The sequence below is a fragment of the Sturnira hondurensis genome, unplaced genomic scaffold, assembly GCF_014824575.4.
Source record: "Sturnira hondurensis isolate 20B ecotype Veracruz unplaced genomic scaffold, ASM1482457v3 Scaffold0001509, whole genome shotgun sequence".
Classification (NCBI taxonomy): domain Eukaryota; kingdom Metazoa; phylum Chordata; class Mammalia; order Chiroptera; family Phyllostomidae; genus Sturnira; species Sturnira hondurensis.
Window position 1 is genome coordinate 5,200,192 of NW_028074140.1, and position 202,443 is coordinate 5,402,634.

At 36.2% G+C, this 202,443-nt stretch overlaps 1 protein-coding gene across 8 annotated transcripts; it reads right to left on the minus strand.

Annotated features, from left to right (window-relative positions):
• Positions 1-8,526: 8,526 nt before the first annotated feature.
• CSNK1G3 (casein kinase 1 gamma 3) lies at positions 8,527-114,225 on the minus strand. 8 transcript variants are annotated; one of them, XM_037028694.1, is made up of 14 exons: positions 113,814-114,225; positions 87,750-88,176; positions 80,565-80,605; positions 69,405-69,474; positions 52,382-52,530; positions 50,599-50,833; positions 38,030-38,115; positions 37,821-37,905; positions 35,910-36,055; positions 34,399-34,494; positions 30,640-30,735; positions 20,807-20,913; positions 20,206-20,229; positions 8,527-11,141 (listed from the first exon to the last, which is right to left on the minus strand). In XM_037028694.1, exons 2-14 carry the CDS (start codon positions 87,925-87,927, stop codon positions 11,087-11,089), a joined length of 1,368 nt encoding a protein of 455 aa, XP_036884589.1. In that variant the 5' UTR covers positions 87,928-88,176; positions 113,814-114,225; the 3' UTR covers positions 8,527-11,086. The 8 variants fall into 8 exon arrangements, with proteins under 8 accessions (XP_036884589.1, XP_036884579.1, XP_036884598.1 ...); XM_037028684.1 differs by having other exon boundaries at positions 35,910-36,058; XM_037028703.1 differs by lacking the exon at positions 20,206-20,229 and having other exon boundaries at positions 35,910-36,058.
• Positions 114,226-202,443: the final 88,218 nt, after the last annotated feature.

Consider the following 202,443-nt stretch of genomic DNA (forward strand, 5'->3'; position numbering starts at 1 on the left):
TGTTGAGGACTGCTCCCTCTATTCCCACTTTTCTCAGTGTTTTTATCATAAATGAGTGCTATACCTTATTAAAAGCTTTTTCCACATCTATTGATATGATCATGTGATTTTTGTCTTTGCTTTTGTTTATGTGATGTATTAAATTTACTTATTTGGGAATATTGAAACATCCTTGCATCCCTAGGATGAATCCCACTTGGTTATGGTCTATAATCTCTTTAATGTATTGTTGGATGCAGTTTGCCAATATTTTGTTGAGGAGTTTAGCGTCTATGTTCATCAGTGATATTGTCCTGAAGTTTTCTTTCCTTGTTGTGTCTTTACCTGGTTTTGAGATTAGGATGATGCTGGCTTCATAAAAGGAGTTTGGGAGTCTTCCATCATTTTGGATTTTTTTGAATACTCTGTGAAAAATAGGGGTTAGCTCTTCCTTAAATGCTTTGTAGAATTCTCCTGTGAAACCATCTGATCCAGGGCTGTTGTGTGCCGGGAGTTTTTGGATTACTGCTTCAATTTCATCTGCTGTTATTGGTCTGTTCAGGCTTTCTGCCTCTTCTTCATTGAGTTTTGGAAGATTATATTTTTCTAGAAATTTGTCCCTTTCACCTAGGTTTTCAAATTTCTTGGCATACAGTTCTTCACAGTAATTTCTTACAATCCTTTGTATTTCTGTGGTGTTAGTTGTAATCTCTCCTCTTTCATTTCTGATTGTGTTCATTTGGGTCCTCTCTCTTTTTTCCTTGATGAGCCTGCTTAAAGGCTTAGCGATTGATTTTGTTTATCTTTTAAAAAACCAGCTCCTGGATTCATTGATCCTTAGAATTGTGCTTTTAGTCTCTATGTTATTTAATTCTGCTCTGATCTGGGTTATTTCCTTCCTTCTACTTGCTCTGGGCTGTCTTTGTTGTTGTTCCTCGAGTTCTTGTAGGCGTAGGGTTAGGTTGTTTGTTTGAAATGTTTGTACCTTTTTTAGGTAGGCCTGTATTGCTATGAACTTCCCTCTCAGAACTGCTTTCACTGTGTCCCATAAGTTTTGGGTTGTGGTGAATTCATTTTTATTTCCAGAAACTTTAATTTCTTCTCTAATTTCATTCTTGACCCATTCATTGTTTAATAGTATGCTATTCAATCTCCATGATTTTGAGTGTTTGGGGTTTTTTCCCTTGGGGTTGGTTTCTAGTTTCAGTCCCTTGTGGTCAGAGAAAATTCCTGGTAGTTTCAATTTTCTGGAATTTGTTAAGGCTTATTTTGTGTCCTATCATGTGGTCTATCTTTGAAAATGTTCCATGTGCATTTGAGATGTGTATATAGCTTCTTTGCAATGAAGGGCTCTATATGTATCAGTTAAGTCCATTTGATCTAGGGCATTGTTCAATGCCACCATATCTTTGCTGATATTTTGTTTGAAAGAGCTGTCCATTTTTGACAGTGGGGTGTTATAATCCCCTACTATAATTGCGTTGCTATCAATATCTTTTTTGAAGTCCTCTAAGATTTTTTTATACATTTGGGTGCTCCTATGTTGGGTGCATATATATTTACAATGTTTATGGTACATGTAGATTTACATTTACATTTATTCTTGGTAGATTCTTCCCTTGAGTATTATGAAGTCACCTTCTGGGTCTCTATGGCCCTTTTTCTGAAGTCTATTTTGTCTGATATGAATATTGGTGCTCCCAGCTTTTTTCCCCTTGCCCATTTGCTTGGAAAATTTGTTTCCAGCCCTTCACTTTGAGTCTGTGAAGGTCTTTTGTCCTGAGGTGGGTCTCTTGTAGGCAGCATATGTGTGGCTCATTTGTCCTGAGGTGGGTCTCTTGTAGGCAGCATATGTGTGGCTCATGCTTTCTTATCCATTCAGCTATTCTATGTCTTTTGATTGGAGCATTTCACCTATTTATGTTTAAAGTTATTATTGATATGTATTTATTCATTGCCATTTTTGTACCTGTGTTCCTCTGTCTCTCTCTTTTCTTTTCTTTCCTTAGAACAGTCCCTTTAGCATCTCTTGCAGAGCTAGTTTGATCAAGGTGTATTCTTTTAGGCTTCTTTTGTCTTAGAAGCTCTTTATTTGGCCTTCTATCTTGAGAGCCTTGCTGGGCAAAGTAGCCTTGGTTGCAGGCCTCTGATTCTCATTACTTAGAATATTTCTTGCCATTCCCTTCTTGCTTAGAATGTTTCCATTGAGAAGTCAGCAGCTAACCTTATTGGGGCTCCCTTGTATGTTACTTCCTGTTTCTCCCTTGCTGCCTTTAACATTCTCTTTTTGTCTTTGAATTTTGCCATTTTTATTATGATGTGTCTTGAAGTGGACCTCTACGGGTTCCTCTTAATTAGGACTCTGTGTTTCCTGGATTTGTGTGACTTTTTCTCTCATCAAATTAGGGAAGTTTTCCATCATTACTTTTTTTAAAATATTTTATTTATTTATCTTTAGAGGGGAAGGGAAGGAGAGAGGGAGAGAAATATCAATGTATGGTTGCCTCTGCCGAGGACACACAATGTATAGTGTGTTCCCTGCTGGGAAGTGGCCTGCAACCCAAGCATGTGCCCTGACTGGGAATCGAACTGCAATCCTCTGGTTCGCAGGCCTGTGCTCAATCCACTGAGCTATACCAGCCAGGACTCATCATTACTTTTTCAAATAGGTTCTNTTCCTGTTTCTCCCTTGCTGCCTTTAACATTCTCTTTTTGTCTTTGAATTTTGCCATTTTTATTATGATGTGTCTTGAAGTGGACCTCTACGGGTTCCTCTTAATTAGGACTCTGTGTTTCCTGGATTTGTGTGACTTTTTCTCTCATCAAATTAGGGAAGTTTTCCATCATTACTTTTTTTAAAATATTTTATTTATTTATCTTTAGAGGGAAAGGGAAGGAGAGAGGGAGAGAAATATCAATGTATGGTTGCCTCTGCCGAGGACACACAATGTATAGTGTGTCCCCTGCTGGGAAGTGGCCTGCAACCCAAGCATGTGCCCCGACTGGGAATCGAACCGCAATCCTCTGGTTCGCAGGCCTGTGCTCAATCCACTGAGCTATACCAGCCAGGACTCATCATTACTTTTTCAAATAGGTTTTCTACCACTTGCTCCTCCTCTTCTCCTTCTGGTATCCCTATTATAGGGGTACTATTACATTTTCTATTGTATTGAATTTCTCTTAATCCCTCTTCATTCTTAGCCTCTTTTCCTTTTCTTGCTCTTTTTGGTGTTTTTTTCTACTTTATCCTCCAACTCGCTGATCCGACCTTATGCTTCATCAATCCTGCTTTTGATTCCTTCCAGTGTTCTTCAGTTCAGACATTGTATTCTTCATTTCCTCTTGGCCCTTGTTAATAGTTTCTATTTCTTTTTTCATGTTGATATAGTTTGCAATGAGTTCAGTGTAATTACCCTGTAGTTTCTGGTAGCTCATTGTGAGCTCATTGAACTTCCTGATAACCAGGGCTTGGAATTCAGTATCTGATAGCTGGCTTGCCTCTATTTCATCTAGCACTCTTTCTGAGGCTTCCTCCTTTCCTTTCATTTGGGGATTAGTTCTTTGTCTTTCCATTGTTTGTGAGACTCTTCTTGTTAGCTTCAGTTTCTTAAATTGATTTTTTCTGGCCTCCTGGGTTTATGGTGTGAACTTCTGTGGTATAATGCCTGTGAGATTCAGTGGTGTAGTCTCCCTGATCTCCCCAGCTCACTGGTCTTGGGGTGTCCTCTACATTGGCTCTGAGTTTGTCTTTGGGTTTTGGTTGTTTTGGGGTCTTTCTTCTGTGGGTCCTTCCCACCAGTTGGTGAACTGATGGTCCCTCTGTCCACCACACATTTTAATTTGTTGTGCTGATGAAGGCAGGTTGTGTTGAAGCTAGTTCTTCCGTGTGTACAAGGTTTTGAGGATTCTCTTTTGCTCTTGTTTAGTTGTTTGTACCAGGTAGTTTCTCCACTATTTAGATGTATTTACAGATAGGTCCTGGATTGAGGTTTGTGTGGTTTCCACTCCCTCCTTCACCTTCTTCTGTTATCTGTTGGTGGTTCCTTTGCTATTGGGTTTCCTCTTCCCTTGGGTATCCTGGTGTTCAACGCTTCCACTTCCTTTTTTGTGTGTGATCAGTTAGAGGGGAAGGCAAAATGGTTTATGACAGCAGGAGAGTATTCTATGATATTTACAGTAGCAGCCAGTAGAGAAGAGATGGAGATCCTTTGGCTACGCACAGTGTTAACCATGATCTTCCACCCAGGTAGCCACTTTTAAGAACGGATGGAAAGAAGGTAAGATTCATGTTGGGGAGGGATTGTGAAATGGATTTAAAAAGCAGTGAGGTTGTGGGAGGTCAGACTGAGGTAAGGTGAGAGTAAAGGATAGTAAATAGGTGTAGTGTGTGAGAGAATAGAGTTAACCACTACAGTAATAGAGTTCAGAAAACTGTGAAGTGGGATAAAATGTGGAAGGCGTGTTGTGACGCATTTACAATTGTATGGAACAGCTATTATTTACAATAATATTAGAGCAATAATCATATGACAGAATCTATGTGATCTGGATAACAAGAATAGAAGGTATAGGACCTTGAATAGTGTGCTAAAGGAACACCGGTGGTAAAGTGAAGGACAGTAAATTAGCAATACACTGTGGAAGAGAGAACAGGGGAAATCTGTCAAATGATACAATATAACCAGACAAGCAAAGAAGACTAAACAGAAAGAAGAGGAATACAAAAATACTATTAAAATAAAAGATTTATGAAAATGAAAAAATAATAATACAAATGTGCAGTAACCTGTAGTTCTCTGCAATAGCAAAGTGAAATTTGTCTCACTGTCTCAAGTGTTGGGATGCTCCCTCTTTGGGTCCAACTCTGGTCCTTTCACAATTACAAGTTTTTTGTATCACTTGTGGATATTAAAAAAAAAGGCAGGAGAAGGGAGGAAGAAGAGATATAATTGGAAAGAAAGGAAGAAGAAATAAAACAAGAAAGAAGGAAAGAGAAAAAACGATACTGAAAGATAAAACAATAATAAAAATTTAAAAATAAAAGATTACTTTAAACAAACAAACAAACAAACAAAAAACACCTCTTGTTGGTTTCAAACTGACCAAACCTATTTTTCTGGTCTTGCTGGCTGCAGCAGGCTGAGGGGTGATTGATGAGGCTCTCTTCCCGATGTGTATTCAGCCGGTCTTTCGAGCACTCTCCCAAGAGCCAGTCTGATGTCTCTCCCCAGCGCCTTAGGTAGGGGATCCAGGTCTTCTTCAGAGTGCTCTGTGGTGTTGGGGTGTGGGCGTGCATGCTTGGCCAGGCTGCCTCGGTCCCACGGGTTTGGGCTCAAACCCTTCCCAGTGCTCTGGGGAAACGCAGGGCCTTCTGCCCAACCTCAGGATTGCTGCCTGACTGGGTGGGGAGTAGGCCCAGTGGCTGTCACAGAAGAATCCCCCAAACAGTTTTACTTTTTCAGAAATTCCTCCTACGAAGCCTGCCACTCAGTACAGTCCAATTCTCCAGCCAGACCTATGACTATTGAGGTCAGTGTGCGTCACTGTGCGACTCTCAACTCTCCCAAGCCAGCGACCACAGACTCCTTGTGTGATCACAGCCCGTGTGTGTTTGTCTCTTTGTCCTTGTTCTCCTCTCTGCAACTTCAAGCAACCAGGTCTCTCCTGGTGCTGCTCAAACCCTGCTTGGCCGGAGAGGGAGGGAGCAGCTGACCAGCTCTCTCCCAAGGATTCTGTATCAGCCCCCAACCCCACTCCCAAAGACTGTGGCAAGCCTGCTGCTCCCAAAGAGTTTGTGGTAGACCCAGCCCCAGGGCCGAGGGGCGCTGGGCCTAGGGCTACAGCCACCCCGGTCCCCAAGCTGGTCCCTGGAACCTTATTGTCCTGCAGCAGTCTCCTTACCATCTGGTTTTTCAGTGTCCGCTAAAATGTTTGGTCTCTTATTTTCATACATGCTGGGGTACTGTTGGCTGTCTGTGCTGTTCCTCCATAGATCGGCCAGGTTTTTCTCCCATGTGTAGGGAGAAGTAGAATCTGCTCCCTCCTACTCCATCGCCATCTTCCAAATCCTCAAATATATTTCTTATAATTAGTATATACCAGTAACCTGGTATATACAAAGTGTTCACCTGAGAATGATGGTCTAGGGGAACTGCATTTCTGCTGCAGATTTGATAATGGTTCTTAATAAATTCAAAAGTAAAGCAAAACAAAACTTGTATGTGAAACTTATACTTGCAACAAAGCCATTTTGATGACAAGTAATGCTCTTTATATCACAAGTAATGCCAAACTACTTTATAAACTTCCCATGCTGGAGTCAAAACAACCAGTAAGATCTCATTTTCCCAAACAATATGCATTGGCTCCATTTTCCAAACTCAATTACAGTTCCAGCCATATTTTTGAATCTCAATGCAAATGCAAAGGAAATTTCCATATTTCAAAATCTAACTGTATAATTGAGGAGCACCTAAATATACTTCAATAGGAAGTGATTAATTTGCAATGATATGAAATGCCAAAAGGCAAGTATCTAATGGAATTCTATATGCCTTCCAAATTATGAATATGCTCAATTAAAATCATGCACTAAAAGACTAATAACAGTATTTGGTAGTATCTATATCTGTGAAGATAATTTCACAGATGTAATAATGTAAAATCACATCATAAAACAATTAAGTGAAATATTATCCCCTCAAAATAATTAAATTCTTATCAGTAGAGTTGTATTAGAAAACTTGTACTCAAGTTTTTATATGTTTTAAATTTCCTCAATTCAAAATTAATCAGAGCTTGTCTTTCTCATTACACAACTATAAAAAAGTCTCAATTTTGCCTTTGGCCCAAAGTCTAAACTTTACCAAAAATAGTTTGCCAACCCCAAGTCTAGGACAGTGCAGGAATTTTTTCCCATTTAACTAAAGCCACAGTGTGGCAAACATCCCTATGAACTACTGTCCTTTCTAACAAAACTGCTTTCATATCCCAGCAATACTACCTGATGATTTTTTCTATATGTGGTCCTTCCTTTGGTTATGATCCATGACTCATGCAGTAAATTTCCTAAGAAAGTAACACGTGGCTCTGCATTGGAGTGGGGCAGAAAAGGAACTAGTTATTCTGAACATCACCAAAGCTTCATGACTCAATTCAGTTCTACCTGAGTAGAAAAATTAGCTCTTCACTCTACTAATCCAATTCTATCACAGAATCCTTAAAAACTAAACAAAAAGATGTCAAATAAGGTATTTATTAATTCCATTTTTACCTAAGTCCAGAACATTTTTCAAAGGTCACTGTGATTTCTAATAATATGTTCAGATTAAGAAGTCTCAATAATAATAATGTTTTATAATTTGAGACAATTAGGTTTGCCTCTATGCTGTACTTTGTTTTCCTTATCATGATAACAGGTATCTATTGATTTTGCCTGTGCAGTATTCATTCACTCACCTTCTGATAATAATACTTTTCAATTCCTTTTGGGTAACATTCCTGCTACCATCTACTCAGTCAAATGTGTCCTCAGAAGGTGGGAAAACAGCATTCCTTTGACCCCAGTAATTGGCTCAGGGGTGGGCATATGCATGAATGAAGGAATGTTAGTCTTACCATTTCATTGGCCCTAGTAATTGGCTCAGGGGTGAGCATATGCATGAATGAAGGAATATTAGTCTTACCATTTCATCAAAACTGTTGAGAGAGAGGGCCTTGTTTTGGTTGTAGAGAAGTCTGATGCTGCTGGGTGGCTTCTTTACCATCAGGTGAAAATTATCTCTGACAATGAAAACAGCAGGGTAGAAAGCAACACTGAGAGAAATGGAGAAACACAGATGCCTGACTTTGCAGCAGGATCAAGCATGTCTGAAATCAGTTTTACCACTGGACTTTTCAGCTAAATGTGCTACTACATCAGCCAAGTCAGGTTTCTATCACCTGCAGTTCAACGGGTACTCACTATGCAACTACATAATCATTCAGATTGAATCTTAAGTCACACTTTTCTGCACAGGGCCTATTAACTACTTCCTGAATGCTGGTGCTTGGTGTGTGTTGCTTTGTCTTATCTTACCTGTAACATCTTCTTGGTGTGTGTTGCTTAGCCTTACCTTTCCTGTAGTGCCTTTTAATAAACAGAGTACCATTAATACCACTTTGTGAAATGCCTTAAAAGCACCCAGAACAATGATAAACTGTGAGATACTGTCACAGATATGTGCCCTCCATCTGAGATAATAAAGTCATAGTCACGTAAAGTTGGATTAGTAATTTCATTTCTATGAATATAACAGTGTAACTTCATCTTAAAAAGGAATATAATGATTCTGTTTCTCTCCTTTGGTTTACTAGTGGCATTCATTTTAATTAATTGCTTCATTAAGTAGTTCATAGAAGTGTGAAAAAAAAATTTTAAACTTTCCTTAAAGAAAGGTTAGTTTCTTCTATATACTAAAATTAATGGACTAAATTTTAAACATTCCTACCTCAAATGAGCGAGTGGCATTATATTACCCATGATTAGAGAAACGGAGAAAGAGCAAGTTTAAAAAAACTACCTTTATTTTTTATTTCTTTTTCAGTTACACACTTTTAAACAGGGATGTGTTTCATTACTCAGACATTCAGGCAATGTTGATTTCATTAGTGTTGACAGAAAAGAAGCATAAAAATGCAAAACCTTGTTGGCTTAACCTGAACATACCTGCATTACTTATTATTGACCAGTTTGTGTTGCCAAAAGATTTATTCCTTGGCATTAAAATGGAGCACTTAAAAATATTGCTAAAAAGCAAATGTCTACACACTGGTCTTTGCAGCAAATAAGGGTATTTATACCTTTAAAATATTTTAAGTCCATAATTGGATTAATATACACACCTTCTTATGTATAAGGAGTTCAGATCATATAAACACTGTACAGTCCAAAAACCCTACTGAGAATAAAACTAAATAGGCTTATGATAAGAAATACAGATATTGCATGTATTTACAAATATCATAGACACACAAATTTGGTCAAATACTGTAAAGAAAGAAGTGGTTTCACATTATAATGGCCAAAACATCCATCTACTTTGCTCAAAGCAAACAAAATGAACAACTCAGTGTGTGACTCCTGTATTTTAAGACATCATGACAGTACACAAATATATAGGATGGAACTGCTGACCAAATTGTATAGCAAATGTTTTCTAGGCTGAGTGCAGGTCTTTAAAATCAAGAACTTAAAAAGATCATTCATAAGACTTAGAGCAACAATGATAAACAATGTCCAGATTTCCGGTATTCATATGGGTATCTAATTCATCAACAATGCATTGAACTTTTGGCTAATAAGAAAAAATAAATTACAAAGTACAATTAAATCCCTGTAAATGCAATATAAAGTCAAAAATGTAGATTTATTTACTTTAAGTACACATTTTAAATGTTACCTTGAGACAATAAAAATAAATAAGCATGCCTGGAGGCATGCACTTAAAGACAAAGAAAGGGCTGCATGGAAGGAGTAAGTAACAATTTGGTAAATGAAAAGTGAAGATAAGATTTGAACAACATAATTCTCTTTCTAACTAGTCTTTCTGCTTTAACTCTTCTAGAAAATTCTGGCTGGAAGAATATGACAAAAAATCTGTATTTATGGCTTAAAACAAAGCATACTTGAAAAATGGAATGGGTTTCCTTTTTTACAGAACCATAACTGTGTTCATATGCAGGCACTTTAAAAAGACTAAGGAGGCAAAGCACCTGACCCATCCTCTCCAAAATAGTTCTCAATCATCAAAATTATGCTAAAAAGTCAGAAAATTCTAGAGAACCAGCAAAGTTGAATCCAAGAGACTAATGTGCACAGAGGGCAATAAAGTGACCCCGTTTTTATTGCTGGGGATTTTTTTATCAAAGAGCAAATAATTAATAAACAGACACCATTGCATGGCACATCTGAAGTTTTCTGCTCAAGGGAGAATATAATCATTCAGCAGTGGGTTTCAGTGGGATCTCCTTTGACTTCAACCTTAAAATGTTGCAAAAAGATTCACATTTGTTTCTTCTTCTTAGTGTATTAAAAAAAACAACTCCCACATATCTCATTTCTCAAAGTATTCATCTGTTGCTATCTACCATACATAATCTGGAAGCATAAAGTTACATTATACAAATATTCTGCATTTTTTAAAATAAGCGCTTTTGCCAGTCTGGCAACACTGTAATTCACAAAGCAGTGTGACAAAGGCAGAGCTCATATTTTCCACGTTACCTGTGATTCATTTCACCATTATCATCTGCAGAACCCATAGACTCTATGGAGATGTTCCTCGGTACCTCTGGGCAGTGACTGTACCATGATTGCACAGAGAGAGCGTCAATACGACGGATGAAGCAGTACTATCAGTAATACTGATACCAATGCCGATGTCACACCAAAAATGAACTTCTCAAGGAACAACTTCTTTAAACATTTGGGCAACTCTGTTTTCTTCATTGCATTTCCCACTGGGGAGAACATTTCTATTTGATTATGCAGTCACAGAAGTTATAAAAAACCAGATTTAGATATATAACTGGTTGACATTTAAGATACTATACTGCTTTCTACAATAGCAGAGCTTCTGAAAAATGTTTTATAGAACTGTTTTCATCAAAACTACTTCAGCCCTGGCCAGGTAGCTCAGTTGGTTAGAGCATCTGTTCAAATACACCAAGGTTGCAGGTTCAATCCTCAGTCAGGGCACATGCAAGAACCAACCAATGAATACATAAATAAGTGGAACAACAAACCAATGTTTCTCTCTCTCCCACTTCCTCTCTCTCTCTAAAATCAGTTTTTTAAAAAATTGGAAAAAAATTACTACCTCATTGGTCCATTCCATTCACTGATGGGCAAAGCACTCATCTTTTGACAAAACTTTAAAGCTTTCATAAAAGTTAAATTAAAAAAGAATATGAATGTAAGACAACCACAAAATGAAGTATGAAAGTAGGACATTTCTGTTTCTAAGAGTGAGTCCTTGAAAACATATGTGGTCACTACAGAGATGATTTCAATCACAAGACTGAAGATGCACACAGGGAACTCCCCACGATCCGTCTGCGTCCAGCGTCATTTGTGCCGCTGTATGGTTTTTCTTTTCCGTCGTTTGAAAAAACAGCAGCACCTGCAGGCGGAGGGAAACATTTGTTTTATCATAAAGGTAATACAATGTCACCAAGTAAAGCTACCAGTGTCCTACTAATTTAAATGGCCATAAGAAGCAACAGACTAGTGCAAGATAGTGGACATGCCAATGAAGCATAAATATTAGTGAAATTAGGGCAGAGTTATTACTATTATTCTCTCAGTGTGCCTTCTGGGAACAGCAAGACACTTTAAGCAATATTAGAAGGAGTCACTGAACTGAACAGATTCTGCACAAAGACCAGCTGAGAAGCTATGGGCTCTGGACCCAAACTGGCCCATCACATTGTTACTTTGGATACTCACTCATCTCTGGCTTTTACACAACTCATCTTATAGATTCTCTCCCTTTCTTCTTCGTATTTATATATAATTGCTGAAGCCATTGTGAGAAAAGCAATAATGATCCTAACACTGGTGAATTTGTTTTCACTAAGTTATTTTTGATTCCAAAAACAACAAAAAAAGAAATCCCAAATACACTCTTCCGCAAAGATTTTCTATCACATTTATAAACTATAAGAGAGAAAACATTAAATAGGGTAAGAATGTCACCATTAGCATTTCTAATTCTTTAAGGCTTAAAGAAGGTCAAGCTTATCCTAAGCTATTGTAATTAGAGTAAAAGGTATAGTTAACATTTAAAATAGCACAATCAAGGTGGTTCAGCTTTGTATTTGAAAACTGACTCAGTTCTGTAGTCTGTGAAGGAAATACTGTACTTTTTTGCTGTTACTCCCAGGTGAAGGAACTCCAGAGATGACCCCTGAGAACCAGTTATTCTCACAGCACATGCCCCTCGTGGTGAGAGGACGAAGCACATGCATCACGCGGACAGCAGTGTCGAGGCTGGTGCAGACTCCAAGTCCGTGAGCATGAGAACCACTGGTCAGCAGTCAAGAACACAGGTATATATACACTGTTTCCCCACTAAAAGCTGGCCATTCCTATAAATAAAGATCTCGCTTTCCCCCCTCACTTAATATAAGTTATATCTATCTAATCTATCAGAATATAAAGATAATAGGCACCATATAAAAGGGGGCTCCTTTTGTTTCCCCAATGAAGTTCAGAGTGTGCATGTATAAATCATATTTTGTAGTAAAAGCAAGACATAGTTATATACATGGCGATCCAATCAACAAAATGCTGCCAATTCAAAACCTCAGAATGGTGACCTTACGACCATATTCCTGTAAATCTCATCAGTCCACCTTCATAGAAGGGTATTAACTTGACATTTTCAGGCTACACATAATAGAGACCATGTAGCTTCACATGTCCTACCTGGCAGAAGATTATGGAAGATGAAATAATTGCTAGAAATCTTTTATATCTTTGGGTGAAATAAATGTAAACAAATCCACCCTGTACAGTCAAATTACACAATCTCTCTACCCATATGTCAAAAGTAATTTCAGACCACTTGGTGTGATTTATGCCACAATTATGAAATCACTGTGGGACATTTAAAACCAAACTATGCACTAAAACAGAACACAATGACCAGACCATTAAGAGTGAATAATTCAAAAGCCTATGTACATCTGATAAAGATTCAACTAGAAACATGTGCAATTATCAATCATCATGAATTTTACTTTTATTGAGGTGACTACCAGAAATAACAGAAATAAATTACCCAATCAAGGGCCTTAAAAAGAGCTATCACAACAAAAGAAGAATCTAGTTGCTATAGATTTTTCCTAGACTTAATAAACCAAGTCAAATTTACTCATAACTGTCAACTATCTAATACCCTCCCAAACCACTTAAAAATAAAAAGCAAAACAAAAAAGTCAAATGATGGATTTTATCTATGAGATAAAACCCATTATCCAAAAAGAACCTTTCAGTTAAAACTTTAAAGAGTCAGAATATGTCCATACAGTTAAAAAAATAAGCATAAAATTGGTATTTAGAAGAAACACGCCAAATATTTAGGATATTAAATAATAAAGAATATGACCATATTTCAATGGAAATTTATGGATTGTTTAATATAAAGTCTACTGATAATGCTTACTGTTCCTAAATACTGTTTCTTGACTATTCAAATTCCAAAACACATTCTTTCAAAAATAATCTACTGAAAATGTGCCTTAAGGTATGTGTAAGTAAGCCTTTTGATGGAAAATTTGTTATACATATTTTGATGAACAAATCCAAGTCCCAGATTTTCCATACTTGTATTAGCAATTCACTGTGCTCTGCTTTATTTTTCAGTACCATTAAGCTGCTTTCATTTCTGAGAGCTGAGTTCTTCCCATTTCTTAGGCAACCATTCCTTTAATATTATTGATCACATAAAACTACTCCCAAAATTTATTTGAGACTAAATAAGATTTTCAAATGAACTATAATTGTAAAGGGTTTTAAATTCAAAAGCAATCTAAAGAAGACATCTATTTTTCAGAAAAAAATCCTAATCCCACTAAATAATTGCAAAAATTGGCATGCCACTAAACTACCACCAGAGGGCAGCATTGCTTTATGCACTATGAATGCATCCACATAGAGAAGTGAGATGTTCTCAAGATACACTTAAGAAGAAAATTGATATTCAAACTTGTGGCTGATTTCTTAGAATCACTATCAAAACAGCTGGTTTACAGTCTTGGTGCTTAAGAAGTTATGTATCATGTCAATTGTCTGCTGTCCCAGAGAACTCAATTACCTAAAACATGCTGCTCCCATACCACCACTCAGTCACATGACTTTCATTTTACTGTCAGTACTTAGGACTAATCTAAATTTATTTTATTTACTTATTTGCTTTTTTTTTTACTTATTTACTTATCTGTCTCCACATAGAATGTAAGTTTCATCAGATCTTGCTCACAGGTACATCTCACAAATGGGCACAAAGTTACAACTCATTAAATATTATTGAATAAATCAGTGATTTGCCTCAAACATGAAACTCCTAGAATACGAATCTAGTCAAGATTCTCCAACAGTCTGTGAAGCTAGAGTTCTTACCCATGGGCCATGGACTCTAGTGAAACCTCATAAAATGCATATTTCAGTGCCTGTGGAACTTTTCTCCGGGGGGGGGGGGGGGGGCGGGAATGGCTTGTGCCATATTCTTAAAGGAGCCTGCCTCTCAAGAAGCTCTGCTCCCCACATGCAGCTGCCAGGCTAACACGCCTGCTTCATCTCCAGTGAGGCCATGGCCTGGATGGACGCTGTGAGCTGAACACTGGAGATACTGAGTGGACACCACGCCACCAATTTATATGAATGCAGGCAAATGAGTAAAAAGAGACATTGTTATTTTAACACTTGGCACAGTTGAAATGGAAGAAAGTTATTGGCAGTAATAGCTGGAAATAACAGCAAAGATTCTAGGAATTGGTGCATCCGTCAGTTCTCACAGATGATGTGAGTAAGTTATTTTTATCAATAAATTTAATTATCTGGTCATAGAAAATTATTCACATCTTTAAAATGTTAAAATATATTTTCTGTCCTTGTTGCTTAGTAGTTAAATTTTCTTATACATGAGTTCATACCTCATTTGGAGTCTCTCCAGATCAAGACAGTGGACAACTACCTTGGGGAGGCTGGTTAAGCTTACCAGCCATTTGAATCATGTTCTTGTCAGTGCTCCTCTTTTTCATGACTCTGACATGATTATTCCTTACATGGCTTTAGTAAGCCAATTTGCTCTCACAGGTCAAGTTCATGCTTCTGATGTGATCATTTGGTAGCTAGTCTAAAAGCTTTAAAAACACATCTCTATTCTAAAATCCTTTGGAAATAAATGTTAAGTCCTGCTTCTCATGAATTCTAAGGTTGCAGCTTTAAATAGTGTTTGGGTAGGTAAACACGGAACCATAATGAATCAAAGTCCTAAAAACCATACTGAGAAGGGCAAAGGCATTGCTACTGACATTACACCACCATTTCTGCTGTAGTCATTGCCTTTTTCTTCATTGAATTTGGCTGGCTTTTTTGGATTATGTCATATACTTCTTCCTTACAAATCTACTGAGAAAATGAAGCATATTTATGTGCATCTGAAGTTCTTATCTGTCCCTTCCATGATGACTCACTGGCTCATCCTTTGGTTGACAGACTCTTGGTCACCTGCCAGACCCTGCCCAGTTAGGACTCCAGAACCTCACCTCTCCTCCTCTGAGTTGATGAGTATACAAAAATATCTTTTTTTATATTTTTATTTTTGTTTAATTCTTGTTCAAGTACAGTTTTCTGTCTTATATTCCCAGCCCTGCCCTGCCCAGTGCTCCCCACCTCCCTCCCATTTCCGCCCCCCACCCTTAGTTATTGTCCATGTGTCCTTTATACTTGTTCATGTGAGTCCATCCCCTTCATAGGGGAAAAGGGGATATACAAAAATATCTTTTATGACATCTAATTTTGAACTCTTTAGCAAAGGATTTTTCCCCTTTAAATTTATACCTGATATGTAATTTCATATCTCTGGATCTCTTGATTTTTACAATTGGGGACCATTTAGTTAACCAGGAAGAGTTTAGGTCAGAGAGCAAGGCCATCCACATAACTATTCCAACTAAGAACCTGCACACCCAGCCTCATCTTCAATTTCTTCCTCTCCATCCACATGCAATTTGTCCCTCACATCCAAAATGACTTTCAAAACTTTCCCATTCTTCACACTAGTTTAGTTTACAGGTTTTTTTGTCTCCACCAGTGCTAAGAGCCTTTTAACTGACTACCCAGTCTAAGTTTCCCCCTCTCCAATCTGCCATCCAAAATTGCCCCCTCATAAATACAAGGTGGGGCCATAGTAGGTGTGTAGTTGTAAGTATGCAAAACACAGAATTCATTCTTGTATTATTATTTATTAGTGTGTTATTTTCCATAGGAACATCTGTAAGCCTACTTTTGTCCAATCCTGTATAGCCAAGCCCGTTTCCTCTTAAATCTCAGCAATGGTTCTACACTATAGCATGAAGTCCACACAGCTCTTAAAATTTGGTCCCAACCTATTTCCACTCTCCTCTCAGCTTCATCATCTGTTAGGCTTCCTTTTCAGGCAGCCTAAACTATGCAGGGAAGGAGGGAAGATTTTCTGCAATCTGATGAATCCCAGGAAGTGACACAAGCCTTGGAACTGTTGCCAAATTAATTTTTCTAAGGTTCAATCTAATTATACCATGTCTTGGCTTATAACACACAGCTTTCATTCTCACGCTGGAAAAAAAAGTCCAATTTTTTAAAACCTGGCTATTAAGTTCTTTTAAGACTGGACACTTACCCCATTCATCCCAGTTCCCATTAACATACTCACACACTATTCAGCCACATGGCTTACTCCTCAGACTTGCCCCATTCTTTTCTTGCTCTGCATTGTTGTTCAGCCTCTGTTCCCTGACTGCTACGCATCAACTTTGCCAAATCATACTTATCTTTAGTCCAAATATACCCTTACCCATGAAGACTTCTCAACTACAAGTGAGTAAGTACTACAGTCTCTGAACTACAACAACATTATACTCTACAGTGCTAATCCCTGAGAGACCAATGGTTCTCAATGCTGGCTGTTCCTTAGAATTGGCTTAGTAGCTTTTTAAAAATATTGGTAAACAGATTCCACCACAGACCACTTAAATCAGAAATTCTGAGAGTGCAGCCTAAGTATTATCATATTTTTAAAACTCCCCAGAAGATTGTGAAATGAAGCCAGAGTAGAGAACCACTATGTAAAAGTCACTGTTATACTTACTACCTTCTCTAATGGAAAATAAGGCCTGGATTTTGCTTCATAATTATCATACTCACAAACACACAATAACCATTCATCAAATATTAGAAACGGGAAAGAGAAACTAAGAAAAGCAATGCTTTCACACTACATAAAAACTCTACAACAAAACTAAAGGAAGCCTTGTTTCAATTCCTACAAGGAATGATGAGGGTGTTATTATTTATATCACCTGCCTTGAAAAAGATTCTCAGCTACAGTAAATAAGGCAAAATCTCATTACTAATGAAAGAGTCACTTTGTTCTTGGGAGAATAGAATATTTTCCACCATTCAGAAATCATATATGTACCTGATGAGATGCTATTCCAAAAAGGTTAAGACTCTGAAACGTCCATTGTGAAATGCACTCTAGTTAATGGGATGGAGTGAGGCAATCTCTGCCAATCACAGGTAAAAGGAGAGAGAGCTGTTGGGAACAATTTCTGAAAGAGAATTTTAAGCAGGTTCCCAGCTACTTACAAAATGGTGGAAAAGTAAAGCATAAGATATAATTTAGAAAAAGAAATCACGCTCACAATTTCTTAATCCCAGACTAAAAAGATATGAGGAATGAAACAGTACACTTGTAGGAATGTAAGAAAAACCCTGATTAAAGGAAAGATAAAATTTTACGTTCAGAGTTTTCAAACTAATGAAGTTAGGAAAGTTCTGAGGATTTCTGTAACCTATCTGGAATAAAGCTTTACTGAAATCATGGATTGCTATCCATTTCTTTAAAAAAAAATTGCTGCTTTAACCCTGGTTAGTGTGGCTCGGTGGATTGAGCACCAGCCTGTGAACTGCGAGGTTGCCATTTTGATTCTCAGTCAAGGAACACACCTGGGTTGTGGGCTAGGTCCCCAGTGAGAGAGAGACAACCAATCAGTGTTTCACTCCTCCTCCTTTTCCCTCCCTTCCCATCTCTCTAAAAATAAACAAATAAAATCTTTAAAAAATCACTGTTTTATTAAGATATACTTCACATATCATAAAATTCACCCTTTTAAATAGTACAAGTCAGTGGTTTTTATATATTGCAGCTGTAATCACCACTATGTAATTTCAAAACATTTTCATCACCCTATAAAGAAACCACACTGCCTATTAGTAGTCATGCCCATCCTCCTCTTCCCTGCTCTAGGCAATCACTGTCTACTTTCTGTCTCTATATACTTGAATATTCTAGATATTTCATAATAAATGCAATTATGTAATATTTAGGCTTTTGTATCTGCTTCTTTCACCTACCATGATGATGTTTTCAATTTCATTTTTATACTGTCAATTAATAGTCTATTGTATGGATATACCACATTATTTACAGTCAATTATTTAGTAATAATTTATCAACATATACTCTTTTATGCATTGAGGAGCTGAAAATAAAAAAGGCCTTATTTTCAAGAAATTCATGACATTTCTAGAAGTGAGAAATTAATAAAAAAATATATCAACAGCAGAATGGAAGCAACAGAAGACAGGTTTCAGAACAAATGGAGCTGGGAAAGGCTGGGGCCAGCCTATGGAAGATATGAAGGGCCTTGGTGCTATGCCAGGCAATTTAGACTTTATGCTCCAAGCACCAGAGAACCTCTCCTTCAGGAATAATCTTGCCACCATTTACTTCCTTTTTTCTCATCTTCTGAAGCGTACATAAAGAAACCCAAACCCATAAACATACCCACAAACATACACCCACACCCATCTCAACTAAGAAAGTTACTATGCCGTTCTTCAAAGCTACCTCCCTAAAGCATTCCCTGATCATCCTGTCGTTAAGCAATCCTCCTCTTTATACCTTTTTTAAAGTATTTATCTTACAATGATATATGCTAATACAACTGTCATCTTCCTTATGGTGTACTCTACTTAAGGGCAAGGGTGGTATCAGATATTTCTGAAATCTAAGCAGCATCACTGCTGAATGAATAAATGGAAAAGTGTATAGATTTTGTTAAAAACAGGTATCTAGGAGGATGTGAACACAGAACCGTGAGTTGTGAGTATGGAATGAAAAATATGGGACAATGATAGAAGAAGCCCAGCCTTGGAAGATCACAGACAAGAAAGGCCACAGGCAAGTAGAAGTGGAGGGATAAAAAGGGGTGACAATAAGTACTGAGTACCTGCCATCTGCCAGACAAAAGACCAGTTTTTTTTAAATCACACTTAACTTTCTCAAACCCATGAGGCAGATATTATTAGCCTCATTTTACAGGAAAAGAAACAAGCCTGAGGAAGGTAACAACACGGGAAGAGTAGGGTTCTACAAGCTGCACAACTGCAAAGGACACGCGCATTCTAATCTGCCGTGCTGCCACCCGACTTCTGTAACTGTACTCAAGACTGCAGGAATGGGCATGAACTGTTTTCATTTTTGACATACAAACGCACAAGGGTATAGGTGACTAATTATATCCTGCAATCCACTAAAGTAAATCATACTGTCAACAAATCCCAGAGTCAAAAGTGATTAAAATGGGCACTTGATCATTGTTCTTTAAAAAGATATATTCATAAAAATTTCCTCATCATGCAGTCAGCAAAGCATTATTTTGGAAAATATATAAGGTTCCTTTTGGATATGGTCAGAACTTTCCAAAATGTATTAATCTAAGCAACTTTCTTTATTCACTCCAAGGCTAACTCAAAAATCATCCAGAAACTGAGAAGCGTTTTAGACACAGCATAACACTAAAGGCAAATGCCAGCAATGGCTGAACGCAACACTACTTCAACTACTAGAAACATTACCTTTGATAATACTTGCAATAAGCAGAAAATACTTAGATGGGGATTTTTCATAATGCCCTCTCAACTCTATCATGAAATTTATCAATATATACTATATGTTACTACAGCAGCATTATTAGTTAATAAATGAAATACTGTTTTAGTGATAATATTGGGGTTGGGATAAGGGGTTTACTATGTGTACTTAACAATTACAAACAGGAAAAAAAGAAAGTTTATCTCAGAAGTCTGCCTTTCTATCTAAAGCAGCAAACAGAGCCCCTGTATTAAAAAGCAAATGCACAAGCACAGGCAGGGCGGGTGCGTCCACTCAATGAGAAAGTGCCCCCAAGTCTATGTTACTTGAAGCAAAAGTTGCAGCAGGCAAAAGAGCTCCTCAAACAATTACTTCTTGCTTTCCAGAGCTAATGTAAATGATATCAAATATTTTTGAACAACTTTAACAAATTATAATGTTTATGTTGAAAGATATGTTTTTAAAAAACACAATATGGTGCTACATCTTTTAAATTATAGTCAACGGAGCTATTTCTGCCTGCCTACACTTGGGAACTCACCACATGTTCAACACTTTCTGGCAGCTATTCACAAAAAGAAAAAAAATACAAGGAAAAAAAGAGAGAGAAAGAGATCATCAGAAACAGCCCACATTAAAATTATCACAGTTTTTCATGCTTCATTTCTTCCAAGCAGCATTATTGTAATTGACAGTCCCAAAAAACTAAATTAAAACTAGTATTAATGCATGCAGAATACTCTAAATAAAAGTTATATGTTCTTATGCTTACAGAAAAAAATAAGCACCTATAGTAGAGCAGTAACTTTCATGCATCAACACTCCTAAAAATAAGGAGCTAAAAATATGCTGTTGATTCTAAGTAAGAATTTCATCATAGTTCTTTTTTTAACTTATTTAATTATTTTTCAAGTACAGTTTTCTGTCCATTGTTCTTAAATAACTATTTTTGTATTATTAAGATATTTATTAAAATAGCACTATTCTAAACTTAGTGATTAAAACTGATTAAATATGCCACTTATTTCACATGCACCTATTCCTTGAAAAAAACTCCTGGAATAATTATATACGGCTATAAATCTCAAACATGCACTATTTAAGAACAAAAAGTTACTGAAACAAGCAGCATGAATACATACTTGGTCTCGTCCATCACTTCTACTTCCGTAGGGGCTGTGATGGGCGCGTTTGAACGTCCCGCAGTGGGGTCATCTGTGTTTAACTCTCCATTTGTAGAACTTACAACCTGCAAAACCAAACAAACAAAAAAATGTATATTCACAAAGTAATAGCTTATACAACAATAAACATAATTAGGCTAAAATATTTAAATTAGAAAGTTAATATGAGGAACATAAAACAATATGGAGCTGTTCATAGGTGAACACAGTAATAGGTCTAGCATTTTGTTAAAGATCACGGTTTTCCAATACTTGCTTTTTAACTTCCTTTTGATCTTGAAATTTCTGTCTTCTGTCTCCTTCCCTTATGTTTTTAAGACTAACTGCTACATTCTTCTTTTAATTGCTTCCTTCTTGTGTGCTCACTCTTTTGGTATCTTGCTTCACCACCAATTATGTCCCTTGCAAACATTAGTATTGCTTCTTTCAGTGAGTCCTTCATTTCAATGTAATCATCCTCAGGTCTCCCTCTTATACCACCCATTCATTCGCCCAGCTCTTCAAAGGCCAAAATCCAGGAGCCACTGTGATTCCTCTCTTTGACTGAAATCCATATCTAATCCATCAGCAGATCCTTTTCTATCCTCCCCCAGAAGACATTCCAAATCTAGTCAGTTCTCCCCCCACTTTATTACTAAGAGTTCAGTCCAAGCCACCAATATCTTTTGTGTGAGTAAGAGCAAAACCTATTAACCAGTCTTCTGCTTTTTTACATGTATGCCCTCCCTCATTAGTCTATTAACCACACATCAGCCAGGATTCTCCTCTTAAGATGTAAAGCAGATCACATATAATTCCCTGCTTAAAATTCTTCAAGTGTCTTGACATCCCACTTCATGCAGAATAAAGATCCATAGTCTTTACACCAATTTAAAAAGACCCATAAAAAAGTCTGAACCCTGCCTATCTCTCCGATATCATACCACTTTCTCTTTGCTCAGTAGAGTCCATCTAAGATTGTCAAGCTTACTCCTACTTTGATATTATAAGGCCTTGGCATTATTCCCACTGCCTGTATTTTCTTCCTGCTTATTGGCCATCTTCTTATCTTTTAGATTCTCTAAAACAAGGCTTTCTATCATACAATATAAAACTTCCATGCAGACACTCTCTTGCATGTCATATTCTATTTTTAACTCTTTATATAGCATTTATCCATGTTGGTGTTTTTCTGTTTGATTTTGTCCATTAAAATTAAGCTCTGTGACAGCAAAATCCTTGCGTTGTTTCTTGCCGTATCTCCATATCTAGCTGGTGTGGAGTAGGAACTAAATAAATATTTGTTGAAATAAATGCATGCATGCATGAAATTGTAGAACAAGATAAAAACCCTAAGAAAACTCCCAAATTTGCTTGGTCCTACAAAGTCACCATTACTTGCTTTCCCCAAAATTTCTTGAAAACAAGTCTTAACTTCCCATTTCAATTTTTACAAAATTTTCTGTTCATTTACTCAATTCCTTGTAATATGTACTTCTTTCCTACACCAGATCTTTAAGAGTTTTCTTTAAAATTACCAATAATTCCTGGAAAATATATTCAGTTATCTTTGTTCAATCCTCATTTTCTTGTACATTTCTTATCACTTGGCATCAACTGATGACTTTGGAGCAAAATGGGTCTAGATTCAAAATCTAGCTCTACAGCTTACCAGCTACACAACCCTGAGAAAGATACCTCACCTAGCTAAATCTCAGTGTTCTCAAACATGAAATGGGATGACGTGAGGATAAAACGAAATCAATATACAAAGTACAGGGACTGGCATATAGTAAAGAACTCAATAAATGGCCACTGTCATTATTACTGTCATTATTACTGTCAGTTTCACCTACAATCACCTCTCCATAAAGAACCCCCTGAGCCTAACCAAGTCTGCCACCTCCAATTCATCATTTCCCAAACCAAAATGTATCATACTCTACTAAATGTGTTACTCTTCCTGTATTTCCAACTTCTATCAAAGCCCTCCCATATTCCCAGACCTTCTGACTCAAAATCTAAGAACCATCTTTGATGCTTCCCCTACCTGATCTCTTTATGAGAAAAAATGTTAACATATCAAAGGCCTGGGCACCAGAATTGACAGCTGACTACTAAAGAGTATTATTTACAGAACCCCATATTTCTAAAACTTAATTAATTTAAAAGCTCTTACTAAGAGGTACAACATGCCAGGCATTGTTATAGGAACTTGGAATACCGTAGTAAACAAGACAATCATCCCAGCTCTTATGGATCTGATTTTCTAGTGTAAAGAAATAGGGTCCTCTCTTCCCAACCTTAAGAAAAGTAACTAGAAATCAACCAATATGCCTGAATTAATTCAAGAATTATGGAAGTTTAGCTTCCTATATCCTATGTGGAGTAAGTACTTAGAAATGAACACTGCATTTGTGCCTACAGCTGAAAACACACAAATCTTTTTTGATCACCTTTAAAGACAGCCCAAGGAGAAAAAAACTATGCCTAGCTTCTGGGCACAGAAGCTTCTATGCCCAGAAACTATGCCTAGCTTCTGGGCACCTGCCTCTTCCTTTCCGTCACTCTATTGAATTCGTGTTGATTTTTCTCTCTTTATTTTCCCTCATCCTAAAAATATTTTTAAATAATTATTTTGTTCTAATTCACACACATATTTTGGTTCTTTATTCTTCATTTTTTAACTGTCAGAGCCCCTACGTTGAATTAGAAAGGACCTGGAAAACAATAAAATAGAATTTTTATACTTTGGGATTCCCTACTACCTTTGACTAGCAAAGTACCTTGAATGCAGTTGATAATCAAGACAGTTCACTGAACAATTTCCATTGCTGTTCCTTCAACATAATATTCAAACATCTTTTTGTTCAGTGGCCTTAGAGAGCTAGCTACCTGGAAGGCCCCAACCTCAAACTACAGGCAGCTCCTCTAATGTGTGTTCCCTTACTTTAAGCAGTGTAACTGAAAATTTAAAACTCAGGTATTCCAAATAGTCAGCAAACAGCAACTACATATGCATTGTAATTACATAATCTGATTTACTTAAGTTCACACAAAGTCATACCTTCCATAAACTTTATTTTACTAAAATGTTTCAAATCCCATTCTACCTCATTGAACAGAACCAAATCAAAAAGAAGTAACATCTTCCTTGACGTGACCTTCAAATGTAATTTTCCCTGGGCTCCCCACATTCCCTAACCCTCGGAGTAAAGGCCGATATCCCAGGGTCAGAAGAGAATCAATGTGGTAACGACTCTTCTGTAGAGTAGGCCTATTTAACACCAGTGGCATGAGAGTGTGTTATGGCATTCAAACTGCTTTGACATAAGAAAACTAGTGATCTTTTTGCAAAGGGATTTTAGAAATAAGAAACAAAGACAATATTAAAAATAATGTATCATTATACTCCTGAAAACCTAAATCAAACAATTAAAAAATACATATACATAATTTTTATAAGCCAAATTCAAAAGAATGATTCCATTTAAGTGACATTTCTAGAATTTTAACTCCGACTAGAACACAGAAGTTTCTAAAATATCAGTATTCATCAGGATGATTTCTTTAATGAAAATTTGTATAAAAATGACAGAAGCTTGGATTTACATTTCAAAAAATAATTCAGGTATTTTACAGGGCATTTTTGTTATTGCTGTTTTTAATTTTCTGACATTCCCACTCTGGAGGGAAAAAATGCAGTTCTCATTTTAAAATTTTTTTTTAAAAAGGCAACCAGACTGTAGTTTTACTATTACTATATCAGAGTTTAAGGGAAGGGGAGGGAGAAACAGCCTGCAGCTAAGTGGGGGAGAAAATGATGATTCACTTAATGGTTGCCGGCCCAAACTACTTCTAAAAGAAGTCATTCTCATAGACTTTGAGTACAAAGATAACACATGATATCTTTGTAGTTAATGATTTGAAAAGGCCAACTAATATACTTCCCAAGTATAATGAAGTCATACAAATTATTATACTAATTTTGTGTTTGCATTCTTGTAAGCATATTACCAAATGTTCAGTAGAGGCTAGACATATTATTTAACCAAATTTCCTTCTATCCAAAAAATATCTTAGAAAGATTAAAACATATTTTACTTATCGACTCAGATTTTCTAAAAGTCATCTATGTAAAAAATCACACTAGTAAATAAGATATAGTTAAAAGAATAACTTCAAAAAGCTTTATTAGATCTGTGCACATGTACTATAGAAAACCAACTTCCTTACATATTCTAAAAACCATAGCTAGAGTTATAATTAATATTCCTGATATCCCAACTGATGACCTAAAGACATAAAATATTTTCATTCATTGTCTTTCAACAAATATAAACCCAAACAGATTTTCAGTCTAACTTTCACTTATGAAAGTATTAAGCAGAACACAATATCCTTTTAGTATTCCTATCCTTCAAGATGTTACTGTAACTGTTACTATAAAAGGATATCAAAATAAATTCACAATGCTAATTTACCCCAATGATAACCAGACAAGGAATTTTCTAAACTAAACCTAATGGAAATGAGCTGGAAATCACTTATGTAATAAAAGCATGTCACTACAGTAGTCTCCCCCTTATCCACGGTTTTGCTTTTCCACCGCTTCAGTTAACACGGTCTGAAAATATTAAATGGGAAATTCAAGAAATAAACAATTCAGGAGTTTTAAATTGTTTGCCATTCTGAGTACCATCATAAAACCTCCTGCCATCCTGTACTGTTCACCCAGGATGAATCATACCTTTTCCAGTGTATTCACATTGTATATATTACCCACCTGTTCAGTCACTTAGCTATTTCAATATCCCAATGCTTGCATTTAAGTAACCTTTATTCTACTGATAATGGCCCCAAAGCACAAGAGTAGTGATGCTGGTAATATGGACACACCAAAGAGAGGTTGTAAAATGCTTCCTTTAAGTGAAAAGGTGAAGAGAGTACAATATAATATTTTGAGAGAAACCACATTCATATAGCTTTTTATTAAGAATATATTATAATGGTTCTATCCTATTATTAGTTATGTTGTTCATCTCTTACTGTGCCTAAATTGCAAATTAAACTTTATCATAGATCTCTATGTACAGGAAAAAAATAGTGTATGTAGAATGAGTACTACCATGGTTTCAAGCAACCCATGGGGGTTTTGGAATGCCTCCCCCTAAGTAATGGAGGACCTACTATACTCTCCTTCCACCACTTTTGCAAATTTCAGTACCCCAGAAAACTAAGATAGAAAGATATGATTGCACTACTCATTCAACTATTTTTCTTGTTAGTACCTTTTTGAAGACTTGACAGAGAAAGTGAAACTGTTTACTTGAAATGTTTTAGAAAGGTCAATGTTAAATACTAGCGTAATAAAGAACTGACTGAAAATAAGGCATGTACTACTCCTCTGACTTTTAACTACATGTTTTCTTACCACTTCAAGATACATTTGCCTAATTCTTTTTCTGTTATCACCTGTTTTTGTTTCTGAAGATGTACTGAATAAAATATCAGACTGCTTATTAATGTTATTTTTTTATTTTCATCAACAGTGCCTGGCTGCCCAACACATTGGTACCATTTGTGATCCTGCCCTTTTTTTCCCCAAGTGCTCAGTTACATTTTTCCTTAAATGTAAACCAATGGTGCCCTGACTGGTGTGACTCAGTTGGTTGGGCATCAACCTGCAAAGCAAAGTTGGTTCAATTCCCAGTCAGAGCACATGCCTGGGTTGCAAGTTTGGCCCCTAGTTGGGGTGTGCGTGAGAGGCAACTGAATGGTGTTTCTCTCTCATATCGATGTTTTTCTCCCTCCTTCTCCTTCCCTTCTCCTCTCTCTAAAAATTAAATAAATTTTAAAATGCAAACCAAAGGCTATACAACTACAGAGTTGCAAACAATCAGGAAATATACCATACCACCACGTAAAGTAGTTTTTCAGTGGTTAGTGTCCTTAATACCGACTTCTTCCCTCTGCCTGCAATTACCTCTCAGCTTTATAGGATCGGATCTATAGTTAGCTTTGAGCTCAGTGGAGTTGTGCCACAGTGGAAGTAGAGATTGGCAACATCTCCTGCCAGTAGTACCTTTTAAAACTTAATTTTGGAGACCTTGATATGCCAGGTAGATATATGTCAAAAAGGGAAACCAATCCCTTCCTTTCCACTCAGCCCCTATATCCAACTAAATTATGTCTTCTAATTATCTTTCACGTCCTTTTATTTCTCATCTCCACTACCCATTGTTTTTCCTCAGCTACAGTCTTGATAGCTGTGTCCCTGCCTTAGGCTTGTCTCCTTCTAATCTCATCTCCAGCAACAGAAATCTTTAGAAAACACTCATATAATCAAGTTAGTTTCCTATCTAATTCTCCTTATAGCTACCTAATATCCTCAGAATAAAGTCCAAATTAAATAACAAGAACTGTCAGGAGCCTTCATGACTTAGCTCCTGCCTGCCTACCTTTCAATCTCCTTCCTCAGTACACACCAGTTTGACTGAATTTTATCCAGTTCCTCAATATCTCACTCTCCCCCTTAAGCTTTCTTCACTTATCACAACCCTTGTTCATTCACCTATCACAATGCTTGTTCATTATTAGCCTTCCCCACTGACTGAAAAGTTTCTTGGGGAGAGGCACCATATTATATCTGTTATTTTTCCTTTTATTCCAAGAATCTAGCACAGTGCCGTGCCCTAGCAGACATTTATATATATTTGCTAAATAATGAATGGCCAGAAATGGAAAGCAATATGGGTCTCAGTTTTTTAAGACCCATATTTATGACCAATGATTCTAAGAGGAGCAGAGAGGGGCACATTTCATTTGTCTAGGAGCTTTTTCAAAATACACACAAGTCAAGAACATATTCAAAATAAAGTTCTCAGATATCTGAATACTATTCTTAGTCTCTTGAGTGAGAAAAGCTTCTTAAATGTATAGCTGTATCCTTCTAGGTCAGTAAATTAACGTGGTCACACTAAAAAGACAGCATTTGACAATGCTTTCTTTTGGTTATACCTCTACACTTCACTTCCTAGAGATGAATAAAAATACCAGTCAAGTTTCTTAATTTGTAAAAGCAATAGATTACTCTGTTCAGGATTGCCTGTATATGGTAATTCTAGAAAGACAAGGAGCTCAAATTTGCAGTCCACAATTCAGTTCCTAATAAAACCATACCTGAAAAAAAGAATATCTGAAGATCCTTTTGTAGATCAAAATGCCAAGAGTTTTCATCTTACATGTCAACTGGAACCACCTTAGTGGTGGGCACACTGAGAGCAACTCTCATCAGTTCCATGGAAAAGAGTGCAGTGACAGTACAAACTTCCAGTAATAAAATAAGTCAGTCATGGGGTGTAATGTACAGCTTGGTGACTATAATAAAAATACTGAATGTTGTCCAGTGAGTAAATCTTAAAAGTTCTCATTCAAGGAAAAAAAATTGTAACTTTGTATGGTGACGCATTGCACCTAAACTTACTGTTGCCATCTCTCCATATATACAAATATCAAATCGTTTTGCTGTGTACTCGAAGCTAATGTTATATATCAGTTATACCTCACAGATGAGGGATGAATGCCACGGTACCAAAATGGCACGTTTTAGTACTGATTTAGTTACACTGATTCTGCTTCCGAATATCCTAAACCAGTACCACACTTTGTTACCAGATATCTACCCACTTATTATGGAAATCTTTCCTGAGAAATTATCTGATGATATGCCAGTCATGTATTTGTTGCAGATAATTTCTTCAAGTCAATGCCTTAAACTTTGTCCAAAAGTTGGTTTAATGACCATCACACAAAGAACCTTAAGGCAACTTTGAGCTCTTCCTTCCTTTTATCAGACAATGAGAATGACAAAACACACTATATTCTTTTCTTCGTGCATTCAAAATCAAATATGATATTCAATTAGTTATAAAAATCATATTAATGTAGATTTTAGGCACTCTTCTTTCCTCTTATTAGCCTTAAATTACAATTTCATTAATACAATTATACAAGTGTCATAATTTTTTCAAAATTTGAAGTGGGTAGGACATGAGTTATAAATGTACCCAATACCGTGGGGTGGGGGAAGATTCAGGCATGATCTTACTTTGGCTACTAGCAAACTTTTCATGACATTAAACAACTCAAACTTGTTTAATGTCCACCATATCAGGTTAGTTATTGCTGTAAAATACATTCTGGAAGTTAATGAATACAGCGTAACATTCATTGTTTTACCTATGTATAATTAGAGCTCTAGTAAGTAAAATTGATCACTTATTGAATATTAGAATGAAGCCAGATGTAATCTCTACAGGCAGCCAGTTTTAAGGAGATTGTGAGGAATGAACAGAGTTAAAGTATCTCTTTGAAAACATGTGAAAAAACAATATAAAGTGCTGAAGTGATGAGCCAATATAACGGAACTCACTCTCTCTCTGATAGTCCATAGAGATCCCATAAGCCACCTCTGGGACTTCCATAGTGTAAGAAGAAGTTAAGTTTTTGTGGTAACAGCACAAAAGTGGTAGGAAAGCTTTCTAAGTACCTTAATTGCTGCAGATTTCCCTGAACACTAAGCAGGACACTTGCTATGATAACATGTTACACTTAGGAACACATAAATGCATACAAATACCTACACAATCCATCTTGTGTTGTGCAAATTAAATATAATTTAGTGAAATAAGTTTTCTAATAAAATGAATTGGGATCATTACAAATTTTACAATTCAGGCAACCTTCCCTCTGAGTCCCTCACTCTAAAGTTTTATATAACTATTCAAATATTTCTATTATACATGACTGGAAGTTCCATATACTACAAAGTCCTATAAAAATTCTTGGTTGTACAATGTAAGTTACTTCTAAAATTTAATGGTGAGAAAAATATGAGAACTTATAAGAATCAAGAAAGAATAAAATAGATTCAGTAGACTAAGCATATACAGGTAAAAATTTGTTCAAGTGGAAATATGTGGAGGAAAAAAAACAAAAATATTTTAGTTTATGGATTAAAATAACATTTATAATCTCAGTCACTTTAAACCAGCACTTAGATTACCTTAAGTCAACATTTTAAAAGACATAAGAGACTCAGTAACCCTTCACTATTTCTACCATACACACAAAAGACTAAAATTTAGGGAGCAAGAAAAGACAGAACATGGTAGCTATCTCTAAGTGTATGGAAAGGAGAAAGAACACACATCAAAAAATAAGAGACTTCTTTACATTCCCATAAATATCCAGAAAATTAAGAATATTTCATAAATACTTGTCCTTGAAATTATTTTCTCCAGCTGATATTTCCTACAAGTACAAACAAAATACACTCTAAAAATTAGAGCCATGCTTATTCAAGTAATCAAAAAGTAGACTCTGAATATTTAGGATAAAAAAAGTTATATAGCTACTTAACTGACTTAAGTCTGAAAGAGGCATGTCAATGAAAAGGAAAATTTATAAAAATATTCTATTAAAGCTATTTTAAAAGATTAAGTTTATTGTTGGAAAAATCAAGTTTAACACATTTCGAGTAATACATTTTTTTTTTCTAACCTGTTGTAAGACTTACTTAAATACTGTTGCATGTACTTGCAAAAATGAACAAAGGCAAAATCTTAGTATTCCTTCTGGTCTTTCTAGGCCATGTTAATTTTTCTTTATTGTTAAATACAAAGGAATAGAATTATGGAGAGTTCAGGAACAAGTTTTTCATTAGGATATGAAATCATGCCATGAGTTCCAAAAAAGGGTTAGTTGTATAAATCTGGGAAATAATCACTCATGCAAAAATCAGAAAATACCTGTACCGAGCCACCATGTCTGTCTGCTGCAAGGTGAGCTCTCAAATGGTGGGGATTTGCCTGCTGGGAGTCCCAAGCTGCCCTGTGGTCTGCCGACTGCCATTTATTTAATGCATGTGGCATGGATGAAAGAAGAAAAACCCAATATGTTAAACATCTCATCCTTGTAATAGAGAAAACAAACGTATAAAAGGAAATTTAAAAATACCCTTGCTGTTCTGAGTCACAGATGCAATGATATGGCATGTGAAAAGATTTTAATTAAATGTTGCATGTGGAGAGATTTTAATTTAATGATTCTGTAATGATCAACTATAAAATAAAAGACAACCATACACTTTCAGAAGTGAAAAAAATTTTAAATGTCACCGACTCTAACTTCATAAAGGACGTAAACAAAGAACTGGGCAGGTAAAAATGATTTGCCCAAGAAAGTACTCCAAATCAATCATGAGTGAACTAAAAAGCCATCTACTGAATTGTCTGTAGTCTATAGAAGTCCCCCAGTGTTTTTCTGTCGAGGAACAACTATCAAGATAAGAAAAAAATAGTCCTTAAATAGCTGTTCTTAAGATGCTAACAAACTTTTCTCTCTTGGTTAGTACCCTGTTTCTGATTGTGAGTAATATAAGAAAACAGAAAATTTCTTGGAAAAGTGGAAAGTACTATATAGAATACTATGCTAATATGACAATTACAAAATAGGGGTATGTGTGTATGTGTGTGTGTGTGTGTGTGTGAATCTCTTGGCTCCCTTGATCTCATTATCTGGTTCAAATTAAGGAATCCATTTTTCTGAAACAGGCTAACAATTCTTGATGCTTTTAGATGACTTGGCAAATTTGCATAGCAATAACTACACACTAATAATAATCTACTAGCAGAATTAAAAAGGGTCAATTTCTATGTTTCAGGGAAATGTGGACAGCACTAATAAAAAGGAGAGGAAGAAATAATAGTATTTAAGTTTCTATGACACATTTGGTTCTGCAGTAGGTGTTTTATATGTGTTATCTCCTTCTGAGATATATAGTATTATCCTCAATTTACTGATGAAGACATTGAGAAGTTCAACACTTCCCTAAATCACAGAGGTTGCAAGGAGTGTAGCAGACATTCAAACTCGGAGCTTACTATTCCTCCAATAACACTGCCTGGCTCCTTACCACCATTACCTATGATTTAAGGCCTTCAGTGCTCCTGAATTTCTTTTTTAACCAAAGTCACAAAAATCTTGCCATGGAGGGCCAAGCACATTGATTTAAAGGGAGCCTAAGAATATCAGTGGCCAGAGCACCCCTTTGGGGAAGAGATATTAAATTCAAATAGACACACTGAATAAAATAAAAATTAAGGCACTAAGTTCCCTAAATTAAATTGTACAGTGTAAAATTACATACTGTGTGGCATGAAGTATGTCATCAAAACAATTACGATAGTTTTATAATGTCTTTTCATTAAATCCTCTGAACTCATCTCCAAAATTTAGAAGATTTGTGGCTTAAATAAATTAGGTGAGATCAAATCCAAACAGGCTGGAAGAATGAAAACGATGCTAAAATTCAGACAAATATCTAAATGTTGCCTAGAACAATAGGCGACATTTGGGTCATGGACCTCTTAAAGAAGATAGTGAAAGCTTTGCAACCCCTCCTCAGAATAAACATTTACAGGCACCCACCACTTTTATAAACTATCAGGATCCACTAAACTTCAACCACTGATTCTAGGTTACAAATTGTTTATCTTGGGACATAATGAAGGTTTTGGTCATTTAGAGAATTAAATTAACTTTTCTTTCTTGGGATTATAAACGATAGGTTTCTCACACAACTGTTTACTGCTTCACAGATATTTGAGAATTTTTTCTACATAAACTTTTCTATTATGATGATAGTTTGCATATCTAGGTTTCAAATTCAACATGTAAACTATATCAATTTCCTGAAAAAAAAACTGACTGCCTACACCTAGTGCAACAAGGACTACTGAATAAAATGATTCCCGCCCTCAGTGAGCTCACAATCTAGCTGGTATGACATGTCCAAAACACTTACAAAGTTAAACTCTAAAATATTAATACTTAAATTAAATTTTAATTCAGCAATAAAAGAAGTTTTACTTATTACAATACCTAAGAGCTCAAGTGGGAATCTTCAGGGAACATGAATTATTGATTTTCTTCCAAAGTACATCTGAGAAATTAACTCTGATTTAAAAATACAAGCTCTGAGTCTTGACTTCTAAGACATTTCTTTCTATACACAGTATCTTGTCAGAGTGTTCAAGATATCAACTAGTTATAATTTATATTTTGAATCCATTCACATACAAGACCCTTTATTGTCCCAATTTTTCTAAGGCAAAATTCTAAAACTAAACTTTTAAAATTGGCTGTACTTTAAAGAATACTGTTAAACATCCCTGAAATGTAGCATTTTATTTTGCAATGATTTTTAATGAATTGTGTTCTTTCCTTTGATTTTTGATCTCTTGTTTAATCCTTATTCAAACTCTGATAGGACGAAAGATGTAAAAGTAAAAAAGGATAGTGTAATATCCTTCCCTAAAAATGATTAAAATAAAAAATACTAAAGACACTTTTAACTTAAGGTGATAGCAAAATTTTTTATGTCAAAGATGGCTTCAATAAACCTTCTTTTTACAAAAATAGGAGAGAGAAAAGTGAAGACATTGCTCAAAAATTTTAACAGCCTTCAATTATCTTACCCAGGAAATACAAACTCTTCACTCTCAGTAAAAATTCTACATGTTGTCTTGAATCTACTCTATGCTCCAAGTAAACTGAACTGCTTGCTATTCCTCAAATTCTGTATTTTTAAACTCCTGCTTCATGTTTTATATTGTTGACATTCCTTTAAAATCCCCTATTCCTTAATTTGCCTTCAAAAATTTCATTCATTCTTCAGGCTCATTTCAAAAATCACCTTCTCCATGGAAAATCTTTACAGTTCCTACATATTCCAATGATCTTCCATGGCGTTTTATTAATATATTTCATGCAACTGAAATTAATTCTGCTTTGTAATGTAGTGAATTTATTATAATAATCATGATCACAACAATACCAGCCATGAGTTGAGATTTATTGAAGGCTTACTATATGCTAGGAATTAGTATGCATTATTTCTATGTTGTAAAAGAGAGAACTGAAGCTTTGAGAGATAAGTAATTTCCCCAGGGTTAAACCATATCCAAGTATGAATGATAGCAGAGATTGAGGGAGCTCCTAGCCACTCATTACAAAACCATTTCTTATAGCTCGTATTGTTTTTTTTTACTTCTACATTTCTGCAACATGGAGAATAGTAGCTTTCCAATACCAGAAATTCAGTAAATAATGTATTAAACTATAGTTCAAAAGAGCAACTATTGTTATAATTCATTCTAACAGAGTATTCAAATACTTCTAATAGAATGTCAAATGTTGCTCAAAATTATACAAATTTATACCATTAAATCATAAATTTATGATTAAATTAATTAGTGAACATTATGCGGAGATATGTATTTTCAATTGTTAACCTGTGTGTACATAATCTGCTTTATCTATTGAGGAAAAATATGTATTTCATGCTTTTACTATGTATATAGATGTGTATGTATATACTCACACACATGCAAATACACATATAATGCAGTCATCTGGGCATCATAAAACATCAAATACATTTATATACCATCAGAAGGCAATACTGAAGAAGACTAAGACATTTCTTATCTAAAAGGGCAGCAAACCTGGTTTTTAGATTGTTGCATCTTATCTCTGTGTTGATGTGCTTCTCTGTTTGATGATAGAGCAGGATCTTGCTGAACTGCCCCTACTGGAGTAGGCTACAATACAATAACAATTAGCATCAATTGCAATCTATTTCAGAAATCGTATTTAATAACATTTAGCTATTTACAAGAATCAAGGACAAAATAAAAGACTGGAATAAAGTAAGGCCTTAAAAAAATCATTCTCAAAACATGAAAGCTGACAGGTTAGAGCAAAGAGAACATAGCTACTCTTTAAACTATTTTCAAAATACAGAGTCTGGCACAAAAAAACCCTTTTTATTACAAAATCATAAGCTAATAATTCTGTAACATAAAAATATCACACTCAAGCACATCATATGACATTTTAGGTAAAATGTTCATATAAAAACTATAAATAATTACACCCATATTACTATCCTACCAACCACACTCAAGCAGGCCTTCTTCTGCTGGACCCTGTATTTAAATGCTTCATCAAGCATTTGTTTTTATATCTACAAAGATCTTCTAATGCTGTCGTTACTTTTAAGTTACTTTTTCAAGCCAAAAAAGGAAGGTGATCTGTTTGTGTTTCTCATTTTCAAAGCTAATGTATAAGCAGAATAAGTTATTTTTAAAAATTAAGGAAACAATTTTTAAATAAGCTAATAAAACTGCGTACTGTCACTCAGAAGAGGCTTTTAAAATTTTTAGTTTTCAAATACAATTCAAAATTACTTGAATCAAAGTTATTTGCTTCACAGATAGCATATATATTCAAATCATTTTAGATTTATGAAAAAGACAGATTAATTGCTTTAAGTCAATTTTTCAAACATACTGAAATCTGAGGGTTCAGTAGCTCTATGCACAGGTAAAACTTTGTTAACAGTGATGCACAAAAAAGGAAAATTTTGCAAGACATTCTTATTTATTTAAAAAAAAAACTACTGAGAACACTTGATGTTTTATAAGTCATCTCTTCAAAGAAAAAATATAATTATTTGTCTCTTTAAGTGATGAACACTAATCCTGCAGTTATAATAAAGATAATTTTTTAAGTCATGAAAACTTAGGTACAGTTTTAAAAACCTAAACATGTTCCAAGTATCAATCTATTTCAAAAGATACCTTAAACCTGTTAGAATAGTTAAAATATCTTTAAATTACAAATGTTTTGAAAGATGACTAAATTAAACATAAAACAAAACTAGCTGATCTTTTAATCACTAAAATATAATACCAAAAGAAAATATATTTGACATTAAGAATTAAATCAGAAATGGAAAGTTCAAAATAACACTCTAAAAAGCAGAGTCCAAATGCAGGGTTTTTATAAACTTCAAAAAATAGCAGTGTAGTGTTTTACCTGAACTATTCCTAAAAAGAAAATTAAATGAACCCTTTCTAAAAAATATTTGTTCTCAACTATTTTCAGCTGAAGAATCTATCCTGTGGAAAAGAAACACAGTAAAATCTTTTATTATATACCACAAAGTACTCACCAACTGTTTACCAATCCAGTCATATTCATAATCAAACATGTATCCTTTTCGATCAAACAAGTCAGTAAAAAGCTTTCTTAGGTAGTCATAGTCTGGCTTTTCAAAAAAATCTAGTCTTCTTACATAACGAAGATACGTTGCCATTTCTTCTAGAAAAAAATGAAAATTATTCTGATTATGCTTTTCTATATGCTCATCAGTAATAAAATTACTTAAATGTCTAAATGATCATAGTATTATAAAAATAGAAAAAACAAAATTCTATTACAATTTAAAATTTTATAAATATAATTACAATGAATTTTTTAAAATAAAAGGAAAAGAAGGTAGAAAAGGAAATAGGAACAAAGGGAAATGAGAAGTTTAACAGACATTATTTTTGCTTCACTTCAGTAAGAAAGGCTAAAATTTTTATTTTACAATTTTTTAGATTAAAAACTTTGACAATATTAGAGGTTGAATTACCAACTTAATGCATGATTATCTAATCACAGGGCACCATACTCAGCTCATAAATTTTAAAAACTATTTAAAATATTGGTAGGAATTGAATCACTAGCTTGCTGGTCCAATGGACTCAGTGATATAAACTAACTGACCAATAGAGGATTTAAATTCCTAACCGTGACTATGTGCAGCATTTGAATCAACTGACCTAGCAAAATAAATAAAAAACATCTCAGAAACACAACACGGAAGCTCGGTTTATTTCTTCTTTTAACTCCTGGTCATATAATTAACAATCATGCATGCCATTAAAATTTCCAAATGCATTATATATTTTAAAAGGCCATACATACTTTCGGAATAAAAAAAGTCATAAAAATCAATAGGCAAAATGGTGAGCAAAAACAGTGTTTCACTATGACAGCACAAAAACATCACTGTAGTAAGAAATGGTAGGTTACACCTAGCTGCTTTTGCTGATCCAGTTCTCTCATGGTAACCAATAAGAACAGGATCACACACAGCACAATGGCCAATGAAAAGCAGCACCCAGTGACCTTCCTCACATGTTGAATCTCACTACTCCGATTTCTAGCAAATTATCTGGTTAATTTGCTTAGGCACCACCATTTTTCCTGCAGAAATTTGCACAGGGGGTCAATCTGCCTACACTTAAACTGCTAGTTCTAGACTAATAAGGAAAAACAAAGTTTGCTGACAATGAATAAGACAGCAAGCTTGAGGAAGAGCTACCAGAGATTATACTGCTGATATTATTACCATAATAATGCCAGCCCTGTATAGGAGAACCCGTGAATATCAAAGTGAGATATGAATTCGGTCCTGTATCTTCAAGTTGGTTCTCTTTTTACTCAATGTTATTACACAAATCACATTAAAATCAGGTATCTTAATACATTAGCAACATATTATTCTTATTTTTATTCTTCTTAGTTGATTTAAAAATCTTAAATTTCTGTTAGAGTTGCCAAAAATCTATATGAAAACAAAACTATTTTCACAAAGGTCCCCAATACAAAATTAGCTTAAACATAAGGGTAGTAATATTTTACTATTCTGTGAAAACTAGACTAAATCATACATCACATACCCACTTTTTTTTTAGTTTGACAACGAGACTCAAATGACTAACATTATACACCAGAACCTTACAGTTGGTATTTTTCTGGCAAATATAACTTACTAAAAGTATGCCAGTATTAACTTCAGCTAATATTTGTCAATACTAACAAAAGATGGGATTTTCTTCTACTAATACCATCTTAACAAAGCAAATATACAAACTGTCCCTGTGGCCTGTGCATCAAATGCTGACATTTTTTAGATCATATTTGGAGCTCAATTTTTTAAAAACATGAAAAAAGTATTTATAGCTATAGTAATGACTAGCACTTCTGGTCTTCTGTATATGAGCATATGTATCAATATGGCATTATCCATTACCTGGAAAATTCTCACATAACACCTCTATCGGTGTAGCTCGTTTTGTATCTCCAATTTTCTGATACCGCTCTTTTAATGTATCAGCCTAAAATAAGAAGAAAATAAAAAAACTTATGAAAGTGGTAATTTTAAAATTAAATACTTGGAAGACAGGATCATAATACATTAACAATTTATGAAATTCAATAAGGAAATACAAAAACAATTACCTTTAAACCTTGCCAAGGAAGACTGCCTCTAAGAAAATACATGAACATATGACCTAAGGCTTCTAAGTCATCTCTTCTACTTTGTTCTGAAATATAAGAAAAACAAAAGTTCACTTTCCTCCTCCAGTTAAGAATGCAAAAATAGAGAACTGATTCTTTAGTTATGTATCAATTAATTCCCAAAAGTTCAGAATGTAAATACAAAAATACAGATCTAGTGCTTATAAGCAACAGATCATGCTAGTTAAACAACGTTTTTATGTTAAAAATATCATGCTTCTTTAAAATATGCCACCGTGTCTCTTGAGGTGTTACTGAGAAATCATTTATCTCCTTAGATATCTATTCATAGAATCACAAGGCAAGGGGGAAATGGTTCCACAGTCAAATAGTGTCACTGTGGACTATAGCTCTGTCTTAAAGATTCAGATCATAGCCCTGACCACCCTGGCTCAGCTGCTTGAGTGTCGTCCCACAAAGCAAAGGTCACCAGTCCAATTCCTGGTCAGGGCACATGACTGGGTTGCGGGCCCAGTCCCCAGTTGGGGGGTGTTCAAGAGGCAATGGATCAATGTTTCTCTCACACATCCATGTTCCTTTTCTCTCCCTCCCTTCCTTCCCTCCCTCTAAAAAACAAATAAATAAAAATCTTTAAAAATTCAGAATACATTAAAGATTCTAAAAAACACTATCCCTTGTTAACCTTAAATATTAAACCCTAAAAATGTTTCACTTTATTTAAACCTGCATTTCCTAAACTTACACGAGCACAAAATTTCTATCCCACAAACTTTTCAGTAACTTTAAACACAATTAGTATTTTGTGTAATATACATTTTTAAAAAATACTTGTGTTTGACACATACCAACATTAATAGCCCCTCAGAAAATATGCTGCTAGAACAAATCATCATTTTCAAGCTATTACTGTTTCAGTAACAAATGATATAGCACACAACTGAGTGACAATCACAGACTTAGACTGAAGGAGTTACTTATAAATATTTGCTGAGTGCATTTTTTCAATTTTTCATCACTGAAGTTAAATGCTTAAGATTTTTCGGTAATTTAAATTAACATAAAAATGCTGACTAACAATAAAAGGAAAGAACAATATATTAATAAAAGGATGTTCCTGTGAAAGATGTTTTATACGAATGAATAATCACACTCACCAGGTAATATGAAATGCTTTTGAAAAGACAAACTTCAAAGCAGAGATCTAAACTAGGGTTAAAGCTTCAGAAAAGGTTTTGATTTTTGCTATATAAATTCATAACATTCCATAATTGTCTTCTGTAACAACTGCTACACAGTTTTAAAACGTTTGTGTTATTATTTAATCAGTATCAATATTCCCACCATTAAACAGCAAGTCACAGGAGGCCAGTGGTCTCTTTGACTCATTCTCCTCAGGACCTCGTGTAATGGCTGCCACAGAGCAGGTGCTCAACACATACTATTTAAATTCATAAATGGATATTTGGAAATATACAATGCCAGATATATGTCTGTTTTCTATAAGCATAGGAAAATACCTAAAATAACATGCATCAAACAGTAGTAATCAGGGGTATATAAAATTGGAGGTCTACACAGGACATTGAAATTTCTCATTTCTTATACTCAAAAAATTGGGGTATAATAGGAATTCTTTTCTTCTACATAATAATGTAAGCATACGCTGTTGAAAACAGCAAACTTTCAAAATAAGTAAAATATACTTTTTACTTTTTAAAGTTCTTTTTAAAGCCATTAATGAAAGTGAGTGTGAATAACATGAACAAAATCAGTACTGCCTTTTATTACTAAAATTACATTGTATGAGATCCTAGAAATATTAAAAAAGCCACACCAAAAAAAATTATTTCTGAAGTCCTGAGAATCAGAATAAACCCCTGAATCTTTTTAAAAACCTCAAATAAGCAGGTCTAATGCCAGAGATTGATTCTTTGGGTATGACATGGGGTAGAAGAATGTACATTTTAAAACATTTAGCAGATAATTCTGAAGTAGAGTTAGATTTTATAAGCACTAAAAAAGAAACTTCTTTCATGTAACTATAATTAACATGTAATAAAATACACCCATCACAAGGGTACACTTTGATGAACTTTTACAATACACAAACCTAAGCACCATCACAACCAAGAAGTATCTCCAGCACTCCAAAAAGCTCCCTTACGCCTCTTGTCTGTTTTCTCCCACTCCCCTGGCACCAAACCACGTATCTGCTTTTTGTCACTCTATATAAAATTTGATTTCTTTAATAGACTTTCACATGAATGGATTCACACAGTATGGACCCTTGTGTCTTTATCTTTTGCCTCAGCATAATGTTTTCAAGATTCATTCATGTTGTTGCATGAATTGACAAACTTTCATTATTTATTATAAATAAATAGTATACCACAATATACTTATCCATTTGCCTATTTAAGGACCTTTTTGTATAGTTCCCAATTTGGGGCTATTGTGAATAAAACTGTTAAGAACATTCCTGTACAAGTCTTCATGTGGACATATGTTTTCATTTCTCTTGGGTAAATATTCTCCCAAGGGTTGTGCCATTTTACATTTCAACCAGCGAAGTATGAGAGTTCCATTGCTTCAGGCCTGTTCAACTATTAGTATAGTCAATTTTAAACTTTAGTCATGCTAGTGGCCCCGAAGTGTTAGTTTATTGTGGTTAAATTTCAATCTTACTGGTAATTAATATTTTTGAACATCATTTCGTATGTTACTGGTCATTCATACATCCTTTTGTTAAATGTCTCTTCAAATACTAAGTCCTACTCTTAGTCTTATTATAAAGTTGTAAGACCTGCTTATATATTCAGATACATATACATGTTACAAATACTTTCTCCCACCCTGATAAATTAAGCTTTCATCAAAATATAAACTTCTGTTCTTTGAAAGAAGCCCAATTTACCAAGGTTTTAAAAATTTTATTATTAATGTTTTTTTGTCCTATCTAGAAAATCTTTGACTACCCTAAGGTCACAACCTTTCTTCTCCCACTTTTTCTTCAAGAAATTATACAGTTTTGATTCTTACATTTAAATCTACAATTCATTTGAAGTAATTTTTTTTCATTTAATTTTGGTGTGGGGTAAGGATTTAGGCTGATTTTTTTCAACATTGATATCTAGTTATTCTCACACAGTTTCTTTACAAAACTATCCTTTCCTCCCTTAAATTACTTTTGTGCCATTCTCAAAAAGCGATTGAGCATCTATGTTTGGGTATAAAAAAATAAGCAAGATTGAAGTTTAAGACAACATTCATTCAAATATACACCACTTTAAGACTTACTATACAGCTACAGTAATCAAGAGAGCATGGTGTTTGCAAAAGAATAGACAGATCAATGGACAGAATACATGGCCTAGAAACAGGTCCATATAAAAATATAGTCAACTGGTGTTTGATAAAGGAGCAAGGGCAATAAATTAAGCAAATATAAGTATTTTCAACAAATGGTACTCTTACCATACAATCCAGCATTAAGATCCTTGGTATTTACCCAAAAGAGTAGGAAATTTATGTCCACACAAAAACCCGCACACAAACATTTATAGCAGCATTCCAAAACTTGGAAACAATGAAGATGTCCTTAGGAGGTGATTAATTAATCTACAATACTTCCAGACAATGCCATATTATTCAGCACTAAAAAGAAATGAGCTATCAAGCCATGAAAAACATAAAGGAATCTTTTTTTAAAGATTTTATTTATTTACCTTTAGAGGGGAAGGAAAGGAGAGAGGGAGAGAAATATCAATGTATGGTTGCCTCTCATGCATCCCCTGCTGGGAAATGGCCTGCAACCCAGGCACGTGCCGACTGGGAACCACGACCCCCTGGTTCGCAGGCATGCGCTCAATCCACTGAGCTACACCGGCCAGGGCGAACATAAAGGAATCTTAAAGGCATATTACTATGGGAACTAACCCAGTATGAAAGGCTACATACTGTATGACTCCAACTATATGGAATCTGAAAAAGGAAAAACTATGGAAACAGTAAAAAGACCAATGGTTACCCGGGGTTGGAAGGAGAAAGGGCAAATTAGATGGAGCGTGGAGGAAGTGAAACTATTCTGCTTGATACTATAATGGTGATACACGTTATCACAAATTTGTCTAAAACCAAAGAATACACAACACCAAGAGTGAACCCTAAAGTAAACTGTGTGACAATGACATGTCAATGTATGTATACCAATTATAAAAAATGTACTCTTCTGGTAGGGGATGTAGATAACATAGGCGTGGGGACATGGGATATTAAAAAAAGATGACTCTGTACCTTCTATCTAATTTTGCTGTGAACCGAAACTGCTCTAAAAAATAATGTCTATTTAAAAAAAAAACTATTCACATGCATTTTCTCTAAATTTATTTAGATTAAAGTATACATCCTAGCACTCTCTAACTGACTTTGAAGGTATCACCATATAAAATAGTAATAATACAAAAATTATGACCTAAGACATCAAGAAAATATCAATTATGCACATCATGCTTTAAGAAAGCAAGTATTCACGCAATACAATTTTAAACTGTTAAAATGTAAACACATATCTTTAACAGCCTGTTAAAAGGCTGTTTGGGAGGCTTAAAGAGCAGGCCTCAGAAATTTGGGCAATTAACCTAGATACTATATGATATAAATCCAACACAGAATGATAGCACAGAAAGAACATTTTTGGAACAGTGTAAAGTCTGTGATTCCTTTTCTCCTATTCAGAGTACTTACCACTTAAAGGCCTGAAATATCACTGTTCTATGAAACAAAGATTTTTATTAACACAAAGCAACTGGCAATGTATTTCTCAAATCCTAGTCTCTTTATTCATGAATACTCAATAATAATTGAAAAAAATAAAAGACAATGTTATTTCAAAAATACTTATTACAGAGAAATAAATAACATGTACTTAATTTCAAATAAGCTTCAACAAGATACTAAAATAACAGGGTGAAAAAGTGATCAAAAGGAATATTATAAAATAAGGTTCAAAGCAATAGACAAAAAATATCTTCAAAAAGAGAGTAAGAAGAAGATACCTGGTGGGACACAACTAAAAGAAAAGTGAACATGACAATACTAAATAAAGCTTCCATTAAAGCGGACCAAGGAAATCTACATTTGTCACATATTTTATTGAGACTTCATCTTGACTAGTAACTTCAGCAGGTATGAAAAAGGTGGACAAGTGAATCACTACATCTGCCTTCTGAACATAAGTTGTCAAGATCAATAGATTTATATACCACAGGCATAAAACGCTAAATTTCGTAATGTGATTTTATACTATTCTTCCCTATTATTACATTAGGAACAATTTTTTCCTTTTTAACATCTGATACAGTGTCAGTCTCCACAAAAAAATTTAAAAATACTTATATATCTGAGCAAAGATTCCTCTAAACCAAATTCTTTATTTAAAAACCCATATGAGTAGAAGTCCTTGAATGGATAGAATGAATGGATGAGTAAAAACAGCTTTGCAATCAGCAAAGTCGAGGCAAATCTGGGAAGGAAGAATAAATGTATACACACAAATGACAGTTACCACTAAAAGGCCACATTTTCACTGCTCCTTTTTCATCTATTCCTGATTCCTAAAAAAGCCAAGTGCTCTAACTGAAATCACCACTAAATATTCCATGTTTACAGATGCCTCGAACTTAGAAAATGCTTTAACATGGCAGCACTCAAACTTGCATTACTTTAGCTCATTCTTAATTTTTTAAGAACTGGAACTCATGTAATCTGGCAAGCAATATTTTTCCCTTTCTCTATTAATATTATCCATCTACTCCCAAGTTCTACATCAATATTGAGAGGGAGGGTTTTATTGCATAAATGGGGGAAAGTAAGGATTAAAGCTTTTGTCCTTTGCAATATTTGCCAAAGAAATTTTTTGTTTTCTTCCTCAACAAGATGTGAAAGGAGATAAATACAACAGTTAAATGTCATTTCCCAAGCTCTGAAGGCTTTTCCTAACAAAGACAGATATATGAGACTCATTTTTCCATTTCTACAAATAGAATGCTGTAATATTTACCATTTGTTATGATAAAGAACACTAGACCATAAGAAAGTTGTCACTTCATGTCCCACAATAAAATGGGTGAACCTCTGTTAGCTGTTATAAAACAGTCTGTTAGCAACGTCTATGAAATGAAAAATTCTCACAAACACTGCTTGTGTAAATAAAGGTGTGCCTGGTTTTAATAAAAGACACAATCTTGAAGTTGTATATTTACCCAATCACATGTTAAAACTACCAGGAAAGTGTGCTCCTGAAAGGCACTCCCTCCAAGTATTACCTGAACACAATTTGTGCTTTATAATTTTTGATGTTTGAAGCTTACTTTTCTTAAAGAAAGGCAAATTTACATTTATCAGGTATTTTCAGACATCTGAAAAGAAAAATACCATGAAAAACACTATCAAGCAAGCTGTCAGGGAAGATGCCAAGTGCTACTTAGTTCTGAAAGACAATCAAAACCAGTGACATGTAGTATATAGCTTATAAACAGTCAGACTTGAAACAAAGACCAGGAGTTGGTGGTTAGATTAGATGATGACCTCTAAGGACCTGTACAAATTATGATCATACATTGTAAGGTAAATTTGAGTAGTGATTATGGATAAATAATTACTGGTTTATGTTCCTGTCTCTTCTCCCTTATAAATGAGATGTCAAAGATAAAATCTAAAAGCAAAAACTTAAGTCCAACTTCCTCTGATATGAAAAGTGATCATGCTTATGATATAATAAACTATTGTAAACACACTAAGAACCAAATGTTTTTAGAAAGCCACAAAAGTAATTCAGTAAGAAAGAATGAATATCACAGAAAGAACCTCATCCCCTAGCTCACTGCATATGAAAAATTAATTCTAGGTAGCAAAACAAAAAATGTCTTCATCACATCAGAGGGGGGATTTCTTAGGATTCAAAAAGTAATAATCATAAAATAAAAAATGATAAATTAGACATAAATATTTACAACTTTTGCTCATCAATTGGCATCATTATGAAAATCACTAGGCAAGCCACAGACTACAATAAAATAATCACATAGCATATATTTGGCAAAGGACTTGTATCCAGAATATATTAAAAAATCCTATAAATCAATAATAAAATGAAGCTGCACAAATGAGCAATTTAAGTTCATAAAATAGTACTCAAAATCATTAGCCACAGAGTAATAGAATACCTCTATGTATCTATTAGAATGGCTAAAATAAAAAAGACAACAGCAAATTTTGTCAAGAATGTGAAACAAAACTCTCATTCATTGCTGATGAAAATAGAAAATGGTTAAAATGCTTTAGGGAGTGACTGGCAGCTTCCTATAAGTTAAACAATACCTACCATATGACCCGACAATTCCAACCTTAGGTACTGACCCAAAAGAACTGAAAACATATGCCCACTGAAAGATTTCCAAGAAAGCCATGGAAGTCTTATTCATAATACCAAAGAAAAACCACCCTGTTAATAGTCAAAATGCTCATCAACATTAGAATATATAAATAATTTGCAAAGTATTTATGCAATGGAATACTCACAGCTCTAAAAAGGAACAAAGTCCCAATACTGAAATAACATAAATGAATCACATACATAGTAAGCAAAAGAAGTCAGATGATTTCATTTGTGTGAAGTAACAGAAACGGCAAAACTAATCTATGGTGATAGAAATCAGAAATTAGATCAGTAGTCACTTCTGGAAAAGTAGGGGACTGACTGAAAAACAAGAAGGAAATCTGAAGGATGGGAACCACATTCTAAATCTTGAGAGGGCTGTGAGTTACACATATATGTAAATCTGTCAATTCCCACAAATTGTACATGCAAATGTGATACATTTTATTCAACATAAATTTTACTTCAATTTAAAAAGAACTCAATTAAAATAAGAATTACAAATATTGCAAATCTAGTAAGCTTGCTTTACTAAGTGTTATCAGTTACTAACTCTGAAAGATTCTAAGAATACTACATTCTTAGCAACCTAGGCTTCTAAAAATGAGTGAATAGTGTGGCGGCAGCCAGATTTCTCACTGTAAACAAAGAAAGATATAAATACAAAAAAGGGAAGGAAATTACAAATATGGAAAGGAGGAGATACTACTTTGTGGTGTTAGACTAAAATTAGAACTATCAGTAAAAAAACACGGTTTATAATAGATAGATATTAATATATGCATACACATGTATAGGTATATTTGTGGCTATATGTGCATATACAAATAAGTATGTATGTGTAAATTCACATACACATACGAGGTCTTTCCAGAAGGTATCTAGCCATGTACTATGGAAAATAGGTACATTTACTGAGGAAGATAGGAGATACAAGAAACATTGCACACAGGACAATGACACCTCAGTGACCCTCAAAATAGGCACCTCAGGACCTCACAAAGTTCTCCCAATCATCATCAGCTGCCCCATATTTTCCTAAATTTCATTGACAGTCTGAAACCTCTTCCCTTTCAAAGGTAATTTTAGTTTGGAGAGAAGCCTAAGTCACAGGGGTGCCATTTCTGGGCTCCAGGAGGGCTGAGTTATCTGGGTGATTTAATGTTTTGCCAAAAAAGCTCTGCACAAGATGCAATGCATGAATGGGCGTGCTGTCATGATAAGGCTCTCTGAATCATCCGAATAGTTTCCGTGGAGGGATGTTCAAGCTTAATGCAAAATTTGATGCAAATTTGTTGCTCTACTCGCTCCGTCATTTTAAATGTGGTGGCCACACAGTACACATGCCCACTCCACAGCATCTACTGCCCCCACTGACTAATATAGTGTTCTCGGAAATCGTTCTCATTATATTAACAATTGCTAGATTGTAAAAGCATTTTATTTATTGATTTTAGAGAGAGAGCACGCACGGAAGACAGGGAGGGAGAAAGATAGATAGAGAAATTGAGAGATTTGTTTTTACACTTATTAAGAATGTTAATTCTTGTACATGCCCTGAGCAAGGATCAAACCTGCAACCTTGTCATACCAGGATGACACTTTAACCAACTTAGCTCCCCAGCCAGGACTATCTTATTGAATATATTATAGTGCATTGCTATCATTATTTAATTTGATGCTCAAATTGTGCCAGATTTGGCCGCTGGTTGCTCCATCAAGTTGGGTCCTCTGTAATTTAGCATTTTCTGATGATTCAGTTCATGAGAACTGCTTTACTTTCTGGTGCAACAAGTCGTTTCACATTCATCTTGTATTTTTTCTGCTCTAGCCCCAAAACAAACATTTCTCCAATAAGCCCCGGTTCTCTTATTGGATAATGGTACATAAAAACCAAGATTTGGACACTAGGTATGCTTATTCCTACTATAACGTTATTGCTTCTAGGCCCCTTCTGCAGCAAAAGCAGGAAATAAGAAGTCTGTCCAGAAAAAATCCAGCCATTGTCAACACAAAGAGACTAGTTTGAGTGACATCAATGTAACCCGGCAGCCAAGGAGAGTGGACTGGAATGAAAATGTGTGAACCATGATGGCTTCATTGTACTAGTCAGTGGGAGGGGGGAGTAAATCCTGTTGAATGAGCATGTATATTAAGTGGTCACCACATTCAAAATGACTGAGCAAGAAATTTACATCATTTGAGAAATCCATTGACAGTCTGAAAGGAACTCCTTTGTAGGTGACTGTCCCCTTATCTCTTGCTGCTTCTAGGATTCTCTCCTTCATTTTCATCTTGGCTAATGTAATTATGATGTGCTTTGGTGTGTTCCTTCTTGGGTCCAACTTCTTTGGGACTCTTTGAGCTTCCTGGATTTCCTGGAAGTCTATTTCCTTTGCCAGACTGGGGAATTTCTCCTTTATTATTTGTTCAAATACGTTTTCCACTCGTGGCTGTTCCTCTTCCCCTTCTGGTATCCCTATAATCCGGATGTTGGAACGTTTCAAGATGTCCTGGAGGTTCCTAAGCTTCTTCTCATTTTTTTTGAATTTTTGTTTCTTCATTCTTTTCTGGTTGGATGTTTCATTCTTCCTTCTGGTCCACTCCCTTGATTTGAGTCCCAGTTTCCTTTCCATCACTATTGGTTTCCTGTGCATTTCCCTTCATTTCAATTAGTTTAGCCTTCATATGTTCCTCTAATTTGTGACTATAATCAACCAGTTCTGTGAGCATCCTGATCACCAGTGTCTTGAACTGTGCGTCTGAGAGGTTCACTATTTCTTTTTTGCTTAGAGTTATTGGCTCTGGGGCTTTGAGTTCTTCTTGAGCCATATTTTAGACTGTTTTGTGCCTGTTACGTATGAGGAGTGGAGCCCTAGGTGTTCACCAGGGTGGGGCAACTCAGCCGCTGGGTTGTGACGCTGTATATGGAGTTCCTATCAGACTGGCAGCGGATTTCTCAAAAGAGACCTTATAGGCAAGAAGGGACTGGAAAGAAGTATTCCAAGTCATGAAATCCAAAGACCTACAGCCAAGATTGCTTTATCCAGCAAAGCTTTCATTTAGAATAGAAGGACAGATAAAGTGCTTCTCACATAAGATCAATTTCAAGGAGTTCATCATCACCAAGCCCTTATTATATGAAATGTTAAAAGGACTTACATAAGAAAAAGAAGATGAAAAATATGAACAGTGAAAGGACAGCAAACTCACAGTTATTAACAACCATACCTAAAACAAAAGCAAACCAAGAGGACAGCTAGATCAGGAGCGGAACCATAGAAATGAAGATCACATGGACAGTTAGCAACAGGGGAGTGAGAGGAGGGGAAGGGGGGAAAAGGTACAGAAAATAGCATAGAACAGTAGGTAGAAAATAGACAGGGGGGAGGGCAAGAATAGTAGGAGAAATATAGAATCTAAAGAACTTGAGACATGTGGTCATAAACTAAAGGGGGGAATGGTGGGGGGATGTGCAGGGTGAAGGGAAATGAAGGGGAGAATAGAGCAACTGTAATGGTATAATCAATAAAATACATTTTAAAAAAATAAAATATTTAAAATGACAAAAAAAGAAATTTGCATCAAATTTAGAGCAACAAATTTGCATTAAATTTTGCATTAAGCTTGAACATTCCTCCAAGGAAACTATTCAGATGATCAGAAGGTCACAGCTACAGGCAAGTAGTGATTGGCAGCTTTATCACAACAACACACCTGCTCGTACATCACATCTCATGCACAGCTTTTTGGTGAAACACCAAATCACCCAGGTGACTCAGCACCCCCTACAACCCATAACTGGCACACTGTGATTTCTGGCTCTTTCCAAAACGTAAATCACCTTTGAAAGAGAAGGTATTTCAGACCATCAGTGAGATTTAGGAAAATACAATGGGGTAACTGATGGGAACTGAGAGAACTGTGTGAGGTTCCAAGAAGACAGAAGGGGACCAAGGCATCAATGTCCTATGTACCATGTTTCTTTTATCTTGCATCTTCAGTAAATGCCTCTATTTTTCATATTATATAGCTTAATACTTATATTCAGTAAGATAAGAATCCATGAGTACATACTGATATAAGTTAGTAAATGTAAGAAGGGAAAGCTTTTTACATTAGAACACCAAATAATTACATAATGGATAGAATTAGAAAATTATCAATGCTAAATTGATGCTAAATCTGTTGGGTAAAAATTTGATGTGGAACAACATATTTATATGATCTCAAAATCTATTTACAAACTACTTTTTAATTACAAAGGGAAAATTAGAAATTTTAAGTGGAGAAACTTAGCAGACACTACCCCAAACAAATCATCAAAGCTACTTGGAACCAAGTGACATCATGTACCTCCTTACTTGATGCTCTAAAAAACACATCACTTTTATGATATTTGTGCTAAAAAATGCATATGTAAAGATAATCATGAAAAAATATAAGACAGACATATACTGAGGTCATTCTACAAAACAGTCTGTACTCCACAAAAATATTAAAGTCAGGAACCATAAAGAAGGGTGAGAAAATGTTCCGGAAAAAAAGAAACTAAAGACATATGACAAATAAGTAAAATGTTTGGTCCTGGACCAAGAAAAAAAAGCTGTTAAGAAACCCCGTGAGGTTGGTACTGTTTTATCCTTTTTACAAAATGGGAACCAAAGGCATATAGCTAGTACATAGTAAGCAGTACCATTACGGTATGTACTCTTAGCATTAGATGCATTAGGCAGTTTGCTATCTCTCTGGCTAATTGTATCTAAACCTCCAGTCTCAGTCAAAAACCTATACACACACTAAATTCAATTAGAAGTAAGTATTATTTCATATCCTTTAACAGAAGTAATCAAATCAATTACTCTAACTATATCAAAGTTGAACATTTCAAGTTATATTAAAAAAAATATAGTGAATGCAAAGATATCTGTCATTCATGTACTCTAGAGCAACTTATTTTTAAAATGTTTTATTAAATAAAGTAAATTCTAGCTAGATGTGGTAAATATTAACTGTAATAAAAGTAATTAAACCTACAAAAACTAAACCATAACAATAATAAAAACTCACACTGTTAGAATAGTTACTGAATTAAAAAAAATGGTACACATACCTTTTCCTAAATGTGTATTTATGCTCATATATCTAGCTGTTCCCGTAAGGCTCTTGTGTTCTCTGTATGGTATGTGTTTCTTTGTCTCTGGATCAATATATTCCTTTGCCAAACCAAAATCTATAATATGAATAACTTGCTGGGTTTTATTTCCTGGTCGTCCTATTAAGAAGTTCTCAGGTTTTACATCTCTGTATATCAAGTTCTTTGAATGAACATATTCCATGCGAGAAATCTTGATTCAAAAAAAAGAGAAGATAAACTGGACTTGAGGCTTTGACTAGCATAAAAAGCATGATAGATGAAACATAACTATGACAATAAAAATAACAAAGAAAAAAACAAATTGTTTCAACACTTTAAAAGTAACATAACATCAGCAAACAGTTTCTCAAATATATGTCTGATTATGATTAAAAATACCTGCTTTTACTATTAAGGTCACTTATAAATAAATGACTTGTGTTTGAATTTTATGAATTCCTTTCATATCAGTAAGCCTGATCCAATCAATACTTTCAGAGGATGCTACATTATAAAGTCAAAAAGCTTTATCAATACTAAATCTTGAATTCAAAAGTATAAACAGACATATTCACAAAGTTGCAATTTATTCTTCCTCATCACTTCTATACTCAAGCAACTTTTACTTTTATATTTTAAAAATTTAAAGAATCTAAACTGTTAAATAAAAACAATTAACAGAGCACCCTTTAGTCTATCTTTTTTCTTTTTGTAACTTTTCTTTCCTTTTTCCCTTAAGTATGAAACATTTTAAAATATCTTGAAATTAGAAAATTTTCAAATGTAACTCTAATGATGCAGTACATTTTTATTATTTTATATATTCTCCAATAATGTTCACTATATAAACTGTCACAAAATAGAACATTACAAACAAGAAAATTAAAATTGCACCATTTAGTGATAATCGTAGTTGACAATGCAGTGGACACAGATAGCCACTCAGGCCATTTTACCTTTTTAACAAGGTTTGGATCATATACAATATTCTATGACCTATACTTCTAATTAATGATATATTATGAGCATTTTCCAGATCATGAAACTTTCTTTTATTACATACTTTGTATTAAAAATATGCTTTACTTTAAGTTTTACTATTTTATTACTATTAACTATTTACTCAACTAATCTGTTAATTCTGGACATCTGAGTTGTTTTCCACTTTATAACCAATATTTGTGCACAGAAAGCTGTAACTATATCTGAATACTTCCAACAAGATAAATTTTTAGAACTGGGATTAATAAGTCAATGGATAAAAGCGATTCTAAGGCTTCTGTAGCATACTTCTATTGGCATTTATTTCAAAACTGCCTTAAAATCATCCTCTACCTTGCTTCCCCCCAGACTCCCTGAAATTTAAATAATTTATAAGTCTCTCTCATTAGTCTGTTTCCTCTTTTTCCCAGCTATTAGGATTTACTGCCAAGATTCAGAATCCATGTGTCTGACTGAAAGTTCCTTTCTCAAGTACTCATCTTCTAAATGAAAAGTACTAGAAACAAGTTAACCCTCAAACTGTGTTAGCATTCTGAAACGAAAGCAATATGATATTAATTCTTTCATATAAATAAAACACACCTGATTCAGTTAAGTTGTATGCATCCTAAAAAGGCAATAATATTTAAAGCAGAAACATTTTTAGATTGAATGCTCTGCAAGATAATGTAACAGAACTTGAAATTTTTAATATAAATACATGACCAAAGAGCCACACAACTGTTGAAACAATTTCAAACCAGCCTGCTTTACTTACCAGTTGGATAGCTATCATGAGAACTGTTTTAAGAGAAAATGTTCGGTCACACAAATCGAACAAATCTTCCAAACTCGGTCCCAGCAGTTCCAGCACCATAGCGTTGTATTTACCACAAGGGCCAAAATAGTAAACTTGAGGTATACCATCTGAGGGAAAAGAGAAATAAGGTTTTTAATAATTTCCTCATCTTCAACATCAAACTTCATTTCCTAGAAATTCAATAAACAATTTTTTAAAGTTTTTTAGTTTCAAGAACTGCAGTAGTAGTTTTACATTTTCCATACATACAATAAACTTTCGCAGACCTGGCCTTCTCCTACTGAACAGGGTAGGCTGGTTACACCTCTACTGCAGCTACGTGACTGAACTGTATTACAAACAGTGCTTCATTGTTGGTTTCTCAACACGGACAGGAACTGGACATTTTAGCCTTATATTACCACGACTTAGAGAAATGCTTGGCACATAGGAAAGATTTGATTTTTACTTGACAAAAGAGCCACTATTCTCTTTAGTAACCCTATGGTAGACAGCATGCTGTAATTGGCTTCCAAGATTCCCATCCTCTGGTGTATACATCCCATATAATCTCCTCCTGCTAAGCATGGGCAAAATCCCCATATTTTACTTGTGATTTGGGTTATGTTATATGGCAAAGGTGATAGAATACCTCTATCAGTGGACATTAATCAAAACAGAGTATTCTGGTGGGCCTGACCTCATCAGGTAAGGCCTTTAAAAACAGGGGCTAGAAGTCAGAGATCAGATTCAGAGCAGCAGAGCGTTCCTGTTAGCTTTAAATGAGCAAACCACCATGTTGTGGAGAAAGTCACATGCCAGGGAATGGTGGGCAGACTATAGGAACTGAAGAACTTGGTCCCATAGCCATGAAAAACTGAATTCTAGGAATAACCAGTGGGCTTGGAAGAGAACTGAGCCTCAGCTAAGACCGCAGTCTGGGCTTACACCTTGATTTCAGCCTGGCAAGACCCTCAACAGAGGATCCTGCTATATCTGGACTCCTGACCCATAGAAACTGGGAGATAATGAAGTCTCCTGTTCTATGCCACTAGTTACTAAATAATTTGTTATTCAACAATACGAAACAATCAAACTCCAAGTATAAAGTCTAAATGAACAGAAATCATCTGTATTTTATTTTCAGAAGTAAAAGACTCCCAGTAAACAAACATAAGTGATCAATTTATTTTAACATTGCATTTATCTATTTATTCAGGAGGAAATTAATTTCCATCTTAAATCTCTAATTTAGTTACAAGTGGTCTGTTCATTTTTATAAGGGAAACAATTGTTTCAAATAAAACCTTCCCATTCTTTTTTAAATAAAAAGTTTGGGAAACAAGTTTATTCTTGTTATCATTTTGAATATTATTTATTGCAGGGGGAGGACAGAAAATATTAACCTAGAAGCAAGTACAACTAGGTTCTTAGTTTGGCCTAATATTAACCATTCAGCCTCTCAACTAGGCTTCCATTGGCTTATCTATACCATCTATCACTAGTCTGGGTAAGACCAGTTTTCACAAGGCCATAGAGTGTCTGAAGGAGGTAAGATAACATAATCACAACACAGGGAAGGGACAAGGACAAGTTCAAATTGCATACATGGTCTCCTCCCCAGAAAAAGAGATTGTCATATACCTTCATGTGTACATGTGTTAGCACCCCATCTCTCTCGCTCTTTCTCTCTCTCTCTCTCACATACACACATACACACACACATTTCCTCTTGCCACTGGGAATCACTATCTTAGTGTGAGCTGCTTTTACCAAGAGCTACTCTTATCATACATGTGTCAGATCTACTCCTCACATGTATACCAAGAGATGAGAGACACTCAAGTTTACTTCAACTTTGAAATACTGCTTTTACTAAGCTATATACATTAAGAGCCTAGAGCAGCAATTAAAACTTATCAATAGTCCTCAGCTACTAAGCTTTTCTAATCATTTCTACAAAGACTTTTCCCCCTCTCTACCATGGAGTTTTTAATTTTAGGCTCTTAATTTGGCAATCTCTAATAACTGATTTCCACTCTTCAGTCTGTTGCTTCTGATCTAGGTACAAGGAAACCAGATCATCAAGCTTGTTAGATCTATTTAGAGAATGTAAAATAAACAGGTTCTAAAGTGTTTCAATGAAAGGATTGTCAAAGAGCTTTCCTACTTCCTTCTGGGTCACCATCTATATTTCTTTTTTTTTAATTTTTTAAATATTTTATTTATTTATTTATCTTTAGAGGGGAAGGAGAGAGGGAGAGAAACATCAATGTATGGTTGCCTTTCGTGCGTCCCCTACTGGGAGTTTGCCTGCAGGAAACTGGCCTGCAACCCAGGCATGTGCCCTGACTGGGAATCGAATCACGATCCTCTGATTCGCAGGCCTGTGCTCAATCCACTGAGCTATGCCAGCCAGGGCTATATTTCTAATAGTTGAAGTTATTGTGAAATGATCACTGAATAAGGTAGCAATATATTTTGGTTTATTAAATAACTGATCTTTTTCAAAGGTTTTAAAAAACAGAAAACCACTTAAGAAATTTCAGTGTCTTAATTAATTTAATGAATGCTTTTTGAACTTCTACTATATCTATTGAGGCCTAGATTGGACATTACAGATTAAATGTAAACAAGATGCCAAGATCAAGAATGATTTAGGTTACCACTCAGAAATCCACCAACTGTACTTCACCATAATAACAGGATAAATGTTTAAAAATGTAAGATCATCTTGATAGATACTGAGAAGCATCTATCATAGCTCTCAGCAAATTTGGAACAGAAGGTAACTTCCTCATCTTGGTAAAGGGCATCTAAGAAAAACTCACAGCTAACATCAAACCTGAAGGTAAAAAAAAGTGAATGCTTTCCATTTATGACTAGGAGCAAGAAAAGGATATCCACTTTCACTTCTTCTATTCGACAATTCAATACAGCAAAATGAATGAATGAATGAATGAATGGCATTCTCAAAAGTGAATAGTCTGTTAATTTAAGAAAAACTATTTGTTTTTCCTATTTGTTACTAACAATAAAATTCACACTTTCAAGTAAATATTAGAATTCTGCAAAATTTATATCTGCCAGGATGGACTTGACAGCTTCCCACTACTTAAACAAGCACACCTTTTCTGAGGAAATTGGGATGATGTTAGCTATCACAATCTAATTTTAGGTATGAAATGTGTCAGTATCTGCATTTGAATAATCTGCCTAACTTTGAAGCCACTATATTCCAGTCACCAATGCATATATTTACAAAACCATGCACAGAAAACTGATCTATCGAAGTATGATATTTTATTTGTAAGAGAGACCAGGAAAAGTTTTTTGTTTTTTTTCCTATAGCTCCTAAATCTATATTGCAACTGACCTTTAAGAAACAACCACTTGTCAAGTATTGGTACAGTATCAAAAAATATTCACAATTTAAAAGTTAACTTATTAACCGAGGTTTACAAAATTGTGAGTTAAAACCTTGTTGGTGAAAATATGAACTGGTACATTTTTAGAGGAAAATTGCCCTATTCTTTTCAAAGGAAGCAAAACTGTGCATACAGTGATGTTAAAGCTATACTACTTATAACAGTAAAAAGCAATAGGGAACCACCTAAACACCCATTAATCTTGAACTAATTAGACAAATTATGTTATATCCATTTTGGAAGCACAGGTGATTCCTACCTACTCTTTTATATTTTTTAAACTTTTCCAATTTTTTATGAAAAAAACACATGCTATTTTTGCAATAAGGAATTAAATGCACATTTTTAAAAGTCTTCTGGGACCACAAAGAAAAACTTGAATTAGAAAAAGATTTAAATTTAAACCACATTTATTTAATCCATATATTAACAGTAACTGAGTTAGTATTTCTCAAACACTAATTTCTCTAATCTTCAAAGTTATATAGCCTTACCTCTACTCTTACCTATTAACTTCATTTTGGAGTTCCTAGAGACAAAGCAAAGTATACTATTCAGACTCTATAATGTAAGTTTGGCTTCTTCTCCCTCTCACCACACCTCCCTAACAGAAGGAATGAAGAGATGCATTTTAAGACTCAGATTTAGTATGCCTCACTTGGTTTGCGCTCTTCTCAGGTTACATTTCAAAAAATTCTACCCTAGTTCTGCCATCCAAGTTATCAAACTTTTCTTTTTATCCAACCTTCAGCTGTCTCCTTTTTTTCAAACTATATCTATTAAGCATGACCCAAATTATTCACGCAGAATTTCTCATAGCCAAGGAAAGGTATGTAAGGTAAATCTACTGTTATATTTCATGTTCGCTCCAACTCATTGTTGGGAGGAGATCATGTACCTACCATGTATATTCATCAAGCATATACATACTATACCTTTGGGTTTCTAATATAACACCATGAAAAAAGTCAGTAAAGAGACAAAAAAGAACTACTTCAATTTTCTCCAAAATGTCCTTCCTTTAACAGTTTCAAAGTCCCAAAGTTATGTATCTTTACGTTCTCCAAGATGGTTAAATTTCATAAGCAGCATTACATTTCAATCAGTAAATTAAACAGACATTTAGTCTCCAGTGTGAATAAAAATACTTCAGCTTTATCATGCAACATAATTTTGCCTTAAAATTATTACTCATTTAATTATTACTAATTAAAATATTACTCAGTACAAACCTTTGGTGAAAAAAAAGATGACCTATCTCTGAATAAAACCTTGGGATACATACTATTTTGTGAGTCCATGAATAAAGAAACTTCCTACATAACTATTAATAATGTATTCCAACACAACTTTTATGTAATTGAGATAAAGAATCATGAGTTGTAATTTTTTTTAAATCAAGAATGTAAAGTCAATCCTGTAAAGACCAAACTAGGATTTCATATCCAAGGACAAGTTTGGGTAGTTTTCTAAGACTGAGCAAACAAATTAAATTGTTAAAAGTAAGGAAAGTTTGCAACTAACAAACAGGGGCTAGGGAACATGCTAAGCAGAAACAAAACAAAACAAAACAACCACAGCAATATAAATATGGTAGTAAAGAACACAAGAAAGAGTATTTTTGGAAATGGGAGAAGTGTGGGGGTGGGTAATAGAGAAGAAAAAGCCTCATAAGGCTTAGGAGGAAGAGTAATGAAGGTGTTAAATTACTAGCTGCATCTGCAGATCAAAGTATCTGGCTACTGAACTGCATGGATGTAATCAAACTCATGGGCAAAAGTAAGCTTTTGTATTTGTTTTTATATCCAGTGAATTTCCAACTATAAACTTTTACTGTACCCAATTCCTATTGTTCTGAAATTATTTTTCAAACCACTATAAAAAGTCACTCATTATGATCCATCAAAGCTCTTATAATTTTCAACATCAGTATTTCTCAGGGATGCTTACTGGCATCCCTAATATTCTTTCTTTTTTTCTTTTTTAATTCTCACCTGAGGACATACTTATTGATTTTTGGAGAAAGGGGGAAGGAGAGAAACCAATATGAGAAAGAAACATCAACTGGTTGCCTCTTGTACATGCCCCAACCAGGGACTGAAACCACAACCCAGACGTGTGCCTGGGATCAACCCACCGGGAAGCAAACCCACACTCTTTCACCCCACAGGCTGACGTTCCAACCATCTAAGCCACACTGACCTAATTTTCAGGACAAGTATATTTGCCTCCCAAGCAAAGCTTAAGGATGGGCCAGAATATAAAATTCACATATTACTGGAAAATACAATCTTACACTTATCCTACCCAAATTAATTTTACTAAACATTTCACTTTATATTTCAACATTCCATTTAAGTGACCAAACAACATTAATTAATTTAAGTCACAAAACAACATTAGGAGGTCTAACATTCTTAAAGAGTTCTTAGTACTTTGTGCCAGGTATTGAAATACCTCAGTTCCTTATATGTAGGCAAGAGTTAAGCATATCTTTAAAAAAATAATCTCACGTTTCTTTCCATTTTCATGTTAAGTAGTATTCATATAGGAGATACTAAAACAAAGGAATTACTACCCCTCTTCGGAAATTTAAATTTCAATTTCCCAAGATACAGTTAAGAAAACCTAAATTTTGATTACAAATACAAAGTACAGAAGTATCACATAGACTATGTTCTTTCCCAAGGCAGTTTTACTTTAAGGCATTCTTAACCTTTAGCACAAATGCTTATACTCCTAGCTCAGCAGTTCTCAACATATGGTTTAGAGATACTTGGGGACAGAGACAGTCCATGAGGCCCTTTTGGGAGGTCAGTGACATCAAATTATTTTTATAATAACACCAAGATGTTTTTTACTCTGTTCTCGCACAATGAATAGTCAAGTTTTCCAGAGGCTACATGATGTAATTCCGTAATGGACCAGATACAAAAAAAAGATATGAGAATCTAGTTGTTTTCTACTAAGACAGACACGAAAAAGATGATTACAATATGTAAAACAATGCCACTTTTCTCACATTTTTTTTGATTTGGAATATATAGTGAGATGTGATTTTAAAATATTATTATTGTTACCTTTAAATAAATGTAGCAATATTTCTATGTTTCTATTTTAATTTCTCAAATGGTAACTATCAACAGCTATAACCTACAACAAAAAAAGTTCTCTGAAATTCTCAAAAAATGTTGAGTATAAAGGACCCCAAAACCAAAAATTTGAGAATTGTTGTCCTAGTTAAACAGTAAGCTCTGATATAAACATGTAAACTGAGTTCTAGAGTTGGTACCAGTTATTCCATTAAAATACCACTGCACCCACATCTAGTAGTAAAATTTTATCAGTTAATCCCAAATGAAGAGAATAGAGCCACCCCACTGTAAAACAAAAAAAAAAAGAAGCAACACTTTTCTGTAATAATCCTATTTATAAATTTAGACATTATTCTACATTTTAAAGAACATTAAAAAATAATGTTACAAGTAGTTATTCTCTATTACAATTAATATTCAATTAATATCATGTGAACATTATATTACATTATATTATTCATTATTCAGTTTTTCCCATGGAGCCTAAATGATTAAGAAAACAATGATTCTATCATTTTTACCACTAAGCTTCAAGCTTACAAACTTCCCCCCCAATGTGCTACTTTATATTTAAATTTTTTAAAAAATGAAATATAAAATCAACATGTGGTTTTTCATGTTATTTTGCTTTCTATCTTTTTATTATTAAATAGGAAATTATAAAAATGATGCTGTATTTTTAGGAAATTAAATCTTTCCTCTCCATTTAGTCATAGCTTATTCAAAAAGTAAGGTTTCTTTTTGTCTGTGATTCTTATGTGATTAATTAATCACTAAAAATACTATAATCATCACATAACACACAACTATCCTAATGCCTACCCCATATAAACAAAATGAACTTATTTAAAGAATGCATACTACAGCATCCCCTAAATTTACACATTCTCTGTAAACTATAACTTTAACAGAAAAACTTTGTCCACTTTTATCTACTAGAACCAGTGCACATATAAATTTGTACAAGTTCAGCAATGCATAACTTACAGAAATTCTCATGCAGGAGAGTCCTCTATAAAGAATTAGAAATATTACATATCCTTAAGATGTCTCCTAAAAGCCATTTAGCTAAAAACAGAAAAGAGAACTCTAAGAAACTGCTACACAAACTGCTGGTTATCTGGGCTAAGATTAAGTCTACACTAACCACTAACCACACAGTATTCTTCATTATTTTTGTTAATACCAAAATACAGTAGGTAATATTACAATTAGTTTACTCACTTACCGTCCATGATTTTTACAATATTTTCTTTCTATTTTCTCAAACAGACACTTCTACATAACAAGATCAATTTCCTAAACATGACCAGAGAAAAATCTAATCTGGCAACTCAGTGAATAAAGGGAATTTTAGATATTACTGAAAGTGTACACCCATGTTTAAAAGGCTAATAAAGAATAGGCTGACAGCAACCAGAGGGGAGAGGGGAGGGAATTTCAGGGGAGAAGGGGAAGGGTTTTCAGGAACAAGTAAAAAGGACACAAGGACAAGAACAAGGGTGGGGGTAGAAATGGGAGGGAGGCAGGTAAGGCTAGGTGGCTGGGCTGGGATGAGAGTAAAAGACAGAAAACTGTACTTGAACAATTAAAATTTTAAAAAAAAGACTAATACTATTTCACACAACTTTTCTTAACAGTGAGTAGTATGATAAAATTGCCATCCATTGTGGAATTACCAACACTCATTTAGTTAACAGACAGAGCTAAATTGTATTGAAAAGAATATGAAAATAAAGGCATCTACAAACCAGAGCAAAACACACAGAGAACACATATATCCTGCCCTTTTAACAAAGCACAAACCGAGAAGGCAGAGGAATCAGTATAAGGAAGGAAGAGAAGCTTTTTTAACAGCTCTTAGAAGGCAGTACTATACAGAGGTATAATTTTAGAAACAGCCACTGCTGCTATTATCAAATTACATATTATTTAGAACATCATAATTCAGGGAACATAAAAAAGTCAAGCCACTCACTTATTTAAGAAACAATGCTTTAATATATGCATGGTCTCAAAAAGTATATTTAATATCATTTCTATAGTTAGAGATTTGCTATGAACAGTAATTTATGACAGAAAATATTATTTTACTTCCTTTAATAAGTAATAATTTATGACACAAAAAGTAGTTATTTTACTTTCTGTGATAAAGGTATCAGCTTGATAAAGAAATTCCAAGAAATAATTGCAAAGTTCCCCCCAGTATCACCTATTTAAAACCATCTAATGCCAAGGAAATAATTAAACATGAAGAAGCATTACTCAGAATCACAAATCTTCAAAGAAAATTGCCCCATAAATTTCAAAATATGTCCCAAGCATTTTCATAAAGTATCAACAATTCAACTAAATTTTTTTTCAAGTACACAAAAACTAAATTAATTCTAACAATTAAAATTGATCCTACTCTGCGAAGTGATAATTTTTAGATGACTGAATTATACAGTTCAGGTAATTAACCATTTGCCTATCTCTTTGCTCTACCATTTCCATTAATTTAAAACATATTACTTGGAGGTAGAAGAGGATATAACAGGGATAAATGCTAATAGAAAAAATACAATAAAAATAAACTATTAAAAATATATGCAACTGATTTTTTCCTTCTATTGCTACACCTGTAAAATGCAAAATTAAATTTATCTACTTACAGGAAAATAAAAATAAAATTAATTAAATATCATATTTTGAATTGCATGACTGTGCTGCTTTGTCAGACAGAAACTCAAAATTTAGTAACAATTTTTGTAAAGTATTAAAATCAAACTTTAAACATACAATGACAGAAATTAAAAGGCTTTAGGCAATTCTGGAGACAAATATAAGCAAATAGCAAATAATAACATTATGATATGATATAAGAAAAATAAAGATATATTCAAAATAATTTGGGATCAAAGAAGAAGCTTTTCTGGAGAGAAACAAACAGATGTTATGAAATGCATTGCAAAAGGGGTGATATTTAGCTGGGGCCTGAAGAAAGAAGGAATTTGTTAAGAAAGACATTCTAAAAATGATACACACGTGAAAATAATAAGATCTATTCAAGGAATAGTAAGTCAAATGCAACTAAAACGTGAATCAGTAAAAAGACAAATTTGGATTTTACGCTAAATAATAACTCTCTGAAGAAAAGAAGGAAAGAAAGAGGTGAGATGCATAACAGAAGGCCCAATTCAAAGAAAAGTGACAAGGAGACTGAGAGAAGAGACAGAACTGAATTTTGTAACTATTTCTCAAAAAGCCAAAATCAAAGGTGACTAACATTTTCAGCTTTAAAGGGTGTGCCACTAATGGACTGAGATAATCCAAAAGGGAAAAAAGGTTATTTGGAAGAGAAACATCACTGGAGATGGGGAAAAGAAGAGAGGGAGAGTAATTCTAGGTATATTACCATCTCTGATTCCGAGTAGTTATATACATGTTTGACTAGATTTTAAGAATGGAGACAACATAAAGAATTGGACGCTGTCTATAGATTATATAGATTATAGTCTATTCTATAGATTATAGATTTCATCCTTTCCTCCTTCCCCCTAGTACAAAATATCCAGGACAATAAATACAAAAGCCACATACTAAAAAAAGATAGAGAGAGCCTAATTCCTTCCTTCCCTTTGAGTAGCTAGCTGAACCTTATACTGTCCACCTCAGAACTCCTTGTTTATTTTTCCTCACGTATATCCATTTACTTGTTTAAGCTATTGCTGTCATGATTTTTGTTACCGGCGGTCAAGTTCATTCCTACCCAATGCAGTGGTCAGCATAATTCTGCCTGTTCCCCCTCTCTTGTCATATTCTACATTTCCCCCAGGAGATCACATCCATTCTTTTAGCTTGAAAAACTACCTATGTGCCGATGACTCCCAAATCTAAATCTTCATTTTACTTGATAAATGCTGAGTAGATGTGACAAAACAAGATTATTCAATATATTAAATTTTTGCTATCACAGAAAGTGATAAAGGTATAAAACAATATTCCAATCCTATGGAAAGCTAAGAAATATAAAGAGCCAGACCCTCATATTCACACTGCAGAAAAGTTGTACAATCCCAACGGTGTGCATATAACAATTTCAGTGAAAAAATAAGAGAGAAAAAAGGAATATTGTCGGGGAAGTTAAGGAAAAAGACATGTGGACTTACAGGAGGACCCAAACCTACACTAGATAAATTGTGCATATTTTCAAAAATATTTCACTAAATAATTTAATATAAATCTATTTTTTGGTTTTCATTGTGATAAAATATACATTATATGAAATTATCATTGTAGCCATTTTTAAGTATACAGTCCAGTGGTATTAGGTATATTCACACTGTTGTGCAACCATCCCATTAAACAATTATTTCCTATTCTTCTCTCCCCTCAGTTTCTGGTAAACACCATCCTTCTTTATATCTCTATGAATCTGACTATTTGGGGTGCCCAAATAAGGAGAATCACAGAGTATTTGTCCTTTTGTGGCTAGCTTATTTCATTTAGCATAATGTCCTCATGATTCATCTATATTTTACTGTGTATCAGAATTTCCTTCCTTTTATAAGGCTGAATAATACTCCACTGCATATATACCACATTCTGTTTATCCATCCATCCATACACTTGGTTTGTTTTGACCTTTTGGCTATTACAAATAATGCAGCTATGAACGTGGATGTTCAAATACCTGTTTCAGGTTGTGCTTTCAATTATTTTGTGTATATGGCCAGAAGTGAAATTGCTGAATCAAATAATAATTCTATGTTTAAATTTTTGAGGAATAGTTACACTGTTTTCCACAGCAGCCACATCACTTTACATTCCCACCAGCAATGCACAAAGATTCCAATTTTTGCACATTCACACCAACATCTGTTATCTGGTTTCTGGTTAGTTTTTAGGTTGTTTGGTAACAACAATCTTAATGGATGTGAAGTGGTATGTTTTTGTGGTTTTGATTTACATTTCCCTAATAATTAGTGATATTGAGCATCTTTTCATGTGCTTATTGACCACTGTATATCCTCTTTGGAGAAATATTTATTCAATTCCTTTGCCCATATTTGAATTGGATTGTTTGTGTTTTTACTGTTGAGTTTTAGAAATTCTTTATATACTCTGGATAATGATTAAATATATCTATGTTTCTGAGATCAGAAGAGATCGGCCGCGTTCAGGGTGGTATGGCCATAAACTAAATATATCTATTTTTAAAGAGAATACTAGTTAAGAAAGCTGCTACTTAAATGACACCTTAAATACAGTAAGAGAATTGTAGGTTAAATTATCTTGAATGGACCATTTATGATTAAGAGTAGTTTGAAAATATAATCCATTCAAATATTAATTCCAAAGTCAAATTATTTTAAAGTCAAAAGTCTTTTCCCAAAGAATTAAACTCTCTTGTTTTTCCACAAAGTTCACATGGGTATTCAAAAACGTTTAAATAATGTATTACTGATAACACTAATAAGTAACTAACATTCACATGATTTACATGAAATACTCAAAGATATCCACACTTGTCAGTGTTTCCGAGTCAATGCACACCTTCAAGCAATACCACTCATATTCCAATTTCTGTGAATGCTATGCCATGGAGTACAGGGGAGCACCCTCGTATGTATAGACTACCCTGTAAATGGCGGTCCCAGGAGTTCCGAGTAACACTGCAGCCCTATGGCATTCAAGCACTAAAAGATATATGTTCAATTTTTATTACTATCTCTGACATAACTTGTAAAGATAAAAAAGGCAAAGAATATAATTATAAAAGTGCACTTCTGGAATTCAACTCAATGACTCCCTAAGTTCTAAACTGATTTATTCATTCATATCCATTAAAGTATTCATTCCTAGTTTTCCAAATAGTAGTTTTACTACTTGAGTAGATAGCACTATTGTCACTATCTCTCAGCATCCAATCCTCCTTTTTTGATAACACCTCAATCTCCCATTAGGCTACTACCTCTCCCCACTCTCAATCCCTGAGTTTCAAGTAGCTCTAGAGATAAGCACAGGCTCTAAATCTGGACAATTTACAATTGCTAAATGCTGGAAGCAACCTAAGTGCCCATGAGTAAATGAGTTGATCAAAAACTATGGTACAGCCTTGGCTGGTGTGGCTCAGTGGATTGAGCACCAGCCTGAGAACCAAAGGGTCGCCAGTTTCATATCCAGTCAGGGTACATACCTAGGGTTTGCAGGCCAGGTCCCCAGGTGGGGATGCATGAGAGGCAACCACATACTGATGTTTCTCTCTCCCTCTTTTTCTCTCCCTTCCCCATTCTCTAAAAGTAAGTAAATACAATCTTTAAAAAAAATCCCATTTGATATAGCAAAAAGAAAAATAAAATACCTAGGAATAAACCTAACCAAGAGGTAAAAGACCTGTATTCAGAAAACTACACAACACTGAAGAAAGAAATCAAGGAAGACACAAACAAATGGAAACATATACCATGCTCATGGACTGGAAGAATTAACATCATCAAAATGTCCATACTACCCAAAGCAATTTACAGATTCAATGCAATACCCATTAAAGTACCAATGACATACTTCACAGACATAGAACAAACACTTCAAAAATTTATATGGAACCATAAATGACCCCAAATGGTTTCAATTTTGAGAAAGAAGAACAAAGTAGGAGGGATCACAATGCCTGATACCAAACTGTATTACAAGGCCACTGTAATCAAAACAGCCTGGTACTGGCATAAAAACAGGCACACAGACCAATGGAACAGGACAGGGAGCCCAGAAATAAACCCAAATCTCTATGGCCAATTAATATTCAACAAGGGGGGAAGCAACATAAAATGGAGTAAAAATAGCCTCTTCAACAAATAGTGTTGGGAGAAGTGGACAGCTCCGTGCAAAAAAATGAAACTCTAGCACCAACTTACACCATACACCAAAATAAATTCAAGGTGGATAAAAGACTTAAATATAAGCCATGACACCATTAAAGTCCTAGAGAAGAACATTGGCAAGAAAATCTCAGATATTTCACACAGCAACTTTTTTACTGATATGTCCCCTAGAGCAAGGGACATAAAGGAAAGAATAAACAAATGGGATCTCATCAAAATAAACAGCTTCTGCATGGCTAAAGAAAACAGTATTAAAATAAAAAGAGAACCAACTGTATGGGAAAACATATTTGGCCATGATACCTCAGACAAGGGTTTAATCTCCAAAATATACAAATAACTTACATGACTCCACTCTAAGAAGACAAGTAACCCAATTAAAAAGTGGGCAAAGGGCTTGAACAGACACTTCTCCAAGGAGGACATGCAGAGGATCCAGAGACACATGAAAAGATGCTCAATATCACTAGCTATCAGATAGATAAAAATTAAAACCACAATGAGATACCACTTTACACCAGTCAGAATGGCCATCATAAACAAAGCAACAAACAACAAGTGTTGGAGAGGTTGTGGAGAAGAGGGGACCCTAATCCCACCCATTGTGGGTGGGATTGCAGACTGGTACAACCACTGTGGAAAACAGTATGGAATTTTTTAAGAAAACTAAAAATGGACCTCCTTTTGACCCAGCAATTCCACTGCTGGGATTATGTCCTAAGAACCCTAAAACACCAACCCAAAAGAACCTATGCACCCCAATGTTCATAGCAGCACAATTTACAATAGCCAAGAGTTGGAAGCAACCTAGGTGCCCAGCAGTAAATGAATGGATCAAAAAATTATGGTACATATACACAATGGAATTCTATGCAGCAGAAAGAATGAAGGAGCTCCTACCCTTTGCAACAGCATGGATGGAACTGGAAAGCATTATGCTGAGTGAAATAAGCCAGGTGAAAGACAAATACCATATGATCTTACCTTTAACAAGAAGCTAAACAACAAAACAAACAAACAAGCAAAATAAAACCAAACACACTGACCAGAGGGGAGAGGGGAAGGAATTTCAGGGGAAAAGGGGGAAGGATTTATAGGAACTAGTATAAAGGACACATGGACAAAAACTAAAGGGGGGTGGAAATGGGAGGGAGGTGGGGAGCATTGGGGGAGAGGGCTGGGCTGGGAGTAAAAGACAGATAACTGTACTTGAACAATAATTAAATACAAAATAAAAAATAAACAAAAAAAAACTATGGTACATTTACACAATGGAATAGTACACAACAGAAAGAAAAAAGGAGCTCCTACCCTTCACAACGGCATGGATGGAACTGGACAGCATTATGCTAAGTGAAATAAGCCAGGCGGTGAAAGACAAATACCATATGATCTCACTTATAAGTGGAACCTAATCAATAAAACAAACAAGGAAACAAAATATAACCACAGACTCACTGAAATAAAGAACAAAATGACATTAACCACAGGGGAGGAGGGAGAGTAATAACAGGGAAAGTAGGGGAAGGGTCATCAAGGAACATGTATAAAGGATCTATGGACAAAGACAACGGGGTTGGGGAGGGGAGAAAAGGACTGAGGATGAGAGGTGAGAGTGGGTGGGGCAGGGGAAAGTGGTGGCTGGAAAATGGAGACAACTGTAATTGAACAACAATTTTTTTTTAAAAAGGAAAGGAATGGTACACAAAATAAGACAGTAAGATGCAGTCCCTGGAACTTTTGCTGGATTTTTAGTAAAGTCGTGTTTTTATCATTGCTAAGCTATTGGTAACCACTTCTGCCATCTCATAAGAAGGGCTAATCAGAGAATGAAGCCTTCACACACACACAACAAAAACAGCAGAGGCACAGAGACAAACTTAAGACTGTCCTGATGACAGCAATGTCTTATATAATAAGTCCTTTCCCTAAATTTCTAGTACATAAGCCAATAAACACTTTTTCCCCTAGCTTTTTAGGGCTGTCATTTCCTAGTCCTAATATGTATGGTTTGACATATTATTAGCCTTATCCCCTTATCCTTTTTTAATTTTATTTTTTATTGAATTTATTGGGGTGACATTGGTTAATAAAATTACATTGGTTTCAGGTATACAAATCTACAATACATCATCTGTATACTGTATTGTGTGTTTACCACCCCAAGTCACGTCTCCTTCCCCTACCCTTTAACTGTTGTCGGTGACAATTTTGATAACTCCTGAAGGTCTGTCTGCATTATAAGAAGCTTATAATGATAAATACATTAATATATAAAGGTTGACTCATTGGCCCTACAATGGTTACTCTTACAAAGTATACTCTTGCAAAAAATGCAAAATTGATAATATATTAAGACATGGCAAGTCTACCAACCAGAATGTAAACATGAACTTACAAAAAGACACAGGAAAAATTCCATCTTATTAAATCTCAATTAAAATATCCCTGCCTAGTAAGAAACTGTATATATGATATCATTACAACTAGTAGAATAGAAGTGAACAGAAAAAGTAGTGCTGTAAGAAGTTTTAACATAAAGGAAATGAAACATAAAACCAGAATTTTCTCATTCGTTTTTTCCAATGGCACAAAATATCCATCTCGCTTAGATTTAGAGTTTATATAAAATATACCTGCATTAAGTTTCCTACAGCAATGTAATTACCACATACTTGTGGCTCAAAACAACAAGAATTTCTTTTCTCACAAGTCCTGGAGGCCGGAAATCTGAAATCAGTTTCACTAGGTTGGCTAAAGGTGAGGGAGGCATAAACACTCCCTCTGGAGTTTCTAAAAGCAAATCTAGAAGCTTCTTTCAGTCAGTGGCTACCAGTATTCCTCGGCTTATGGGTACAACACTCCAATCTCTGCATCCTTAGCCACTTTGCCTTCTTCTCTTCTGTGTATGTGAAAGGCCCCTCTACCTCTCTCACAAGGACATTTGGGATTGTACAGGGTCCAGCACAAAGAATACCCCTTTTTTATTACGAAGTCATAATCATGTAATTCTGTAACATAACAGTATCACACTTAAGCACACCATATGATTTTTTAGGTGAAATGTTCAAATTGCTGTCTATCTCACACAAGACATCCACATACCCTACTAACCACACTCAAGCAAGTCTTACTTCCACTAGACCATGTATCTAGGGGCCACCCAGACAATCCAGAATAATCTCCCATCTCAAGATCCTTAATTTACTAACACCTGCAAAGATTCTGCTATAAGGGCACATTTACAGGTTCCAGGGATTATGATATGTATATCTTTTATGAGACCATTTTGTCAGCATACTAACAATTTCATGTCATTTTAATAAGTACATATCCTAAAAGGCTAAAAGTATGGAAGCTAGATGCATCTTATATTCTCAAATTAAAATTTTTCAACAAGTTCTCTACTCATATTAGTATCAACACAAAAAGCTCCAAAAATGTCCTATTTAAAATAAAAAGGGAACATTAAGACTCTAGTAAGAAAATATCTAGTAAGTATAACCTTAAGAAGTTATTCACTTTAACTAAATTTAAATATTATTCTGTGAAACCAAGAGTTATTATGACAATCCACTTTGTTACAAATTTAAAAATTAACATAAGACTTTACCTCCAGATCCTAACTGTTTATAGAATCTATATTCCAAATGTAGCTGTGGCGCTCTGGATTTCATGGGTTCCTAATTAAAAAACAAACAACAAGTTATTAAAAGATCATTAGGCCCCAATTCCAAATGTTATAAATCTAGGTGTCTGCTCTTACATAATGTAATACCTTACTAGGCATCTTTGACTCTCTAAGTTTAGATCACCTATACATTTATTTCAATATCAAATAAATTAATGTCATAAACATACACAAGTTTAAGTAGCTATTAGGTCAAACATTAGGGAAATTTTTATGTTTGACTCTTTGACCCTGCAAAAAAAATCTACTCCGAACATTCATGACTAGGGAAATGGTGACTCTTACTCTTTCTCTTATTCCCAGCTTTTCTGAACTATGTACTTATTATGTAAAAGTTCTAAGTTAAAGTGAAGTCATAGAAAAGTAAAAAAGAAAAAACATAAAGATAATGTAAATGTCAACAGTAACAACAATATATATTTTAAAAATTTTAGTTGGTATATAAAAGCAGTTCATAAGCATTAGGTCACAGAACATTCTGAAGTGTATATACCCCACAACTGTTACCTCAAAAAAACTTTAGAATATTTTTATCATCCTTCCCCCAGAGGTAAGCACTTTTGGACTTCTATCATCTTTGAATTAGTTTTGTTTTGTATTTCATATAAATGACATTATATAGTATATGTTTTATATGTACGTGTCTGGCTTTTTTCATTCAACATAATGTTTTTGAGTTTGACATATAGATAGATACACATACACAAACACAATATAAACAGAAGCAAAAAAGATTACATATACAAGAAATAAATAATAAATGTGTTAAAATATCTGTATGAAACAACAAACTATAAAAAGGTAACAGAAAATTAGAACAAGATCCAACAGAAAAGTATGAAAAAGAAAATTTAAACAAAATCAAAAGAACTTCAAGAAATTAAAAAAACAAATAAATAACCAAAATGTAAAACTCTGTTTGCTATCAGATTAATACAAAAGAAGAGAAAATGTGGACAATGTAAGATAGATGGAAAAATGTCTACAAAATTAGAAAATTATGTATAATTCATCTATATAAGTAATACAGAATGTATTATGAAGGAAAGAAAACACAGGAAAAAAGATGAGTGTTTTCTTAGGAAGGTCTAATATGCATTTGATAAGAGTCTCAGGAGGGAAAGAGGCAGGAAAGTGAGCAGAAACAATAAATGAAAAATACTCTCTCTATATATTCAAGACTTAATGAAAGAGAAACCACAGACTTATGAAGAATGTGAATCCCAAACAGAATAACTCAAAAAAAATTTTGTATCAACATACATCATAATAAACTATGACCAACAACAGAAACTTCAGGCATGGAACTAGTAAAATCCCAATGGAACAATTGTAATTATAAGATTATTATTCAAGAAAACAATCAGCTTAGTTCTTGGGAAGCAGCTAAGAGTAGTAAAGTAGTTAAAATTACAGACACTGAAACAAATTGTTCTGGGTTTGAATACAAAATTCACTAGACTTATTAGTGGTATGACTTTGGCAAATTTAACCTTTCTATACTTTTTAATGCCCTTGAGTATAAAAGAGATAAAGGTTATCTTTTAACACATATATTTATATAACTACATAAAACACATTAATATATAAGTACATATATAATAAACAATTATGGTAATAATGATATATGACTAAAAACAGTACCTTCCACATAATACTATATTAACTACAATTCTTCGGTTAACAATATAAAAGTATACAACCACAAGATGTAATAAAAGATGCCCACTTATGCAATCACAAATGAAATCAAATACCTAACTTATTCAATCACTAATATACCCTAGATCAGGGGTGTCAAACTCATTTTCACTGGGGGCACATCAGCCTTACAGTTGCCTTCAAAGGGCCGAATGTAATTTTAGGTCTCTTTAAATGTAACTACTCCTTAACTAGGGTCAAGGAGCTCAGCAAGAAACAAGGTGCCGGGCCGTATAAAGCAAAGTGGAGGGCTGGATTTGGTCTGTGGGCCTTGTGTTTGCCACCTGTGCCCTAGATTAATAGAGAAACCAGACATAACTTAATTTAGTCAATTTAACTTCATTCTAATACTTTACTAGCAAGAAAACTTTATCATACCACTATGTAACAAAAGTCAACTCACCAAAGAATAACATTTTCATTATTAATAAAATACAGGTCATCATATAGATGCAAACAAGATATGAAGGTGATCGCTGAGGTCAAATTAAAAAACTATCCTGAAACAAACTGTCAATCTGTACTAGGGTAACATTAAATAAATGTAAAAATCTTTATATGAGAGAGCAAAGCTGAAAGTAGTGACTAAAATCTGCTCCGTGAACACCACTGTTATCAAACAATGCCTTAATTTGTACCAAAAATCAGACAGCATTGAAGGTATACAGACTAACATTTTCAATTGATTAAGGCAGTTGTGAACAAAACTTAGTTTATGTCTGGTACTTAGTACACTAAGTATTGCCAATATATTTTGGGACGAATTTCAGGTAAACAGGACTCTAGATCTCAATTCAACGTCAAAATACTAGACATGGATATAAAATTTTCCCAGTCACCCCAAAGAACAATGAATAACCACAATTATCTATATGTAGTACTGATTGCTTTAAAAAGGCAAACAAATGTTTTAAAAAACAAATGATTTTTAAACATTTTAAAAATGTTTAAAAAAACAAGAAAAATAATTAAGGGGATATTGATGTAGAAAGAACATCAACTAAAAAGATGGTATGTGTAAACCTAATAAGGATGAACAATGGCATGATAAATTTTACTAAGGCACCAATGGTGTTAACAGGGTAAATAAGATGCAAATCTGAAAATAACAGGACCTAACAGGAACCACTTAATGACTGAATTAGACAAGCAAAGGTCAGCCTAGTGCTGCGGCTCCTGTTTTGACACTATGGTTTATCTGCCTTAACATATCAGTAAAATACCATTCACATGCTCCAGTGAGTAGATCTGCTCACTATAGGGTGCTGTATCAATAACATAGCACATGGATATTGCCACACTCTAGTCTTTTTTTTCTATTTTTTTATTATCTAATCATTTTTATTGCTATTCTACTGCAGTTTTCCTAATTTTTCCCTTTTCCCCCATCCTCTACCCATCCCATCCCCTGCTCCCACAGTAGATTCCCACACTGTTGTCCATATCCATGGGTTATTCATACATGCTCTTTGTCTAGTCCCTTCACTTTCTTTCCACCATTATCCCCCTTCTTCTTCCCCTCTGGTCACTTTCAGTCTATTCCATGTTTCCATGTCTGTGGTTCTATTGTGTTCATTAGTTTATTTCGTTCATTAGATTCCTCTTAGAGGTGCTATCATATATTTGTCTTTCACTGATTGGCTTAGTTCACTAAGCGAAATATTCTCCAGTTCCATCCATGCTGTCACAAAAGGGAGAGTTCTTTCTTTCTGCTGCATAGTATTCTGTTGTGTAAATGTACCAGTTTTTTGATCCACTCAATGAGCACATAGCTGGTTCCAGCACTTGGCTATTGTAAATAGCACTGCTATAAACACAGAGATGCCTAAGTTCTTTTGAATTGATGATTTGGGGTTCTCAGGGTACATTCCCAGCAGTGGTATCACTGGGTCAAAAGGCAATCCCATTTTTAATTTCTTAAGAAAATTCCATAATATTTTCCAAAGTGATGGCACCAGTCTGCATTCCCACAACAGTGCACTAGGGTCCCCTTTTCTCTGCATCCTTACCAGCACTTACTTGTTGATTTATTAATGATGGCCATTCTGACAGATATGAGGTGACATCTCATTGTAGTTTTAATTTGCATGTCTCTGATGGCTAGTGATGTTAAGCATCTTTTCATACATCTATGGGCCATCTGTGTGTGTTCCTTGGAGAAGTGTCTATTCAGGACCTTTGTCCATTTTTTAATTGGACTGTTTGTCTTCCTGGTGTTGAGTCGTATGAGTTCTTCATACATTTTGGAAATTAAACACTTATCCAATATTTCACTGGCAAATATGTTTTCCCATGTGATCAGTTCCCTTTTCATTTTGATGATTTCTTTAGCCTTGCAGAAGCTTCTTAGTTCAATGTAGTCCCATTTGTTTATTTTTTCCTTGTTTCCCTTGGCCTAAGAGATATTTCAGCAAAAATATTACTACATGGGGTATCATAAATTTCCCTGCCTACATTTCCCCCTAACACTTTTATGATATCATGACGTGTATTTAAGTTTTTTATCAACTTTGAGTTTATTCTGGTGTATGGTATAAGTTCATGATCTAGTTTCTTTTTTTGGTTATGTACCAGTCCAGTTCTCCCAACATTATTTACTGAAAAGGCTATCTTTTCTCTACTGTATGCTCATGACCCCTTTGTCAAATATTAACTGATCATAGAGACTTGGGCTTATTTCTGGTTTCTCTATTCTGTCCCAATGATCTATGTGTCTGTTTTTATGCCAATACCAGACTGTCTTGATTACAGTGGTCTTGCAATATAGTTTGATGTCAGGTATTGTGATCCTTCCTACTTTTTTCTTCTTTCTCAAGATTGCTGAGGCTATTGGGACTCTTTTTTTGGTTCCATAAATTTTTTTGAAATATTTGTTGAGTATCTGTGAAATATGCCATTGGTATCTTAATAGGAATTGCATTGACTCTATAGATTGTTTTTGGGTGGTGTGTACATTTTAGTGATGTTACTACTCCAAATACATGACCACGCTATACACTTCCACTTACTGTATCTTCCCTAATTTCTTTCCTCAATTTTCTATAGTTTTCAAAGTACAGGTATTTTACTCCTTGGTTAAATTTACTCCTAGGTATTTTTTCTTGTCACTATAGTAAGTGGGACTTTTTCCCCAAGTTTCTCTTTCTGGTATTTCACTATTGTGCAAAAATGCCATCTATCTCTGAACATTGACTTTGAATCCCACTATTTTGCCAAATTCACTTATTAGATTATCTTTTGGGTGGGGTCTATAGGATTTCCTATGTACACTATCATGTCATCTGTGAATGATGACAGTTTTACTTCCTCTTTTCTGGTTCAGATGCATTTTATGTCTTTTCTGATCTGATCACTGTAGCTAGAACTTCCTGTACTATGTGGAATAAAAGTGGTGAAAGCACCACTCTTGCAAGCAGACATCCTTGTCTTGTTTCTGATCTTAAGGGGAAAGCTTTTAGTTTTTGCCTGATGAGTACATGTTGGCTGTATGTTTCTTATATATGGCTTTTATTATTCGGAGGTATACTCCCTCTATTCCCACTTTGCTGAGTGTTTTTATGGGTGCTGAATTTTATCAAATGTTTTTTCTGCATCTATGGATATGATCATGTGAATTTTCTCCTCCATTTTGTTTATATGGTATATTATGTTATTGATTTGCAAATACTGTACCATCTTTGTATCCCTGGGATGAATTCCACTTGATCATGGTATATGATCTTATCAATATATTTCTGAATCTGGATTGCCAATATTTTGTTAAGGACTTTAGCATCTACATTTATCAGAGACCTGGCTAGTAGTATCTTTCTTTGTTGTGTCTTTACCTGATTTGGGAATTAGGATGATACTGGCCTTGTAAAAGGTGTTTGGGAGTCTTCCCTCTTCTTGAATTTTTTGGAATACTTTGAGAGGGATATTAGTTCTTCCTTAAATATTTGGTACAATTCTCCTGTGAAGACATCCTATCCAGGGCTTTTGTGTGCCAGAAGTTCATTGATTACTGCCTCAATTTCACTAGTTGTTATCAGTCTATTTAGGTTCTCTGCTTCTTCTTGATTCAGTTTTGGAACATTATACATTTCTAGAAATTTGTCCATTTCACCCTGGTTGGCCAATTTCTTGGCATACACTTGTTCATAGTAATTTCTTTCAATTCTTCATATTTCTGTATTGGTTATAACATCTCATCTTTCCTTTCTGATTTTATTTATGTGTATTCTCTTTTTTTCTTGATGAGTCTGACTAAAGGTTTGTCAATTTTGTTTATGTTTGCAAAGAACTAGCTCCTAGATTTATCAATATTTTGAATTGTGCTTTTAGTCTCTATGTCATTTAATTCTGCCCTGACTTATTTTCTTCTTTCTACTTGCTCTGGCCTTTCTTTGTTGTTGTTCCTCCAGTTTTGTAGATGTAGGGTTAGGTTGTTTATTTGAGATTTTTCCATCTTTTTTAGGTAGGCCTTTATTGCTATGAAGTTCCCTCTCAGTATTGTCTTCACTGTGTCCTAAAGGTTTTGGGTTGTTGTATGTTCATTTTCATTTGCTTCCAGATACTTTTTCATTTCCTCCTTGATCTCATTGTTGACCCATTCCTTATTCAATAACATGTTATTCAGTCTCCATGTATTTGAAGGTTTTGAGTATTTTTTCCTCAAGGTTTGTTTCTAGTTTCAATCCATTATGATCTGGGCACGTATGACATGATTTCAATTTTCTTGAATCTGTTGAGGTTTCTTTTATGTCCCACCATGTGGTCCATCTTTGAAAATATCCATGTGCATTTGAAAAGAATATATATATTGCTTCTAGGTATAACAGGTTCTGTATATATCAATTAAGTCCATTAGATGTAGAGTGTCATTCAGTGCCATGTATCCTTACTCATTCTTTGGAAGATCTATCCAGTGTTGACAGTAGGGTGTTAAAATCCCCTATGACAACTGTACTGTTATCACTATCTTTCTTGAAGTCCTCCAATATTTTCTTTATATATTTAGGAGCTCCTATGTTGGGTGCATAAATGTTTACAAAGGGTTATAACCTCCTTTGGACTATTCCCTTATGCATTATGTAGTGACCTTCTTTGTCCCTTTCTATGGCTTTTGTTATGACATCTATTCCGTCTAAGTATTGCTACCCCAGCTTTCTTTTTGTGTTCATTTTCTTGGAATATTTTTTTCTCTATCCCTTCACTTTCAGACGGTATACATCTTTTGTTCTGAAGTGGGTCTCTTATAGACAGCATATATGCAGGTTGTGTTTTCTTATCAATTCAGCTACCCTATGTCTTTTGATTAGAGTACTGAGTCCATTTACATTTGAGGTTATTATTGATAGATACTTATTTGTTGCCATTTTTCCACACCTGTGTTTCTCTTTCTCTCTCTCTCTTCCTTGTACACAAGCAAGCGAGCTCTCCTCCTTTTCATAGCAGTCCCTTTAGTATCACTTGCAGTGCTGGCTTGGTGGAAATGTACTCCTTTAGCCTTCTTTTGTCTAGGAAGCTCTTTATTTCACCTTCCATTTTAAATGAGAGCCTTGCTGGATAGAGTAGTCTTGGTTGTAGGCCCTTCTTTTTATTCCTTGGAATATTTCATACTAACCCCTACTCGCTTGTACTGTTTCTGTTGAGAAAACAGTTGATAGAAAAAATAAAATTCCAAACTCAAATAATCAAAAGCAGGAGGAAGGCAAAATGGAGTAAGACAGAGGAAAAGCACACCATGAGATGTGAGATACAAAAAATATAGTGAACAAGCAGGAATACAGTTGAAGAAGAACAGCAATAGCCATTAATATCCATGCTAAACAAACCACAATTTATAAAAGTGGAAAGAAAATAAGGAAATTATAACTAAAGGGGACAAGGATGTAAGCTGACTAAAGAAAGGAAGAATGATATTGAAAAGATAAACAGAGGAGAAGTAGTAAGAGTAAGGAATAGGACTGAGGTGTAGCATGGGGGAAAATAAAATTTACAATGAAAACAAGAAAGGGCAGGAAGAAGGCGAAATGGACTAAGACAACGGAAGGGTACAATGTGAGATTTGAAATAAAAATAAAATAAAAAACAGTGTAAAAATCTAAATAATAAAAAACAAATAGTTGAATTACAATTGAAACAAAAGAATGTTAAAAGGTTATGCAAAAGAAAGAAAAAATAAGGCAAATTCTGGAGAACAACGAGGTGGAATTCATTTCAGCAGAGTTTGGTGTTTACTTTTTGTCTTCTCTTTCTGGATCTGCCTCTGGCTTTTTATCAGCTCAACGTCCCAGGGTAGCACCACCCTGGGTAATCCAAGGTAATTCTGGCAGCACCACCTTTGCCCTCTTCACCAGCTTCTAAAGGGGGCTTCTGTTGTGATTGGGAGGGTGGGATCCCTGGACCTCCCCTGGGAAGCACTATTCACTCTTCTGGGAAAATTACGGGAGTGTTCCCCCTGCACCACCCATCTTGGTCTGCCCCAGCTTATTTTCAATAATGTAGTTTCTGACGAACTAATTGTCCATTTCAAGGCAGGGGCCAATCTGTGTAAGAGGATTGGCTCTTTCCTGCTTGGTACTGATAGCAGCTCTGTGTGCACACTGAGGCTAGACAAGGCCCTTACTCCCCCTTGCTGCACCAATTTCTGATCTCTCTGCTTTGCTGGCCTCGGTAGAATAGAGCCTTAGGAACAAGTATATTTTGTCTTACTGCAAGTTCAAAATGGGCCTGTTAGGCATTTTTCTTTCTGTCTTTCTCTTGCAGATATGTGCGCTAAAGAGGGTTCCTGAGCCTGTCCTGCCTGTTCTGCAAGAGGTGGGGGTTGGATGCATCCTTCCTTCCAAGAGGATAGATCTCCACTGAAGAAGGGGGCTCTGTCTGACTGTAAATAATCGCAGGTGCTCAACTCCTACCCACCCAGTTCCCAGCCCACTGTGCTTGCAGCAGATACAGTCCCAAACTCTCCACTCTGCACAACCTCCAGCATGCTAGCCACACCAGGCTGGGGCCACAATCTCTCTGCCCACCTATAGTCAGTGGGATTAACCCACGTCCTCAATACTGTTCCCTTGCTAGCAGGGCAGCTGCACAGGAGGCCTCTACCCAGCACACCTCCATTCCCCTTTTAAAAAGTCTCTCTATGCACTCCCAACTGCAGTCCTGAGTCAGTATCAGGCTGTCCGTACACACCACCTCTCCAAAAAGCCAAAAGTCTCTCAGTCATGGCTGGCTACTTCCTGCCTCCTCCACCTGACCCAGGGGCAGACAAAATTCCTTTCACTGGCACTTTCCCAGTTGGTGTTTGCCACTGCAGCTATGGGTGTGCTGCTCGCTGTTATGTGTATGCGGTCTGGATCTCCCAGACTTTGTGTATTCAAGTCACTCCTGGCCCAGGTCTTGGGGGTTCTCAGCCCTGGGAGGGGAGGGAGCTGCAAAGCTGTAATTTCTCACTAGGCTATCCACGCTGCAGGTGCCATGCATAGGGTATTTCCCCTTCACCCTACAAAATCTCCTATCCTCCATTGTGAGGCATCTTTTGCATTACTTGGCTTCCAAACTTCATGTTAGCTAAGATTCTGTTGAATGTTCAGTTTATTTTTCGAAAGGTCAGCCAAGTATCCATGTTAGGGACAAGAGCAAGTGGACCCAGCTTCCACATACTTGGCCAACATGTTCTCAGTCTCCCACATTTCTATTCGTGTGTGCCATCCCCATTCCCAACACCATATAACATCTAGATTCTAGACAACTGGCATAGAACAGGGAAAAAGAAAGAATCCCAAAGAAACAAAAGTTGGTAATACCATTCAAACAATGTCCAGTCCCTGCATTCTGAGCCTCCTCATTGTGATTCATGCAAACTAACTCCTCTTGTCCTGATTTCATGTTCATGAGGGAAGCCTCTCATTTTAACTTAGCTTTCTATGTATATCAGCCTAGAGAAAAATAACATTATTTAAACTAATTTAGGCATTCTGAACCTGTAAACAGTAAAACACTTCACTAAAATTAGAAAATAGAGCCCTGGCTAGTGTGGCTCAGTGGATTGTGCACCCGCCTGCAAACCAAAAGGTTGCTAGTTAGATTCCCAATCAGGGTACATGCCTGGGTTGCAGGCTGGGTCCCCAGTAGGGAGTGTGTGAGAAGCAACCACACACTGATGTTTCTCTCCCTCTCCTTCTCCCTCCCTTCCCCTCTCTCTCTAAAAGTAAATAGATAAAATCGTTTTAAAAATAAAAAACTAGCAATTAACTCTTCCTACATACTTCTGAGAACTTGATGGATTGCATGAATTGACTGAATTTACCCCTGTCACCATTAACAGTGGTGATCCTAATGAGATGAACAAACCAGATTTTCTGACATAGAGCCAAGGACCAGACTTTAAAGCCAAGATGACCTTCTCTAGGTAAATGCCAGACCAAATCCACATGTCAGCCAGCCAGTCTTTGTGGCACCACAACCCTACTGTACACCTTATTTCCCAGATAAAATAAACACTCGTTGTAATGAAATTTGGTCTATACCTGCAAATATGCTCAAAATTAAGTAGTACAGTTTCAACCTTATCACAAAAGATTTTCTATTTCTTCCACTTGCCTCTTCCTCTAATCATCTTTTATATATTAATCTCACATTACCTTACTACAGTGGTTATATTGTCAGGGACAAGATTGAGAATGTTGGGCAGAATGGAGAAACAAAGTCAGACTTTAACCTCTTGGAAAGCTGACTGGAAAACCAGATAGAAAAGACGTGCCAAAAAATGTATCATAAAAATTCCCAGATCCCAACTCTTCCAAAAAAAGATGCTTTACAGCTGTCATACCAGGTATATTTAGGACTTCGGGACAGTCCCATGAGAGTGTGCTGTCCTTGCTATCTTCCACCTACATCAAGCATTTCTGAATCCCTAAAGGTCAAGCACTAGCAACCTTTACAATATATAAAATGTCAACAGAAGAACAGAGATTTCAGAAGCTACCTGGAAATAGTTTCAAAGAATCCTAAATTCAAAGGGCACTTTTGTTTAAATGTATGAAATCAGAAAGAGAAATCTTGATTTCTAATTTTTACCTATTTAAAAATGGCAATATGCCAGCTTCCTTCAATTAAAAATAGCACCAAAATTCAAAAACTCAATTCTATAATGCTGCCAAAGTAAAGAGATTGTGTTTCCATGGCATAGGAAGACACCAACACCCTACACTTTACCATATACTTGAGAAGCCTGATGACACTAGGGGATAAGTAACAAAGATTAGTTTTGCCTATCAGTTTCCCAATAAACACTCAAGCTATAAATAATATGAAAATTTAAAAAGTAACTAAAATGTATGTTAATCATTAAAGAAATAAAAAGGAATTAAGGAAAAATAACACATATGAACTTACCAGTTTAATTGCCACATATTCATTTGTATATAAATTTTTCCCTTAAAAGAAGAAAGAAAGAAATGTTAGATTTTACCAGTAACTAATTTTTAAAGATATAATATAGCAAACTGTACTCTGTGTGAAAAAAAAAGAGCACACACAATGCACTTAGAGAAAGTGTAGGTTGCTTCCAACTATTTAACAAAAACCTCAGTGATGAGGAAATACTAATCAGCTCAATAACATATTTAGTATTGCACCGGAACTCAGAATAGAAAGTGATATTAATAAATACATCAGCCCACTTACAAAAATAGAATTTTATTTTGTTGGAATATTGTACATAACTTATAAAGTAATCAAGAGTTGAACACATGCTAAACAAAATTTCAAAACCAGAACTCCTATATAAAAACAGAAATACAAATTCCTCTCCCGATCACCACCTCATTTCAAAATAATTATTATGAAATGTAATCTTATTGGGGTTCATATATAATACAGTAAATAGGATAAATACATGGGAAATCAATAATATATTTCAAATAAAATAAAATAGTATTATTCAATTGTTACCTCTGGTAAACTAGCTAAGTACTTTGAGGGGAAAAAAGTTATTAGCACCTGCACCATAATCAAATTAAATTCCAAATATTTTGAGTTAGATACAAAGCACAAAACAAGAATATTTTTATTTTTAAATTTATTTTTCAATCATAGTTGACATCCAATTATATTTTAGTTTCAGTTGTACAACAGTGATTACACATTTATGTACCTTAGAAAGTTATCTCCCCATAACTCTAGTACTCATCTGACATGGTACATAGGTATTATAACATTAACTAACTCCCCATACTATACTTTATATCCCTCTATTTTTATAACTGCCAATTTATACTTCTTAATCCCTTCACTTTTTTCTACCCATCCCCAAACCCCAAGTCCCAGTCTGGCAACCGTCAGTTTGTTCTCTATATCTATGAGTTTGTTTCTGTTTTCTTTGTTCATTTAATTTGTTTACTAGTCACCACATATAAGTAAAATCATATGGTATTTGTCTTTCTTGGACTTATTTCACCTAGAATAATACCCTCTAGGTCCATCCATGTTGTTGCAAATGGCAACAACACTCTTTATTATGGCTGAGTAATAATCCATAGTATATATGTACCACAACTTCTTTATCTGTTCTTCTATCAATGGACACTGAGGTTTTTTCCACATCTTGACTATTGTAAATAATGCTGCAATGAACATAGGGGTGCATATATCTGAGGAAAATATCTATCAGCCCAATATATGGAAGATTTTCTCAGCATTAAAAGTGGAAAAAATTAAAAGGTCAGAAGATTGTATACAGATTTGACTGCATAGAATTATTTTAAGCTTTTCATGTTGGAAAAAATCTACCAAAAAGACAGGTAAATGATAAACCAGAGTAAACATTTAATATTACTCGTACGTATAGAACTCAAATGAGGCCCCAGCTGGTGTAACTCAGTGAATTGAGTGCGGGCCTATGAACCAGAGGATCATGGTTCGATTCCCAGTCAGGGCACATGTCTGGGTTGTGGGCCAGTTCAAGCAGGGGACGCACGAGAGGCAACCATACATTGATATTTATCTCCCTCTCTCCTTCCTTTCCCCTCTAAATAAAAAAAAATGAATTCAAATGAATTCATTTTTACAATAGCAAATTGAAAATAATCTAAAAAGGCCCAATGGGTGAACATCTGTAGCCCAAGTAAAATACTGTGGAGAATTTTAAAAGCAATAAGTACATGAAGAAAATTTGATATGTAAATTTATGTTTCTTTACAAGTACAGTAAAAAGAATAAAAATACAGTGTATGGTTTCTGAATTGCTAGTATTTTCCATAAGCATGTAAAATTTTTATTAAAAAATACAACTATGATAGGTTTATTGTTGTTTTTATTTTTAACAACTGTGATAATAACTGAACCTGGTCACACTGGCCACTGAACAGAATAGACATGCATCAACTTTCACACACGTGATTTTCCAGCATAACCCACCTAACTTCCTTTTATAAAGCAGCCGATGAATGGCAATAAAACTTCTGGGCAAAATCTCAAGTCTTAGATATGTTGCCTCCACTGTACAGCAGTTTGTTCATATAAATACTATAATACTTTTCTGAATAAATAATATAATACTTTTTATCCTTATTTTATAAAAACAAATGAAAAGATAAAAGAGCATTCATACTGAACTAAACAGCATAAGTCTCATAAACCTATTATAATTATCAGAAAGATGGACCTCAACAGGAGTATTGAAAGTGGTGAATATTAAGCTGTATTCAGATACTCATTGAGCCCATATTTTTAAAAATTAGAAATCATATATTTTTAGTCAATAAGTTTAGCACTTAGCTGTACTTTCATGCACCCTTTCAAGAATATTTTATGTATAAAAATTTAGGTTTCCTCTAAAAAGTATATAGTGAATAATTTAATCTTAAGAGAACTGCTGCCTAACAAAGAAACAATTAGATTTTGAGTTCAAAGATGAAATTTGTATTTTCTCAAACCATTATGATTTTTTCATGATTATTTTGTATGTGATACTTATTTATATATACATGAGGGCTAAATATTCACAGGACAAGAAGTCAGTTTTAATATAGACTCTACAGAACCAAAATATACCCAATACTCCTAAAAGTCCTTTTTTGGTTAACATTTATTGGTCAACATTTGTTGACAAATGTCTACTTTTATATCACAGCAGAAAGCACTAAATCCTAAAAGCATCATCTTTTCTTGAACATTAGAGATTTTGCTGAATTTCGAGGCTTATATTTACAAACATGAACAATGATTAAACAATACTTCCAATGCAATTTTGTCATCTAGCATAGGCATAGAGTTCACATAGTTGGCTTTTAATCAGTATTTGTTATTTGCACCACCAAACAAATGATGCACACACTCTGTGTTTGTGTGTACAGTATGAGTGAGAGGGAATGTGTGTGTAGAGGGAATGCAGTTAAGAGAAGGCTGCAAGTAGACTGGTTCTAGCTAACTGATATTTTGATCCAATTTTAGAAGACACTCCCAATAGAACTTTGTGCAACATTAATCTTTAAAATATACTTGTACCAATTTTGTAGTATATAGGTGATAATTAGAAAACCAGTATGTTCCACCAAAACAATATATGTTTCCAGCAGGAAACTAGTTACCCACCAGTATCTATGCCCCACCTTCTATAATAATAGAATGCCCCAATTTTTTAATGGTTATCCAGCTAGAGACTACATTTTTAGCCTCTGTTTCATACTGTGTGGCCATGTGACTAAGTTCTGAATATGAGGTATATCACTCCAAAATCCCAAGAAAAAGCATTCTCCTGTTCCTTCTTCTTCTTGCTGGCTGGAAGCAACAACTGGAGCAAACGCCTTACGCACAGACACCGAAGCCACATATTGAGGATGCAGAGGTACCCTGACAGCCCTGGGTGCTCTCCATCTGGTTTGTATTATATCTCCATCTGGTTTGTGTTATAAAAGAAAAGTAAACTATTTTGCTTCACACCATTTTGTTATAGCATCATAGTCTATTTTTTATTATTACATTCTTCAGATAAGATATATAATATGCTTCAGTTAGGAACAGTAGAAAAATCAATAAACATAAAAATGATGAACCCATCTAAATTTGCATATTTACCTGATATATAACATAAAGCCTGCAGAATTTTCAACAATTCTTAAATATAAACAATAATACAGAGTTATGAGCTATACAGGAATAAGAAGAAATAAAAATAAAAGAAGTTGTGAAAACTCCTGTGTTATACTTATGTCAAAATTTTACAATATTTTACTCATAAGGTAATATGTAACACTCTTGTGCTGTTTTTTTTTTATGTGATAGTCAGGTGTAACCACAAGAGGGGACAAAAAAAAGGCTCAGAAGAACAACGTGTATTATGCCCATAAGTCCTCCAGGACAGATCACGGGAAGCATAATGTTTTGGTCAGGATGTAGAAGACAGAAGCAAGGAAAGAGCTTAGGCCATGGCCTTTGGTTTCCATGGGAAAGGCAAAGCAGTGCAGGATAAAGAATTTGGAACTGGCTAGTTTGATTAATTCTGGTAGCAAAGAATTCTGGTGGCCTCTGGACTAAATAGGTGGTTCTCTAGATGCCTTGCACCTTGCCATGAAATGACTAAGAAAGAAGACTGCCTCCAAGAGTGTAAAACCCAGACAGAGGAGGTATGGCTCTGGATGGTTCAGTTTGCACATCAAAGGCATGATCCCAACCGAGAACTGGCTAGCCCCAGGAAGAGCAATCTCTCCCCAGCCAGAAAGGTTTGGCAAGATGTCAAAACATCTAAAACATATACAGAATGTATAAAACATATACAGAATACATAAAACATGCAGAAAAAATAAAATATGTATACAATATAATTCTGCATTTTAGCTAGCTATATTTGGTCTCATTCAATGCCTGTTAAAAACATTTATAGGGGTTTCAGTGACTGTCTAAGCTAGAAACACATCTACTAATATGCAGAATGCAAGCATTACCACCAATACATATAAAGATAAAATAAAACCAAAATATATTAATTCATCATTTTCCAATAAAAAAGATAAACTGATGGTAAATACTTTGCCTAAAATTAATTTTAGAATATTGTTTAAGATGTTTATCTATGTTTTAAAAATCTCAAGACTAATTTTTTATGTCTAACTTTATTTTTTTAAATAATTACCCATAAAAATAATTTGGTCAGTGAGTAAATACTGTCTCTTCTTGGTGCATTTGGGGTTGTGTGTGAAGGTACAACTCCTATTTAGTGTCCAAGAAGTCTGGACCACAGGCAGTGGAACAGTCCTCTAAAAATAAAAAATATGAATAATAAAATCACCTGTCCAACCCAAACTGCCAATAGCAACTTTGTTGAAAACCACTTACCTACAATATGCATAGCTTATATTTTCTTACCCAAAAAATAATCACAAAAGTTTTAGTGCCAGAAATCAAATGTCTGAGATGTGTCTATAAATGTGGTTTTAAAAAGGCACTTTAAGAACCTAAAGCAGCTTTTGACATAAGCATGTTTATCCAGGTATAAAAAGAGTGATGCTTATAATAACTTTTTCTGCCTTAAAAAAAGGAGTAAAATGTCCCATTAGTAACTGCTCAAGGGTCAACAGTATATTATAAATATACATAAAACACAGATACATATATAGATATAGATAACATTTAAATAAACATATATAAATATACAATAAACATCCAAAGATAAAATAAGTAGATACAGATAGATAGGTTATGGATGGATAAATGGATTGATGGATTAACAAATCATCTTATTCCTATTCCTGCTTATTCATAGACTACAGAAGTAAGGGGTATTTAACAACTTTTTCAGTATATAGCATATATAGCTTCAGTATATGGGACATAGAGTTTTTTGTGTTGCACTGGTTAAAATGGTTCAGGAGATTTTTTTGTGTATATGTACACATACATACACACATACATATGCACTGCAGATATGTAGATGCACGTAGTTATTTTGAAATGAATCCTATGAAACCAATTTTGAATAAAAATGGCCAAAGTACTATGTAGTATTATAGTCATATATACAACAGACAGATATAGTATAAGCATATATAATTTAATACATAACTGTGGAGCTAATTTATATAAATTTAATATATACATATAACATGTCATAATTTTAATTTTTAAAGAGAATATCTTGATACCATCTTTTAAAGGAACAAAATCGTCATTTACCTAAAATATGCAGGCATAGTGCTAATCCTTTTATATCATCATCTAAATTTAATCTTTGCAATAACCTACATAATGAAAATAATACCATTTTAAAATTGAAGAATTTGAGGCCCTGTATAGTTAAGTGACTTATGTGTTCCATAATGCTAGGGGCAATTATTATATTTTCAGTGTATTGTCAGTGCCTAATCACACCTGACACATTATAAACATGCAATAAATTCTGAATGGATGGATGATGGTGCTCAAAGTTAGACAAGTAAATAAACTGGTTTTTCTAAGTCCCAAATCAGAAACAGCTTGAGAAATTTAAAATACCTAATTCAATATCCTTCAAAAAATATCAGTCACTCTTTAAAACATTTGAGTCCCTACTAAAATGCAAAAGAGTATTCCAGTCACACCATATTACAGCAATATACAACATATGTCATTACCTTTAACTAGTTTGCCTCATTTAAAGATTTAATGTACGGTACGTTAACTACACAAAACACTAATAAAATGAGAGACTAATGACAAATCAGGGTATTTTTACAAAATGAAAGGAAAAGTAGTTGAGTACATAAACACACCATTGAACTTATCTCTAACAAGTAGAGTTGGATCTAAGAAAATCTGTGATGGCAAGTTTTTTCTTTTTATTTCCTAAACTTCCACTATTGGTGGTCCATTAACCAGAGCCCTCAAGGTACCTCAATACTGACTCCCATATAACCATGCTGCCCTCCTTGTTTCTGTTCAGTAAACATGACATCTCTGATAAGAGTTAAAAACCTAGATTTTGGTTCTGTGTCTATCATTAAATCATTGTTTAACATCTGGCAGGTAACCTTGCCTGAGTTTCAATTTCCTTAAATGTAGAGTTTGGAGGTTTAATTGTACCAATGTTTCTCAAACATGCCTGATTACAAAATAAACTGAATCAATCCTTTGTATCTCCCACTCTGAGCCCTGTCCTGGATATACTCTGGGAGGCGGAATAAGTTAAAACAACGTAAATTTTACTGATTTTTATGGAGTTTCAGTATAATACCTCGACTTTAAGCCATACATATTCTCCAAAAGTGATCAGTTACTAAATTTCAGATATGAAAAAGTAGCCTAAACACAATTATCATTCCTAAGTAATACACTGCAAAGGCTTCCCTGGCACCTATTTCAGCCTTCTATGACTTTCCAATTTACTTTCTTTTTCTCATATTCTGCATGGTTAATCTCAGGCAAATGGATATCCCCATATAGAGCATTCTTCACAAATGAACATTCAAGTACATAAAAAATTTCCAACATCTATATTCTTTAAAATTACTGCAACAAACTAAACAATAACTAAATCATTTTCAACAGAAAGTATCCTTCATTTTAAAAAATGCTTCCAACATAAAAGAATAAACAAAAGAATCTTACCTAATCGTAGTTCTCCAAAATTGCCACATCCAATTTTTTTTCCAACTCTGAAATTAGGTCCAACCATTAAAACTCCAGAGGATGAAGACCCAGTTCCTCGAGTGTTGTGTCCCGATCGACCACTAGGTCGAGCCATTCTATCATCTGATTTGTCCTTGTCTTTCTTTTTATTATCCATATCAAGTTTCCGGTACTCCACTTTGAATTCTTTAATCAAGACAAGTACACTGAAATAGGGTATTGTGAGAACAGGTACATCACTAAGTCACTATACCAGGTGGGTAATGTTAACATTCAAATTAACAGTAGGTAGTCAATTAACTGGTGCGTGTTCATCCCATTCGTAAAATTTTTCTCAGTTGTCTTTTCAGCAAAACATGTCTTCAAAATTTTCTTTTCAATGATGTGCACTGATGATGATAGGGAGCTAAAACAAAAAAGAAAATTAGTCACCTTAAAGAATCCAAAAAATTTATGCCTGGGAAGTTAATAACAAAGTTCAGGGAATAGATTACCACTATTTACTGATGCCCACTAAAACCAAGCCACAGTAGTCTCTTTAACAATTATTCTTTGTTCCTATACTTTGATATGCAGAGATCACAGAAAAAGAAAGAAATCAAGGATTCAGCTGTACGTCTTAAAAATAAAAAAGTAACAAAAATGTACTGAGCATTTCATAAGCCAATATACATTCACTAAACTGGACCTTTCAATTTAAAATCATTTTAATACTAAAAACAATCCAGTAAGTCAATACAAGAATTTCAATTAAAACGCAGAAAAATGAGAATTTTTGTAAATTAGTAAAATCTTAATAAAAATATCTCCATGTGTTCATTGTTCATACACTTAATTTTCAAAGTCATTTTCAAATATATATTCCCATTTGATCTTTACTTATTCAAATGTTTATTACCCACCCGCTGTACATCAGAATGGTGCTCAGAATTCATAATACAAAGATCATTCTTGCTACTTATCAAAAAAATTTGTTATTAATGTAACATTTAAACTGGGTTTAAAAATAAATGTAATTTTTCAGTCAGACAAGAAGAAATAAAAGGCATCCAAACTGGAAAGAAAGAAGTAAAACTGTATTATTTGCAGATGACATAATACTGTATATATAGAACCCTAAATATTCCATCAAAAAAAAAACCTACCAGAACTGAAAGATGAATTCAGTAAAGTAGCAGGATAAAAAATAAATGTTCAGAAATGAACTGCATTTTTATACACCAATAATGAACTATCAGAAAGGAAACTAAGAAAAACAATCGCATCCACAATTGCTTCAAAAAGAATAAAGTACCTTGAAATAAATTAACCAACAATGTAAAAGACATACTCAGAAAATTATAAGACACTGAAGAAAAGAATTGAAGAAGATACATATAAGTGGAAGCATATACCACGTTCACAGATAGGAAGCATTAACACTATTACAATGTCTATACTAACCAAAACTATCTATACATTCAATGCAATTCCTACCATAGAACTAGAACAAATATCCCCAAAATTTATATGCAACCACAAAAGACCCCAAATATCCACAACAATCTTGAGAGAGAAGAACAAAATAGGAAGAATCATGCTACCTGATATCGAACTATACTACAAGGCCATGGTAATCAAAAGAGCATGGTGCTAGCATAAAAGCAGACATATAGATCAATGGAACAGAATAAAGGACCCAGAAATAAACCCATGCCTTTACAGTAAGTTAATATTTGACAAAGGAGGCAAAAAACATACAATGAAGTAACGATACCTATTTAATAAATGGTGTTGGGAATATTAGACAAATACATGTGCAAAAGACATGAAAACAGACCACCTCCCTTCACCATACACAAGAAAAGACTCAGAATAGATTAAAGACTTCAATGTTAGCCTCAAAAACCATAAAAACCCTAAACAACATGGGGAGTAAAATGTCAGATATTTCTTATGGCAACATGTTTTCTGATATATCTCCTTGGACAAGGAGACCAAAAATAAACAAACAAATAGGACTACATCAAACTAAAAAGTTTTGCACAGCAAAGCAAACCACCTACAAAATAAAAAGACAACCCACTGAATGGGAGAACACATTCACCAGTATATCTGATAAGGGATTAATACCCAAAATTTTTTAAAACCTTGTAAAACTCAACACCAAAAAAAAGGCCAAACAATCCAGAAAAGGCAGAAAACTGTACTTCAACAACAATTTAAAAAATGTTAAAAATAAATAAATAAAATAAAAAACAAGCAATCCAATTTAAAAAATGGGCAATGTACATGAATAGACACTTCTCCAAAGAGGACATGCAGATGCCCCATAGCCATATGGAAAAATGCTTGACGTCACTAATCGCCAAAAAATGCAAATTAAAACCACAATGAAATATCATTTTCACCAATCAGAATGACTATCATCAATAAATCAACAAAGAAGTGTTGGCAAGGATGCAGAGAAAAGGGAACCTTCATGCACTGTGGGTGGGAATGTAGACTGGTGCAGCCACTGGTGAAAGCAATATGGAGTTACCTCAAAAAATTAAAAATGGAACTGCTGTTATAACCCAGTGATTCCACTTCTGGGAATTTATCCAAAGAAATCAGAAGGAATATATGCACCCATACGTTCATTGCTCTGTTATTTACAACAGCTAAGATTTGGAAGCAGCCCAAATGTCCCTTAGTGAATAAGTGGATAAAACAGCTATGCTACATCTACACAATGGAATACTACTTGGCTGTTAAAAAGGGAAAATTTACCCTTTGCAACAGCATGGATAGACCTGAAAAAGGTCAAGCACCATTGAGAAAGACAAGTACCATTATGATTCCACTCATAAGTGGAATCTAATTAACAAAATGAACTAACATGCAAAATAAATACAGACTCATAGAGTGCAAGTTGACATCTGTGGGTCAGAGGAGAGATTCAGTAAAAAAAATAAACAAAGAGAAAGAACTCATGGACACAGACTAAGAGTGTGGTGATTGCCGGGAACGAGATGAAGGAGGTCCTGGGGGGATAAATGGTGATGGGTGGAGATTTGACTTGGGGTATTGAATATACAACACAGTGTGCATTTGGTGTGTTGTAGAATTATGTACCTAAAACCTGTATAATTTGATAATCAGTGTCACTTCAATAAATTCAATTTTTAAAAACTCACTGGATTTATGAAGCTAATCATATGAAAGAAAAATGCCAAAAACAATAATAATCTGGAGGAAGCAAATCATTCAAAAATCAGAAGAGAACAAAAAATAAAAACACAGATCTTCAGAGGCTCTTGAGAAAAACAATAATATATACACAGTATAAAAAAATAACACTACATTAAATGGGATAGTCAAAAACAAAGTGCGGCAACAATTCTGATATGTAAAACAAAAATACAAAGGAAAAAATAAAGGATAAAAGTCATTCAAATAAAGTCATTCAAAACCTCCAACTTCTATCTAATAATTGAAATTAATAGGGAGGACGAAAAATAGGAAAATAAATTTTCCAAAAAAATTTCCTAAGCTACAGAAAAATAAAAAAGCCCAGAGTGCTAATCAAAGAAAAGTAGCATGAGGATACTACTTGGGTCTACTACAAGTGCTAACAGTGTAAGGATGGTTAATTGATTTTTAGCTTTTAGAATCCATCTTACCCAATAAAAATGCAAGATAAATATTACAGGAGAGAATAACCTTGACAGTGTTAAAATAACACTGCCACTGACAGACACGCAGGTGATAAAAGGGACAAGAGGTAGAAGGAAGAATAGAGATAAGACCATCTGTACTTGAAAGCACAAAATGGAGAGATAATGTACAGTTTGCTAAATTGAAAAATAGAGATGTAAGAACATTATTTAAAGTGTCAAAGGTAAGCAACAGATGAAGTAAATATAGTAACTAGCCAAACATTTAAAGACAGAATTGAAACAGGAGTATGTGGTTTAAAAATCTCGTTTCTCTTGCCCTGGCCAGGTGGCTCAGTTGGTTGGAACATTGTCCCATCTACCAAAGGTTACAGGTTTGATTTCCAGTCAGGGTGTGTGCAGGAGGCAATCGATCTCTCTCTCTATCTCTCTCTCTTCTCTCTCTCAAATTAATGAAATACATATCCTCAGGTGAGGATTTTTTTAAATCTCATTACCTTTAGCTATAGAATGAAAACTTAATGCATCCAGAAGGACTATTTTACTTCTTCCTTTCCACTTTGGATACCTTTTATTTATTTTTATTGCCTAACTGAACTGACTAGAACTCTCAGTATTATGATGAGGACTATGATGAAAGTAGAAAGAGTGGACATCTTTGTCTTATTCCTGATTTTACAGAAAAAGCTTTCAACTTTTTGCCACTGAGTATGTTAGCTGTGAGCTTGTCATAGGTGACCATTATTTAAGGTTCATTCCTTCCATACTAAACACATTGAGAGTTTTATCATGAAAAGATGTTAAATTTTGTCAAATGTTTTTTCTGGACCTATTAAGACGATCATACAAATTTTATTCTTAAGTTAATATGGTGTATCACACTGATTTTTTTTTGCATGCTGAACCATCCTTGCACAGCAAGGATAAATTCCACTTGATCACAGTATATGATAATTAAATATTCCTCTAAATTCAGTTTGCTAACATTTTGTTTAGGATTTTTACATCTATATTCATCAGGAATAGTGGACTGTAATATTCTTTTCCTGTAGTGCCCTTACATGGCTTTAGTATTAGGGTAATGCTGGCCTCATGAAATGAGTTTAGGAGTGTTCCCTCTTCTTTAATTTTTTTCAAATAATTCAAGAAACATTGGTGTTAATTCTTTAAGTGTTTGGTAAAATGTCACCAGTAAAACCATTTGGTCCTGGGCCTTCATATGTTCAGAGACTTTATTACTAATTCAATGTCCTTAGTAATTATAGGTCTATTCAGAGTTTCTAGTTCTTCCTGATTCAGTCTGCGCACACTGTATGCTTCTAGGACTTTACCTTTCTCCTCCAGATTACTTGATTTGTTGGCAGACAATTACTCATAGTAGTCTCTTATAATCCTTTGTATTTCTGTGGTATCAGTTATAGTATCTCCTCTTTTACTTCTCATTTGCTCAAATAAATGCTTTTTAGTCTTTATTACAGGATAAACCTTTTTTATTAACATTACTAACAATGAATTCTGTGAAAGAGAAATTATAAAAGTAATCCCATTTGCAATAGCATCAAAAAGAATAAAATACTTAGTAGTAAATTTAATCAAGGAGATAAAAAAAAACCTGTACACTGAAAACTGTAGACAATAATGAAAGAAAGTAAAAAAGATGCAAACGCACCGCAAGATATCCCATGTTCTTGGAACTTAAAGAATTAATAGTTAAAATATCTATAGTACCCAAAGTGATCTACAAATTCATTGGAATCCTTAACAAAATTCCAATGGCTTTTTTCAAAGAAATAAAAAAATATCACAAGATTTGTATAGCACCACTAAATATCTAAAGCAATCGAGAAAAAAAAGAACAAAGATGAAAGTATCACATTTCCTGACTTCTATCTATATCACATAACTATAATGATCAAAAGAGTATGTTATTGCCATAAAAACAAACACATAGATCAACGGAACAGAACAAAGATCCCAGAAATAAACTGATGCATATATGGTCAGCTAATGGAGAATTGAGAATGCACAACAGAGAAAGGACATCATTTATTTCTCTTCAATAAATGATGTATGGAAAATGACATGTCAACATGCAAAAGAGTGGAAATGGACACCTATCTTACATCACTCACAGTAATTAACTTGTAATGGGTTAAAGACTAAAGGTGATACCTGAAACTTCAACTACTAGGAGAAAATAGAGGAGAAAGTTTCTTATTTTTACTATATTTTATTGATTATGCTATTACAGTGGTCCCAAATTTCCCCCCTTTAATCCCCTTCACCCAGCATACCCCACTCCCTCTGGAAATTCCTCCCATATGTTCATGTCCATGGATCATGCATGTAAGTTCTCTGGCAACTCCATGTCCTATACTGTTCTTAACACCCCCTTGCCAATTCATACTTCTTAATCCCTACATCTTTTCCGCCATTCCCCCAAGCACCCCCCCCCCGCAACTGGCAACCATCCAAATGTTCTCCATATCTATGATTCTGTTTCTGTTCTGCTTCTTTGCTTAGTTTGTTTTTTAGATTCAATAGTTGGTAATTATGTATCTATTGTCATTTTAATTTTCATAGTTTTGATCATGTTTTTCTCAAATAAGTACCTTTAACATTTCATATAATAATGGTTTGGTGGATGAACCAAAGGTTCAGCCAAAGAAAAAGGATGAACCTTTTTCTTTACCTTGTCTGTGAAGCACTTTATCTGCCCTTCAATTCCAAAAGAAAGCTTTGCTGGATACAGTAGTCTTGATTGTAGGTTCTTGCTTTTCATCATTTTGAATACTTCTGATGAGAAGTATTCCTTTCTAGCCTGCAAAGTTTCTTTTTAGAAATCAGCTGACAGTCTTTAGGGACTCCTCTGTGGGTAACTACCTGCTTTTCTCTTGCTGCTTTTAAGATTCTCTCTTTATCTTTAACCTCCGTCATTTTAGTTATGATGTGTCTTAGTGTGGTCCTCTTTGTGACCATCTTTGTTTGGGACTCTCTGTACCTCCTGGACTTGAATGTCAATTTCCTTAACCAAATTAGAGAAGTTTTCTTTCACTATTTTTTCAAATAGGCTTTCAATTTCTTGCTCTTTCTCCTCTCCTTCTGGCATCCCTAAAAGGCAAATGTTGGACCTCCTGAAGTTGCCCTAGAGGCTCCTCACACTATCCTCTTTTTTTAGGATTCTTTTTTCTTCTTCCTGTTCTGATTGGATGCTTTTACTTCTTTATGTTCCAAATAATTGATTTTATTTTCAGCTTCATCGACTCCACTGTTGACTGCCTGTTATTCACATTTCAATGACTGCATCCTTCATTTCTGATTGGATAATTTCATGCTGTGTGTACCCACTGAGTTCCTTGAGCATCCCTGCACTCTGATTCTGATAGATTGCTTATCTCTATTTTGTTTAGGTTTTTTTTTTCTGGAGTTTTGTTCTGTTACTTCATTTGGGCCATATTTGTTTGTCTCTTCATTTTGGCAGTCTCCCTGTGTTTATTTCTATGTATTAAGTAGAGTTGCTTTGAACTCCTGTCTTGGTATCATAGCCTAATATAGTAGGTGTCCTGTAAGTAGGTGTCCAGTGGCACAGCCTCCCCTATCACCCAAGCTAGGTGCTCCCTCTGTGTGGGCTGAGTCTTGATTGCTGTTGGCAGTCAATGGGAGGGATTTACCCAGGCCAGTCAGACAGTAGGACTGTTGTGACCACTGGCCACCAACTACCTCTCTCTCTGTGGCTTATGGAAATGGTTGGGTGGTGGTACTCTGACATGATCTGTAATTATCCACTAGGTACAGATTCTGGGATTTCCCAGGTGGTACAGGCCCAGGTCAGCCACCACCTGTGTTCTGTCTGGGGCCACCTGGCATAAGCCATGAAGCGATCTGCAGATGGCTGCTGCTAGAGCTGGGCCTGAGGCCACTCAGCAAGAAGTACAGGGCTGTGTTCTGCTGTTGCTTGTTTGAGCAGCTTTAGGAAGGTCTGAAGCCTGTGCCAAGCCATTCATATGGAAAAGCCACTATTAACAGTTTTGGTGGGCATATAAGTTGAATGGGGCAAAGCCTTAGGTAATCACCACTGAAGCATTTAATACTAAAATAATTTAAAGTGGTTTTAAACATCTTTAGACTCAGAGAAAGAACTAGACATGGCAGAGTTCATAATCTATAAAGTTAACTACTAAAATTAATGAAGTTAATAAATTCCTTTTTTAGCTTCAGAGTACTCCTCACTTACTGAAAAATATCAAAATGATCATTCCTTTAAACATCAGATTTTTTTCTATCCAGGATCCTGATTAAATGATCCTAAAAAAATGTTCTTTTCTCCTTTTACTGGGCCTGATAAGAGATTTTAAATTGTTCCTCCAAGAAAAAAAAATGACTGGTTTTATCTACTAAAAAATTCAAAGACTAGAGATATGAGGGAAGAGACTTACTTATACATATTTCTCTATTATTTTAGTATTTTACAGTATATAGGCCTTAATTTAATAAAATATTGATTCTATCAACAAACTGATCATTTTATCCTAAAATAAATTTTTAAAAGTGCTTTCAAACCTTGATAAGAATACTTCAGTGGGAAGTGGGGATGGCTGGGGTCAGGGGAAGTGGTGGGGAGAAAATGGAGACAACTGTATTTGAACAACAATAAAAAAAAGTGGAAAGAAGGGAATATTTCAAATTGCTGAATATTAAAGTATTAAGTAACTTTACAAATCATAGCTTTTGCTTTGATTTGTTTTGCTCTGAAAGAAAATAAAGTCACCAATATTGAAGAAAACTGTACAGTACCTGAAATCCATGGTCTTCCTGAGCATTTTCTTAAGAGAAAAATCCTTAGCTTTCAACAAAGTGTCGAAATATTATATGATCCTAAAAAAATTATGAACTACTGAGAATATTGTTATTTTCTCACTAAATTACTTTACACACATGCTTAGAAATAATCTATTCTAAAAATGAAATAACATCTGTACTTTACTTAAAAGCCACCCTTGTTACAGAAAAGTATTTAGGGCTGTTTATAATAGGCACACACACTACCAAAGGACTGAGAAAAAGTTGTAAGTATGGAAATTAGGAAGTAAAATAATGTTAGAAATAAAACTATGTAATACTAACTTACAAAATGAATACCATGAAGTTCAGTACCTGCACTTAAAACAAATTTATTTCTCTGTCTTCTATTAGCCAAGCAAAAAAATAGAAATATAAGTAGATACAAGATTCAGTGTCCATTAAAATTACACAAATTACTAAAAAGCCCACGATAATCCTGGCATTGTAGTACACCTAAAGATGTAGTCAACAATAACAACTACAAATTCCTCTCCAAAGTTTTAAGTTCCTAACTAATAAAAAGAAAAATATATACCTCAAAAACTTAAAACTCAGGCATCCACAGAAATAAAAACTACTGAGAAAAGAAAGTTTCATAGAAAAAAGTTTCATAGAAAAAAAGTTTCATGCCTGGCTTATAATTTCTTATAACACNTAGCCAAGCAAAAAAATAGAAATATAAGTAGATACAAGATTCAGTGTCCATTAAAATGACACAAATTACTAAAAAGCCCACGATAATCCTGGCATTGTAGTACACCTAAAGATGTAGTCAACAATAACAACTACAAATTCCTCTCCAAAGTTTTAAGTTCTTAACTAATAAAAAGAAAAAAATATACCTCAAAAACTTAAAACTCAGGCATCCACAGAAATAAAAACTACTGAGAAAAGAAAGTTTCATAGAAAAAAAGTTTCATGCCTGGCTTATAATTTCTTATAACACAATAAAATAATTTATATGGCTTAAGAAAAATTGACTTTTTATAAAGACCTACTACCAATTAACTTTACAAAAAGAATAAATGTACATTTAATGTGCATAAAGCTACACAAATGTACATAAATGGTAGCAAAACATTTATAAATTATGTTTGAGTCTGTAATTATTGTCAGCATACTGACATTAAAGTATATATTAAAAAGACTAAACTTATTTGAAGGATGCATTTTTAAATTATCCCTCAGAATAAATGAACAAATGCGAATAATCAGTCAAATGCTTTGCTTTCACAAACAATGATAATTTTGCTGTAGTAACATTCATACAAATAAAAATATGCTGCTAAATGCAAAAAAAATTAGACATAATCTGATTATAAGAGTAGAAATGCAGGCCACTGGCATACTTCTAATTTGATGATTACTGATGAATCTTCAAAACATAAAACAGAAAAACAGATTTTCTAATCTGCATGGCCCAACAATTTAGGATATTACAGAGCCAAATGACCTCCTTTAGGTTGCAACTACATGAAACAGAGTAAGTAGTCTGAGAACATATCAGTATAGTACATTCTAACTCTTCAAAAACTACACAGAGCTAGCTAAAGCTTTCAAGTCAACACTAATGAACAGTTCTAAATTTAATAATATATATTAATTCTCTACCTAGCTTCTAAACTACTGCTGCAATAAAAATAGAATTGTTCTGTTTCTGTAACATTAAGTATTAAAAGTTTCTGTAGGTATCTTTTCATGTACAGCATGTTATTCAATGTTCTTTGCAAACACAAAATTACAAAGAATGAATTTTAAAATTAATTTTCTTCATATTACTTCTCAAAGCACTGATTTCTCACTGCTTTATCTTAAGTGAAAAAGCCCATATTTATTATATAAAATGACCTCTTCATGGTTTCAAATGCCTTATTCAGTTTCTATAAAAATTACATTACAATACAGGTCTGTAGGATTCTCCTAAATTTAAATGAGTAAGGAAGGATATTTGTGACGTAATAGCTGGCTGTTATATCACATGCTTCTATTAGCAGCAAATGTCCCAGTTACTGGTTTCTGGCATGAGCTCAACTGCAGTTGTCTAAGAAAAGACTAAACACTTATTTTTAAAAAGTTAAATCATTAACTGTAATGTCAAAAATGGAGATCAATTTTTCTAATTACATGCTACAGAAACTTACTTTGTCTCAAAAATATTGAGTGACTATCATTACAACGCTTTACATTTTTGAAATCTGATTTGAGTGATGTCCCTTGTATATTCCTATTAAGATCCAGGATACTGTAGCCTTTAAAAATTATCACCAATCCAATTAGAGCGGTGTTCCCCAAACTGTAGATCATGACCCATTAGTGGGTCACTAAAACAATTGAATAGGTCCCAAGTAGCCGTTTCGTCCAACGAAATGCTTTCAAATAGAAAAGAAAATGGAGTGCACATATGTAATATGAACACTTTTGTTTAATGAGATTTTCTTTTGTTTTTTATATGAATGTACATGTATTACTGGGTCACCATGTAAAATACATTTCTATAGGTTGTGGTAAATTTATTTCCATGAGTTGTGGTCAAAAAATATTTCTAAGTTTGAAAGAAACTTAGCATAGGATTGTCAAAACATACTATATTATAATCAGTAATAACTATATCCATTTTGAAATGAGAACTTTTACTAAGATCTAAATTTTCTTAATATATATAAATATTACTAGAAGTGTAACAAAATAAATTTTCTAATTACCCAGGTCTGACTGTTCTCCAGTAATTAAGATATGATTGTTTCATAGGTTCTCAAAATGTCTTTTGTGTCTCCTCTTTTCAATTTCATGGGTGAATTTATACTCTCATTGATAATACTCCTTTCCATAGCTAATGAAGTCTCAATAGTTGAAAGAAGGACTGTTTAATTTTAAAATGTCTAGCCCCTTAATCACTTATTATAGTATGTACACCAAGGAAACCATAGGTAACCCTGATCTCTTGCCCTTTAAGTATTGGAATCAAAAATCAAGTAGAGGTCATACTAAATTTATATCACTGAAATATTCACCATATCAATCTCTATGAGCAGGTCATCTCACTATCTATAAATTTAGTTTGATTACAAACCCCAACCACAGGAATAATATTAAATTTAAACTCCAAGCCACAAAGGAAAGTCATGTTTCTTTGGGGGCACTTATTTTCATTCAACAAATACTAAGTATTTATTCTGTACCAGACACAGTCCAAGGTGCTGGAGATGGAGCAATAAACTTGCCCCAGAAAAAGGTCTCATCAAGCCTCTTAATGACTACTTCCATGACTGCAGCTTTCTGTAGCATATTTTTATATTAATTAAAAAAGGATATTCTTCTGACCTCAACAAAACCAAAAACAGTTGATTTGCAGTAATTACGTTCCATAAAGTTGTTGCAAATACTGAAATAGCCATTGCTATTAGGAAACACTGAGCCATTGCTCTTAGGAAAAATATAGGGTTAGGGTTCTATAAGCCTATGGTCATTTCACATGTTAATCAATACATAACCTTGTTTTAATGTGTGTTTCTGCTTAAAGACACCTCATTGAATATATACTGCTGAATAATTAACATTAAACTCACATCCAACTGTACTATAACTCATGCCTGAACTAAGCTCATCTAACACATGTATTTTCTCCATAAAGTCCATCACAGCCTCCTTGAGTTTAGGAACGCTGAACAGAACGTCAGGACTATGTCTGGGGGACATTTTAAACAGCAAAATAACCCCCTAAAAGAGCTAAATAGGCCCCAAAAGTAAAACAAGAAGGCAAAGCTTCATTAACTTGTTTGACTTCAGCTGGGAATGTACACATTGGGTGACTCATATTTTTGCCATGTCTGCCTCTGCATGATTGGGAAAGCACTGGGAATATAAATTTTAGCAGGTAGACAATTTGCAAAAAAGGAATTTGGAAATAATGAGCATCAACTCCGATAAGGAGTATGTTCTCTTTAAATATATTCCATCTAATAAGAAATTATAAAATTCAAATATAATCATTATGCAATGTCTAATGAATTAATGGAACTAGGCACAGCACAAAAAGTAAAACAATCTTTGATCTTCTTAATGGAAGAAAAAAATAAATGAAATTGAATCTGACCAAACCTTTACATCCCACTACCAATTTATAGGAAACACAGGGGAAAATGTTGTTACTCTTAAAATAGCCCATTTTTAAATCTGATGTCCTCAAGATCAGGGAGCATATTTTATTCAACTCTGTCTCCCCATGATCTTTTATAATCCACAGCACACAACAGATATCGGTGAAAAGTTTGCTGAATAAATGAGCAAATGAATGAATGAACTACCTCTTGGAACTTTAAGAATGTTAATTTATATGATCATCCCTTTTTCAAATAAAGAAAAAGGAATGGGCAGACAGGTAATTCATAGCTCTAAGAAATATTACATGAAGTGGAATAACAAATCAAATGTCATTTATTCTGTACTTTCAACTCTCCAAAACATAGCTATGAGCTAGAAGAAAAAAATGTACTAAAGAAGGTCACAAAATGCACCTTCTGTTCATTAAACAGTAAGAGCTCCTAAACTCCACCTTAAGTTTAAAGCAACTCTAGTAAACTTTATACCAGAAATCAAACTTAAAAGGAAAAAATGGAGTTAGTTGTAAAAATTTGACAGAAAACAAGGAAGACAATGTTATACACCTCAGTAAATTCACAGACACCCCCATGCATAACAACGCTTTATCATCGATGTTCAGAATGAGAGCCCTGAACCATTAAGAAAAGACTGAGTATGTTTAGAAAACACTAAGAAAACAGTACTAACTTGTAAAGTTTATCACTTAAACAGTACAAAAACATTTTAGTATAAATTCAATCTAATTTACGTAACACGATATTCCATATTGCCAGATAAATGAGAAAGCACCTCAGAAAAGTCACTCCTGTTTCACACATAGTACTCATTTTTTTAAGTTACATTCTTTCTTAAGTATAGTGCTAATTTCCTAATGTATAAAAATAAATAATTACAAGTAACCACCTAGTGCAGGCAAAGATCACAAATTTAAAAGGTTTATTTTAGGCTATTAACACTTGGGAATTTAAATGATAACATTAATATTTTCAACCGTCATCATTGAAGGACTTAATAGTGCAACTGACAGTAAATCATAAATAATCAAGTTGACTTCTACAAAATTTTGGAATGAAACATGAAACAAGTGATAGAAGCAAGCTCTCTAAAGGAAGGATTCCTTCTGCCCAATCTAAACCATGAGAGTCTTTCCCATATTAAGTGCTGTAGCCTGAGACAGACACAAAATTTATTCAAAGGTATATAATCCCCTAAATGAGCACCAGGGTTAAAGGCCTAGATATCAATATCTAGATATCTATATCTATATCTATATCTACATATATATATATATAGAGAGAGAGAGAATGATGATGATAGATAGATAGATAGATAGAAAGCAAGCAATCTGAGTTGCATTACCAAAGCAAGAAATAATACTTCCAAAATTTACTGAAGACTGCATTCACTGAAAAGTAAGGCTCCCCTAAACCACTATCTCCATCTGATAGACCTCCAGCAATAAAAACATTCTGTTCAGAATTAATGTTATTCTCATGATAACCTAGTGTTCAATCAAATTAACTAACTAATTACTAAAAAGACACTCAAATAGCCTTTAAAATTTTAAGAATAGCTTATGATACTGCAGTTCTTTTACATAGCTGATGGGAATGCAAAATGGCACAGCTGCTTTGGAAAACAGTTTGGCAGTTTCTTATAAACATACACTTGCCATATGACCCAAAAATTGCAGCCCTACAAACTTATCCAAGAGAAATGAACACTTAAAATTCACACACACACACAAAAAAAATACCCTTACACGGAAATGTGTCTGTGGCAGCCTTATTTATGAATCACCAAAAACTAAAAACAATGTTTCAACTAGCAAATGGATAAACGTGCTCACGTACATCCATATATTGCAATACTGCTCAGCAGCAAAAAGAAACTACTGATATACACTACAACATGGATGAATCTAAAATGCATTGTGTGACGTGGAAGAAGCTAGATTCAAAAGGTCACATACCACATGAGTTAATTTATATGACATTCTGTAAAAGGCAAAATTATAGGACAGAGAAAAGATCAGTGGTTGCTAAAAAATAGGAATAGGAGAAAGGGTTCACCACAAAGGGGGAGCATGGGGGAGTATTCTGGAGTAATGGAATTGTTTTGTATCGTGATTGTAGAGGTAGTGGTTTAGTGTGTGAAACTTTACAAAGAGAAAAACTTTAAAAATGTGTTACATTAAAATCCTAATTAAGTGAAATTCTCAAAAAATGGAATACTTGCTTTAACTAAATTGTCTGGCTATCCCATGCATGTATTTAATTTCAACTTACGGCATTTAAAAAAACTTTCTGTAACTAATTCTTTACTTTTAAGCCTAGGTAACTATGTCTGATGCTAGTGTTTGTTATTTTATTTAAATTAGGACCATTTATTTGTTTGAGATTTGTCTCATACAACTGTGATGCAGCATACTAAATCGCTTTGGGTGAACACAATACCCCAGAGGAATTTAATAAAGACTTAGTAAAAAAGTAATAAAATGATTAATCCATGCATTCAACAAACAAGTAATCACTAGAGGTCTATTCAGTGCCAAACACAGGAAATACAAATGGCAAAGATGACAATCACAAACCCTGACATCACATAACTTAAATAATAACATAAAGTGTGATACATACTATAAGAGAATTACAGTGCTTTCAAGAACACAGATTAAGCATACGTAAACTAATAATACAAGTTCTAAACCTCACTTTAGAATCACAGCTCAAAAAGCTCACCAGTGTATCACCCTTCAGTGTTTAAGGCTAGAAAGAAAGCAAAGACCACATACACAGAACACTATAGCTCCAAAACCAGTACAATAATCACTGCTCAATAGTAAGATTTATTTCTGTCACCTTTTCAACAAGTGAGACACTTTCCTGATAGAGAATACCATGTTATGAACTTCTCTTCTTGAGGAATATTATTTTAAAAGAGGACAAATGATAAAGATAAGAGAAGGAAGGGGGAGGGAAACTGAGTAGGTATAAAGATTTTTGCAGTGAAGTCTTAAAAACAAAGAAGTTTAAGGAAACTAAAACCGAAGCACTGAACCGCACCCCTGCTCCTTTCTGTTATGAAAAAGGAAGCCAAGCTATGTAAAAAAGAGGGCAGCCTGCAGGTTCTTTGGCATGAAGTTATCATGTACAGAGGTAAAATTATATAACCCCAAGGAGTAAAGCATGTATGTGATGAATACTCAGCTATGCCAAAGTCACCCAAAACATACGCCATCTCAAGCATCCTAATTATACAGTACTTCTGGGACCACAGTGGGCCTCAAAAGTACCAAGGTAAATAACTTGGTGTCAAGAGAAAGAGTAAAGCTTTCAATAGCTATTAAAGAAACAAACACATTAAAATAAAGTGCCTCTTGGTATGTATATATTTATAAGGGAATAAAAGCAAAAGACATTTACCAGCATTTTACTGAAACTCCGTCTTGGAGGAGTAAGATGCTGAGTAGTTTCCATCAAGACACAAGGGATAGAAGCAAAATAATGTATTCTACAGTTCCTTTTCCAAAGTTCTTGCAGTGAAACATGTTTTGGAACTTAGAATTTCAGAGGTTTCACAGGTGATACAATGTGCATACACCATATACATTTTTTAAAACCCTAGAGAAGGCAGCAACAGCACAGAAAAATCTGGGACAATACAGTATAACACATATTTGCTGTTTCTGCAATGAAACCTACAAATATATGAAATAAAGATACAGGATTTCATTCACAACAGGCTTTGTGAAAAAGTGAATTTGTACCAAAAAAACCCCAAAAACCTGGTTTTCAGAGCATTTTCAATGTTAGAATTGTTGATAAGGAATTATGGTCTGGTAAAATACCCACTGCTCCATTACTAATGGTATAAGCCAAATGTTCCTGGTAACCTCTCTGTCGTGGTACTGACTTTATTGTGGTACTTTGGTGAATCTAAAATATTCAGTATTTCTAACACTCTTCCATAGGATTCACACATAACATGTCCTGTAAACTATAACCATTCAAATTGTCTATCATAAAATCTCCTACTAAGGCAGTTTGCAGAAATCTAACCCTTGAAATTTATAGAATTGCCAAACCCAATTTTACCACCATGCAAAAAATGTTCATTGAATAAAATTTAACATATTGAACTCATAAAATGGTTGGCTCGCATTTCGTCACAAGAAAAATGCTCTCACTAGTAAAGGTATTCCTGACCTATGAAATAATATCAAATGAGTCACAAAAATGACCCTGACTTGTCATGAGTAACAAGATACAATAACCATAAAACTCTAGTACCATAGTGCATTAATATGTAAACATTCACTGAGTATGTACAATATACACAACATTTCCACTGAGGGAAAAAGCAGACATAGTTCTTTGTCAACAATGGTAGAAAGAGAATAAAGCAGTAAAAGTACAGTTAAAACTAAAAAACCATTAAGGCCCTTTCCGTCCTTATGTTACATGAAAAATACAACTCAATGATACTGTGTATATGGTAACTATAACCTAAAACTAAAAACTTTCCAATAACAATAATTCTTGCCTTCTTATACCTTAAACTTTAAATATAATTGTTCTTATCACTTCAGTTTCTTAAGATTTTCAGGGTCATCTGAATTGATGTCTTAATTTATTCTTAATAAATTTCCCTTTAACAAATGTTTCAAACATCAAAATTTTTTTAATTTTGGTGCTATGCTTATCAAAAACTGCTAATGAGCAATAAATACAGTGACCTTACTAAGAATGCTGGGTATGAAACTAAGAAGAAAAGTCACTTCATTAACCTGATCCTCTTGCAAATATTGTTTAGGCATTTCTTGCCCCACCTTCAAGGCATCCTCATTCCTAATTGAAGAGAGAACAAGGAAGTAAAAGAAAGTCATTTTTCAAAAAAGAGCTAAGAGATATATATGAAGAGAAAAAATCAGTTCAACCCGGAAAGCACCTGTAAAAATCCTAATATATATCCTGAGTACCCTGGTCACATCCCCAGATTCAAATATAAATTAACATGGTAGAATCCCAACATCTATCATTTTTTAACTTCCTCAGGAAACAAATATTAATGTGATGTCAGGACTGAGAACCCCTGACAGCACAAGCTGCCTTCTCCATAAACCCTTTTTTCTTACTTTTTAGTAAGTGGTAGAGATCCCAGCCCTACAAGGAGTGCAAGAATTATATTTAAAATTGTCCATTTTCCTTCTCTCATTTATTCTGTCACTGAAAAAAATACTAATTTTCAATTGGAAAATTTTACACAAGTGCATATAATAAGATATATTTTAGTTTATTTAATGATCTCATTCCCAATTTTTAGGATTTTATTCTTTAGTCAGTCTTCAAAAGACAACTTTCATTAGTAGGGTATTTAGATGAAGAGCAGACGATACAGTAAGCACACAATATGCATTCCAGACATCAACTTTCAAGAAGTTATCAGAAAATACTCAAAAGAATGATTTTTAAAAGCTGATTACATTTTGATATTTGATTAACTATAAAAAATTTCACAATCTCAAATATATTTAAAAATTAGCCACAATATGCCCTCACACTCACATAACAGAAAAGGGATTCAGTAAATAATCTACCAAATTTAAATGAAAATTGGCATTACAAGAATCCACATCTTTAAGAGTTATTTCTATTTTTCTATTTTGTTCATATTGTTTTCAGACCCCTGGAATAAAAGAAAGTAAGCTATATCTTAATGAAAATACACATCTATAAACACTAATTTGTTGTTTGTTTCAATGTCACCAACAACTGATACCTACTCATTTCACTTCTAAAACAATACTAGGCTAGTTTTGCATGTCAAATTGGGATTTTATGAAAAGGCCTTGTAGCCATGTATTTGGACACCACAAGACTAGTGGAACACTGGGAATTTTCTCTCTGCTCTCCTTATTACATTACCTACTATATTTGCCTGCCATATGAAAGTATTCATTATTAGAATATAAAAATAAACATTCCACAGAAATAGAAATTAAACATAACACAGACTGGGTGTAAGGGAAAAACCATCTTCACTTCCCTTTTTACTAAAGGAAACTCTGGCTATAACTGTGACTCTAATATACCAGATTCTAATACACTGCCAAGTATTCTACCTCAAGTCAAAACCAAACCAGTTTAAAAATAAATTAATAATTACAACGTATTCCAAACTCCACCACCTTTATAAAGTACATTTGGATAAAAAGATAGCACATAGCCAATTTGAACTTTAAATTCTAAGGTAAGTATTTTAATAAGCCCAACTTTAAAAATAAAGACAATTACAAAGTATCAGTGTATTGAGGCACATTTTATTCAAGGTAATACACAAGACAGCACAATTATATGTTAAAATCTAAATTGGTAGAAAACATCCAACATTCCAGGATTCCACTTTCTATCCTAAAAAAGTTACTATTTTTCCCAATGATAAAAATAATACATAATGATACCTGAAAGTCCCAACAATACAGAGAAGTAGAAAAAGTACAAAAGTAAAAATCAAACCAAATCTCACTATTTACAAACAACTGTCATTAACAAAAATATCCTTCCAGGGGGTGGATGAATTTATTCTGCATTTTAGAACAATAATTGCAACAACTACAAGATTTAAAATTACAATAATTAATTCTATATATTTATTGTGTGTGTATGTATCTCCATATGTGTGTGTATACACACAAATACACTCTTTTACAGACACTGAAAGCAAAGAAATCTTTTCAATAACACACAACTTTAGAAAATAAAAATATGTATATTGTTTTAAGCACTCACTCTATTCGTTTTCAGTTAAACAAGCCATGTTTGAGGTTACTTTGTGTGTGTGTGTGTGTGTGTGTGTGTGTAGTGGTGGTGGTGGTGATGTTGACTGCTTAGAAGATTAAAAGACTTATCTATTTACTTGTTTTACTTTACCATATAAACAATCTGGCTACAATTTTACATTGCCTGAGAACACAGATATCTGCACTAAAGGTAACTGGCTGACTGATTTAAGGAACTAGCGCACAACGCTAAGCAAAAGAGCACAGTAAACAATACATTTTCAAGATCTCCCACCTCTTGGTCAGAAAGAGCACACAAGGCTCTAGCAATTAGGACATGAGAGATCTACCTTCCTATGAATTCTCAATTCTAAAATTCTGTGATTCCCTGCCTCGCCGTTCTCCCATCATTCATATATTTCATTCATTCATTCATTTTGCTGCTCTCAAGATATGTAAAAACCCTACTTTCCCTTCTATTTAACTGGGATTCCATGATTCAAAATACACCCTTCCATCGATTGACAAACTCCCATTTTTCATGCATTTATTTGGTCCTAGATGTGATAAAGAAATCTAATAAAACCAAATGTGTGGGCAATTTTTGGTGAGGAGGGAGGGTAACAACTCAAAAAATCTAAATAAATTTACAGATACAAATTTTTAATTTAAAGTTAAAATAGCTTTATGAGTTCCATGGAAAACATGTATAATCTTAAAATTTAGAAAATGGATTTTATTAATTCAAAGTTAGTCATTAAGAAAATTATTGTTTTTAGCTCCTAAAATATTCATACCTGAGCATATCTAAGATAACATAGAAGCAGCTTTCTAATCTTTCATTTGTTACATTTGTAAAAAGCTTTAAAGTTCAAAGTGCACTTATATGCATTATTTATTCTCATTCTACAGCAAACAGAAGTAGTGGTCAACTATTGATTGTCTCTCAAACATCCACTTCCCCCATATTTTTCCTTCCCACCACTTTTTAAATATCCTCCCTCCACTATGTAATTCAGGGAAATGTAATGCCATCCCCAACTGCAGAAGATACATCCTAATTAGTAAAAACCAACTATGATAACTACTTTTCCCTTGTTATACCTGATTAGGAAGTGTACATAATCTAATTCTGGTCACTAAAACACGAGGAGAAGAGTATGCTGGTAGGCTTACGCAAAAAGATTTCCTGGCCAAGGCATGTCTAGATAAGATCTTGATATCAGTCTGAGGATGACTCCAACACACTGGGAAGATCCTAGTCAAGAAAATCAGAGAGGCAAACCAAAGCTCTAAAAAACTAGCCCAACTTCCATACTTCAGTATTCCACTGCAGTAGGCATTGAAATGTGGTGACGCCACATTACAGATAAATAGTATACACCATCTACCTTTCCTTCTCCAACCTGGACCTCCCCCTCTTATATCTACAAGTTCTTTCAACTTGGGCTGAGCCAGGTAGGCAGACAAGAAGGGTAGCTACTATAAGCTGTTAGACCACCATGCTTTGCAAAAAGCACAAGTACTCCTAGCACACATCAAGGGTATGGCATTTCCTCTTCAAAGGGACCATTTCCTCTAACAATTCACTCCAGCAGTCCCTACTCAAGTTGGGGAGACACTGGAATTATAAAACAGCTTTTCTCCAACCCTGGTGCTATAAAAAAAGCTGAAAGACAGTATATGAAATCAGATGAGGAACCATATTAAGAAGTATGTAAGAGCCACAAATTGATAACATGACAAAATAACTGAACAATTCATCCTATGGTAGAAAAACTGTCTATACAGTCGGGCATGAACAGGAGACAACTGATCAATCCCTCTCTCTCTTTCTCTGTGTACGTGTGTTTGTCCATCTGTCTATCTCTGCCTGTCTCTCTCTCTCTCCCCCCCATTCCTCTCTCTCTAAAATCAATAGACATAACCTCGTGAGGATTAAAAAAAATAAAAAGAGGATGCTATTAAGTAAATCTCTAAAAGAAAATATAAACTAGATATTTTAGAAGCAATTATTATCTTTAATATATTTTTATTAACAGCTTTTAAGTTAAAAATGGGAATCATTTAAAATCTACATACCTTAAAAATTTTATAGCAACTAAAAACATACATTCACAAGACAGTCTTTTAATGCAAGACCACAACTTTTTCTTTAAGTAAGGTATATGGACTGTAGTTCTATTTTGCCTTTTTCTAAAAACCTCAACCATAGTTCATCACCTGCGATTTCCAATTTCTGTTTCTAAACATGGAAAGACATCTCACAAACATTTAAAAGCAGTCTTATTGCAGAACCTTTTTAGATTCTTAGGGGTTTTTTCCCTAACTGTTTAAAGTTATTTCACACCCACCTTTTTCAACTGTTAATTTAGCTACTCGCCTGTTTTCAAAGTGACCACTAGGTTCTCATGCAAACACCTTTTCTGCCTCCACAGTTCACTGAACAATGTTACATTAAACTACGTAATTACAAAATCAAGTACAACTGCCATTAACAATTTGTTGGGTATGAACACAAGTAATTCTTAGCTAGTATACAATAACTGGTTGGCATAAAAGTTCAAGAACAAACTATAGGGTGGTCTACTGCTACTCAGTGACACAGCATGAGCATCGAGCAGTAAACGAATGAAGAGAATCTCTTCATCTTTTGTGAGAGTTAAACAGGGGAGTTAAAAGAATTCATCTGTAAACGGCTGTTCCTAAAAGTCTCCGTTTATTTTACCCAACAATCAACCCTGTAACAACTCATATATATCAGCAACTTCTGAATCTGCTCTAAGATTTATACAGTGCCTATCTGTATGCCAGGTATCACACCTTGGCACTCTATATGAATTTTCTCAATCTTGATGAAGAGCATAATCACAGAATAACTTTAATTTAATTAAAGTTATTTAATTATTTAATTTGATTATTTAATGTTATTTCATTTTAAAAAATTGTTGGGTTTTCTGTGTATATGTGTTTTTGTTGAATTGCTCTTGAGATGGCTATACATCAGAGAGAACAGTGCCCTCATGGTATAGAAAGTGGTTCAACACAACTCAGCTAAATAAATGTAATGATTCTGAATACAGTTAAGTCTGATATTACCTCACTATAGAAAAAAAGCATTAGAAGTTTAGGGAAAGTACCTATTATGAGATTATACCTAATTCCAGTGAAACCTATGAAAAATGTGGATGTGATTCAGCCAGATGTGGACATAACTGAGCTACAGATTTTCATTAAATTAAATTACAACTGTGATAAATCATTAGTAAAGAAAATTAGCAAAATGTGTAAAGTCTTATACTAAATACATAAACACTTCACGTCCATTGTTAAGAATTCTTTTTAGTAACTACTGATAAGCAGGAAATGGTGTGAGAAAATATACCAATCACTTACAAGAGTGTTTTTTTTTAATTTTTATTTACTGATTTGAGAGAAAGGTTTGCTTTTTCACTTCTCTATGAATTAATTCACTGGTTGAATCCTGTATGTGCCCTGAACCATGATCAAACCCACAATTTTGGCGTATCAGGAAAATACTCCAACCAACCAAGCCACCCAGCCAGGGCAATCACTACAGTTCAAGAACAAGTCACTACACACCTTCCTAACGTCCCACAATGTGAGTGAACACAAACATTTATAGCTTCTAAATCTCAGCACTAAAAAGGGAGCTGGAAGAAACACAGGTGAACAACAGCTTCCACTATGTTTCTGAAACATATCTGTCCCCTTTATCTCTCTCATTCCATATTTTTGAGTAGTTGAGAGGCTCTCCATATTAATGGATGGTATTTATATTAATGGATAATACAGACTTTATTTCTACACATTAAGAATCCCCAGTATAGTTCCGTCCTGCAGATCAGCACAAAGGTGATACTCTGAAGTAGCTTACGTTACTATAACCATACTGTCTACTCTTACAAAATCTCTACAATTAGAGAACTTCAGATACCACCAAAATGCTACTTCCGAAGAAATTACACCTTGAAGATTCAACATCCAGACACATATTAACAATACCAATCAATACCACTAACTGCTAACTGCTTCAGAGAAGACAAATATGAAGAAGATTAGAAAAACAGATAATCACTGGTAGTTTCAGACTTTTAAGCCAGAAATGAAAAACTAATTTAAATATGCATGGTGCTACTTCCAAGTTATAAAACTGGTTGCTCTAGAAGACTGTTTCCTATGGTCAAAGTGAAGGCCTATACCACCTAACTCACTTATCTGAACAGTAGCATTTGCAATTCCTATACAAAGTAAGTACTTAATACACTGTAACAGGTATTGTTGTTACTGTTCAAAATAACACAAATACAGTTACAATGTAAGCTCTTTTGAAGACCAGGAGAAAAATAACAAAACCATCAAACAAACTTCCCTGTAAAGGTGATTCTACACATACTTAAACACCAGTGTTTGGGAGGATGATATTCCTCTAAGCACTCTTAACAAAATAAGTTTGGGGTTAAATTGTTTTAGGGTTATCTGGTATTTAAGATGAACAAAAAGCTTTAGACATTATTTGTCTGCAATTGTGGACATTTCTCATTTTATCACCTCACTATTATAGTCAATTCTCTTTGTATATAGACTCTTTACATTTCACTTCATCCATAGTAAATCTCACCTTCAAATGTTTTAGCAATAATGTAACTATCAAGTGAACTGTATTTCTGTTTTTTTTAATATTTTAGCATGTCCTGCATTTAGTTAGATAAACCCTTTTGTCAAGCCCTTTGAAACTAAACAACCACCTGTTCTATTCTGAAAAAACTGAACCAATAAACTACACCAGAATAATGGCCCAGTCACAGCATGGAGGGGATCACAGAGGGGACACAGAGAAGTACAGGGACTGCTGCTTTCCATTTATGCTTAATGCTTGCAAATAAATGATGAAAACATTAATAACTATATAATGTATTAATTTTTAACTTCATTATTGCAGAAGAGGTCAAGCAGCACAGTAAATCATCAATAAAGATAATCACTTTCCAAAAGCCCCCCAAAAGTTTCACATTTATCAACATTAAAATTGACCTATCTAGCTCCCATTCTAATAAGTATTTACATCTGATGCACACCCAGAAAGGCAAACTTCCTAAAAGCAAAAAGTGTCTACACACTCTACTAATAATCCATGTCAAAGCCAATCAATTGATTTTATAATTTCTTCCAATGCCCATAAACATAGTTTTCATCTTTTGTGCAACTATAGAGGCTAATGTATACAAAATATGACTATACTTTATCTTAGCTCAGAATACAGTTGGGTCAGAGTTTAGTAATAGTTATAAAATACACTAAGCACATCTCTCCATCCAAACCCCTCCTAAACGCTACTAAAAATGTCACAAGCCAGATCTGATTTTTAGTAGAAAATGTTTTGTTAAAAACTGACCTCAGACCTTTCTAATTTTAAATCATTGTTATAATTTTTGTGATATTTTTCTTCCACAATATGTTTCTTTATAGGAAAAGCACACATTCTTAAAATATATATACATATGGCTTTAAACATTAGGTATTTTTAATTTTAAAAAGGATTCCAACTTATAGTTGAACATATTTTACTATCTGTGGGCAAATGCCATTCATATCATAAGAATTACAAAACCAAAAGAAATACTGACTTCTTTTCTTAGGTTATTAAAAACTAGTAGGTTTAAATTTTTCCAATTCAACTGGATGTTCTAAAACAAAAGGTTAAAACCCGGGTCACTTACCGACCAGCCTTGGTACTCACTACAACAGTTAAAACTAATTCGCACTGTGTAGCAACAGTAGCCATCTCCCACGCAGACATACACTCTCTCTCTTCCCCACCCCCCGGCCCAACCATTAACTTTTCCTCCTTCCTTGGGAGAACTAGAATGACCATACCACAGGCCTGACTACCCTCGCCCCACCAGAACACACACATCTCCATCACCACCCCACAGAAAAGTAATGTGGGGGCAGTGGACCAAAAGAACCAGCGCTTCTGTGTCACTTCCCCTGCATATGGGATAAACAAACCTGCACCGTAACAGTAACCATCAGAGTAATTTCGTTACTCCGACTAATGCCTTGGTTAACTTTTGAGCTAAGTCAAAAGCGCTATCAAATAGGTAAATCCCTGTCCCTTGCCTTCAAACAAACGCCCCAACGGGAAGTTTACCCCTGAAATGAAAGCTGGCCCCTGACACCTCCTTCCAACAGACCGATGCCTTCCTCCCTCCTACCCCAAACCCCCACTCCGAAGGTAATTGTCTGGACACAATCAAGGAGTGCTAGGAAACTACACTCCCGACCTCAAAAACCCTCCCAAAAGAAGTCCCTGCCTTTTTCCCAGTTCCCCACCTCCCTCCAGTACCCACTCCCGAGCACCACTCGGGCAACTTCTGCAGCCAACCCGGCCAGACGCCCCTGGCCCCCTCCCAGCCCACCGAGCCCTCCGCGCCCTCACCTCCCGGCTGAGGCCCCCTCCCCGAGAGCCTCAGCGCCTCTGGTCCCAGTTCACCCCTCCTCTGAGGGCCCCAGCCCGCGGCGCGGCCCCGCCGCACCCCACCCCACTCAGCCCGGGACCCCAGCCCACCCAGCCTCACCCGGGAAGAAAAGAGCCGCGGCCACCAAGAGCCGGCCTCAGGGCCACAGTGCCCGGAGCCAACACGTAGGGGGCTTTACCTCCGAGGCGCGGTTGGAGCAGCAGGGTCGGTCTGGGGCTCGGGCGACGCCCCCGCTCCGTCAGTCAGCCTCGGAGGGGGCAGCGGCCGCGGCACATCACACCGCTGGCGGTCGAAGGAGGGAAGCAAGCCACGCAGGGAGGGAACGAGCGAGATAGGGGGTAAGGAACAAGCAAGAAAGGTAACGCAGCTCCACTCGGACTCAGTCCCTTCACTACTGCCGGTGCCTCCTACCGCCGTCTGTGGCTGGAGAGCCGCCGCCCGGGCCGCTGCTGTCGCCCCCGATGCAACCGGGAATGAATGCACAGCAGCGCCTCACTTATCCGGAGGTCAAACATCCTTCTGCCTCGGGCATCCGGATCGGCACCGGACCCGGAAGTGAACACAAGGAAAAAAATAAAAAAAAGGAAAGCGTCTCTCTAGCGGCGGCCCCACGCTGCCCGCAACAGCGAAAAGAGCCGAGTAGAGCCGAAGATTACACCAGCTTGCTCGGATTGGTCGGCTGGCCGACCGGAAGAAAAGGCTGCAGGCTCATTGGCTACCAACGAGTATAAAGTACAAACCACTCTTCTGTCCACCTTCTTAAGAGAAATTCATGGGGAGATGGTACGGTGGTGGTGTTTTCTCTAGCTAAGAGGCCTGGCGGGGTCTGTGGAGAGAACTGGAAGAAAAACATCCGTAGTTCCAGAAAGGTATTACAAATTTTGTGGCTCTAGTGACCAAAGATCCTCGGGGTTTATTTGTGCCAAGTAAGGGTACCAAGGCTTTCCCTACAGTGTCTAGCACAGCCCTCCAAGTGCCAAAGGATTTAGGACCTGGTCTAAGGGAGTGACAGCACTGGCTCAAACTCTCCCATGGTTTGGGTTTTTTTTTTTTGGGGGGGGGGGTTGGTAACCCCAGTGCCATTACAGGTACTCCACTACTCCGTTTGAAAGCTCAGGTAGTCCTCTGAGCTATTAAAATCAGACAGACAAACCACGCATTCAGGTAACACTGAAACAGAAAAAGTAAGAGCTTTATGTTTGTGCTGCAGGTGTACATAAGGAGGGACCAGAAAGAGCGAACAAGAAAGGGGGACACTCAGACACACTTAGAAGTGCTGTGAGGGCCAGGGCACAGTGCTGACTCCCAAGTCAGGGAGGAGTGCAGCTCAGGCCATTCTTGGAGGCTGTGGCTTTCCCCCAGACTCATACAAAGTCCCTAGAAAAATGGGGCCTCCCTGGACACAGACAAAGGGTTAACCAACAAGGAAGAAAAAAAGCAAAATATACAGGGCCTGGCAGAAGTAATGCCACTGAGTGTAGTTGGTAGGGTACGTGAATGTCTCCATGAAATGGACAGTAATTTGAACATTTCGACTAAAATGTCTATGATGTGCTTGAGTGTGATACTACATTACAGAATTGTACGCTTATGATTTTATAATAAAAGAGTTGGTATAGATCACCAGCTTATCCCTGTTTAGTGCATAGTTATTTCCTCAGTTTTTCAAGTGAACCTTCTGGAGTTCCGAGAGACCAAACCACTCAAGTCATGAAGTTGTAGAATTCAAACTGGAACCAATGTTTTCTGCCTCCACTTTCTAGTCCTTTTTACCCACAAAGAAAGGGAAGAAGATTGTATTCTTCCTCTTTCTTTTAGGTGGTTTACTGAAATGAAGACCTCTATGGGAATAGATCCGCCACGAAGACATTGTTGAGGACTCTGAAACTTTAATTTTTGAAAAATTGTTTTTGTTAATATTACTTATGTCTAAAGTCCTTTCAAAAATCAGGCATTAAGGTGTACATGAAGAAAAACCATAGCCTGGTGCCTTGTTTAAAGATTTATTCATTACTTTTATATTTTTATAGATTCATTTTATCAATAGACTTGAGTGTGTGTTTCTCCCTCTCTCTCTGTCACACACACACACACACACACACACACAAACCATAAAGTTTTCAATGAAAAAAATACGTTTTTAAAATAATTAAGGTTTTGTCTCATTTTCCCTCTGTGCCTTACCAGACAGATAGTGGAGTTAATGTGTAACCTTCAGAGGGGTAATTAGTATGAAAAGATGCTGGTTTTGGTTTTGTAATACAACAGTGCCTCTTTTTTTTTTTTACCTCTCTCCTCACACTCTTTCCTAAACTGAAAGTTAGAAGGTGACTGATATTACCAGTCTTAGAAGAGTAGTGATATTAAAATCACTATTTCTGTATTTATCACACTACCATCATCCTGTTAGAGACTCAAAAGCAACTAAGATTTGTGCATGCTCAGACATGGGAATAACCTGCCTAATCAAATTACATCCCAAAGTTTCTGATCTCTCCCAGAACTCAATACTAGACATGAAGCATAGTTAATCCTACCTCGAGAATAGGAGAAATGTCTGCAATACAGGGAACTCTAAATATTATCATGAACAACCAACAAACCATTTTATACTCTCTTCCTCAAAAAGCACAACTTGGATCAGGAACATCTCCTATCCACCCTAAAAATTCTGATAAATGGTTAAGAAATACACATATATAAATCTATGATCAAATCACAGTTTTAAATTACATATGGGTTGAAGTAAATGTTTACATGTTAAACCCTTGAGTAAAGATATTTTGTCCTTTTAAAAAAATTGGTCTAGAAGTTCTTATAGATTAAAATTGGGACGTAATCTAGGTAGAAAGCCAATAAAATTTTCATATCATTCTATTGTCAGAAAAGAATGGCAACATCAAAACAGCTTTCCTTAATAAAGAAAAAAAAAAAAAACTACAGGCATCTCAACCAAAACTGTTTTGTAGCATGCTGTCTCAACATGAGCAAACAGATCAAAGAGGCACTGTTGCATTACAAAGCCAAAACCAGCATCTTTTCATACTAATTACCCCTCTGAAGGTTACACATTAACCCCACTATCTGTCTGGTAAGGCACAGAGGGAAAATGAGACAAAACCTTAATTATTTTAAAAACGTATTTTTTTCATTGAAAACTTTATGGGGTGTGTGTGTGTGACAGAGAGAGAGAGAGTTTCACTATCTCATATATCAAATACAGTTAAATTTTTGTCACCCCATGTTTCATACCACTACCATTGCTTGTTGGATATTTGTATTCTACTAATATTCTTTATGTTTTCCAAAGCACTTTCACATTTTTTATTCCTCAGAACTTCATTCTGTTGAATTTATGTCTCTATAGATATAAGTAAATATTTGTTCTACCATTTAGGTATGCAACACTGTAATGATTACTTTTTTTAAGCAGGAGAAGGTTTACCTATATATTTCTATTAAAATGAGGGTGGAAGTTACTTAAAAGTGATTTTTTGTTTAGGAATATCATGAATTTCTTAGGGGGAAAAAACAATTTATCAAGTGGGAACTTGAGGAGCATAAAAAAAGAGAGCAAAATTTCCAGGTAACTTTAACTTCACCTCTGAGACAGTGTAAATATTCCGATATATCACTTACACCTTTGATTCCTTTTGTATACAAACTATTTGTATGAACTATTTCTCTTCCTCTTACCTCTCTGAATGCTTCCTGTGGCTGTCCAGCCCCACCAGTACATGCACACACACCTGCATAGACTGGAGAGAGTGGAGAATTAAGGCCTCCAATTAGGATTGTAAGCAGGAACACTTTTCCATTTCCTTCTTTCTCCTACTTGAAGTCTTATCTGCTTACAGAAAAAGGAAAATGGCCAGCTTTACTTGCCACAAAATGTATCTACCATTCTCTCTCAAGTAAAGCACTTGTAGGAGATGAAAAGAAAGCATTTTGTCAAAGGAGAAATTGGCTAAGTGCAAGTTTCCAGTGCACCATTAAACATTATGAAAGCACTAACACGTGGGTTTGTACTACAGTCATTTTCTCCTCAGGCGCCTTGTTCATACTATTAAAATACTCTCCTTGCCAAATTTGTTTTGTACAAACTGATCAAGAAATACCCCCCAAATACAAATGAACACCGAAGATAAATCTAGCACAGTGATTTTCAACAGTTGCACTGCAGGAATTTTTAAAATACCCAATACCCATGCTAGTCAGGGGCACTGACCTGTTCTCCCTTAGATTGTCAAATAAAACAATTGACAACAGCCAAGACAACAATGGCAGCCCAGTGTGACTAAATCAAAATCAGAATTATTTTTTTGGTCAGATCAACAAACAACATATTTTTGGTATGCCGCCAAATTTTAGTAATTGGTTTATGTTTGCCATGAAATGAAAAGCTTAAAAAGTACTAATCCTGCACTCTACTTTACTTTATCTACTTTAATACAGTGTATCAATAATATGGCCAATCTGGCTGTGTTAAATACAGGTAGATATTTCCCACCCAACAATGTAAAAAACAACATTTGTATAAACTCTATATTATTGCTTCTGATTCGGACAATGACCCTATGAAATAATATACCAGCTATTATTAATTTTCCCCTGTTAAGAATGAGGAATGATGGTTTCATAGAGGTTAATTGACCTGCCCAGATGATATGATAATTAATAATCTGTTGAATATGAAATATTATGAGATTGAGATGTTTACAAAAACTTTCAAAAATAAACCCAGAGGAAACATTTTCTTCCAAATATTTGGTTTAACTGTAAATGTAAAGCTATAGTGGAGATTTACTGGTTGATTTAGGGTAAGCCTGAGGCATGACCAAACAATTTCTTTTTCAACATCAGCCTTAAGGTAAACTAATGGGAGGAAAGATATAATTAAGAAAAACTAAATGGTCAAATAGAAACAGGAAGAATGCAAAATGAGACCTTGTGATAGCAGCCAGAGCCTAGAAGCAGAGCAACACATTTTATTACTACAATCAGGAAAATAACTTCTTCCCAGTCATGTCTGCTGCCAAGGGGAGGAAGAGGAGGGGTCCTGGGAGAAAGCCAGTCAGAATGCAGACACACCAGTTTGGGGGAAGCTGTCGCTTAGCAACCTTTCCTTCACATTGTTACATGAGTACAGCTGGAAAGGGTCGAAACACAGGTTTATACATTTCTGAAAGGATGATTTTAAGTATCTTGTAGATGCAAAAATGAAAGCACAAGATTCACAAAACTTTTCTGAGAGACTTTATTGTTTTTTATAATAATAATCTTCAGCAATGCTTAATAAAATTACGTCTTAAAGATGCCTTATCTTCACTGGGCTGACATAACAAAATACTACAGACTGGCTTAAACAACAGAAGTTTGTTTTCTCACTTTCTGGAAGCTGGAAATTTGAAATCAGGGTGGAGGCATGGTTGATTCTGGTGAGAACACTCTTCCAGGCCTTCAGATAGCCTTTACTCAATGCATGCAGTCTCTCTCTCTCTCTTCCTTTTCTTAAAAGGGCACTAATTCAATATGAGGGCCCCACCTCCATGACCTCTTATAAACCTAATTACATCCAAAAGGCCTCATGTCTGAATACCATCCCATTAGGGAGTAGAATGTCATACAAATTTAGGGGGACACAATTCAGTCCATAGCACTCTTCAAAGGAATTCTTTCTATGTAGAGGGTATATCATCTATAAATAAAAGAGCAGGTAAATTTTAGACAGGAGGTCAATTAAAAAAGACAACTGTGGACAGCAAAATGCTAAAGCCTCATAGAGGAAAAATATATGTTTAAGATAAAGTGCTTCAATAAAGAAAATTGTCTACAGAGAAAAGCTATAAACATCATGAAAGGTGTAAGAGTATCTTGTAAAAAAAAGAATGGTTATCTCCTGCTAGGCAATTTAATATTTTTTCCATTAGCAGCCCTGAATTTTGGAAGCTTTTAAGCAAGTTTGGCTATCTAAAAAATGCTATTTTGTGGGGGGGGGGGAAAGAGTTAGCAACAGCTGTGATTTTTTTTGTAATGATTTCAAGAACAGCTTGAATTCTGGGTAACATATAGATCTGAAGTTTAGAGATAGTCATAATGATTGGTTTTTGCTCCATTTATACCTTTCCTGGTATTCTTTCACTCCCCATAGTTATATTTTCCTAATCTCTGCCTCAGAAACTCATCCCAGCCCATGAGTCCAAGACTAAGTGTCTCATCAACCTCCACTCACAGGAACCATACAGTTCTCTGAATGTAGATGCCAAATGCCAAGTGAGAGCTCTGGGTTAGATTGTACACTTACAACAGGGCCACTCCCCTATCTATTATTCCCTATAACGCTTCCCCAGGCTACAGCACCAGACTTCTCCTTTGGTTTCCTTTGTAATTGATACTGTAGCCTCTCTCAGAACCCCGTACAGTGTGCAGGAGTTATAAGCCTGATTTAGATAATGGTTCACTTGTCCCAGTTTCTGACTAGACCCTAGGCTGCTGACTAAGCTTGCAGGATTACTATATTCTTCTTCTGGATAGGCCCACATTGGGAGCCAAAGCTTGTCTAAGCCATGTCTGAATTTCATGTTCCCTTTGGATAGCGAACAGAGGACCACCTTGTGGGATTCAGCATCTGTGTCTAATTATGTATCTTTAGTCTTTGTCATGCTTTGTCATGCTTTTTCATGCTCAATCTTCATCCCTCTCTTCAGCAACCACTACTGCTAAATTCTGGACACGTTTTTATCCTCCCACCTGTTCTTATTATGCTGTTGATCATATCCGACTGAACAAGATCACGAGGTCAGCAGAAGATAAAATTGACACAGGAGGATACCTTAGTTAGAACCCTCACTTCTGTTTAGTTCTACTTCCCCTATAATTAGTTTCTTATTCTACTTCTCTAATAAGTGGTTTCTTTCTATTTTCCTTCCTTGCACAATTTAAATAATCTGAATCTCAGCTCATCTGTAAATTGACTCAGTAACACCTACATCATATCAATGTCAGGAAGATTTAATGCAATGATGTAGCTTTAGTGCACTTACCTCTGTGTCTGGAATATAGTAAGCACTAAATTTATATTCATTGTTAGCTACAATTTGACTCCCAAGAACCTGCATTTCCTAATCCAACATGAATGGTAATCAGAAGTTGAAAATATCAGGTCCCAAGCTGTACCCAGCTTTAAAAGTCCAAAACTTACAGAACTGGATTTATGGTCCTGAGGCAAAACGTTGTTTAAATTTGCTCGAGGGCCTATCTTTCTTGATTTTATCATGTATATTTGGACATTTATGGAGTATTGGCTGTTTAACATCTGTTTACCCTACCTTAATAGCATCAAGATTTCCTTCTGATGAAAGTACTCCAAAACACTCTATTCTGTGACCAGGGGCTCTGCCTTCCAGTAGGTGTAGTATGAGGTGGGGGAGGAGTAATACGGGGCACGTTGCCTAAACAATGCCAAATGGGTGCTCTCTCACTCGATTTGAATCTCGAGCAGAGGAGCAGGCAGGCATTGTAAAAGCAGTGGGAATGGCACTCCCTCCTACAAGCAGCACCCTGACCACGTGGTTCCTGCCATAGAACAGTGACTCTGATCCTACCTTCCAGCCTTTGGAGCATTTGGATTCCACCCAAACTGTGACACCAGCTTCCTGTCAATTCTGTGAGACATTCCTCCCTCCCACTTACCTTTCACTTACGTCTGTTTTGCTTGCATTACCCACAGTAAATTTCTATTGTTTGCAACTGAAAAATCCTGGTCACTTTCATTTCTGGCTTTTGTTTCACCTCACTGCTATCTCTCCTATTTGCATCTTTTCTTGTGTGGCCTGACTCTGTGTCCATGTGAACACTTGAATTTCAAGCTGTGGTTTAGTCCTGCTTCACTTCTTTGGCTTCACCCTAAAATAATCTCTGACTGTCTCACTGTTGTTATGAGACTCCCTGGCTTCAGGCTTCTATTCTCTTAATGGACAAAGCTGGCCACACCCTGCCAAAGCTTTGTATTTCTGTGCAGCTGCCTTCAGTCACCAGCCTGCCCTACCTCAGCTGCTGGCTGAAACCCTGCCAGTTGCAGACAGAACCCTTTGGACTGTGACTTAATGCTCTGTGTTCTGCCAGCTTGGGTGAACTGATCTAACTGAGAAGAAACCTCAACCAAATGCCAATACTTGCTGCTTTCTAGAACTATTACTGTGATACATATTAGAGTATGTTTGTCAATTTATATTCATGATAATATAAGCCGATATCATCCTGTATCTCATTTCCTTTTCCCTATATTACCTGTGTTCCTCTGATCTTGACTCATATCAGCAAAGAGAAATCAACTTGGACTGTTTACACTGGAATAAATTCTGTATTCTAAAGTTACTATAGCTGTTCGAGTAGTTAGCGACAGGATAGCTCTCGTTTTTGCAAACTGTCTAAGCAACTTAGTCCTGGGCTTGGAACATCAAAGAGAACCTTAGTTTGATTCCCAGTCAGGGCACATGCCTGGGTTGCAGGCCAGTTCCCAGCAGGGGACTCATGAGGCAACCATACATTGATATTTCTCTCTCTCTCTCCTTCCCTTCCCCTCTAAAGATAAATAAATAAAATATTTAGAAAAAAAAAGAAATATGGTCATGAACTCACAGGTATTTATATTATATACATATTCCTTAGTTGTCTACAGAAAGGCCCAGAAACAAGCCCAACTCAGTTGCAATGAGTTCCAAGACCCCCACACTTTACAAATGACAGAGCCTTTGGAAGAAAGACAAGCAGAAAATGGCACAATATTAGTTTGCTTTTGTTACTCTACATTCAGTAGCTTAATACAACACAAATTTATTATCTTACAGGTACGGAGGTCAGAAGTTCAAAATGGTTCTCGCTGGGCTAAAATCTTGGTGTTGGCAGGGCTGTGTTCCTTCGGGAGGCCTTAGGGGAGGATTTATTGCCTTGTGTTTTCCACGTTCCAGAGGCTTCCTGCATTCCCTGCCTCCACCTTCAGAGCCAGCATCACATCACACTGACGGCTGCTTCTGGCACCGCATCTCCTCCGACTCTCACCCTCCTGCCTTCCCCTTTCGCTTATAAGAACTCATGCGATTTTACTGAGTCCACAGGAGATAATCCAGGATAATCTCCGTCTCAAAAATCTTTAACTTAATCTTAATGCAAAGTCCCTTTTGCTATGTGAAATAATATAGTCAACGTTCTGAGGGTTAGGGTTTGGACATCTCAGGGGCCATTATTCTGTCTAACATAGGTACCTAGTCAAATAGAAGAGTCTGAGTTTTTTAAACAGGGGAAGAACCTAATCTCAGTTGCTGAGATAAGGACTGGATACTTAAAAAATATGACTCTGAGAATAATTTCATCAGTACTGCCTACACGCCTTATATAATAGTAAAGGGGATAGAGTAAAACTAACAACTACTGATTGCTTAAAGAGTGTCAGGCTCTTTTTAGAAAACATCTTTTTAAATTTAATATGTTTATCCTCAACTGAGGACAGTTGTTTTATTGCTTTTTAGACAGAGAGGAAAGTAGAGAGGGAAATATTGATTGGTAGCCTCCCTTATGCATGCGTCCTAGACCAGGGAATTTGCATGCCTGGTCTGGAAAAGAGCCCGGAACCCAGTAATGTGCCCTGACAAGGAATCAAACCCACAACCCTTCAGTTACAGGACAACACCCAACCAAATGACCACCACACTGGCCAGGGCAACCTTTTGAAACTGTTGTAGGTAGGGGGTTCCCCACCCTGCCACTGTGGAATAGGGAAATAAAACTAGGAGGGAGCTGGAGCAAAATGTTCAGATCACTTAGCTAGTAAATGCCAGAGCTGGGATGTAAATACAGAAATGTCTCCGAAGCCCCGGAATTTATGCTGCTTTTCGTGATGTAGCAGGAGAAGTGAGTAGGAGACCCTGGCACATACAATCAGACCACAGGATTCTTTACAACTACAATACTACTACTCCAAACTGAACCTGCTTAGGCAAAGAAAGAATGAGGCAACAAAGAAGAGAGGAAAGAAGAAAGAGGGGAAGAGAGATGCTAAATGAGTGATTTCTACCAAGCCAAATCAAAATACCTGGAAACGTGTATAGGAAAGGAGTGGAGAAAAACAGGCAGAAGGAAAACTCTAAAACCTTTCTCTAAGCACAGCTTGGAAGATTCTAGCACCCAAAGGAAGCAGCGGCAGCCAGAGAATCACTATGGTCTGTAATCAGATACTTCTTAATCAACTCGTGTTCCGAATGTTAGGTCCCAAAGAATAAGAGGTACTTTAAACCAAAGAATCAATATTTAGTTGTGTACAATTGGTTTAGTATTGCATATTGGTCTTTTCAGCCACATATGTACATAAATAGTTATCGATAGTTATATTTAGTAAGCATTCTCCAGCTCTTTACTGCTTATTGCCCTTTGTACCAGGAATTCTTTTCAATTAGCTTATCCTCGAGGACTCAACAAGAAGTTGCACTTGTCTGAAATTAGAGAGTATCTGTTCTAACACATTCTGTTAGGTTTAGCATTGATAAGAGGATGTCAATCTAATTAATGGGCCTGCCATTAATCAGCAAGAAAGGTATTGGAGAGTCTGACTTTAAACTGCCCTGTCATATAATACCAAAAATTCATTTACAAATGTTTTAGGGAATTTTCTTAAAAAATCTGCAGTTCAACTTGTACAGATACTCTTAAGTTTATTTTTGGATGTGGTCAGATATATCTGGCCAACGTTATTTTGTGTCTCCTCCACTACCCCCAAAACACACACATTCATAGACTTGCTTTACCAAACAGTTCCTTTCTGATATGACATTACTTACATGGAGGGATATTATAAGAAACAGCACTGTGAAACTCACTATAGGAATTACTGTAGGAATACTCTCAAGGATATTTACTCCATCACATCATATCTCCTACATGAGGACCCGAGGAGCACATTTCTTTTAAGTTACAATTCCAGGAAAAGCTCTGCTTCTTTTAAACAGCTAATTTGGTTTCATCTTAGAGATTTCAGAAACCATTCAACTATTATATTTATTTCTCATGCTGATTTCTAGGAAGCCTCAAGCCAATTTTGTAGCCTATCTCTAGGTTGTCCGTGTACCTTATGACATGCATTTAGTGAACCAACTCTAGTAAAATCTTGTGTTATATGTTCTTATTTCCCACTTTTATTTTTATCTTGTTGTACTGTAAGTATTACTGTAAACCACCTTCTTTTTGCAATGAAGCAGAGTATAGAAAATATGTGAAAAAATTAATGTTTGTTCATTTATATTGCACATTCCATTAAAATTGTCAGTTTTTCCCTCCAAAACTTGGAGAGTATATTTGGGTTAGTCTGACCTAAATGTGACAGTCCTGAATTTCATTCTAGGGGTTCTGATGGGGCCCCTCAAGGAGAAATGCATTCATCTTGAAGCAGCCAAAATTCAGGTACAAGGAGTCCCATATGCCAATATCAGGAGAAATTAGGTATTTTGCTCAGAGAAAACAAATTTTTTCAGATATAAACCTAAGTTGAAAATAAGCAAGGGCAGGCAATCATTTGCATATGAAGCTGCTTTTCACATGGCACTTTATATCTATATTGCTCCAAGATGTGTAATAAAGGTGTAATAAGCAGGAATGTACTTATTTAGCATTGGTTAATGATTCTCCCAAGCAATATCAACTGAGCAATCACTAGCCATTGAAAAAAATTACAAGTGAAAAATAATTGTCAACTCATTACACATCGAATAAATATAATAATAGCAATGAACACTTACTGAGTGCCTGCTATGTACCAAGTATTGTACATGTCTCATTAAATTTCTGAACCCCATAAGTATGTACTTTTCAAAAATCCATTTTAAAAATGAGAAATGTAAAGGGAAGAAATGGGAGGATTTAAGTAGAAGCTCGACATAATCTGATTTACATCGGAAGATCTCTCTGGCTGTTATGAAGAGATTAGACTATAAGGACAGCTGGTTAGAAGGCTATTGTAATAGCGTATGCACGACTTGGTAGCTAGAACCAGAGAGGTAATGATGGAGGTGTTGAGAGGTGTTAGATTCAGAATAGACTTTATTCAGTGTGTGCATGTGTGTATGTGTGTGTGTGTGCGCGCGCGCGCTATGGCTCACCACTTTTCTCCCTTGAAGCCAATTGCCTTCTAATCAGCTAAATGAAGGTTATCAAATGTCAAGTGATCAGAATCTGAAGTTCCTCTGTAATTCTAGTTTATGCTGAGGGTGAAGTCAGGGCCTTTTTGTTTTCTGATTTGATGCTACCCATCTAGGCTGCCTTCCAAACAAGGGGTGTGATTTAGTTGTGGGGAGAGTGGGAGAAAAGTGCCACCTTCCTCACTCTACCCCTTTTTGGTGAATGCCACGTCAGTTCTCCTTCAAGCAGATCATCATACCACTGTGTTGAGAAACACGGGGGACCACACGTCAGGGAACTAGAAACTTGGAAGTAAATTAAGATCCCAAGACTTCTTAGCTCTATCCTGACTTTCCCCTTCTATATGCACCCCTTCACTTAACAATGAATTTTAATTTGTAAAGTTAATAGAGAAGCAGGGATTCTAACAGCCCGGAAAGTCCAAGGTAAAAATGTGAGAATCAGTTTAAATCCTTGTCTGTTCCCAGGCCTAGGGAAAAGATCTTAAGTGAATTTTTATGGGTTACCAAATCCATGCTCCCCAAAACCAAAATGTTCCAAAATGGCCTAGCATGATATACACATTCTGGCCCCACCAAAGTTCTATTTCTTACACTCTTTTTCTTGCCTCAAACATATTTCTCCCTTTATGATCTCTTCTTCGTGGCTTCACTAATATGAGTTTCCCATATGTCTCTCTACTCTTTGCAAGTAGATTATATGCTTTATGGATTCTCTAATGTGGCATGAGACTCCCAATCATACAATAGGCTAGCCTGGCCAGGATCCAAAATGGGGTGGAGCAGTCATACAGGGTGTCTGTATAAGTTTTTAGCTGTCTACTCTAAATGTACATGTGATATAATAAGCCTTTAGATATAGTGCATATCATATGTCATAGAGTACATATAATATGCATGTATATGTATATAAATATGTTTATGTCTATAATATATAATAGAATATAGGTGGTTGTTTTATTGTGGATACAGTTGTCTATCCACCACCACCCCCCCAGTACACTCATCTACAGACACACACACACTTTTGGTGACATTGACTCTAGAAGTCCTCATGTGAGCAAACACTCTGCCTTATCAACCTTCAAAAATCTACTAAACCCAGGTCCTTTCCAGAGCAAAGTTTTGTTGATCTCTGGTGAAGTAAATTAATTTTTTCACCTTTTTTCCATTCCATCTCCTTTTTTTAAACTGTGGACTCCCAGACTGTCTTGGTAAAGCACAGGAAGCAAAGCTACCTTTGCCTCTGGAAGCTAAATCAAATCTAAGTGTTCTGAAAATAATTTTACTTTAATTCTGCCTCTAGAACCTGAGCTAAGTCCATGATCACTCTTTGGTTCAAATCTTTCTCATCATGGATCTTTCCATCTACATTTGAAGGAAATTCCTAACTTCTCCCTGATCTCCTTATTCACCTTTCCAGTTCCCCAAACCAACCCACCTCAACACACATACAAAACACCCAATTAACTAGAATGATATTCATTCCTAAAGTGGCCCTTGAATAGAGTTGGCTCTCTAATTATCTGTAAGGTCGCAGTAGAAGGAGCCTCCTACGATTCTGATTTCTGGATACAATCTTCCCTATCTTATCCTCCATGTTTTATAACACTTCCATTAAAAAACAGTGCCTTTCATCAAATCACCTATGTTTAAAATGCCTAGAGTGATTTCTATTTTCCTGACTGGGCATTGACCAATAGAGGGCTAAAGCAGTGCCCTGAAATGAATGCAACTCCCTAGAGCTAAACTGACATTCAAAATTAAATTTATTTTTGCTTGGTAGTTCTGCCTTTTGCACAATTCCTAGTGCTTCTTTTGATATTACAGTTTTTCCTCTGGACAATTCATGACTTAGGTACCTGGTAGCATCTTATTGTGTCCTGGTTGCTTGGGACACCTTCACCCATTACTGGAGCAGTAGTTCAACCTGTACAGCCTTTTAAAACCCAAATTTCCCCATCCAAACCAACTTAGCCCTTAGGCCCCCTCAAGGGCCCCTTTCCTTCTGAAACATGACATAGCAAAAGATATTCTGAAGTGAGAGATAGAAGACCTAAGTTTATTTGCCAGTTCCATCATTGGTGTATAACCTTGGACAACATACTAAATCCATTTGAGCCTGTTAACCACAGCTGTAAAATGAGAATAATAATAAAACCTACTTACTAGGATTGTAGATGATTGGTTTTATTATTTATCATTTGAATGTAAAAATCAAATGACACCAACCATACTGAGAGCCTTGTAAACTGTACAAGAATATAAAAAGCAATTTAGTGTACATTTCTTAAGTCATAGTTCACTATTAGACCTTCTAGATACAAGTCTCTAACAATGGCCTAGTGATTATTGTGGGAAACTAGTTAAAAAGTTATTTTGAGACAGCTAGGACCTTTCTCAGTTCCTTCCCTCAAAATCACAAATTTAAGAGGCCATTTACTCCACCAACGTGAATTAAATCCGGTGGCACGCTAGTAAATGTTTAAAAACTGGCTCTCTGGGGAAGAGAAAAGAGCTATAATTTGTAGAATATACTAATTTCTATAGTGTTAATATCCCCCACCATGGCTGATTTCAAGCTAACAAAGTGACATCAACAATCATACAAAATTCCTCAGTATTTAACAATCGGCTGTCCAGTACATAACTGTTTCAATATGCATTATTACCATTAGCATGCTAAGAATATTTCTTGGTGTTAATACAGGTGCTGGAAAAAGAATCCTGTATATTGATATTGGCCAAGATTAATTTTTCCTTTACTCTTTATCAATTAAGGATCATAAAATATGCTTTAATAATGCCCTTTTTGCTGGCAAAAATTCAAAAAATAAAATCCTCCTTTTGTTTTTCTAATTAGTGAAATTGTTCTCTTGTGCTGAGGATACTATTTAATTTTAATTTATTTAACTCTCAAGAGTTTAAAGGCCATGAAGTACATTTTGGAAAGATTAACAGCTAACATGATGACCTTTAAAAGTCAAAGTAGGACTTCCAGTCAAGATGAAGGCATAGGTAGACACCCTGTGCCTCTCAAAAAAAAAAAGGACAACAAATTTAAATCAAAAAACAACCAGAACTGACAGAAAATTGAACTATATGGAAGTCCTACAACCAAGGAGTTAAAGAAGAAATATTCATCCAGACCAGTAGGAGGAGTGGAGACAGGTAGCTGGGTGGAGAGGACTCAAGGCAAGGTGGCAGTAGGCAGAGCCGGTGAGGATGTGGATTGCAGATTGGGTGGTCCCACATCCGCATGCAGATAAACCAGGAGGAACAACTGAGGAGTGAGACAGACCAAGCAACCCAAGGTCCCAGTGCAGGGAAATAAAGCCTCAAACCTCTGACTGAAAACACCTGTGGGGGTTGAGGCAGCAGCAGGAAAAACTCCCAGCCTCATAGGAGAGTTCACTGGAGAGAGACCCGTAGGGTCCTAGAACATACACAAGCCCACCCACATGGGAATCAGCACCAGAAGGGCACAATTTGCTTGTGGGAAGTGGGGGAAGTGACTGAAAACTGGCAGAGAGTGGAGCAAGTGGCACTCTTTTCTCTCGAGCCCCTCCCCCAGGTACAGTGTCATAATGTAGTGACATGAATTGCCCTGCCCTGGTGAACACCTGAGGCTCTACCCCTTACTACATAACAGGCACACCGAGACAAAAAAAAAAAGCCCAAATGAAAGAACAGTTCAAACCTCCAGAAAAAATACAACTAAGCAACAAAGATATTGCCAAACTATCAGATGCACAGTTCAAAACACAGATTATCAGGATGGTCCAGGAACTCACTGGGTACTTCAACATCATGAAAAAGACCTAGGCAGCAATGAAGGTTGCATTATGTGAAATAAAGAAAATTCTTCAGGGAACCAATAGGGAAGGAAACCGGGACTCAAATCAATGGCTTGGAGCAGAAAGAAGAAAGAAACATTCAGGAAGAAGAGAATGAAGAAACAAGGATTCAAAAAAATGAGGAGAGGCTTAGAAACCTCCAGGACATCTTGAAAGATTCCAACATCTGAATCTTGAAAGATTCCAACATCTCCTTGGGTGCCACAAGGAGAAGAGGAAGACCAAGAGATTGAACACGTATTTAAAAAAATAATGAAGGAGAACTTCTGCAATCTGGTAAAGGAAATATACTTTCAGGAAGTCCAGGAAGCTCAAAGATTCTCAAAGAAGCTGGACCCAAGGAGGAACACACCAAGGCACATCATAATTACATTAGCCAAGATTAAAGGTAAGAAGAGAATCTTTAAAGCAGCAAGAGACAGGGAGAGAGTTACCTACAAAGGAGTTCCCATAAGATTATCAGCTGATTTCTCAAAAGAAACCTTGCAGGCAAGAAGGGGCTGGAAAGAAGTATTAGACGGCATGAAAGGTAAGGACCTACATCCAAGATTACTCTATCCAGCAAAGCTATCATTTTGAATGGAAGGGCAGGTAAAGTGCTTCCCACATAAGATCAAGATAAAGTTCATCATCACCCAGCCCGTATTGTATGAAATGTTTAAGGGACTTATCTAAGAAAAAGAAGATAAAAATATGAACAGTAAAATGACAACACACTCATAGCTATTAACAACCAAAACTAAAAAAAGAAGAAAAAAAAAACCCCTAAGCAAACAACTAGAACAGGAGCAGAATTACAGAAATGGAGATCACATGAGGGTTATCAGTGGGGGATTGGAGGGAAAGGTACAGAGAACAAGGAGCATAGACGGTAGGTAGAAAATACACAGGGGGAGGTTAAGGATAGTATAGGAAATGTAGAAGCCAAAGAGCTTATATGTATGACCCATGACATGAATTAAAGAGGGGGAATGAGAGTGGGAGGAGGTGTGCAGAGTGGAGGGGAATAGAGAGGGGAAAATGAGACAACTGTAATAGCATAATCAAAAAATATATATTAAAAATAAAAACATTGGTAGCATTTTAAGTTACCAATAAAAATCAACTATTTCAATTAATGAGGGAAAACATTTGAGAAAAGCAAAGTTTCAGCATCCAAAAAACTGTCACCATTAGCATCAAAGGCTGATCAACCAAAGCCTTCAAAAGGTCCAGGGTGACTGGCAAAAACATTTGGTTTGTTTTCTGCCTCAGTAAACTTTTACCCTCCCCCCAAAAAGTAAATAAGTAAAAGTCATAATAGTAACAGATCTTGTAATGCATAAAAATTAGTATCAACTACAAAATATCTAATATGAGTATATATTAGATTAAAATATATACTAAATTACTATTTTAACTGCATTTTGGATCTTTGAGCATCCCTTCGCATTTGCTTTCCCTTTCACAGGCTAGTGGTTCTCTTATGGTTGATGTTATAACGAGATGATCACTATGGAGACACTGCACTGGCAACGTGCCCACTGCTCCAGTTGCACACATGCTTCTGAGAATTGATCTGGTTTCCACTGACTCTCAGAGGTGGGAGTGTGGGGAATTCTGGCTGACTCAGACCATTTCCAAATTGAAAGGCAATTTTAGGCGTGTAATTTCTGGTCTGCTTATGGGTTTGAATTCACTCCGCTGCATTTTTGTACATCAGTTTATTACTGTTGTCATTATTTTAAGATCCTCACTTCCACCCTAGACCTACTCCAGATTGGACTTAAACCATTAAGTAAAATTGTATAAACTAGGGATGAACAAGATCAGAACCTCAAAACCAAGCCCAAATGAAATCACATTACCACATCACAGTAAAAACCATATTGACATACCAAGCCTTTAGCATACTGTCAGACATAAGTTTATTTGTGGTCTGAGCAGTTCTATACATTTATCTTCTGTAGAAAAAAGGAATGTTAGCACAAACTGGTATTTTAATCTATTGCCTTTCAGCTCTCTTCCAGTCTATTCCAAGGGGACAGTGGAAGATAAGGTCCCTATCATAACAGAAATTCCTGTTTGAAAGTTACTTATAGGAAGATTTGAATGTGCTGGAAGTCATATTGGACAGGTGATATTATGTATATCTTCACATGCTTTATGCTACACATTTCTCACATTGACCTTTCTTATAAGAAAGGATAAAGTTGACAGTGTACATGGCATAATGACCCAACGTGCTCCATCGTGACTCATTTAGTGCAAAAAGGGAAAATAGCCCTAGTATAGGGCTATGCTCCTTATACAATTTATACTTTCACTCAAATTTTATGTTCTTTAGAACATTAAATTTGAATGCAATGAGGTTATTCCTTGTAAATTAAAAATATTTGAAGAAACTTGACTTATACAGAAATTTTTCTCTCAAAACAACTTACAAAATACCAGTCACTGACATTATTAATGATATCAGCCAGTTTCCAAATACTGTGTTAAATCTGTCAGAGGCACCAAAGAACATGTTTGGAAGAGTGTGAATATCCTTAGAGCTTAATTGTAGGGATGAATACCCTAATGACCTTGGGGAACCCCTATGGATAGCTCAGCTATATACAATTATCTCAAATTATTTTATTCTGTCCACGCTTTCCAGCTTTGAAATTTAGACCAATAAGGCCTAGACACTTGCAATCACCTTCCTTTTAATTATCTTAATTGATCAACTTCCAGCTTCAAGGAATACTGCTGACTTTCACTTCTAATTGAAATTGTTATTAAAATAGAGACCCTTGTACACTGTTCCCAGTTTACCCCAGTTGATAGCATTTTGCTAAATTGCAATATAAAGACCAGGAAATTGACATTAATAAAACCCACCAGTTTTATTCATATTTTCCAGTTTTACTTGTATTCATGTGTGTGTGTGAAGTTCTATATAATATTATCAATTTCATAGGTTCATATCTCCCCTACAGTTATGATAATGAGCACTGCCAGGATGCTCTCTCCCCTGCTTTATTATTTTTTTTGAGTAAAAGTTACCCTTTTAAAACCACACTCACCTTCCTCCCACTTCCCCCTTCAAAACTACCCTCTTATTCCCAAATGTTAATCAGTCATCTACTTCTAAACATTTGTTATTTCAAAAGTGCTGTATGTATCATACAGTATGGACCATACAATATGCAACCCTTTGGGACTGGCCTTTTTTGCTCTGCATAATTTCTTGCTGCTTCATCCAAGTTGTTGCATATACCAATAGTTTATTGTGTTTTTTTTTTCATTACTGAGTAGGATTCTATGCTATCTATTTACCACAGTTTGTTTAACCACTCACCTACTGAAAGACATCTGGGCTGATTCCAGTTTTTAGGTCTTATGAATAAAGCTGCTATGAACATTTGAGTACAGACTTTTGTGTAAACATGAGTTTTTATTTTTCTGGGATAAATGCCCAGAAATGCAATTGCTCGGTTGTATGGTACTTAAAAGTTTAGACTCAAAAAAAAAACTTATAAACTCTTTTTCAGAGTGTCTGAACCATTTTACATTTTCACCAGCAATGTAAAAATGACCCACTTTCTCCACCTCCTCACAATCATTTGGGATTGTCACTATTTTGCTCATTCCAATAGATAATTAGTAATATATTGTTTGCACTTTAATTTGCTTTTTCCTAAAAGTTAATGATTTTGAACATGTGATTACTTAACCACCCATATATCTCTTTGGTGGAATATCTTTTCCTGTCTTTTGTCTATTTTCTAACTGGATTGTTTGGGTTTTTTTACTATCGGGTTTTGAGAGTTCTCTATGTACTCTGGATATCAATCCTTTGTCAGATGTGTGGTTTGCAATTAATTTCTCTTAGTTTCTATGTTTTCACTTAATTTTCTTTACAGGGTCTTTTCTGAGCAAATTTTAAAATCCCAATGACGGTCAGTTTATCAGCTTATTTAGTATAGGAGGTACTTTGGTGTCAAGTATAAGAAGTTTTTGTCTAGCTGGAGATCCCAGAGATTTTCTCCTGATTTTTTAAAAGAAAGTTTTACAGTTTTATATTTACATTTAGGCTATGATTCATTTTTAGTTAATTTCTGCATCGACAGGAGGTTTAGTCTGTTTGGTTTTTGTTTATTCATTTGCTTATTTAACTGCTTCAGCACGACTTGTTGAAGAGTCTACTATTTCTCCATTGAACTGGTTTTGCCCTTTTGTTAAATACCAGTTGAACATCTTTGTGTGGGTCTGTTTCTTGGCTTTCTATTCCATTGACTTACATGTGTATTCCTCTACCAATACCACATTTTTTGTTACTTGTAACTCTACAATAAACCTTAATATTAGGTAGAGTAATTCTTCCTAATTTATTCATTTTTGTCATGATTTTTAAGCTATTCTAAGCCCAGTGACTTTTCATATATTTTTTTAAAATTAGTTTGTCTATATCTATTGAAATCCTTGTTGAAATTTTGATAAGAATTGCATTAAATCTATAGATGATTTTGAAGAGAATTAACAACTTTACTCAATTGAGTCTTCTATAAATATGGTATGTCTCTTCATTCAGTTAAGTCTTCTTTGATTTTCTTCATAAGCATTTTATAATTCTCAGCAACATGTACAATTTATGTACATCTTTTCTCAAGTATATGTCTGAATGTTTAATTTTTGTGGAACAATTACAAATGGTATTGTGTTTTTAATTGTGATTTCTGCATGTTAATTGTTGGCATACAGAAATATATGTTGATCTTACACCTGGTGGTCTTACTGAACTCTCTCACTACTGGGAATCTGTGGGATTTCGCCTTGTAGATTTCCTGGTATTTTCTGTGTCAAAAATCATGCCATTTGACCATGGAAATTGTTGTATTTCTTCCTCTCCAAACGATATCCTTTTTGTATCCTTTTCTTGCCTTATACTAGTAGTTAGAACTTCTAGTACTATGTTGATTAAGATGGTGAAAGTAGACACCCTTACCTTGATCTTAGTCTTCCACCACAAAGTATGATGTTAGATGTAGGAGTTTTTTTGTAGATGCTGTTTATCAAGTTATGTTAATTACCTGCTATTTCTAATTTGCTGAGGGCCATAACCATGAACAGGTATTGATTGGATTTTGCAGCCAAATGCTTTTTCTGCAACATTTGATATGACATTATGATTTTTCTTCTTTAGCTTGTTGATATAGTAGATTACATTGATTGATTTTTAAATATTTAACTACCTTTGCCTATAGAGTAAATCCCACTTTGTCATAGTGTATAATTTTTAATGTGTTGTTAGAATTGGTTCTCTAATATTATGGTGGGCATTTTTGCATCTATATTCATGAGAAATATTGGCCTGTGTATTTGTTGTTTTGTTCATTTGTTTCATTTTTTTAGCGCTGTCTTTGTCTGGTTTTGATATCAGGGCAATACTGACATCATGATGTAAGTTGGAAAGCCCCCTCTCTCCTTCTATTATCTGGAAGAGATTGTGTAAAATTAGTATTAATTTATCTCTAAAAGCGGTACCACTACCCCTCCTTACCCCACCCCCACCTCTACATGCTGCCCGGCATTTCTGGGAGAGCAAGGAGAGTCTCAGGTCTGTGGGAGCAAAGAGGCTTCACAGACAAGGTTACTGTGTCTCCCCTGCCAACTCTGCCTGCCTACCTTGGTATCTCTTGGTAGGAAACAGGAGTCTCAGACACAGCAGAGATGTAGAGTTCCCAATCCACTCCCCTTGCTGGTGGTGTCAGACTCATCTATTTGATGTTGTCAGAAGGACTCCAGTGCAGTTCAGGAAAGGAATGAGCCTACCCGGGCTGCCTTCTATTACTAGGTTAAAAGTCAGAAAACTCTGGGTCTGGCTGATGTTCCTCTGTTGGGTAGGGGTACTCAAGACACCCTGAGACTGTGTTGTTCCTATAGTCCTGGGATCCCAAACCTTGTATTTGTCTAACCATATTTCTCTGGGTCTGGCTGATGTTCCTCTGTTGGGTAGGGGTACTCAAGACACCCTGAGACTGTGTTGTTCCTATAGTCCTGGGATCCCAAACCTTGTATTTGTCTAACCATATTTCTCATTTCCCTTTTGGTTGTCTTTTGCACCATTTCCACTGTTCCACAATTTATAGTTGTACTTAGCAGGGAAATGCAAGGGAAAAAAACAGATCTACACTATCTTGTCCTATTTAGGAGTGACCTTCACTTTTAATCATAGATGCATGAGGACTGACTCAGTTCCAAATGGTCTTGAATTACTTGACTTCTGCATAAGCAGACAAGGATTTAATATGAAGATGAGGGAGAATAGGAGACAGAACCATTCATCATTGGAATTGACCTCAAGCTGGCATAGCACAAATGGACAAAAGGAAAAAAACCAAACCAACAACATGCAACAGGGAACAATCATCTTTTACTTGTAGTAGCAGCTTTCTAGCTTGTCTTTCTTGGCATTTACCTATCTGCTTCGTGTTCTTAATGTAAAGCATAGCTTTTAAAAATATATTTAACATTGTATTATGTGACTTATGAAGAAGTTGTGAAACTTGGAGAGCAACTAGTATTCAGCCAGACAGTTAAGTAAAAAAAACTTTAGCTCAAACTATTGGGGAAGCACAGAACATTTTATCATTCATTAGCCATAGATTAAATGAGATATCAGGGTGGTGATTAACAGTAACATGTATTTGTGCATTATCTTACTACCTTTTCTTCCTCCTTTTATTTTTAATCATGATTGATAGAAAAGTCATACTGCTTCCTTAAAAGGCATTACATGGATGTTACTTCCTACCTTAAAGAGACATGAGTGCTCAAGTGGATTGCAATGAAATAATAGGAAAAATGATTTTAGACATAGCTTGCGTCCTGTGCTTGTTACTTTAGAAACCAACCCAGTTACTACATCAACGATAATGTTCCAATTCCTTATTGGTGCATACTAATTTAGTTTTGACGATGATCCACTCACTTCAGGGTAGGTGCTGCTACTTGCAATAAGTGACATAGAAGAGGGAAATTATTATGATCAGCTTTGCACAGGTATGCTTTGGAAATAATTGTTATAAGGGCCAATTCAGTGTGATGTCCCAGTAGAAGTACTTTAGATAGAAGCATAACAACATACCAGGTATTCCCAAAACCATTGATAAGCAAATCTAAATCACTACAAAAGTCAACTGAATTTTAAACAATATTTACTGCTGAATTTTACTGCTCTTAAAAAATGCTTGTAATAGCAACTGTGTTTTGGCTCTGAAAATAGTACTTTCCCACCCAGAAAATACTAGCAGCAGGAGTAGAAATTCAGCTGGAAATCTTGAAAAATGATGCTTCTGTCATGAAAGTTCTTCAAGTTTTTTAGTGCTATATTAAATTTATTTAAATAGCACACATTAGAAAATGTGCTGTGTTTACCAGATTATTTTTTGAATCACAGAAGAATGTTTTTATTTTTAAATGATATCAGGAGCCATAATAGTTACTAGAATTTGTGAGGTGAAAATCACAGCTAAAACCTATCTAACATTGACTAAATGCTATCTGTCAGTTTTTTAAAAATGACTGGATTACCTTATTTCTTATAGTTAATATATTCAGGTAACCTAACATAGTTAACATTTCTATACTCATGAATTAACTTTCTAATTTCTATGTAACAAAAATTTCTATTTCAGATGAAAGAATCCAGTCTCTGCTTGTTTATACTTTTCTAGTGATAGCCAAAAAATTATTGAAAAAGTAGTATATATCAGCCATTTGTGAACTCCTTGAAAGCAGGGACCCAGTCTTATTTATTTACATAGCCCTAGAACTTGGTGCCATATCTTATATATAATGGTATAATGGATGTTCATCATATGTTTGTTGAATTAATTTTTCAAGGTCCTAATAAAACTATAGTTAAGGCCCTGGCTGGTATAGCTCAGTGGACTGAGCACGGGCCTGTGAACCACACAATCGCGGTTTGATTCCCAGTCAGGGCACATGCCTGGGTTGCTGGCCAGTTCCCAGCAGGGGGCTCACGAGAAGCAACCATACATTGATATTTCTCTCCCTCTCTCCTTCCCTTCCCCTCTAAAGATAAATAAATAAAATCTTTTTAAAAAAACAAAAGTATAGTTAATATTTACATACCAAGCCATGTGCTAGGCCATAATCCTCACAAAACCCATAAGAGACTCATGTATTAGTTAGCAATCTTTTGGTGGCAAGTAACAGAAAATGTAAATTGAAACCTAGCTTACTAAAGTGTATTTATAGGCTTGTAGAGCTAAAAAGTTCAGTACTTGGTGAGGTTTCAGATATAATTTCAACAGTGCTCTGGGTGCATATCTCTGTAGTTATCTTAGCTTTTCCTTCTTTCATGTGTCAAATTCATTGTCAACTGACTTCCTTCAGGGTAGTATGATGGCTAAAGTCATTTCAAGACTGAATGCATGAGCACATTGCACACACATTGGATAGTGGGCATCTCTTATTGCAGATGTCTTAGAAGAGTCAGCACACACCCAGAAGTACCCCCTCAACTCAAATGTCTCTCTATATAGTTTTAGCCTGAATCGGATGAATGGTTGGCTTGTACCCATCAAGGCCAACTCTTAGAGTTAGGATTGGGTTCAATCCTTGTCAAACTGTCACTGGCTAGGAAATATGGGATTCTCTTAGGAAAGGAGACAGGAGAAATAAATCAATAGACATGTTAACTCCATTTAGTCTCAGAGAGTTTAAGTAACTTGCCCAAAGTGGAAATGGTGTCAGACTTGATTCTGACTCTTTAGCCTGTGTTCTTTTCACTTTCAGTTGTATCAAGTGTTCAAAGAAACTACCAGATGGTATAAAACATCATTTTTGCCCTAACTTCAGAAAATGAAAATTAAATTGTCTTATCCCAAGAAAAAACTCTGATTTAAATAAAATGTCTTCTTCCCTCTTCTCCCAACTTACTATACCTCCCCCAACACATGAGAATCCTTCTCATCTTACCAACCCTCAGACAAATGCTCTCACACTCCCAGGGCAGTGGTCCATGATCCAAAATTATCTCCCTGTCTTAATTCCCTTAAACTTCTATTTCTTTAGGTGTTAGGCAAAATAATTCAGCATTAATAATAACATAATACATTACCACTTCCAAGGATATTTTTAACTTGTATCATGACACTTGTTAGGCACAACCCCTCACACTCCTTGCCCCTAAGAATCTCTCCAGGAGGAATTCCGAGGGGAAGAGGTACCAAGAGGTGGGTGAGAATTTTGTTGCAGACACACCTTCCCAGAACCGTTGGCATCAAACTCAGAAAGTGATTGTTCCTTCCATAAATGTTCCCTCGTAAGCCTCCACCAGTGAGTTTCCTGGCATGCCAAATTGTCGTTTTCTTAAAAGTATTACCTCCCCCTGGAGTCTTGTCTTTTTCCTGGAGTACTCCTATTGGGTAATTCTCTTCTTGTCACAGCCCATGTATTTTCAGATACTTTTTTATATTTAAAAAATTGTTATTTGGTTGGTGTTGCTTCTGTGATGGCTGTTTAATTTCCAAATTGTTCTTTTCTCTACTACACTTAATCTAGTAATAATTATCCTCACTTAAAAGTGACTCCCAGATTCAAATTGCTTTCAAGTGTGTTTTTATCTTCACCATCCCCAAAACAAGTAGGTTTCACTTTCTGAAGTTAAACAAACAAGAACTGACAACAGAAGAAACAGGAGATGCACACTATGCCTAAAAAAGCCTTGAAATTCATCTTCATAAGAATGATACATTTTGGAATTTACTCATCAAAATGTCAGTTAGCTACTACTTAGTCATATAAAACCACCCCAGTTAACTGAATCCTAAAATCAGGAAACTGGAATGGAGTTGAGTTAGTAAGGTCCAAACAGCATTATAGGAAGAAAAAAAAAGTTACAGTACCTCAAACTGCCAATGTGTGACTGGCCAGATGTAGTTTGAGCTGGTAAGAACTGGACAAAAGACTGTTTCCTACTCTTAAAATGAGCCAGAATTAGACATGGGTTCTAGGTTGCTGACCTTTGCTTAATGCATGTAGGCGGATACGAAGTCTGTGTGCAATTGTTTTACGCTCATAAGCTTTACCACTGTTTTCCCCTGCATTGTAATCACTAATGTGTTTGCCGCTCAGCTGCCTGCACATAGGACATGCTTTCCTGCTCACTACCCACACATAGAAATACGGCTCTTTCAATATTCTGAGCTGTTCAGCCACTCCAGAATCAACCCACACACAGCAACTGTTAGTTATTATGTCCTTTTTAGAATCTATGTTAAATTCTGTTGTTTTTCTTAATCCAATACGGCATTTTGCATATTTATAGATTTTTTCCTAAACTGGATTTCAAAAGACTCTTAATGATCTTCACGAGACAACATCATAATTGTGAAAATTTTGAGTCATTTTTATTGCTGGCAGAATGGGGTTTCTTTTAAGAAAAAGAAAAAACTGGTAGTATGAAAAACCAGGGAATTTTGGATGTGGGTGGCAATTCACTTGGAAATACCCATTGAAGCTAAGATTAACTAATTTATGGGTGTGATTCTGTCTGCCAACATTTACAGAGCATTCCCCACACTCATAATGTGATAGTTAGCACACTGGGGGTGGAGAACATGGGGTGTAGGTGGGGTGGGAAGCAGAGTCAGTGTTCCCATTGAGAGCTCCTGCTCACTGTTTCATGCTGAATATATTCTCCCTGCCCACTCAAGAACGCACAAGGCCAGCCTGAAACAGAGAACCAGAACTGGAGAGTAGATAGTGTCAGAATAATAACACAGAATTTTAAAATACAGGCCAGGGGCTTTTATCTATACAAGAAAGCAATTTGACACGATTGCATGTTTCCACGGATAATGTGTGCAAGTGTGATTATTGGTTCTTTTTAAGTAACAAAGCAGCAAGCGTAAAGCTGGTTTCTTTGCACATGTAATACTTAAATGCTATTTTTAGATCAAAGTTATGGTGAGAAAGGCTGTTCAGGCTGAACCCTGTCTCTACATCTTTCAGAAACTAACCTATGTTGAACACCTACTAGGCGCTGGTCACCATGCTGAGTGCAGGGAGGTAACAAGATAAGCAAAACAAGGAAGATCCCTAGGTTTGAGTAGGTCTATCTAGAATGAAGGGAGACATTTAAACAAATAGTAAACATCTAGCGTATAAACTCTAATAATTGAGACATGTACTCAAGGAAAGACTGACTCACAAAGAAAATGACTTAATAAGCTTCTGTAAACACTGGCGTTAAGACTGGAGAGATGAGTAAATGGGATCAGTGTTCAAGGGGCCAGGTTATGCATGAGTAATTTCCTATTATGATACATTGAGTTCCTTTTATAGCTTCATAACTTAGGTGTGTAGGTGATGAAGCCTCAAATAGTGTAGCCCTTCTTTTCAGTAGTCAGGACCTCTAGGTCCCTGTTGGACTCTACTGTAAGGCCAATCTTATATTCTATGGAAAGGTATTTAAGGATCTCTGATTGAACTACCAGTGAACAGCCCACCTCAGAACAACCTGCTTAAGCAGGTTGGTTACAGCCATGGAGAGCAGGCATAAGAGGAGGGGCAGAGTACAAGATATTCATTGACAACATTCGGGTAAAGGAAGTATATTTCTACCAATGGAGTGCTAATTATGTTGTCATATAGTTTAAACATCTGAGGTTTAAATCAAGGTTCAGAGGGTGCAATAACCTGTCAAAGATCATACAGGCATATCAGAGCAGAAATGCTAGCAGTTTCACTGACTTTGGAGATGGGATGGACCCATTCTAACCAGCCAGGCAGTTACTTTAAAAGAGAATGATATTGCATCCTGGTTCTTAAACTGGGTGATGTTTACATTCGAGATATTATTTGGTATTTCTTTTATATATGTGCATATGTATAATCATTAGGATTTTATATTTATTTAATATGTACTAACCTAAATTTAAAGGTAGAATTAAGTGGGAATATTAGATGAGCCAGAACTGTACAACAAAGGTTTTCAAATTAAAAAAAAAGAGAGGGAAAGTTTGGCAGATAGTCATTTGGCATCAGCAGGATTCCACCAAGAATATCAAAAGTATTCTGATGAAAGTAGCGCCGATGGGAAATCAAAAAGCAATCAGACAGAGAGTCCAGGGGAGTTTGATGACCGGCACCCACTGGAAGTGAAGGAAAGCATCCAAGCCTGTGATGGAGATAGGGGACTAGCAAGAAGCAAAATAGGGTCCTAGTCCATCTCAGATCCAGGGAAAATAAGACAAGGTCATGATCACTAGAACTAAAATCTCAGAAACTAGTATAAGACTGGATCTCGAAAACAAGGCAGAGCCATGACCAGTGTAGGTCAGTTGGTTGGGTGTCATCCTGCAAAGTGAATGGTCACCAGTTCCATTCCCAGTCAGGGCACATGCCTGGGTTGTAGACCCAGTCCCAGTTGGGGCCGGTGCCAGAGGCAACCAATCAATGTTTCTCTCACACATCAATGTTTCCCTCTGTCTCCTTCCCAATATAAGGGAGAAATCTCTTTCTCCCCACCCCTTTGCCTCTCTCTCTCTCAAAATCAATCAATCAATCAATCAATAACTAAAAAAAAGAAGAAGGCAGAGAACTAAACCAAAGGTGAGCTAGAACTAAAACCAAAGGTGAGCTCCTCAATAATGATCCTCTCAAAGCTGAAACAGAGTTTTAAAATCCTCTCTCAGAAGTGATCCAATAAGGGAAATGGTGGGGGAGGCTTGAATATTTTGTCAAGAGTATAGGGCTATTGAGAAAGAAGGGTAGTGTCAAGAATGTAGGGCTATAGTAAAAGGAAGGTATTGGGACAACGACTATGTCAAGACCTAAAATGCTACAGTGAGAATACAATGACTACAGGGAACATCTGTTGGGGTTTTTTCCTGACCTTCTTCTGGTAATAGCTACCTAGTTTCCCTTTGAGACCCCTCCCACTACCTCAGGAGTAAATGCATAGCCCTATGTCCATCAAAGACCCTTGCCCACCCTGGGTCCAGGAATCTGAGTAAATTGTTCAGTCTCTTTCTCACTCTCTGAATTTGAATATCAAAGAAAAGAAATAAGGGATGGAAAATAACTGATGCTGTTTCCTTCATTAGTCTGGAATTCAATGAACACTTAGATCACCAAAGCTGCTCTGGTTCCAGTCCAGAAGTCTGTGTCTTCGGTACTTACTAGATTTTGGAAGTATCCATATCTCTGTAGTGAATTACTTCTTCCATTTAAATTAGCTAAGTTCATTCTGTAGCTTGCGGCCAATGTATCATAAATGATTCAGTATCAAAGATGACAGCAAGATTCCAGTTTTCAGAATCAGCTTTCCCAAAGGTAGAATCAGGATCGATGTTCCTGAGTCTGCAGTGTGGAGGGCCCCAAAGAGCTGTTCTCTCTCTGCAGAATCATAGTTCTCCAGGAACCTACCAAGCCAGGAAGATTCCTCCCACTCCACTTTCTGATGGGTAATGAGTACATTTTCCTAAGCCCCCAAATCCTTAAAGTCTGACCTAGTTCTCTATGATTTCTCTAAAATTTAAAATATCTCTGAGTTAATAGATTTGCTAAATATTTTCTTTCATGCTCAAAGATTAAAAGAAATGTCAGATATAAAGTAAATACATTATCATCCAAGCAATATATTTTTCAATGAACTGAAGTTGAAGGAAAATTATTGTGTATGGGTATTTTTACCTTAAATTAGATCAGGTGGAGCATGACCAATTTATTATAAATGTGACTAAGAAAATGACACTTTCCTTATAAAGAAGCTAAAGAGGGAAATAATCCTTTTTATGTCCATGATAAAAGATTTTTTAAAGCACACCATTTAAAAATTTACAAGCTAGTATAGACATAATAATTTTTTCTAGGTCTTTGATTTTACAACAACATTTTCAATATAAAAATTCAGGAAGCCATAAATGGGAGAGATAGAACAATGAGCTTTAAACTACAAAGAGGTAACTAAAGTTATTCATAATCATTTTCACTGGCAATCAATATGGTATTGATTTTCTATTCTTGCTACCCTGGCAGTAATGTCCTTGGCTTGAAACTCAACCTATTCTAGGAAATATTAGCAAATAAAGCAATCCCAATACAAGGAAATGGAAAGAGAAAAGAATACAGCAAAAGCCTGAATACACTTCAGAGATGAAAATAACTGTTTGTCCTCAGTTAATTCCGCTGGTCAGATGGTGGTGCCAAGGTGACCCAGACTGAGAGTAGGCCTGATATGAACTCCAGGTTTCACTGTGTTCTACAAGTAAGAATTATACCAGTATCTTAACCAGTCTGGAGCATCTATAGTCACAAGGAGAAACAGCCAAGAATGTCCAGGTCTAGATTAATTCACTTTACCACTACTGCAAAATCTAATGAAGTACATGCCCTACTGACCATGAACTAATAGTGTTATCTAAGTACAGGCTAAATAGCAGAATCTCATTCAAATTTAAAAGGAATTGATCAAATTGGAAAAATTTAAAACTATCATGCATTAAGGCACAAACCATTAAAGAAGCCCTGGGGAAAGCCATTCCAGGAGTGGAGTACAATACTTTCTTACAAAATTAAACAAGTTGAGGCCTATGTTGAGTAATTCATGGATAAACATCAAAGCCCAAATTTTCTACTGGGGAAACTGGATTCAAAATAAAGAAACATCAAACCACAGTTTTACTTGATAAGTATAATTTCAGTGGTTTTGAGCAATCCAGTAAAAATGACTTTCAAAGTATAACAGAAACCCTAGGTTCTATTACTCATTGCCAGAATAACTGTGGCTTTTAAGTCCAGAGTTTGGTAAAAAGGGAAGGAATTGTTTATTTAAAAGTTATACAGATTTAGAATAATGTCAGAATTTTTTCATTAAATCTCACTCCCTTTAATACACCTCATTAACCCATGTTTGACTGGATGGTCCCACAATTCCCAGCGCCGCTGTGTTCTATAGCTCTTGACCTGAAGCCGTGTGGAACACCCTCATGGGGGCAGTTGGAGGTTGTTCTACACCCTTTCTACCCACAGGGCTGAGAGAACATGGCTACCCCACACTGAGTTTAAATTCCAGGCTGAATCTTCCTGCATAAACCCATTTCGGACTCCTCCCACAATCTACTATCCCTGCCGATACTCTGCCTCTTTTGCCTTTGTAGGACGCCATTACTAGTCCAGTAGTCTTGGCCCCAAAGCATGGGGGAACCTCCTTTCTGCTCTTGCACAGGCACAACAAGCCCCTCTGACTACGTCACAAGTCAAAGCCATGCCCATCGCCCTGGCTCTGTTTGCCACAACTACTTAACATATCTGTAAAACTAGCGAACTTATTGATACACAAAATATCTCTCAACCAGTTTCTCCACTTCCCCATCCCCAAGCGATGGCTATGGGAGTTTTGGGGCTTCTCACCCTAAACCCTGTCCTAAACCTTGTTCCACGCCTGTTACAAAAGGAAAACTCTGTCCTGATCTTATAGTATTGTTTTTATCACTATTAATCAAATCCAAGAGTCACACAAGCAAAAAAAGCAAAAAGCAAATATAGTAGAACATGAACAGCATCTGCTTCTAAATCATGAGAGCAGTGGTAAGATATCTTCTTTTAAATAATTTTCTTCAGCTTTGTTTTAAAATACATTTCCTGGGGAACATTTACTGTCTAACAAGCTTTATGGCCAAAAGAAGACACCAGCTGTTTGATATTAAAGGTACTATAATGGGTCATTTAAATAACAATTAAAGGACTTCTCAAAATAGTAATACAAAAACATTTAACTTTCTGCAGTGCAAGATCTGGAACATATGTCAAGTTCAATTCCACAAAGCAAAATTTCTTGTAATCACACAAGAAATGTGTACTCTTTTCTCTTTTTTATTAAATTTATTTGAGTGACATTGGTTAATAAAATTACATAGTTTTCGAGTGTACAATTAAACTGCATAATACATCATCTGTATACTGCATTGTGTTTACCACCCAAACTCAAATCACTTTTCATCATCATATATATGGCTCACTTTACCCTTTCCTACCCCCAACTCCTCTTTCTTTTTTTTTCTTTTGATGAATGTCTTTAATTTTAAGGAATTCCAATTATAAATTTTTTAAGTTAGTTTTCAAATACAGTTTTCTGTATATTACTCCCATCTTATCCCACCCCCCTCATGGTCCCCCCTCCCTCCCATTTCCACCCTTCTCAGTTGTTGTCCATGTATCCTTTATATATGTTCCTCTAAATCCCTCCCCTATGTCCCCCAAAATTCCCTCCCCTCTCCCCTCTGGTCACTGTCAGCCTGTTCTCTATTTCAGTGTCTTTGGTTATATTTTGCTTGCTTGTTTGTTTTTGTTGTTTAGCTTCCTGTTAAAGGTGAGATCATATGGTATTTGTCCTTTAACACCTGGCTTATTTCACTCAGCATAATGCTTTCCAGTTCCATCCATGCTGTTGCAAAAGGTAGGAGCTCCTTCTTTCTTTCTGCTGCATAGAATTCCATTGTGTATATGTACCATACTTTTTTGATCCATTCATTTACTGACGGGCACCTAGGTTGCTTCCAACTCTTGGCTATTGTAAATTGTGCTGCTATGAACATTGGGGTGCATAGGTTCTTTGGGATTGGTGTTTTAGGGTTCTTAGGATATAATCCTAGCGGTGGAATTGCTGGGTCAAAAGGCAGGTCCAATTTTAGTTTTCTTAGGAAATTCCATACTGTTTTCCATAATGGTTGTACCAGTCTGCAATCCCACCAACAGTGGACCAGAGTCCCCTTTTTCCCACACCCTCTCCAACATTTCCAACTTCTCCTTCTTGTAGCAAATGGTAGAATGTCCCATAATGGAAAGAGCTTGACATACATCTCAGCATTTAAAGGGTGTAATCCATGTCAAAAAGAAAAAAGCCAATGGCACCACACCCAAACAGAGATATGCAGTGTCCATACGGGTGGTTCCCTCTAGTCCACCACGCTCGTCACCCTCTCGTCCAGCACCTCTTTTCAGAACCTTCTAGACTGGTGACAGAACGACTTCCTGAGTTACAGCTACGCTGATTCGCTTCTGCCAGAGCATGGAATGAACTCAACAACTCTTTCTCTATAGCCCACCTTTCCTGAAATCAGAAAAAAAAAAAAACCCTTAAACTACATTAGCATACACATTTTAATTAACTACAATAACTGCCATTTTCTAACACTGAGTGATATGTAATTATTCAGATATTGTCCCATGCTGGTGTTTTATAAACTCATAGAATAATGGAGCTGGAAGTTATTTTATAGTTCACCTACTCCAACTCCTTACTTATTAATGAGACAAAATTCTATCCTAGAGCCTGAAGTCTGGTCCTGAATCTCTTCTCCAAAACGTGAAAGCAATCACTCTTTTTACATTTACCATTCCCTTGGATTACTCTTAATTGTACTATCACATGCCCCAGAAACACTCATTTAGTCTGAGTAAAAAAGAAAGTTTTGAATCTAAATTATATATTAACACTGCAAATTACACAAATATATCGCCTTGGCTAAAACACCAAATGATCAAGTAGTGTTTGCTCATTAATGCAGAAATCAAATGCTTAGTGTAGAATTTTTTGAATAGGCTACAGCCCATTAGAACACATGATGATGATCAAATGTCAAAAATATATCTGAAAAAGATTTGATATGCTTGTCTTTGTGGTAGATCTGATGTTGGTATCAGATACCATTAAACTAAATGACCCTACAGCATATCTTACAGGCATTCCAGATACCAACCTATCAAGTAAACAGTTACCTAATGGGGCTCCAGGTGACCCAATACTCTCTTAGGTATTGGTTGATACTAAGAATCCTGAGTGTAAAAAATTGGTAAGATGAGCGAATATAGAGAAACTTCTGGAAACAGACCCTGATGGGAACAAAAAAACTCTGGGATTGATTATCTGGTATGCTTGATTTAGAGATGATAAAGTTGAGTAAGTATTTCATCAAATTATCACCTAAAATGAAATATCCATTGAAGACAAGATTTGGGGCAATTTCAAGACCAATGCCTTAAAACACTATAAATAGCATGAGTAGAGTGGTTATAAGTCCAGTTTCTTCCAGAGATTTTAGGCATATTGCCCCAGAATAATTTTCATTAGCATCCTTTTTCACTCTCCAAAGTGCCCCAGTGTAGACAATGAATCCTGTGTTCCACCTAGGGTGAGGAGACCAAGGAAAGTCGGATAGAGTGGTTGCTTCAGATGATTCCAAGCAGCTTGAAGTTAGTGAATGACAACAGATTTCAATAGTGTTGCTTTAAAAAAAAAAGCAAATAAACACACAAACCCTCCTGTCTCTCGAAGTTGCTGGGCTAAAATGGCCAAAAATAAAACTCAAAATTTGATCCAGTAGGCGATTGAGTAATGTTAATTAAATCCACAGCTCCTCCTGGTCTCTTGTGTGAAAATTAGAACACTATTTAAAAAAGAGTGGATCTGTAAGAATACAGGAATATTTGGAAGGAATAGAATGCCTAAAAAGGTAATCACTTTTTTCTTTTTGAATAAGGCAGTAACTGACTTGTTAGAAGACCCTGTAATAATCTTAACCTGAGGAAGTTATCAAACTGGAGAAATGTGAGTCCATATGCCTGACCTCCGCTGACCCCAATTATCTCCAGGCCTGTAATAGTCCCTATGAATAGCCCGTGGAGGCCCTATTTGATTTTGATAATGTGACAATAGTAACACCAGGCTGGATTTGGAGAGACCTGCATTTGGCTACCGCAGCAGTCACAACTCTTCACCTAGTTCTCGGGTTTGAGTCCATACACAGTCCATGCTCTAGGGATCTAGAGCATTGAGATAAGGCGCGATGCATTTAAGAAAGGACCCTGTAATAACTTCAAAAGTAGGATCTGATTTCCTCTCTAGCTTTCCACAAAGGAAACAATTTGTTTAGCAGAGCAATTGTGCACTGGGGGAAGGGAATACCCAGGGATTATTGGACGGACATTGGATATGAGCTAACACTAATTCCAGGGAAGGAACATTGACAGTCTACATATGGTTCACTGGTTAGAGTGGAGGCTAAAAGAGATCATGTAATAATAGAGCTGTGAACCAGATCCAGCTCCTGGAGGCCCAGTGGGTTCTGCAACATTTCTGATGGTTATTTTCTTGGTTCCTAAAGGCAACATTGATATAGCAAATGACTAAATCTTCACACTAGATTGCCAGTGACCTCTGCAGTACCAGTTTATATGTTTTTCCAGAATAATCATTAATAGTATTCCTTATAACTATCAAAAGTACACTGCTTTTAATGATACATTACATGGTCACTCTAGCAATTGTGGTATTAAGGACCAAAGAAAATTCTGGGAACTCTCTCTCCATGTCAGAGGAGGCTTGGCGTGGTGGGAGAGAGGTACAAAGTTCAATCCAACTTTCAAAGACTGAAGAGATGTGGAAGTAGCTTGTTTGGCTTATACAGAAATCACCTAGACCTCAAAAATATTTCACCAAAAATTCTCATCTAGTCAATTATCATAAACCTAATCTATTTTTCAAATTATAGTGGCTGATCCAGATATATTTTCTTTACTGGAGCAAATAAAAATAGTTTGGGGTTTGCATCTATTTATCTGACAGATGCTATTTCAATAAACAGAGAATCTCAAAATTTCTTTGTCACTTCTCAGGAACAGTAGTATACTTATCTTGTTTCAGGATTACAATGGCCCTTGAACTTTATGCCATAATTTGGCCCATGGAGCACTTGATGGTCTCATCATTTTGTAGAGCATCATGCTAGCTTAATACATTACTTTTTCAGGCTAAAAATAGACAGGAATAAAAATTGACAGTGACTTTAGAAAACCTCTCACCTGCCTAAAACATACAGGGATTTTTTTTTTCACCAATGCGAAGTACAAGTAAATATATCTTGCATCTGATGCCATTAAAGAAAGAGGCATAACACTTAATAGGCCTCACTGGATTTTGAAAGCAGCATATTATATAGGTGCACTTATTTGGTTCATTTACAAGGTGACCCAATGGCAACCAGCTTTGAGTGAGACCTGGGACCCAAGAAGGCTTGGCAAGTTCAAGCTTCACTGCCGGCAGCTTCTACTACAAGGCCTGTATGACCTAGTGAATCCAACAGGTCTCAAAGTATCTGTAGCAGATTGGAAAGCTCCCTAAACCCTATGAAAATTCCAATAAACACACCACAGCAGAGGCCCATAGGATGTCTGAGCATCAGCCCATCTTCTTTCTCAAGTAATCATTGCTTTGAGAAACCGCTTTTAGATTGCTACTGGATCCTAGTAGAAAATGAACATCTGTTCTTAGGTCTCCATTCCATTATAAATGAGATATTTTCAATAAAATTAGACATTCCATGAGATGCTCTGTGCTTGCTTGGTGGTCTCAGAAAGTGGTCACACTGAGACAAACAGAACTTATGCATGGGCTCAGCCTCATGGACGTCTCTCACTGAGGCTGGCCTGCCTACTGCCACAATTCAATGTGCAATTTGATATTTGCAGTAGCCAAACATGAGCTTCCAATGTGGTATCCAACTCCAGGGGAATCGAAAGGTGCTTGTTGTCAGACTGATTACCTTTCTTTGTGAAGGGAAAGTTTTGGTCTTCATTGGAATAGACATTTATTTTGGATTTGAATGTGCTTTTCCTGGCTGCCATACATCTATAAGCAGTACAGTCTATATGGACTTAATAAACACTTTGTTTTTTAGCCCCTCTCTTTCAAAGTATTGCTTTTAATCAGTTTACTTTTTTTAGAGTGTATTTATTTATCCTTAGAGGGGAAGGGAAGGAGAGAGGGAGTGAAATATCAATGTATGGTTACTTCTCGTGTGTCCCCTGCTGGGAACTGGCCCGCAACCCAGGCCATGTGCCCTGACTAGGAATCAAACCACGGTTGCTTGGTTTGCAGGCCTGCACTCAATCCACTGAGCTACACCAGCCAGGGCAATCAGTTTACTTTTTGAGCGAAATAAGGCAATATACTGATGCCTATAGGATCACTGGTCTCACACGTTCCATTGCTTGAAAGCAATTGGCCTTATCAAATAGCAGAAGGCCAACTGAATATTCAGTTATGTAAGTCAGAGAACAATATCTTGCCAATCTGGGATGCTATTCGGTAGGTACAGTTTGTGCTCTAGTTGAACTAGAGACATATATGTGGTGCTTTTCTTCTACGGCAATAATTTTTGGGTTCATGAACCATTGGGTGGAATTGGGAGTGGCATGTCCCACTATTAAACCTAATGATCCACTCGTTCTTCCTTGTTGGGGCTCTACTGATTTAGAATTCCTAGTACTCAAAGATTTCTTGCACCTGATAAACAATCATGGTTTCACTGATTTGGAAACAAAAACTTCTACCTAGCCAGTTTGGACTTTCCATGCTATTGGAAAACAAGCTAAGAAAAGGGTTATAGTCTTGCCTGCCATATACAAGTATGTTGTTTATATTATGGAATCTTGTATATATTTTATGCCAATTTTTTGGCTCAAGGTAGTAAAGTCTTGTTCTAATAAAATCAGTATATTATAACAATTTTATGACAGATATCAGTAAAGTATCTCAAAGAAGGAGTGTCTCTTCCTAATTTACACAAAAGCATCATATAGGCTAGTGGAATCCCTCATTACAGTGATCATTAGGGGACTTGAATCTATCAAAAGTCAGTGTATCTATGGCTGGTGTGACTCAGTAGATTGAGTACCAACCTGTGGGCTGAAAAGTCACCAGTTCAATTCCCAGTCAGGGCACATGCCTGAGTTGCAGGCCAGGTCCACAGTGAGAGGCAACCACACATTGATGTTTCTTTCCCTCTCTTTCTCCCACCCTTCCCCTCTCTCTAAAAATACATAAATAAAATCTTTATAAAAAAGTCAGTGCAGTTGCTACCATAGAAGAGGAAAAGAGGTGTTTACATGCAACACAAGGAATTTCTGGTATGCATTCTCATCTCCCAAATCTTTTGTTATATTGGACTTTTTCTTCTGTGTACGCCCATATAATCCCCCAAAGCATCCTGAAACTTGACTCTCTTTACTGGTCTGGGAAAATGAGTTTAGATGAGGATAAAGCATGAGGACAATCACCTTTTAAGGTAAATCCCTCAGCTAAATCATCCTGAATGATTTTCAGATGGCCCCACATTTTTCAAGACCAATTTCTGATGAACAGTCTTGGTCACATGCCTGAATGTAAGCCTCCAGAAGGATCAGCAGAACATTTGGCCACTGGAGCTTCTGTAACAGAAGAGATTGCACAGTGGGGATTCTGCCCAAATAGTAAGAGTAAAGAGATGTTGGAAGTCCTCTTCCCACATTGACAAAAAAGGCATTTTTAAAAAATCAACTCTCAAATATTATTATAGTTAATATATGGTCCATTTATAAAAATAATTAAGTCAACCTACAAGTAAAATAAACAAAAAGCTGTTTTGAAAAAAAACTATGAAAGAAACTTATATTTTAAACAGCCTTGTTTCAAGACAACTTCAACATTGAAAGAGAATTTTGATAACCCCAGCAATTTATTGAAATGAGATTCAATATTTGGGGGCAGAATATCATCATGCTGACAAATACAGTGACAAGTTGACTATCATATTTCCTTATGATACTGGAGGCAACTAATTACATATTTTTTGGACACAGTCTCTTTAAATCTCATTTATTTGTCTAGATTCCTTTCAAGGGATGGGGATCCACTATGGGTTGTTGCCTGAAGAAGCCTGAGGGGTGGTGGGCACCAAGAGGGCAAGAGGACGTGGTTCCCCTGAGCAGCCAGATGCAGCATCATCAAGGGGATGAGTATGAATCACGAGGAAGGAAGGATGCCAATGACAAGGAAAAGGCTATGAATGAGGTCAGATGCTGAGAACGCAGGAATACATCTGAAAGTGGGAGGTGCAGGGAAAAAGGTTTCTGCACAGAGTTCACACAAGAGGCCAAAGGACCAACTGTGTGGTATGTGAACAACCAAGGAAATGCTTGAGGTCATGCAGGACCAGGCACTAGTCAGAAATTTTCTGGGCTAGAGAAGGGAGGCCGAATTATAGGAGTGGGTTAGCATGTTAAAGCCTCTCGATTTCAGTCTAGGCATCAACAATTATCAAACCTAGTTGTCCACAGGATCAGGTAGGCTTTCACTTGCACCTGTATTCAAAGCATAGGTGCTGGGAAGTAGAGCTATTCGACTGAGGGATTCCTCCCATATGTCTTTCTGGGTCACTGGGCTTCCCTTGGCTGTGAAGAAGAAAAGTGATCCCATCTGCCTCATCGAGTTACATGAAGATTCTCAGCACCTCTTCCACCTTTATTTGAAGAAAGCATTGGGCTGCTTAGATGTAAAAGGGTTCCCCACACATCAAGCAATTTGTCTTCCTCTTACATGTTTGGGAGATCAGAAAGTGTTCTATGACACATGAAAGACGACCATTGGCTTTATATAGTTGAACTGTCTTCAAATTGCTCAAGAAAAATATTATGAATTAATGCAAAATTCAAACAAATCACAGGGGAAGAGACAGGAAACAACCTTAGATCTGTTCTGCAGAACATGTAATCACTTGAAACAAATGAATGAAAGCTTCTAAACAGAACAATTTAAACAGAATTTAGGAATAGCTTTATATAAATGCTATGATACCTTACCAAAGTTATTTTCTATAAAGATTTCTGAATTTCAAAAAACTTACATTTTCCTGGGTAGCTATTAATTCAAAAAGACCTTTTGATTCCCAACCATTTCATGTTTGGTAATTTTGAAAAATTATGTTTGACTCCATATTTCCATGGTCTGATTTTATCTTTTGTTAACATATTCTCATTAAATAGTTACCCGAAGTTGAAGGTAACAAGCAGGCCAAATTAAAATAAATAAATCACTTACTGAATGGCATTACATGCAAAATGAAAGACATTACCTACTTCTAAGCATAGTGCAAATTGCTAAGGACAAAACATTGTGTGAACATAACAATAATTGATATCTTTTGTAGTCAGTCAGTCCATATGTGCTATCAATAAACCAAAATTCTTGCCCTCATGGAGCTTACATTATGATTATTCTGACCCCTGTCTTCCCTTTATTTCTAATATTTACAAACTATCAAATCTTGCCAATCTGATTCTGTATGATTCTTCTTTTCTTTCTGATACCTGAACCACTGGATTAATTTAGACTTCCATTATTGCTTTTAATGTTTATTTATTTATAACCAGTTTACTCATGCATATTTATTATTTTTAAATATTATTAAAAACTAAATGTTTTTAAATATTCAAATAGTAAAAAAAAAGTCTCTCTCCCACACCTGTCTGTTCTTACCTCCTCCTCCCAGAGACAATCATTCTTACCAGTTTTTTGTATATCTCGATAGATATTCAATGCACATGTAAGTGATTATTTGTGTTTTATATAAGCACGGATATACTATACATTCTATTCTGTATCTTGATTTTTAAAGTTAAATATATTTGGAGGATCTTTGTTTCAACACATATTATCCTTATTCCTTTTTTTAATTGCTGCATGATTAACAGATGTATACCAATCAACAATTTGCTTAAATAATCCACTATTGTACTAGTCAGGACAGAATAGGTTATGTTATAGAAAAATAGCCCCACAAGTCTTGGTGGTTTATTTCTTGCTTACAAAATGTCTGTTGAGGTCCTGGGCAACTGTCCAGGGTAAATACTTTCCATATGGCTACTCAGCGATCATTCGTTAGCAGTTACACCATCCTATAGCTATACCATCTGGAACGAGTGGTCTCCTTAGTGGATGTGGCAGAGAAAGAGAGAGATTTGGCCCAGGAGTAAGCCTACATTGCTTCAGCCTGAAACAGACACACACGCTCTCCTTGCAATCCCTTTACCAGGACTGGTCTTAGAGCCTCTCCTAACTGCAGGGAGAGTGTGGCAGAAAAAAATTTCCTATGTGCCTAGAAAAGAGGACAGCTGGCCATGCAATTAATAAGAAATGTTTTGAAAAACTGTATTTGAAAGCCACTTTATTAGTCTGAAACCTCTTAAGGAAGTGCTCCACATACCCTATCTAAACTTATTTTAGCTGTCCTCATGTCCATTGATAGTACAGGCAAACAATGAATAGCATACCATGAGTATAAAGTAGCTTAGTGGAAAAGCACCAGCACAAAGTAGGTCTGTATTATCACAATAATTTTTATTTTTATTTTTATTTTTCTAAAGATTTTATTTATTTATCTTTAGAGGGGAAGGGAAGGAGAGAGGGAGAGAAATATCAATGTTTGGTTGCCTCTCATGCGTTCCCTGCCAGGAACTGGGAACTGGCCTGCAACCCAGGCATGTGCCCTGAATGGGAATCGAACTGCGATTCTGTGGTTCGCAGGCTCGAGCTCAATCCACTGAGCCACACCAACCAGGGCAAATTTTTAGAAAAATCAAAGATGGAAGGTAAATGACAAATATTTGAGGAGTATTTTAGTACTGTTTTGGTTTATAAACAAGCAATTAATAAAGCCTTTCAGAGATTGATAGCAATGAAAAAGATGAATAAGTACAGCTATGTTCACAATAGGCAAAGTTGGAAGCAACACAAGTGTCTATCAACGGATAAACGGATAAACAAGATATGGTCTATACATGCAATGGGATATTATTTATCTTTAAAAAGGAAGGAAATTCTGACCCATGTTATAACACAGATGACCCTTGAGAACATTATGCTAAATGAAGTAGGCCAGTCACAAAAAGGCAACTATTGTATGATCCCACTTATATGAAGTACTAGAATATTCATATTTATAGAGACAGAAAACAAAATAATTGTTGCCAGGGGCTGGGGTAGCAGGAGGTGAAGGGAACAAAGAGTTAGTGTTTAATGAGTATTGAGTTTCAGTTTTGCAAGATACAAGAGTTCTGGAGATGGATGGTTGCTCAACAATGTGAATGCATCTAACGTCACTAAATTCTACACTTCAAAACAGTGAAGATTTTAAGTTTTATGTTATGTATATTTTACTACAATAAAGAAAGATGAATTAATAAACATCTGTACTAAATGGCTACAAAAATTTGTGAGAAAGCTCTGAATTGCTCCGATTCCTTAAAGAAACTTAAGACACAGTTGACATAAGAGTAGTGAACTGCCAAGCTTGTAGGAGGAAAGGTTGTGGTCAAAGAACAAAGAAACATGAGTTAATTATGTGGAATGTAAAATAGTTTAGATGGTGGTGACAAGATCTAGGATATGGCCATGGGCACAGGTAGATGACCGGGTGAAGGGAAAGCTAGTGGAGGACATCAAATGTTGGGCAGGCAATCCATACAGATATTTAAATCACCCATGAGAAGGGCAGCATTTGGGAAAAGAGGAAGACTAGACGCCAAATTCTATGGATGGGTAAATTGTTAGGAGATATCTGGCATATACCAGATGACTAGGGAAGATGGCTTGTATCCATGAGCATGCCAGGTAGCTAGTGAGAGGGAAAATGTAGCTAGCCCATGGACTTTTCAAGTCTGCAAGAGCAGCACATTCCTTCCCTGTAGGAAATCTGTGTGGGAAAGCACATTACAATCAGAAACTATTCAGTGGACATGAAATGAGAGAAATAGTGGTGGTCGTTGAGAAGGGTGGAAGGACAATGGTAATGTTCTGATGCACAATGACATCGCCCTAAATCCCAATTTATCTGCCTCTCAGCTAGGGTCATCTGCCACAGGGACTCGATAGAGCAGTCACAGGGCTAGAGAGTTTATCCTCCACTGAACGAGCTGAGTGGCTATTGCTAAGTTTTCTCCCTGGGGTCTCTTTTTTTCTAGGTATTCATGCTCACTATTCAACTTTTCTTGACTCATTTTTTCTTTATAAAACAGGCATCAATTGATGAATAACCAGTAAGAATATGATTAAGGAAACATTCTACCTCTGTAAATTATGTTGGCATTTGCTATGTGTTGAATATTTGTGTCCCCTCACCCCAAATTTATGTGTTCTTACCCTAATCTCCATTGTGATGGTATTTGGAGGTGGAGACTTTGGGAGTTGATTAGGTCTAGATGAGATCATGGGAATGGAGCCTCTATGACGTGATTAATGCCCTTGCACACACCAAAGAAAGGCCATGTGATGATGTAACCAGGAAGGAGGTCCTCACATAGAACCCAGCCACACCACACCCTGATTTCAGACTTCTGGCCTGCAGATCTGTAAAAATAAATGTGTGCTGTCTAAGCCACCCAGACCATGGTATGTTTTTGTAGTAGTCAGTACTGACGGAGACAGCATTTCTCTGCTATCATTTAATGGTGTCACTTTTAGTAGACTCCAAAAGCAATGTATTTGCCTTACTTTATAGCCACCATTATTTTACTTTTACTACACTGTTGTTATTATCATTATCATTATTTTTTCATCTTCAGCTTCTCAAAATTTCTGGTGCTCTGGTTGCCCTGTTGGCCATATAATTATTTATTTAACTATTGTTTCATCAATTCATTCACTCATTTCAGTGAGACTTCGAAGTGAAAAGCACATTTATATGTACATTACTATGCATTACAGTCCCAAGAATCCTAAACTAAAAGTGTCTATCAAGAGACCCAAATTCTCTAATCTGGACCAAGGACCACACTATTAGAAATGGGTTCACACTATTAGAAATCTCTGCTCTGGAAAAGCTGCCACTAATTAAATTTTATCCGGGCATCTGTCCAATTTTGAAGGGCCATTTTTACTTGGTGCATGCTACTTTTAGTTGGGTACTTAGAGAGGTGCATTAATACCTTCCGTCTCTGGGGAACCTTTCAGCATATATCACATTAAGAAGAAAAGTCTGTGGTATCCAAGTATAAAATGGCTTTTCATTTATTCACACTACCTCCAGAATTTCAATTTATTTTCCCCTTTTTCAAGGATAACCCATTAAGCTTGAAGATGGATACGAATATTGATAGGTACGATTATCTCAAACTATTTATCTTTGGACTTTTAAGCTTAAAAATATTTGCCTTAGAAGAAACATTTGTATCAATTACCAAATAGTTAGAAAATATAACAGAAGGTGAACAATCAAAAATAAACTAGACAGTTGTCATAATCCCATTCCCAATCACATTTAATAGCTGACTACACACATTTACAAAATAATTTTTTTGTCCTGGTTGTGTCTCTTTTCAGACTTCTATTTTGTGTTAAGTAAGTAATTTTTCAAAAGTGTGCTCATACATAGCATACATATTCACTAACTTTTTTTGCTGGCTTGTGAACATTTTTCTATATTGAGACATATAAATCTGGGTTTTTTAAAAATATCATTATGATGTTTTCTTGTACAGATACTGCACATCAAGCATTACTCAAAACTATGGGAACATAAGTTGTTTTCAAGTTTTTCATTCATTAATCACTCTGTCATGAAAATCCTCATATCTGTACATTTTGCAATTCATTCTTTGAGATAAATATCTAGAAATGGAATTTCCCCTCAGAGAACACTGATTTTACCAGTCCCTCACCAATATGACACAGTACTACTCTTTTTCTTTTTCTGCCAACTAACACACAAACTAGATAATAACTTTGAACTTTCATTTAAATGTGCATACACTTGCCATTCTGGGTCAGTTGAAGAGAAAATGAGCCACAAAATGAAAACTGAGTTTGGTAGTGGATGTTGGTCAGTTCATCCACTTCATTCCTTGTCTTACATCTCCCAAACCTTGTTCCCTGCTTCATTAGGTGGAGAAAAAAATCATCTCTGAAATTGAAGCAGAGCACCAGCCCTTTTATTTCCAGAATTATTACTATTCACACACACCTAGGCTGGAAACCTTGGAATTTCCCACAGCTCTCATTGTCTATACAACCCCATCACAAAGTAAAGTAGGCTTTTCTCGAAAAGAGAAAATGAAATGTCTCTTACATCTAACCTTCCATCGCCATAGTTCCAGATGTCTTCATTTTACCCATTTTTTAAGGCTAAGTTTACATCCTCCCTAATTTCCCCACCCAATCTCTCCTTCACATTAAAACAATGCAATTTAATATATATGCCATATTGTCCTCCTGGTATAAGGAGAAATCTTTCAAGCGTGCATATACCTAATTATAGTGTAAGACTCCCAGAGAAGTTAGATTTCTTAGGTTTCTCTGAATCTTTGCAAAAGCAACATCTTTCTCACATTCACTCTTGACCTCTCTACAATATACGTATCCAAATGTGTACCAAACAAAAGCAAACCTCCGTGTGATTTCACGTCCTCCTGCAGTGACCATTGTTTTCTTTGTAACCAAATTAGAAAGATGAATATGCTCTTGCTGATGCATTTCCTGCTCTCACATTCACTCCTTAGTACAGTCCAATCAGGATTCTGTTCTATGTACTACAACTGTCTCCCACCCAATTCTGAACATTTTTAATGCCAATATTGGGTGTCCTGTTTTTAAAGACAAAGCAAAATAAAAACAAATTCAATCATATAGTCCCCCGTTCTAAATGCCCTTCTGTTGTTAGAAAAATGGCCAAAACCTTAGCATGATCAACAATGATCTCATACACTTGCGTCTCTTTGCTGCTGACCATTGCTTCAACCATTGCTCATCTCCTTGGGCATGACATGCCCTTATCCATGTTCTTGGCTGAAATTCCTTCTACAAATATACACTTATGCCTGAACAACTTCTAGCTCTCTTTTAAGTAGAAGTCAGGTCCCCCCTTGGACATATGACCTTACAGCACCTGTTTTCATCATAGCACCTATCGCAAATGTTAATTAAGTATTAAAATAGGTATTTAATAAATCTTTTCTCTACCAAACTATATCTCCATAGGGATAAGAGATTGTATCTACCTTAATATTTTTTAAAATTTTATTTTTATTTAATTTGTAATTGAATCTATTAGGGTGACACAGCTTAAAAAATTATATAGGTTTCTAGTGTACAATTCCATAAGACATCATCTACCTTAATCTTCTGCGTATTTCCAGCACATAGCACAATGTTCAATAAATGTTTGTTAAATGAACTATAGTAATATGGAAGGAGAAAAGAGTGGGTGCAGACATAAGTTTGTGGGTAAGTAGTAAGTCGAAGAAATGACCTTTGTAATCCTGTTCTTCTCAGTAAAATAGGAGATGAGAAAATTTGGGGGCAGTGACTAGGAATTTGGATGAGAATAAATACCAAAGTTTTGAGGATAATGGCAAGTGGTTTAAAAAAATCATGGTGATATGTCCTCTAGAGCAAGGAATATAAAGGAAAGAATGAACAAATGGGATCTCATCAAAATAAAAAGCTTCTGCGTGGCTAAAGGAAACAGCATTAAAATAAAGAGACAACCAACTGTATGGGAAAACACATTTGCCAATGATACCTCAGACAAAGGTTTAATCTCCAAAATATACAAAGAACTCACACAACTTCACTCTAAGAAGACAACGAACCCAATTAAAAAATGGGGAAAGGACTTGAACAGACACTTCTCCAAGGAGGACATACAGAGGATCCAGAGACACATGAAAAGATGCTCAATATCGCTTGCTATCAGAGAGGTGCAAATTAAAACCACAATGAGACACCACTTTACACTGGTCAGAATGGCCATCATAAACAAAGCAACAAACAACAAATGTTGGAGAGGGTGTGGGGAAAAGCGGACTTTAGTTCACTGTTGGTGGAATTGCAGACTAGTACAACCATTATGGAAAACAGTATGGAATTTTCTAAGAAAACTAAAATTGGACCTGCCTTTTGACCCAGCAATCCCACCCCTAGGATTATATCCTAAGAACGCTAAAACACCAATCCCAAAGAACATATGCACCCCAATGTTCATAGCAGCACAATTTACAATAGCCAAGAGTTGGAAGCAACCTAGGTGCCTGTCAGTAAATGAATGCATCAAAAAACTATGGTACATATACACAATGGAATTCTATGCCACAGAAAGAAAGAAGGAGCTCCTACCTTTTGCAACAGCATGGATGGAACTGGAAAGCATTATGCTGAGTGAAATAAGCCAGGTGTTAAAGGACAAATACCATATGATCTCACCTTTAACAGGAAGCTAAACAACAAAACAAACAAGCAAGCAAAATATAACCAAAGACACTGAAATAGAGAACAGGCTGACAATGACCAGAGGGGAGAGGGGAGGGAATTTTGGGGGACATAGGGGAGGGATTTAGAGGAACCTATATAAAGGATACATGGACAACAACTGAGAAGGGTGGAAATGGGAGGGAGGGGGAGCACGGGGGTGGTATGGGATGGGAGTAATAGACAGAAAACTGTACTTGATAAATAATTAAATAATTTTTTAAAAAACCATGGTGAAGAATTGGAGAATTAGGTAAGTAACGTAAATACTTTTTGAGTTTGTGTGAGGATTAGGGTTAACACTTATGACTATAGGGCCACATTAGCTTGCCTAATACAGGATTTTCTCCAGCAGAGCCTGAGTGTGCTGGAGAGTGTACCTTCCCCCCTTGGTGGGAAGGTAGGACAGTAGAACAATTGGGAAAAGAGTTTTGGATAGAGGTAACAGAATATTAAAGTGTTAAACTACACTGACTAAGCTTTATTTGAACAGAAGTAAAGTCAAAGGGTTGATTATTAGGAGAAAGACAAAAGGTTAATGGACTGGAGATCTTATGAAGCTTTAAAAAAATAATGGGGAGCCCTGGCTGGTGTAGCTCAGTGGATTGAGTGCGGGCCTGCAAACCACATGATCGCAGTTTGATTCCCAGTCAGGGCACATGCCTGGGTTTTAGGCCAGTTCCCAGCAGGGAACTCACGAGAGGCAACCATACATTGATGTTTCTCTCCTTCTCTCCTTCCTTTCCTCTCTAAAGATAAATAAAATCTTTTTAAAATAATTAAAAATAATAATGATGGGGAAAATAAAGTTCCAGAAGAAACTGGAAGAGACAGCTTTGGTCATAACAGAATTTATCAGGCGGGATGATGTAGGTCATGGAAGATGTGTGACACAGAAGTCAGACCACCCTTGGTAAGTGACCAGGATATTGGAAACACAGTTCTGGAGGTCGCTATACTTGAAACTATAAAAGTATAAGAAATTGCCTGAGGAGAGCACATAACACAAGTGAATGAAAGACTACCAATATTTACAGAGCAAGAGAAGGAAAGCAGTACATTAAAAGGACAGAAAATCATGGTCAGATAGGGAAGAGGAAAACCAATACAAAGTATTAAAAGAGAATGACAATAATTTAGATATATCTAGAGCAGTCCTTAGTATATATTAAATTTGAAAACAAAAGAGGTCAGTGAAGAAGAAGGTTGAAAACAGATGATGATCTTTGGTGATTAATGAGATTTTAGTACCCATAGGGAGTTGTAGAGTGAATGCAAGGCATCAAATCCAGTATTTTCATTTTAGATCTTCCTTCAGATCTGAGAAACATGTGGTTATTAGACATTGGATGAGAGGTGCTATCATATTTTTCACATTAAATCATCTGTCACCATTATAATTATGCCTTGGTTTTAAAATTTCTTAAAAGATTCCATCTCCTCTGGCTAGGCTAGTGATTTGTTCTTATACCTCACCTTCTCCCCCTTTTCGTTAAAGCTTAAGTTATTCTCATGAGAGCATTGCAATTCAACCACTATCCTATTAAGAAATTGTCACAAATTTAAAAGATGTGGTACTATAAATTTGAAAAAGCCACTACACCATTATCAATATTTAGATGAATGTCTTTCGCTGGATATCTGTGCTTGGCTCTATTGATTTTTTGCTGCATGAGTATGATCTGGTTTGGAATATGCACTATGTTTTCAAGTCTTTACTTGAAGATTTATTGAATATATATATACATATATATATATATATAAACTTTGAGGTATCAATTATTGTATCACCTGTGATAATATTTTAAATTTCATATAAAAGCATTTTTATTTGAAAACACATGCTATATGTGCTGTATAGCAGTGTATTTTGAAAGCAAAACATGAATAAAAATGCATAGAAAACAGCCACCCTGCTATGGCCAATATTTGTTGAGTGCCTGCAGTGAGCCAGACACCGTACAAGGCAATCTGGACATGACAGGGCCAAAGACAGAGGCAGTTCTGTCTCCAGAAGGTTGATGTTTTTAGGGAAAAACAACCATTAAATTAATATGATGAAGTGTGATAACTGTCACAAAGGGAAGTTCTGGGGATATGGGGGTGTGTAACAGGGAATTGGAAAGACACAATCTAAAATCAAGAAAGATTATGAGTGATTTTATAGTTTTTTTCCTATTCATTTTTTTTATTTTTCAAACTTTCTGTTTAGAACAAGAATTTTGTAGATAGAAAAGACAATGCTCACTGAGTGAAAATAGTCAAAGTATTTTGAGTCTGCTTCACTTCTTGCAATTTTAATCAACAGTTTCAGAAATATAAAACTTGTTTTAAAATACACTAAAATCTAAACTAAGGCATGTTGCATATTTTCTCCTGGATCAGTCAATGGGAGTTGCTGATTTTTACCTAATCCTGAACATCCTAATAGTATCTGAATTAAAGGGAAGATTCATGGGAGGCCTAGCAAAATAAGCACTAATTAAAAAACTCAAAGATTCAAGGCCAAGTTTCATACTCTGCTTGTACAGAATTGTTAATAAATTGTACTTCAGTTTCTCTGCAGGAGGAAGGCAGAGACTGGGGTTGGCCACCAGTGTATATAAGTAGGTTGGATGTTGGAACGTTTAAAGATGTCCTGGAAGTTCCTAAGCCTCTCCTCATTTTTTTTGAATTCTTGTTTCTTTATTCTTTCCTGGTTGGATGTTTTAAACGTTCAACATCCGAATTATAGGGGTACCAGAAGGGGAAAAGAAACAGCCACGAGTGGAAAACATATTTGAACAAATAATAAAGGAGTACTTCTCCAGTCTGGCAAAGGAAATAGACTTCCAGGAAATCCAGGAAGCTCAGAGAGTCCCAAAGAAGTTGGACCCAAGAAGGAACACACCAAGGCACATCATAGTTACATTAGCCAAGATTAAAATGAAGGAGAGAATCCTAGAAGCAGCAAGAGAGAAGGGGACAGTCACCTACAAAGGAGTACCCATCAGACTGTCAGCGGATTTCTCAAAAGAGACCTTACAGGCAAGAAGGAGCTGGAAGGAAGTATTCCAAGTCATGAAATCCAAAGACCTACATCCAAGATTGCTATATCCAGCAAAGTTTTCATTTAGAATGGAAGGACAGATAAAGTGCTTCTCAGATAAGATCAATTTCAAGGAGTTCATCATCACCAAGCCCTTATTATATGAAATGTTAAAGGGACTTATCTAAGAAAAAGAAGATGAAAAATATGAACAGTGAAAGGACAGCAAACTCACAGTTATTAACAACCACACCTAAGACAAAAGCAAACCAAGAGGCCAGCTAGATCAGGAGCGGAACCATAGAAATGGAGATCACATGGAAGGTTAGCAACAGGAGAGTGGGAGGAGGAGAAAGGGGGAGAAAGTACAGAAAATAGCATGGACAGTAGGTAGAAAAAAGATAGGGGGAGGACAAGAATAGTAGAGGAAATATAGAATCTAGAGAACTTGAGACACGTGGTCATAAACTAAAGGGGGGGGAATAGTGGGGGAGGGGGTGTACAGGGTAGAGGGGAATGAAGGGGGGAATAGAACAACAACTGTAATGGTATAATCAATAAAATACATTTAAAAAAATAAGTAGGTTGGGAATCTTTGCTTAAAACTACTACAAGCAATGCTCACATTTATTGCCATTAAACTACACTACTAAAGGGTAGTTGATAGAAAATTCAATACCAGACTCTTCCTAGTGATACTTGGAGAGAAATAACTTTCATAACTATGTATTATATAAACTTTTTTTCTGGATACTGAAATGACTTAGTTAATATTCCCACGCAGAGAAAGCATCTAAATACAAACCAATACCTAAAGTCCATTATAGGTATGTGCAGGACACTTAAGAAAATGAGACTAATGATAATTGACAGTTAAAAATGCACACTCATCTAGAACACCTAGACAACACATGTATTACATTTCAAAGGCTATTGACAATTAATTAAATGTACTCAACACCAAAAATCTACTGATCACAACTTAATGTTCTGGGTCTTTTAAGTTTTTCAAGTTCTTCATAACATACATCATTCACTATAGGTATTTGGAAATGTCTGAGAATAGAATGCTGGGTAAACATACTTTTTTGATATGCATACTATAAGTGTATGGTACAAATCACAAATCAGGGTGATTTATGATTTTTCAAATGGGAGTGAATTATCACTCCAGCCTAGTAAATGCTATATTATATTGGTTTTTAAAACTTTAAAGAGAATATTTAAAGATACATGCATGACAATATATTATGTTGCATCCAAGCTTCCTTAAGCCAAATTTCACAGTTTAAATATGCTAAATCAAAGCACTACTATAAACAAAGCATAGTAGACAGCACTGTATTTTTTTTGTCTTTAGATGGATATTAGCAATGAACGAAAGTTGGGCAAAACAGCAAGTGTTTAGATGAAAAATAGTGTGACAGGGATTATGGCAGAGTTATGGTATTGGCAATTAGCTAATGTCAATGATACACTTAAGAAACAGTGTGTAAGAAAACTAATAAATTGCTGCTAGCCATCATTAATGATCCATGACAGAAGGGAAAAGAGAAGGAGAGGAGAAAGGTAAGAGAGAGTACTCAGTAACAAGGTAGACAGTAAAGCATAGAGTTCCTATAATTAGAAGTAGTATTTGTACTTCCAGAGGACTCAGAAAAGGCTTTCTAGTGAATATTTCAACAAATAATTAGGGGAATTGATAAGCATTTTGTCAGATCATGAGTTTTTCACTTCATTTTAAGTGTGTATGTGTACATGTGTCTGCCTTCTAAAGGCACATCCTATCACACCAGACAGATATAATGAGGTTAAGTTTTTACTCCCTACATGCTCCTAAGTGTAATATAATTCCAAATAAAAAGCAGCTAATATATTGGCATCTGGCCTCTGTTGGAAATTCTTAACTAGACTATTTCCTCAGAAGGATGATGCAGATTTTCAGCAGTAGTTGTAGCTGCTATAGGTGATTGTTAGATAGAGTTTTTTAAGGGAAAAGGAGGATGTTAGAGGCCAATAAAAAATTCTTGATTTTCTCTCTTGAATTGCAAATTCCTAGTGGAATCTCTCATTATCATTTTACCCCACATTTTATAACATAAATACTCAATAAATATTTGTTGAATAAATTAACGAGTGAAACAAATTCAGCCAAATTTACTTTCCTTTGCAACCCAAATTTGAGGAGTTCTCATCCTATTTTATTGCATTGGATTTTTAACATTGTCATTGCCTGGAATATTTGTTTTCATCAAGCTGCCCTAACTTGGGAAAGAAAAACTATTTTTTCCCAATTTTCATTAGGGAAAATTTCAAAACTATAAGAAAGTTGAAAGAATTGTACAATGAATAACCAAACACCTCCTACCCTGTTAACAATTTGCAGTGTTTTCTATGTGTGTGCATGTGTGTGCGTGTGCACATCATGTGTAACATCTGAAAGTTGCAGGCATCACATCACCCCCAAATATTTCATCTGCAACTTCTAAGAATAAGGACATTTTTATAAAAAACTACAATAGCATATTGCCCCTGAAATTAACATTAATTCCTTAAAATAATAATTTTCAATTACCCCCAAAATGTCTTTACATACTTTTTTTCAAATTAGGATCCATTTGAGGTTCATGAATGTGCTTGGTTGTTAGGTGTCTGGAATGAGAGCCTTTTCGGTAAAGAATAAAGGTGATAGGATTATTAACCTGGTACAAAGGTACTGAGGATAACTGAATATTTGACAGAAACTGCCAGGCAACCAGATTTGTTTCTGAAAATGCTTTTTTTTTCTTTAGCCAATGAGTTTAATTGGCAAATGCTTTCATTGTATTTATGAGTGCTGGGTCAAAGGTTCACTCTCTCTATGGGTTTCCTCGCTCTCTGTGGAGAATAATCTCTGTCCATGTAATTATATATTGTACTCCCTGCCCTAGGTAATCACCTGGTAGAAGACTGGACTTTGTCACCAGCAAGAACCAAAAGAGTACATACAGATGGGTAGGTGGAAATCTATTACTCTTTTGGAGGGGATGAATCTCAGTAAGTAATAAATTATCCAAATGGTGGGACGTTTTCATATACAAAAGAGTCCATGTGTTTAAGGAGCTACTTCATGGAGTGCTTTTTCTTGGTGTTTTCAGTTTGTGTCTGGGGACAAAGAGTAAGCTGAGATAAACGCCAGAGAAAGTTGGACATGAGTCTTTACTGTTGCATCTATCAAATTACCAATGTGTAGAAAATATTAAGTGCAGATATGTGAGTCTCCTTTCAAGGGCTAAGAATTTTATCTTACTTTCACTTCCCTTTCTCTCCCCCACCTCCTCCTCCTGGGTTAATGGAAATGCCAATAGGACTTTGACACTGATGGACAGCCTAGTGGCACCATAATGAAGGGTGCAGGCCTGGTGCAATGTCTCTGTTTCTAGTGGCACTAGATTGGAAATGATTATAATTGCATCCTTTGTGTATATTCGGATGCAGTATAGTATTCTGGGGTGGTAACTGTTTCCTTCTAAAATTGTGAAACTTCAAACTGTTCGTTAGCTCTGTCATTTGCAGGAGGCTAAGTGAATACTGGTTTATGTGCTCTAGTTCCTGGCAATGGAAAGGCTACGTGAAGCTGCCAGTGGTTCCTGTAAGCTGTGTCGGAGCAGACGGGTCACCAAAACAGGAACATCTGCACTCTCTGAATGACTGCAGTATTTCCTTTAAGGGTTCTCTTCTTCCTTTTAAAACTTATAAATAATATATACTTTATTATATCATAAAATATGGTTTTACGTTAAAACAAGCACCCTGATTTTTCTATGATGATTATTTTTGAAACATAAATGTTTTCAAGATGATATTAGTGACAGTGGTGATGGGGTGATTGCAGTAATTTTGAAAATGAACAATAGTTCTTTCTACTGCTACAAATCAATTTTTTTCAGGCTTTCACTGCTACTTGCAGGGCTTGGCCTTGATGGTAAGCATGTGTCCTTATGCTTAATGTCTTGCCTTAGCCTTTGTTTCAGGCAAGCTGCATTGTTTCCCATTGTTCCATGCAGGGCTAATCCATTCCCTTTCTGTGCAATACACTTGAATTGACACATAGTTAGAGGCTGCTGTAATGCAGATATTGGGAATCCTGTGTAAAGCATTTTTTAACATTCCCAGCTCACTGGAGTTAAATAAAAATGTGCATTATAGAAATACAGGGGTAAGTAGAGTTCCAGAACCAAATTATTACTAATGCTTCAAAACATTACTATTTTCTATTAGAGTTAATTCACAGATAAAACTTGCAAAGCTGGAACACCAGCAGATGGAACATCAACTGGAGGTTAGATATACTTCAGGATATATTAACAACCCAGTCACAAATTACACGGCACCATGTTCATAGTGGAAAGTGTTAACGATGGGACCTGAGACTTGTAATCACCAGGGTGCAGCAGATGAGTGGGGGACAAGGAGAAGGGTTTACACTAGCCTTCCGATGATCACGTGCAACCTGCAGCCAGTGGTATTTCCGCTAAACTTGTAGACAGTGGGTATACATACTGGGTATATAAAAATTATCCATTGGGAATGCTCTGCAGAAAAAAATAATTTGTCAGTCTCACTACCATAAAAACCTTCATGTTTTCCTCAGAGCTTTATGTATATTAATTTTCCTTTCTGTCTGCCATCCTGAATCTCCAAGAAAAAGCCTCCTAGGTAACATTAAATCAGTTAATTGGCTCAACCGATAGAACATTGAGCTGAGAACATTGTTAATTGCTGATATCATGGAGAAATTGAGTACTTTGGATGGCAAGTTGTTTAAGTAAGCATATACACATTAGATTGTCTTAGAAGCAATACATGCACTTCAGGCTTTTATTGTACTCACTCAGTGGCACGCTAAAAAATCACAAAAACAAATGGAAAGCCTTACCTTGTTTAGCAAATGTATTTACTGAGAACAGTATAGGAGTGCACAATTTCCCAAAAGGGAGTACTAGGAGGAGTCGCTTTCCACCGGTTGCCCGAAGAAGGTTTAAGGAGTTTGTTAGCATCTTTGGTTCACTAGGCAGGGGAGATCTGAGTCCTGAGCTGAGCCTGTGGTAAGATTCAAGCCAGCCCATGCACCTCGAAGGAACTGCTGCAAAACCTTTTCCTGAACCCTTTTGCAGGAGACTTTCTCACTGAACAGTAGGGAAAGAGTAGAGAAGACAATGGGTTTTTAACCTCAGATATCGCTGCTCCTCCAGCCAAAGCCCCAGGTGTGGAGTATGTAAAGAAAGAGGCAGTAGTTATGAAGCACAGAAGCCAATTTCTTCAGGAGGAATTGAACATGACATCAGGAGGCAGGAGGACCAGTATTCCTTTTTTTTTCTAGGAGGCACAGACCTTGGCTTTGGTGAAGTGGGAATCTGATGTTGAAAGTGGCTACAGATAGCGCCCTTGGTATGGCTAGACATCAGCATTGTCACAAGTCCAAAGTGGAAGAACATGAGTTTTTATGTGAACTCATGATAGCTGTAATAGAAAAATCCCAGAAGTAAATTGGTGAGAACTTATGTAGAGCCAGAATCCCTGCAGTAATAGGCAGGAGAATGAACCAGTGGTCTTCCACTAATATTCATTCATGTGCAATAATGACCACAGACAACATTTCTACTAAGAAATGTACTTAGCAGAAACACAAACAGCACTTCCTATTTAGGACACAAATGTCCTAAATTATCAACTTCATGAGGTAGACACTCTTATTATCCCTACTTTTCAACCTGGAAAAACCAAAGCACAAAAAAGTTAAATGACCTGCCCAAGATCATAAGTGAATAAATGGTAGAGCCCCAAATCAGATCCATCCAGGCAATTTGACTCTTTGCCCTTTTACTACATTGTGTTACTTACAGGTAAGTAACCCCAAACAATCAGGTTACTTACACGATTTTCTCCTGTATTTTAGGAACATTGTCTAGTCCTCATAAATATAAGTAAAAATGAGAGACTGCTTATATTACTATAAATTAATTAATACTGAAGGATTTCCAAGTATAATTTCATTTGGAAGATAAATAGCTCTTTAACTTAGCAGTGGCTAATTGGTGCATAAAAACTGGTATTATTTATTTCTTAATTTGAGCACTATATCTAAATATTCATGAAAAATTATCAAATCAGTGAAGCAAACTTAAAAATATAAAGAGGTCAGTTCGGAGAACTTAATGTAGGAAATGGACATAAACTGGGGGAAAAAAGTCGCATGTTGACTCTTAATGTCACAGTTTTTACTATATTCACTCAAAATTCCTCCTAGATAACAAGAAAGGAAAGATCTCTAAAAAGATAACACCAGAAACATATCAACATTATTCATAGTAGTAAGATAGTTAGGAAATGATTAAGAGAAATAGAGTAATGCCAGACCCTGGGGAATGGCAAGGGTAGCCTTCCTTTCTTTCATTCATTCCACCTTCAGAAAGAAGAGTTAACAACTTGAGCATGGTATTTGTGACTAATGAAAGAAAGTTGTGCTTGGTCATTAGGAAAATGCTAGAGACATTTTTGAGATTTAGTTGTTGTTTTTTTATTTGGTTTTTGAGAATTTAGCCTGTTGGGGGTTTAGACCTTTTTATTCAACCTTCTCATCTGGGTTACATTGGTGGGCGGGTGGGCGGGGGGGGTGGGATGTGCACTTAATACGAGATCTACTCTCTTAACAAATCCCAAAGTGCATAACGATATACTGCTAACTGTAGGTGCTATGTTGTACAACAGATCTCTAGAACTTATGCATCTAGCATAACTAAATATCAAGAACTCACCTCTCCTACCCTCCAGCCTCTACCAACCATTGTTGTTTCTGCTTCTATCACTTTGATTCTTTTAGCTACCTGAAGTAAAATCAGGTAGCATTTGCCCTTTTGTGACTGCTTTATGTCACTCAGTAAACATCCTTCAGATTTGTCCACATTGTCTCAAATGACAGTTTTCCTCCTTTTTTAAGGTTTGGTAATATTTCATTGAATATATAGAGCACATTTTCTTTAGCCATTCATCTGTTAAAAACAGTATAGTACTGGCATAAAGACAGACATGTAGATCAATGGAACAAAATAGGGAACCTGGAAATAAACCCACGCATATTAGGTCAAATGACCCTTGAGGAGGGTGCCTAGAACACACTATGGCCAAATTCTGTTTGTTACCACAGGGTTAAGAGACAGAGGCAAAAGTGAATTTAGATTTCTTTCCAGTTTCCCATGAAAAGTCAAAAAACACCGCCTGGTGCTGAAAGCTGCATTGTTTGAGCCCTAGCACCATAGGACATTAAGCAGTGACAGAGGTCAGAAGGAGGGTATTTCAATGACTCCACAGTATACTAACCCATATGGTAGTTGCCAAATTTCTAAGTCTCAGTGTCTCACCCATAATCACGTCATATAATGAAATGATTTCATATAATGATTTTCTTTATCATTTCATATAATAAGGGATTAGTGATGATGAACTCCTTTAACTTTACCTTATCTGGGAAGCACTCTATCTTCCCTTTCATTGTAAATGATAGTTTTGCTGGATAAAGTAAACTTCCAAGTTTGTTTGTCTGTTCTTGCCTTTCATAACTTTGAATACTTCTTTCCAGCCCCTTCTTGCCTGCAAGGTTTCTTTTGAGAAATAAGCTGACAGTCTTATGGGAACTCATTTGTAGATTAACTGTCTTGTTTCCTCTTGATGCCTTTAAGATTCTCTCCTTTAATCTTGGGTAATGTAATTATCATGTGCCTTGGCGTGTTCTTCTTGGGGTCCAACTTGTTTGGGACTCTCTGAGATTCCTGGACTTGCATGTCTACTTCCTTTGCTAGATTGGGAAGTTTTCCTTCATTATTTTTTCAACTACATTTTCAATTTCTTACTCTTCCTCTTCTCCTTCTGGCACCCCTATGATTTGGATGCTGGCATGCTTAAAGTTGCCCCAGAAGTTCTGAAGCCTCTCCTCATTTTTTTGAATTCTTGTTTCTTCATTATATCCCAGTTGGATATTTATTCTTCCTTTTGTTCCAAATTGTTTAGTTGAGTCCTGGTTTCCTTCTCTTCACTATTGGTTCCCTGTATATTTTGCTTTTATTCACTCTTTGTAGCCTTTATTTCTTCCTTCATATTGCAACCAAGTTCAATCAGTTCTGTGAGCATCCTGATCACCAGTATTTTGAACTCTGCATCAGAGAGGCTGTCTATCTCCTTGCTGCTTAGCTCTTTTTCTGGAGTTTTGATATGTTTTTTCATTTAGGCCATTTTTCTCTCGACACACTTGTCTGGATGGATGAATGTTTCTTTAACTCCTTGGTTGCCAGATCCCATGCAGCTTGCTATTCTGGCAGTTCTGGTTGTTTATTGTTTGTAAATTGGTTGTTATCCTTCTTTTGGTTGTGTGAGGAAGCAAAGTGTTTCTACCTATGCCTCCATCTTGACAGACTATGAAAAATGTAGATTCTGAAATAATTTGAGAGAATACAAGTTCTGAATTATTTGTTAAATTACTAAATTAAATGTCCTCAATTCTGGTTTAATGTTCTTAGAAATACATACATTATTTCAGGCTACTAGGCTTCCTTTTAGTTAAACTAAAACTCTAATTTACTAATGGTACCCTAATGACCTTTAAGCATTAATGAAAACTGCCTAATTTATGCCTGAGGCTAATTCACTCATCAAATGAAGTCCTGCCCAGAGTATAGGTATAAAAAGAAGCAGGGTTAGATCATTGCAGGGGCAATTAAGCATCTGCCCAGTGTCCCAGGAGGCATGATACTGAAAAACACATCTGAGAGGGAAGAACTGTGGGCTCTAATCCTGATTAGCTGGATGTGGGCCACTAGCTGGCTGGGTGTCCTCAGCCAGTCTAGCAGCGGCTCTCAATTAAGAAAAACATTAATGCACCATAGATGGCATGCCTGAGTTTTCTGAGAAAATTTTAAGGCATTAAATTAGGAGCACAAAACTTCTCAGAGAAAATTTTCTATTCAGGGGTTTTGTTTTTCCTGTTGTGATGGGACCCCAGAACCTGTGGCTTCATACCACATAAAGGGTTGAGAACAAATGGAACTACATAACCCCTAATGTGTCTTCCACACTAGGGTCTGTGATTGCAGTCTGGCAGTGAATGTTTCTGTGGAAGCAGACAAAGCTGGCCACAAGCCAGAAATGGTTCTAATTGTCAATCCAAAGCCTGCCCCTCAAAATAATGAGCTTTAGAAGAAGCTAAAGCTGTTTTTATTCTTACAGCAAGCAGCCTGCTTATAATAAAAGTATACCAGACTGCAAGTTAAGAGTGTTCCATTTCCGACAAATCTAATATATACATCAAATGAATCTGCCATAGGCAATTACAGTTGAAAAATTAGAAATGATTGTCATAATTTTCCCCTTAGAACTTAACCAAATGTGATGAAATTTCTTCAAGGTTAACTTGCAGTATTTTAAAGACAGCCACTTGATTATTCTGTGTAAAATGCTAAACACCCTTTTAAAAATGAATTAAATCATTATTTTCTACATCTCATTGAGAAAAAGAAAATGATATAGTATGTTCCAATCAGTATAAACAGACAACAGAGATTTTCTTTTCTCCTGCAGTTTCAGACTCTGATAGGAAACATTACGTGTTGTACGAGTTATCCAGGGAGGATCAGAAGTGCTTGGCAGCATGATGTACACAAAAGCACAGAAAGCAGAAGACAGACAAAAGCTGCAACCACCATTGTAATGATGAAACAACCTAACATTTTATTAACCTTTCAAAATGCCCATGATTCAGGCATGAATATAAACCAGTGAGCTGCTTTGCAGGGTAAAATCAGGATCAGAATATTTTCTAACAATTCTAAAGAAGAGAAGAATAGAAACTAAATACTCATTGTGAAAACGTGTGATGATGGAGATTATTAGAAATGTCAAGGGAGAAAGAAGTCAGTATTTGAAAGGGCATGAACTGAAAAATACATATGCCATTTTATATTGCATATTATAACCAATCTGCCCTTATCTCAAAGTCAATTTTGTACTTACAATTTATGCTTCTTATTCCCTGTACCTTTTCTCCCATTCTCCCCCCTACCCACTGATAACCCTCATGTGATCTCCATTTCTGTGATGCTGTTCTTGTTCTAGTTGTTTGCTTAATTTATTTTTGTTTTTATTTTTTAGGTTCAGTTGTTGACAGTTATGCATTTATCATTTTACTGTTCATATTTTTTATCTTCTTGTTTTTCTTAGATAAGTTCCTTTAACATTTCATGTAATAAGGGCTTGGTGATGATGAATTCCTTTAACTTGTCCTTATATGGGAAGCATTTTGTCTGCCCTTCCATTCTAAATGATAGTTTTGCTGGATAGAGTAATCTTGGATGTAGGTCCTTACCTTTCATAACTTGGAATACTTCTTTCCAGTCCCTTCTTGCCTGCAAGATTTCGTTTGAGAAACCAGCTGACAGTCTGATGGGACCTCCTTTGTAGGTAACGGTCTCTTTTTCTCTTGCTGCTTTTAGGATTCTCTCCTTATTTTTCATCTTGGGGAATGTAATTATGATGTGCCTTGGTGTGTGCTTCCTTGGATCCAACTTGTTTGGGATTATCTGAGCTCCCTGGCTTTCCTGGAAGTCTATTCCCTTTGCCAGACTGGGGAAGTTGTCCTTTATTATTCTTTCAGATACGCTTTCAATATCTTGCTCTTCTTCTTCTCCTTCTGGCCCCCCCTATGATTCAGATATTGTAACATTTAAAAATGTCCTGGGGGTTCCTAAGCCTCTCTGCATTTTTATGAATTCTTGTTTCTTCATTCTGTTCTTGTTGAATGTTTACTTCTTCCTTCTGGTCCAAATTGTTGGTTTGAGTCCCAGTTTTCTACCCATTACTGTGGGTTCCCTGTATATTTTCCTTTATTTCCCTTTGCATAATCTTCATGTCTTCCTCTATTTTTGTGTCTGTACTCAACCATTTCTGTGAGCATCCTAATCACCACTGTTTTTGAACTGTACATCTGAGAGGTTGGCTGTCTCTTCATTGCTTAGTTCTATTTTTGGAGTTTTGATATGTTCTTTCATTTAGGGCACATTTTTTGTCTCAGACTCCTTGTTATGTAGTAAGGGGTGGAGCCTTAGATATTCACCAGAGTGGGGCAATCCATGTTGCTGCATTGTGATGCTGTACATGGGGGAGAGGTATGAGAGGGAACAATGCCACGTGCTCTGCTCTCAGCTGGCTTTCAGTCACTTTCCCTGCTACCCACAAGCAATTGGGCCCTTCTGGTGCTGATTCCCAGGTGGGTGGTTTTGTGTATGTTCTAGGATCCTGTGGGTCTCTCCAAGAACTCTCCTGCGAAGCTGGGAGTTTCTTCTGCTGCCTCAACCCCAGCAGGTTTTTACAGTCAGAGAACCTTTATAGTTCTTGACAGTACTTACATTGTGATTACCTTGGAAACTCAGTGGTTACTTCTCTAGAGTTTTGGTAATAATAAAAAAAATTCCATGTGTTTTAAATAGATGATTTTTTAGGGTGTATAAACAATGATTTTACTGTCTTATAGAGAAGAAATACAAATGTGTGTACTGAATCTGACTTGACCATCCCAGTAAGCCCTTAATGGTACCACTACCTACAGATCCAGAAATTCTATATTGCCTGAGTCCTTAGTGTTGATACAGCTTGATGTACTAACAAAACTCATATGAGATGGAAAGATAATCCATAATTTTATTTGTTTATTTATATAAAAATATCTTTTCTGAGCAGATCAGAAATTTGCCAGAAAATAAAGGTATGTGCCATCTCTCTCCTATATGCAAGGCAAGTATAATAACTAAGAGATCATTAATTGTTCTTAATTATTAGTGTCATCAAGTCTGATACATGCATGACCACTTTAGGTCACATTCCAGGTTGAATATTCCTATCAATTAGTCAAGGTGCTTTCTCTTCTAGATAATGCTGAATAAATACAAATTTTACTTTAAAGGATTTCCTTTTCCAGAATCTATACAGACTAATCCCTCTCTCTTTATAAAGAGCCTTTTCCTTCAGATTATAATTCAACTAATTAGGCTTCAACTTTCTGTATCACAATCACTTTATAGGAATTTAATTTTATTGAAGACACAGTCTTTCCACATTAGCTGGACTTTGTTGTTTCTAAATCTTTTGTTGCACATTTATAGGCTAGGTTCATGAGTTGTGTTTTCACCCTCAAATAGTTCTGAGTTCCTTTACCTTACATTCTAAACATGAGGAATTAGCTATAGTCTTTGGGGTTTTCATTCTTTGGTTCTCAAAAAGAGGTCTCTGGACCGGCATTGTTGGCATCACCGGGAACTTATTGAAGCGGCAACTTCCTAGGATTCTGATTCAAACACAGTGAATCCAAAATTCTAAAGAGAAGCCCAGCAATTTCTGTTTTAATGTGCTCTCCAAGTGATTTTGATACACGTACAGAGCCACCACATTAGATATATCCCATTGGATGATTCGAGTGAATTCCAGAAAGTTGTTAAAATTATTGACACTTTACTTAATTAAAAATAAGCTGACCATTGACTAGAGCTTGAAATATTTTTGTGTGTATGCAAACATTGATGTTAAACTTTGTGATTAGGGGAAATTGGATGAAGGATGCATGGTACCTCTCCACTATTCCTACAGCTTTCTGTGAGTCTTCAGTTATTGCAAAAGAAGGATTTTTTAACTGGAAAATATATTCTTTCTATAGTGAAGGGAATTTGACTTTTACATAGAAAAGATAAGATGTTCTCATGGAACATACAAGGAAACAGTGATGCATACTAAGCAATCTGTAACATTGAAATCTCTGTCTTAACTTTTGTTCTTCTTACCAATGGGAGAGAAAGAGAAACACATGAGTTCTAAAGATACAATGCCTGTTTGGGAACTGCATGGCAAACAATAAGCAATTAAATGGGTATCCCTCAAATTAAAAAATCACTCAGAATATGTTCATAGAATTAACAGAATATTTTGTGGTGCATGGATATCAGAGCCTGATCCATACAAGCAGAGGTGTAAGCTTTATTTTCATTCACAGTATTATGCTTCAAATACTCAAAATGACCATGTGTTAAATATTGGTCTTGGTGTTAGCTCAGGTCCTCCAAGAACCAGATGCCAAGATAGGATTAGACATGCAAGAAACTTATTGGAAACGGCTGTGAAAGTGGAGGGGAGGAAGTATGCGTAGGGAGGAAAACCATCAAATCACAGTGTAAGTCTGATACCTGTGAACGTTGAGGGAGAAGGAAAGAGAATTGAAAGAAGTCCCGGACTGCAGGCGGGGGTCTCAGAGGGGAAGTCCTTAAGCGAAAGTTGCCTTGTAGATTAGCGCCATGATTGGCAGCAATAAGCCTGCATGAGTCGTCCCTCCTTTCTTAGCCACTGACGGGCAGCAGCCCAGGGAAACTGTGGCCTCAGCTCCAACACTGAGGTGGAGCCAGAGGGCTGCGCTGCCACTCAACTATGCACTCGGCAGTAGGAGATCTGAGCGTGGCTCATTTTCATGGCTACTGGAGTTTGAAGCCAAGTGATTTCAAAACATAAAACACATAATTACAAACAGTATATGCTCTGCCTGTTCAAACCATGTAGTTATCAAGGCAAAGTGGTGTCATATTTCAGATCTTCCAAATCAACTTTCTCATACTTGGAAATTTCTGAAATAAACACAACAAATGGTGACTAAGATATGTAAAGGAATCCAGTGCTAACAATTTTGAAAATATGCTTTGAGACTGGAATACTCTAATGTATCATGTGATAAAAATTAATATAATAGCATGTATGCATACAGCATATGCGTGCACCAATGTAATTCTTTTATGATTCTATCATTCCCATGGTGTGCTATGCACTGAAGAACACAAAGCCACAGCCCAGTGCCTGTAAGAGCAAAGCTTTCAGAGTTCTATCATGGAACCAGATGTTTGCATCACAGCCATTAATGACCTCTTTGTCTGTTTGTTTTTAATTAATAGACTTTATGTTTTACAGAAACTTTAGGTTTGCAGAAAAATGGGGTGGAAAGTACAGAGAATTCACGAATACCTCTTTTCTCCAACTGTGTCCCCAGTTTCCCCTGTTATTGACAGCTGGCATTAATGTAATACACTTGAAGAGTCAACATTGACACGTTAGTATTAACTACAGTAAATCCCATAATCTACATTTAGCTTCACCTCGTGTTGTGCATTTTATGGGCTTTAACAAGTGTATAATGACGTATAGCTGCCTGTACAATGTCATACAGAGTCGTCTCACTGCCATAAAAACCCCATGTGCCACCTATTTCTCCCCAATACTTCCCTCCCCACAAACACCTGGCAAAAACTCATCTTTCAACTGTCCTGATAGTTTGCTTTTCCAGAATATCACATAGTTGGAATCATACAGTATGTAGCTTCTTCAGATTGCCTTCTTTCACTTGGCAATATGCATTTAAGGTTCCTTCATATCTTTTCAATATGCATTTAATAGTCTTTGTATCTTGAAAGTTCATTTCTTTTGGTCATTGTGTGGATGTATCACAGTTAGTTTACCCATCCATCTACTGAAAGACATCTTGGTTGCTTCTGAGTTCAGAGAAGTATGAATAAAGCTGCTGTAAACATTCATGTGACAGTCTTTTTATTTTATTTTTTAGCTTATTTGGGTAAATATCATTAAGTTTAATATTTTCACTTATTTAAATAAATGCCAAAAATGTGATTGCTGGATCACGCATTGAAAGTATGTTTAGTTTTGTACAAAAGTGCCAAAATGCCTTCCAAAGTAGCTGTACCACTTTAATAATTTTTTACAAGACAGCTATTTTGTGGCCCCTTTCAATAGCAAAATAATACCTCCGTGAAATTTTATCAACCTCCCTGTTAGACACCCAAAGGTGATTATCTTTTCAGACAGTAGAAGAAAATAATAAAGCAAAGAAGACAGGTTGAGATTCTTACTACTCAACTCAAGAGGCCTCTGAACCTTTAGTACAAAACAAAGCTTTCATCATAAACAGGTATTTCTGAAACTAGCTTAGTGTTTATGGCTGTTTCCACCTGAACCTCAGCTATTAATTAACATCCTTTTGACAAGTGAACTTTGAGACTCTGGCCAGAGTCAAACTTGTATTTCCAAAACTTTGTGAAGAATATTGTTGGTAGTTTCTAAATATATGTTTACTGAAAACATAACAGAAGGCAGTGCTGGATTTTAGGGAAGGTATTAATTTTCTTCTTCTAGCTCTTCAGTCAGTGAAGATAGATTTTAAATCCTTTTCCATCCTCTTAAAAAAATCTCTGCAAAGAGAAACAGATGGTCTACCCCACCTAGCACACCTGTTTTACTGTTTACTCCTAGTGAGACAAAGCTTTAGACACAAAGACTCACCCTGATTGACTAAAAATACTGCATAATTATAATATGCATGTCCCTATGGAGAGATCAAAGGAACTGAGGTATTTTCTAGCTCTCCTTAAGTACCATTATCATTAATGAAAAGCAGATTTTACTTCAAAAATAAGAAAAGATAAACTTTTTATTCAAACTATAAAAGTAAATCATATTCCGTGTAATTTTAAGAATGCAGAGAAATATAGTAAAATAATTAAAACCACCTCTGATTTTAGCACCTAGAGACAATTACTTTTAATATTTTTAATAATATACTTCTAGGTGTCTCTCAACAAGGAGGCTTATAAAATTAAAATAATACTGCATAGAGGGATGGGCAAAGTAGATTAATAATAATAAATAATACAATATAAATAAATAAATAATACAAGAATAGAAAAACTCTGTTTTGTGTACTTATAACTGTAAACCTACTTTTGCCCAACCCTGTATGTTGTACTGTTTTTTACAAATATTTTTTCAAGCCTGCACCATGTTCTGTGCATCTTTCCACGTTAAATGCAGAACTAATTAATCACCATCACTTTTGATAGCTGCATAGCATTCCATTGTATGGTGACATCATAATTTATTTTATAAATCTTTTATTGATTAACAATTAGGTTACTTTAATTTCCTGGTTTGATGTGCAAATGTCAAATAAGATATTCTTGAAGTAAGCATTCCAACAGGTGCTGCTCGCAATTCACTCACCATCCAACAAACAAATTAGTCTAGAAAAGAAACATATCAGCCACTGAGAGGGAGGGGGATTGACAGATAAAGGGACCATCACTCCCTCCTGTGATGCATGCTGTACTTCTGATGCTTTTAGCAAAGCAGTTTACACCACTTGTACTATTTTCACTCCAAAGGCAATAAGTCAGTATTGAGAGAACACTGGAAATTTTTTAGGACTCAAGGAACGGAAGGGTAGGAAAAAAAAGATATTCTTGAGCATTTATTATCTTCTTACAAATAATTACTAGCAGTATAATTATCAAGCTAAAGCCTATGCTGTTTTGTGAGGTTACTGTATTTTGCCAAATTGCCTTCCAAAACATTTGCACCAATCCAACTCCTTCCCACCTCATAAGAGTTGGCATTTTTCTCACCAACTCACCAACCAGGGGCATTTGAAAGGGTTATAAAAAGTACCTTTGGTGAAAAATCACATCTCAATGTTATATCCACTTTCATTTCTTTAAATCTGAATTCAAACGTATTTTCATTTACCTATTGGTCATTCATATTGATTTTGTCCTTTGCCCATATTTCTATTAAATAATACTTTTCTCAATGGCCAAAGATCTCACTGTATATAAGATGAATGAGTTTACTAAATGTCCAAAGGAGCTGCTTTTTTTCACATTTCTGTTTAGAAACCTCAAATTTTAAACTGTATTTTTAATGTACAGGCAAATTAATAGAATTCTGCTATGAAAAAAATGCATATTACTAGGTCAAAATTATACAAATGGATTATTTTTTACTCTTAAAAGCATTCAAATGACAGTTGCAAAAAATAATTTCTAATAGTCATCTGACAAATTTGGTTATTCACTAGCAGTGAAAATCAAGGCAAACTAAAGAACACAAAACTAATTTATGTGTGTACACACACTGCTTTCAGTTTTTAATCCTCGTGAATGCTCTTGTGCACTCTAAAATGATAGTATATAAGGCCTACTCTCTGTAGCATTTGTGCAGAAAAGAACTGGAACTCAAGAAGTAGATTAGCACACAGCATGGTCCCTTTGTGAAGATCCTGTAGCCACCTGTGTCCCAGTTATAGTTTAATTAGGTACTCCACACCACATTGGGGAGAGCAAGCCAACCTAAATTAAAGCTTCTCTATTGTTTCCCGAGGCACCTGCTAAATTTCAGACATCTACTCAACTAACTTTACAGGTTTTGCATTATTCCAGGGGCTTTTAAAAATGGGATGTACAGGCAGACGATTCTTTTTCTTAGTCTTTCTGGGCCTAGAAAACAAGTAGGTGCCACCTACCCAGGTTTGCAGAGAAGAGTAAAAAACAAGAGAGCAAAAGTATATCATCTGTGGGTTTGTTGCCATTGCATGGATTTTTTTGGTTAATTTTTTAACCCCAAAGGGTGTCATATAATACGTGCAGATTTTCTCTGTGGACACAATGAGTAGAGACTTTGGCTTAAATTCTAGCTTATCAAGAAACATATCCACAACAGAATTTTTAGGCTTTATTTACTATGAAAAGTGTGTATCTCAAGGAGAGAGGGAGCATCTTATTTCACCTGGCTCCCCGTTCAGACTGTGGCTCTGATTCTCCCCATGGGAAGAGTGGGCTCTCGAATCAACGTGCATGTCTGTGACACATTACTCTGCTCTTGAAAAGCATGGGATCATCACCCCGGGCAAGCCATAGGTAACCAGGGTGAAAGTAAAAGTGCTGCGCTCTTCTTCCTCTAACTAATCATCTTTTAGAGAAAGGGTGGGGGACACCAAACACTTGTATAAAATGAGAATAAAATGCAATTTTTGTGTGTGTGTAAAATCCTGCCTCGTTTATATGTTCACTACTGGTTTTATGAGGGTATCTTATTTCCTAATTAGGTTGCAAACTCCTTTTTGGCAGGGACTTTATCTCAAAATTTTCTTGTATTCTCTTACAGCATATACAATGAATGTCTGTTTATAGATCGCTTTGAAAGACTTTGGGAAATTGAGCTAAAAGTATCTACAATTGTGTGACACAACTGATTCATATAAAAACTGTTCCTTATAAACTCTATTAAAGAATTTTGCAAGACAGGGTTTCTTTCAAAATAAATAATAAAGACATATCTAATAGTTTTCACAGAGTGTAGTAAATCTCCACTGGGGGGGCATTATATGTATATTTTGCATGTACCATGTGTCCATGAATTCCCTGTTATGATGGAAAATCAATATTAGTCCACGAAATAATAATCAAAACTAGAAACACAGCATTTTGTATGGCAGATTTTTGGGTAATAATACATGATTAGAAACCTGTATTTTTCCTGCAAAAATAACAATCAAACTGGGCAATTGATCATCAGCTATGTGTTCCTCTATAAAAGGCTATTATTAGACATATCTCTAAGGCTGAACTGGAACTTCAAGTTTTGTTACCCTCCCTTTTTAACTGCATTCTTTGTATTCAGGGGACTCAGTTCCTAAAATACCCACCCACACACCTTCACCAGCTTCTAGATAACAGGTGATTAAAAGACATTTATTGGGTCTTCCGGCCAAGATGGAGGAGTAGGTGGAAACACTGTGCCTCCTCACACAACCAAGTTTAAAGACAACAAAGTTTTAGTAACAAAAACTCAACTAAAACACAGAAAATTGAACTGTACAGAAGTCTGACAATAACAAACCATTCGTCCAGACCGGTAAGAGGGGCAGAGCCAGCAGCTGGTGGAGAGGTGTTGGCTGACTGAGAGGGGTCACTCAGGAAAAAGTGGCAGGAACAACCCAGGTACACAGGCAGCCGTTGAAGGATCCCAGATGTGAGGTGGCAACAGGCAGACCCAGTAAGGGTGTAAGGCGGCTGGCTGACCACGGTCACACATTCGAATGTGGATAAACCAGGCAGAGGAGTGAGCCGTGAGACAGACCACGCAAACCAGGGCCCCAGCACTGGGAAAATAAAGCCTAAAAGCACCAACTGGAAAAATTTTCAGGGTCAAGGTGCCAGGAGAAGCTCTCAGGTTCACAGAGGGTTCGCAGAGAGACCCACAGGGTCCTGGCGGTGCACAAGCCCACACACCTGGGAACCAGCATAAGAAGGGCTCAATTTGCTTGCGGGAAGCAGCAGAGGGGACCAAAATCCAAGAGAGAGCCCAACAAACGTCATTGCCCATCTCTGACCCCGCCCCAACATACAGCATCACAACCAAGCAACTGGGTCACCCCACCCTGTTGCTTCACCCTGGTGAACACCTAAGGCTCTGCCCCTCATATGTAACAGGTACAAACAGACCAAAACATTATGGCTCAAGAAGAACAGCTCAAAGCCCCAGAGCCAAATACTTCTAAGCGACCAAGAGATAGCCAACCTTTCAGATGCACAGTTCAAAATACTCGTGATCAGGATGCTCATGGAACTGGTTGATTTTAGTCACAAATTAGAGGAACAAATGAAGGCTAAACTGATTAAAATGCAGGGAAATGCATAGGAAACCAATAGTGATGGAAAGGAAACTGGGACTCAAGTCAAGGAAGTGGACCAGAAGGAAGAAAAAAATGACCAAACAAAAGAATAAAGAAACAAGAATTCAAAAAAATGAGGAGAGGCTTAGGAACCTCCAGGACATCTTGAAATGTTCCAACATCTGAATTATAGGGGTACCAGAAGGGGAAAAAAACAGCCACAAGTGGAAAACATATTTGAACAAATAATAAAGGAGAACTTCCCCAGTCTGGCAAAGGAAATCGACTTCCAGGAAGTCCAGGAAGCTCAGAGAGTCCCAAAGAAGTTGGACCCAAGAAGGAACACACCAAGGCACATCATAATTACTTTAGCCAAGATTAAAATGAAGGAGAGAATCCTAGAAGCAGCAAGAGATAAGGGGACAGTCACCTACAAAGGAGTTCCCATCAGACTGTCAGCTGATTTCTCAAAAGAGATCTTACAGGCAAGAAGGGGCTGGAAAGAAGTATTCCAAGTCATGAAATCCAAAGACCTACATCCAAGATTGCTCTATCCAGCAAAGCCTTAATTTACAATGGAAGGGCAGATAAAGTGCTTCCCAGATAAGGTCAGATTCAAGGAGTTCATCATCACCAAGCCCTTATTATATGAAATGTTAAAGAGACTTATCTGAAAAAAAGAAGATAAAAAATATGAAGAGTGAAAGGACAGCAAACTCACAGTAATTAACAACTACACCTAAAACAAAAGCAAACTAAGAGGACAGCTAGATCAGAAGCAGAAACATAGAAATGGAGATCACATGAAGGGTTAGCAACAGGGGAGTGGGAGGAGGAGAAGGGGGGAGAAGGTGCAGAGACTAAGTAGCATAGACGGTAGGTAGAAACTAGACAGGGGGAGGGCAAGAATAGTATGGGAAATGTAGACGCTAAAGAACTTGTGATACATGGATGTGAACTAAAGGGGGGGAAGGGGAGGGGGGTGCAGGGGGGAGGGGAATGAAGGGGGGGAAATGAGACAACTGTAATGGCATAATCAATAAAATGTATTTTTTTAAAAAGACATTTACTGCATGAAATTGTTTTACATGAGTTTCATCTGGATGCTTATATAAGTCAGTTATAATCTGAAGTTTTCATAATGGTTTATATTAATGTCATTATCTTTTATGGACATTTAAATAACAGATAAAGGTGTTGGCTCTGTTAAATACATAATAATATTAAATACATTTTCATGTATTTTATTTCATATAGACTGTTTTAATTAAATAATAGCATTCATTTACACAATCAATTATCAGTCAACTATGCATCAAATATGTTGACCAGGTTTGAACACAAAAATTTTTAAATAAAAACGATAAACTGTGACTCTTTTAGCTACTACTATATAATATAGTTTGCAAACATATGTTTTGGTGGTCAAAATTTTTTAATTGGAAAATGCATGGTACACAGACAAATTAGTAGTAATGAAACCAGTGATTTGCATGGTCTAACTTTGTCCAAACAGTGCATTCTCTGTCAGTTACTGTACCTAAGTAAGGAGATTCAGTTCTTAGTTATCTTACAACAATCATGATACTAATGTGTGCTAGACACTTATGTGCCAGTAGCTGTGTCAGTTCTCGAATCCTTACAATAATCTGAAGCAGGTATGACCCATTTTCCAGATGAAGAAACTGAGATTCAGGGCATTTCAGTAATTTGCCCAAAGTTATAGAGCTAGTGAATGGCACAGCCGAGAGGAAAAGCTTTAGCCTCATAGACTATGCCAGTGGCTCTTATTCATCACTGCCAGAAATGCTTATGGAGCATATGCTATATGTGAGGCACCCTGCCAGATGCCAAGGATGAAGTAGTCAACTAGAAAATTCCTGATTTCAATGGGAGGAGAGACAAACAGCAAAAACTTAAAAAACTCAAGTGACAGAAATAATTACCTCCTAGGAATGGGGCATGGGCGCGTCAGATGGGGCCCCCTAACATCACTGGGTTGTCCGGTTCATGCTATGGTATCTCTTTGATGTTCCACAGCCCAGCACTGTCTCAGTCTCAAGGAGTATGAAGTAACAAAATATAGGAAAGTTTTAGATTTCTATTACTGATAAATCTATCGACTGGATCATCCCTCCAATAAAAAAAAAAAAGAAGCTAGAAGAAGACATGCCTAAAGGGATGATACATATTCTATAACAGAAGCTGCTGTCAGCCTCAGAAGTCAAGCTATTGGGTTGGCCAAAAGTCAGTTACCTTTTTTATTTTCACCGATAACTTTATTGATTTGGATATTTTTAGTATTTTGGCTATTTCTTGTTACTGGCTTCTAGTTGGTAGAGGCCACAGGTGCTGCTAAACATCTTCCAACGCATAAGACAGCCCCACAGCAAAGAACTATTTGACCAAAATGTCAGTAGTACCAAAAAGCTTCACAAACCACTTTTGACACATTCAGTCAGTCACAGCACCTTCTCCATATACTGCACAAATCTTTTTTTGCATTTCAGTTGTATTTTTACCTTTCTTGAAATAATAAAGCATAATATAGTGAAAATGTTGCATATTTTCTTTCATCTTCAGTATTAATGGCTGCATAAAAATTCACCAATTCTGATGCTTTTCTTAAATATATGCTGATATGACAGCTGTCGCAACACAATCTCACAAAATTTCTTTGAATGAAGTTAAAGACAACTAAGTACTACTAGAGCCATTGTGTGGAAAAAACATAATGGGCTTTTTGGCCAACACAGTGTATCTCAAAGTGGCCAGACTGTGTCACAGACTGACCTGGTGGACAGGGTCAGACTTTTAAATTTGTGCACCAGGACAGATGGCTATCAGTGGATGAAGACAACTTGATTAATACCTCATTTATTGCCTATCTTGATTTTTAGGGTGGAGGGGTGCTCATTTCAGAATAAATATCAATTGCATCTTGTGACAAGGGCCACCCTGCTAAGAACATTGTCAGTCACTCATGACTCCATTTGACCCAAGACTGTTTCCCCCCTTGAAGTACAGACCTCATGATGTCAGTCATACACAGGATTGTTTCTAACCCCCTCAGTGCCTTATTGGGTGTTGTTGGATGTCTCCTTATACACAATTTCCATTAGTAGCCTTAAAACACCTATTACCATTAAAAAACCAAATTCAAGTGGTCTCCACAGGTGCTGTAGACATTAGTGCCTTTGTAATGTTCCAGGAAACAAGCTGAAGCAGTTGTACAAAGTCTCTCTTTTCACATTTTTTCCCACTTGGAAGATGTATTAGTTTGCTAGGGCTGCCATAAGGAAGTGCCGCAGACTGGGTGGCTTGAAGCTCAAGATCGAGGTGGCAGGACTGTTGGTTTGCTTTGGGGCACCTTCCCCAGTTGTAGATGGCGGTCATCTCTTTACGTCCTCACGTGGTCTTCCCTGCGTGTCTGGATGTATCCCTTGCTTTTCTTTCCTTTTTTTTTTCATTTTTATTGTTGAGACTATACAGATGTCCCCCTTTTCCCTTCCTTTGCCCAACTCCATCCAGCCTCTTTCCTCTGGCCCTCACCATACAATTTCCTCTACTTTTAAGGACACCAGACAAATTGAATTTGGATCCACACTAGTGACTTCATTTTAACTTAATTACCTCTTTAAATTTTTTATTTCCATTAAGAAAACACACTCTGTGGTACTGGGAGTTAAAACTTCAACATATGAATTTGGGCATGGGGGGTGGGGGGGGGCACAGTATGCCCTGTAATGGGAGAGTTTACAAGACATGAGAGCATACCTTCTCCGGTCTATTATTCACTTATAGAGTATAAAGGTTTATGGTAAACTCCTCATAGGTCTTCAGTTGGCCTAAGGGCAACCCTGGGCGCTTTCCCCTACCCGCTTGCCGACAGCTGCTTCATCCGGCACAGTGTTTGTTAGCCAGGGGTGTACACCACTGAACAGGAAGCTAGGTGGTATAAATAACACTGAGTCACATAGTGAAAGTGATTTCATTCCCTTGCTGTTCTGAGGAAGTCCTGGGCAGTCAGGATTTGCTGGTAATGTTTTTAACACTTGTTAATTCTCCCTACCCACTCTCGCACTTGTTTCCTAAACAAACAGCAATCAGGCCTCAAACTCGAGAGCCTTTGGCCAGCAACAGCATCTAGCCCTAACTAATACTTATTTTGTTGCCTATTTGTTCTCGTTGAACCCATGAGGTCACCTACCATTTCCATTTGTGGTAAGTGATTCTGTTTTTCGATTAATATTGTGATATGTTTTTATTCAGCATACAATATTTAAGTGAAGAAAAAATTAAGTTGAGACAAAAGTATTAATGATAGCATGAGTGGTAGGCAGACTTGGAAAAATCATGAAGTGGTTTATGAGGGATCTTAAGTCTTAGAAGTGTTGCTCTAAAGCGAAAGATAAGCAGAAATATTGGTCTTACTCTTTGAATTGCACTCCTTGGAGCAACAGCACTTCTAACTCTACCCTGAGCTACCAGTCTTAGCACTTACTGTGGTCAGGGCCCTGGTCCACTCCCCAGAGTGGCATGCCTTCTCTACCACACAAAGACAAAGAGGGGCAGAGCTGCCTTCCCCATCTCTTCCCTTGAAGACTGTCATATCAAGTATCTACTACCCACAAGGCATGGATTCACTCTTTGGCTCTTTTCCTTTTACTTTAGTTCCAACCTTGACATTTGTAAGGCCCTAACAGAGGAGCAGCTAAACAGAAATTTAGTCCAGATACATGTAGACAAAACAACATTTCTGACTTGGATCTGAAAACTTCCAGGAAATTCCAGCACACATCTGACTCATAATTATTTCCCAGGCTTGTTCTCTGTCTTTGTCACACTTTTGTTGTATAATTTGGGGTTTTATTACTTGTTTCCTTATTGAATTTCTGATTTAATGCTAACTTTAGGACTCGGGTAGCTCAAACGGAAGCCTAGGCTTATACTTGTATTGGCTAGTCTAGCTTTGCAAAATGTTTTATCTGTAAGAGTAAAATAGTTCTCCAAACAAAATTAGTTAAATAATCTATTGTATAAATACATAAAGATTTTAGAAAAAAATTAATATATTAGGGAAATGCTCATAATATATTAAACAAAGAATGCAATGTACTAAGCAGAATTTCTGGTAAAGTACTGCATCTGAAAGGCATTGCATGTGTATTGTCATTGATCCATATATAATTGGAAGATATGCCATACTGTTGTCAATGGTTCTTTAGCTAGAGAGGTTATGAAAACTTTAAATTTTATTCTATATACTTTTCTATGTGTTCTTAATTTTCTATTTTATTTTGTTATTTTGCTTAAAATTGGAAAATATGTTAAATTTAAAATAGAGCTCATATTACACAAAATTTCTCAATGTTTCCAAGATGAGTCTCTACCGTGTAAAATGGTGATGACTGCTGCCCAGGGCTCCTTGAGAAATTTCTTTTGCCTTCTGCTGAGAAAGAGATAGTAATGCTACATGATTCCTGAACCATTCTCTACCAAGAGACACAGTCTTGTGTGAGACATGGGACCAACAAAACACAAGTTTGGCTAATTTCCTCCACACTAGGGTAATGAAATCTCTTTTCCCCTCTTAAAGAGATTAAAAATCAACACCAGTTTTTCTCACAGGATTGTGAATCCAAAATAGCAAGTGGAAAGAGGCTGACACCAGGTTGAAATCCCAATAACCAGATATCAATACTTGATTTTATTCCCTTACAGCCATTTATTTTACCCCTCAGTTATAAAGCTTTTCCTGACAATGGTTCTCAATCTTTAAAACCCCACCATCCATCAGATCCAACGTGGCTCCTAAGAGAACTCATTGTCTTTCTTTCTGTTTTTTCCTAAGAGAACTAATTTTCAAAGGGTTAAGAAAGCAGCCTTGTACAGGTAAAAATCAGACATGGGAGAGGAATTTTACTTGGATAAAAATACTCCTAAATGCTTTTAATATGCCCTGCTGCCCCCACACATTTTGATAATTACTGGTCTACAATATTTTGTTGTTTTCTATTGAATATTGAGATCAACATCACAGACAACTACCAACTTAGAAAAAACAGCTTTACTATATTCTGCTGAACATTGAGAAAGCCCCCCCCTCTCCCTTTTTCCTTCCTAACTGTACCTAACTTAAAAAAAAATGTAGAGACCGAGAAGGGAAGGAAAAAGAGAGGGAGAGAAACATTGATGTGAAGGAGAGACATCAATTTGTTGCCTCTCATATGTGCTCCAACCGGGACAGAACCTACAACCTAGTTATGTGCTCTGATGGAGAATTGACCTGTGACCTTCTGCTTTGTGGTTTGACGTCCAACCAACTGAGCCTCACTGCTCGGAGCTAATTTTCTTTTACATCTTTACAGCCCACGTGCTTCAGGGAAAGATGATTTAACCTCCAGCCTTGGAGCTAGGCCTGGTTGGTTTAAAGAGTGTCTTAACTCCTTACAACAGTGACTGGGTTGGGAAAAGAGCCCAGGCAAGTCGGCTGTGGCCTTACCTGGACATAGGATTGTTCAGAAATGAGCATGAGAGCCAGTGTAAACCAATGAGATACCAGCTATTTGGAAAGAAAAGTCCTTGCTGTCAGGAGAAAGTCCCCAGAACAGACACCCTCTTTCCATGGAAGTCACTTGGGACTGTTGTGAAGCCTGGGACTGTGACAGCCTTGCCCCCATTAGGGAAGCTGGCCTGAGAATGAAACAACTCAAAGTGTAGGACGTAAAAGAGGGATTTGCAGGGACTGCACCAAGCTGAAACCCTCCTACTTCTAAAGTGCCAAGTGCATGCTTGTCCTTATTTGGTAAGCCAGCTGGGTAAAGTTTCCCATTTCCTGCAGCTGAATACTAATATTAATACTGACATGCCATATGTAATATTAAAGAATTTCTCAAACTACAGGTTCATAATCCTAGCGTGAACTGAGTTTCACTCCATAGGTTAGAATAAATAGGGAAATAGAAGTTGCTTTAGTCTCTTTATTGATTTAAGTTAACCACCTTAAAAATATCTTCGATATTAATTCTGAAAGTTTCTATTGAATTTAGCATAATTATATGGCTGGTTACAAGAGCTGAGGGCTTTCAACAATCCCAATGATCTTAAAGCAAGTCTCAGTAATAGAATTTGTGCTTCAACTGTTTTACCTGTAGTGTCCTTAGGGTCTAATCTTAAATATCAGTGATGATAAGTGACCAAAATACATGTCTTTGTGCATAATTTATGTATCATATCACCAGTTGAAGAACTACATTGAAGAATTTGAATAACTAGTAACTATGGTATCACGAAAATTATCCATATCCTTTTTAAAAGTGGTGCCTTTTCAGATATTTCATTCATTCCTTTAAATGCATTGAAATATTCTAAAATAACATTAAAATTAAAACAAACATAAAAATAAAAGAAAGTCAACTTTTTAAAAAAGAAGTCATATTTTTCCTTCTTTGATGAAATCATTTCATATTTTGTTTTGTAGCTTGTATGTCTAGGAAATCAATACAATTAAGGGTGTAGGGAGAGGGGCTGGTGACAGTGCAAGCCACACGATTATTTTCTAGGAGAAATGCAAATGCATTGAAAGTGTATGTTTTTGAAGGTTACTTAGGTGCCACAATAACTGTGGAAAACCTGTGTTACATTTTGACAGAACATCTTCTGCCCCTCAAAGATGCTTATTTGGAGGTTTCCACTTTTTCTCCATTAAACTCAGCAGGATTTATCTTACCGACTACAGATCTGTAGGTACTTTGCCATCCATCTGCCATTATTTACTTATATTTAATTTGCTACCTTCATACATTCCTACACATTTTAATAGCATGCATCCACAGAGGAAATAAAGTATTCAGACTAGCTGAATATTGATCATCTAAATTTAAATTGATTTCTGTTTTGCTGACACAGGAAAGTATGAAAAAGAAATAGCTGTACCAAAATAGAAAGCTCTTAAATTAAGGGAAACTGTATTAAATGAACTCTATTCTTTTTATGTCTATGGAGGTTTATGTTTGAGATTTTAGAATGGAAAGCAGTATCTGATAAGATCCAAATGAATCATATGAGACAATTTGTAGGTTCTATTTCCAAAAACTTAAAACGTTTTAATCCAGTAAGAATATTTTCTTTTTGAGGGGGTGGGGTGGGTTGGGGAAGAGAACTCATAAACAAAATATCTCGATGAGTGAAACTTTGACCAAAATAAATAACATGTCTTTGAATATTAGCCATGGTTGGCATGAGGGAACTGAGAGGAGAAAAGGGAGTATGAAATCACTGTCTGGTTACTGGGTACCAGGTATGTTGTTTGATTTAAATGGACTCAAAGTTAATGAATGCAAGAAACTGCTGTGAGTTCCCACCTTTTTCATATCAAAATGATAACATTAGGCATCCATACTCATGAGAACCAGGTTTGGTAGGGAGAGAGCTCATTGATCTAGGCAGAAACATTTTAGGGAAAAGGACAAGAAGAAAAGAAACCTGACCAAGTGTGTAAAAGGAGCACTCCCTGGGCGCTACTCTTAGAAGTGGTGAGTTACCTGTTTAGATGGGACGATAATTGGGTCCAATGCACTCATTATACCATTTAATACTTTTTAAATGGAAGCAAACTCAAGTCCTGGAATGTCTGCTCAGTTTTCCTAAACTTCGAAGCTTTCTTTAACTCAAAAAAAAAAAAGAAGAAAAATCACCAGTGAACTTGACTTAACATAGATATATGATAAATATATTCAATTTCTTTAATTAAGTTCAGTGGTAAATTTTCCAAGATAGACAGCAAGGTGAATTTGGATATTTGAAATTTGAAAAACCTCCTGGGAACCTTCTGGTTCTATTTTAGTTCAGATAAGAAATAGGGAAAAAGTCCTTGAAAACCTCTGATTTCTGTATTTTTAAAAATTGAAGTATAAAGTTTGACAAAGGTAGATAGCTGCTAGCCAAATATAACAAAATAGTATTATAGCCTTTTATTTTAAGGAAATGAATATTCCAAGAAAATGTTTAATATTTTGATAAATTTATAATAGAGAATGTTAGTTAAACATATGATAACTTGTTAAGTTTAGAGGCTATATACTGACTAAAATCCATGATAATTCTGTCTATTTATTTAACAAATATTTCTTGAATTCCTATTGTGTCAAGTACTATGTTAGATCCCAGGGACAGAGAGTTGAACAAACAATGTCCTTATCCTGTGGAACTGAATTAATTGTATTTCTTTGAACTTGTGCTATTAACATAGTGCCTTGTTAATTTAAACAAGAATTTGGGATACACTGTATCAAAACAGAGTTAAAATTCCCAATAACAAAATAATAGCAAACAAGTGATAAAATGCCTTCCTCACTTCACCCTGCTAAACAGACAGCATTTTTGTGTGTTTATATTCCCTGACAGGGATAACAAAAACCAGTTTGTTAATGAATACTGCCTGGATGGCTGATCCATTTTCTAAGAAAGATTGCGATGTGAAAGCACCAGCTACATTCAATATAAGAAACACTGGAAAAGCACCAGCCATGAGAACTCAAGGAAGCAAAATCACATCTGACAATCTCAAGGGCTATGGTTTTTGATGTGAGCTTCACTGATCTCCAGAATGGTAAAGTGGCATTTAGAAAATTCAAGCTAATTTCTGAGGATGTTCAGACCTAAAACTGCCTGCCTGATTTCCACAGCATGGGTCTTACTCATGAAAAAATGTGGCTCCATGGTCCAAACTTGACAGACTATGATTGAAGCTCATGTTGATGACAGGATTGCTGGTGGCTATTTGCTATATCTAAAACCATGTTGGTTTTTCTAAAAAAATGCAAGACTTGGATTAGGAATATTTCTTGTGCTCAGCATCAACAGGTTGGCCAAATACAGAAGACGATGGAAATAATGACCCAAGAGATGACTTGAAAGAAGTGGTAATTAAACTGATTCTATATCACATTGGAAAAGACACAGAAAAGACTTGCTAATCAATTTACTCACTTCATTATGTTTTTGCCGGAAAAGTCAAGATGCTGGCTTCCAATCAAGATGGTGGCCTAGGCAGACATGGCTCACCTCTTTGCACAACCACATCAAAATTACAACTAAAATATAGAACAACCATCACTTAGGAATATCAGAAATCAAGCTGAATAGAAGTCTGACAACTTCAGAATTAAAGAAACCACTTCCATCCAGACTGGTAGGAAGGGCACAGACGCAGAATGGGCTGGTTCCACACTCACATGGATAAAAATTCAGGAGGGATATCTCGAGTGAAATAAAAAATTCAGGAGTGAGAAGTCAGACCCACACCAGACTCCTTAGCTCAGGATTCCAGTGCCAGGAAGATAACTGCCCAACACTTCTGGCTGCAAAAACCAGTGGGGAATTGAGTCAGTGGAAGAAACTGCTGGAACCCTAAGCAGTTCCTCTTAAAGAACCCACACATGGACTCACCGACTCAGACTTGCTCCTTCTGAGCTCTAGCAGTGGGGTAGCAACTTGGAAGGCACCAGTGGTACACAGGGAGTGACAGAAGTGGCTGGCATCAAGGAGAGCAGAGACCATTGTCCATTTTCTGGGTCCTCCCCCTACAGAGCCAGCAGGCTGCTGTCCAATCTGAAACTCCATCAACCTGGCTAACACTGTATGATCCACTTTGGAGATCCCCAGGGGCTCTGCCCCACCCAACTTAAAGGCCCACCCAAGCTGTTTTTCCATGTGGATGTCTGGTGCTGGCTCCTAAATTCTATCAAACAAGCAACAGCTGGCTTCTATGAGCCCTAATGGCAGCCAGATTACAGTCACAGCTTGGCTTCACCTGGGAACCTCCAAGCCCAGCACAAGCGGCAACCATCTCAGATTGCTTTACAGCTCAGGCAGGGTGTCCTGAGCAAAATACAGGTAGGGGCTGACCTTGGCCTGTACCACCCAGGAAACCTCAGGGCCAGCATAGCCAGTGGACAACTACAGAGCATATCAGAGCACCACCACCCTGCCCATGGAAAGCTGATTTTCCACAGACAGCAGAGGTGGGTAGTCAGTGGTCACAGCCAGTCCTTGAAGCTAGCTGGACTACATAAATCCCTCTCATTGATCTGCCAACAGCAACCAAGGCTCAACTATAAGAGGAGGGGGTACTCAGCCTGTACAAAGGGTGTTCCTTGAGCCCCACCTTGTGTAATAGAGAAGGCTGTGCCCCTGGACCCTACAGGACACCTACTGCATTAGGCCACACCACCAAGACACAGAGTCAAAGAAGCTCTTCCTAATAGATAGAAACAAACACAGGGAGGTTGCCAAACGAGGAGACAAAGAAACATGGCCCTAACAAAAGAAAAGCTCAAAACTCCAGACAAAGAGCTAAACAAAATACAGATAAGCAGTCTATCAGATGCAGACTTGAAAACACTGTTTACGAGGATGCTCAAGGAACTTAGGACCTCAGCAGCATAAAAAATATCCAGTCAACAATGAAGTATCCACTAACTGAAATAAAAAAAATTTTACAGGAAAACAACAGTAGAGTGGAAGAAGCTCAGAATCGAAACTGATTTGGAACATAAGGAAGCAAAAAACAACCACTCAGAACAATAAGAAAAAAGAATCCCCCCCAATGAGGATAGTAAAAACAGCTTCTTTGACAAGTTAAAGAGGTCCAACATTCACAACATAGGAGTGCCAGAAGGAGAAGAGAAAAAGCAAGATGTTGGAAATCTATCTGAAACACAGTGAAAGAAAACTTTCCTAATTTGGTGAGGGAAATAGACGTGGAGATCCAAGAAGCACAGTCTCAAACAAGATGAATGCAAAGAGGCCCTCTCCAAGACACATCATAATTAGCAGGCCAAGGATCAAAGATAAAGAGGGACTCTTAAAAGCAGCAAGAGAAAAAAAGTTACCAGATGGTTTTGCCAGATGGGAGGGGGAAGGGGAAGATTGATGAAGAGGTGAGGGGATTAAGAAATACAAATAGGTAGTTACAGAATAGCCATGGGGATGTAAAGTACAGTGTAGGAAATGGAGTAGCCCGAGGGACTTATACCCATGACCCATGGACATGAACAACTGTGAGGGAATTGCCCGAGGAAGTAGGGGATACTAGGTAGAGGGACACAAAGGGGGGAAAATCAGGACAGCTGTAATAGATAATCAATAAATACAGTTTTAAAAACAACAACAAAAGTCAAAATGCTAAATGAGTCCAAGTTTGACTCGGGAAAATTCGCAGAGCTTCATGGTAAAGGTAGCGGTTCTAGAAAAGCTATGGGGAATGAGACAGGTACTAAAAGTTGAACAAGCTGATGGATCTGAACCCTCAGTCCAAGAATCTGTCTAAAATTCAGACTTTTAATGGTGACAAATAAGAAATCCTATTTGCTAAAAAAAAAAAAGAAGAGAAAGAAAAGAATTATTAGAACTGACTGACAAATGCATACTTTAAAAAAACGTATATAGAAAAACCTCATTTTATCTATGAATACTGATTTAAATTCTGCAGATGTCTGGATTTTGAAATACTTCTTTCTTTATTTTAAGTGCCCTTGTCACTCTCTGATGTCGCAATCCTTTTGGCTTGTCAGGCTGCTTGTGGCACTGCCAGTGAGACCAGAATCATAGAAGCTTAATGTTCTCTCTCTCTCTCTCTTCTTTCTTTTCTTTAAGTTTTCCTCTCTCTCCCTTTAACTCTTGTAGGATAACCCTATTTTTCAAGATTAACCCACTCACTCTCACTCCTGATATCCCCGCAAAATCCTCTGTTTCGTCACCTTAATCTTCGGGCCTTTTCCCAAATCATCACCATAAATCTTCCTTTTCTCCTTTAGTCTAATAAACCATTTATTTCCCTGTTCTTAAAAAAGTTTCTGAAACCAAACAGATGACAAAGTGTTTTTTTACGTAATCGGAGAACGTCTGGTGCGGTCTGCACGAGACAATCTTGGAGCTGCGTATCTGCACCAAATTGTGTCTTCACCTTGGTCCTCTGCACGTGCAACGAGGATGTCTTCATTACTGCTTATGGCGGGTGCAGATACATTCTAACACTGTTGTAAATTGAACTTTATTTATTTAACAACAACTTATGGAGTCTCTACCACAAGTTTACTCAAGACACTCTTCTGGGCACTAGGGTGTTATATAGTAACGAACAAAATAGACATATTCTCTAACTTAAGGGACTTTACATTCACTGATTGATGAAAAATTATATATTTCTGGTTAATGTTAGAATAAGCCATAAACTTTTAAAAAAATCACTGCTTTTTACCTCGTATAAAACTCTTATCTGGGACATCAACCATTTTTATGACAAAAATAATATTTGTAACAGTGTATAGCATATACTAATATTCTGTTATCGCACTCAACAATCCTAGGAGTACCTCTCAGCTAAATGTCCAGCCACTTAAGTTGGGAGTAACTAGAATATGAAAGTCAACCTTCTTCCTAAGAACTTCATTCACTGTATTGAAATGACAATTTCAACATACAATTAGGATAACTTTAATCTTTTCTAACCTCAAGGAGCATTATGTGGAAATAATACAAACTTCCCTTTAGACATTGTATTTCCCCCTTTCACTATTACAAACAGCTTTTAAGGTGGATCTGGCTCAAGAATACAAGTGAGGAGCTTCACAGGTCCAGTAAGTGACCCCTTAACCAGACAGGAGGGTGACATGACTCGAATTGGGTTTGCTTTGGGTGAAGGCTGAAGATGTAGTCCAAAACTAATTTCTTTGAATGGTTATGTTTTATCCTTAAAAATCATGTTGTCTATTGTATCTATATAGCTTCATGTTTGTTTTAATATAAAAAGGATGTTTTAATTTCTGACTATTGACTAACCAGTGGTCACATGTGTACCCTAGCTTAAGAATCAATGTAGTAGCTTAATAAGCACTCAGAAGACCTGAGCTCCAACTTCATTTTTTCTCCTCTGTTTAAAAGTGAGGAGCCCTGACTGGTGTGACTCAGAGGACTGAATGCCAGCCTGTGAACCAAAAGGCCACCAGTTCCATTCCCAGTCAGGGCACATGTCTGGGTTGCAGGCCAGGTCCCCAGTAGGGAGTGCATGAGAGGCAACCACACGTTGACGTTTCTCTCCCTCTCTTTCTCCTTCCCTTCCCCTCTCTCTAAAAATAAATTAAATCTTTTAAAAAATAAGTCTATTAATAAAAGTGATACCATCCCTGCTTTACTCTCCACAGTGTTGCTGAAAAGATCAGAAGTCAATAGGACATCACTGTTTTTACTTATTATTAAATAACTGGTTGTTCAACAATCTGAACTTTGGTCAGTACAAGTATGAAATGCTTCCGTTTTTCTCCGATCACTCTTTTCAACTGTGCTCCATTGAGTCTCCTTCTCCTATTCCTTTATGACAGCTTAGTCAGATTCTATAGCTTTCTGATCATTTTAAGCTATTAAAATATTAGTTCAGGCCAATTTAAAATTCTACCTCATTTCTGTGTGAAACCTCATCTCTTCCCCTCCTCCCTGTTCCTGCAAAATTTCCTCCTAAGGGATTTAAGATTAGGAAACAAATGAGGCCAACTGTTTTACTCTCTCTCCTCTCTTTCTTTTGGGGCCCTTCACTCCAAAGAATTGCAGTGCAGTGGAGAAAGACCACAAATATCCCTACCTTAGCAGATGTAGGTGTGGTCCTCTCTTGCCTGCTGCTCTTTCTCTGTTCTAGATCCATCAGACTCTGATGCACTGCGTGGTTCCCAGCTAAATGCTGAGTCTCCCCTGGGACACACGTGCAAATTATTTTTACAGGCAATGTTGGTGGGAATGGCATGGTGGCGATGGGCTTCCCCATGCAATATATTCTGTTCTGGGAGACCTCTCTAACCGAATTTCTTTTTACCCCTCCTAATCAACTGTTTCTGAAACCAGATCAGTTTCTGTTTTGGATTCTGCACCTCTCACAGCATCGTGCTGCTGCAGTTTCCTCACCTGGTGGCCTGTCCTCTTGGAGGTTCCTTGGGATACAACCCCTCTCACCCAGCTTGGGGCAAGGAGGGGAAGTCCAACACCCTTTGCAACAAGAAGCACCTTAGGCTTATCACTCACCACTCCTTGGCTCATCATCTTAGAATATAGTGTTAGGGGGGTGCTGGACCTATGTGGAGGTAGCAAAGCCAGTGTGGTCATCTCTTACAAAGCCTAGGAGATGCGTCTGGGCCTTAGTGATCTTGGGTGCTTTTCATAATGAGGAAGACATGATACTTCTCTTTAATCCTTTGGATCACAAGTGATGACTCCACTCGACATCCTGTTACCTATTACACTTGTTAGAATTTACTTGGAAGTGTACACATTTATGTAAATAAAAAGTATTACCTTGGCATCACAAACACATACAATAATTTGGGAAGGACAGTTTTGTGAGTTATGCAACTGTCAAGGCTTAACGGCTTGTCTTTGTTATATCACTCACCAAAATGTGCAGCTAAGCTTGCTGGCTATTGGCAGGGGGAGGTGTTTGTGCTATCGCTAAGGAAAGTGAGCAAGAAGTTGAGAGGAGCGTCTGTCTTCTCTGAATCTGGGACCATTTATTTAGAAGCTTGCTTTGAATGCAAGAGAAGGTTGTTGTTTTTTTAATTGCCTGTTTTAATTTTTGTTCTTCATTATAACATAGAGGTTGGGAAGAATTTTATAGCCTTTGAGTGTACTTGGGATATCAGCATTAAATAAACGATTGTGCAAGAGATATCTTGTCCTACAGAAAATCCCATGTTTCCATTTAGTGGGGTTGACTTCTACGGGCCAAACCACTCACCCAGAAGCCTGGAGGACTTCTCTAGACAGCTGAGTAGGCTGGCATCAGCTCTTCCTCCACTATTGGCTTCAGTATTTGGCAAGGAAGCTTTTTAAAGGGGAAAAAATGACACTCAGAAGACATTACAAAGGTGACTCAAAGTCCCACGATGTTCCATAGTGTTTCTCCATCTCACAGAGTTACACTGGGGGGTCTTTCATTTTAGCATCTACCAGCTTCCTCTACCCCTAAAATGAAGCCTTCTCAAAAGTTTCTGCCTCTAGCATGCAGGCACTCTATCAATGGTAGAGTCTTTCCAAAGCAGCCAAGCAGCCTTTTCTAATGGCCTGCAGTCCTTTCCCACGGTTCCAGAATTATCTCCAGCTCTATCTGTTCTCTGCGAGTAGAGGGCATTCTCACACCCTCTACTCTGTACCTGGCCTCAGAGAAAGCCACTGTGACACACCCATGGCAGCGTGGGTCAGAGGTCACTCCAGCCTAAGGCAACCCCATAAAGCTTGGGCCACACAGGAGGGGGTGCAAGAAATGTGGCTTTTCTTTAGACTCTTAAATTCACCCCCAGGCTCCTTCTGCCAGGCAACCGGCAATTGAATCTCAATCATCCTCCGTATAGAAAGTGTTCAAAGATGCTGGGATTTTGACACAGAGCAAATATTTGGAGAGGCCTTGCTAGTTTTTGCCTAAACTGGTCACTGATAAACTTTTCATCAACTAAGCCTTCGTGGCCCCTTGAAGTTGATAAGTTCACAAGTTTTGTGTCAAATTAGAGGCATAAGAACTTGTGCCAACGATGATATATTGGGGCCTAAGGTCTCACTTCCTTAGGGACCACAAGGAGTGAGTCCCTTTTTCTGTCCCCTCCTGAAGGTTCTGCCAAGGAGAGAAGTGTGGGTCCCCTTCACTCTCCTTCATCCCTCTCCTTCCCTGTTTTAGACAGTCTCGACTTCTTTCCTTACTACTCCATTTCTCTACCCTTCAGGGATACCTGTTACAAACACTTGCCGAATTTAGGTCAGAGGTGACCAACCTGTGGCAGGCAGAAATTTTGGTTTGGCCCATGCTGTGTTTTTGTTTGTTTGTTTAACTGAACTGAGTTACTAACATTTAAAAATTGGATGGGTTACCATAAAAATCTGTCATTCTAGTTTCTTGCAGAAATTTGGGAAAACTGGCTTTTACAGCATGGCGATAACCCGCTGGGGCAGAGAAGGACCATGCTTTTAGACCTCCACAGGGCTCTGCTTCTGCGCAGGCCAGACCCAGCCCAGTTCACTAGTTAGTTGACAGCACCTGCCTGACCTGAAAGAGTATTTGCTTTCGGGCTGCTCTTCTGCGGTCTTTCTCAAAAGCGAGGGAGAGGGGCTGTTCAGGCAGATATTGCCCCTAAAACATACGTATAGGCCAAAATCAAGGAGTATAAGAATCTCGTTATTTCTGCTCCACATTAACAGTAAAAAATAGCTACCACATTCAGGGATTTCATCACAGCCTAGGCCCCTCACAGAGGCCATGCCATTTAATCCTTGCCAAAAGCATGTGACATAAAGACTATTGATCCTATTCTACCAACAGGGAAGACTGAGGTCCAGAGAAAAATGACTTAGCCAGATCACAAAGCTAGTGAAGTGCGGATCTTGGAATGCAGATGTGTGTCACTCTGCTGATGGGCTACACTACCTCTCCTTCCACTGACATCTGTGGCCCTTCTTCAAGGAGTTAGAGGCCGCCAAGTTAATTGCCAAGTTTAATGAACTCAGAGCCTGGATTGGAAGTCACATCGCCTTGGCACTAAGGGAATACTAGTTACTTCCTCCACTCCTACTTCCTCTTCCAGAAGGAGACTGTTTTCTAAACACTTCTTGAAGGTGAGGGTCTGGCACTATGCTCTTAAAAATAGCAGTTACTCAACAGATGTGTTCATTTTAATAACCCTGGGCACTTGCCTTAAGTTTTAATACGTGTGTGTGAGACTCTCTGTGTGGCAGGGAGAGGACATGAAGAGCGGAGGGGCCGAGGAAAGGACATGCAGCTCCTGGTCCCTCCTACGGGGGCTCAGCGTCGGTCAAAAAGCTTGAAAATATAGAGACATTGCACAAATAGAGTGTTTTTTCAAAATGCAAAATAGCTCCAGAAAAAGAAAGCTTTAAAATGAGTCAGAAGGCTTTGTGGTTTCTTGTACTTGTTTACTCAAACTTGTCAGAATGAATTTGCATGTTTGTAATGTAATGAATCTCGCATTGTCTAATACACAAAATTTTATACTGTATTGGCATTCACTTATGTGTTTTGAAACAATAATTGATGCTTCATAAACTTCTAACAAAATTTTCTCTTATGAATTAAGCTGAAATATAATGATCTATGTTAGAACTGAATTTACTACTATTTAATAGCACATACAAAAGGAAATTAGATTATTGAATAACAGACAAGGAGGCAACAGAGGCTGATGGAATCATAATTCCATTTCTAGATGACATAGATGGAAAATTTCGTGTCATTCATTTTGTACAATGAATGACAGTGTTCAAAAAGAACAAACCCAACAACATCCTGTCAACTAGGTTGATTTTTCAGTAGCTATGATGAGATGATTTTAAAAGTACAGTAATAAGTTTACTGGGGTGTTGGGGAATCCAGGAAAGGAAACTATGTGAAATTTTACTATGTGAAAGAGTTTTTTAATTGATTTTAATGATTTGTCAGATTTTTTTGCTCATTCAAGTTACTCTCTGGTATTGAGTGATGGTTTAAAATCTAGATTTCAAGCCCTGCTGGATATTCTAAAGCAAAACAAGTTGTATTGATGGCAGTTTCTACTTCTTTCAGTTAAGATCTAAGATTGTTCATATAAAAATATAATAACTAAATGGAATTTACTACAATTAAGTCCTGAACTAGGATTTCATGGATACTATTGTTGTTCAGTGGAAACTGAGGTTTAAAGAGGTAAATTGACTAGCCTAAAGTCACCCAGCACGTAACTGGCAGAGGTAGGTCCCAAATCCTGATCTGATGTAGTCTCTCCATTGGAGAAAAAAACGTCGGTTGACAGCATTTGGATGCCTTATTTAATTTTTGGTCTTGCTTTTTGCTAATTCGTTACTTTCTGGCCACAGAGTAGACGAACGTACACCTTTAATTTTTCTGCCCACGTGACAATGTTTTCGTTTTAAGGTAATTTTTCCTGTACAGGAAATTCTCGGAGAGCTTACGTCACCACCACCAGTTACAGTAATTACCGTATTGACGCTACTTGTTTTCAAA

Excerpts from the sequence above, each read along its gene's own strand:
- CSNK1G3 (XM_037028684.1), bottom strand. The coding sequence starts at position 87,927 with ATGGATAATAAAAAGAAAGACAAGGACAAATCAGATGATAGAATGGCT. Across the intron at positions 37,906-38,029 it reads TTCCTTGGCAAGGTTTAAAG|GCTGATACATTAAAAGAGCG; the intron begins GTAATTGTTTTT and ends TTCTTATTTTAG. Across the intron at positions 20,230-20,806 it reads GAAGTGATGGACGAGACCAA|CTGCCAGAAAGTGTTGAACA; the intron begins GTATGTATTCAT and ends TTTTGTGAATAG.